This window comes from Symphalangus syndactylus, chromosome 1, assembly GCF_028878055.3.
Source record: "Symphalangus syndactylus isolate Jambi chromosome 1, NHGRI_mSymSyn1-v2.1_pri, whole genome shotgun sequence".
Classification (NCBI taxonomy): domain Eukaryota; kingdom Metazoa; phylum Chordata; class Mammalia; order Primates; family Hylobatidae; genus Symphalangus; species Symphalangus syndactylus.
Window position 1 is genome coordinate 67,918,374 of NC_072423.2, and position 288,358 is coordinate 68,206,731.

Below are 288,358 nucleotides of genomic sequence, written 5' to 3' on the forward strand. Positions count from 1 at the left end.
TACAAAATTGTAGCTAGATAGGAGGAATAGGTTCAATCAAAAGATCTATTTTACAACATGGTGACTATAATTAAGAGGAATAGATTGTATTCTTATAAAATGCTAAGAGAGTGAATGTTGAAGGTTCTCACCGCAAAAATGATAACTATGTGAGGCAACACAAATTTTAAGTAGCTAAATTTAACTATTCTGCAATGTATATATGCTTCAAAAATATGTTTTACATGATACATACATACAACTTTATCTGTAAAAGTAAAATAAATAAATAGGTACAAAAATTTGAATTGATAAATGAATAGTGTAATTTTCAAAATATTAAATTATAATAATGGACAGCCAATGAGAAAAATATGCAAACAAAACAAACAAAAATCCAAAGCAATAAAACAATCCAAATGAAAGTTTAACAAAAAGGGTAAAACACAAAATTTCTCAAAAGTAAGAAATAATTAAGATATAGATATAAATCCAAGTATACCAATAATTATAAAAAGGGATAAACTTTTCTGTTAAAAAACAAAAGTATCTCACCAAGTTCTTTAAAACTGCAGTTATAAGTCATTTATAAGTGACTCTGTGAAATACATGCAGACACAGAAAGTTTATATGAAAGGATAAAAAATATGTACAAGGCAAATACAAACCAAAAGAAAACTGGTGTTGCATTATAAATATTGTATAAAATAGATTTTGAGACAAAGCATTACTAGATCTAAGAAAAATAACAGCTTTTTTACAAAAGATTAAATTCACTAAGAAGATAAAATAATTCAAAATCTTTACGTATTTAAGAACAAAACCTCAAATTATATCATCAAAAAATTGACAGCTCTGCAAGAGGAAGATAAATTCCAACAAGACTTGAACACTGTAATTAACAAGCTTGCTCTAAGGAACATATAGAACATTATATCCAACAGTTAGAGACTACAGTTTTTTTTTCCCTAGGTACACATCAAATATTTACAAAAATTTACCAAATGCCAGTCCATAAAGCAAGTCTCAGCAAATTAATAATAGGCATCCTACCGACTATGCTCCTTGATCAAAATATAATTGTTAGTCAATTAAAAAAAAAGAAAACATTTTTTACACGTCAATTTTCCAAACACACTTATGTACTTTTATGAGCCAAAAAACATCATAACCATCAGCAAGCTGAATCTAGCAATGTATAAAAAATATCAAATAGAGCATTAATAACTTGCTTATGCTGGGAATGCAAAGTAGGTTTAACATAAAATAAATTCATGAATATCATCACAATAATCATTTATGTATTAAAAAGTCAATTATGATTACAACAGATGCAAAAAATGAATCCTATAGAATTCTATATCAAAGCATGATTTTTTAAAAAAATAGTGAATTAGGAATGAAATAACTCTCCTATAACACAACAAAATCTTCAGTGAACATCATGTTAAACATATGACATTCTAAGCATTTCCTTGAAAATTTAGAACCAGCTAACGATGCATACCATCACCACTTATGTTTAGTGGTGAACTGGAGATTCTATACTGTCCAGTAGAACAAGAAAAGAAATAAAAGGTATAAGGATTGGAGTAGAAAAAACAAGGCTATAATTTTGGCAAATAGAGTATTTACTATCCAGTAGACTATCCAACAGAATCAACAGATTGTCATTACAACTATTGTGCACTCATTTTTATGTTATGATATTTGACATTATAAAGAGTACTACATAATGAAAAACACAGCTAGTCATGTAATGAAATCAATGGAGCAGAGAAACACCACGGGGATATTAGGTTCAATTATTTAAATATTCTAATGGTCCCTATCTAAATGTGTTCTTCCACAGATGAGCCAAATAACAATTTTCATATAATATTGCTTTTGTTGGCATAGTCCCCAGTTCTCCCCTTCTACAAGCTCTACAAATACCAGAAATACTGGAGATATTCTGCTCAGCTCTTCCACTATCCTTTCGATCATTTCTGCAAACATGGGTGGGTGCCCATTTTGTGATATACAATGTGCCTGGCCCTGGGAAAGCATCAATCAATAAGACAAAGCCCTTGCCTTGATAAGGTTCACAATCTAGTGGGACAGACAGTAACATAAATAGAGCAATAAATGATAAAGATGTCCCTGCATATGCCAAAGTGATTGGTCTGGATGTATTACTGATAAAAAATGAGGAAAGACATGTCACAGATGCTATGAATACATGCACATAGAAACAAATTTGCAATACCTCCAGAATCCCAGACTTTAACACAAAAAGATTCATTAAAATATTGCCTAACTTATCTTATTCTAAATCATACATTGTAACTGATTGGGATTTTAATTTTTTACTAAATTCAATATTTTTAGAAATCCAGTGTTTAAAAGAAATAACTCAGGAGGTATACATCCTCTAACTTACTCAATTAACCCACCTGTGAACTGTTATGAGCATGACTTTCTTTGCATTTCAATGAGAAAAAGTGGATGATATCTGGCTAGGGCAAGGTGTATGGAATGGTTAGTTTACTTTTCTATGCACCTGCTAGTCCCTGCTCAGATTTTTTTCCCCATCTCAGCTGTTTACACCAAGCACTTAATTACCTGTAGACTCCCCTGCTTCCTCCTGTGACCATGGGCAGTATACCAATAGCCTATATCCCAAATCAAAAAATATTTAAAATAATTATTTCACTGTTCAATGTCTGACACTAAAGATGCCACGCATTTTCAGAGCACCATAGAGTGGCATCTCTGCTTCCCAAATTCTTTTTTTTTTTTTTTTTTTTTTTTTTTTTGAGATAGAGTCTTGCTCTGTCACTCAGGCTGGAGTGCAAAGGCACAATCTTGGCTCACTGCACCCACCCATCCCAAGTTCAAGCGATTATCCTGCCTCAGCCTCTCAAGTAGGTGGGATTGTAGATGCCCACCACCACACCCAGCTAATTTTTGTATTTTTAGTAGAGATGGGGTTTCACCATGTTGGTCAGGCAGGTCTCCCACTCCTGACCTCAGGTGATCCATCTACCTCGGCCTCCCAGCGTGCTGAGATTACAGGCGTGAGCCACTGCGCCTGGCCCCCAGTTCCCTTTTAATAGAGTAAGCCTATTGGCCCATCTTCATCTCAGGTCTCATGGGTAACCAGAAGTTCTATCCCATCACATCGCTGAGGAAGAGTGGTGGTAACTAGAAGCACCTGGAAAGGGACACCTACCTGCAACCCAGTCAGCTGAAAATAGCTTTTCTTTTTTCCTTATGTCAAATAACAAGATCATTGTTCTCCTCAATTTAAAGTCAATATTCACTCCCTCCACCCCCATTTTGCTTCTTGCTAATTTTTATCTCCATGTGTTGAATAAATCTTCAGTCTCAGCATGCTAGGGTTATGAAATCTGTGGGTACTTTAGTAGAAGCCTATTCTGACAATATCGGCAGGGTACCATTATGCAGAACCATACTTTGTTCTGTGCTCTTCCTGGACTATGGAAATTGGACACCAAATATGGCCCAGGCTGTCTCAACTGAGTCACCAACACTGTGCTTCCTGAAGCTCTTCTGCCTGCCACCTCCAAATAGCACCTCAGCCAGATCCATCTCAAGGAGACAGAATAGCCCCAAGTACATCTTAATTGCCATATATAAAAAGTAAGAGAAGGTAGAAATGGGCTTCTTTAAGGTCCTCTATCTGGTGAATAGCCAGTACAAGAACTGGGATATTTAGCCATCTCTACATCATTCTCTACCTGAAGCACTCGAGGATGAAGGAGGCAGAAGGGATAGAAGATACAACAGAACAGCCATAGTGAAATGAAAAAACTATAGCCTAGTGGTTAAGAGCTTGGTCCCAAAAGCCACACTACCTGAGTTCAGAACCCTGGGCTATGCCACTTAAAAACCCTGTGATCTTTGACGAATTAGTTATTCTTTCTGGGCCTTGTCTCCTCACCCATCAAATGGAGAGAACCTTACCTCTTAGGGTTGTTGTGAAACTCTAGTGCTTGTGGAGATGGTAAAAGCTCAGTAAATATCATTTTCTACATTTTCTAAAGATCTATCATTTTCAAGAATACTATTATTCTCCTTTCTGAAATAAATGATCATTTTTTTCCCCAAAAGTTCTGTGTTCCACATGATAGAAGCAGATGAAATAGTGAAAGTTCTGTTAACCAACTCTTTAACCACAAACAACTCCTTTGCATTTTCCAGGGAACAGATGGACTTTTCAAGACCAACTTGAAGGTTATAAATAGACTCACTATTTTGTCATAACACAAGTCTTAGATAAAACTGGGTTTTAATAATGCTCCTTCTTTGTTTAAGAATTGTTATTCATATTATCCATGGAGTTATTTCTGTACTAAAATAATGAATTGCTATCTCAACTTGAAGCCAAAGCATAGTTCAAAAATAAATTTAGGATGAGCATCCTTTCAGTTCTGCACAGTCCAATACAGTATCCAATAGGCTATTTAAGTGTGGCTATTTAAATTTAAATGAACTAAAAATTAAATAAAATTTAAAATTCAGCTCCTTAGTCACACTAACCATGTATCACGTGCCCAAGAGCCACATGTGGCTACTGGATCCTTCCTGTTGGATAGCATTGTAGATTATAAACTGGAGTGTCTGGTACCACTTCTCAGCTAATCTAACCTGATTAGTAAAAACCATTAAAAAGTCACTGGTGAAATCAATCTTCAATTTAGGTTGAAGTGTGATAATTAAGGAATCTTACTTTGCAATTATCTATCTTCATTATTCCCAAGCAAATTTTATAGGCTATCACATCTGTATTTTTCAGTTCTAACATCAGGAAATTACACAGTACCATATGTTTTCAAGACAGTTGCTAATTTGAAACACACATATGAGATATCCCAAGCCACCATTTCTTTGCATAATCATATATAAGCTATGCAAATGATTACTGGTCCAGGCTCCCCAGGCAAAGTCTACACAGCAAAATGACACTTGAGTGTCACTGAGGAAATTTGTACTGTGAAGGTAGCAAATATAAACTAATAAAATTATAAAAGTGATTCTTCAGATTTTTCAGAATAAATTTTCTGATATCTAAATTTATTACTTTATATATGCTTTCCTTGACTTCAGCTTATTATATCTGAGTTACCTTCTCTTTCAACACCTTAGTTTCCTTACAAAATCGTCATGAACCACTGATCCAGCTTCTCTTGATTGTGAATCAAGCAGCCGCACATCACACACATCTCCCCAGCCCTGGCCCTCCGAGGCCCTGGCCCTCTCTACAGCTGGCCAGGTTAGCAGATTAGCTTTCAGACCCCTCAAGGAATCCAATTTGTTCCCAGGAACTGCCCTCACACTATTTAAATCCCCTAATCTCATTGTGACCTTCTTGGAGGTAAGAAGGTGGTCACATGAATAACAATGAGTCCTGGGTGGGTACTACAAAAGAATATCAAAGAAATAAAAATGTTCCTGGTAAAAAGAACCAGGAGTGGAGTGGATTGGAGGACAGTGGTCATTTCCAGGCTTTGAGTGATTTCCAAGTGTTAGCCCAGAGACTGTCAACTCATGGAGGTAATGATGATGGTGATAATAGTGATAATGATGACAACGACGATGATAATGATGGTGATAATGGAGATGATGTGTTTTCCAAAGCCTATCTGCAAAGTATGGGAGAAATAAAATTCGAACCCCTATTTGTGACTCCTAGTCTGATGCTCTAATTCATGCTGCCTACACTAGTTCAGTGGTAAACACACCTTGCTACTAGTTTACTTTGTGCATTCATAGACGTGAATCTCCTCAAAGACCCCAGAACTAAACTTCAGTGAACAGAAGGTACACTGGATAAAGTCACTCCATTTAATAATTTCTCCTGGCTATGGGTCTGTTATGTGCTAATTTGTCAACAGCTTGTTTTCAAGATGTGGTTATGAAGAACGTGACTCTTTATTCTGGACGAAGTGGAGGCCCCAGAAGCCACCTGGCTCGTCAGGGGTGCACGCCTTGTTTTTCTATTAGAAGTTCTCATTTTCCTGTTTTACTTTGTCTTGAATGACGTTGTTGTGCTGTGTCCATATGTTGTCTCCTCTGCCCTCTTGGGTCATTCTGTTCCAGCTCACCAGATCGCAGCTGTTTGATGTCTCCTGCAGGCCTCCATTCTTGGCACATGCCCAGACTAGTGCCACAGCAACCCTATTCCAGGTGGGAAACTGGCTACTTTCCAGGGTGTTATTGTTGTTACAGTGTCCTTAAATGTCTGGCCTTTCCACCTCTGTAGATTTGTTTCCATTTAAAAAGCCTGGAGGATTTACAGTAGCACTTCCTGTAGTACCAATGTGATAAAAGCAAGGACACCTGGGGAAAACTATATTTTTCTTTTTTTTACATCCATTTCAGATTTAAGGTCATCAACCTCATGTATCCACTAAAATGGAACTTGTGCCTCCATTCAAATATATGAGGAAATTTATACTTCTCTTGAATTTTGAGATATTCTCTTTCAAAAGCTTCATCACATAAAAATCTATCCATTTTCCTATCACCTATTTGTATTCAGGAATCTGGATTTACAATGTCACATGCAATATTATAAAAGTATTCTACAAACTGATCATATGCCATCTGCTTATGAATAATAATTAGCAGCCCCTTCTCCCACCCCAGGAACATCTGTCTCATTTTACCGCCAGCCTACTTAGAGCCAAGCGTCATTGTTACCTGGATCTTGATCCTCTTTTTCCTCATTAATGTGCTTATTTAGAGCTACTATTTAAAGTTTATAGACAAGCTCTGAGCACTACTGGATAGACAGCCCAGAAGGAAAGTCAAGATGCCAATGCTAATTTTAGATGATTTTACTGGTCAGTCAACCAAATGTCAAATTGCTAGATTTTCACACTGCCACTCTTATGGCAACCCAATTAGCAAAAAGCTCGTAGCTTGCAAGAAAAGTTTTCATGAGTATCTTTAGAAAACATACTTCTTATTCAAGGAAGTATGAGTAAAGAAAAAATACAAAGTTTTTTGTTTGTTTGTTTTGGGGTTTTTTTGTTGTTTAATAGAGGGTTTTATGTTTGTTTGTTTGTTTGTTTGCCCATGTATCTTTCTATTCTTGAAGTCCAAGGAGGAATGTCCACTTTCTCTTGAAGTCATGAGGCATATTTTCTTACTATGATTCTCATAAATAGAAAAGTGTCATTTGGAAAAATGGAGATCATTCTTCATCCTGGTGTATTAAAACAAACTTTTTTTGTGCTTTTCAAGTTTTAAAGACCTCAACAAACTTGAGATGTGCATAGATAATTCAAGACATTTTATTTTACAAATTGGAAATTGGACAGAAATTTTGACTTGCTGCAAACAAATTTTCTTCAAGAAATATAGTAATGCATCAGCTCATGCTTTTTCTTAGCATATCTCTGGATGCAAGAGACACAGTTTGTTGTTCATATCAATAGAAACGTTTCAACAGCAAACTCTCTTTCCTTTTGTAATATCTGTACAACTGATGGCATTCTTCCTGCACCACTAATTATTCAGAATGGTCTGTAGTTTGCTATGTATCTACTACTATCACTTTTTTTGTTTGTTTGTTTGTTTGTTGAGAAGGAGTCTCGCTCTTTCACCCAGGCTGGAGTGCAGTGGCGTGATCTCGGCTCACTGCAGGCTCCGCCCCCCAGGGTTCACGCCATTCTCCTGCTTCGGCCTCCCGCGTAGCTGGGACTACAGGCGCCCGCCACCTCGCCCGGCTATTTTTTTGTATTTTTAGTAGACACGGGGTTTCACTGTGTTAGCCAGGATGGTCTCCATCTCCTGACCTCGTGATCCGCCCGCCTCGGCCTCCCAAAGCGCTGGGATTACAGGCGTGAGCCACCGTGCCCGGCCTATCACTTTTTTTAATCACGCTGGGAATTGTTAACCTATATAACATTCTTCATTGCTACTTGCCACTCCCATGAAAACTCAAAGTCAGCTATTACTAGAATTACTTTTCCTAAAAGCTCCATGGAAACCTTGGAGTAGCTAACACTTTAAAATAAAAAAGAAAAAACTCATTTTTGAGGCCTTTTACTTATTAAATTATTTTATGAAGACCTTGACATAATTTTATCATTAGTGGTAAAGATTGTTTTCTGTCATACACCATGAATGAATGAAGTTCTTTCCCATATAGTATTTATTATACAGTAATTTCACATGCAAACCTACACAAAATACACACAAAACACAACAGTGAAAAATGTGACATAATCAGTAGTCAGAAGTCATCATGCCACATGTCTATCCCATTGCCAGCATATTCTACTTCAATATGTATTCCACCTACATTTTTCTCCAATTTTCACCCTTTTTCACATCATATGATTTGTTGTGGTATGTAAGAATAGGAGAATTACTCATGAACTTTTCTAATTTTTTTATTAAAAAGAGAGAAAATATTAAAATAATCTTTCCTGACTTACAGCCAAAGCTTTTATAAACTATTTAATTCAATATTTATCTGAGCTGCTAGGTTGAGAAGTTTACCAACTGAAGCTCCTTCTTATTAAGCAATAGGGCAAAATAAAGATTTTGCCTACAGCTCAGTTATTGCTCTTAAAAAGCTTTTAATTTAATCTATGATCAAATGAAATGTCCCAATAGGTTGATTTTTGTGTTCATTGAGTAAGTCAACTACTTTGACTTCTAAATCATTTTTCAAAATATTAATCATGCTAAAAATAAGAACATAAAGGCAAATATAAATCAGACAAAGTGTCTATAAATTAATTGCCTCTAAACCTTAAGACTAAAAAGGATCATATAATACAATGGTTTTCCAGTTCTGATTCATGGCACACTAGGAATTCTGGAGAAGGGTCTTGAGGGCTGCCTTTGCCAGGGAGAGTGGTAAGTGGAACCCTCCAATCTCATTCAGTTACATCACTCAGCTCTACTCTATTCTACATGTTAGTTAGAGTTCAGTGCATTACTTAAAGAAAGGAATTTTGCGGCTGTTCTACTTTGGACTTATATCTTGCAGCAATTTAGATTGTTTAGAGCTGAAGGCAAAAGAGGAAGCCAAAGGTTTTGTTTTTTGCTCTTCAGCTCATGGTTATTAAAATGTATGTTTTAGGGGTTTTCTCAAGGAAGTTTGATCCCTTAGAGAAGACTGTTAATCAATGCTTGCTAAGCATTTGTACCACTTTCTTGAAAACAGCCAAGCAATGCCAACTCTAGGCCCCATGTCAGGCATAAGGAAGGCAAGAAGCATCATTGGTAACAAATGGGAGTGGAGGGGGTACAGCATTTGATAGGAACTATAAAATGTGTAAGACCCTTTTAATTCTATTTGTCTCTAAATATCCTAAAATACCAGTCTTGTTGCAATTAACAGGTATCAAAATAAGTTTTAGCCAAAACGAGGAATTGAAAAGGGTCAGAAGACTTAAGAATTGGCAAACCTGGCCAGGCGCAGTGGCTCAGGCCTGTAATCCCTGCACTTTGGGAGGCCGAGGCGAGTGGATCACGAGGTCAAGAGATGGAGACCATCCTGGCTAACACGGTGAAACCCCGTCTCTACTAAAAATACAAAAAAGCAGCCGGGTGTGGTGGTGGGCGCCTGTAGTCCCAGCTACTCAGGAGGTTGAGGCAGGAGAATGGCATGAACCTGGGAGGCAGAGCTTGCAGTGAGCCGAGATCGTGCCACTGCACTCCAGCCTGGGCGACAGAGCGAGACTCCGTCTCAAAAAAAAAAAAAAAAAAATTGGCAAACCCTAAAATATTATTGGCCATCAATTTATCCTCTTATAATACATTCTGCTGAATGGCAAAATCTCTCTATTTATGTATTATTAAAGGATATATACATATATGTGTATATATGTAATACATAGCTATAGCATATATATGTATCACAGCTCTTGGATATTAAAATGCATGTTTTAGGGGTTTTCTCAAGGAAGTTTCATATATATTCCATATCTATATACATGTAGTACACTAGGATATACACATATGGCACATTACATACATATGTATATATTACATATATATGTAATATGTATATATTCACACAACGTGCCAATTTCTTCATAATATCTAATTTAGTCACTCCTTTCAACAAAACATTACTGAATGCCTACTGAATAGCCTATGTGAACATATGTGTATATATTACATATATGTAATGTGCCATATGTATATATCCTAGTGTATATATGTATATATCCTTGTATAATATGTATAATATATGTGTATATATGTATTACATATATGTGTATATACATTTGTAGAAAGTAGAATTACCATATAATCTAGCAATCTCACTACTGAATATATAACCACAGGAATTGAAATCAGGATGTCAAAAGAGATGCCTACACTCCCATGTTCATTGCAACATTATTCACAATAGCCAAGATATAGAAACAACCTGTGTCTATCAATGGATCAATGGATTTTTAAAATGTGGTATATCTATACAAAGGAACTCTATTCAACCTTAAAGAAAAAAAATGAATAATTCTGACACTTATAACAACATGAATAAACCTAGAGGACATTACATTAAGTGAAATAAGCCAGGCACAAAGAGACAAATGCCATATGATCAGATCAGGCTAATTAGTATGTCCATCACCACAAATGTATATCATTTACTTGTGATGAAAACATTCAAAATTCTTTTTAGCTATTTTATACATAATACATAATACATTATAATTAACCATAGACTTCATGTTGTGCAATATAACATCAACACTTACTCCTCTTATTGGTAAACCAAAAAGTATCTGAGACAGATCTCAATCAATGTAGAGGTTTATTTTGCCAAGGTTAAGGACATGTGTAACATCCTTAACATAATGTTCTCTAATAAACCTAGAAGACATTACACTAACTGAAATAACCTAATCCAGGCCCAAAGAGACAAGTGTCATACATGAAATCTAAAGAAATCAAAACCATAGAAGTATAGAGAGTACAATGGTGGTTACCAGAGGATGGGGGTAGGGTTGAATGGGAAAAGGGGAATTGTTGGTCAATGGGTACAAAGTTTCATTTAGATCTGTGAAAGGAAAATAAATCCTGGGACCCATAAATCACTAAGCCAAAGGGAAAAGTCAAGCTGAGAACTGCATCAGGCAAACCTGTCTTCCATTTTATTCCTAAATAAGATAACTACAAAGATTTTAAAGAGCTACATACCTCCCTCACAATTTGACCGTTAGGAAATTCCTTGTAGGAGTCAAAATCTTTACCCTAACAGTTACGTTGCATTTCACCCTGACAATGTAAATTGATAGCTTATCTTCACAGGTACAGGACAAAGGACAGAACTCAAAGTCATCCCTCTGCTCATCTGAGACAAATGCATTACGTGATTACTTCTTCTGCCCTATGTTTATTTTACCTTGTGTAGAAATGCAGATTCGCTGAGCTAGATAAATGCATAAGTGACTTTTCCTCTACCTGCCCTCTCACATAAGGACTGATCAAAGACTCAAAAGAAAGCAACCATTTGCATCTTATCTACCTACACCTTTTAAAAATTTTCTCCTCTTTCTTCAACATCTACCCTTTTCCCTTTAAATATTGAAGCATTCGAAATCATCTTTAGAAAAAGGCACAGTCCCCTCTCCCAGGCATGCATCCTTATCCATGGCAAAATAAATGTCTAAATTGATTGAGACCAGTCTCAGGTACTTTTTGGTTTACAAATAAAAGGAATAAGTGCTGGTGTTACACTGCACAACATGGTGACTATAGTTAATTATAATGTATTAAATATTTTAAAATAGCTAAAAGAGAAATTTACATGTTTTCATCACAAATAAGTGATACATATTTGAAGTGATGGATATACTAATTAGAATGATCCGATCATTCCACAAGGTTTACATGTATCAAGACATCACATTGTACGCCATAAACATATACAGTTATTATTTGTCAATTAAAAATAAAACAAATAATTTTTAAAATTTTAAAAAACAAACACTAAATTAGCAAAAACTGAAACACTGCCCCTAGAAAAATACATATATTAAACATATATATAGTAAGTGATGGATATATCCCATATATATTAAGTGATAGGATGCGTATATCCATCACTTAACATATACGTATATTTTATATATATATAATGTACATATATATTTCCCCCATATTTCCCCCTAGGGAAATATATATCATATATTATCATCACAGTACACTGCATTGCCCCTACTGTCTCCATCTTCTGGTCACCTCTGTATGACAGCTAAAACAAGAAGGTGGAGCAATGCCTAAATCAATCTCGGCTGGGAACATGTACCTCTGGCAATTAAATTTTTCACTATCGTGCCTGTCTTTGAATGGCCACAAAAACATTGCAAATACTGATTTGGAGCTACAAATAATTTTAATAAGTAAGCAAATTCACAAATATGGAATCTACAAATAATGAGACTAAACTGTATCTGAATAGGGTCTATTATTCAGGATAAGGAATGGTTACAACTCAACCGTGAAAAGACAAGCCAATTAAAAAATGGGTAATGGTCTTAAATAGACATTTCTCCAAAAAAAGATATGCAAATGGCCAAGTACATAAAAATGATGCTCAATATCATTAGTCATTATGGAAATACAAATCAAAACCACAGTGAGATCTCATTTTACATCCACTAGAATGGCTATTTTTTTTTAACTACAAGTTTTGACAAGGGTGTGGAGAAATTGGAGCCCTTGTACATTGTTGGTAGGAGTGCAAAATGGTGCAGCCACCATAGAAAACGGTTTGATAGTTCCTCAAAAAGTTAAACATACAATGACTATATGACCCAGCAATTTCACCCCAATATCAGCCCAAAAGAATTAAAAACAGATATTCAAACAAAAACTGCAGCATTATTTACAACAGCCAAAAGATAGAAACAACACAAATGTCCGTAAACAGAAGAATGGAGAAACAAAATATGCTCTATCTATACAATGAAATATTCAGCCATAAAATGAGTGAAGTACTGATAAATACTACAACAGAAATGAATCTCAAAAACATTATACTAAGAGAAAGAAGCTAGACACAAATGTCACATATTGTATGATTTCCTTTAGGTAAAATATTCAGAATAGGTAAATCCATAGAGATAGAAACATATTAGTGATTTCTAGGGATTGAGGTGGGGGTAGACGGGGTGTGACTGCTTCATGGGTAAAGGGTTTCCTTTGGGGATGATAAAAATTACTTGGAACTAGCTAGAGATGATGACTACAGAAATGTAGAAGTACTAAATACCATTGAACTGTATGGTTTAAAATGTTTAATTTTATGTTATGTAAACTTTACCTCCAAAAAAAAAATGCATCACTAAAAAAATGCTGAATGGGATCCCATGAGACTGTGACTGATTTATAAATACTTGGAATACTTCCATTGAATGTGGATCTGGTTTTGAATTTATAATGAGAACTCAAATTATATATGCTAAGAAATTATTCTTATGATCTATATTTTAAGATACAAAGGAGATTTCTGTTATTTTAATTGTCCCCAAACTGATCCAAATATATATTTTCAATATACTCTTTTAAAAGGAGTACACCGCATCTTCAGGATAAGACAGACAACATTTATCTCACTTTCATTTCATAACCTTAATAAATACATGCATTTTTCTAATAAATCTAAAATATATCAATAGTATATATTAAAATGTATGTATAATTTTAGGAACTAATAAATTTATTTCACGCTTCACAAAGCACAAGCTACAAAATTCAAAACACTTGAAGATACTTAAGAAAAAAACACAATGAAGTTTTTGTTTTCCCTCTAGGTGACACTGAGTTCATTTAGAAGAAAAACAGTTAAATTCTTCACCCACATAGGCAGCATCAATTTAGCTGAATTTCTAGAGAAAGACTAAAGAAGCAAACCCTTTATGGCTCTTATGTTGAAGTTAATAAACTTATTCCTAAAGCTGGATACGATAGAAATAATAGAAATAATTGGTCCCTAAGATATAAAAGCTACAGCCTACACTTGATTACCCTCTTCTTTCTCCTTCCTCATAGAACCAAAATCACTAATAGCTGTTAAGCCCACTCTTTTTCCCAGAAACCCCATACATCTCAAGGGAAGTCTACCTCAGCTTTAGAGGTGGACTTGATAACTATAGGTGACCCCAAACCTCTTGCCAGTAATTTCTTCAGGAATGGTTACATGACTTACACTGAGCAAATGGTATAGGGGAGTGGTTTACTGGAAGCGTCTGGGAAAATTCTTCCTAACTCTTCTGAGAAATGTTTCTAAAACAACCTCCCCTCCCTTTGCTTGAACACTGCCAAGCATGGATACGAGGCCATATATCTACAGACATCTTACCAGACTCAGGATGAAGCCAACATATAGAGAAGTATAGACACCAGGACTCCTGAAAAAGAGAAATGAAGCCAAAATCACGGAAATCCTGACCAATACCTCATACCTAAATATTCCATTAAGTTAGAGAATACTTTTTTTAGAGTTGGGTTTCTATTAAAACTGAATGTTAACAGATACAAAGGTTTAGGGCAAGCTTGCCTTCTCACAATTACTAAATTATGCACTATTAAATTCATTGTTTTTTGTTAAGATACTCGCTTCAAAGAGCCCATGTTTAAATTGAATATTTAGTGGATTAGGGCATATTTCTTGACTAAAATCTTAGTACATTATCATTGGCACCTACTAGAAAGAACATACTTGTCAGATTGATAGTTATCACCAAGAAACCGGGTTTTTTTTTTTCATTAATTAAACATTACTTTTAAACATAATATTTATTGAGTGCCTACAATGTGCCCAATCATACTCTAGGCAATGAAAATACAGTAATGAACAAAACACACAACAATCCTTGCCCTCATGAAGCTTACATCCTGGAGGGGGAAACATACAATGACGTATTTATAAAATATATAGTATTCCAGATGGTGGTAAGTGTTAAGAAGTAAAATCATACAGACCACAGAGATAGAGATTCTGAGGATGAAAACACAATCTAATCTCAAAAAGAGAGTCAAGGAAAGCCTCACTGCTTGTTCACATTTGAGCAAATGCCTGCAGGAAGTTAGAGAACAAGGGCATTGCTGGGATAGGAAGAGAGCTACAGGCAAAGAGAAGAGGGTGCGTGGAATGCCCTGCAAGCGGAGACGGAAGCCTTCCTGCTGTTTCCTGTACCGGGAATAGTAAGGAATGCAACAAGGCTGGGCTGCAGTGAGAAGGGAGAGTAGTGAAGATGGCATTAGATAGGGAACATGGGACCACTGGTACTTACAAGAGAAAGCAGACCAGGATCAAGTGCTGTAATATGCAAGTTATTAGAAGAGGTCTGGGTCCAGGTATACTTTGAAGATAGAGCCAATAGGATGTGTTGCTGAATCAGAAGTGAGGTATAAGAGAAATATATCAGTCAAAAACGGCTCAAAGTTTTTCGACCTGAGCAGCTGGAAAGATAGTGTTGGTAACTGAGAAGAATGTTATGGCAGAAGAAACTTCTTTGGCTATGGGGAGGAGGCAGTACATTTGAGGGAGCCCGAATGTGTATTTGGACTTGCTAAATTTGAGTTTCCTGTTAGATATCCGAGTGGAGATGTCAAAAAAATCTGTTGATCCTAGGAGGCAGGATTCTGGAGTTCAGAGAAGAGCTCCAGATTAGAGCGGTAAATTTAGAAGTTGTCAGTGTTTTGTTGGTATTTAAAAGCATGAAGTTTGATGAAATTATCTGGAAAGTAGAGTATGAAAATAAGAGATCCGAGGTCTGGGCCCCACGACGATGTGATGCAGAAAAAACTTTATTTATGTTGAGGAGAGAGGCTCATAAAACTCTGCTGCAACAGAGAAAGGATCCCTATTTCCATCTAGCCCCAAAGCTATGAGGAATAGGAATAAAGAAGATGGCACCAACATATGCCTAAATGGTTGTCTTTATGTCTTTCATTATCCCATCCAGGAAGTATATTAACACAGTCTGTAAAGTTCCAATGAAGGTTTGATTTTGTGAATGGGTCCTTTTGCTGAAAGTAACAGTAAGCCCAGACTCAAACTGGAATAAATGATAAGGTGACAGTTAACCTCACGACAGTGAACCTGAAGAAGAGCAGACCCAGGAGCAGGCACATGGCTCACCTCTGCCTCCTTGTGGTTCTCCTGCCCCTGCTCTGCCCCACATTGACTTAGGCATCAGAAAACCACCAAGATGGTCACAGCTGTTTCTGGCCTCAGAGCAAGAGCAGAAAAGCAGACCTGCTCTTCGAATGTCTCAGAGCAAAATGAGTCAGAACCAGTGAGGAGCTAAAGAGGTTTATTTCAATGAATAGGTCACATAGAAGTTGACAACTTAATCAAGAAAGAAGCAATTCAAAAGTGATATTCAGCGATGTCCTTGAGCTCATTACATGCAGAGTACATTTTTCAAGTACTTTTGAATTGCCTTTCTCTCTTCTATTATTTGCCTTCACTTAGCCAATCTCTCAAGGACATTAACAAATTATTTCAAACACTTTCTCTTAGTTTTCTCCCCTTTGGGCCTTCATCTGCTTCCTCAAATTTAAACCATTTGCTTTCTGGTCCTGCTGCACAACTATCATTATGGGGATAATGTACTTTGTTACACCCCTGGATATCTTTCTTGAATCCCACAAGGAAATCTTTCCTAGAAAGCTTCAGTAGGACATCTCTTCATACTTCATCAGTCAAAATTAGATCCTCTGCCTACTTCTATACCAACTAATGGCAAGGAGATAGGATGACCGTTACTAGCCAAATAAAGGTCCCTTTGACCTAGAGATAGGATTCCTCCCTGAGGAGCCGATGTCTAGAGAAATCAGGATTTGATTGTCAACAAGAAAGAAGGAATTGGATGCTGGGTATGAAGCCAATGGTATCTGATTCAATGATGAACAGAAAACTATTTAAAGCACAAAAAAGGAGCAGTGAGTTGTAAAAAGAAGAAAATACAATTGCAAAATTAAAAAGCCATCCATTTGATTTCACAAGTTGTTGTTCATAAAATACGAAATAGCTAGAAGATTGATTAGGATTTATCTTTTTTTTTTTTTTTTTGAGATGGAGTCTCACTCTGTCGCCAGGCTGGAGTGCAGTGGCGCAGTCTGGCTCATTGCAACCTCCACCTCCTGGGCTAAAGCAATTCTAGTGCCTCAACCTCTCAAGTAGCTGGGATTACAGGCACGAGCCACCACATCCAGCTAATTTTTTTTATTTTTAGTAGAAACAGGGTTTCACTATGTTGGCCAGGATGATCTTGATCTCCTGACCTCGTGATCCACCCGCCTCAGTCTCCCAAAGTGCTGGGATTACAGGCCTGAGCCACTGCACCTGGCCTGATTAGGATTTTTTAAATCACTTCTAGCACCAACATTTTGACTTAAATACTACTTTGATAAAATCATGTGAATTGCTATAAAACACCACAAAATATCACCACTATTTTGAGAAATCTTAGTACTTTAATGATAGCCATTTTTGGACATAAACTGGTTGCATAATTTCCTTTTTTTTTTTTTTTAGATGGAGTCTCGCTCTGTCACTCAGGCTGGAGTGTAGTGGCACCATCTGGGCTCACTGCAACCTCTGCCTCCCAGGTTCAAGCAATTCTCCTGCCTCAGCCTCCTGAGTAGCTGGGATTACAGGCATGTGCCACCACCCCTAGCTAATTTTTGTATTTTTAGTAGAGACGGGGTTTCACGATGCTGGTCAGGCTGGTCTCAAACTCCTGACCTCGTGATCCACCTGCTTCGGCCTCCCAAAGTGCTGGGATTATAGGCGTGAGCCACCACACCTGGCCAGTTGCATATTTTAAACATTACATTGCTCATGCCAGGTAAATGTAAAACCAAGCTTCAATTGACAGTAATCTGATGGGTTTCAGACTATAAATTACTTAGTTTTATATCAGAAACAGTAAGTATCTGATTCTTAAAACAGAACTTAATGGAGCTACTATTAAAGTCAGTGTATGAACAGAGCCAGATTAATAGTAGATTAGGTAAATGGTGATCTCAGTCCCAAAGGCAGCTTGCAGTTTATCATATATTTCCCTCTTTAAGTGAGAAAACTCTAAATTGATGTTTTTAAAGGCCATAAGTCATCCCTCCAAATCTCTTCTATTCTCATCAACCACATATCCTGGGTCCTGTACATTCTGACCTTCAATTCACTTCATTTGCCTCTAATTTGGTCTCTGTTGCATTCATTGCATCAAGAAGGCACAAAAACACCACACATTTCGCATGTGCAGAATTGTCATTTCAATAGGAAACTTTCTCTCCTACAAAAATCAAACTTCAATGAAGAAGTATAGAAATACATGGTCCAGTTTACTCTTTCTGTCCCTGGCTAAATAATGACTAAATGTGATCTCCCATCCCTTTATAATTGATAGGCCGCTGACCTAAAATAAAAATCACTGCTATTGATTTTCTGTTGGACAAGGTTAATAGCTTGCTTGTTCTTGTGTGCTTTCGATTTATATGTGGCATTTGTTTCCCTGTTTTTTGTGTTGGTTTTGTTAATAAAAAATCATTTTGTAAATAAGATTATCATTACTTATATCAATGATCAGGTTCTCTAGTAATAAGGCTATCAGATAATATACCAGTGTTCTTTCTCTCAGAGAAAATTACCTCTTACGTGTTTCCACTTAGATTTGAAACATTCATCTCTTCTCAATTATTTAAAGATAATTCCAAATTAATTATCGAGCTGCACCAGGTAGAAGTGATGAAAATCCTTTAAAGGGAGAAAATAGATAAACCAATTGATTCTTCATGAACTAATCAGCTAAAGTTCTTCTTTCATATTTCAAGTAGCCTTCTCAAGATCACAGTTAATATAATTCATACGAATTACTACAACATTTTTCTTTGGAAGTTTGAGATAAAGAGTTGAAACCAGTTTCTGAGAGAAACTACTGTTATCTGATAAAATAATTTATGAGGCAATAATGAGGGAAATATTAATGAACATTCCCAGATTATGTACATCTAGCCTTCTTTCCTGAACCTTCCTGAGTGCAAATAGATCATGTATTACTGATTGCCTAGTAATGGATGAGTCATCATTAGGACCTAAGATGTTCCAATGTGGAAAGTGCTATTAATACTTTTGGCATCCTGCATTAAATATGTTCTTTAATAGAATGATTACTTTTTATTTATATAAAAAACCTTATCATTATTTTTATTATTATTATTTTTTGAGACAGAGTCTTGTTCTGTTGCCCAGGCTGGAGTGCAGTGGCAACACCACAGCTCACTGCAACCTCCACCTCCTGGGTTCAAGCAATTCTCCTGCGTAACCCTCCTGAGTAGCTGGGACTCCAGGCATACAGCACCATGCCTGGCTAATTTTTGTATTTTTTTTTAGTAGAGATCAGGTTTCACCATGTTGGGCAGGCCGGTCTTGAACTCCTGACCTCCCTTTGATCCGCCTGTCTTGGCCTCCCAAGGTGCTGGGATTACTGGTGTGAGCCACCGTGCCCAGCCAAAGTACTCTATCATTATTTAAAGCCCAAATACACTGACACATGGTCCAAATTTCTCAGCTTAAGAAAAATTTAACCAAACTACAATTTCAAAGTAATGCATGCTACTAACAACATCATAGTGTGAAAATGGAAGTGTGCCTTGGTAGCATGAGACACAATGTCCTATCCAGACACAGGCGCATGGAAAATAGTTACCAAAAGCAAGGTCTTGGTCAGTTGTGATGAAGGATTCTGCCCTCTGCAATAAACACAGTTGTCTGGCATGAGTAAGAAAAGTTGCTTTCTCCTGAACAACAGCACTAACCAGTTTGTCATCTTGCTAACGGGCAGTTCTCTTCACCATTCCATCAGTGATATGGTTTGGCTGTGTCCCCACCCAAATCTCATCTTGAATTGTAGCTCCCATAATTCTCACATGTTGTGAGAGGGACCCAGTGGAAGATAATTGAATCATGGGAGGGGTTCTCCATACTGTTCCCCTGAAAGTGAGTAAGTCTCACGATATCTGATGGTTTAACAAGGGGTTTCCACTTTTGCTTGGCTCTCATTCTCTTTTGCCACCACCATGTAAGAAGTGCCTTTTGCCTTCCACCAAGATTGTGAGGCCTCCCCAGCCATGTAGAACTGTGAGTCCGTTAAGCCTCTTTTTCTTTACACATTACCCAGTCTCGGGTATGTCTTTATCAACAGTGAATGTTGAATGATGAATACAATCAGTTTTGTTGAGTCTCATCTCTAAGGCTGTTGGAGGCTGCTGCACTGCTGCACTGCTCCACTGACTGTGGCCTGTCTCTGCGTGAGAGTCAGTGCAACTATTCTAGGCTTAGTGACAGAGAACATGAACAATTCACTCTCCCCTCACTCCCAGTGCACAGAAGGGAGGAACTGGAAAAGTTTATTTCAGTTAATGAATCACATAGAAGTTGATAACATAACCAAGAGAGAAGAGACAGAAACAATGATCCAGTGTTGCCCTTGGTCTGAATGAGGACTCAATATGTTTTTCCTGTTTTTACTAACTGCCATTCCTTTTTCCTTACGTAGTCTGCCTTAACATATCCACTCCCTCAAGAACATTACCAAATTTCTTGAAACTCTCTCAGTTTTCCTCCTTTCTGGTCTTCTCTCTGCTTGCTCAAGCCTGAACCAATGGCTCTCGGGCTGACTGCCCAGCTGTCATCATAGGAACTTGCTTCATTCCTCTCCGGAGTGGGATCAACTGTTTCCTCATTGCCATCTGTTGTTCTGGCTTGCTTTGCTCCTCATTTCACTCTAGTTCATCTTTAAGTAATTTCTTACGTAAGACTTAGGACTTAGGAAGTACGGTAGGTAACTTTCTGAGCCTTTGACCATCTGGAAATGTTGCTATCCTATTGTGCACTTGATTATAAGATTGGCTGGGCATAGAATTCTAGGTTAAAATAATCTTCTTTCAGATTTTTAAAAGTATGGCCTTGCTGTCCTCTGGTGCAAGATATACATGTTGAGAAATCAGATGCAGTTCCAACCCTCTTGTTCTTTTTCTCTGAAATTGTTCAGGAAATATTCTTTGCTCTTGATATTCTAGAACTCAAAGTGTCAATCTTACCCAACCTCTTCCCTGATTTAAGGAAAACCCACTTCAAACAAACTTAGAGACTTCAAATCTTTCCAAAGTTTCATTAGAATGAGTTAGTTCCTGTTTAACACAGGACACCACCACAGAAATGTATCACGGCATCTCTTTGGCGCTAAAAACATTGAAGAAATTGTGAAATTGCATTTTCAAAATTATGTGTTGTGGATAGAGTTATTATTTACCCAAGTATCCATTTTTATAAGCTGTTTCCTAAAACAAGCATCAAGCACTCACATAGCACTTACTATATATTATAAAACATTCTAAATACTTGTAATTCTCATAACATGTAATTCTCATAACAGCCCTGTGACAGAGCTTCTGTTATTATCTCTGTTTTGGAGATGAGCAAACTGAGACCCCGAGGGGTTAAACTATTCATAAAGAAAACACAGCTAGTGAAGAGTAAATACACCTGATAGCAATAACAATCAAACCCTTAGAATGACCCTGTATGGCACATACACCTGAATATGTGCTCTGAGCTAGGGAATCCAGGAATGGCCAACTCAGAGATTCATTTGTTATCTATGAGAAACATCTGGCACCCCATTCCCCGCCCCGCCCCGCGCCTGCCGCCCACTGCCCCACCATCATGCTGTGGAATACAAGCTGTACAGAGGACTGAGGCCCTGAGTTTGGGGTTAAATGAAGGTTGCCAGGTGGAGGGTGTTAGCGCTGGGTGTTGAATGAAAATGCTGTATCAACTGCACGCTGTTTACAAGCAGTTGTGGTTTTCCTGCCCAGCCCACTGCCACTGGACTGCAGGAAGTGGGGTATGCTGTCCAGCCCACCACCATGGACTCTCTCCCCTGTATATAATCCCTTAATATAAGCCATGTCTTGTTTTCTCGTTCTGGGTCTCTTCTTCCACCTCTTGAACTGGTGCCTTCCCTAACGAGGTTAAGAGGGGGTTCGGTACAACCGCTGGTAAATGGCTGATTCAGGATTTGCACCCAGGAAATCTTGCTGAGGAGACCATAAGCACTAAGGTATGTTGCCTCTCATGAGCTAAACACATCAGGCTCTTTAAACATTATCTTACATTACAGTTATACGATGAGCATTTGAACATGACAAATGAATAAAAAGCCTAACATGAAAAGATGATGCTGTTTATGCTCCCATCTTCCTCAAAGTATTCCTTCCTAAATTGTGTAAGCTCTTCACCTACTTAGCATTCAATACATTTGGAGCCTTAGTGAGTGCTAAATTGATGCTTCTGCTGCTGACACTGCTCTAAGCCTTGCTGTATAATGAGGCCCTCAGAAGAAAACAAACCACTTATTTTATTAGTCAACTCAAAACATCTTTCCCTCTATTTTACAGATAGATCGAATCAGCATAAATGCTCAAGACTATACAATTTCCAGAAATTTAAGATTTTAAGTATCTTTTTAGAAGAGAATAGTTTGCATTGACTAATATTTAATTTTGAAATTTCCCCTTCTCTACTGGGTTTTTAAATTTTAAATAAGAAAAAAAAAACTTAACAAAGGTAGTGTTTTAAAGTATTATTTTTTATCTTCCTATTTTCACAAAGTTATTCAGTGATCTTCACCTTTTTCATTTTTTATCTGCTCCATCCCAGAACCAATATCTTCCTTAGGGAACCATCCTGGTGGCTTGGCCCCCATATGACCTAGGTTCCAGTCCTACCTCTGACTCTTGGTAACTATGAAACCTGAAGCAAATTAAGTACCACCTTCTCTGAAATTCAGTTTTCTCATTTATAAAGAATTAATAATTTCTCCCTCGCAGACATGTTGTGAAAATTAGAGGCAACATACACGAAGGATTTGATCCAGAATGTGTACTCAGTAGACAGCATTTGTTCTATCTCAGTATGTCTTAAGAAAAAGAAGATGCATTTTGTCTTTAAATGCAAATGGTCTAACTAGAAGTTTTACCATAAACTAATTATCCCAAAGTTTGAAAAAAAAATCAAGAGATAATTCCTGGAGTCAAGTCTCTATACTTCAAGTCATGAAAATGAGTTCAACATCTCAAGAATGAGATTTGTTAAATTGATCGTTTGGGATGAAATCAAGCAAAGAGAATATGAAGCAAACTTTTAAGAGTTCTTCCTAAATACAGGTCTCTAATTACAATCATTGAGCAGATTCTTTGCTTCCCTTGCCCATATTGACAACCACATCATTAAAATTTTTTCAAACCCTTGATAGTCAAATATAAATGTCTGGCATTCTCTTTTTAGAACGATTTTACTGTACTGAAAACAGCTTCAGTTTTTCTGTGAACAATTAAGCTATTCTGAGGACTCCTGGGTAATTAATTAGCTTTCTCCAAACTGTTAATTAAGAAGATGTTTAAGATATATCAAAGACCATTATAAGAGGCCTACCTTGAAATACCCAACTTTTCTAAGTTTAGTCTTGCTTTAAAGTGTCTTAAAAATGAATCTGTTATAAATGAAACATTCTGGTCTCTGACATTTCCCACTCAATCAGCATGAGGCTAATGACACTTATAGGCCTGAATTCAAGACAGAAAAATTGTGTCTTCCCACATGCTAAGAACAATGCCCAGTAAATGAGTCTTTTTTCCCTGAGCAGTCATACACTTATGTCCCGTGCTTTCTGTTGCATTACTAGTAATCAACCATTCCTGTAAGGCCAGTAGGATCAAAGATCCATGGATGTATTCTACTCCTCCTCCAAACACTCTCCACACTCCTGCCCCACATACATAAGAACGCTCAGTATTTCCTTGTACATGCAAGAAAAAAAAGTCCTGTTCAACGCTTACATCAAAAAGAAACATGAAGAAACAGCATTCATGCCTCACTCACATTTTATAAAAGGTGGAGATGCTGTGTCTGCTGCATTTCATTTTTTTTCAGGGTGTGTGTGTGTGTGTGTGTGGTGTTGTTGTTTTTAAAATGAATGTATAAACACCAATCCTCAAAGGTAGCCTTAAAAAAATGCCTGAAGCCTCCCCGAGTAGCTGGGACTACAGGCGCCCACCACCACGCCCAGCTAATTTTTTGGATTTTTAGTAGAGACAGGGTTTCACCGTGGTCTCAATCTCCTGACCTCGTGATCCACCCACCTCGGCCTCCCAAAGTGCTGGGATTACAAGTGTGAGCCACCACGCCTGGCCACATTAATTTAATCTGAATAACATTTCCATTTTATTGATGAGGAACTGAAATTAAGAACAATTTGCCCTCGGGGTGGAGCCAAGATGGCCGAATAGGAACAGCTCCGGTCTCCAGCTCCCAGCCCCAGCAACACAGAAGACGGGTGATTTCTGCATTTCTGCTTGAGGTACCGGTTTCATCTCACTAGGGAGTGCCTAACAGTGGGTGCAGGACAGTCGGTGAAGCACACTGTGCGTGAGCCGAAGCAGGGCGAGGCATTGCCTCACTCGGGAAGCCCAAGGGGTCAGGGAGTTCCCTTTCCTAGTCAAAGAAAGGGGAAACAGACGGCACTTGGAATATCGGGTCAGTCCCGTCCTAATACTGCGCTTTTCCAACGGGCCTGGAAAACGGCACACTGGGAGATTGTGTCCCGCACCTGGCTCGGAGGGTCCTATGCCCACGGAGTCTCGCTGATTGCTAGCACAGCAGTCTGAGATCACGCTGCAAGGCGGCAACGAGGCTGGGGGAGGGGCGCCCGCCATTGCCCAGGCTTGCTTAGGTAAACAAAGCAGCCAGGAAGCTCGAACTGGGTGGAGCCCACCACAGCTCAAGGAGGCCTGCCTGCCTCTGTAGGCTCCACCTCTGGGGGCAGGGCACAGACAACCAAAAACTCAGCGAGAACCTCCACAGCCTTAAATGTCCCTGTCTGACTGACAGCTTTGAAGAGAGTAGTGGTTCTCCCAGCACGCAGCTGGAGATCTGAGAACGGACAGACTGCCTCCTAAAGTGGGTCCCTCACCCCTGAGCAGCCTAACTGGGAGGCACCCCCCCAGTAGGGACAGACTGACACCTCATTCAACCGGGTACTCCTCTGAGACAAAACTTTCAGAGGAACTATCAGACAGCTGAATTTGTGGTCTCACGAAAATCCGCTGTTCTGCAGCCACCGCTGCTGACACCCAGCCAAACAGGGTCTGGAGTGGACCTCTAGTAAACTCCAACAGACCTGCAGCTGAGGGTCTTGTTTGGTAGAAGGAAAATTAACAAAGAGAAAGGACATCCACACCAAAAACCCATCTGTACATCACCATCATCGAAGACAAAAAGTAGACAAAACCACAAAGATGGGGAAAAAACAGACCAAAAAAACTGGAAACTCTAAAAAACAGAGCACCTCTCCTCCTCCAAAGGAACGCAGTTCCTCACCAGCAACGGAACAAAGCTGGATGGAGGATGACTTTGATGAGTTGAGAGAAGAAGGCTTCAGACGATCAAACTACTCTGAGCTACGAGAGGAAATTCAAAACAATAGCAAAGAAGTTAAAAACTTTGAAAAAAAATTAGAAGAATGGATAACTAGAATAACCAATGGAGAGAAGGGCTTCAAGGAGATGATGGAGCTGAAAGCCAAGTTTCGAGAACTACGCGAAGAATGCAGAAGCCTCAGTAGCAGATGCGATCAACTGGAAGAAAGGGTATCGCTGATGGAAGATGAAATGAATGAAATGAAGAGAGAAGGGAAGTTTAGAGAAAAAAGAATAAAAAGAAATGAACAAAGCCTCCAAGAAATTTGGGACTATGTGAAAAGACCAAACCTACATCTGATTGGTGTACCTGAAAATGATGGGGAGAATGGAACCAAGTTGGAAAACACTCTGCAAGATATTATCCAGGAGAAATTCCCCAATCTAGCAAGGCAGGCCAGCATTCAGATTCAGGAAATACAGAGAACGCCACAAAGATACTCCTCAAGAAGGGCAACTCCAAGACACATAATTGTCAGATTCACCAAAGTTGAAATGAAGGAAAAAATGTTAAGGGCAGCCAGAGAGAAAGGTCTGGTTACCCACAAAGGGAAGCCCATCAGACTAACAGCTGATCTCTCAGCAGAAACTCTACAAGCCAGAAGAGAGTGGGGGCCGATATTCAACATTCTTAAAGAAAAGAATTTTCAGCCCAGAATTTCCTATCCCGCCAAACTAAGCTTCATAAGTGAAGGAGAAATAAAATACTTTACAGACAAGCAAACGCTGAGTGATTTTGTCACCACCAGGCCTGCCCTAAAAGAGCTCTTGAAGGAAGCACTAAACATGGAAAGGAACAACCGGTACCAGCCACTGCAAAAACATGCCAAATTGTAAAGACCATCGAGGCTAGGAAGAAACTATAGCAACTAACGAGCAAAATAACCAACTAACATCATAATGACAGGATCAGATTCACACATAACAATATTCACGTTAAATGTAAATGGGCTAAATGCTCCAATCAAAAGACACAGACTGGCAAACTGGATAAGGAGTCAGGACCCATCAGTGTGCTGTATTCAGGAAACCCATCTCACGTGCAGAGACACACATAGACTCAAAATAAAGGGATGGAGGAAGATCTATCAAGCAAATGGAAAACAAAAAAAGGCAGGGGTTGCAATCCTAGTCTCTGATAAAATAGACTTTAAACCAACAAAGATCAAAAGAGACAAAGAAGGCCATTACATAATGGTAAAGGGATCAATTCAACAAGAAGAGCTAACTATCCTAAATATATATGCACCCAACACAGGAGCACCCAGATTCATAAAGCAAGTCCTGAGTGACCTACAAAGGGACTTAAACTCCCACACAATAATAATGGGAGATTTTAACACCCCACTGTCAGCATTAGACAGATCAACGAGACAGAAAGTTAACAAGGATATCCAGGAACTGAACTCAGCTCTACATAAAGTGGACCTAATAGACATCTACAGAACTCTCCACCCCAAATCAATAGAATATACATTTTTTTCAGCACCACACCGCACCTATTCCAAAATTGACCACATAGTTGGAAGTAAAGCTCTTCTCAGCAAATGTAAAAGAACAGAGATTATAACAAACTGTCTCTCAGACCACAGTGCAATCAAACTAGAACTCAGGATTAAGAAACTCAGTCAAAACCGCTCAACTACATGGAAACTGAACAACCTGCTCCTGAATGACTATTGGGTACATAATGAAATGAAGGAAGAAATAAAGATGTTCTTTGAAACCAACGAGAACAAAGACACAACATACCAGAATCTCTGGGACACGTTCAAAGCAGTGTGTAGAGGGAAATTTATAGCACTAAATGCCCACAAGAGAAAGCAGGAAAGATCAAAAATTGACACCCTAACATCACAATTAAAAGAACTAGAAAAGCAAGAGCAAACACATTCAAAAGCTAGCAGAAGGCTAGAAATAACTAAAATCAGAGCAGAACTGAAGGAAATAGAGACACAAAAAACCCTTCAAAAAATTAATGAATCCAGGAGCTGGTTTTTTGAAAAGATCAACAAAATTGATGGACCGCTAGCAAGACTAATAAAGAAGAAAAGAGAGAAGAATCAAATAGATGCAATAAAAAACGAAAAAGGGGATATCACCACCGATCACACAGAAATACAATCTACCATCAGAGAATACTACAAACACCTCTATGCAAATAAACTAGAAAATCTAGAAGAAATGGATAAATTCCTCGACAAATACACCCTCCCAAGACTAAACCAGGAAGAAGTTGAATCTCTGAATAGACCAATAACAGGTTCTGAAATTGTGGCAATAATCAATAGCTTACCAACCAAAAAGAGTCCAGGACCTGATGGATTCACAGCTGAATTCTACCAGAGGTACAAGGAGGAACTGGTACCATTCCTTCTGAAACTATTCCAATCGATAGAAAAAGAGGGAATCCTCCCTAACACATTTTACGAAGCCAGCATCGTCCTGATACCAAAACCTGGCAGAGACTTAACCAAAAAAGAGAATTTCAGACCAATATCCTTGATGAACATTGATGCAAAAATCCTCAATAAAATACTGGCAAACCGAATCCAGCAGCACATCAAAAAGCTTATCCACCATGATCAAGTGGGCTTCATCCCTGGGATGCAAGGCTGGTTCAACATACGCAAATCAATAAATGTAATCCAGCATATAAACAGAACCAAAGACAAAAACCACATGATTATCTCAATAGATGCAGAAAAGGCCTTTGACAAAATTCAACAACCCTTCATGCTAAAAACTCTCAATAAATTAGGTATTGATGGGACGTATCTCAAAATAATAAGAGCTATCTACGACAAACCCACAGCCAATATCATACTGAATGGGCAAAAACTGGAAGCATTCCCTCTGAAAACTGGCACAAGACAGGGATGCCCTCTCTCACCGCTACTATTCAACATAGTGCTGGAAGTTCTGGCCAGAGCAATCAGGCAGGAGAAGGAAATAAAGGGTATTCAATTAGGAAAAGAGGAAGTCAAATTGTCCCTGTTTGCAGATGACATGATTGTATATCTAGAAAACCCCATTGTCTCAGCCCAAAATCTCCTTAAGCTGATTAGCAACTTCAGCAAAGTCTCAGGATACAAAATTAATGTACAAAAATCACAAGCATTCTTGTACACCAATAACAGACAAACAGAGAGCCAAATCATGAGTGAACTCCCATTCACAATTGCTTCAAAGAGAATAAAATACCTAGGAATCCAACTTACAAGGGATGTGAAGGACCTCTTCAAGGAGAACTACAAACCACTGCTCAATGAAATAAAAGAGGATACAAACAAATGGAAGAACATTCCATGCTCATGGGTTGGAAGAATCAATATCGTGAAAATGGCCATACTGCCCAAGGTAATTTATAGATTCAATGCCATCCCCATCAAGCTACCAATGACTTTCTTCACAGAATTGGAAAAAACTACTTTAAAGTTCATATGGAACCAAAAAAGAGCCCGCATCGCCAAGTCAATCCTAAGCCAAAAGAACAAAGCTGGAGGCATCACGCTACCTGACTTTAAACTATACTACAAGGCTACAGTAACCAAAACAGCATGGTACTGGTACCACAACAGAGACATAGATCAATGGAACAGAACAGAGCCCTCAGAAATGATGCCGCATAGCTACAACTATCTCATCTTTGACAAACCTGACAAAAACAAGAAATGGGGAAAGGATTCCCTATTTAATAAATGGTGCTGGGAAAACTGGCTAGCCATATGTAGAAAGCTGCAACTGGATCCCTTCCTTACACCTTATACAAAAATTAATTCAAGATGGATTAAAGACTTATATGTTAGACCTAAAACCATTAAAATCCTACAAGAAAACCTAGGCAATACCATTCAGGACATAGGCGTGGGCAAGGACTTCATGTCTAAAACACCAAAAGCAATGGCAACAAAAGCCAAAATCGACAAATGGGATCTCATTAAACTAAAGAGCTTCTGCACAGCAAAAGAAACTATCATCAGAGTGAACAGGCAACCTACACAATGGGAGAAAATTTTTGCAACCTACTCATCTGACAAAGGGCTAATATCCAGAATCTACAATGAACTCAAACAAATTTACAAGAAAAAAACAAACAACCCCATCAAAAAGTGGGCAGACGACATGAACAGACACTTCTCAAAAGAAGACATTTATGCAGCCAAAAAACACATGAAGAAATGCTCCTCATCACTGGCCATCAGAGAAATGCAAATCAAAACCACAGTGAGATACCATCTCACACCAGTTAGAATGGCCATCATTAAAAAATCAGGAAACAACAGGTGCTGGAGAGGATGTGGAGAAATAGGAACACTTTTACACTGTTGGTGGGACTGTAAACTAGTTCAACCATTGTGGAAGTCAGTGTGGCGATTCCTCAGGGATCTCGAACTAGAAATACCATTTGACCCAGCCATCCCATTACTGGGTATATACCCAAAGGACTATAAATCATGCTGCTATAAAGACACATGCACACGTATGTTTATTGCGGCACTATTCACAATAGCAAAGAGTTGGAACCAACCCAAATGTCCAACAACGATAGACTGGATTAAGAAAATGTGGCACATATACACCATGGAATACTATGCAGCCATAAAAAATGATGAGTTCGTGTCCTTTGTAGGGACATGGATGAAACTGGAAAACATCATTCTCAGTAAACTATCGCAAGGACAAAAAACCAAACACCGCATGTTCTCACTCATAGGTGGGAATTGAACAATGAGAACTCATGGACACAGGAAGGGGAACATCACACTCCGGGGACTGTTGTGGGGTGGGGGGAGGGGGGAGGGACAGCATTAGGAGATACACCTAATGCTAAATGACGAGTTAATGGGTGCAGGAAATCAACATGGCACATGGATACATATGTAACAAAACTGCACATTGTGCACATGTACCCTAAAACCCTAAAGTATAATAAAAAAAAAGAAAAAAAAAAAAAAAAAAAAAAAAAATGCCTGAATAAACACCTGTAGTTTCAGAAGGCATTGCCTAATATAAATTTTGATTTAGATTTAGTTTCACTAATGTGAACGAAAAATATATTTTGGGGCCCCCAAATCACCAAGCTAAAGGGCAAAGTCAAGCTGGGAACTGCTTAGGGCCAACCTGCCTCCCATTTTATTCAAAGTCACCCCTCTGCTCACTGAGATCAATGCATATCTGATTAGCTCCTTTGGAGAGGCTAATCAGAAACTCAGAAGAATGCAACCATTTGTCTCTTACCTGCCTGTGACCTGGAAGCCCCCTACCAGCTTGCTTCAAGCCTTCCCACCTTTGTTTCTAGTTGTCCCGCCTTTCCAGACCGAACCAATGTTCATCTTGCATATATTGACTGATGTCTCATGACTTCCTAAAATGTATAAAACCAAGCTGTGCTCTGACCACCTTGGGCACATGTCGTCAGGACCTCCTGAGGCTGTATCACAGATGCATGTCCTCAACCTTGGCAAAACAAACTTTCTAAATTAACTGAGACCTGTCTCAGATTTTCTGGGTTCACACTAAGCACTCTCAATTGTAAAATTATCTGAATATAAACATAATATTAAATTTTCAAAATATTAAATCTTTGACAAAACAGTTGTTTCTAACAATTTATACTAAGAAGTTAATCCAAAGAGATCTAAATATATAAAGACACAATGTTCATTATCATATAAGGAATAAAATTGAAAACTCAGGTATAGCATATTTATAGAATATTTGAATACATATACATATAAAACCTTTGATATGGTGGCATATTATATAGCAATAAAAATTTTTAAATACAGTTTCCAAAAAAATTAATGATATAAGGAAATGTTGATAAGTGAAAATATGAAAAAATATTAGAATATGGTTAAAATTAACTATATGTTTTATATGTATGTGTATTTGTACTATGTACAATATGCAACACATACAGATAGTAGTTTACGTAGATAGATATATAGGTGTATAAATACATAAGTAAATATAAAAAACCAAAAGGATATATACCAAAATATCTTAGTGGTTACTTCCAGATGGTGCAATTATAGAAAAAACTTAATGCTGTTTTTTATGTCACTGTATGTTCCATGTACTATACAAGGAATATGTATATTTTTAATTAAAAATGTTCTTTTGATTTAGAAAAAACCCAGTGAGACATTGAAATCAAATCTTCAGTAGTACTTTTGACAGTGGCTTTAGTGGTTATGACAAGACAGCTAGGTGCATTTTGATACCTATTTTCTATCTTCATTAGGAGCAGAGTAGTAGAGACTGCTATCTGCTCCCTGGAATTAAGCTCTGAGTTTCTCAGCTCCACTTGCAGCTAGGCGTGGTTAAGGCTAAGCCAATGAAGTATGAGTAGAAATGCTGTATGGAGCTTCTAGGAAACCTCTTTAATGGAAGTGGATGGGATGATAGAAAGTTATGTTTGCCCTGGCCGAGGCGGGTGGATCACCTGAGGTCAGGAGTTCAAGACCAGCCTGGCCAGCACTGTGAAATCCCGTCTCTACTAAAAATACAAAAAATTACCCTAGCATTGTGGTGGGTGCCTGTAATTCCAGCTACTTGGGAGGCTGAGGCAGGAGAATTGCTTAAACCCAGGAGGTGGAGGTTGCAGTTAGCCGAGATCGCACCATTACACTTCCGCCTGGGCAACAAGAATGAAACTCTGTCTCAAAAAAAAAAAAGAAAGAAAGTTATGTTTGCCCTTTTATATTTCCTGCAGCTGGTGGCTTCCAACAAACGAAATAATCTTGAAAATGGAAATCAACAACTAGAATGACAGAGCTTAACCCTGGAGGAAACCTGAATCCCTACTGGCCACAAAGCCACTGTACCAGCCTTAGACTGCCTTTTTGAGGGAGAGAAATAAATGTCTATCTTATTTAAGCTATGTTATTTGGGTTTTTTCTCTTCTGTGCACCTTGTACAGGCAGTTGTACCATCAACGTTGGTCCCTGGCAACCTCAGCAATTATATTAATGGGCAGCAACAGCAGTAAAAAAAAAAAAAAAAAAAGAAAATTATTAAACTTTAGAACAATAGTTTTCATATTTGGCCAAAGAGAACCAGAGCAGAAAGGAAAAAAATATATATCATAGGTAGCAAGTCCTGGGGCAATTTCTGAAAAATTTGAATGAGACTGGCATTCTCACATAAGGTGGCTAAACCTTTGTTAATAATATTCTTGCCACAGCTTACTCTTTAAAAGGCATGATATGCTCCATCAATTTATTCTTCCTGACAGACAAATAAAAACCCCTAAGGATGCTTTTTCTTCAAGCTTTCGATGTAGCTGTAATATAAAACTAATAATTTTTGTGACATGATCATTTCTTGCAGGGCCCAATCTCTCATTTTCAAGCTATACTATTTCATGTCCAATTACTATAGTACAGCATTTGTAATTACTAAAATTTTACCAAGACCTAATGAAATTTCAGAAGTGAAAGTCATACTAAATTCAGCTAATTTTATGAGTACTTGCTCAGGCAATTCGGGTTGCATTTGTCTAATAGTTTGAGTCTAGAGTTTTTAGAACACAATGCAACACTTTTACTATTTTATTCTAAAGGACAGCACAGTTCGGCATTTCCATTCTATTAAACTACAGCCCTTGGCTCCAACAATACCATATTTACCAGATTCAACACTGGGTTTCTGTCTCATTTTTCTGATACGAATTTTGGTTCACCTTCCATAGCTGTACTTCTTCATTGAATTCCTTTCTATAGGTGGTTGCATTTTGACAATTTGCCCCTCCTGGAATTGGACTTCTTTTTTTTTTTTTTTTTTGAGACAGTCTCGCTCTGTCGCCCAGGCTGGAGTGCAGTGGCGCAATCTCGGCTCACTGCAAGCTCTGCCTCCCGGGTTCACGCCATTCTCCTGCCTCAGCCTCTCCGAGTAGCTGGGACTACAGGCGCCCGCCACCACGCCTGGCTAATTTTTTGTATTTTTAGTAGAGACGGGGTTTCACCGTGGTCTCGATCTCCTGACCTCGTGATCCGCCCACCTTGGCCTCCCAAAGTGCTGGGATTACAAGCGTGAGCCACCGCGCCTGGCCGGAATTGGACTTCTTTATACTCCAGTGACTAGATGGAATTGTCCCCAAAACTGGGACGGTGGCTCTAACTTACCTCTCTATCTCTGCTACTTTCTGCTATAAGAGCCAGCTCAGCCAAACCATGAGTTCACCACAGGCCTTAGAATATTACATTTAAACTACTCCCTGCCACCCCTAGAGATAGTTTCTCTTAACCATGGCTAAGACTCTAAGTTTTCTTGCAGACAAGCTTATCCAAGAAACAATCACCATGTTAACCACTTTTTCCTTCATTGACTTCGTGAATCATTCACAGTAAGAAAATTATGTTTTGGTAATAAATGATACCAAAATCTAAGTAGCTTAATCTTTCCAAAACAACAGTACTCCATGTGTTGGCTCAGCCTTATCAACAATTGATTCTGCAATGACCCAGGCAGGGAGAGAAAGAGATGGGAGAATAATGGGAGTCACGTACTAGCTCTTAAATATTTCATTAACCAAAAGTAAGTCGCATGGCCATGCTTTACTTCAAGGGGCAGGAAGCTTTAATCCTCCAGTGCAACCAGAATGAGAGGAGAACCAATTATTAGTGAATAGTGCTAATGTCTACCGCACCTTGCTTATTATAATATTTACATGATTAATGTCCGTTATCATAATATCATCATAACATCATTTTTAAAAACAAAAATATTAAATAATTGCTAACACTTTTTGAGCATAAAACATTCACAGGCTGGGCACAGTGGCCCACATCTGTAATCCCAGCACTTTGAGAGGCCGAGGTGGGTGGATCACGAGATCGAGACCATCCTGGCTAACACGGTGAAACCCCATCTCTACTAAAAATAAAAAAATAAAAAAAAATTATCTGGGCGTGGTGGCAGGTGCTGGTAGTCCCAGCTACTTGGGAGGCTGAGGCAGGAGAATGGCGTGAACCCAGGAGGCAGAGCTTGCAGTGAGCCGAGATCACACCACTGCACTCCAGCCTGGGTGACAGAGCGAGACTCTGTCTCAAAAAAAAAAAAACCCATTTACAGAAGATAGAATTGAGGCCTAGAAAATGTTAGGAACTTGCCCCAGGTCACACAGCTGGCAATTGATAGATCCAGAATTTTACCCAAATCTTTATGCATCTAAAGACTTTTTGAAATTAATATGACTAAAGATTTAGGAGTATAAATCTGAAAGAAATTGTGAAGGTAGACCTGCCTCTGAGTGCACAACTTCTAGGAGAGGTCTTGGTGCATTTCCTAAAGGGAGCCACGCTGGGCCAATATAAATCAGTAGATTCAAATCTAGGTTCAAAGACTGATTGAGAGGATGAGGTCAGTTGTACCATGCATACAAAAACATTCGATCAATCTACAAGGACATATGGGAGCCAAGCAGAGCACAGAGAAAGAAGTCAACTATAATGTGTACAAGGTAATAGCTGAGGTGCCCACAAACAAGGTTTTAGCCCACTTTAGCAGTGACAATCATTTTGTGGCTTTTTGCTACTCTCTATACCAGATAAGGACTTAATTACGAGCATTGGTTATCAATAAATCTAGAAATCAATTACATAATGTGATCTTTCATTCAGTATGGGTACTGGGTAGAAGCCTCAAATAAAAATGAAATTAGAGAGGAAGAGGCCATGCATGAGTGATATATGCATAGCATATTCTAGAGTCGTAAGGACTTCAAGAAGAAAGGGTTTCAGAGTTTTCCACCCTGAAAGGAAATGAGGGGTGGGTGCAAGCTGTGAACTCCAAGAGTAGATCAAGGAAACTGGCAAGAGACTGAATTAAGCTGCCCAGAGGCAAAGAGACGACAGATCATAAGAGGTGGAAAGAGACAACAGGGTTGGGATTTGGAGGTCAGCTCCGCAGAGTGATCTTCTGCATTACTCATGATTTAATCCCATAAGAATAAACCATGGTGAGACTCAATCATGATGCAAAGATTATTACCATTCAAATGTTTGTTGATGCTTTGAAACTATTGACTCTTTGTAAAAAAATTTTTTTTTAGCGTATTCGCATGTTAAGAGAATTGAGCTGTTCAGCTGTATATGGTTGTTGCAGTTACTGCCAAACTTGGTAGTGCCAAAGTCCTTTGTCTGTAAAACGCATGACTTTGATTCTTTTCAAAAGCCATGGGGTGGAAATTCCATGGCAGTGAGAGAAAGAAATAACCAAAAGTTTTCTCAGTCCCTTTTTGTCCTGCCAAAGAAAATGTTAAGCAATATCCAGATAATACCTATCCTGCCTCCAGGTATTTACTTGAACATGGTTATCTTTAATTGCACAAACAATAGCCAGAATTGTTCACACCATCTCTTGGAGGAAGATGATGCACACATATCCACAAACCATAGCTCAAAACATTAGGGTCCACTAAGTGTATGTTCCTGGAGTGTTCTGATCTTACTATTTTCTCTGGACAGAAGTTTGGGGCCTCTGGTGAAATCCGATTATAATATTAATTTGTCTAAGATGCAAAGGGACATATCCCCCTACCCCTGCCAATCTACCTACGACACCAGAAGTAATAAGAGTTTACAAGTAGAATTTGACAGAGAAGGAGCACCATTATCTCGACAAACACCACCACTTTAAGTTCCAGCTCCCTTTCTAGCCTCATGCATTTCAAGGAAATCACTTCTCTTCTAACAACAAGCAGCCAGAAAGAGCAGACAGTAAAACATAGATAAGACAGCTAGGGCACAGAAGGGGTTGGGGGTAATTCACCCTCATAATGGGCCTTAATAAGCACATTCCTTTCCCTTCAGGTGCACTAAGATAGGGAAGCTAAAAGCAGACTGGGGAGGGGGGTTTGCCTACAGCTGCAGGAAAATGTATGGGAGCAGACACAAAACTCTCCCTCCCAGATAAGCACAAAAAGAGACACAGAAGCAGTCCAAGCCTCTGATAAACTCTCCCACCCTAAATCCTTAAAAACTCTTAGTCTATAAAAGAGTGAGCTCTGACCTAACTCGGCCAGAAGCCCTCTCAGGTTTGTTTTCTCTAAAATAAACCTTTCCTTGACTGTCAAGCCACCTTTCATGTTTCTTTCCTCTTTCTTTAATTCTCACAGAATTTCCAAACAAAGGAACTCTGAGCAGATGCTATGCAGACGCTGCTCCTCCCTCAATGCAGATGTACAGCCTATGTGTTAGAAAAAAGCACACTGACCTTGCTACACTTTGCTTAACAAACTGGCCATAATCTATTATTATATTTGGCTCCTAGGAGAAAAATTAAGTTGTTACAAAGTGGTTCGAGAAGTGTCACGATCCATTTGGGGGAATTTTCAGAGGATTTCTGATAACAGTGGTGAAGTATATTATTTGGAAGTGCCAGCAAGGTGTTCAAGTCAAATGAACCATAATCATGGCCTGTTTCCTTATTCACCAGATCATGTGTACCAGTGGTGCCAGAGGAATACTAGGGCAACACTTACATAACATAAAAATGTCCAGAATCATGAACAGCTCTATAAATTTTTTCCTTAAGGTGCCAAATAAGTGGATCATTGACTTTTTTTAACATTTCAATTGCTGTGTTAGCATTGCATAGCACACGTGCAAAAGTGACTACGAAGCTATGAAATATATTTTGTGTAAGGACAATGAATGGAAGATAGCAGAGAAATAAAGAAAAATTTTGCCATTGTTGTTCCTGCTTAGTTACCTTTTAATGGTGGAAAATTGTCATTCTCAAATCTTAGTCCATTCACATTCTTAATAGATTACTAATTCATACCTTTGTAGCTGTTCTCAAACCCTCAACATGGTCCTCACTCTCACCTGATACCTGCCTTCTCGGGCACTGAAGATACAAAAGCAGTCACAAAAGAACCTTCACAAGTTTCCTCCACCACATCCTCTCACCTACCAGTGTCAGTGCCTAAATACTCTTCCTTCCCTCCTGCTTTGTTACAGAAATTCATTATGCTTCAAACAAAGGTGAAACCCCTTTCCAAAGACATATCTCCAGCAATCAACTCTCCTCATTCTAGCTGCTACCTAATCTCTCTACTACCCTTTACCAGGAAAACTCCCCACAAAAATTATCTACACTTAGCCTCTAATTCTTTTTCTCCCTTTTTTCTCCCTTGACCCACTCCCAGATCAAGCCGTGGCCACCACCATTCTACTGAAATTATACTTCTCAAGTTACCAATGATTATCATGTTGCAAAACCAATGGTGAATTTCTCCAGGACTTCCTTTCTTGTGAGACTGCATAGAAATGTGGGAAACCCTAATGCATATTTGAAGGGACTATAGGATGTAAAACATCACCTTAGAGCCACCCTAACACAAGGTAAAGCTGGATAATCTAGAAAACCGTAACTTCCCTGGAGACCATTAGACAGCTGAGGTTGAAGGCAAGTAGGTGAACAGAACTCCAGAGTGAACAGCCCCTGTGAGGACACATGAGACCTAGGAAGTGACACATTTTTGGGGCACAAAAGGAAACTGCCATCATAAAAGCAGTTTAGAAGAAAGTAGTTAATATTACAACAAATTTTGAAAGACCTATGAGCTAGCATCCCTTAGACCCTTAGACAGACACAAGCTGAGTCTGAACTCACAGCAAGCTCTTTTTTCTGACCTCTATTTGGTGTTCACAAGAAAAATGGGAGCGGGGAAGGAGAATTGAGAGAGGATAAAACAAACAAAAACCCCACCTTCTTTTCTAGACTCTTCTTGTTTAGGTACCCATAGCTTTAAGCTGCTGGAGAAAGGGCAGGAAACCCTTTAGGCCCTGGGGTTCAGACAATGTTAAACTGCAATTAGGCAAGATATAGAAGCAAAAGCTCTTGGTCTGTTAGAGGCGGGGAAGGTTGGAAATCCCCTCACCCATCGCTCACCACCCGCCTTGCACTTAATAAGCAAAAGCAGCCCACCACTGAGGGTGAAACAGAAAACTCTCCTGCCACCCGTTCCAAGCAAAGATACATTGCTGCGGAGGGAAGAGTAAAAGCAAAGACCATCTCTTTCTAGGGAAGTGGAAGAAAATCTTCATAGACCTAGGATCTTGCAAAGATCACTTAAACTCTTTCCTGCCTAAGGTCAATTTCCTCCCCCTGCTCCCACAGATACTAGGCAGGGTATGACTGCCATAGTGAGGACGCACAAGAACAAGGAGAAACTTTCAGCCTAGAGGCTCAGGAGTATATTAGCCTGCCTAAGAGTGATGCCGTAATGAGGGAATCAAAAGTATCTGCTTGTCCCCATGACAAGCCCAACACTAAATCACATGCAAATCAGTATACTGCTGGGTGAAAAGCAAGAGTGTGAAGACAGTCCTCTTCTATTGCTCAGGTATTTGGGAACTATTGAAGCAAAGCAGAAAGTAAAGAAGAAACATTAAGAGAACTTCAACACTTCAGGCCACACACCAAACACAAGGTAGCAGAAGATTCACTGCTGAAAACAATCTGAGGCCTGCAGCTAACTACAGCAACAACAAAGCCTAAGAAGGCACAATCACTGATGTGACTGACCATTAGGTCAATCTCTGTATTCATATTTCACATATCAATATTAATAGCCTTAGATAAGATGATATATGACTATTTCAGGGCAAAAATACTTCATATTTCAGTCTCTACTGTTCTTCTGTATATAGTGTCCAATAGTCAATCAAAATTTAGGAACACATGAAAAGCAAGAAAAAGCAACTCATTGTTAAGACATAAGGCAGTCGACAGAAATAGACATAGAGATGGACTCTGTTGAACCTGGCAGACAGAGGAGTTAAAATAATGGGGATAAATATGTCAAAATATCTAGTAGAAAAGATAGATCATGTGCATGAATAAATGGGAAAATTAATTAAAATTTAAATACTCCAATTTTTAAAATATTTTAAAAACCCATGGTAACCAAGATGAAGAATTCCTTTAATGTATTATCAGTAGACTAGACACAGAAGAATAAAGACTGAATTAACTTAAACTTGAAATACAAAATAAAAATATGAAGCATTAAGTTAAAGAGTGAATAAAACAGAACAGAGGATCCATTTGCCATGAAACAATATAAAATGACAATATATTATAATTGAAAACATAAGGAGAGAGAAAATGGAACAGAAGAAATAAATGAAAACCCAATGGATGAGAATTTTCTAAAAGGAATGACAGAAAACAATAGATCTGAGAACTTCAAACGATGATAAGCTGGACAAGTAATAATGTGCATGTAAGCATACACAGACACACATACACACCTGCACACACACACACCTGCACACACGCACACACACATACACTTTCCTAGACACATCATAATCAAACTGTTGAAAATAAAAACAATAAGAAAAGCTTGAAGACAGCCATGGAGTTGGGAGAAGAAACAAAACATATAAGGGAACAAATACAAGATTTAGAAGATACTTTTCTACAGAAATTATACAAGATAGAAAACAAACAAAAAATGATACCTTAAAAGAATGAAAGAAAAAAATTTAGCCTAGAGTTCTATACCCAGCAAAATATTTTTCAAAAACTGAAGGTTTACAAAAAGACTTACAGACCAACAAAAGCTTAAACCTGCAATGAAAGAAACTTTAAAGGAATTTCTTCAAGTAGAGGCATAACGCGAGGTAGAAATTTGAATCTACACAAAAACATGAAGAGTGTCACAATAATAAAAGTGAGAATGAACATAGAAGATATTTTTTCTTATTTTTTGACCTTTGTTACAGTTGGCAATTGAATGCAAAAAAAATGAGTGCACTTTAGGGTTAACAACATTTGTAGAAGCAAACTATGTGACATTTATAGTTAGTTCAAAGGATGGGAAGAAGAAAATGGAAATATACAACTGTACTGTTTTCTATGCTAACTGTGACATAGTATAATATTATTTGAATGTAGACTGTTTTATGTCAAAGACATATATCAAACACCTAGAGCAACTATTAAATAGAATACAAAGGAAAGATAACTAATAAGCCAATAGTAGAGCTAAATTGGAATTATAGAAATTCCTCAATTAATTGAGATGGCAAGAAAAAAGAAAAAGAGAAGAAAGATGAGGTAGGAAAAATAGAACAGTAATTGTAGATTATTAATTTAAATCTAAACACATCAATAATTGCATTAAGTGTAAGTGGTCTAAATTCTAAAATTAAGGCAGAGGTTAACAGATCGGAGTACAAGAACTCCTCCTCAAATTGAAAGATATAGATTGGTTAAAAGCCAAAGGGTGGAAAAATATACACCATATAAATACTAATCAACAAAAATCTTAAGTAATTTAATTAGTATTAGATACAGTAGACTTCAGAACAAGAAATATTATCAGGGATTGAAAAAGATCATAGCATTAGAATTCATCAAGAAAAATTAAAATTCTAAATGTGCATTCACCTAGTGAAGGAGCTTAAAAACACATAAGACAAAAAGTGAGAGAACTGAAAGTAGAAATACACAAATACACAAATATAAATGGAAATTTTCATATTCCTCTCTCAGTACATGATAGAACGAATAGAAATTTAAAAATCAGTAAAAACATAGAAAATCTGAACAATATTATCATCCCATTTTACCTAACAATCTACCAATCAACAACAGGATATACATTATTTGCAAGTGCACATGTATCAATGTTAACCATATTCTGAGTCATAAAACATGATTCTACAAAATTTTTAAGTCATACAAAATATATTCACTGAACACAATAGAATTAAGAAGCTAGAACTCAATAAGAGAATAATATCTCGAAAATCCCAAAATGTTTGGAAACATCATATTTTCAACTAATTCATGAGTCAAAGAAAAACATGACAAGGAAAATGCGAAATGTTTTGAAAGGATTTGAAGTGAAAGCACAACATATGAAGATATAATGAATGAAACTAAGACATTTCTTAGGAAGAAATGATCATATTAGAAAAAAAACAAATGTAAGTTTTCAAATTAATGATCTAAGCTTCCATCCTAAGAAACTAGAAAAAGAAGAACAAATTAAATTTAATGCAAAGAGAAGGAAGGAAAAATAAATAATAAATCAAAAGTCATTTAAATAGATGAAAGAAGATCATGAAGAATCTCAAAGCAAACAAAAGCTGATTTTTAGAATTCTTTGATATCAACAGAATTGATAGACCTCTAGCACAAGTGTTATGAAAAAGAGATTATCAATATTGGAAGCAGAAAAATAAATAACACTGTTGATAAAACAGATATTAAAAGGATAATAAGGACATTTTACTGATAACTTTATGCCAATAAATTTGATAAATTAAATTATATGGACTAATTCACTGAAAGATATAAACTACCAAAGCTCAAAAAAGAAACACATCACCTATTCCTATGTTTGTTAAAGAAATTTAATTTATGATTTAAATCTTTCCCACAAAGAAAACACCAAGATGGCTTTACCAGTGAATTCTGCTAAGCAAGAAAGAAAAGAAAAGAAAAGAGGAAAGAAAAAGAGAAAGAAAGAAGAAAAGAAAGAAAGAAAGAGAAAAAGAAAGAAAGAACGAGAAAAAGAAAGAAAGAAAGAAAGAAAGAAAGAAAGAAAGAAAGAAGAAAGAAAGAAAGAAAGAAAGAAAGAAAGAAAGAAAGAAAGAAAGAAAGAAAGAAAAGGAAAGAGAGAGAGGGAGGGAGGGAAAAGAAAAGAAAAGAGGGAGGGAAGGAAGGAAGGAAGGAAGGAAGGAAGGAAGGAAGGAAGGAAGGAAGGAAATCTGCAGATCATCCCTCATGAAAATAAGTGCAAATATCTCAACCAATTAACAAATCTAATCCAAAAGTGTACAAGAAGGCTAATACATCATGACCAGATTGTTTTTTCCCAGGATTCAAGGTTGGTTCCACATTCAAAAATCTATTAATGTGGTACACTATGTCAACAGAATAAAAAAAGAAAACTCTATGATGACTTAAGCAGATGCAGTAAAAGCTTTTGAAAAAATACAACACCCATTCACAATAAAATCTCTCAACAAACTACAAATACAAGGGAACAGCTGTGACCTGATAAGAACATCTTTGAAAAAACTACAGTTAACGTAACACTTACTGATGTAAGTCTGAATATTCCTCTCCCCATCCCCCTACCACCAAAATCAAGAATAAGACAAGGATATCTGCTCCAATCATTTCTGTTCAACGTAAGAGTAAAGGCCCTAGCCAATATAATAAGAAAAGAAAGATAAATAAAAGACATACAAATTGGAAAGGGCAAAATAAAATAATCTTTACTCACAGACAATATTGTCTACTTGCTAAGAAAAAATATAATATGTAGCAACAAATAGTTTGATGTTGAAAAATAAAACTATTATAATAGCTTCAAAAAAAAAATTAGGTATAAGTTTATCAAAATAGGCATAATAGCTATATTATCAAAACTACAAAACACTGATAAAAGATATCAAAACAGGTCTAAATAAACAGTGAGAAATACCATGTTCATGGAGTGGTAGACTCAATATAATTAAGATGTCAATTCTCCCTAACCTAACTAGAGATAAAATACAATTCTAATCCAAATCTGAGTAAAATTTTTTAAGAAAATTAAAAGCTAATTGTAAAATGTCTATGAAAAGGCAAAAGAGCTGAAAGAGCTAAACAGTTTTGAAAAAGAAAACAAAGTTGGAGGAGCCACACTAATTGTTTTTAAAATGAAGTAGAGTAAGACCTCACTTAACACCATCAATGGGTTCTTGAAAACTGAGACTTTAAGTGAGATGAGGTATAGGAGGTCCTCAAGTAAGATTATTTCATTCTACATTGTTTTGTTTTAATGTTGATGTGGGAAAAAATTAGTTTTATTATAATACATATTGTTTCACTTAAAGTTGTTGTTTCTAACAACCAATTGATGACCTTAGCTGAGCACTTACTGTTTCAAGAAGTCATCAAAAGCAATGTGGTATTGGAAAAATGATAGACACACATATCAATTCTACAGAAGAGAGAGTCCAGCAATAGATGTCACACTCACCTGCTGTGTTAGTCTGTTTGCTATAAATACCTGACACTAGTTAATTTACAAAGAAAAGAGGTTTATTTTGGCTCACAGTTCTATAGGCTGTACAGGAAACATGGGGCTGACATCTGCTTCTAGTGAGGTCCTCAGGAAGTTTACAATCATGGCAAAAGGCAAAGGGAGAGCCAGTGTACCACATGGTGATAGGTGATAGAGAGAGAAAGGAAAGGTCCTAGACTGTTTAAGTAACCAGATCTTGCATGAACTAACTAAGCAATAATTCACTCATCACTAAGGAGATGACACTAAGCCATTCATAAGGGATCTGTCACCATGATCCAATACCTCCCACTAGGCCTACCTCCAACATTGGAGGTCACATTTCAACATGAGATTTAGAAGAAACAAAACAACCAAACCATGTCATTCTGCCTCTGGCCTTCCAAGTGTCATGTTCTTCTCATATTGCAAAATAAAATCATCTCTTCCCAATAGTACTCAGGAGTTTTAACTCATTCCAAAGTCACTTAAAAGTCCAAAGTCCAAATTCTCATCTAAGATTCAAGGCATGTTCCTTCCAACTATGAGCTTGTAAAATCAAAAACAATCTATTTACTTCCAGGATACAATGGTGGTACAGGCAATAGGTACATACCTGCCTTTCTTCCTATCTCACAAACTACTTGCCCCATCTTCTTTACTGATTCTATTCTCAGCCTCTTAATATTGAAATTCCCCCAGGACTCCATCCTGGGTCTTCTTATTAATAACAGTGTTTTTAACAATCTCAATTTATCTCATGTTTTAAACATCATCTACAGGCTTCTGATTCTCAAATTTATATCTCAATCTGGGTCTCTCCTAAACTTTAGAATTCTATACTTATTGTCTTATTCAACATCTCCACTTGGTTAACTAATACACATCTTAAAATTAGCATCTCCAAAGACAAACTACTGGTCTTGTCTCCAAAACCTGCATTCTAGGGGTGCCTCCATTTCAGTCTGTTGAAGTTCCTCCCTTCAATTGACTGAAGGCCAACCAATTCACAACAGTCCCTTATTCCTCATTCTCACAATCCTCTCCAATCTATCAGCTTGTTCTATTGTTTCTACCTTGAAAATACAAGATCCACAATCCAACCTCTTCTCACAGTTTGTGTTGTTACTACCTACCAAAGCCATCGTCATATAAGGGGTTTCTCTTTTTTCTTTCTTGCTCCAACCCTGCCAATATATTCCCCACACAGAGCTAGGAAGATCTTATTAAAACAATTCAGAGCACTTGCTTCTTATGCTCTTCCAATAACTTTTCATCTCACACAGAGAAAAAGGCAAGGTCTTTAAAATGACCTTCCATTTCCTTAGCAGGCCAGGCCACTCTCTCTTTATTAATACTGTGTGCTTCCTCTTGCTGCTCTGGTCTCCCTAGCTGATGGCTGTTCTGGGAGCAAGCCAGGGCCCTTCCCTCCCCAGGGCCCTTCTGTTTCAGTTCCCCATGCATAGAATACTCTCTTCAATGATATAGTGCTCACTCTCTCAAATCCTCAAGTCTGTTCAAATATTATCTTTTCAGCAAAGCTTTCCCAAGCACCATAACACCCCATAACACTTTCCACTTCCATGTTCTCTTTTTTATGCTCATAATACTTAATAAACTCTATTCTTATTTATCAATACGTATTCATATAATACACCCACATATACAAATACGTGCACATATATTTTTTTCTTGTAATTATTTGTCTCACCTCAGTACTATTGCGTACAATCTATGTGGACAGGGATAATTTACCTATTTGTTTACTGTATGTATTTCTGTATTATCTATTTATTTACCGTATTTTATATATTTCTGTATTACCTATTAACTGTATTTTATATTTCTGTATTATCTATTTATTTACTGTATATTTTCTTATATACTATTATTTCTACTGTATATCTCTAATACAGTAAATAAATGAAATTATTTACTTACTATATTTATTTATTGTATATTTCAAGAATTATTTTACTGTATATTTCTATATTTATCTATTTATTTACTGTATATTTCAGCCATCAGAAAAGTGACTGGTTGAGAATAAATATATATGAAATAAATAACTGAAAGACTCCAACACTTTTTTCCTACAAGATCTGAAAACATTCATGGATACACCAAATGAACTAGCAATCCTCGTCTTCTATTTAATAAGTATGTAAGGAACATCTGACATTTAAAACTTCAGTTTGTTTCCACAATGCAAATGTTTGATTGATTTCTCCTTCACTTTTTTTTCACAGAAGTTTCTAATTCTATGAAACTTTTTTTCATATATAACACTCTATGCATACAAATTTGACTGAACCAATGGCGGATTTTCTTCCACAATTTTTGGCTGCACTAAATTTATACTAAGTCTGAAAAGAAAGAATATCCTTCGAATGACTGAGAAAGTCTTATAGGTTCATTGTCCTTTATTTTGGAGAGGTTATATTAAAAAGAGGATGCCATTTGAAAGAAAAGCACATAACATAATATCAAAGTGAAATATGGGAAACTACTCATTTGTAGCATGCTATGGATTTATCAATAATTTACAATTGTATTTCTTCATCTTATTGTACTTCTCTTAATGAAACTGTAATTCTCTTTACCTCTGTTTTTATGAGTTATCATTAATGTCAATGGACCCAAATTGTGATTTAAATCTACAGTTTAAAAAATCATATGATGAAACTGAGGAGGATTTATGCTTATAAGAGAGTTTTACAAGTTTTCCCATTCCCAAAAGAATTGAGTGGAATCTATAATGGGTAAAGAGATCTTATTAATTTTGTCAGATTTTTTTCTTGTCAACAGGAATAATATAAAAATGATTTTTTTATGGTTGAAGTTACCAACCAAAACTTATTAAAAAGTGGCTCATAAGTGAGAGTGAGCCATCTAAATTAGGTCAGGTCAAAATGATACATCCAGTTATCTCATCCTGACTTCTGGACTTGCAGCACAATAATTCATGGAAACATTCTAAATGTGTGCTCATAAGGATGATCTCGAAATTCAAAACAGCATCTTAAAGTACAAGAGGTGGAAGAGAACAAACTGAAACTCAGGATGGGTAAAAAATATATTTGTAAACCCTAAAAAAGCTTTCTATTTTAACTTACTTCTAAAGAAGAAAGGATTAAAAAGGTGTTTGTCTTTCAAATAACTGGTAGTTTTAAGCACAATTTAGCAAGGAAAAGTTCTTTTTAAAATTTATTTTAGTATCCTTTTTTATAAGTTCTTTTCAGCAAAGTGTTTTTCGTGTTGTAGAGTGTATTAGGTTTTCTAAATGTACTGTAATGAGAAAATTATAAATTGTGTACTATTATTAAAAGTTATTAACTATAGCAGTCAATAAATAATATTTTAACATAAAGTTTAATCATGGAGTATTTATGTTATCTCTGGCTCTAAATTTCTTCAATTTGCATAAATATAAATTACAATATGAACACTATTGGCCAATTATCTCTAATGTTGAAGAGGAAAACAAAGCTCATAAACACATATTGGTTAAAACATAATATAATGTCAGGAGGCCCCAAAAAGATTCATGATGGAAACTGGACTCGTTCCCTGCTCAGTATGTATTAGGTGTCTACGAGCCTAACGAGGAAGGTGAAAGGCTGGAGACTGAACGAGGTAAGATAGAGACAGTAAGATGTGTTAACAGAGGTGCGTAGGAAAGGCTCTGTCCCAAAAATAAGTGACTGAATGATGTCAAAGCTCAACCAAGAAAGAAGAGCAATCTTTTGAAGGTGGCATTCTGACCTAAAATGTCAATCCTAGTTTACGTCATCCTACAATCTCCATTCATTCCATTTATTTAGGGACTTGTTACATGTTTAAAAGTTCTCTTTTAAAATCTGAAGCTTCTCATTAGGGCTACACATTAAATTTTGATCAACAAATTCAAAAAAAAAAAAAAGAATTCATGTACAGCTCTCTGAGGGACAGCAGGACCAAGTGACAGGGAGGTGCAGCTTCCATTCAGAGAAAGGTGCCTCCCATCCCCGGCTCACCAGGTTTCCCAGGGGTAACGTCCGCCTCACCGGGTCACAGTAGCTTTGGGAAGCATTAGGGACCTGTATTCTTTTGTTCTATCCAGTAAGGACACTGAGGCTCCAAGTTATCTCCCTGTTACTGAGCCTATCTTAGGTAGCTCAAATGCTTTCCTTAGTGACAATTTCTTCCCACCCCCGACCCTGCATCTATGGTTGGTGGTGTTACTTTCCTTCGTACCATTCTGGTGCCAGCAGGGGGCGCTGCTTCACTTCTCCCCACCACTGCTGTAATTCTGTCCTTGCTCTTTCTGTCTCATCCTGCCCTCCTAATTTCATCAGGCCCCTCATGGCTCCCACATGACACTCTGACTCTTCCAGTCAGATATAATATACCAATGAGATACCAAAAATATTCTTTTCAGACCATCAATCAAAGTTGCCATCCATGTTTCAACTTTGGGGATTCAGTTCTCTCCTACCTCTGGGGTAAAATTCCCAACGAATCCAAAGCATTCTTCCTAAAGGTGGCTTTGCCTTCTCCTCACTCTTTTGTCATCTTACCACTGTCTCCAACAGACTAATCAACAGTCTAAAATCCTGTCACTTCCCAAGAAGGATAGGCCAATTTGGCTCTCGCTTGAAGGACACTAGCCTTCCCACTCAAAGCTTACGGCACAGATGCCAAAGGCTGCCCAGTTCTGAACCACACAAATAAGAAGCACAAGTCCTATTTCCAAAGGTCCAAAATACAATTAGCTCTCATAAAAAGTATAACCACTATTCAAAAAATAGTGAGGGGAGGTTTCAAAAAAACTATTCTTACTTTCTGAAGTAAAATAATTCATACACTTGGTCAATTAAAGCACCTGCAGTCCCAGCTAATCAGGAAGCTGAGGTGGGAGGATTGCTTGAGTCAAGAGTTCAAGAGTTCAAGACCAGCCTGGGAAATTTACTGAGACCCTGTTTCTTAAAATATATATATATGTGTGTGTGTGTTACATATATATGTGTGTGTGTGTGTTACATATATATATATATATGTGTGTGTGTGTTAAATTCCAACCTAAGAAGTGAAAAAAGAGTCCTGAATCCCATACGGCTATCAGGAAGCTTCTCAGACCCCAGTACCATGGTCATTTTGACAATATCCCCAATCAGTCTGTACACAGAAACAATGTCAGACATCAGCAGGAAGGGTGCAGCCAATGGAAGTCAGAATCGAAATAGTCTGGGGCTGCATCCTGTCCTCTACCTACTAGCTGTGCGACCTTGCACAAGTTTACCAGTCAAGTGTGAGAATTGGATCAGGTAGCCTCTCTGATCTCTTGGAACTCAACAGACTCCATGGCTCTTACCCCTTCCCCACATGGGAACAAACTAGCAGATGCTTCTCCTTTAAAACGTGCACTTTTCTCTGGCAAAATAGCATTCCCTTCTTCTCTAAAAGAAGCTCAGTCAATATAAATACCTACCCCAGAGACTAAGATGGGACAGGTCACGCTAATCATTTCTCCCTGTGTATCAGATGGGAAAGCTTTATAATAGGGATCATTTGCCAGTGATTTCCACAAGGAAAATAGGGCCTTATTTTACTACAAACTATAGATAAAACTCTTGATGAGAATTTGGGCCATTGGCCATTTGAGACCCTGAGATAGGTCATGGCCTTCTCAGAAGGTCATCCTTCCTGGAATTCACTAGCTCATTACCATTAGTACTAAAGCAATAAACACTCACACACCACAAGCTCACCCCAATTAGTATAACTGCATAAGAATTCTTTATCCGGCTTGATCAAGAATCATGCATTGATTACTTGCATGATGCTAAACTAGTCCATTGATCTCACTCTGCCTCAATTTCTCTGTCTCTAAAATAGAATGCTTTGCTTTTTAAATCCTTCCATTTTACCCAACTTAGGGCAGGGTAAACTGATAATGTGAGTTTTCAGATCAATGGCTCCCCACTTTCCTTCAGTTGAACTGGAATTATCCAAGTGCTAGAAACTCAGTTAAACTGAAGTTTCATGAATACAAAGTTTTATACAATGAAGAGCTATTTTTTTTTTTAGTACTTGCTATGTGCCAAGCACTTTTCTAAAAGGTTTACATGCAGTAGGTCCTATAATTTAAACAACAACCCTGCAAGGCAGGGATTATTATCACCTCTATCTTACAAATGAGAAAAATGACGAACAGTCACCACGCCTACTCCAAGCTGGAAGACTGGGGAGAATGATCATTAAAATTCAGCTGAAAGTGACTTTTACTTCAGCTTGCTTCCAACGAGCAAAGAAATGGTGCAAAGGTTACATGGGCATAAGACCATTAGAATGGATATGGCCCCTGTTGACTCCCTAGGTCCTCACAGGGGCTCTCGGAAACGTCCCAGGTCAGTGAAGCTGGACTACAGGGCAGGATCAGCCGTGTGCAAGTCATGCAAGCCCACGAGCTCCCTGCTTACAGCCAGAGTCTCCTTTCCACCACCTACCTGAAGTTCTTCCTATACCACCTTGCATGTGTCAATGTTCAAACCATCTTTATAGCCCAGGTCCACTGCAGGCATGACCATAGCTCACCCGAGAGTAGTGTTTGCTTTCATCACACTACCTAAAACAAACGGGGCAGGGCCTGAGCTGGTTGTTTTGTTGTTTAGCTTGGTGGTGAATGAGCATGGTCTTTGGAGCTAGATGTTTAGGGTGCAAGTTTTGATTCCAGCACTTTCTAGCTGTGAGACCTTGTGTAAATTGCTTAGCAGTTGTATATCTTGGTTGGTTCCTCATCTATAATGTGCCTAATTATTGTCAGGATTAAATGAGTCAACACATATGAAATACTTCAAAGAGTGCCAGGGCCATAGTAAGCCCTCAATAAATATTAGCTCTTACCTTTATCACTATTATCTCTTTTTTTTTTTTTTTTTTTTTGAGACAGAGTCTCACTCTATTGCCCAGGCTGGAGTGCAGCGGTGCAATCTCAACTCACTGCAGCCTCCACCTCCCGGCTTCAAAGGATTCTCATGCCTCAGCCTCCTGAGTAGGTGGGATTACAGGCACATGCAGAGCTAATTTTTGTGTGCATTTTTAGTAGAGATGGGGTTTCGCCGTGTTGGCCAGGCTGGTCTCAAACTCCTGGCCTCAAGTGATCCATCCACCTTGGCCTTCCAAAGTGCTGGGATTACAGGTGTGAGCCACTGTGCCTGGCCACTATTACCTTCATCGTTGCTATGATTTTCTTCTCCAATTCATATACAAAGGCTTTTCTGCCCCTGTCATTCATTCATCCAGGAAAGGATATTTGTGTCTATTACATGTCAGGCACTCTAGTAGGTATCAGAGATTAAAAAAAAAAAAAAAGAAAGAAAAAGAAAAAAGACAGCACTATTGGTGAGAGTCTACTGAAGAATAATATCAAGTTAACGGACACACATATTATTAAACAATTTTTTTACCCTTCATCCCTCAAAAGAGATCATGCCACTAGCACCAGAGCAATAGATACTAATTATTCAATTATATTCTTTCCTGGAACGGGTTTTTTTTTTTTTCCTAAATCAGGTAAGGCAGAAAGGTGCATTGTACAATTTTTCAAAGAGACTCATAAAATTTAATTTGATTACTACGAGAAATATGAATATTCCTTAAAATAAGTTGTGTGAAATGTGTCAGGACTGTAGTTCAATGTTTATGCTTCATTCCTAGTTGGTTTCATATAACCTATGCACTCTGGGCTCCAAAAATGTTCTGTTGTTAAAGACCAGTTTATTTTATAATCTGGTATTTAATCCAGGAAACTTCTCTCCCACCTGGGAAAGGTTCAGAAAGATTTTTCTAGTGAGATGCCTAAATCAAGAAACCCTGGACTGATTAGCTTAAACTAAAAACAATAGGTTAGAGGAAGGTAAGAAAAATTCAACCTCTTATATCAAGTAACAGATCCTGGCCTTGGTTAAAATCCAAATAAAGTAATGAGTAAAGAATCCTCTATTTCTCAGCTAGGGAGAAAAGCAAGGCAGTGAGTGGCAGCAACACAGACATCCAATACTGCTCTGCACTCCTTAGATCCTAATTAGAGAAAAAAAGTTGTTTTTACCACGAGGACCCTGGTGCCATTAGCCAGTCTTCACCACATTCCTCCACGACGACCCAATTCCTCCTGCATCTGCGTGTTGCTGCTCTACCTAATATATTTTTCTCTCTCCCTCATTTGGCTCTGTCATCTCTCTACTGCTCCTTTTTTTTTTTTTTTCCTATCATTAAAAAATAAATTCAGGGCCTGGCACAGTGGCTCATGCCTGTAATCCCAGCATTTTGGGAGGCCAAGGCGGGTGGATCACAAGGTCAAGAGTTCAAGACCAGCCTGGCCAAGATGGTGAAACCCCATCTCTACTAAAAATACAAAAATTATCTGGGCACGGTGGCGGGCACCTGTAATCCCAGCTACTTGGGAGGCTGAGACAGGAGAATGGCTTGAACCCGGGAGGCAGAGGTTGTATTGAGTCAAGATCGCTCCACTGCACTCCAGGCTAGGCGGTAGAGTGAGACTCCATCTCAAATAAATAAATAAATAAATATATACATACATAAACAAATAAAAAATTCAGTGCAATCCTCTCCTGCCCACTACACTTTGCTTATTTCTTATTTCCATCTCATGCGCTGAAACATACTGAGTATGCATGCACACACACTGACATACACACAGACATACTCATGCCCAGCTTCCAAAAGATTTTAATACAAATGCAGGTGGTGGCTTTCAAGTCATAGATTTTTGACCCTAGATATCAGGTAACTATTCACCGTGACAAAAAATAAGGGAGATTATTGTGCTAAAACAGAAACAACCTGTTCTATAAACTGATACAGTTTTGTCTGTTTACCTGATTAAGCAGTTTTTATTAATATTCTTCATTCTTGATGACTCCTGAAAAAACTTGAGGGGCTTGCCTAATTTAACTAGAAAACTTTTGATAGCAGTGAAGCTCCAACTACCATAACTTGTTACTAAAATTATCATTATAAACTAAACAATAATCTACATCATGAAGCTTTTGATGTGGATAAAAATTATTACTATGTCTAGGTTATTAAAATATTCCCTGCATATTTTAATGCACATTCAAATCTGTAAGATAAATGAAAATTTCAACCAAACAGACATATGATATGATTTAGATTAAAACATAAGAGCATAGAGCACAGTGGGGAGGAACGGATGAATACATAGAGGAGGGAAGGTTTTGAAGACAGTGAAGCTCCCCTGTATAATACAGTAGTGGGGGTTATATGTTCATTGTAGATTTGTCCAAACCCACAGAATGGACAACAAAAACCAAGAGTGAATCCCAGTGGGAATTATTGACCTTGGGCTATAATAATGTGTCAATATAGGTTCATTGATTGCAACAAATGTACCACTCTTGGCTGGGTGTGGTGGCTCACATCTGTAACCCAGAAATTTGGGAAGCTGAGGAGGGAGGAACACTTGAACCCAGGAATTCAAGACCAGCCTGAGCAATTTACAGAGACCCCCACCTCTAAATAAAATTTTTTTTAATTAGGCAGAAATTTAAAAAACTAGCCAGGCATGGTGACACATGCCTGGGGTCTCAGCTACTTGGGAGGCTGAGGTGGGAGGACTGCTTGAGCCCAGGAGGTCAAGGCTGCAGTGAGCTGTGATCACACCACTGCACTCCAGCCTGGGCAAGAAGGGAGACACTGCCTCAAAAGAAAAAAAAAAAGCAAAAACAACAAAAAAAACAGATACCACTCTGGTAGGGGGTGTCAACAGTGGGGGGCTGTGCATGTCTGGGGAGGTTGTGTGTGTAGGTATATGGGGCATCTTTGTGCTTTCTGCTCAGTTTTGCAGCAAACCTAAAACTTCTCTTTTAAAAAATCTATTTAAAATGGAAAAATGAGGCAAATAGGCCAAGAAAAGAAATGTAAAAAAAAAAAAAAAAAATGAGTAAGACCACAGAGAAAGCGTGCTTTAAAGTATGCCACTGTATCAAAGAGTAGGCACACCAAGTCCAAATATAAACCCAGGAAGGAAATTATTTGAGTCAGGCATATGTACAGGTAGCTGCTTATCTCTGAGTTTCTCCACCTTTGTACTGTTTCACATTCGAGCTTATTCTTTATATGAGGAAATTTTCCTGTGCCCCTTGAGTGACTTACCTTCTGTTATCCACTGTCAATGATCAGAAAACCTCTGAGAAAACAGAGGTAGAAAACAACAGTAGAAAATGAAGAAAGCACAAGACTCCCGCATTTCATCACCTCTAGCAACGTCATGAGAAGTCCTGTAATTATAAAGTTGTAAGATTTGAGATGAAGCAGTCTAATCCCTCGTTTTTAAAATGAGACATTGAAGGCGAGAGATGCTAACTTCCCCAATTACCCCTCCAGAAACAGATCCCAATTCATGTCCAAGGAGTTCAGCTCAATATTCTCTCAAACAGGTCATATTGCAACATGAAGAAGAAAGAAAAACGGAATTAATTTAATAGAACTGTGCTTATGGCTATTTATTAAAATGTCTATTAAGTATTGATAATCCTGGGTCTGTGGCTCCAGCTCCCCACGTGCCCGCCCCATTGGATCCTTAGCTGACCACATCCACTACCTGCCCAAATCCAAGATTCCAGGATGACAGCTCTCCGGAACAACAAACTTCTGTGCACAGTGACTATCTCCAGTACTACATGCTTGATATATTCAGAAATAACCTAATTGTCTTATCCGGACTCAAATCTATTCCTGATCCCCTTCCTGCAATAATGGCCCCGCTAGCCGCCCCGCCGCCCCGCCGCCCCGCCGCCCCGCCGCCCAGCCGCCCAGCCGCCCAGCCGCCCACCCAGCCGCCCAGCCGCCCAGCCGCCCAGCCAGAAACCTCCAGAGCTCTAGGCCCCTTTCGTCCCTCAGTGCCCTCCTTTACTTGCTTCTCCTGCCCTGTTCTTGCTCCACCTAAGCATCTGCCTCATCTAGTGCTTCCTTTCCATCCCACACAACTGCCTTACCCCAGGCAGGCTCTCATCATTTCTCATTTGCAGGCTGTGGTAACTTTCCCATCATTTTTCTCTGATCTCCACATTCCTTTCAGATGATTCTTTCTGAAACACAAAGCAAATGTCGCTTCCTTAAAACTCTTCCATGCCTCTTCATCACTTTCAAAATAAAGTCTCACACCCTTACTTCCCATTCAGGGTCCTGAATGTGTGAATCCCGCATTCTTCTTCAGCCTCGTTTTGCACTGCTTCTCCTCCCTCACCTCTGGGTGTCAATTCTGAGCTTCTTAAAATTTTTTGCAAGATACCTTAACATGTACCTGCTCCTTGGTGCTTACTGGCATCCATCTACCCCTCCTGCCCTGCCCCAGATCAACCGAGCTGAGTCCTCCCCACTCTCCAAGGCTCAAGTCACAAGTTGTCTTTATTCTGTGGGACCCACATAGGAGTTAGTCAGGGTGATGGGATGGCCCCAGTATCAGGATCTTATATTCAGGGAGGGCTTCCGAATCTACATCTCCATGAAAGCTGTGGTGAAATGGGTGGGAAAAGCAGGGCCAAATCTCCCTCTCAGAGCCAATCACTAACCCTTCAGGTTTAGCTAATTTGCATGTAGCCCCCTTGGGGACAAGTGAATGACAATCCCCCAGGAACCACTGCAGAAAGAACTTTCTACACTATAGTGGATTGGAGTCCTGAGATCCACAATGGTGGGCATTGGTCTCACGACACCTGTGCAAGCTGTCTGTTCCCTCTTGAGCACTTGTGAAGGCTAGTGCATTGCAGAAGCTCTCTGGACCTGGCTCTGAGAGAAGCCTCATTCTAAATCCAATGACCTGCACAGGCAGGCACAATAAATGTAAATAATCTGGAAAGGCTAAGCCGGTCGAAGCCAGCCAAGTGCATGCAGCTCTTACTCCACTAGCTTTGACATCTGCGGTTGCCCATCCCCTGCACCCTTCACCCTGGAGGAATTCACTGTTCTCCCCCACCTCCTAACACCTCCCAGCACTTCTAGGAGCTCCTTAGAACAGGAGTCGCTTTACTTAGTGCCTCATGAATAATAACACTTAATAAGTGTTGATTGTGTGAATGAAAACATTATAAGAAGTACCACTTACAGATTTGGTGATTCCTCGCTGTTTTGAAACGAATAGCTAAATATGTTTTCTTTTATACATAACATTGAAACTACTGTGACAAATACCAGCTAAGTTTGTTATATTTAATGCCTCCAGGTAATAATTTCCTCTCCTAATTTTTTTGTGCTTGTTCATCCTCTGAGTCATCGTTCCTCCCTCACTTCTTAATAATGTCTTTCTGGTTCTGCTTCTAAAGGTTGTTTAAAATCGAAAGGCCTATTTAATGAAATAACTTTATGTGAGACGAGGAGCTGTTTTGCGCATTTTTCAGGGGCTGACACTGCCACACAATACTGTCTTCAGATTTTCCATTTTAATTAAACTATTACATTCAGTTGTTTGAGTCTCATCTAGTATATGTGATCTTTTGTAAAATTTTAACAAATTCACCAAAACAATTGCAATTTGTTCCTCCTAATTGTATGAGTTGAAACCTACAAGTTGACCAAAAATAGTCTTAGAAAAATTATTAAGATTTTTCAGAATTTGCATTTTTCCCAAATACTCAGGTTTCTAAGGATTGAAAACAAGGAGACAGGAGAAAAGCATCATGCCATATTCATATATCACACATCCACTTCTGCAATTTAGCTTCAAATCCACAAGAGAAATTATTGCAGTAGATGGCATGAAGTTAATCTCTATTCATTCACATTTGCAGAAACACCACACATGATCAGAATGCTGAATGAACTTGCATTCACAAATTCAAACCAGGGATGATCCATCTTGAAGATGACATAGATACCAAAATCCAGGCAAGCAAAAGTAGAGAACAGCAAGGCATTGATCGAAGGAACCAGGTAGTATGTTTTACTATATTTTAATTCAGTGATCCCTAGGACTAGCGGTAGGTGCTAAGATACCTAGATAAATAGACAGGTAGGAAAATAGATGTTTTAAATAAAGGAACAAAAGGTTAAGTAAAACTGACAAGTATAGCAATAGAAAGTCATATTTATTCTGATTTTTAATTAAAACTATGACCAAAATAATAAATGTTCTCCTGTGAATTGGGGGGTCTAACATACATATAATTATAAATGAATATTAAAAGGCTTTGGGTTGGTATTTCCCAGTATCTTTCCTCTTACATCATGCTAGTCTAAAAAGTACTATAATAAACTTCACCAATTTGGTGAAAGCTCTCCCCCTTGTTCCTTTTTATAACTTTGCAGTGACTATAAATAAAGGCGAGGAACAAAATCATTATTTTTAAGTAAAATGCTAACCACATTAATTTGCAAGTCTGATTGGTATCTCTTTCAGAAAATCACAAGTAGTATAAATAGCATGCAATGTGAAATTGTCATAGTAAAAACTGCATACCCTTGCTTAATCTATATCTATCTCATTCAGAGATAAAGTTACTGTATTATGCTTTTACGATAATCGCTAAAAATAATATTTTTGAATGGTTTTTGCGCAACAGACTTTCAAACCCCCTTGTTTTCCCCAACATTATTACATTTGAGTAAATAAATTAGGTATATAGGAAAGACTTTAAGGGAACCAAAATATAATCCAAATGTAGGCATGTACTGAGTTGATATAAACATCTATTTTCCCTAAGCTCTTACCTTAGGGAAAAAGCATCTTCCAAACAAATGAAAGCAAATGTTACACTCAAAGTCTTTTATTATCTGGACCCAGCCTCCTCTACTCTCACAATACCCAAGGCTCCAGCTCCAGTGGATTGGTCAACAGGGGTCTGAAAACCCTGCAGAGCGAGGTCTCAGCTCTTCTGCTCAGATTACATTGCGCCTCTCTTCCTTCCTTCCCCACAGGTAGTTTCCTGTTCATCCTACATGGCAAAGCTCAGAAATTGCCCCTAGAAAGATTTCCCTACCACATCACTCCCCCTCATTTGAATCAACCAATTCATTCCTCCTTCGCCTTTGCTCCAACAGCATCTGTTCATACCACTTTCATAACAAGCCTCAAATTGTTTTAGGCTTGGCTGTGTGCTCCCACCTCCTCTGCTAAGCTGACAGCTTCAGAGACCCACCTACCCATCTCTTATTTGTTGAAACATAGTAGGCACTTACTGAATGTAAGTTGTGTTAAAGGAGAGTCCCATTCAGAGAGGGCTGTAATTTTGATCACTCTCTAATGCATTTTAGAAGATGTAAAACTTCACTCCTATTCGGTGTAAGCACATGCACAGCAGCAGCATGGCTTCCTTTTCTGTTAGAATCATGTCCTACCAAGTGATCTTGGCACTTAGTCAACAATGGGACTCAGGAACTTCCAGAAGTCAGCGCAGCAAATGCCCACTCTGTCAGGCCACCAGCCTCAGCCCTGTTCTTAGTACTCTATAACCAAAGAACAAACAGGTCAGATAGGCCCACGGGGCTCCCTGGAAGATGCTAGATACTTACTGACTTTCTGGAGCAATCTATCACCGCTCCTTGCGTAGCTCCTCTGTATTTCTGAATTATTTTCTCCTTCTCCTCCCTCTCCAATTACATTAGTTTCCCTGGGTCCAGTGCTAATATAGACTTCAAATTTACAGCGTCAGCAACACCACATAGAAATGCTGGCTAAAATGCAACCAAATAAGATTAATAGGTAAATTTGGAAAAAAGCAAAGGAAATCTACAGGTGCCAGAAATAAAAGAGGAACTCAAAAACAGAGCAATAAGCTTGTTTCCTGATACACAAGCAATAAGCTGGTCCCCTGGAAATGTTAGTCCTAAAATAAGTCCCTGACTCCCAGGGGGAAATACATGGATGCATGGCCACAGGGTCTTGAAAGGCAGGAAAGTGACACCAAGACTCACACAGTTCGCCAGGACCCTATCATGGGTGACGTCTCCGTGAACAGGGGTCTAGAAAATCTCTTACCAATTTTTCTCCAGGGAAACATGAAAAATTACTTCTGTGAGGGCTTTGGGGAAAAGTAATTCCATTATCAGAAGCAAAACTCCAAATCTGCAATTTATGTGAGTGTTGGGGAACATTTAGCAATCTAGGTGGTATAAGATTCCCAAGTTGAGAGATTAAGGTAAATACTGCTATATGTTTAATGAGAACTCCCTAAAATTTTAGCAGAAGCAACACCAAGAATACTTTGAAGAAGCTCCATAATCCAAGATGCACTAAACTCCCACACTTAAGCAAACAACACTCAAGAGGCATTTGCAATTTTTAAAAATATATGAAACAGAAAAATGAGCAATCAAGAGTGTCAACAGACAACAAAATAGAGAGAAGTAGGATTAGCATCCTCTGATACAACAGAGCAATCAGAAAGAATGTTTAACATGTTTAGAAAAGTAACAACACTATAAAAATTGATTAAACAATAACATAAAACATAGATTGATACTAAAAGACAGAAAGTCTTTTAAAAATAAAAAAGCATACTGCGAAGTAATCTACAGATCAAAGAAAAAAATCATAATGTAAACTGGAATATACTCAGAATTAAAAGAGAATAAAAACACTATGTTTTAAAGTTGTGAAGCACAGGCCAGGCGCGGTGGTTCACGCCTGTAATCCCTGCACTTTGGGAGGCCGAGGCGGGAGGATCACGAGGTCAGGAGATGGAGACCATCCTGGCTAACACAGTGAAACCCCGTCTCTACTAAAAATACAAAAAATTAGCTGGGCATGGTGGCGGGTGCCTGTAATCCCAGCTACTTGGAAGGCTGAGGCAGGAGAATGGCATGAACCTGGGAGGCGGAGCTTGCAGTGAGCTGAGATCCTGCCACTGCACTCCAGCCTGGATGACAGAGCGAGACTCCATCTCACAAAAAAAAAAAAGTTGTGAAGCACAACCAAAACAGAATATAGAGAATGATGTATTGTGTAAATGTTTATATTAGAAAAAAGCTGAGTAAGCAGTTAATTCATAAAGACAGATAATAACAATAAAATAAGCCCTAAAAAGTTGATAGAAAATTGGCAGAATTTAGTGAAACAGAAAACAGAAAAAGACATAAAATTTTTAAAGTGTTTTTTAAATAAAAGACTAAGAAAAATAGAAAAATCTCTGGATATCGCCATTATAAAAGAAAAGAAGACATAAATAAATAATATTAGCAAAAAAAATTGATACAGACGAAAATAGAAGTAAAATGTCATTAGACATTATAAGGAACACCTTTCTGTTAATAAATATGAAAAGTTAGAGATATAGAAAATTTTTCAAAAAATATAAAGGTAGCAAAATTATCTCATGAAAAAACAGAACATGAAAAAACTTAAAATCAAATTTTTTGAAAAGAATTGAAAACTTTTCTATAATTTAAAAAGAATTTAAATTTTACCTGCAAGAAAATCACTGACAAAGGCAGTTTTACAGATGAGATAATATGAATAATCAAGGAAAAAAAATAACCCCACAGCTATACATAAACTGTTCTGGGAAATAGAAAGTGAAAGGCGGCTCACAAGTCATTTCATGAAATTGACTTCAACAAAAGAATCAGATGAGCCAATCATAAGAAGGAAAGTATAGGCCATTCCCCCCTTTTAAGTATAAATGCAAAAATTTTAAAGACAATATTTGCAAATCAAACCAAGCAATATATTTTTAAAGTAATGTTACATTAAGAGACAGTTCATAGTAACCACTTAGAGTTTATCCCAGAAAAGAAAGGCTAGATTAAAATTAGAAAAATGTATTAATATAATCACATTAGTCGATAAAATAATACAGAAAAAAAATTTGATTCAGAAAAAGCATTTGATAAAATTCCACAAGCATTCATGATAAAATTCAGATAACTAGGAAAAGAAAGAAAACATATGATGAAAAAAGATTTCTACAAAAAACTTATAGCAAACAGCAAACTTTATAGTGAAAATTGGAAGCATTTTCTCCCAAATTTGAGAAAAAGACCATACCGTCTACCACTTTTTTAATTAAAAATGCTACTGGAAACACAGCACTATGTACATTTATGATTAAATTTGGCTGCATGTTACAGAAAACGTTACCAATAGTGCCTTAAACAAGGTGGAAGTTAGTTTTCTTGCCTAAAAGAAATTCTGATGTCAGCACTGACCTAAAATTTTAGCTCCATAAATACATCAGAGCCCAAGTTCTTCTTCATTTCTGTTCCACCATTCTCAACATTTGCTTGCATTCTGAGGGGAATTTCATGATCCCAAAATGGGGACTGGAGCTCCAAACATCACATCCATTGATCCAAGCTTCAGAAAGGAAGACAGAAAAAAAGGCAAAAGGATGCACTTATCATTGGAGTTATCCTTCCCCTTGAAGAACTTTCTTGAAAGTCCAACCCACCTACTTCTATATACATCTCAGTTGTCATCCCTCCATGAGAGGCTGCAAAATGTAGTTTTTTTAGCTGGGCACATCGTGTTTCTATTTTTAAGAAAGAAGAATGCATTGTGTAGATGCCAGTCTCTGTTAGCTCAATACACAAGAAAAAGAGAATCAAAATATAGTGGAAAAAAAGAAATACATTTGTTATTGTAAAAGACATGGTTTTCTACATAGGAAACTCAAAAGAATCTATAGATAAACTCATAACTAATAAAAGATGTCAACAAGGTTAATGAAAGCAACATTAATACAGAAAAATCAAGAGTTCCTATAGACCAGACACTTTAAGAAATGTAGCTGTGTAACAATATTATACACATACACACACATAATAATAGGAAAGAAATCTAATAAAAATGTACAAAGAATTATAAAATGTTAAAGATACACAAGACCTAACTGATGAAATGAACTGTTCCTAGATAGAAAAACTCAATAAATATATCATCTTCCCCCAAATTAATCTCTAAATATCACCAAAATCCAATCAAAATTCCAAAAGCGTTGTTTAAATAACTTTACAAGATGATAATGAAATATATGTGGAAGGATAAACTGTCCAGTATAGGCAAGACAATTATTAAAAAGGAAAATAAGAGACCGATCTGCTCTAGCAAATACCAGCATGTTCTAAGGCTGTAGTGATTGTCATAGCGTTGTAATAGAACAGGGACAACCAAATAGACAAAGATAAGGGTTCAGAACCAAGAAAAGAGTTCTCACATTTGAAAGGTTGACATAAATTGAAGACAACATTACACATCAGTGTGGTCACAATGGTCTATTTAATAAGAAGTGGTGCCAAGATAATGGTTAGCTACACAGGAATAAATTAACTTAGCTTTCTACATCACAGCATGCAAAAACAATTGTTTTAGAAGAAAGTAGTAAATGTATTTATGACCTCAGGTAAGCAAAATATATCTTCAATAAGAAACAAAAAAAAAACTTATAAAGAAAATGTTAATAAATTTTACTACATTAAAAGTTAAAACATCTATTCATCAAAAGAAACTCTTAAAATACAGAGACAATCTACATACAAGAAGAAAGTATTTGCCATGCATAAAACTGACAAAGAATTAGTATCTCAACTATATCATAAATGCTTAAAAAAACAGTAGGAAAAGGAAAAATGACCTAATAGAATAATAGGCAAAGAAACAGGCAATTCACATCAAAGTGGAGCCTAAAAGCTAATTAACAGGGAAGAGTACATAAAAACCCATACAAGATGTTCTTTCATATTTATCCACTTAGCCAATATTTAAAAGTCTAATTTCAAGAGTTGACAAGAATGTAGGGAAATAGTAATTCATGTATTCTGCTATTGGGAGTATAAACTGGAAAATAATTTAGTAAAATCTAGCATAGGTAAGATATGGATATTTTCAAACCAGTGATGCTACTTCTAGGTACATTTAGAGAAACTCAAATATGTGTAGAGAAGACTCATAAGAATATTAAATGCAACATTTTACAAGAGCAAAAAGTCTAAAATAACTTTGAAGTGTATCCCACTGGGAGAATAAGTGGATAAATGGTTGTATATTGACAAACGGATTAATGGGATTATATATGAGCATTTGAAAGTGAAGTGGCTCTACATACATCATCATGAATAAATCTTAAAGGTAGAGGTTGACTAAACAAAGTAAATTGTAAAATGACATGTAGAACAATTGTTATGTATAAGCTTAAAATATACATAACAATATTATACATCACTTATGAAAGCTTACACATGTAACAAAAATATAAAACTCATAAACCTCAGAATAGTGATTACCTCCAGGAAAAGAGACAGAGAAATCAAACACTTTATCTCAAAAAATAACTGAAAATATCTAAGCAAATGAGACAAAAAGCATGCAAGATTTCATATGAATACAAAGATATGTTATTTTATATCATTCTCTGTGCTTTTTGTATGTTTTATGTAATTATTTTAAAAGGAAAATTACTAAAAAGGAAAAACACTTGCTCATCATAAAATTTCAAAACATATGAAACAATGATTAAGAAGAAAATGATCAATCTTAATGTTTTATTATATTTCCTTACTTTTTTTTGTTTTTTTTTTTTTTTGAGACAGAGTCTTGTTCTGTCACCCAGGTGGAGTTCAGTTCTTGGCTCACCGCAACCTCCACCTCCCAGGTTCACATGATTCTCCTACCTCAGCCTCCAGAGTAGCTGGGACTGTGCCATCACACCTGGCCAATTTTTTTATTTTTAGTAGAGATGGGCATGTTGCCCAGGCTGGTCTCAAACTCCTGATCTCAAGTGATCCACCCTCCTTAGCCTCCCAAAGTGCTGGGATTACAGGCGTGAGCCACCGTGCCCTTACAGGCAGCTTGTATGCATATTTTATATTGTTAAGCATATACTTTATTATCACTTTTCTATTGTCTTTTGTTTACTTTACATCATAGCGTAAGCATAAGCATTCCTCATGTTGTCTTAATGATGGCATGATAGCCCATTGAATGTCTATTTTGGGGCATTCAGTTTTTTCTAACTTTTCTTGATTGTGAAAATCGATGTAAGGAATGTCTTTGAACTGAGCTTTTCTGTATCTTTAATGATGCTTCTGAAACTCATTCTAAGTAGTCCAGCGATTACCAGCTGATTAAAAATAAATAGCTGGAAAATCTTTGGTCTCCATGGGAGAACCCAGGCAATGGTGTGGTCCCTTTGGACACCACGTTCCTCTACAGAACAGATTGTACAAACCCCGGGAGGGAGTCCCCAAGGAGCTGTATCCCAGACTAGTGACCAGGGATGTGACTGTGCAATGCTAATGTAGAGATGCAGGAAATGCAAAAAGATAAGATGTTAGCAAAAGCAGCATGTAGGCCAACAAAAACATCGGTAGTATTATTTAATATTATTTAAAAAACAAAAAATCCCAGCATGGGAATCATGTAATGCATGAAAATTCTAAATATCATTTCTATACAGTGACAAAAAAAACAGTAGCTTTATCTAAATGATAATACATTACCTTTTTTTAAAAAAAATTCTTTTCCCTTCTAATATATGTTTGTTGTACAAATGAGTGAAAATTGTTATCGGTTTACGATTACAATTTTCTTAGCCAACCTCTTTTAACAAAAGTATGTCCTACCTTTCAAAACACAAAAATAAATAAATAAAAACATAGCTCCCTTTAAGCTTATTGTACAGAAAAAAAAAGATAAAATAATAAAACATATGTCTCTAATTTTTAAGAGCAACATTTTTTGGACTTGTTTATGTGTTTCTATTACTATTATTATTAGTTCTTTTGTAATAGCAAAGAGATGCTGTCCTACTGCATTAGAGCAAACTCTAGTGGTAAGTGGGTAAGAAAAATCTTAGAGCTTTGCGAGAATGACGATTTTTACTTTCTCCAAGGAGTGACTTTGTAAAAGCCAGGAGAACCAAATGAAAAAGGCTTCGAGAACCAGGGACACTGAAGTCTTAAGGGATTCCTCATTATCCCTGAGCCCACAAGCAAGCCCTGGCAGTCAAAGCCCCAGGAGACACCCTTAGGGAGCTGTTAGGAAGCCACCCACACCCTCCTCCCTGCAGAGATCATTAGCTTTTCATCTCAAAGGCACTTTACAAACATTAGCCAATTAACAGAAGTAAGCAGCCATAAATACCAGTAAGCAAGCAGAGCAAGAGTACGATTATATAAAAGCCCTAGCTGAGATGTGTTTACACATTTGGAAGTAAAAATTTAATTTCAGCAAATGCAGTAGTCTCAAACAAAATTTACAGGTTATAGCTGTTAATGACATTAAGTTCTTCTATTATTAAAAAGAAAGTGCAGAATAAGTCCTGGATGGAACTTTTGGGAAATTCATTCTCTCCTCCCTCCAAAAAAGAAAAAGAGAGAAAAAAAAAAGCATCGTTTACATGAGCCCCTGCTTTTTTAGCCAATAACCTGTGGAAATCCTTCTTTAAAGAGTATTATTCTCAAGAACTCAGTCCCCCCAACTAAGATCCATGGAATCAAAGTGGTAGGGAATGAAAAAACAGTTCATTTGGGTCCTATTATATATGATGCTGATTGCTACTGAGTTCATTCATTTTTGTGTTGTGATTTATTTCTGGCAACATAATTTACACTTCTCAGCACCGTGAGTAAAGACAATACAACCTATCTTGGTTTTTATGGGCAAAATTAGTTTAATTTTTAAGGGCAAAATTAATCAGCTTGAGCAGAAAACAGACTTTGAAGGAAAAAATATGCATATTAAAATAAGTAATTCCTTTGCATCTATTTACCTAGATGAAATTTTGATATGTTCTGTTGCCACAGTAACCAAATATTCTGAGAGATACATCAGGTAAAGAACAAATACATGAGCAAAAAATGGTGAGACACCTTACCTAGCTTGTTCCTTCTACATAATAAAGCGAAGCACTGGCCTAATAGGGTGAGTCCCTAGAATGGAACTTTAATTGATTATAGAGTAAGCATATTATCATTAAATTTATTTTAATATGCTAATTATGTTGTATATGGAAAAACAGGCATTGCTTCTCCGGTCTTATCTGCACTGCTTTTCTCAAAACTCTCACAGAATAAGACAAATGGCATTTGATTACACAGTTCATCTAAAACAAAAGCAAAATTTACCTTTAGCATCCCCTTCAAGTTTTACACCTTTATTTGCCTACACAGAATAGATTTTCTTTTTAATGTATTACATTTCTTACAACCAGTATTGAGAAAGACAGAGGTTAACTTGCAAATGTTCTATTGAGATCATTACAGAGATGATCTGGAAAAATCTTAAAACAGCAATAATCTGGTCTAACAAGTAGACATCTGGCCAAAAACTAAAAGACCTAGCCTAAGAGCTGTGTGGTAAAGGGAAAGACTGCATACTTTGGAGTCAGACTAATTTGACTACAAACTCTGACTTCAGGTCTGAAAAAGATGTACTATTTCTTAGGCTCAATTTCTTCATCTGTAAAATAGGGGTATTACATACAGTCTTTAAGAATGAAGTGATCTGATTCTGTGAAAGGGTCAAGTAAAGAATATGATACATAGAAGCCAGGAACTATAGATAGAGATACATAGTTAGAAGATAGATGGATGGAAAGATGGTAGATTTGATGATAGGTAGGTAGACAAATAGATGATAGATAGATAGATAGATAGATAGATAGATAGATAGATAGATGATAGATAGATAGATGATAGATAGATGATAGATAGATAGATAGATGATAGATAGATAGATAGATGATAGATAGATGATAGATAGATAGATAGATAGATAGATAGATAGATAGATAGATGATAGATTAGATAGATAGATAGATAGATAGATAGATAGATAGATAGATAGATAGATGTGATATGATAGTCTCACTCCCCCATCCCCTTATCACCATCCCTTTCTTGTGACAACTTCAGACTATTGGATCTATCCATTGCTGTATCATCATCAACAATGTTGGGGAATGTATCTGAAATGGGTACCCCAAATGGCAATCTTGGAGGATTTGAGGCATGGGAACAGGGATAACAAAGGCAACCACAGGACCTACTATTTCACAGCACAACAGTGTGACTGTAGTCAATAAGAACTTAATTGCACATTTTAAAGTAACGAAAAAAGTATAATTGGATTGTTTGTAACACAAAGGATAAATGCTTGAGGGGATGGATGCCCTGTTCTCCATGATGTGACTATTACGCATTGCATGCCTGTATCAAAACATTTCATGTACCCCATAAATATATACACCTACTATCTATGTACAGAAATAAACAATTTAAAATTTAAAAAATTAAAAATAAAAAACAAAGGTAATCCTAGAAAACAGCACTTCCCTCGCACCAACCCTAAACTTCTCTCTCCCCTGTGATGACAAGAACACTACCAACCTGCAGAAGCCCTGACCTAGAAATACTGCCCTCATCTCTGACTAGTAGATAAACATCAAAGGAATTTCTGTGGCACAAGAAATTCAACCTCCCTGGGTACTCTAGTAGGCCCCAAGTGCTGAGTGGTGGCAGAGAGTAGCAGTAGCAGTTAACAGCCTACAGCCACACAGCCTGGGTTCAAATCGTGACTCTGCCACCTAGGAGCTTGCCTTAGACAAGTCGCCACTTACTCCCTGGGTGATCTTATAGTTACATAACCTCTCTGTGCCTCAATATCCTCACTTGTACAATGGGGTTTGTCATAGTAGTTATTTCATAGGACTGTTGTGACAACTCAAGACCAAGTGAGAAAATATATTACAATAGTAAAGGTGCTTGGTATTATTATCCTTTCCTTCATGCTCTGGAGCTCAAAAGTATAGATTAAGCCCTTATAGGCTTTCCCAGGGATGTTACATAAAATTTCATCAAAGTCAGAAAAATCTCACCCCATCTTCAAGCAAGGATGGACCTCTAGGCCTCACAAATCCTGCCCAGTGTCGAACTCTTTTAAATCAATGGGAATAGCCATGGTGTTCACAGGTGCACAGGAGAAGCAAAGGAACACATTGCTAGAAAAATACAAAAACCATCAGGATATTACATTCAGGGTTCAGTCAAAAAAAGAGGGGAGTCCTAGAACGATAAAAGATAAAAAGAAGACAGAAAGACTCAATGATAAACTTCTGCATTTGACTTGAGTCCCTGGTTTCTGAACAAGTGGTGGCACCATCCTATCTCACTCGCTCTGGCTACCTAATCTCTTTCAAGTTTCCGTCAGTCCCCCACCACCCTTGATTTGTTTAAGCCATCATCATTTATCCCTTCAATTACTACATCTTACTTGATCTTCTTCCACATCTGTTTCATCCAATCTACCTTCCACACAGCTACTAAACATCTTTTAAAGATATATTTCTGGTCATGATCCTCCTCTGTCTAGTAGCTATCAGTTGTACCTCATTATCCTCATAACAAGTCTAAACTTCTCAGCAAGAAATATCTTATTGCCTTCATCATCTATACCCACCTACTTATCCAGCCTAATCTCTCACCCACCTTTGTCTTTCAACTGGAACTTTCATTGACATTCTACCAAATGACATCTAATCCATTGAACAAACCATGCACTCTCTCACCTCTGGCCCATTATGCTAAAGTATTTGGAATTCTCTTCCTCCTGCAAGGTGGTATAGTGATGGATAAGGTAAATTTTATTTTGCCTTGAACATTGCATTTCCTTCGTTCCATGTAACTTCTTTATGTTATACAATGAAAGAACAGCTCATGAGAAAATGTTCACAACAGCAAAATGTTCATTGAATTACTCTGAAGTTTATTTAGACATGTTCTTATATATCCTTGGGACTGTTTTCTAATCATCCCTGAAAATTATTTCCTAAAGGATGACACTCCTTTTGAATTAAATGAAGTATGTATATATAGCAGCTTATGGAATCTACTTTTTATGCTGTTGGGATGACAGTAATAGCTGTCTCCCACGCTGAAACAAAATGTTCTACAATTACAATACAGAAGAACTAGTAGAATAAACTTGAGAACTGAAACTGAGGACTCGCCATGTCTCTATGTGTTCAGTTATCTAGTGCTTTATCTTACCATTTAAAAAGTTGTTTTGTTTTGTTTTGTTTTGTTACTATAAGCACTCTGAAAAGAATAGTATTAGTTGTGCATTGATCTGTTTCCCTTATGATGAAAATTTAATAGAAGGCAGTCTCTTTATTTGGTCCAAGGGGAGGGATTTAAGTTATTTTTCAAAACATAGAGGACTACCCAAAGCAGCCCTCACTGACTTCTCAAGCTCCCAAACAAATGGCAGGCCTGCTAGAGGCAACTGGGGATATGACTAGAGCCAAGAGGTGCACTCACTCAAATTTTGGCAACCCAGCGCAGAGCACTGAACAATTATTCACACACTCACTCACCAAGGGACCCTTCATGCTTAGCTCTTACCACCACAAAATTCTACACCCACTGTAATTCTGTGCATCCTCTCTATTCCTCCATCCAAGATGCTCTCCCCTTCTGATAATCAAAAAGCTCCTCTACATCTTTGACTTATTCTTCTTCACTATCTTGGCTTAATCAAGTCTTAGCTGTCCCCTGAGTACCCTGCTTCCCCTAGACCCTCTGAAATGAAGGCTATCTTCTCTTCTACATCCCAGCGTATTAATGATCAAGAGAAGATTCGGTGTCTCCTTTACTCACCATTGCTCGTTCGAGACCATGACATACTCTCTGTTGCAAAATCCCTGTTCCTTTGAGCCAACCATTTGGTAATATCATTTCTTCTTTGTCTTCAAAGAAGTATTTTGAGCTTCTGGCCCTGCTCCTTCATTCACTGAAGACTTTAGCTCCTTCCATCATCCCAGACAACATAGTGTCTACATAGATGACATTGTATGAAAAGCCCTTACCTCAATTCTTTGACCTTTTTATTTCCAATTATATTTTCTTTGTTTTTTTTTTTAATTTTTATTTTAGCTTTGGGGGTACATGGGCAAGTTTGTTATAAAGATAAATTGCATGTCACTGGATTTGGTTTACAGATAATTTCATCACTCTAGTAATAAGCACAGTATCTGATAGGTATTTTTTCTGATCCTCTCCCTCCTCCCACCTTCTACGCTCAGGTAGGCCCCAGTGTCTGTTGCTGCTCTCCTAATATTCATGTGTTCTCATTGTTTAGCTCTCACTCTCAAGTGGGAATACACAGTATTTGGTTTTATGCTCCTGTGTTAGTTTGCTTAGGATAATGGCCTCCAGCTCCATCCATGTTGCTGTGAAGGAATGATCTAATTCTTTTTAAGGCTGCATACTATTCTGGGGTGTGTATGTACCACATTTTCATTACCCAGTCTACTGTTGATGGGAATTCAGGTTGATTCCATGTCTTTGCTATTGTGAATTGTGAATAGTGCTGCAATGAACATACACATGCATGTGTCTTTATGGTAAAATGATTTATATTCATTTCAGTATATAACTAGTAATAGGATTGTTGGATTGCATGGTAATCTTGCTTTAAGTTCTTTGAGGAATCACCACCCTGCTTTTCACAATGGTTGAACTAATTTACACTCCCACCAACATTCAATTATATTTTCTATAGCTTCACCTCGTACTTTCTTTAGCTTCTCCTCAGCAACCCACTTCTAAAATCACAACATGAAGACAGCAAAACCAAACCCCTTCAGAAATTTAAAATCTGACCCTAACCCCCTTTTTCCTGCCTCTTTTGCCCAAGTGCCACTCCTTCAGCAGCCTCAGTTACATGGAACCTTCACTCTCTCTCCCCAGCCCCTCCAGTTTTCATGTCTCTCTTTGCCCAGTTCAGATGGTATGGAGCATTTCAGACTCTTTCACTTTCCTGTCCTTCCTCCTTCCTTTTAGAAAAACAGAGTATTTCTGCTTTTTTCAGGAGTCAACTTCTATAGCTTGTGTTATCTTCTTCCCTTTCTGGTCCCCCTTCTCAGTCTTCCTTGCCAATTTCTCTTCTCTTACTTGTCACCCAGTTGCTCTCCTGCCCTCTTCAATTCATTTTCCATACAAAATACAAAGTGATCATAGCTTACAGCTACCTCTTTCAATGTCTTCCATTTCATTTAAAAAGAAATATGAAATCCTTAACATGGGCTTCTATAGCCCCAAATAACATGGCTCCTGCTTCCATCTAGACCCTCATCTTTCCTCCGTGCTTTCTAAACTCCAGCCACACTGACCTGCATGCTGGTTCTGAAACAAGTCCAACCTGTTCCTTCCTTGTGCTTTCTCCTGGGTTCTTCCCTCTGTCCACCTACGGCAGAGTTTCCCCAAGCTTTGCCTAATCAATCCCATCCATCCATCAGGGTTTGGCTCCGATATCAAAATTATCTAGACGCCTTCCCTTAGTGTCCATCTAAATTTCATCTCTGTTATCCCTTCATGCCTCCCATGACCTTTTTGAAGAACAATGATCACCATGCTTAATTGTATACTTTATTGACATCGTAATTTGCTCAATACTTCTAAGCTCTATTAGGAAAAGATTCTCTATGTTTTGTTTATCATTATATCCTCAGGGTCCAGAACACAGTAGATGCTCAATCATGCCAAGACAGAAGGAATAATAATGATGTTCATATACCTGTTCAGTGGGACTATAAGTAGCCAAACTGTTTCCTTCCATAGTTTAGGAGACATGGGACATGGGAAGTGCAGTATCTTTATATTGCTTTAAAACCATTATTGATATTTCCTCCTCCATACACAACAGAAAAATGCTCAAAATTGTTATCAAACCATGGATAGTAGTTGTTAAATGTATACTTTGGAGACAGCATGTCTATTTTATATTCCAGTTTCCAGAAGCACTAGCTATGTGACCCTGTGCAAATCCCATAACCTCTCTGAGACCCAATTTTCTCATTTAAAAAATAGGAGCAATAGAACCAGCTTACAGAGTTGTTATGCAGAGAATGAGATATAATTCAGATAACAGCCCACTGTCTAGCATTTCACAAGTGCTCTACAGAGGTTGGTTTCTGTCTGATCCCTATTTCTACATCGTTAATGTTAATATTGCCATTTTGCATGTGCTGTGAGATTGTTTCATTAAGCTAATGAAATAGTCTCACACCCACTATTACAGGGAATCTAAATCATTTCAAAGTTTCTTTATCTTCCAGTTATTTTAGGGAGTTTGGAGGAAATGTCTCATATATATTCAGGAAGAGTAATTAATTCTCAATTACTCATATTCTCCTCTCCCTTTTGGATTTGGGTTTCTGTCTGATAGTGACAAGCAAGCCTTCCCCTGCTGCAGCCACCCCACTGGTTCTGCTTGATCATCAGCTTTTGCCCAAGGAAGATGTGCCATGCTAAGCTATACTGCATTGAGGTGATTCTCACGTGCCAAGACACAATGCCACGCTGCTTCCTGGGGCCACTGCTGGTATTCTCTCCTACTAATGCCACGAGGGTCATTTTTGGTTCTAAAGCTGCTCTGTCTAGAAAGTGAGCAATTCTTCACATTCCTATGTTTGTGCTACTCTGTGTTAGCATCTATTGAAGATTTTGGAAATATAGCTCTTTTCTTTTATAACTCCTTTTTCTCTAGCATTCAATCAAAAACCCATACAGTCTTTTTTTTTTTTTTTAAATTTCTGAGATGGAGTCTCACTCTGTTGACCGGGCTGGAGTGCAGTGGTGCAATCTCGGCTCACTGCAATCTCTGCCTCCTTGGTTCAAGTGATTCTTCTTTCTCACCCTCCCTAGTAGCTGGGATTACAGGCACGCACAACCATGCCCAGCTAATTTTTGTGTTTTTCTAGAGATGAGAATTTGCCATGTTGGCCAGGCTGGTCTCAAACTCCTGACCTCAAGTGATCTGCCCGCCTCAGCCTCCCAAAGTGCCGTAAGACCCATATGGTCTTGTGTTAGTCGGCTAGGGCTGCCATAACCAAATCTCACAGACTGGGTGGCTTAAACAACACAAATTTATCTTCTCACAGTTCTGAAAGCTAGAAAGTGCAAGACCAAGGTATCAGCAGATTTGGTTTCTGGTGAGGCCTCTCTCCTCAGCTTGCAGACAGCACCTCCTGGCTGTATCCTCACATGGACTTGTGTGTGTGTGAGAACACACAGTGAGACAGCTCTGGTGTCTCTTCCTCTTCTTATGAAGACATCAGTCTCTTTGGACCCTCTTCTAACCTCACTTAATACCTCCTTAAATGCCCTATTTCCAAATACAGTCACATTGAATGTTAGGGCATCAACATATGAATGAAGAAAGAGGTGCACTATTTACTCCATAGCAGACCTGGACTAGGAAAACCAGATAACAGTGGGCCAAACAAGAAATTTCCCATCCCCTCAAAGGATCAATAAATTGTTCTTAGACCCAAATTCCACTCGCTTAAATTACTTTCCTTAGGCATGACATTTCCTCTTAAGAGCCCTTATTCCTAATTGGATAAATTGGCCTATCACTCTCTCCTACCCACCCTCATATCTGCCTGAACGTATCTGAATCGACTCCATCTCCTGCACCCCCATGCACACACACTTTTTCTTTCAGTACCAAAGCAAAGATAAATACCCAACATGATAATGATCCAGGATCTCTTCATTTCCTGAATATTTCTCAGGGGTTGTAGAAAACGAGAGTTTTACAAAGAATCAATAATTCTTTGAATTATTAGATGTTCATTCTGTGCATTCTTTCAGTCCTGTAGCCTAAAAAGATTAGAAACTCACTACCCAGTGACTTAATTTATTCCAGAAGAGCAATTTAGGCCACGGGAAAAATGAAACCTATCAACTGCCAATCCCTCAGATAACATAATAACTGTTATTTTTCTCTATTGGCCACTTGTTTCTTAAATTAGAAGTCTTCACAGCACGAAAGGGAAAGAGGTAGCCTTACCTATGTGTAGATCTGTGGCTGAGCCCATTAACAGAAGAGGTTAGGTTCTTGTACTAATGAGGGAAATGCAGAACTTGCATCCCCAGAGAACAATTGTAGTCACACACAAGAGATGCTCTGCTTCCCAGCTTACTACCTGATTTTCACATAAAGCTGTGCTACTTGTCTTAGAGAACACCACACTAAAATGTCTAGATGGTAACTTATTCAGCAATCATTGACTGATCTTCTTCTGTGTCTCAAGCTCTGTGCTATGAGGTGAGCATATTAATATAAATAAAATACCACCCCTGGGCCCGGCGTGGTGGCTCACGCCTGTAATCCCAGCACTTTGGGAGGCCGAGGCGGGCAGAACATCTGAGGTCAGGAGTTTGAGACCAGCCTGGCCGACATGGTGAAACCCCCCTCTACTAAAAAAAAATACAAAAATTAGTCAGGCATGGTGGCGGGCACCTGTAATCCCAGCTACTCGGGAGGCTGAGGCAGGAGAATCATTTGAACCTGGGAGGCGGAGGTTGCAGTGATCTGAGATCATGCCATTGCACTCCAGCCTAGGCAACAGAGCAAGACTCCATCTCAAAAAATAAATAAATAAATAAAATAAAAATTAAAAATAAATAAAATAAAATAAAATATCACCTCTGCCCTCAGGAGTCTTGTACTCTAGTGAGTAATCAGTGAATTTTATTAACATTACTGAGAAATAAACAATCTTACTAATGTGGTTGATTCTGAACAGAATATACTGATATTTTTATAGTACTTTGCAACTTAGCAAACATTTTCATATAATTACCTCGTTTTATCCTCACAGTGATCCCCATAAGAGATGTCATTAACCTTGATTTGGAGATCAAAAAACTCAGCATTAAAAAGTTTAAGTGAATTATCCAAGGTCACATAGCAAGTGAATAAATATAAGCCGTCTTCAAAACCCAAGTCCTGTGTCATCAAAAAATGTATAAGCCCTTGCCAAATTATGCTAAGAATAGTCTTTAATGCTTCAATTGTTTCATCTCACTATTTTTTTCTTTATAATTTTATAAACAATTGTCTGCCAATGTCAAAGGTGCATTTTTGATAACAAAGCTTCTGGTCATATCCAAGAGGAAAAAGAGATAGAAACATAACACTGATGCTTAAAAAAAAATCAAGTTATCAGTTTGCCCATACTAACCTGGTTCTCTGTAAAATAGTCTAAAAATTTCCAAAAATTGAAATTTCAGGTGCTGGATTATATAATAATGTTTTATAACCCAAAAATACAGTTTGAAAATAAGAATATTTTTCTCTTTATTATGCCAATATACATAACTCAGCTCCAATAATTAATGTTTAGGTTTGCACTAAGAGGCTTGCACATGGAGAAATTTATAGTCTTTATTAAACCCATCTGCATCAAAATGTCTACTGCAAAGTTAGATAAGAGTCCTATATTTGCATAGTGCTATATTTCTCATTTCACACAGCAAAGCTTTGCATCCAGAGAGTTCATTGAGATTTAGTTAAAACTAGCCCAAGAGCACACAGTTTATCCACAGCAATTCTGTCAAATGCATTGAGCTGCCAAGACTTAATTGCAAAGGTTCTAGCTGCATGTTGGAATCACATGGGAAGCTTTAAAAATTCAGATGCCAGGTCCCACCCTCAGAATTCTGATTCAATTGGTCTGGGGTGCAGTCAGTTATGCAACTGCCTAGTGGTTTCTTCTTGCTTGCTGCCCAGATAGAGCTGATTTCTCAAAACGGGTGTATTGCAATAAAGAGTTTAATATACATAGAGCCAGATAAATGGGAGAGAGATCAGAGTTTTATTATTACTCAAATCAGCCTCCTTGAAAATTCAGAGGCTAGGGTTTTCAAGGGTAGTTTGACAGGCAGGAGGCAGGGGAAATGATACTGCTGGTTGGTTGGGGATGCAATTGTAGGGATGTGGAAAACAGTCCTCGTGCACTGAGTCTGCTTCTGGGTGGGAGTCACAGAGGAATCACTGGTCCAGGTGGAGTCATTCAGTAGTCAATAATGTGAAAGTCTGAAAAGACATCTTAAAAGGCCACTCTTAAGTTTTCTACTAATGTCATTTACAGGAGTAATTGGGGAAGTTGTAAATCTTGATACCTGTGGAACAATAACTGGTAATTGTTTAACTATACCTAACTTTTTGCAGAATTCAGACCCCTCTCATTTTATTAACCTGGTAACCTTTCATTAATTTTATAAAGCTGGTTTAGTTTGGGGAAGGGCAATTATCATTTAAACTATAAACTAAATTTTCCCCTAAGTTAGCTTGGCCCACACCCTGGAATGACCAAGGGCAGTGATATGGTTTGGCTGTGTCCCTACTCAAATCTCATCTTGAATTGTAGCTCCCATAACTCCCATGTGTTGTGGGAGGGACCCAGTGGGAGATAATTGAATCATGGGGGCAGTTCCCCCCATACTGTCCTTGTGGTAGTGAATAAGTTTCATGAGATCTGATGGTTTTACAAGGGGAAACCTCTTTCCCTTGGCTCTCATTTTCTCTCTTGCCTGCCACCATGTAAGATGTGCCTTTTGCCTTCCACCATGATTGTGAGGCCTCCCCAGCCACATGGAACTGTGAGTTCATCAAACCTCTTTTTCTTTATAAATTACACAATCTCAGGTATGTCTTTACCAGCAGCATGAAAATGGACTAATACAGGCAGTTTGGAGGTTAAAGACAAGACGGAGTTAGTTTGGTCAGATCTCTTTTACTGCCATAATTTTCTCGCTGTTATAATTTTTGCAAAGGCAGTTTTAGCTATTTGGGATTTCTGAACGCCCTATATGGAATTGAAGGTATAGTCAAGCTCAAAAACCATTGCCTTGAGACAGTCAGAGAGTAGTTCAAAGACAAGCACAAACCAGGAGCTTGTTAGAAGTACAAATCCGGGATCCCACCCCAAACCTAATTAATTAGAACTAAAGTTTGAGAATACTGTCTTTAAGGGAAAATAAAAGGATATTAAAAGGTTATTTATAGATCCTATAGAGATCAAAGTATTTCTTTAAAGAAACAATAGGTTTTAGTGAATCTCAAGCATTTGAGAAGAGTGAATCTTTTTGGTAAATGTTATATTTCTTGTTATTCCTTTGCAATAAGCAACACTCTGGAAAAAGAGTTCCCTTGCCTGGATCCCTTTCCATTTCAAGTGCAATAGGGAAGCAGACATTGGGTACTGGAGGACAAACCCTAGGAACCACAGGAAACAGAATAGGTGTTTACTGCATGTCCACAGGACAAGAGTGGTCACCACACACTGCTCATAGGTATTAATAGAAGGTGTCTATCTGCCGTGGTGCTCATAATTTTACCCCGCTTACTTTTTTTTGGCCAAAAACTGGAAATGGCTTTCTCAAGCAAAAAGGAATGGATAGCTTGGGCACAATGAGTAATCATCTTGCTATATTCACCTTAGATTGTGAGCAAGAATCTTCTTGGCATTGTTCCAGATAAATACTACAAAAGATTTTGATTATTTTTTCCATACTGGGTGGTGCCTTAGTTATGATTTCTTGATCTAAACCACTCGGCTTTCTCTGTTTACCAAGAGATTATACCACAATCAATATGAAAAACCCTCATCACCTTGGAATATTTGAGTGTTCTTCTCAGGTGGAAGAACGCTATTACCTCATGGGGAAAAGAAACCTTTTTAAGTGCTCTGAACTTTTGTTCTTTCATTGGAAGAAAACAAAAGAAAAAGGAAAGCCCTATATCCACATTGTGCCAGTTGTTGAGATGAAAACCCTGCCTGCACATTTTTCCAGATAGATGTTTATTTCCTTGCGGGAGGAGTTATGGGATCCTAAGAATCCCCTGCACACACAGCCGCCTGCTGCTGTTTTGAGCCATCTGCACGGAGTACACTCAGCAGCTCCTCCCTAGGTTCAGGCAATTTGTCTCTCTGATTTTCTTTCAAGAGCTTGAACTTCCTAAAACTTCTAAGCATGTACCATGACAAAAATGTCAAAGATGTATTTAAACAGAAGATGACGTTTTAAAACATGTCATTGGCTTCCATTCCCAGAATAAGGTCAGATGAAGATCAAATAAAAATGTTAGATTTAAGAAAATAATAAATATGATACATACTTAGTGAGCTGAAAGAAAGGAAGAAAATGTTGTCTTTATGTTTCTGTCACAGCCAATCCATCAGGAACCAGTGCTGGCTGTACCTTCCTGCCCCCTCTATGGCTACCACACCTGTCAGGTTCCATCATCCTTGCTCCTGGATTCCTGCAGTACCCTCTCAATGTATCTCCCTATCTCTACCCCTGTCCCCTACAATCTCCCTATAGCCAAACTTAGCAATAAACATATAGCCAACAAGATTTTTTTTTTTTTTTCTGAGACAGTCTCACTCTGTCGCCCAAGCTGGAGTACAGTGGTGTGATCTTGGCTCACTGCAACTTCTGCCTCCCGGGTTGAAGTGATTCTCCTGCCTCGGCCTCCTGAGTAGGTGGGACTACCACACACACCTGGCTAATTTTTGTATTTTTAGTAAAGACAGAGTTTCACCATGTTGGCCAGGTTGGTCTCGAATTCCTCACCTCAAGCAATCTGCCTGACTCGGCCTCCCAAAGTGCTGAGATTACAGGCGTGAGCCACCGGGCCCAGCCAACCAATGCGATGTTTTAGAACATGTCAGATCAGATCACTGCTCTCTTCAAAGCACAGACTAAAAGCCAAAATGCTTACAATGGCTTTCAAGCTGTACATGACCTGTCCTCTCCCTTCAACTCTGGTCTCCTCCCCCAGGACTCCTTCTCTAAATGAATCAGCTCCAGTTACACCAGCCTCTGTGCCACTCCCACAAAGCCTGCAGCATCCTCACACATGCAGGTCTTTACTCTGCTGTTTCACCTCAATGAAACACCCTTTCCACGGAAGTTGCTTGGCTCACACTTTCTTTTTTTAAGCCTTTGCTCAAATTCCACCTTTCCATGAAGCTCGCCCTGAAAACACGACTTTATACTCCAACTTGCTTCCCTTCCTCCTCCATTCTTGACCCTTTTATGAGATGCCTATATCCCTCTCCCATATCACTTATTACCTTTTAAGATATCAGATACTTTACTGTTTTAATTATATGTTTACATTTATCTATCTGCTGCTGGAATCTAAACTCCACAAACATGGAAATCTATATCTCTTTATTCATAGACATAATCCAAGTCCTAGAACAATACTGACTTATTATAGGTACTCAGTAAAAACCTGTTAAATAAGTGCCTAATATCCTCAATCACTAGAAATGAAGAGGAGCTTAAAGTCAGAGTTTTAAAGTGATAAGAGGGAACTTTGGTAGCTTGGGAGGGATATTAGATCATTATATAGGCCCTAGGGAAAAGGAGATAAGGTTTTAATACAACACGATAAAAGAAGAGAATGACCTCAAAGCTATGAAATAAGCGGGGACTCATACTCTCTATCAAAAGGCAGAATCCTGGAAAGCTTGGCCCCTTGGGAGATTAGAAAAAGCCATTCCTCAAGGAGATGAATCTATGTCCAAGACCCTAAGAAAAAAATATGTGTAAGGTATCAAATCTGAATTGACACCATAATAAATTGTACGAGAATCCCGAAACCAAGAAACTGGTTCTTTAAACATGGTCCTTGACTGGTGAGGATCTCTGCATATGTACCTAAAGCAAGAGAAACACTTTTACAACCAAGAACCCTCAGGGTCTGATGAAAAGTAACAACCTTAGTTTCAAAAATTTACAGTGCAAAAATCACGAACTACTCAAGAAAATGATTTATTGAAAGACTGCGGAAACACAAACAAGATTAGAAAATCCAAGAAGCTGACCTAATCTATGAATCCAAAAAATGCTACAATATAATTACATTTAAAATAAAATCAGCATGTTAAAGATGGAATAAAAATATAACTAAGGAAGCATATACTATTAAAATAGTACGTAGAAATTTTAGAAAAATTGTCATTAAAATTAAAGCTATAATAGTTTAATAGCAGACACTACTTAAAAGAGAATCGCATTGATAAAGCACATCCAGTAATTTGTAGAACAAATGTCATAAATCTACACTTAAAGAAAGACCTACGTGTAAGAGCTAACACTAAGAAAACAATGGAGTGATACTTCATGGCCTTGGATTCAGCAGTGTACTGATTCCCAGATATGACACTGAAAGTGCAAGTAAGAAAAGCATTCTACCTACTCGGGAAAAAAAAACTAAATGCTTACTTCCTACCAAACTAAATATTCGTTCCAGGCTTATTAAAAGTACAAATATGAAAAACAAAACTTAAAATTTCTGGAAGACAATATTTAATGTCTCTATCCTTTAAAGTGGTGAAAGATATCTTAAGGCACAAAAAAATCATAAAATAAAGGAAAAGATAGAAATTTAGCTAATTAAAATCTCTGTCTGAGAAAAATGTAGTAAATTAAAAATACAAACTACAGACTGGGAAAAATATTTCCAACTCATGTAATTGACAGTGGACTCTGATCAAATATATATTAAAAAATACTTAAAACCCAATAATGAAAGATAAATAACCCAACAGAAAAGTGGCCAAAGGTCATGAATGGCAATTTACAGAAGAGGAAAGATGAATGTACAATAAACAAATGAAAATACTTCCATTTTGTTTCAGTGAAATGCAAACTAAAACAATGATGAGATATTTTTACACCTGTCATGCTGACAAAAATTTAATCTGTTAAAACCAAGTATTACTGAGATGAGGGAATAAGAATGGTTATATACTGATGGTGGTGGTATAAGTTGGCATAGCACATTAGAAAGCTAAAGATATGATTAGCCTAAAGTCCAGAAATGTCTTTTTCTGGACTCATACATCTTAGAAAAACTTACATATTTACTCAACAAGATATATACCAGAATGTTTACTGCTTCATTGTTCATAGATGGGAAAATTTGAAAACAACCTTCATACGTCTATCAGTAATAAAATAGATAAATAAGCCATGGTAGAATCACATGTTAGTATGAATGAACTAGATCTGCAACTATCAATACAGACAAATTTTTTTAATATTAAATTAATAAAGCAAGTTATAAAAGGATTTACATAATATAATGTGCAAAATTTGAAAACACTTTAAACAATACTATTTTTATGATTATATTATTTTATGATGATACATGTGAGTGAAGCAGCAAAAACGTCTCAAAAATGGCACAGGCATCTCCAGGATATGTTTATCTCTAGGGAGTCAGAGTAACGGGACAGAGAGGACGGCCTTAGCTGCAGCTGTAACGTTTTAATTCTTTAAAAATAAAATTATCTGAAACAAATATGACAAACTAATATTTAGTAAATATGAGTGGTAGATGTCAGCCATAATTTTTTGAATTTTGGGGGAAGAATTTTCTTACTTAAAAATTGTCAGATAAATAAAACACGTTCTTCCATTTATTCAACACAAACTCTGCACTAGGCACTGGAAAAGCGAAGGCAAACAAGGCACAGTCCTTCCCACTGTAGAATTCAAAGTCTTTGATGGAAAATGGGTACATAACCAAATAAATGCCTTAATGTGTGACGATGGCAAAGATAAATAACATATGTATGCAAAAGATACAGGGAACACATACAAAAAGATTAATCAATTCTACTTAAGATTGGAAGTCTTAAGGGTCTTTTAAAAAGTGATTACAAGTGGTTTCTCCACCAGTGAGAACAATTTAACTCCCATGCATTGGCTCACATTTCAACATTTCAACCCATCCACAATTACAGTTGTATCAGTATCTAGACAAGGAAATTGAGCCATAATACTTGAAATCACAACAGTCCCTGCGATTTTAAAGCTCTGCCTTGAAAGAACTTGGGCAAATAAATTCGTGAGGAAGGGCCTCACACAGGCCCCTAGATACAACAGTAGGGCTTAATGTGAAATGAGTTACTGAAGATATAAATTTGGTGAAAGGGGTCATAAGAAGTCAGTTTCAAGTTGATCCTTAAGCCACATACTTGTCCCAGCTGAACAAACCAAGGTCAATTGCTCTGAACTTTGTGAATCTCAGACAGCTCTACAATTGTATCAGGATACTACTTCCTCATATTGTACAGCTCATTATGTTTTAAAAGTTCAATCTATATAATGATCTTAGGGAAAGATTTCTTTCCTTCAGAATTGTTCAAGGAACTCTCCAAATTACAGCCTCAAATTCTTCCCCATATATTTAAACGACCTAGTATTGACCAGAATGTAATCTATTTATTGTTTAAAGAACCACCGCCTCTTATGAATGACTTAATGATTCTTCCGAAGGTGTGGCAAGTTTTCATCAATAAGTTGGAAACCTTGGCTTCTCAAGTTAGTATTCTATCCAAGATCCAGCTAATCACTTTATTGATGTCCGTCATTAAAAATAATCCATACAGCTTGTATGGACTTCCCCTTGGTATTGACTCCAAAAACAAGAATCAGGTAAGAGTACTGTGGTCATTTCATCCATCTTTCAAGCCAAGACACTTGTGTGTGTGCCAGAGGTTAATACTTTTATTTAACATTTAGGGAATTAACACATAGTTATAAGGTCAATATAAGCCTTCCAATGGAAGTACTTTATTTGGTTTAATTTATTCTTCAAGGAGAAATGAACAATTCCAGGACCTTTATCAGGCAATAGATCTTTACAACATGGAAATTACACTAAAGTTTATAATTAGATGAACACACACACACACGCACACACACACACATGCACACAGGTAAAGGTGCTCCACATGAGGTTAAGATTAAAATTTGGGTCATTTTTAGGATTTGTTAGTGATCATCCTTGTTTTTCCAAAAATGCAGAAGGCAGAACCAATAAGCATGGAGGCAAAATTTCTGGAAAAATATTTTACATTAACATAACATCCTCGGGAAACTTCTATAATTACCAATGTTACTGAAAGGCATTAGAGGAGCAAAAATACTTTTGACAATAAAGGAGTTAGTATTGACAATCATGCTAGGACAACAGGCATTATCCGGGACCATCCAGGAAACCAGGACATACGGTGATCACAGGTACCTCCAGTAAGGACTAATACACGGCTGCTTGTGGTTACGACTCATTCAGGCCTTAGGGATATATTGTGTAATAATTTCATTCCACAGCATTCTGTAGGAGGTTACATTGCTCAAAGTTTTGATGTTCTATGGATCTCTTCCTGAGGTTTATTTTTATGGCCATAGTGGGCATTTGTTACCACCCACTTTGAAACTGTTCCAAACAAAAATTCTTCTGGCCATGTTTTGGGGGCCTCGGTCACCCATCTGTTCATGTACTGGAATAAACTTAAAATTATTTTTAGGGAAAATCTTGGCTTACTCCTCAGTACTTGCTCAGCCCATCACTCTGTGAATTTGCAGTGGCCTCCTACTCTAACACATGCAAATTCATAACTACATGGAAAATTACATTATCAAAAAGGCAAAGTATAAACATTAGGCTGGGGAAAATACGTGCAAAGGAGAGTATAAGAGCTCCTGCAAAGAGACGGTTAAGCCTCCCCAGCTTCAGAGAACTCTCAGTGCTTATGGGTACCCGGGTCTGCGTTTAAACAGGAAACAGACTCTCTGCATCCCTAAACATTCACTTGAGAGGATAAAGTGAAATTCACTGCCACTCAATACTGACTGAAAGCCTTATTGAGAAAAAAAAAAAATGTATTTAACAGAATTATCTGAAGTATATGTTTTCTATTCACTTTTCTAAAATTTGAAAATTCATCCTTAAGAGGACCATGAGCTACCTTCATATCTGGACTGCTCTGCTTTGGCCCCTCAAATAATCCTCCTGCTAAGCTGGGCTGATTTATTCTGCCAACAGCCTTTACAGGGAATAAACGTAAAGCAACAGTCCTGTGAAGCTTGTGGTAATTATTTGTTGAGGATATTGTTCATTGTAATAATGGGCCCCTCTCTATAAGGTCCTTAAGATACATTTTCTCAGGGCTCAGAATCAGGAATGATTGTGCATATTCTGGAAAATTGGTGGCTTTATCTCACAAACACGATGGCTCATGCTTATTTCTTAGCATTGGCTACTAGAAATCTGAGAGCCAGATTTATAGTTTCCTAACAGTGTTTGACGACCTCATAACACGTATTTTGTTTTCTAACATCACCCGTCATTAGCTTATTATCCCAATCTTTATTTTTTCTTCACCATAATTCTCTCACTTATAAAAGTCCTACTGTACTGTACTTGTTTTGTGGGTTTGCAGGAAAAAGGTAAGGTTATAGAGTTACACAGTTACATGCATACCTTCAAAAGAAAGAACGAACATACAAAATCACCCAGCCTCATTTTCTCATCTGTCAAACAAAATGGATGGGTACTCTAATCCCTCTAGTTCTAATTTTTTTATAATTCTACATTTTTGTTTCTCAATCTGGCTGAGCTTCTGATTTCTCTGAACACCTGGAAGCCGATTCTATTTCTCAATTTCCCCATCTGGGAAACAGCAGTAATATTTTATTTTATCCATACTCCTTAGAGCTTCATAAAACAACCTGGACTCTATAATATTCCTACTTATTCTTCTTTCCTTGACACTCATTACAAGTAGCAGGAGAACAAAGAAGTATACATCAACACTCTAAGACATCACTTGAATCACTGCCTTTATGACGAGCTCCCATGGTAAGCCGTCTCCCCCAGCCCCTCTTCGCCACTGCCCAGCTTCATATTAAACTAAAGAAATGCACTTCTTACAGTCACTTTCCAAACCAGCCATTAAATTTTAATTTTGGTGTTCTCTGCATCAAGAGCCTAACACAAGGAACATGTCCTTACTTTTTAGGAGATGAACTGGTACTCTTTCAACATTGATACACTAATTCAGTTGAAAGGACTAGGAGACAAGATGCAAAATTACCAGGTGCCAGCCAATGTTTGAAAAGCAGTACAACTACTGGTTGTACATGCAGACTTGGGGAGTCAAACGTCCTATATTCGAATTCCAGGTCTGCCACTTACTAACTCCTGACTTTAGCCAAGTTATATAACATCTCTGTGCCTCTGTTTCCTCAACTATGAAATAGGGATAAGTTGCTATAAGGATCAGATAAGTTAGTACAAGTAAAGCAACAGAACAGTGCCTAGCATCTAGAGACACACAGTGTCACCTGCTAGTATCATTACTCAACCACCAAAGCTATAGAATTTAATGGATTCATAAGCAATATCTACAATGAATTGAGCTATAATTGTTCATACTGGAAATACAAATGCAACAGATGTATTTTCAAATAGGGTTTTTGTGTCTTGTATTTTAGATAATAGCAACTACCAATTAGTTTTATATATATATATATATGTATATATATGTGATTAAGAAAAACTCGCTTCACTTACATGTCAGTTTTCTCCTAGTGAAATAGAAAGCTCCACAAATCATCAATACTTTAAAAGATTCATGAATATATATGCATTATGATTATGTTAGGATTTCACTATATTCATTTTTAAATATTTGCATTGGCCTTGGTCATTTGGAGGTTAAATAAAATAAATTGCATGAATAGTGAAGAATCAGGTGACAAAAAAATAAAGAATATGGCTAAAGTGGCCATCTGGTAAATCAATTCCCAATTCTTTGCCCAATTCACTGACATTTGCATTTTACCAAAGCTTATCCAGACACAGAATGAGTGAAACATATGGCACTTTTTATTTATGAGCAATCTTTCATGATTGACATTATAATATCTGACACAACATATGTAATTAGAAAAGAATTAATTTAATTCATTAAGTAACTCTAACCCTTTGACTCTCCATTCTCTAAATGAACAGTATCAAATTTCTCTATTCTCAGACACCTTGAACTAGCTACATGTGCTCAGAGGAAATGATTATTTCCTTTATTTCAGACTGACACTACAGTTTTTGTTTTATGTGGCAATTTTGAGAAACCATTCTGAAACTCACATTATGAAACGTGAATTATGTGCCCACAGAGAATTGTTTAAATTTCCTGAGGGAGCTTAATACTCACCCACGCCATATGGAGAACAGTTTCCCAGTTTCCACTGTAGCACATCTACCTGAATATATTTAGTTCTGGTCTAACTTCAGCCTCCTCAATTGATTTAGAGGCTGGTAACTTCTCAATGACATCACTTTTTATTCTTTTTGTCATTCATTAAAGCACTTAAATCTGTGACACCATTCAGGCTTAACTCTTTCCTTTGGAAGCCAGTTGGACTAACAACACACAAAGCAGAGAGCAGACACTTGACTAAGGAAAGCTATAGTGGAAGGCATTTCCTGACATTCTCCTATCAAACAGTTATTTTCTTGTACAAGTCACCTTTATAATCTTTTTGGGTGTTATGCTGTAACAGCAGGACCTCGTTGTATGGATGTTGTCAACTTACTAACTGTATACTACATCTAACTATCATATAGATTTATTTTTCTTAATACCTCACCAGAATTGGAAGAGGTCAGTCTTTGCTCTAGGGTTTCTAGAAAGGTCTAGTGGCCTTATCTCATCTTTCTTCTCTCACCAACAAAATAATTTTTCTTGCTTAATTTATTTTGGCCTATTTAGTTGTTTCAGCTGATGTAACTCTTAGAGGCCATCCAGTCATTACTCTAATTATTCCAAATGTGTAATATGCCACATTCGAACAGTCCTCCAGCCCCCGCCCCAGGGAGTCACTTGCTTCTGTGGGATCATTCTTCTCTGTACATTCTCACCAAAGATTTCACTATCAGATTTGAAGCCAGAAAAAAATATCATCTTCAATAACATGTGGCTCATCCCAATTGCTTTTTTACCATTTGCCTTTCTGGCTTTCCCTAGCCTGGGTTAAACTCAGGCAATTGTCTTATGAGATTAATATATCCTCCATTTTATTTGCAGTGCCCTTTCTCTCTGATCTTTCTCTTCTCCTCTCTGAAGAGCAAACCAGAATAGCTACACAGAATGTCTCAAGTAACAGAAGCAAAAGGCATTTTCCATTGTACGTGCCATAAAATGAAAAATGTCTATTATCTACTCACTCACTCAAAAATCTTTAGTGTTGACTTCACGCTGGGCCCTATTCCAGATGCTGGGAATGTAGCAGTGAAGGAGAGCTCAGGCAAACCACTGCCCTTGTGTGTCATCCATTCGAGGGCTGAGGGTGAGAAATGGTCAGTAAACAAGAAAGATCATCGTCTGCAACATGTCAGCTGGCTTCAGAGGAAAGTCAAACAGGCTAAGGGAAAAGCCCCTGGGGAAGGTGTGGGAGAGGTGAGAGAGGGGCTGTGTGAACCGTGACGGTACAATGTTCTGGACACCTTACATTCTACAGAATATTTGTTATGCACATGCACGCTGGAGCCTGAATACTTGGATGGAATCCTTCATGTTCAGGTAATAGCTGTGTGACAATTCTGCTTATCTTCTGCTGCAAAACAAATTGGCTAGCACTCTGTGGCTTAAAACAATAATCATTTATTTTACTCATGAATCTGTGAGTCAGGAATTCTTTCAAGGCAAAAGAGATAATGCTCATCTGCCTGCCATGATGTCTGGGGCTTCAGCCAAGTGACGTGAACAGCTGGGAGCTGTAGCTCACTGGGCATCAGTTTGTCTCAGTTGGGTATCAATCTGTCTACACTTGCCTTGGGCCTCCTCCCAAAAGGAGGACCTCAGGCTTCTACATGATGTCTTAGGGCTCCAAGACCAAGTGTCCCAAGAGACAAGAAGTAGATGTTGCCAAACCTTTAAGGCCCGGACCTCTTAACTGGCAAAGTGTCACTGCCACCATATTCTATTTGTCCAAACAGACACAGAGCTACCAAGTTCCCCTAACTCTTCTCAGAAGAGTGTCAAATAATTTATGCACATTTTTAATCTGCCACAGCACCCTTGGACAAACTCCATGACTTCTCAACATCTCCACTTCCTCAGGTATTAATATAGGTAATAGCAGGATCCACCTCATAGGTTTGTTAGGGGAATAAATTAGTTAATAAAAATAAAGTTTCTGGAAGATAGTCAGCGCTCAATAAATATTAGCAGTTTTATTCTTTTCAAGCCATTTTTAATATTACTTTTATTATGTTCGCTTATCAAACACCACATTTAAAATAGCACATTTCCCCTCAGATCAACTGGAGTTTAATAATACATGATAGTGTCAAAGGCGTTTGAACCAGAGAGACCCCATCTTGAGGGAGGGCTAGGAAATTGAGGCTGGGACTTGCTTGGCTGCATTCCCAGAAAGTTAGGTATTCTTAGCCTCTAGATGTTTATGGTTAAGGGAACAGATTGCTCATGTTTACTAGGCAGACCCAGACTGAGGCATGTCCTGATATTCCTATATCTTGAGAACAGATACATTCCTAATTTTGCTTTAAAGATAATAATATTGATTCTTACAAAATATAGTTATTAAGAAAATTAATCCTTTATCACAAACCCTTGTAGAGAGCACATCTGCCCATGATTTTTTTTTATCCTGTATAAGCGAGCACTGTGTCTAGAATGGAAACGTTCCTCCTCTTACTTTCAGGAACACCCTACTCTGTGTATGGAGTAGCTGTACTTTCATCACTTTACTTTCTTAATAAACTGTCTTTTGCTTTGCATTTTGGACTCACCCTGAATTATTTCCTGAGAAACATCTGAGAACCCTCTCTTAGGGTCTGGAATGGGACCCCTTTCCTGTAACAATAGCAAAGAATCTGACATCTGATATATCTTTGGGGGGGTGTACAAACTTTGACCAGCTTTCTAATGACTAACAATGGCCCCTGCTCCCTCAAGTTCCCCATCCTCTAAACAAACACTCACAAAGCCCTGCACTTTTGTGCTCTCTGCCCAACAAATGGGGTGGCATTCAAGGCAAAGTTCTTGGTCAGCGGGAAAGGGGCTGGAGGAAAGAAAATGAGGACCATGTGTTTTGTTACTAGCGAAGGAGCTCTCACTTTGATTGCAGAGGGTGAACTTATAAAAGAATAAAAGGACTGCAGGAAATATAGTTTGTGGCCCTGAACGACTCTGTGAGAACATCCAGACAATGCCAGGGCTACTGCAAAATGGAGTTCAACACCAGGGAGTCGGGAGATTGACACTGGAGCCTTCTCCCCTGGAGATGATTGGGAGCCAAGCCAAGGCTACTTCCTTCCCACCTGCTCCTGTGTCAGATCAGTCCTGAACATCCTCAGCTGCTAGCCCTCCAGTTGAACACCCCCCACCAATAATGACCCCTGAGGGTCTCTTCATGCCAACATTGGCTGCACAGAACATGACACCACTGTCCTTGACTAGCATGTGGGAAAAGAAGCCAGCATCCTCTCATCACCGTTTCAGCAATTTTCTCCTCACAGGCCGTTCATGAAATGTGCTACAGTGCACTTTTTCAGTTTATCTGATGAAGTGCCCTTCAAATTTGATGCAGGGCCTCCATCTTGAGGTACTTTTCCAGAGGCAGTGATGACTAAGCCCTGAGCTATCCCCAGTATCTCATTTTGTTGCCTTTGAGTTGCCAGGTGCTCCATCTGCACGGTGGATGATTAGAACTGTGGGTCCAGCTCTAGTCAGGAAGTCAGGAAACAGTGTACACCGGCCTGTTCATGGGCTGAACTCTAGATCTTGACCACACCAGCATTGAAGTAACTAAACACAGACACTACTTATATTAGGATTTGTTTGTTTGTTTGTTTGTTGGAGATAGGGCCTGGCTCTGTCGCCCAGGCTGGAGTGCAGTGGCATGAACATAGCTCACTGCAGCCTCAAACTCCTGGCCTCAAACCATCCTTCTGCCTCAGCCTCCCAAATACCTAGGACTACTAGCATATACTAACAGGCCAGGCCAATTTTTAAAATTTGTTTTTGGAGATGGGGTCTCACTGTGTTGCCCAGGCTAGTCTTGAATTCCTGGCTGCAAGAGATCCTCCCATCCCATTCTCCCAAAGTGCTGAGATTACAGGAATGAGCCACCATGCTCAGCTCCTATCAGTACTTTTAATAACAGTTTGTAGCAAAACTTTTTTTTGAGACAGGGTTTTGCTCTGCTGCCCAGTGTAACAAAACCTTTAAGAAACCCCAAAACGTGGATTGACTGAGCTACCTCAAAAGTATTAGTCACCCAACCTTAAGCAAACAGTTAACAGCAAAAATAAATATATCTTCTCATGGCAGCCCAAAAAAATAAATAAGTGAAGGAACATTATACAGGGAAATCGCAGTGCATTGACTTTACCCTTACGATGATTTTATATACCAGCATCATAAAAAATTTCCTAAAGGCTAAGCTGAAACTAAACTGCTGCTCTGATCCATGAATTTACCAACATTCAAAATAAATCAAACACATCAGGAAGATCCATGCCTTTCCCTTATACTCCTGGTTTGAAACACCAGTGGAAAGGACAAAAAATAAATTTTGATTATCAAGAATTTCTTGAAAAGGAAGAACAGACAATAACTATTTTTTTAAATTATAAGGCAAATACAAAATCTGATCCGATTTATTTTAAAATGTTTACATTGATTTATATTCTGTTTAATGTTTCCTTTTCTCCCACTAAATTGCTGTGGAAACCTCATTTAATAGATAAGAAAACAGTGTATGGAATTAATCATTGTTAATTAAATTGCATTTAACATCTGCTGAAGACTCAGAAATGTGAAGGTTTGGGGGAGATTTTGAATTTTTATTCTCATCTCAGAGCCAGGATATCATCCCCATACCCACACTATTTGCCAGACAATCAGGATTAGTCAGCCAAGGAAGATGGATGAAGTGTTCCTTTTGTGGGAGCTATTTATGTACTTGTTGGATTGTCACTAAGTAAAGATAGTTTAAATGTGCATTTCCGCAAGGCGAAAGAATGAACCACAGTATCTCAGAGGGTGGCTTGTAACCATATGCTTTTTGATCTATTCAAGTTCTTCCCCCCGACTATTTACAACTAGTTGGAGAGCAAAAGAGTTGGGGAGGCTCCCAGAAATGATGTAACTGAGTATTTCCATTATATTAATGTACCACTGCATAATAAACCACCCCAAAACTTAGAGGCTTAAACCAATGACTTATTATTTCTCATGATTCTGAGCTTGATTGGGTAATATTTCTTCTCTTTGTGGTGAGGCTAGAATCATTCATTCGGCTGCATTTAACTGGGAGCTTTGCCTCCGTGAAGTACCTCCCATCATTCAGCAGTTTAGCCCAAACTTCTTTATGGCACAGCCCCTGGCCTCAAACTCCTGGCCTCAAGCCATCCTTCTGGCTTCCAAGAGGGAGTGTTACAAATGTGCAGCACTCAGCATGCCTCCACTTGCTTGATGCATGCTAATGTACCAATGGCCAGAGCAAGTCCCATGGCTGAGCTCAGCAGCAGTCATGAAGAGGATTGCACAGAATATAAATATCAGGAGTGTGGTCATTGGGGAGCACCAACATTGCAACCTCTTCCATCCAGTTCTCTAGCGAAGGCAAAATACCTCAAACTAAGTAGACACCTCGATTATTCTTCAACATGTTAATCAGATGGAACACATTAGCACAACAGCTCATTTAAATACAGACAATATTTCTTAGAAAGTGCTTCCTCTGCCTCCTTCCAACTTCCACCCATTAATTCTATTCCTGCTCTCTTAAGAAACAGAAAAGACTAATTTATTTTCTCTTTCCAAAGATAACACTTAAAAATCCATTAAAAGGATGTCATGTTTCTCCAAACTCTTTCAAGAGTCCATGTCTTCTATTTTCTGGCCACAGCGTTTTCAGTTTCTTCTCACTAGCCTGGTCAAACTACCAGTGGCAATGGATAGCTCAGTACTATTTAAGATAAGCTTGGCTGTTCTCTTAAGTGTCTTGCAGCAGAAATATCGGCCCATTCAAAACAGTTGGGCTAATTTTTAAAACAACAACCAAGCGTCTTCCAAGACAATTATAAAAGACTAAACAAAACGCAGAAGAAAAGAAAAAAGAGGGAGCTCAAAATGGGAGCTTGGCTCTGACAGGTGAATGTTCACACAGAATTGTGGCACTGAGAACAAAACTAGTCTAGAACCACTTGTGCTATGTCATGTGGAGGTCATTTAAATGCACAGGATACAGAAACTCTTCAAGGGTCTAGTCATTTCACACTATGTCAAAGCAAACCACAAAAGCAGGCCCAGGAAATTAGATTTCTCCAGGGATGGACCCAGAGGACTCAGCCTGAATAAAATGATCCAAGTATGATTCTGATCCTATTCAGATATTCCCCCAGGAATACTCCAGAAGCTCTCTACAAATTCAAGTCTTTTGCAATAAACTACAGAGGCCAGAAAAGACTACAACCACTCTTGCCCAACTCAGACTATTTCAGGAAACTGTCAAACCCAAAATTGTACATTGCCTGTGGAGAATTATCTGGATCTGTGAAATCATTCACTTGAACTGATTTGCTGGAGGAATTTTAGGTCAGATATATAGGTAACCTCACACTGGAACCAGCTAAACAGAAACACAAATGACAGACAAACCTCTAATCCATGCTGCAGCCAAAACAATAATAAGGCGCTATGAATTCAAGTCTCTTTTGCAGTACTAGGCAACTAAGGGCAATTGGCTGATGGCATCTGGGCCTCTTCATCAATAGTATTTCCATACTAAGACTTGATAATTTGAGGAAAAAAAATAGCCTCAAGTCCTGGTTAAGTCTCTGTTAATTCAAAACCGCTCTGCTCTCCTAATTTAATATTGTTATTAGTTGGACTCCATGAAAACGAGCTCTAAGACAAAGATAAGCACACAAAACATTTATTGAAAAACTCTTGGGATCAATATTTGTGTAAGGAAAGGAAAGGGAATAAAGCATGGTTGGGCAGAAGCAGAAGATGACTTCAACAAAGACCTCGGCTAACCCCTTGGGGAACTCAAGCTGGGATGACCCTTCTGGGTCCAGAGCAGGGCTGTGAAGGACAGGGCTTTACACATCTGCATTGACATTCATAGGATGCCACCTTCCCTGGAAAGGGGCGTGATCTTGAGCAAGGAAGGCCTCTCAACCAAGGCAATTTGCAGAAGGCTATGAGCTGAGGTATGTCTTCTTATACCACTTCCAGCAGCTGGAGAATAAGTATTTCATTTCAGAAGGAAAATCTGGGCAGCATATGCCAGAGCCAACTCTCCATATTTAATGAGATATTCTTTCTACAGTCTCATGGGTGATGTACAGCTCCCCAACAAAAAAAGTACACACTTTATTTTATACAATTTGACTCATACTCTGTTTAGCCACAGTTTGAGACCAACGTCTAAATTAAGGATTCAGAAACTGTGCGTTTCAAACTGATTAGGTAGCTTCATATCCAAAATTCATGCCAGATACATCAAATTCGTAAGTGCTCCTTCTTTCTGAATCCCTAATGCAATTGTCTTTGGGGCAAATATTTAATAAAAATACTACTGGCGTAATAAGGTTGCATCTGCTGAACAGGTCTACACAGAAAAATTAACAAAGCCAAAGAATAATTTATTGATTTTGAAGCAACTGGCTTTTTGAACAAGATTTCACTAAATCTTAATATAAAAATATAACAGGACATGAAGATACCATATTTTTTTTATTATGTCTTTATCCCCCAAAATAAGCAAACAAAGAAATAAATAAAACATTGCCCATTGTCAGTTCAGTATGCCCAATTAGTCAGAACAATTGTTTTAGCACTAAGGAGACTTTTTCTTACTCTCAATTTATTAAAGATTTCACCACAAATTGGGATGTTTAATTTAAAATAGCACATGCATGCACAACACACACACACACACACACACACACCACCCATCAGTAATACTATAGCTTCCTTGCTTATAACTAGCATATCTAAAGCCTGAAATTTGATTACTTCAAAATACTTTGACACCTCCTACTTAATATATAAAATTCAAAACCTCTTGCCCAAGGTCCTTTATTCCTACTTAAGTTGAATCACAAGGCACATGCAATCTGTGAGTCATTTTGGAAAGAAGATTGATTTATATAATTCTATTTCCCCAACATGCATTCTGTTTTTATTTCCTTCAGTTCAATTCAACAGACCATTACTGAAGGGCTTCTGTGACCAAGATGCCATGGGAGATTCAGAAGTTAACAATACATAGATTCTAACTTGTAGATGTATGAGTGTGTGTGTGTGTCTGTGTGTTTAGAATTCTACTAGTTAATTACAGTAGGTTGAAGCATATGAAAGTGAATGTGTTTATCTACAAAAAAAAGCACTTGCACTTGGTTCAACTTACTATAGGATAGAAGATAATGTAATTATTTTTCATAATAGAATTACAATCAAGCTATTATGGGAATCCAGGAGAAGAAACTGTTCATTCTAATTAGGGAAATTAAAGAAGGTTTCACTGAAGACCGCAAACTCGTCCTTGATGAGTCAATTTCAGCAGCTGACTAGAGATGGTAGACAACAGCACACAGGCACAACTTGCACAAACGTACTTAGAGATTGCAGAGCTCAGAGCTGAGTCTGGAAGGACTGGAACATAACACTTTTATTTTATCTCGATCTTGCAAACACTATCTCCCTGGAAGTTTCTTCTACGAAAGTATTGGAGTTTTGCTTGGTTGGTTTAGGTTTTGATTTTTTTGATGTGGGGAAGAAGGGAGCCTCCTAGAACCAAGCATGCCATATATGTGCTCTCTGCTCCTATGGAAGGAAGATTCTCAAACTTTTGAGCCACTACAGAAATAATATTCTGCAGCAGCTGTCTAGAGAGGCTGAGATTTTTCCTTCTACCTGGAAAATGTAGAGTTGCTATTTCCGGAAAACAGGATGAATCTCAAAAAAGTGTATATTTTATTTAGTCAATAAAAATGTCCACCCACCTATTCCACCCGCACTGAATAATCAATAGGAATGAAATTTTGGCCTACACGTGCTGAAAATAATAGGGACAAAGCAAATAAAGGCACTAGAAAAGGATTAGATGTAAAATCTTAATTTCACTTACGAAAAGCATTAGTGTAAGCATTTTCACAAATTGAGATTATTGGGTGTACCCTTTCATTCCTAAGATATAAACCTGGAATTTGAAGACTTAGTAAGAAAAGTGAGATACAAAATGTCTCAACAATTTTTAAAGTGATTACATGCAGATATAACATTTGAGTATATTGGGTTAAATAACATACTAAAATTAATGTCACCCTTGTTTATTTTTTACTTTGTGTGGAATTCAAAAATTTAATATTACACATGTGGCTTGCATTATATTTCTATCAGACAGCATTGGCTTAAGAGATGCAACTTAACTTCTCTAAGCCTCGGTTTTCACTTTTATGAAATGGCGCAAATAACTATTGCCCTGTCTTATTGGTTTGCTGTCAAGATAAATGAGCTAATATAGAGACATTTTATAATTCTTCTGTGAAAATTTTTTGTAATGTAGACATTTCAGTATTTTGTAAACTATTACACGTTATATAAATACCAGGGACTACCAAGGGCAATAATTCCTTACGAAAAAGCCTGTATAATGAATCAGGGTGGTAAACATAACTTTCAGGCTGCTCTGGCATAGGGTTTCAATGTGCCAAACAAAACTAAGAGATGCAGACTTACCCTTCAAGTCCTTCAATGCTTTCCATTAGTATAAATTTGAAATGCCAAGCACGCCAAGCCATCTGCCAGCCTCCATGATGGATGAATCCCTCGAGGAGCTGGATGATGTTCTGTGAGCATGCTCAAGGGATGAAGCAAGCTATCACTCTATTCTCAGAGGTCAGCCTGACTGGGAATCTGAAAGGCTGTGGTATTAGCATCCACCTAACTTGTGAACTTACCAATGTAGCATTGGCAGTAAACAGCCAGCCATATCTAGACCCAGGGTTTGTGATCACTGTTAATTGTCAAAACAATGACAATTTTCCAACCTACTAAATAAATATAAAAATTGAGCCTAAATCAGAAAAGACTAATGTTCCTAAACTAGGAATTGCTTCTCATTTCCAATCTTTGCTAGAATTACATCTGACTTTTCTGGAAGCACAAGAAATCTCAAATCTCAAACTCTTAGTCTGTGAGGCTGAGATAAGTAAAGAAAGAATAAAGTCTGCCTACCCTTAAAGCAAAGGTGCCCTGAGATTCTCACTCCCAGCTAGTGCAATGGTAGGCCAAAGGGCAGAGCTTCAAGAAACAAATTTAACGTCCCCAAACACAGCCACACTCAGAAGCAAGGGACAGAGAGTCAATCAACTGTGTCTACCATCCAGTCTTACATTCTGACATATTATCTCACCTTTGACAGTTTACAACTTGATACTATCAAAACAATTGTTCTTCAAGCATTTCCAGCCTCAGAATTTGTTTGCATGCTATTTCTCTGCCAGAAGATCTTACACGGCTTATACGGTCCCCATTCTATCTGGCAAACTCCTACTCCTCCTTCCCTCCTTCAAGAGTCAGCTAGTGTCATCTCCTCTGGAAATCTATCTCTGATACCCCCTACAATGCTTGGACCTGTTTATAAGACCTCTTTATGTTAGAACTGCCTGCTTCTGTATGTGGCTTTCCATTTGACTGACATCTTTTAACCACATCTGTTAACATAGTTGAATTTGTTGGAGGGAACCTTTGTTCATTGCTCTTCCTTGTTCTGCATGAACAAAGCGGGACCTCCACTGGAGTGACTCTCCTGGCCTCTATCACCCCTCAACCCATTCCTCCTGATTGGCAGGTGAGTTAGAATAAACCAGCCATGCTGTTCTTCTCCTATCTCATTCTCTTTTCTTCGTGATCTGCATACAAGATGAGACAGTATGTATTGTTTCTCTTTACTGTGCAATAGCAGAAGACTTGCCCCATGGTTTCCTAGGGCTGCCAGCTGCATTGGGGAAGGGGATATATTAGCAAACTCACTTGACAAACCTCAGCCACAACCTCCAAATAACTTTATAGTTATTATAAAACATTATTTTATCTCCAGCTATCAGACCTCCATGTTCATATCAATTAGTTCCAAACACAGATAGGGAAACAGGATTGTTGTTTATTGGTCTCCTAAAACTCCTATATAGTCATCAGATAATAAATAAATGGATCTCAATTCAACACTAGAGCCATAGATGGAAGAAAAAATGTAAGTCAGGAAAGCATAGGCAGCTTAAAATAGAACAGTTGTAAAATATAGGCAGGCTGGATGTTATACCAATAACGTCCTTGAAGAGAAGATGAGGGAAAACAATAACCTTTGTTACTGACTTCTATTCCTGTCCTCTCTTTCAGGAAAAGGCTGAGTGTTACCCATTTTTTGGGTCTCCCAAATTAGCACCAATAGTAGACATGCAAATAGCTATTTAATTAGTAAGTAATAGCCTGTGCACATGCACAGGTTCATCCTGGGAGGAGGAGAGCATAGGTACAAGTTAAAGAGTTTCTTATGACAGCTGGGCTGAGAAATCAAGCATAAAGTGATGTGTATGATATCAAACAAGCCAGGAAACTACATCCTATGAAAGCAGCCCTGATGGAGCCTTGACAATGATGGTAAGAGAAGGGCTTTTCTGAAGGCAAATGGATTGTTACTACTATGGACTAGCTGATAAGATATGGGTTAAGCCACAGAATTGCCTGGCTCAAATCCTTCTAAGCCTCAGTGTTCTCACTCATGAAAGGAGGTTGGTGAAACTGCTGATGACACGGGATTTTTGTGAGAATCAAATAACTGAATTCATGTAAAGATATTAGTTCATGCTTTTCACATAGGAAGTGACAGATACCTGTTGGAGCTAGAGTAGCAAGAGCAGGAGTAGCAATAGCAGTAGCTTAATTCCAGCATTCACACTTAGGAGAACACGGATGTAACATGAAAAAGAAATAATTTCAGTGGAAGGAGATGGTACAGATAATTTAACAGGATAGAGATAGATCTATTAGCTAATGAAAAATCTGTAACTTTTTACCCTACCACAGAATAAACTGAGCTGGGCTTTATATTTTACAACTTACACAGTTTATTTTTATATTGTTGACATTTCTATCACATTTCCTGACAATTTCAAATTTCCCCATTAGAAATACTTGGATATTAAATTAGGAGGATCCCAGAGCCTCCATCTTCCATAATGTACTTTTTCCTTCTGATGCTAATCTCAGATCAGAAACATGCAAGTCTGTTACACTGGGTTGGAGTTGCAGTCAATAGTCACCAAATACTAAATACTAATTTTTACTCATTCACATTATCTACAAAAAGAAAAAATCTAAGAAACTTGTATTTTTTCTAATTTTCTTCTATCTTTCACATGCCACAATAATTATCTGACTCACTAAAGAAATTTCACATGCAGAGTTCTGCTATGCTTGAATTCAAAACCAATGATGCTCAGTTTTTAAAAATCTGTTCCATAGTAAATGCGTCTAAACTGTTTTAGATTTTTCTGGAAAGGAAAATCACAATTGCCTTTCCCAAAGCCACTATTTGAATTGGTAGCCTGTAGCTTGCAACGCAGTCACCCACACTTAAAAATCCTGCAAGCTGCTATCTATAAGATAATGTCCTCAAGTTGTAAACACCTATTTTCTTAATGCCCCCCTCCTCATATCCCCTAGGCAACCTATAAAGTTTAACAGATTTAGTAAAATAAAAACTTGCTTCCAAATTTACATCCTATCTTCCCACACACCTAACAAAAAAAGTAATGAAGATTTCATACTGAATGAGCTAAAGCCAGCATCTTAACCAAATATTTCCCCATCTACATTCAAAAAAGGAGAAGAAAATGCCAAATGTTAAGTGCATATATTAAATGTTTTAAATTTTTTTTAAAGATCAAATTATACAATAACTACATTAACACAAGTTTAGTAAAATTCTTGGCCAGGCACAGTGGCTCACGCCTGTAATCCCAGCATTTTGGGAGGTCAAGGTGGTCAGATCACGAGGTCAAGAGATCAAGACCATCCTAGCCAGCATGGCGAAACCCTGTCTCTACTAAAATTACAAAAAATTAGCTGGATGTGGTGGTGTGCGCCTGTAATCCCAGCTACTTGGGAGGCTGAGGCAGGAGGATCGCTTGAACCCGGGAGGTGGAGTTTGCAGTGAGCTGAGATCGCGCCACTGCACTCCAGCCTGGCAACAGAGCGAGACTCCTTCTCAAAAAAAAAAAAAAAATTTCTTTAAAAGAGACAGTAGAAACCAGTTCACATACGTAAGGATTGCTCCCCTCTGCTCACTTGCTAAGTTTGGAAGAAATTCCTCTAACCTGATTAGTTTTCTCTTGCTATTTGCCAATGTGCACACACAACTACAAATTTTCAGGATACTTCTTCATAAATAGGCTATAACGTCTGTGCTTATTGTCGCTAATTTTTGTTGCAATTTCAGCTGCATAGTTTCCTATTACAAGTCTTTTGTTCACCATAAAGTCTCATTAGAGCAAACAGAGCTGTTACTGACTGAAATGTCTTTCCATACACTGAAAATATAAAGTCATAACCAACTTTACTAATGATTCTCCTACAAACCTAAACACTTAAAGGTCAGGTGTATTTTATTTTCTCTAGCCTGGTCTACTAAAAATAAATTACAAATCTATTCCCCATCTGCAATTTAATTACACACTCAAGAGACCAGCCGATTATAGTTGGAGGGTGTCATTTAGCACCCTTTGGGGAATTGGAACCTCTCTTTATTTGTGTTGCTTCTTTGTAATAATTCAGACAGACTCAGGCATTCAATCATTAGAAGCTTGAATGAGAAATTGTCACATGGACATTTTTTATGGCCAAAGTTGGAAGAATTGAAAACAAATAACATATTGTCACCTAAGTATTCATTTTTAAAACAGAGGGCACTACGGTATGTCCTTAGCACATACCTCATTATTGGTTTTCATTCATTTACAAAATCTTTGGGTAAGAAGGAGCTGGAAAGGTATTCCTGCCCAACTACCACCTGATGCCTTGAAAATTTCTGCCCTATGTACAGTCTGGTCTATATTCTAATAAATTATTTTTATAATCAGTTAAGAATCAAGCTTTTACAATTTATATTCAACTATGTGTTGCTTGGTAATATATTTATTTTATTTTAACCCTGGAAAACAGTATTCTTAAAACTTCATAATTTCTGCTTTTAATTCCTTCAACTCTTTTATCCACTAGGCATTAATTTATAATTTTTTTTAAATGTCTTTAACATCCTGTCTCGAAATGCAGTTAAGTCAAATAAGCATTTTGTTTCTTTGTTTATTAGCAAACTGATTAAAACACTGAGGACTAGAGAAGGTAAAAAAGTAATTTTATATAAGACAGAATCTTGGCCAGGCGCAGTGGCTCACACCTGTAATCCCAGCACTTTGGGAGGCCGAGGCGGGCAGATCACCTGAGGTCAGGAGTTCGAGACCAGCCTGGCCAACATGGAGAAACCCCATCTCTACTAAAAATAAAAAATCAGCTGGGCATGGTGACACATGCCTGTAATCCCAGCTACTCAGGAGGCTGAGGCAGGAGAATTGCTTGAACCTGGGAGGCAGAAGTTGCAGTGAGCCGAGATGGTGCCATTGCACTCCAGTCTGGGCAACAAGAGCAAAACTCCATCTCGAAAAAAAAAAAAAAAAAAAAGACAGAATCCTGTGTGGTAAATTTTTGTCCTAAAACAAAATGACTGGGTTTTTCAAGAAAGAGGAATATTTAAGACAAAATAAACTTTAAGCACATTGTGAATGGTCTATATAAGTAGTAATAAAGTCAGTAAAAGGAATTTTTAAAGGGATTATATAATTCAATTGGCTATAATTAAAAGGAAATTATTATAATCTTTCTAGAGATGGGTCTTTAATATTTTTAAAAATTCACTAATACATAAGTAATTGGTTAAAACGAGATTTTATTATAAATATTAGCTTATTTTTAATGCAAGAACTTTTTAAATTATTAAATTCTATAATGTCTTTTTAACATTCTTCAGATTGGTATCTTAAAAGTGCCGCTCTTTCTCTATTGAAAAGGCCTTAAATGATGACTCTTTCCTTCACCTTTTGTTGGCTCCTATAACTTTTACTAATTATCTAATATAAGGAAATTTTTTTTGGAAAACAGGCAAATAAAGTGTCTTTTGGACATGCCTTCTGTTCTGCATGCCAGTTATATTCCTATCTTTATATGTACCACGTCGAAGGGATATTTCACCACCAAACTACATGAAAAATCTCCAATCGCCAGGCGCAGTGGCTCATGCTTATAATTCCAGCACTTTGGAAGGTCAAGGCAGGTGGATCACAAGGTCAGGAGATCGAGACCATCTTGGCTAACACAGTGAAACCTCATCTCTACTAAAAATACAAAAAGTTAGCTGGGTGTGGTGGCATGCACCTGTAGTCCCAGCTATTTGGGAGGCTGAAGCAAGAGAATCTCTTGAACCCAGGAGGTGGAGATTGCAGTAAGTCAAGATCACACCACTGCACTCCAGCCTGGGCGACAGAGCAAGACTCCATCTCAAAAAAAAAAAAAAAAAAAAAAAAAAAGAAAGGAAAAAAGAAAAAAGAAAAAGCTCCAATCAAATAACTTAAAAAATGTAAGTGCTAATGTAGACAACAGGTTGATGGGTACAGCAAACCACCATGGCACATGTATACCCATGTAACAAACCTGTATGTTCTGCACATATATCCCAGAACTTAAAGTATAATAAAAAGTAAATAAATAAAAATAAAAATAAATGTAAGTGCGTATCAGATTTGTAGAAGCCAGCTCAGATGTCTTTTAATTCAATGCCTTGGTAACCTTTGGTAAAATTAATTTGGTAAATTTAGTCTCAAAACTCTCCAGGAATTTAAAAATCTCAGTCATGTTCAAACCTTCAGGGTTTCCCCCTGCCCAACCACTGGAAATTTGGGTCACCAAAAAGTTAAAATAGTAGAAGCACAAAATTTGCTTTTGGCAAAATTTTATAAACACAAAGATGTCAATTCTCAAAAAAAGTAAGTTTTTTTTTTTTATTAAGAAACTATTTAAGGCCGGGCGCGGTGGCTCACGCTTGTAATCCCAGCACTTTGGGAGGCCGAGGCGGGCGGATCACGAGGTCAGGAAATCGAGACCACGGTGAAACCCCGTCTCTACTAAAAATACAAAAAAATTAGCCGGGCGTGGTGGCGGGCGCCTGTAGTCCCAGCTACTCGGAGAGGCTGAGGCAGGAGAACGGCGTGAACCCGGGAGGTGGAGCTTGCAGTGAGCCGAGATTGCGCCACTGCACTCCAGCCTGGGCGACAGAGTGAGACTCCGTCTCAAAAAAAAAAAAAAAAAAAAGAAAAGAAAAAAGGAAAGGAAAGGAAAGAAAAGAAAAGAAATGAAACGAAAAGAAAAGAAAGAAAATAGTCAATATGGGGTAAGGGCAAAACCAAGTAACTATTTCAAATCAAAGGGTGTAATGTAAAGGAATTGTTCCATTTTGTAGACTGGTATCATTCAGCTTCTTAAAAAAAAAAATCTTTACTATAGTGGATTGTAAAAATAACCACTTTAAGGACAAAATTCTTAGTTTTAAGTGCTATAGAATTTAAGAGCTTTTTTTTGGGATTAATGCAGGACGCACAGCTCATTACTGAACAATCTCTGGGTATATGCGATCCAAATGCACAGGGGGTTGTTCCTGAGACAGCAATCGGCCTAGTGGGCCAGATAATGCCATTGTAAGGTCTGTTTCTCCTGAGAAGGGGACTGCCCAACTCTCCCTATAAAATACCAAGTGAAGCACCCCAGATGAAGCAGTTAATATGCTTCATATGCAATCCATGTTGGACTAGCTTTATGATAACTCGAATATCCTCCCACCAAATATGCCTATTACCAGGGTCATGGTAAATTGGGGGGTTTACCGGGGCCCCTTTACATGGGTGGCCCTCCCACATTATTATAGGACTGCTTAAGAAGCCTTTTCAAATTTGCTGCCCCTCATAGGTCATACACGTGCATCTCCCTGCTGGGAGCCCAACCCTTTTCACCAGAAAAGGTAAATTGATCTGGGGGTAAAAAAGGGTTCCCAAGACCAGAATATAAAAACACACAGGTTAATAGAGTTATAAAATTTAAGATGTTTAAACAAGCTTTACGTAAGTTAGTTGTAACCCCTTTACCTAAAAGTCTTATGAAAATGGGTACTGTATGTAACTCAGGGGGTGTTTCCTCTGTCTGGTAATATAAACCGAAGGCATATAAATCTGTTCTTTTAAGAAATATTTAATTGCACATGCTAAATGGGAACTAGTAAATTGTCTAAGCCCGCAAAATATAGGGTAAAAGCTGGAGTGCTAGTCAGGATGAATCCTCCACTGCATAGCCCTTTATGTAGAACTTTTATTGGGGCTGATGGCAAAAACTGTAAGGACCTTTCAACGGCAATGACTGAACTAGAGAATTTCTACTTGGTGGGACATTAACTGCCTTGCTTTGGAATATTAACTGAAGCTACCCCCATCTTAATGGAAATAATGTTTTCCAAAAGAATTCCAGCATAAAATAAAAATGGTTTACATAAAATCTTGCTACCTAATAAACAGAGAGCCTCTTTCCTAGGACTAATTGTGAGGAGCTGCTAAATTCTACAGTGCCTAGTAGCTGTCACTAGCTGTTTCGTTTGTAAATGGCATTTCCAAGGTAAACATCTTGTTTGAAAAGCTCTGGTTAAAAAAGAGTCAAGAAAATCTTTTTCTTTTATGTTATTTGAGTAAAGTATGTTTTTGTAAGCAAATTTACATTCTGAGTTCTCCAAAATTCAGATTGTAATTTTATGACATCATAGTTGTCTGCATAAGTTCAATAATAGTTAAAAAATTCATTTCAAGGGAAAAGCATAACATTAATACTAGATTTCAGCCCTAACTTTTTGAGTGCAGATTAAATTATTCCTTGGCTAGAATAATCCTCTAGAAAGTACCAGATTACAATTTTTCTTTATATTTTTAGTTGGTGCCCTAATGGAATAAGCAACTTTTTCTCTTCTGACATACAAATTACACTTATAATTGTCAAGTGATAAATGTTATTTATCTCTCCTTGTTTTACTTCCAAGAAAACCAAAATTATGGTATTCTGAATACCAGAGATATGAATCTTCCTCATCTGGCATCTCACCGGGCCTGGATGTGTTTCACTGCTAATGCTCTGCTGTTAAAACTACACAAGCTGCCTTCCTCTAGGCCCAGGGACTACCACAGAAGAAGTGGGTGCAAAAGATTGTAAGGGCTGGATTTGAGGGATAAAATTAGGTCAAGATCAAACCCTCCAAATCAAGAGGGGGAATTTAGGATCTGAAAAACATCCTAAGCAATTCCTAAAATCCTCATGATTCTAACATCAGAGATCCTATATCTATAGGAACAATGGGGATGCAAATGGTCAGTATGTAGTTCTAGGTGACTTTCCCTTCACTTAGCAAGCAGCCACGAGGAGGTGGACCAACATGCAGCCTGATGAATGTTTAATTATAACTACATTATAACTCAGTGCCATGAAGTTGAGTTATAACTTAATTATAACTATATAACTATATATATATTTTTGTCCAGGACCCAGCATGTAATTCTTGTTAACCCTGTGTGGGTGGTTTCCCTTCCACTATCTTTGATTATATGTCCCCTCCCTTTATGTTTCTCCACTTACATGCAGGTAACAATTAATTAGCAGGTGAGTTATTTTAAACACAAACTTTTTTGCTAGAGGGTGAAATGGCTATAATTCTAGGATCAGAGAGGTTTCCCTCCATTTAAAATGTGCCTTAATCATCTAGAATTTCACACACACTGATCATTTATGTCTAAGTGATAACAATTCATCACTGGTGTCTGCAGAAGCTGCAAGAATCTTAGATTTTTCATTGATTTGATAAATATTTATTTGGTTCCCATTTCATTCCAGATGCTGTGCTAGGTATCTGTGTTACAAAGAAAAATTAAACATAGTATCCAACATCAAATAACTCATTCAAATAGAGGAAGACTAACACATGTAGGAAAATGCTAACAGCATACACAGGTGATTCAAGGAACACAGAGCAGTTTGTCCACCTCCAACCGGGGGCAATAAGAGGAAGTTGAGTCCACTGTACTGAGCTTCAAAGGATGAACTTAACTCAGCAAGGAAAAGCGGGGGGAAAGAGGTTTTTTATTATACAGAAATAGTGGGTCTCCTTTAGAGCTAGAAATACTGTTAGATGTCATCTGTTTCAACCAACCTCCTAATTTTTCAGATGAAGAATGTAATATTTTTGAGGGATTTTCTCATTAATCCTCATTAATCTCAATAATCTCATTAATTATAATGTTTTTTAGAGATTTTAGAAGCCAAATATTATGGGTTAATTTTTACAAACAAGGACATCGTGGCACACATAATGAAAGTTATGTTAATTTTTACAGACAAGAGCATTGAGGCATGCATATAGAAAGTAACTTGCCAAAAGCCTTTAAAAAATATTTGATGAATGCAAGTAGGTATCTCAGGTTGAAAGAGTCTCACCCAACTATTTATGCTAAAGCAAATGATATTATTTGTACATGAAAAAAAAAGAAGACTGGGTTGAGAATTTGGAGCCCTGACATTATATGTTCTATGATTTTGAAAAGGCTCTTATATATTCTCACTTGTAAAATGAGACAATGACATAAGACATCATAAAATTCTAGGGTCATGTTGTCAAACTGTCAGAGGCATTTAAACCAAGCAACTCCATCTTGAATAAGGACAGGGTAAAATGAGGCTAAGACCTACTGGGCTGCATTCACAGGAGGTTAGGCACACTAAGTCACTGGATGAGATAGAATGTTGGCACAAGGTACAGGTCACAAAGACCTTGTTGATAAAACAGCTTGTGGTAAAGAACCCAGCCAAAACCCACCAAAACCAAGATGGCAATGAGAATGACCTTTGGTTTTCCTCACAGCTCATTATATGCTAATTATAGTGCATTAGCATGCTAAGACACTCCCACCAATGCCAGGACAGTTTACAAATGCCGTGGCAATGTCGGGAAGTTACCCTATATGGCCTAAAAAGGGGAGGAACCTTCAGTTCCAGGAACTGCCCACCCCTTTCCAGGAAAACTCATGAATAATCCACTCCTTGTTTAGCATATAATCAAGAAATAACTATAAGTATACTTAGTTAAGCAGCCCATGCCACTGTTCTACCTATGGAGTAGCTATTTTTTATTCCTTTACGTCTTAATAAACTCGTTTTCACTTTATGGACTTGCCCTGAATTCTTTCTTGCACAAGGTCCAAGAACCCTCTCTTGGGGTCTGGATCAGGACCCCTTTCCAGCAACAAAACTGCATTAAAAATATCTGTTGCTTGAGTATGGTAAACATTCCAGAATTTGTCCCAAATCATCTGAGATTAAATATCTCCTTTCATTAAGTTTTTATTCCTTAAAATGTTTAATTCCATGCTTCTTCTTACCTAGATGTGTCTCTTTTTCCTTTTCTCGAAACCAAGCTAAGTAGTCTGAGCTATGATTATTAAGCATTTAGAAGATCCCCAACAAATGTATTCCATAATGAAAAAGCACTCTGAACATACTTGTAGCTATATAACTTAAAAGCACTAAAACCACAACATTTGTAAAATTTCGAACTTGAAGTCATAACAACCCACACAGAGAAAAGTGAAATCACCCCAAATATGAAAGAAAGTGGCTAAATATTAATATGATAAGGCTTTAAATTACACATTTGAAAATTCATCAAAGAAATTTTTTTCTTCTCACTTTGTAGAAAAGTCCTATTTAAGGTCATGTTTAGACAGGTTACCTCCACCAGACCCTAAATTCATGCAATGTTTTTAGTCACCACCTTCTTTTCCTATTTATTCACTAAATATCCTTTAAGTTCCTGCAACTGTAATAGGCTCATTGCCTGATGCACACCATAAGTCAATACACGGAGACACTAGGTTGCAGCAGAGAAAGAGGTTTATTCTTACAGTTACTGAATGAGGAGATGGGAGGAAACCTCAAATCCATCTCCTCAAAGAGTTTAGAACTAGGGATTTTAAGGATTTTGGAGTGGGCCCAAGTGTGGTGATCATTGATTGGCTGAAGAGTGTGGGGTGAAGTCATGAGACAGGGAGATGAAGAAACTGTATTCTTGTGCTGATTCTGTTTCTCTGTGGGGGTCTTCAAAGTGGTGGGAGTCAGCCATTCCACTGGAATTCATGATCTGAAAAGCATCTTAAGCAATTCTTAAACAAAAGCCTCATGAGTCTAATGTCTGAGATCCTATCTGTAGGCACAACCGGGATACAAACGGTCAGTATCTAGTGCTAGGTGACTGTTAGCAACAAGGAAGTGGGCCAAAGTGCAGCCTGATTAAAGCTTAATTATAACTATATTCTGCCCAGAACCCAGCATGCAATACTTGTCAAACCTATGGGGATGGTTTCATGCCCGTTTTCAAAACCCAATGGAGGAAGCAATGTGCAGTGTGCTCCCATGCCTCCCAAGAACATGCAAATACTTGAAGAGGCAGGATATACCTTAATGAAATCATTACTAAATTAAGAAAGAACACATAATACAATTGAAAAAGAATGGGACAGGTCCTAAGTGGCATTTTTGAGAAAATGGTAGTGAATGTGTTCTGGAACAGTGAGGAAACATTCCACAGAGGCAATAAAGTGCAACTGACCCCCATGGGATAAATAGGATTTGGACAAAGCCGTGAGAGAAGGAAAAACATATTCCTGGTAAGAATGGGATACCACAAGCAAGGATTTGGAGATGAGGATAACCGAGTTCCTGTTTCTGCCCAATTCAACTACTCATTCTTCAAGGCCTAATAAAACCCTCCTGTTGGGAACAGGCCCCCAAATCTGGCTGTAAACTGGCCCCAAAACTGGCCATAAACAAAATCTCTGCAGCACTGTGACATGCCTGTGATGGCCTTGACACCCACCCTGGAAAGTTATTGGTTTGCTGGAATGAGGGCAAGGAACACCGGCGCACCCTGGGTGGAAAACCACTTAAGGCATTCTTAAACCACAAACAATAGTATGAGCAATCTGTGCCTTAAGGACATGTTCCTGCTGCAGATAACTAGTCAGAGCCCACCCCTTTATTTCAGCCCATCCCTTTACTTCCCGTAAGGAATACTTTTAGTAAATCTTCTGACTGGCTTGCTGTCAATAAATATGTGGGTAAATCTCTGTTCAGGGCTCTCAGCTCTGAAGGCTGAGAAACCCCTGATTTCCCACTCCACACTCTATATTTCTGTGTGTGTGTCTTTAATTCCTCTAGTGCTGCTGGGTTAGGGTCTCCACGACCGAGCGAGCTGGTCTCAGCAACCTCCCACTGGCCAGCCCCAGTCAAAATGATTCTAACCTCTGAACTATTTTAATTAATTCATCTACATAGCTATTAATAGAATGCGCCCAGTGATGGTTGATTTTATGTGTTAATGTGACTGGCCACAGGATGCCCAATTAAACTTTATTTCTGGGTGTTAGAATATGAATGGGTGGACTCAGTAAAGTAGATTGCCCTCCCCATTGTAACCTCATCCAATCTATTGAGGGTCTGAATAAAACAAAAGGTGGAGGAAGGAGGGATTTACTCTTTTTGCTTCCTGTCTGCCTGCATGAGCTGGGACATCTCATCTCTCTGGCCCTAGAACTGGGATTTACACCAGTGACTCCCCTGGTTCTCAGGCTTTCAGACTCAGACTGAATTACAGTGTGGGCTTTCCTTGGACTCTGATGGCAATTTGTGGGACTTCTCAGCCTCCATAATTGTATGAGCCAATTCCTCATAATAAATATATATATTTATTGAGGCCAGAAACAATACCCCAAAATGAAGCCGTAGAGGCAAAAGTTTTTCTCTGACATTCTCTTGCCCCCCTGTCTCCCTGTCCCATTCTTCCCTAAGGCTAGCCATAGAAACTAGAATTCCTCTTCCCCAAGGCAAGTCATAGAAACCAGGACTCATTGTCCCCTAAGCCAGCTATAAAACTGAAAAGTGGGATCTAACTTTTCCTCTGCTCTACCTGTGTAAAAACTGGGCATAGAGAAATTATTTGACCTACATTGTTTGACTGTAGGTTCTGAGACCCGCATTCCAGAGAGAGTCCTGCCCCATCCCCAGAAGGAAGGAATGCTGCTCGGAGATGCCAAGAAGAATCTCGACAGACAGGCCTTGCAGGGTTTCCCCACACGGTCCATTAGCATTAGATAATACTCTTTTTGTCCAACCATATTTCTACAGGGCTGTCCACATTTTATTGAACCTAAGCATAAAAATGGATATTTTACCCTACATCTTTGGGTCTTCATTCTGAAGGCTCCTGTGTGTATATACATGTAAAATAAATTCATATGCCTTTTCTCCAATTAATCTGCCTTTTGTGAGTTGACTTTCCAGCAAACTTCATAGGGCCAAGAGGAAGTTCTCTCTTGGCTGCCACAATATCCTACTGGTTCTCCTTCTCCGGACACCCTGACTAATATACTCCCAGACTAAAAACTCCAGGTGGAATCTCATGAGCACATGCAAAGCCTTGATACCTCCTCTTCTATTTCTGTATTCTAAGAATGGACTGAACATTAGGACAACCAACTCTTACACTATCTGATCAAGCCCCATCCTTCCCTTCTACTGAATTAGATCATTCCATTATCCTTTGGATTTACTGATATGCAGGAAAAATTCTTGGCTAAGATTTAGTCACCTGTGAGCCATAACTGAAACATCACCAAATGTATGGCTTTCCTTTCCGTGGAAGCTATTATTTCTTCCATTCTCACCAGTTCAGTTCAGAATGCTGTAAACTCCTTGCTCACTTTTGCTACTTCTAGACTTTCTTCCTCTACTATCACTAATATTTTTGTTTTGAAGCCTATATCATCATCTTAAGTCCTTTTGGAGCCTGGCTTAATGTCAGAGTGTCCTAGAAGCTTTTACTAACTTCCCAGGCCTGAATTACATACCTTTCCTTAGACTCTTGAAAGACTTCATAGTCTCATTATCTTTGCACTAAAAAGGTTGTTTAATAATTACCTATCCACTTGTATGACTCCCCATCAGTGACTTGAGGGTAAGGACTGTGTCTTCTTATCCTTTGTATCTTAACTCATAACGTAGCTTCTGATTTGGAACATTGGAGATACTCACAAATATTTGCTAAACAAATGAATCACTGAATCCTGCATTACTGTCTTCCCATTCTCATCAAAAACATTCTCTCATGTCCCTCTTTCCTCAGGAGTGTTAGCACCTGAATATCAATCCTCTTTACTCCCCTTACGATTTTCCATGTCCAAAACTTCATATTTTCTCTTATCTGCATTTACTAAATCCTCTCCTAATTTTCCCTACTACTTCCGTTCTTCTCCAAAGCACTTAGCTCAGTGCCATGAAGTTGAGAGGCACTCAAGAAGTATATATGCCAATGAAAAGAGTATCATCAGACTCAGGGGCAGCTCTGAAGTTCTGGGGCTGAGCTGATTCAGTAGCACATCTAATAAAGTGTCTTTGCTGCCACGAATGGGAAGTCTACCAGTTAAAACTTTCTCACTGAATGTCCCCTTTCTTTCTTCTCCCTCCATATATCCATTTTCCTTAGGATTTCCAGAGAACTAAACAAACAGGAGCCAAGCCCAAGTGCAACTGGAAACAGCAGTGATACATGCACAGCTCAGAGCACAGTTGTAAACTTTATGGCTCCACTTTCTTTGTGTCTTCAGAAAGCTTAACACTTAGTCACTGTTTATGCTAAATTGTAGTACTTATGTTAGATTGCTCATTTTTTCATCCCTTATTGTCTTTGTCATGGTTGACCACAGGGTAAGCCATAGCAAATATTTCAATGCTCCAATGATGTTCGACTTGGGCTATGTGACTTGCCCTTAATGATGGAATGTGAGTGGAAGTGAAAGTGTGTCAATTCCCAGCTATAAGCATTGCATGTTTCTATTTACCCCTTCGAATGTATGCCACCCTCCATGAGAAGAACAAGCCACAGGTAACCACCGATCTCAGAACAAAGAACCTTTGAAACAGACTTGAACTCAACTCACAGTCTAAAACAGAACCACACTAGCTGAACTGCAGAGCAATGAGCAAGAAATAAATCATTGTTATTTTAAGGCAGTGAGATTTGAGGGTTGTTTGTTGTGCTGCATTAGTGCTATGGGAACCTAATTCATACACTATGCTTGCTGTTTGTTCTCTAAATCTCTGAATTATAAAATATTGGGCTCTGCCCAATGACATACATATGAGGAAGGGTAGAATCCTGTTTGTAAAATACATGTACAATCTAGTATTTTAGAAACATTTCAGAAAAGAGTGGTCCTATTTACGAATTTGGTTATTGTTATTCTCATTTACCAGGGTTGGTGTTGATCATTCTCTTCTATTAATTTAAATGGCTAAGGTTCTGTCTGCCATCTTTCTCTTCCTGAATACATTTGCTCATAATCATGATTATAGCGTTTTTTATGTGAATGCTCAGCTCAAATGATACCCATAAACTTCAGCTGCATTATGTCTTTGCTCTCCAACTCAGGTTTTTTAAGATTTATAAAGAGCCATGAAGAATTTGATTAGCATTAAAAATTCACGATGTATAGGGATGAACTGAATACTGAAATACATCTACATTTTCAGGCTGAATGTATAAAATTGACCTAAAGTATTTTGAGGTTAAAAAAATGTAAGGTCCTAATCTTTGACATCAATAAACTGCTTTTTTTTTTCCCTTTTTTATTTTCATTCCAAGATGAAATACAGGTTCAGATTCCATATAAATTTAGGCCTCGGGTAGCTTAGGGATTAAGGAGCAGATAGAAAACTTGAAGTTCAAAATTGGATCCTTATTCAACCTCTGCTTTACTGTATGATACTTGAAATATTGCTCTTTCATTGCTAAAATGGGTTGATTTGGTAAAACATTTCCGTCAGCAGTGTCAAAGCTATTTTAGAGACAACCGATTCAGGGTGTCTTTATTTTTTTTAATTTTAAGTTCAGGGGTACATGTGCAGGTTTGTTGTGTAGATAAACACATGTCATGGGAGTTTGCCCACCCAGGTATTAAGATTATGTGTCACCCAGGTATTAAGCCAAGTACTCATTAGTTATTTTTCCTGATCCTCTCCCTCCTCCTGCCCTTCCCCCTCTGAAAGGTCCCAGTGTCTGTTGTTCCCCTCTATGTGTCTTTAGATATCTCAGAGGTAACTGAGGTTAGAAATTCTCAAAATATTGAAAAAAGCTATCTTTAGTTCTATTTAATTTATGATTTATACAAAAAACAGAAACATTTGCATGCTTGATTTTATGTGATATAGTAAATCTTAGTGGGAACAATCCAAATTTCAGAAATAATTATGGGCTTCTTCCTACTTCTAGGCTAAATAAAATTTATAAGCTACTCAATCTTTCTGAGCCGTGGTCTTCTCATCTGGAAGAAGGAATAACAAAAGTACCCAAAGGCTTTTGTGTGGATAGAAGTAGAACTATTAGTAGGTGGTATTAAAGCACTAGATCTGGCATACTTACAGCCCAACAAATGAAAACTATTGTTTATTAACAGTAGATTAAAATCACAGAACAACAATAGTGTGTCCAAAGTCTGAGACTTTGATGTTGTGAGAAATGGAGAAATGGAGCTACTTATATAGGTAAACAAACAGGAATTACGTGGTTATTGGGACCCATTACCCCCATATGACTCTGAGTTTATCTTTGTGACAGCTGGGGAACAGCAGAGCCGAGAGACAGAAGGGCTTTCTTTGAAACATTTTCTTAAGGAATCAGGAAGAGCAAAACAAATAAAATACATAGAGTCTTCAATCCCAAATGAATTCCTTTCCACAGGATTAATAAAAATAGGATGCCAGGCTCTGGACTGAAATACCATTAAGCATTAATCAAGCTGCCCTCTGACCCACTTCACCAGAGCTGCTTACTAACCAAAAGTCTCATAGGCTGGGACATAGGTCACTAACTTCCTCATTGTTTTTATAGATAGCATCTTGAGTGTCAAAAGCCTAAGACTTTTTATTTGAGATGTTTTTCATATTCCGGATTCCAGCGAATGGCTGATACCAACCAGTCTGAACACCCTCAGCAAGAAACCAAATCAGCAAAAAAAATGCAGTTCCTTCATGTCCCCGTCCCACGACTTCACCCTACATGCTTTGATAAATCACTGACCTCCACACCTCTTCCCACCACTCATTTAAACCCTTTAAAATCTCTATCCCCAAATTTCTTGGGGGGGTAGATTTTTGTCTTCCTCCTGTCTCCTGATTTAGCTGCCTTGAAATTATACCTCTTTCTCTGCTGCAACTTGGTGTCTCAGTGTATTGACTTGCCACACATTGAGTATATGAACCTTGCACAGTTACACAAATGCTCTGCAAACACTGGCCCCATCATGAACTAAAGTCACCAGGACTGTTTGGCCTATTCAAAAACCACCTCTTTATTCAGCCACATCCTCTAAGCTCAGTTCCACCTGATTCTCATTGTCAAACTTAAAAAACACTAATCTTTATCATAGTGTCAATAATTAGAACTATCAATATTTAATACCTACTCTGTGCCAGGGATCGTACTATCTCCCTGACATATTATTTTTAGACCTTCCAACCATCCTGAAGGAATGCTACCATTCCAGTTTTAAAGATGAAGAAATGGACCGTCAGAAAAGTGAAGGTTTCCTAGGTTCATATGGCAAATAAGGAACAGAGCAGAGATTAAAACCCGGGTTAGTCGGACTCCCATGCATGTATTTGTTCCACAAGGCTGTACATATTCACTTTAATAGTACAGTAGAATATAACAGAGTTTGGGGTTGAAAGTTGAGACTTTATCTAATCCAAGCCTGCTGTGATAGATAAGGAAACTGAATTCCAGATCAGAACATCCAAGTGACCTTTCCAAGATCACAAAATAGTTAAGATACAAAACCAAGTTTAGAATTCTTTCCATAATATTTTACTGCAATCTTCAGGCAAATTCTACTATAAAGGAACACATTGCCAAGCCAAATTGTGCTGTTTCCGTGACTCCCAGTCACACTGAAGACCCTTCTCTCTCTCTCTCTCTTTCTCTCTCTCTCACACACACACACAAGAAGTATGGAAAGAATTGACCTCTGCTACTTGCAGGTTTTACCAATGAAGTCTTACGAATAAAGTAAAAACTTGGCTATAAAACTTCTCAAACAATACTGTTATGAAGATTTTTTAACTGCATTTACTTATTCAGTGGACTATGACATAATTTCAGGCAGTTACCACAGTTTTTATAAGTTCCTGCTTGGAAGACAAGAGGATGAGCTTAATGAGGTGCAAAGAGTCAATCTATATTTCACATCTTGAATATATGTTATTGTAAGGAAGCAGAGATTTGAGTGGGTGGTAGGCACACTATGAATGGAAAACAACCAACTTCTCCCAGTTTTTCTTTATGATGCAGGAAGTCAGCTTATAGTGGCTTCACCTAAAATGTAACCATCCTGGTGACTGTTTCCTTTCACAATCACCTCTTGCACACTGAAGCATGGTTTCTGACGTCATGCTGACTGCTTCAATTTGCCAACATAACTCTGAGGCTGTGCTCTCAGGCAAGGGGCCAAGAAGGAGGCTATTTTTCCCTTGGTTACCATACTGCTCTGGATGCGTCATTTTGCAAATTAACAGCCAAGGTCAAAAGCATTGCCTCCATGCTGAGCTATAACAAAACACGTTTTGAAGGTTGCTTTAGTCTGACTTCACAACACTTCAATGCTGATATCCATGAGGCATAGGCTACATGCTTCTACTTTGTCTAATTTGACTTTTGCAGGAACTTTCACAAATGCTAACTCCATTTCATTCCATTTCATATTAATTGCTAGTCAAATTTGCAACAGAGAAAATTAAAGAGGACTCCAAATTCTAAATTGTTATTGAATATGATTTTTCCAGATTAGGACATAATGAGTCCCGTTAAATACTTTAACCCTTTGGGAATATGAATGCCAGTACTCAGTGAATGGTCAAAACTGTGGATCTTGAAGATCCTGTTGCCTTCCTCACTTGTGGCAATGGTTAAACAATGCAAGAGTACGGACTGAAGTGGAAAGGTATAGATACAGTTTTCAGGCCACATGAAAGTTCCGAGTAGGCTCAATTAACTAAGTTCTTTAAGCAAAGGCTACAAAGAAAGGAAAGCAAGCCTTCTGCTTTTTTGAATGATGTTTCAAAAGACACTCTTCCTCAACAGAATGAACACATCACTATGAATTCTAGACTCTAAGACCCAGATACTGAGTGAACTAAAACAAAGGAAACATGAAATAGTGGCTCCGACAGTAAGGTCTTGATGCACCTTCAAACAAATTTGTTCTGAATAATACATCAAGTACCTAAGAACTCACATCTTGAGCTATTTTTTAAAAGTACACTGTGAAGTGCAAAGCATCAAGAAAAGCAGTCATGTTGCCCGACATTTTAGGAGGCTGGCTATTAAAAAAAAGTTTCAAATCTTTTTGGATAAGTACAGAGGAGAATTCCTGAGCTATTGGTTGAACATCACAAGAACTTTCTTGCTTTTAGATCTCTGAAGTTCAAAGACATGAGTCTGTTCCAGGAGTATTACGGCTGATAGAGCTGCCACAGAAGTGCCTCTGAATGAATTGTGCTGAGAAGTAAATACGTAAAGGCAAGAACAAAGGGCATAGTCCATTGATAGACTACAAGCCCTGAAATATACATAGATGGCCCCAATAACCCCTTCTAAGCAATGTCAAAGACATGTTGTATATTGTAACTGTGGGTATTTGGAAAGAGGTGCTTGATGCTTAAAGGTAGATCCTCACTGGCTATCAAAAGGGCTCTGAAAATGAAGCAAAAGCATTTACAGGTTCTAAATTGGAAATTGATAGCTCTGAATACAAAAACTGAAGGAAATTTAGCCCATGATTTGACAGACATTTAAAGCTCTATCGCATGATCTGGGGATGCAGAAAATTAGCACATTCTGCTTAGGGATACATGTAAGATCTAACAAAGTGATTTTCAACATTATAAGAAGACTTAGCAGCATGTAGCAAAGATGCAGTTATGAGTAAGAGACCCTATCTAGGGTCTCTTCAAGTGATGCGCATCTTACGAAGGTTCTTTTTAACGGTCCTTTGCTTGTCAGTATACTCCCACTTCACTAAGTGCTCCTTCAATGCTCTAGTCTCTTACTTTTTTTTTTTATTAGTTACCTAAGGGTAAAACTAGACTATGAACTCTTTGAGTGAAGAGATTGCATCTTAGACATCTCTCCCCAGTGCTAACCAATGCTCCTGGCACGTGATATATGGTCAATTAATATCTTCTAAATTTTAAAAATAGCTCCCACATGGCAGACATCAATAAATCCTTTGATTTTATTCTCACACTATCAAAGAGAACTGCAAGTTGAGTCTACACAGCTCATGGAATAGGCAGTACTATGAAAGTGGCCAAGATTTCTTTTCAGACACTTGTAACTGCTTTCTGAGAATAGTGGAGTGCCACAAATGTCCCTCTGTTATTATTGACTTCAAGTGGCTTCCTAGAGTAAATTTCACATGAGATCATCTGTGTACAGTAATTCCCAGAACACAATTTTTATCATACTCTATCCATGTGGTACTAAGTGCCTGGATAGAGCTAACACAGATAATAATGGTTCAGAGGTAGCATCAAAATAAACCCCTGTGATAAAAATAATTTCCCAGGGTCTCTATCGAATCATAGCTTATAGATGCCCAATGTAGCCTTCTTCACCCTCAGGAAACAACTGTTTGATATTAGAAATATAGTAAAAAATCAAACAAGATTAAAGAAATGGAAACAGTTCCAAAAATTACATTTTTAATCGATTAATTGACAAAGCTTTCTCATTTCTCCCCATCCTCATAATAACTTCTAACATTCCTTTAGCCTTGGAAATTTAGCAAATACTTCACTATACACTATTTCATTTAACCTTCCCAACAATATTGGGAGGTAAGGAGGTAGCATTACTTCCATTTTCAAATTTGAAAAATGGATGCCTGAGAAGTAGAGGCATTGACTCGGGGAAGTAGAGGAATTCACCCGGTGGCCGTCTCTCATCGCAGAGGCAGTGTCCCTTCCACCACTGGCTAGTATCACTACACTTGGTCTGTGGGCACCTTGCCTGCTTCAGCCTAGTTGAATGACTATCCAAGCCATTTGTTACTAAAAGAATGAAACTAGGCACCCATACATGGTCTCTAGAACGGAAAAGTATAAAAAATGAGAACTGTGTTAAAGAGTTAAGAAAACCATAGTCAACACAGAAATAAAAATAACTCTAGGAAAGCTCAGAAATTCTCCAATAAAAATTAGCAAGTCATCATCAATAGAAAAGATTCACATATTTCAACTCCTCAGCCATGACCATGACCAGGTCACAGAGAAACAGTATATCTCCCTACAAAGTCATCATTCTTACTCCTTGAAAACTATCTTAAGTACCCTTTAATCTAGCCATTCCCAAGGCAATCAAGATTTCAGCCCCTCTTAGACATACTCTTTCTTCCCACACCACTCATCTCTCAGACTGACAGTCAAGTCTACAATCTTTTCCAGCTACACAGCCCCACCTGAAAAAACTAAAGGCTCTGGAGATAGACTTGAGGCTCTGTCTAAGAGGATGGGGCCCCAGATAAAAATGTGGCATAAATTAACCATCATGACTGAAGTGCATGTCATTTCAACTTCCCAGTGACTATCAGAAGTACACTCAATAAAGGCTGTTTGACTCACAATCAAGGGGCTAGAATGTGTCCTCAGTATGTACTCATCACTATGTTCAGCAAGCCAAGCCTTACGGACTGAGATTATTTTATTTCTAAGGATGATCTAGGCTTTGGATAACTGAAAAATAATGTAGATATGAGTGAGCCTGGCCAGGCGCCATGGCTCATGCCTATAATCCCAGCACTTTGGCAGGCTGAGGCAGGCCGATCACCCGAGGTCAGGAGTTCAAGACCAGCCTGACCAACACGGTGAAACTCCATCTCTACTAAAAAATGAAAAAATTATCCGGGCATGGTAGCATGCACCTGGAATCCCAGCTACTTGAGAGGCTGAGGCAGGAGAATCACTTGAACCTGGGAGGCAGAGGTTACAGTGAGCTGAGATTACACCGCTGTGCTCCAGTCTGGGCCACAGAGCGAGACTCCATCTCAAAAACAAACAAACAAAAAAAAAGATGTGAGTAAGACCACTTACCAAATCTTTCTCACTGGCACAACTGCAAATAATGCAAGATTTTATATCTCTGATTGCATTGGATTTAAACTCAGGGCACCATTAAATAAGACGTGAATTTTTCTTTTCTTTCAAGTGATATGTGGCAAGGGTTAAAAAAAATCAGGTAATAGAGAGAGGCTTATAACACTGTCTCTTATACCACTCCCTCCTTGCCCTCAGACACAACTACTTTTAACTATCTCTGAATGTAAAGGGAATACTTTTTTTTGTAATTTTTTTTAATGTTGCTTTATTTTATTTTATTTTAAGATGGAGTCTTGCTCTGTCACCTAGGCTGGAATGCAGTGATGCGATCTTGGCTCACTGCACCCTCTGCCTCCTGGGTTCAAGTGATTCTCCTGCCTCAGCCTCCCGAGTAGTGGGGACTACAGGCGTGTGCCAGCATGCCTGGCTAATTTTTTTTTTTTTTTTTTTTTTTTTAGTAGAAACGGTGTTTCACTATGTTGGCCAGGCTGGTCTTGAACTCCTGATCTCAGGTGATCCACTCACCTCAGCCTCTCAAAGTGCTAGGATTACAGGCATGAGCTACCATGCCCACGGTGAAAGGAATACTTTCCCCCTGCCTTTTTTCCAAGTTACTTTTTTTCATTGATATGTTCTGGCTTTTCATTGATCTGTTTCCTGTTCTCACACTGGGCCCAGACATCTTACTCAAAGTAAACTGTTGGTTTATTTTTCCCTCTATTTCAAGGATGGACAGAGATACCTTTTCTTTCTTCTCATCTTAGGTAGAGCAGGCTAGTATTTTTCCTAATGGTTTATTGCTGAATGTGAAGAGAAACCAAAGGAGAAACAAGCAGGAATAACACAAACAGCATAAAAGGGAAAAGTTCACAGTGCAGATTTCTGAAACTAAAATAGCACTAACAGCAGAGAGACTTACTGAGCCCAAATTTTCCAAGACTGACATAAACATCCTCCAGCCAAGACTGAGGCACAACTTGCAGGTAACTTGCTTTTATTCCTTCCTTTTCAGTTTCCCATCTCCAATGATGAAAAGCATCTGGAAGCCACCTCATTATACCTTTTGTTCTTTTCAGTGTCTGATACCAGCTTCCTAATCTCTGGTTCAAAAACATTTTCCCCAAAGTAAGTAGCTTTGACTAAATTCCTTCTCTCCCAGCCCTTTTTAGAATAATGTTGATTGACACTCCTGAATGCAAATAGATAATCAAATCATGCCTTGGCCAAGGTTATTAGTGTTTTTACTTCTCAGATTATCAATCAGATACCTTAGTTCCTCTCTACAGAAGCACTTAGGAAAATAACCAGTATCATTATTCAAGATCAGCATAAAAGTGTAAGTTGACAATAGCACACATACAGTCCTCTCACATCTACACACACACACACACACACAGTGATAATGACGGTGTGGGTGGTGGTGGTGATGATGGTGATGGTGGTAGTTGTGACAGCATCCAAAACACATATCATCCTAAAAAATAAAAACATCAAAGCAAATAAGACATGCATCCAGGATTTCACCATCATACTGGTTACTACATTTGGTCTTTTCATAATTCTTCTTCAGCAAGTAGCTGCATGAGGTTATAGAAGAGAGAGGCACAGATGAACCACCACATGTGCAGAGAGAGAAGAGAAACACGGATCCTCCCGACTCAGTGAGAAATCTCCTCCCCAGGCACCTGGGTCCCAGCTGAGCCATCTCTTTTGACGGTGTATTGATGCCCTGCGCTATTTCTTCCTGCCTTTTGAAAGATACAATATCAGAACTGATTTTTATGAAAACACAATTGCTTCTTAAGCAGCCCTTAAGATCAGGAGACTTCTTCTCCACTGAGCTAAGGATTACCTGGGCTTTGGATAACTGAAAGTTATATAGTTTGCAGAAATCAAAAAGAGAGAAAACAACTCAAGGATTTGCTTCAGAAAGCATAATTCAAACAAACTTTATTTTTTCCACTTCTTGAGCCATTGTTTACTTTTTTCAGTTCTGTGGTTCTATTTTTATCTCTTCCTATGATGCTTCTGCGTTATCCTATAACAAAGATTTAAATATTTCTTGTAGGTATACTTTACACATGGGAAGCCTGGACTAATGGAGAAGTCAGATAACCCTCTGGGCTGACTGTTAGTAAAACTTCAGTAATTAAGACTAGCAGAGGAAATTTGGTTCATTTATTCTTACAACAAAATATTGCTGTGTATCTGTTACAAAAGAATCATTTTGCTGGATACTACTTAAAGAAACAATTTTTTAAACAGAATTTTCTAATTTATTAGGTTGAGAAAAATTTAGTCTCAGAAAACAAAGCAACAAAATAATCCAGATGTTCTTCAATTGGTGAATGGATAAAATGTGTTACATCTAGACAATGAATATTATTCAGTGATAAAAAGAAATTAGGTATCAAGCCATGAAAAGACATGGAGGAACCTTAAATGCACATTGCTAAGTGAAAGAAGCCAATCTGAAAAGGCTACATATTGTATGATTCCAACCGTATGAAATTCTGGAAGAGGTAAAACTATAGAGACGGGGGAAAAAACCCACACAGAGGGGAGGAAGTGATGAATAGATGAAGCACAAGTGACATTTAGGGTAAACTATTCTGTGTGACACTATTGATAGGGACAGGAGGCAGAGAAATACTACGCAGAAAAGGATGAGTGCCTGGTGGAGCCCCACCCTCAAGCCGAAAAGCCTGAAACTGCAGCCCAAAGTGAGAATTTATATCCCTGTTTTCCCGCTCAAATGTTGCCTTTTCCAAAACCACCCATGGCCCACCCTGCCCCCTATCCTGTGTCTATAAAAACCCCAGACTCAGCCAGCAGAGAGAAGAAGCAGCTGGATGTCAGAGACTACAGCTGGATGTTGCAGAGAAGCGGTTTGACTTCAGATGTACAGCTTGATGGTGTAACTTTGGAGAAGAATCCAACCGGAGATGGTCATACTTCAAGGGAAGATTACCTTTCTGCCTCATCCCATTTTCAGCTCCCCTTCCTGCTGAGAGACACCTCCGTCAGCAGTAAATCTCTCACATTTACCATTCTTTGATTTGTTCGTGCAACCTCATTTTTCCCGGATGACTGGGAGCCACAAGTGCAAATGCAAAAAGCTGTCACACTAACCCTTTCCCCTCATGAGAAAAGGCAGAGAGTCCACTGAGCTGTTAACACTTAAGCCATCTGCAGATGGCAGAGCTAAAAGAGCTGCGTATCACTACCTCTGGGGCTTCAGGGGTCACAGGCACCCCCGCCAGACACTGCTATGGGGCCCACACAGAGTTTGCTCCTGCTGGCACCTAAAAGTACTCACCCCAGCTCCTGCACCTGCTCACCTGTGTGCTCCCTCCCACAAGGGGTGGAACACAACAGGTCTGAGTGAGTGGAGATTGCCCCTGCCAACACTGAAGTAGCCAGCTGGTTCCAGTGCTTGTACACTCCATTTCCCACCTCATTCACTCACGCGCTGCCTCCCACAAGGAGTTGAGAGCTGTGGGCTGAGTAAATGAGCCACCCTCTTTGTGAGTCCCATAAAGGGATCAGGGAAATATCATGCTTCACTATAATGATAGATGGATATCACTATACCTTTGTGAAAACCAACAGAATGTACAACATCAAGAGTGAACCTAATGTAAACTATGAGCTTTAGGTGATAATCACATGTCAATGTAGGCTTACTGATTTTAACAAATGTGCCCCCCTGGCTGGGGATGTTAATAGCAGTGGGGACTGTGCCTATGTGGGCAGAAGGGAGTATATGGGAGCATTCAGTATTTTCTGCTAGATTTTGCTGTAAACCTAGAGCTGTTCAAAAAAAAAATAAAGTTTATTTTTTAAAAAAGTAAAATGTTGGGTGGAGCCAAGATGGCCGAGTAGGAACAGCTCCGGTCTCCAGCTCCCAGCCCCAGCGACACAGAAGATGGGTGATTTCTGCATTTCTGCTTGAGGTACTGGTTTCATCTCACTAGGGAGTGCCTAACAGTGGGTGCAGGACAGTCGATGAAGCGCACTGTGCGCGAGCCGAAGCAGGGCGAGGCATTGCCTCACTCGGGAAGCGCAAGGGGTCAGGGAGTTCCCTTTCCTAGTCAAAGAAAGGGGAAACAGATGGCACCTGGAATATCGGGTCAGTCCCATCCTAATACTGCGCTTTTCCAACGGGCCTGGAAAACGGCACACTAGGAGATTGTGTCCCGCACCTGGCTCGGAGGGTCCTATGCCCACGGAGTCTCGCTGATTGCTAGCACAGCAGTCTGAGATCAAGCTGCAAGGTGGCAGCGAGGCTAGGGGAGGGGCGCCCGCCATTGCCCAGGCTTGCTTAGGTAAACAAAGCAGCCAGGAAGCTCGAACTGGGTGGAGCCCACCACAGCTCAAGGAGGCCTGCCTGCCTCTGTAGGCTCCACCTCTGGGGGCAGGGCACAGACAAACAAAAACTCAGCAAGAACCTCCACAGACTTAAATGTCCCTGTCTGACTGACAGCTTTGAAGAGAGTAGTGGTTCTCCCAGCACGCAGCTGGAGATCTGAGAACGGACAGACTGCCTCCTAAAGTGGGTCCCTCACCCCTGAGCAGCCTAACTGGGAGGCACCCCCCCCAGTAGGGACAGACTGACACCTCATTCAGCCGCGTACTCCTCTGAGACAAAACTTTCAGAGGAACTATCAGACAGCTGAATTTGTGGTCTCACGAAAATCCGCTGTTCTGCAGCCACCGCTGCTGACACCCAGCCAAACAGGGTCTGGAGTGGACCTCTAGCAAACTCCAACAGACCTGCAGCTGAGGGTCCTGTCTGGTAGAAGGAAAACTAACAAACAGAAAGGACATCCACACCAAAAACTCATCTGTACATCACCATCATCAAAGACAAAAAGTAGATAAAACCACAAAGATGGGGAAAAAACAGAGCAAAAAAACTGGAAACTCTAAAAAACAGAGCACCTCTCCTCCTCCAAAGGAACGCAGTTCCTCACCAGCAACGGAACAAAGCTGGATGGAGGATGACTTTGACGAGTTGAGAGAAGAAGGCTTCAGACGATCAAACTACTCTGAGCTACGAGAGGAAATTCAAAACAATAGCAAAGAAGTTAAAAACTTTGAAAAAAAATTAGAAGAATGGATAACTAGAATAACCAATGGAGAGAAGGGCTTAAAGGAGCTGATGGAGCTGAAAGCCAAGTTTCGAGAACTACGCGAAGATTGCAGAAGCCTCAGTAGCAGATGCGATCAACTGGAAGAAAGGGTATCGCTGATGGAAGATGAAATGAATGAAATGAAGAGAGAAGGGAAGTTTAGAGAAAAAAGAATAAAAAGAAATGAACAAAGCCTCCAAGAAATTTGGGACTATGTGAAAAGACCAAATCTACGTCTGATTGGTGTACCTGAAAATGATGGGGAGAATGGAACCAAGTTGGAAAACACTCTGCAAGATATTATCCAGGAGAACTTGCCCAATCTAGCAATGGCAACAAAAGCCAAAATCAACAAATGGGATCTCATTAAACTAAAGAGCTTCTGCACAGTAAAAGAAACTACCATCAGAGTGAACAGGCAACCTACAGAATGGGAGAAAATTTTTGCAACCTACTCATCTGACAAAGGGCTAATATCCAGAATCTACAATGAACTCAAACAAATTTACAAGAAAAAAACAAACAACCCCATCAAAAAGTGGGCAAAGGACATGAACAGACACTTCTCAAAAGAAGACATTTATGCAGCCAAAAAACACATGAAGAAATGCTCATCATCACTGGCCATCAGAGAAATGCAAATCAAAACCACAGTGAGATACCATCTCACACCAGTTAGAATGGCCATCATTAAAAAATCAGGAAACAACAGGTGCTGGAGAGGATGTGGAGAAATAGGAACACTTTTACACTGTTGGTGGGACTGTAAACTAGTTCAACCATTGTGGAAGTCAGTGTGGCGATTCCTCAGGGATCTAGAACTAGAAATACCATTTGACCCAGCCATCCCATTACTGGGTATATACCCAAAGGACTATAAATCATGCTGCTATAAAGACACATGCACACGTATGTTTATTGCGGCACTATTCACAATAGCAAAGAGTTGGAACCAACCCAAATGTCCAACAACGATAGACTGGATTAAGAAAATGTGGCACATATACACCATGGAATACTATGCAGCCATAAAAAATGATGAGTTCGTGTCCTTTGTAGGGACATGGATGAAACTGGAAAACATCATTCTCAGTAAACTATCGCAAGGACAAAAAACCAAACACCGCATGTTCTCACTCATAGGTGGGAATTGAACAATGAGAACTCATGGACACAGGAAGGGGAACATCACGCTCCGGGGACTGTTGTGGGGTGGGGGGAGGGGGGAGGGACAGCATTAGGAGATACACCTAATGCTAAATGACGAGTTAATGGGTGCAGGAAATCAACATGGCACATGGATACATATGTAACAAACCTGCACATTGTGCACATGTACCCTAAAACCCTAAAGTATAATAAAAAAAGAAAAAAGTAAAATGTTAAAAATCAGTGAATGATTAAAAAAATTTTTGAACATTTTAATAGCGCTAATAATGACCATATCCATTGTATGTAAATACATACCCTCAAATTAATTTTTTTTAAAAAAAGTAATCTTTAAAAAAGGAAAGTTGATCTTCCTGGAAAGTTTCATCCATTGCAACATGATTTATAAAGGTGAAAAATGAAGAAGTAAAGATGATTAGTCAAAGGGAGGATTGAACTGCAATGCAGTTGCAACAGAGACCACATGAGTTGCTCTGGAGCTGAGTTGCACCTGCAGAACTGCCCAGAATTTAGGTAATGGGGCCAAGCCTTTACACTATCCATTGAACAGTCACCAGATGCAGGCTGCTGCTGGGGAAGTGGGAGAACTTGGTCCAAAGCAATTCTCTCTGGAGGCTACAGGAGGGGAAAACCCAAAGAAGGCCCAACTGCGAGTTGGCAAGTCGCCAGTACTCCTAAACAGCTTGAAGAAGGAGGCTTCTGTCTTAGGTGGGAGGAAGGTGAGATATGGGAGGCATAGGTCAGCTTTCATAACAAGGTGGAATGATTAACTAAATGTGAGATGCAAAATTATAAGGCTCCCAGAAAATAATGTAAGAAGCCGGGTAATCCCAGCACTTTGGAAGGTCGAGGCAGGTGGATCACATGAGGTAAAGAGTTCAAAACCAGCCTGGCCAACATGGTGAAACCCCGCCTCTACTAAAAATACAAAAATTAGCTGGGCATGGTGACACATGCCTGTTATCCCAGTTAGTTGGGAGGCTGAGGTAGGAGAATCACTTGAACATGGGAGGCGGATGTTGCAGTGAGCCAAGGTCATGCCACTGCACTCCAGCCTGGGCGACAGAGTGAGACTATCAAAAAAAAAAGGGAAAATAATGTGAGAGAATATCTCCATGACTCCAATGTAGGGAATGGCTTTTTAAATAGTACCCAAAAAACACTAAATATAAAGGGCAAAACTGACAGATTGGGCTACAGCAAAATGCACCATTAAGAGAGTAAAACTGCAAGCCACAGGGTGGGAGAAAAAAATGCACAACATATAAGACAGAAAGAGTACTTCTATAAATAGCATCCATAAGCCAATAAGAATAGTAACCAAGTAGAAAAGTGAGCAAAATACTTGAATGGCAGAAGAAAAAAATCATATATATATATATATATATGCACACACAGATATCCAAATGGCCCAATAAGAATATAAATGGGTATATTAGTTCTCAGCCAAATGCAAATTGAGACCACAATGAGATGGCACCACAAATCCAAAAATTGCTAAAGTGAAAACCATAGGCAATTCCAAGGATGGGGGTGGGACATATGGGCAAACGAATTTCTTATATATTGCTGGTAAACCCACAGTTTAAAACAACTTGGCAACATGACTAAAGTGGAATGTACATATAACCCATGAGACAGCAATTTCTCTCCTAGGTATATGCCCTCTACATTCCATTTTAAGCTGCACTAAAGTTTCTGGTTGTTTGAAAAGATGGTAGTTTCCAACATAAAACTTGCAGTGTAGGGGGCACAGAGATTGAGTGTCTACAAAAGCAACAACTCGGTCCACCAACACTCAACGTGGCTCTTTAAGATGTACAGACAAGCAGAAGTCTCGAATGTCACCGGTATGGCATCTGTCACGACTCAGGTACAGGCTTCACCTGAGATAAGCACTTCTCAAGAGTCTTGTGATCAGAAGAAATTGTAAAATCTGTGGCCAAAGAAATAGGTGTAGAAGCCGTTGGTTCTGTTAAGTGCAAAGGTTTGTTGGCTAAGGCACTGTTCTATTCTCTAGATGGCTTCATTCTTAACGAAGATGTGTCTTGCATCTTAAAGCTAAGCACAGTTTTGTTCCCAAAAGATGAAGGATTAATGATCAGAAACAGTGGTGAATATAAGGCACTGTGATGTGCTAGCTAGCGAGCAGAGCTGCCAATACCAGGATCTATCAGAAGTTCCAACTAAACCCATTCAAACAAAAAAATCGCTGAATGATACAACTCGATGTGCACCCACTCCTGGTTAAAGGCTACAGAGTAAATAAGTTCTGTTCATGAATCTTTAGGCCTCAGCAACCTAAGTAGGAGCAACCCTAGAATACTCTGGGTAGGAGCTGGAATAGGTCCAGGCATCACGGAAATCACCCTTGCACCTGTACTTGGCTGAGTCTCAGTAACCATTGTGTAAGCCACATCACTACTTTATCCACTACTTTATTCCACCAGGAGAGGAAAGGGGAAAGATGTTTCCTATTAAACAACACCAGAACATTTATCGTAAAAGGCACCCCAATTTAAAGATGATTAAAATGTGGGAGGAAAAAAATATGTGTCTTAGAATAAAACGAAACATGATAAATTTTCCTACACTCCAGATTGGAATCTGTTCCCTACCTCCCGTTTTAAGAGCTGGGAATTCCATTTGTCTTTCTAGAGTCTGTAAAACAATGATTTAGCTACATCTGTTTCTGTGAAACCACTAGGGCTTATTTTCTGCATTACTTTTTTCCCTGAGGAAACGTATCCTCTTTTTTTCTTTGTTCTCCATGTTCTCAATTATTCTCAGCTCCTTCACAAGCATCATATTGTGTTCTTCGGACAAAAAGGATGTTCTTAAAACAATAAAGTAAATATGCATGTGTCATAAATACATGACTTCTGAAAATACTGTGGAGAAAAGTTTCTCAAATGGCTGCCAAAATGTAAGCATGTACATACTATATTAATCACGAGTGTGATAAACCAGCTACAATTCAGAAATACGGTTTGCTCCTTGGAGCCTTCTCTTAATTCACAGAAATATCATACATAGAACTTAAAAGAAGAAAATGCAAGATTCATTTGATTGAGAATGTCCGGAGGATTTATTTCACCCAATTCAGATTTTATGCACATTGAATGATAAAAGCAACACTATTAAATACCTAAAAAAAAAAAAAGATGAGTATTCCTAACTTGTTTTATATTGCAACTAGGTTAATGCCTTCTGTTGCTGTTACCTGGTAAGGAAAAAAAGTGAGTATGATAAGATAAAAAACAAAGAAGGAAAAAGAGGCAGAGAAAGAAAGGAAGTGAAGAGAAGAAAAAAAGGAAAAGAAAGGAAGAAAAGGAGAGGAGAAGAGAGGGAAAAGAACAGAAAAAAAAATGAAAGAAGATACTTTTGGTAGAATAGTTTGATGGATTTTCTTAGAACTTCAACTTTTTCGGATTTGCATTTCTGCTTAGTTTATATAAAAAAAAGAACCTTACAGTTTATAGATCTGAAATCCCCACTCAGTTGTCAGCAGGGCTGTCTGCTGACCTCTGTATCCTCAGCCTCAGCACCATGCACATAGGGATGTCTGAGTTCATCAGTGGTGATTAAATCAATAAATGCTTAGGTTTTCTTTTAGCCTTCCTTTTATACCTTATGTATTTTAAAAATGTGTCAAAGGTTTGTTCAGTCATGATTGGGAGTTATTTGTTCGTTTTTTTCAAATATTTATGAGCATTTTTGTTTTGGGAAATGGGAATAAAGTAGGAAACCAGACAGAGAACATTTAAAGAAAGGAGAGTAAAACAAAGGAGAAATGAGTTTTCAGCTGCAGGAGGGGTAGAGTAAATGTGAAGGGATTTGTTCTCACAGTGTCAGAGAACAGGATCGCATAAGTTACTAATGGCTATGTTCTGATGAGTAGCTAAGTATAAGCTGAAATTGGACCAGAGAAGTGAAAAGAGCTTAGAAAAATGGATAAAAAGGAAAAAGAGAAAGGGGAAATTGATGTTAGAGCAATTCTACAAATCTGATAATTTCAGGGCTGAAAGGGCTCAAGTCATTGATCAAACCCTTCATCTTTCAGAAAGGAAAGGAATGAACCGCTTGGTGTCCCTGCCCAGGTGCCATCAGACACTGCTGCGGGTGACTATGGCCCCTCCGTCAGCAGGCTGTCCCAGAGGAACTGGGAAGCATCTAGATCAGCACTTCCCAAACTTTACTGTGTGTATAAAGCACTGGGATCTTGTTAAGATTGCTCAGATTCTGGTTCAGTAGGTCTGACGTGGGGCTGTAATTCTGCATTTCTGTCTAACAAGCTCCTCTGGGGGGCTGAGGCTGCCAGTCCACGGACCACACATTGAGTATCAAAGTTAGGACAGCGGTTCTCGGAGCAAGGGCCAAAGATACCCAAGAAAGAATTACTGTGGTACCTGTTAAAAATGTGTATCCATCACAGCCTGTAGAAATTCTGAGGCAATTAATGGCTATATTCCAATATTCCAATTTTTTAAAATATCTTGTGTAATACTTTAAAGTATCATGTTTTACATTAAAAGCACTTAAAATACGTAATCTAAAATTTAAATCTATTCTTGACACACACTGTCTTAACTCTTGCCTCACAATAGAAAAAAATAGTAATTTATTCCTGTTTTATAAATACAGAAAGGTTAAGAAAGTTAAGTATCTGACTCAAGGATCACACAACACAGCTAGTGGTCCGTTGAGCCTGGATTTGAACTCAGATCTGTTTGACCCCAGAGATTCAACTTGCCACCTCTATGTTGTACTTGCGATCATTACTCACCCCAATACCGAATTAAATTTATTAAAGCATTTATTGAAATATATAGAGATATATATTTTTTTAAACGATTACTAGATTTCACACTATGTCTCAACAGCACTTTAACAGAATGTCATCTATTATTTCCACCCATTTCTGTTTCTGTGCTATATTTAAATAGAAAAACTTACCAGAAACAAAAGCACTCATCTTTCTCAGTACTGGTACAGGGCTGGAAATGGGCATGTTTATACTGATTTGTGTAAATTGAGAGTTCAGTAGTCACTCTAATCTATCTCAGTTTTCAAATATTATAAAAAACAGTCCAATAATGATGCAATGTTGTCCATATTGTGTCAAGGGGGAAAATATCGGAAAGACAGTCCAATGTGTGAGGGGTGTAGGAGTGAGGATGGGGTGTACACATAATGCTCCACATTAACCCACCACCTGAGAAGTTGGTCTTGAAAAGCTCTCCAGATGGACTTGGCATTAAGTGTCTGTTTGAACTCTGTTGAGAGTTTTTATTAGTCCTCATCTAGCAAACATGAGACCATTATGCTTCTTAGATTGTCAACTCTGATTATAGGATGAAAGCTAAACAGTTTCTTTGACCAAATTGCATGTTGGCAACTACAGCTGCGATCCACTTTTCAATGACTATTTCAAAACCCATTAGAATGAAGAAACTCAAGAGAGGGATGTTCGTCTGAGACTGTGGATGTAAAATGTCTTGATCTGAGATATACTGACACTCTGTTTACAAAGGCAAACATACAGTACTACGGCTCATGCCCTGAACAAAAGACAGTATGTTTCACAAATAGTTACTTTGGTCATGACTTGCATGAAATCATAGTGCTTTCATCCGTATTTTCTTATTTTCAGTTGATAATATAACTCGTAGCTGACAAAGGATTTGTCAAGCTTTTAGTTTCCTTTGCGTAGGAAACCAGATTTATCAATTCTTGTGTTGTATTTGTCTTTGAAACATTTTTTCCACCTTTGAAGGTAAATCCTACATAGAAACCTCAAAAGATGTGAAGTCAATTTTCCACTCTTTCAAGTACAAAGAAGACTTGTGGTTAGTTGACTGATAAAACATCATTCTTTTAAAAACTACTTGCATCTTGTCTTTAAAAATACTGCTGAAAAGGTAAAGAAGAAAACTCAGAAATTAAATATTTATGCACTGTGGTACCTGGCTTCCATAACAGTAATAGAAAAATGACCAAAAAAATCCACTTATAATTTGGTCACCAGTTTTTACATAGAATTTTTTTCTGATTATTGTCACCTGGATCAAATAAATTCATCTTGTTTTGTTTATTTATTAATGCAAGACCATTCCTGCCCCTTCATTCAATTGCAACAGATTACAAATAGGGAGTCATGAAAACACATAACTGTAAAAACATATTGAATTGTGATGCCTAAAAAAATATGCTCAAAGAAAGGTAAAATCTTGGACTGCAGTATCACCCAACCAGTATGTAGTGAATAGGAGAGAATAAATGCCTTTTAGCAACTTTAAAAAAATCTCTTGAATGTGAAAACCTAATGGTGTGATTTTTCTTCAAAATGAAAAAAAATGACTTACTTTCTAGGTTGAAAGGAAACAAGAAGTCACAAAAAAGCACTAAGAACTATATATATATATTTTATGTGAAGTTTATGCTCTATAAAGTTTGGATGAAGACATTTTCTAAAGTATTACAAATTGATCAAGAACAAACTAAAAAGCAGTGGCCTCAGCATGTGGACAGATTTCTGAGACTGGCTTAGATCAGAGATGATATGAGAATTTACTACCACACAGTTGTTGGAATTTAATCCAATGTTCTTTTACTATATCTATATGATATCAAACTTTGGATGAAAGGTGAAAAATTCAACCAAACAGGTAAATGTTTCATCTGCACTATGTCTAATATATGAATGGTTCCAAATCCATCCTATAAAAATTATTTTATCCATTTACTTGTGCCAAACACATTGTTCCACTTTCCCATTAAGATTTCATAAGTCATTTTAAATTTTTTATTTCCAATAAAAAGAGTATAGTCATGTCTACCTTGTTGACACTAGGATAGAAATAAGGGCAATTGGCAGAGGATATGATTCTATAATAATCCACAGAAAAATAATCAAGCCATAGGCAGTAGATCAAGTTAGGAAATAAAGCTGGAAGACCAGGGCTCAGCATATCAAAGTCTAGGCTTGGGAGTCTCAGCGTGTCAAATATATAACACCCTTCTTTTTCCTGCACAAGTTCTGAACCCATTGAGACATGAACAGACTACAAATCAAAATATCACTTTTGTTACTGACAAAAATATTTGCAAAGTGTGTCTTGGGTCTGAAAACAAAAAGTGCTTTCCAATACTCTCTGCCCCGAATCTAGAACTTGAGAAAGCTACTGGATAAAACTTTTGGGTGTGCAGACCATGAAGACCGACTTTCACTAGTTTGGGGGTAGAAAAAGAAGAAAAGAGAATAGAATCCCTAGACAAATTAGCTCTGCCCAACCAAGCAATGTGGATCGATGATTATTGACCACTTACCAGAAACCTCCCTCCTTTCCCATGGAACAAAAGGTCAGGAGAGTTGCTCTAGAGAAGTACCTCCAAATGGAAACCTGAAAAGTCAAGGAGTAGTATTTCCTTCTAGTCTTCCCTAGCAGTTTGTTCTGTTAGCCCATGAGATTTAACAATCAAGCCAAGAGTCACCTAGGAGGGTAGTGACACCTTTCTGACAGATCAGAAATCTATTAGAGTACTGTCTTCATGAGTCTTCTCCCCAGTATTAACTATAGTTGTTTTGTGGATCTTTCTGATAACGACTGCTAAATATGATTGAATTTTGCTCCTTAAAGGATCTAACTACGGATCAGAAGAGTCAGCAATTAAATTAACTCTAAGGCCATATTTTGTCTAAATTTCTCATTCAAAATGTCTCACCACATCTAACTAAACCTCTCAGAGCTTCTGCAAAGAGATTGAATAACAACACCAAGATATACCATTTTTTAAAATGCCAACAAATATAAGTCATAAATTTGAATACAATCGCCTTCCAGTGCAAATTTTCCAGAAAGACATTAATGTCTCAAAATTAAATTCCCTTACAAGTCAACAGAGTTGAAGTCCAACATAATTCCATCCAAAGCCAAATTCTCTTGCTTCTGCAAGTTAAATGTCCAAAGTCATTATAGTACAAAATAAAATGTTCCAGTTCTTATAAGTAAAAGCTCAAAGAACACAACACCAAAGGTCTCCAGTTACAGTCTTCTAATCATTATTTCCAAAGTTTTTATTTTCTCAGTCTCGGATAGAGGTGTCTTATTCTGAACCTGGGCATACTTGGGTTTCTTCAGCAGCTGCTGCTTGCCTTGTTTTCTTCCATGCAAATAGATGTGGTTTCTTCAGGACCTCAGAATTAAAATTAGCTTCTCATATGCCTCTCTTTTTTAAAAATCCAAAAAGTTGGTAGACATACAAGATTATTTTTTCTACACCCAAATTTTGACAATGCAAATGATCTCTGACTTCTTAGTGAAATTAACCAAGGCAGAATTGTGTTCCCAGAACCCAACCTTTGATGCTGCAAAAACCAAGGGAGACACTTGTGGGACCTGAGGGCAGTAAGATAGACTTTCTCACTTCAGTCTAGCCAGGATGCAAAGCTTTTTTGGAATCTATGAGAACAAATTCACTTAGGAAAAAGCGCTACCAGGAGGTTATGATGGTGCTGGGCTTTCTTTATGTGGGAATAACACACATCTGTTCATGTCACCTTCTCTCTCAGGCCACTGTATTAAGATACCACTGCTTTTTGGCAAACTATTAGCACTATTAGCAGGCCAACTTACCAGATCCTATTTGTGATGCCTATCTTTCCATCTGCCATTTTAAAAAACCCTTACTATGCAGTTCCCCTTGGATTCCGTTGTTTCTGGAACCTAAATGCTGTATTTAGGATGGGCTCTGCCAAGTGACATAGCCTTCCCTGTCTCTTTTGAAAAGATGTTTTCAGTTCTGCACCGCTCAGGTTGCTTCCATGGCTTCTTACTATGGAAATGTTAGGACTATTAAACATGCCTATTTGAGGAGATTTCCTTTGTTCCCACATTTACCTCAAGTGGAGAATCACATTCGGAAGATTCCTGAGCTGAAACTTCGATTGACATTACTGAATCTAGCACTTCTAGGAGCCTAGTGAAAATCCACTACAATGTGATCCTCAAGACAATGCCCTTCTTCAGGTTTTAATGTTCTGAGCTATGAATAGCATTTCTTATTTAGTATACTTTTTTCTGCAATCATGGGATGTATCACCAGAATTTTCTTTTCTTCTTTATTCTCTGACTTCTTTTGGGTAGATTCAGTTTTACCTTCTACTTAGACAATTCCCTTTCATCTCTACTACGTGTAAGGCTAGTATTGTTGGTTGATCCAAGAGCCTTCTTTTGCATTTGCGTTTTCTATTCTTTCTTGCCCGTGCATTTTTCTTTTTTTTTTTTTTTTTTTTTTTGACATGGAGTTTCACTCAGTCATCAGGCTGGAGTGCAATGGCGCAATCTTGGCTCACTGCAACCTCTGCCTCCCGGGTTCAAGCAATTCTTCTGCCTCAGCCTCCCAAGTAGCTGGAACTACAGGCATGTGCCACCACACCCAGCTAATTTTAGTATTTTTAGTAGAGATGGGGTTTCACCAGTTGGCCAGGATAGTCTCAATCTCTTGACCTTGTGATCTGCCCACGTCGGCCTCCCAAAGTGCTGGGATTACAGGTGTGAGCCACCATGCCCGGCTGCATTTGTTTTTCTAACGTACTGTCTTAGGTCACACTTTCTCAGAAAAAAAAAAAAATCCTGAGTAAATAATTTGAACGCAAGTGATTTATGAATAAAGTGCTCCATTAAGAGAGGATAGGAAAAACAGGATGGGGAAAGGCCGAGAAAAGATATAATTTCATATAAAGTTCTACCCTCTGCCTGAACCCTCAGGATGTTTGGAAATAAAAATTGCACCCTGGTGTCTGTCTGGTCTCCAGGCAAAAGAACTGGCCAGTTGGGCTTCTATAACTCCCAGGTACTGTCAGTTCTTTTTCCAGTTAAGGTGGTCCAAACAGCCCAAGCAAAGTCCTCTAAGAAAAGTCAAGCTGCAAGCTTGGAAGCCGATGTAGCATAACCTGCATTTAATGTCACGGCCTGTAGACCTTGCTGAAAAACTGAATAAAAGCAGCAAATTTTTTTTAGCATCCTGATACTGAAGCCTGTTCACAGAAGGACCATTTTGCCATTTAACTGAAACTTCACTTCAGCTTTGCATGCTTACTGAAATGTCCAGTGGCCAGTATTTGCTGGGATGGAGGCAGTCTGTAGCAAGAGTTTGCTAAAATTCACACCATTTAGAAACAGCCACCTTGCAGACAAAGCCTCCGTAAGTGGCTGGGTCCCACCAAGGCTAAAATCCTACATGTCCTGCCTTCCTAAAGTCATTCTCAGAACTTGTCAGTGTGTATTTTGCTCTTGAAATTCTAGTCCTTATCTATTTATCAAGGCCACTAGCTGATATATCAGAATATGAACTTAGAAGGAGGGTCCAATAAACGACATTTTATTTTTTCCCAAAAGTTTAGAACCAATTGAAAGATAGATGAAGGGATCAGGCAGATAAGATTTAAATGTCTCTTATAGTCCTAATGCTTTTTGGTGAACACAAGTGTTCATCAAAATGCAAGTTTGATTAAACTTTCTTCTCAAACTTCAGACTTATGCAATAGAGGCAGGATCTTCTCTATTAAGCTTCTCCTGGGTAGAAAGAACAGTCAAGAATGCATCACTCCAGTGGCACGTGGATTCAAAAGAAGGAAAGAGAAGGAGCTAAGCTATACATGTCTAGGTCCTTCTTCCAGTCAGGTAAGTCATTCCCTAAGGAAGGCGCAGAGAGGAGACAAAGAGTCAAGGATATGAACTCTAGGATTCTTCCATGTTCATGAAACATTAGAAGTGGGGAGGATATGTTCCCCTCTAACACACAGAACAACCAACAGCAAGATAAGGCATCCACAGAATGAGGGCTCACGAGAATGGAATTAAAAGACAACGGTGAATAATCTAGAATAGATTGATGTTGGCAAACTTTTCTAAAGGGGCAGATAGTACTTTTGGCTTATGGGTCATATGGCTTCTGTTGCAACTACTTGGCTCTGCTGGTATAGCCTGAAAACAGTCATACACAATGCCTAAACACAAGAGCATGGCCATGTTCCAATAAAACTTTATTTATAAAAAGGTGGTTGCATGAGCTGTATCTATTAATCCCTGTGAGAGTTCTGGATGTTGCCATTGCTGGCTTAGAACACATGAGAGATTTTCTCATCAGGAACACAAATAGCAGTAGATCTTACATACACAGTCCAAAACCAAGATGAGAGATGGCGAACCAAGATAGGCATATAACCTAGGGGAGTGATTCCGAAATACATCTTGTAATCAGTGACCAAAAGTTGTTAAGCTTGTTCTTCAATTAGTACAAATTTTGTGAGAGTGGAAATTCTTGCCTGTTTGGTTTACTGCTGTGTCCTTAATATCACGATTACCTAGAGTTATGTTCAGTGCATAGTAAGTGTTCAATTTACATTGTATAGATGAATTAGAAATAATTTCAGTCACATGTGAATAATATAAGGTATAAGATGTTCTCATAGGTTAAAATAAAAATATGTACCAAAATGACAAATCAGACCAGAATATGCAAAAATAATAATAATAATAATAATGAAAGCCCAAACTGACTCATTCAGAATCCAAATAGGTGATAAAAATCAAGAGAAACACAAATGGCATATAGCAAGTGAGATACATACAGAAATCAGAAAATACAATTCTTAAAATGGTAGATGACTGAATGGGAAGAGCAAACATAGTGATTATGGGATCTTGCAGTTCCCTAAGTATTCCTTATAGTTTTTACCTAAAGGATTTGCCTATATGTTTCTTTTATCTGTACCACTGGGCCCTCTTCCCACCTTCCTTTTTTTTTTTTTTTTTTTTTTTTTTGAGACAGAGTCTCTCTCTGTTGCCCAGGCAGGAGTACAGTGGCATGATCTCGGCTCACTGCAACCTCCACCTCCTGGGTTCAAGTGATTCTCCTGTCTCAGCCTCCTGAGTAGCTGGGATTACAGGTGCATGCTGTCACAGCTGGCTAATATTTTGTATTTTAGTAAAGACAGGGTTTCTGTGTGTTGCCCGGGCTGGTCTTAAACTCCTGAGCTCAGGCAATCCGCCCACTTTGGCCTCCCAAAGTGCTAGGATTACAGGGGTGAGCCACTGTGCCTGGCCCCACCTTGCTTTTGGCCTGAATTACTCCATTCTTCACCAGGTCTCCTCTAGCAAGCCTATCATCTCCCAAGACTAGATCAAGAGCCTCATCCTGTGCTCATTTCTGTCATAGCACTTCTCATACTGTGGATTTACTACTTACAAGTCCATCTCCACCCACTAGGAAGGAAAAATGATCTTGTTTCATATATATTTCTTTGTAGCCTAGCACTGGCATGAATTGTGCTGAGTAAAGATGGGCAAAATCTGAAGAATAGAACAAAGCAACTAGAAGAGCTTTACACATACATAACAAAAATATTTGGTAGGTGACTATGTTTCTGTGTCTCACATGACTAGCAGAAGCCAATCTCACTGTGATTACTCTGGAAGACCAGTACAGTGGCATTCAAGCTCAGCTGCACTTCGGGATTACCTGGAGAACTTTAAAAACTTACTGAGGCTTGAGTCCTACCCCAAGAGATTCTTACTTAGTCTTGGGAATAACGTGGGCTTGAGTAATTTTTAAAGTGGCCCATTTCATTCAAATGAACAGTCAAAGCTTAAAATAGGTCATTAGGAACACCTCAATAAGGTGAGAAGTGTGTAGGAAAAGGGGAGAAGTGGCTTCTAACAAGCAAATCTCTACAATAAGATAGATTCTATTTGATCTTTGGTCTTTTTGTAGAATTCAATATAATTTAAAAGGCCTCTAACAAGTACACCAGAATTTGAATCTGGTGTAATAAACCCTAGGAGTGAGGACAAATCAGACTCAGACAAAGCCTTAATATAACAAAACAAAGAAAACTCCAAACCCGTCCTCAGTCAACTTAGTCTCTGATTGGATTAAGATGATCAGCCACCACTTTTCCTGCTTACTAGATGATGAGAATATTCACTGGAGGAAGATAACACCACCTAAAGCCTCTACAATGCATTATACACAATGCTCAACATTCAATAAAAAGAACTAGGCACACCAAGAAATAGGATTCAAAGAAAAAAAATAAGCAATAAAAGCTGAGTCACAGGTAAAATATCTATTGGAATTATCAGATATTGGAATTTTATAAATTTATGATTAATAATTCCAGATAATAAATGAGAGATGAAGAATTTTTCTAGATAACTGGGAAAAGAATTAACCAAGAGTGCTAGACTTGAAAAAAATTAATAACTAGTCAAGAGTTAAATTCATATGATTACTAGAAGATCAGACATGAAAAAGAATTATTAATACTCAAAGATAGATTGGTCAAAAATAAGCAGAAACAAAGAGAGCAAAAGCAATGGAAAATACAGGAAAAGCATATAAATGATATATAGGGCATGACTCAAAGATCCAACATACCTATAACTGGAGGCCCAGGAGGGTAAGAAAACAGGGCAGAAACAATATTGAAGTGATAAAGATCACAGATTGTCCAAGAAAAGGTTTTTATAGGATTAGGGATGCATGATTTCAAAAAAAGTTTAAGTTGGTCAAGAGGGTATATGTTAAATGACATATCTCAAGGAATTAAGGGCACATGAAATTTTCTGGAAGCTTTCATGGAGTTGATACTGATATTGCAAGATCAAATCTACTTGGCGTCACCAAAGTAGGGCCATGACAAAACAGTCACAAATGTGGCCCTCACATCCACATATGAAAATCCAGGTGTTTTTATGTCTTTTTTCACTCTACTGGCCTAGAGTGGACAGCCCCCTTTTAGTCATAATGCTAAGTTAGTGAGCAAATATTTCCAGTTCCCTTTAAAAAGTCTATCCTAACATCTGACATGTGTGTCAGGCAGATTCAATTTCTTTCACCCCTGGAGATTCCTGCTTCATCTCAGGCACAGGGAGATCTCATTTATCTTGTTTTAAACTTCACTATGTGTTTTAAATACATTTTTGTAACTTAATGCCTATTTTAAAATATTTTACCCAGTATTTTGATGTGTTTAGCATGGGCAATCAGAATCAAATGAGATCAATCAGCAACACTGATCAAAAGTCCACTTAGTGCTATAGCAATCTGATGTTCAAAATGTTCTAAATGATTCTAAAGTGGTAAAGGATTGTCAGATCAGATAAGAACATTACCAAGGGGTCAGACAGCCTTTTGCAGTGGAAGAGACAGAGGTATGAAGCATGAAAAGTGATTGAAACAATGTAATATTCTTCCAGTGAAGATGGATTTCATTCACTAAATGTCAGGAGGGACTGCAGACATTCCACCTTCTTTATTTATTTTTCCTGAAACTACAAACCATGGTTGGTTCCCAAATTAATTCAGGAATTTTCAGTCCACTACTAGAGGTGCTATCTTATTTGGAAAGACGAACTCAGGCTTTTTTACTTTTCTATTTCTTTTTGCAGATGAGTGGGAATATTCATTTTGAGTGGCTAATATATTTTATATGATTTGTCACTTCTCAGCCCAGCTTTGACAGGCACATTTCATGATTAAAACACTTAGTAATTAGCTGATGTCCTCTTTCCACTGTTTCCAGTACTCACTGCCCATTCCCCAGGCTTAAATTCAAAAATCTGCTTTGTGCTTATCAAGAACTATAATACATCTCATATCATTGAAATCAGTGAAAGATTTTTGCTTTCAAAAACTGAACATCAGCTGCAGTGTTTTCTATAAGCTAGGTCTTATTTCCTAGAAGAAAAGTAGAAACATTTTAAATATAATCTCTAGTTCTAGGTGAAGCAAAAGTGCAAAAATGTTACTTTTATTGATTAGACTCTGAAGTCCTCACAGAGGTGGAGCTACCTCTTTCTGATCTTTCTGCCCTCCATGGCCAATTTGTGGGGCCCTAAAAAACAGTTTAACTTTGCAAGATGTTCTTCTGTTAATGGATAACTTTATTCTTATTTTAGAGTGATAATTTCCAAATTTTCATAAGCTCTTTGAAAGTGGGTAAAAGCATGAAGGATGGAGATACATTTAGCATCAGTGCAAATCATTTATTATAATGGACGTCAACAATATTATACCAGTGCTAGTTATTCCTGTCAAACTGCCTAAAATTGAAATCACATTTAGGACAACAGGCACATTGAAATTGTAAGAACAGCATTTCATTGTGTTTGCACTGGGCTGAGTATGTTGTGATGATTTTGCAATTAGCATTGCTTCTGTACAAAAAAATATATAGGAGAATCGTGGACCCTAATCTTACTAATTACCTGTATGAGATTGTCCCTTAGATGCTTTATTAGATATTTCTGAAATGTAATACTGTTGAAAAGGTCTCTCACCTCCAGGCACTCCTTTCATTTCCCATAATAGCACTGTCTCTTCCTGGAGCCAGTATGACCCAACTTTTGTGTGTATAAATAATTTTTGTCCACTTTCATGGGAACTTTAATCATTTTGTTTGACATATAAGTGATATTAAGTAAAAATGCACATTTTCATTTTAAATGAATGTGTTACGAATTTTGATGCACTTAATCCTATTTCAAGATATGAAGACAAATCTTAATTTCTTACCATTTAATAAATAACACATGCTACTAAATTTTTTAAGTCAATTATTTGAGAGAGAGTATGATTCAATCCACATGTTTTTAACTGACATTATAATGCTGTGTCCCTGAATTGGCCATGTCAGCAGTAGACTAAGACTGACAAAAAAATTAGATCTCAGCTATAACACGAATGGGTTAAACAGGCTTTCTGTAGAGAAGGATATTGACAGAAGCAGAATAGTCAAGATACCAGCAGAGTGATCAGTAACATCTTCAAGAGTGGAAGTCCCAGTTGGGAGCCCAGGGTTGTTGGTAATGTTAACTGAGAGCAATCACCCTTTCTGGAAGGTCACTTTCCAGGAAGAAGAAGGCTGGAGGCATAGCACTGCCATAGGTAAGCTAACCTGATGGCCCCAGGCCCAGCTCACCTGGGCCCACAGTTTCTCCATCTCTCTCAGGGTTATCTTGACACCACATGTGTTTCAATATTGAAAATGGATTTTAAAATGCTTTCATTATTTAAAATGTTTGTCTTTATAACATTCAACTGGATTATTTTTACAATGTTTGAGCTTTGATTGTAAATAAAGTGAAAGAGCCTCGGGATAAAGTGGACAAGTGACACACTGGGGCTGAAAATAGGCTTCATCCCAATCAATGAAATCATAAAAGGAATATGATCATTGCTATCTTTTTTTCTTCTTATCATTGACTTTTGAAGTGTTGGTAAGATCTTGCCACATTACATAAGAATTTTTATTAGTTGCTTGCCAAATTACAGATTCGTCACAAATTTTCTTGAAATAAATTTGAAGGTTTATTAAAGCTTCTGCTCTTGATCATGTTCTTAAATATTGACATCAACATTCTTAATGTTTTGTGACTATACAAAGCATTAAGTATAGCATGAAGTGTGTTCATTAAACAACATAAGATTAGATATAAACCAATTTAAAACTGAGTGATAAATTCCTACCCAATCTGTAGTTTTTACACATAGATGTTAGACAAACTCTAGGAGGCCTTCAAACTGAGGCATTTTAAAAGGGAAAAAGTCAAATAGTTTATTCATTGGGATATGAAAACACATTCCATGGCTGTCTTCAGGATAAGCTCCTGGTTGTTCTCTAATCAGTGGTAGTAAATTCTAAGTTCACCCCAACCAAAATTTTTAGTCTCTTAGATTAAATATTATTACTTGAAAAGTTATACCATCACTGGGCGTGGTGACTCATGCCTGTAATCCCAGCACTTTGGGAGGCTGAGGCAGGCGGATCACCTGAGGTCATGAGTTCGAGACTAACCTGGCCAACATGGTGAAACCCCGTCTCTACTAAAAATGCAAAAAAATTAGCTGGGTGTGGTGGCAGGTGCCTGTAATCCCAGCTACTCAGGAGACCGAGGCAGGAGAATCGCTTCAATCCCGGAGGCAGAGGTTGCAGTGAGCCGAGTTTGCACCATTGCACTCCAGCCTGGGCAACAAGAGTGAGACTCCATCTCAAAAAAAAAGAAGAAGAAGAAAAGAAAAGTTATACCATGAACTGTTCCAACAGGCTCATAACCTACTGACTTTACTGGCAATGTCTTCTCCATGCAGTCCACTCACAGGACATACCCAGCCAACAGTTCCACTCATATCATTCCCCTTCCCAAAAACCTTCAGTGATTTCCCCTTTATCCTCCCAAACTCCCCCGTTCCCTAATCCTTTCAGGTAGAGACTGTGCCCCACCCTAATGGTTCTACTGGCTTTTTCTAATAGAAATAGTTTAAAATGCCAATCTTTTATTCTTGGTTACTCTTTAGAAACACTCTCCTAAACCTTCTTTACCTGACTGTCCTCTGTGCCTTTGCTCTTGCCAGATTCTATAGTTGAAGTATCTTTTTCTGGCCATCTTTGCCTTTTGAACTCCATGTGCTAAGGCATGAAGGCAAGAAGCAAGAAGGACATTTGGAAGACTAGAAGTAGCTCAATAGGTAGTGAAAGTGGGTGCTTATGAATAGGGCACAGTGATACCAGGAGTGCAGGCAGGGTCAGAATAGAAAGAGTTTTGATACCATTTTAAGAACTTTCATTAAAAATGAACAGCCATTGAAAGTTTTAAAAATGTGTATTTTAGAAAGGTCATCTTGGCCACATTTGGCAAAAAAATAAAACTGAGGTTAGGGAGACCATTTAGAGACATCATTTACACAGGTTTGTGGTTAGGAGTCTGAACATATTTCTTCTTAGAAGGTGTGATAGGCTGATAATGACCCCTAAAGATTTCAGGTTTGACTAAGTTAAGGATCTTGAGATCAGAAGATCATCCTAGATCATTTGGGTGGGTCCTAAATGCCATCAAAGGTATCTTATAGGAAAGAGGCAGAGAGAGTTAACACAGAAGGGAGAAGGGAAGACAATGACCTCAGCAGACAGAGAGATTTGAAGATGCTATGCTGGGGACTTTGAAGACAGAGGAAGAGGCCAAGTGCCAAGGAAGACAGATGGTCATTAGGAGCTGCAAGTGGCCAGGAAATGGACAGGAAATGTCTGAATCAGGGCGTAGCAGGATGGCTGGCGGGAAGGGTGGAGTCCAGAGATATCTCAGAGGTGGAATCACTCACACCCAGTAGGAGAGTTCTGACCCTTGAGACTAGAAATAAGGAGACAGAGCAGGTTGTGTGGAAGAGCAAACTCACATTTAGATGTATTGAATAGAATATATCTATATACAAAGAGGTTGGGGTGGAAAGAAGAATCAAGGAAGAAACAGGAAAACATAAAAAAGTGAAAGGAGATGTGTGCAGACTGATGATGACAGCGATGATAAATGAGGGGCATGATTAACACTTAAGTCTCTGAATTCTGGGGCTAAAATAAAAAGGGAACAAGCTGTTTTGCAGGTGTTGAGTAAACAATGAGGAAGCCAAGTGCTCCAGAGGAAGTAAGAATTGTTCCTATGGAATGATTTAGAAACACACTTTGGAAAAGCAAAACATACCAACCTTTCTCACAAAGCTATTTTTGGGATTCCAGTTATCTTTATAGAGACATTTACATCTCCATATATCCAGTAAAATTACTATGATTCCTCTTCTACTTTTGGCCCTAATATAGTTTTGTATCCTCAGATATACAGTTAAAGGATATAATTTCTATATTTAACAACCTGCACATTCCCAGCTTGTAGCTAAATGTATATCAGAGATGAGTTTTTCCTCCCAAATTAATCTCTGTATAATATGTGGATCAGGTCTTCTGAGAATGTCCCACTTCCATTTGCTTTTCATTCATTATTTCCTTAAAGAAGGCTTTTTTGAACCCTTATGCTCTGTCAGCACCTCCTGATATACTCCAATGAAGCTGAGCACCTCTTCTTCTTGCACTTGAAACAGATGTCATCGACTTTTACTGCACAGTCATGCACTAATAGTGTTTCCATCAATGATGAACCACACACAGAGCAGTGGTCCCATAAGATTATAATATCGTATTTTTACTGTACCTACTCTATGTTCAGATACACAAATATCATTGTGTTACAATTGCCTACAGTGTTCAATACAGTAACTTGTACAGGTTTGTAGCCTAGGAGCAAATGGCCATACCATACAGCCTAGGTATGTAGCAGGCTATACCATCTAGGTTTATGTAAGAACACTCTATGATGTTCACACGATGACAAAATTACCTGACGATGCATTTCTCAGACTATATCTCCATCATTAAGTGACTCCTGACTGTATTTGGTTAATACTGTTTCCCCACGAATCTACAAGCTCCAGAAAGGCAAGGACCATGTTCGCTTTGCTTATTATTTTACCCTCCAGTTCCCAGAACAGCATCCAGCACATGGCAGATATTCAATAAGCGCTGTGAAGTGCACATAGAAGATAAAGACAGAATGAATGAGTGAAATGAACTATTTAAACTAGGACTTTGGCTAAGTAACACTTTTCTTTCACTAACAAAAATTAAGTCACGACCTCTAGTTCTGACAGGAGCATTACTTCCTGAGGCCCGCCAGAGAATCCTAGCTCTCTGCAATGACAACTCAAGGACAAAATTTAAAAATTATTTAAATTTAAAATACATTTAATTGTCATGCCTTTGCATATTGTTTTGCCTGGAGGACTGCACTGAGAGATTTTCATAAAGATGACAGAGAAATCAGATATAATAGAATAAGCAGTGGTGCAGAGACACGAAGTTCACATATTTGGCAAGTGGTAGCAGGAGCCCAAGGTGATTACAGAGGGGAAGGATGAATCTGTAAGTTGCACTTGAAATCAAGTTGGAGAGAACCATGAAGGCCACAGGTCTGGCTTTTTAATCAGAACATGCTGGTGGGAAGTGGTGGGAGGAGAGACTAAGGATTTTTTTTTTTTTTTGAGACAAAGTCTCAGCCTCCCGAGTAGCCAGGATTACAGGCACGCGCCACCATGCCCAGCTAATTTTTGTATTTTTAGTAGAGACAGGGTTTCACCATGTTAGCCAGGATGGTCTCCATCTTCTGACCTCATGATCCGCCTGCCTTGGCCTCCCAAAGTGCTGGGATTACAGGTGTGAGCCACCGTGCCTGGCCGAGACTAAGGATTTTTAATACAAACCTTACACAAATCATAGCTAGCCTTTAGAAAGCTGATTCTGGAGGCAAAGAATGGCTAAGCACCACAGAGATGAAATCTGTTAGGAAATGAAGGATACAGTTCATACCAGAGGCAACTGGGGCCTGAAATAAGGTAGTAGTGAAGACAAAGAAAAAGAGAAAGAAGTTTTATTATCCTCAGGATGTTGCAGTCATTAACTGCCATGCTGATTAAGGAAGAAGAGGATTAGAAGGCTGGGTAATGAATTCAGTCTTCTTTCTAAACCTCAGGACCATCTGTGTGAAAATTCAGCACCAGCTAGAAAAGAGAGCTGAATCTCTAAAGAGGATCTGATCAAAAGTTGAAGATCGAGAAGTCATGGATACAGATGAGATTGTCAAGCAAGAAAGCACAGAAAGCAAGAAAAATAAAATGAAGGAGAGAACATTAGAGAAAGTGTACATTTAGGAGTAAGAAAAAGACACAGTACGGTCATGAGAGAAATGGGAGTAATAACACAGAAGCCAGACATGACAAGATGTTCAAGAAGGCAAGGTCATGGTAGATGCTACCTAAAGACTGGGCAGAAAAATAATGAGAAATGGCCATCAGGTTTGTGGTTAGGAATCTGAACATATTTCTTCTTAGAAGGTGTGATAGGCTGATAATGACCCCTAAAGATTTCAGGTTTGACTAAGTTAAGGATCTTGAGATCAGAAGATCATCTTAGATCATTTGGGTGGGTCCTAAATGCCATCAAAGGTATCTTATAGGAAAGAGGCAGAGAGAGTTAACACAGATGGGAGAAGGGAAGACAATGACCTCAGCAGAGAGAAAGATTTGAAGATGCTATGCTGGGGACTTTGAAGACAGAGGAAGAGGCCAAGTGCCAAGGAAGACAGGTGGTCATTAGGAGCTGCAAGTGGCCAGGAATGCAGTTCTAGAGGCTGGGAAAGGCAAGGAAATGGATTCTTCCCTAGAATTCCCGGAGGGAATGTGGTCCTGATGACACCTTGGTTTCAGTCCAGTGAATGTGATTTTGGAATGCCAGCCTCAAGAACTGTAAGAGAATAAATTTACATTGTTTTATCTCACCAACTTTGGTGATTTGTTACAGTGGTCTTAGGAAACTAATTCAGAAGAGAAGGTGGAAACACATTTTAAATACATGAAAAGAGAGTAAAACATGAAAAAAGTGAAGGTAATAAGCAGAATATTAATTTCTCACTTTGTTGACAGGTTCTTGGAAACTGCAACTTTAAGCGAAATAACATGTAACAAAGCCATCTTTTTCTCTTCAACATTACAACGAAACATTAAATGATAAAAAAATTATTTGAGAACCTATTGTATGTCATTTTGCTTAAAGTTTCAGCTTCTAAGAGCTTACCAAAGAAGTTAAGTGAAAACTTAGTGTATATATCATGATGTCAAGAGGGCTGGCAGCAACGGAATAAGAGAACTGAGACGGCTTAGACAGAAATCAAGTTCAAAAGAAGAATTACTGTGCATGTGTGTCATTGTTTAGATTTGTGGACACTGGGATATGTCTACAGGTTTAGAAGAAAGAATCCATGGAGAGTAGAACTCTGAAGATGCAAGAAAAATGAGATGATGCTTGATGAATCAAGGCATTTCAGGAAAAATGGAGAAATGGTAGGGTGCTAGACTTGGAAAAAATAGAGAGCCATCCTGAGTTAGGAGGAATACAAAACATCTGCACACCATTTACTTTAGCAGTCATTAGTATCTGTTCCAGGATTGTAAACTGACTTTAATGTTAGCCCAAGTGGAGCATAAATAGATAGGTTAGATCTGCTACATGACAAGACAGAGAGCTTCTCACTGATTTTTACATAATTCATTATTTAGAGTTGTTCATATTACCATCCACCCCCATCAGTGCTGGTATTATGGACTTAACCACACTTCCAAATGAATGAAAAATAAAACAATCCATAAAAATACTGATTAGAGTAGTTAGAATAAAATGTGTTAGGATTATATTTTGAGTTCTAAGAGCTTCAAGCCTTGAAATTCATAATCAACTGTGCTTCAGAAGTGCTCTATGTTCAAGGCAGTTATTTAAATCACCATCCTGAGTATTGCAGGGAACAGTATAGCACTATGGTTTTTAAGAAGCAGGCATGATTATGACTCCAACAGTTGTGTTATTATCAGGGAAAATTCTACTCCAGCACTTTGCAAACTTATTAAGTCAGAAGAACATGTCTCTTCACCCGAACCCTTTCCGAAAATTTCAAACAACTTCCTAACAAGTTATTTATCAGAAAATTCATTTCCTCACACGAAAAAAAATGACTGAACTGTTATTAGGTTATGTTGCAAAAGGATTGATGCTTCCAAGAAACTGACAAATTAAACACTCTGTCCATACTGGTAACTCATTGCTCTAAAGCAGTTCTGGGATTAAGGAAGCTATGATACAAACAACCTCGGGTGACCCGCACGTTTGCCTGGGAGACTGACAGCATACAAGCACATGGTAGGGTGACAGAAGAAAAGACCTTCTGAATGGTCAGGCTGTAGGATGAAAGGGAAAATAGGTATATACTATGGTTTCCTGATGAGCAGCCACCCAAAGATGATTTGGGAGGATGTCTTTCCCCTTAGAGAAGGCGTGGTAGCCAGAATCAAAGGGACATTGTGTTAGGCCGTTCTTGCACTGCTATAAAGAAGTACCTAAGGCTGGGGATTTTATAAAGAAAAGAGGTTTAATTGGCTCATGGTTCTGCAGGCCGTACAAGAACTATAGCATTGGCATCTGCTTCTGGGGAGGCCTCAGGAAGCTTTTACTCATGACAGAGGTGAATGAGGAGCAGGCATCCCACATGGTGGCAGCAGGAGCAAGAGAGACGTGGGGAGGTGTGAGAACTCACTCACTGTCATGAGAACAGCATTTAGCCATTCATGAGGGATTCATCCCCATGACAAAATCACTTCCCACCAAGCCCCACCTCCAACATTGGGGATTATATTTCAACATGAGATCTGGGCGGGGACACAGATCCAACTTTACCATACCATTCTCTGTGCTTCTTTGCAGACAGGTGGCTCTTCTTAGCTTTTTCCTGCTGAGTTAATAGGTCAAGGTAAAAGCCCATAGTTGGAAATAGGATGACCATGACACAGGTGGTTTGTCTTCTAAATCCATTATGGAGCTGAGAATGGGAGACAGCGGGCAGGTGCCATGTGTACATGAACCATGCATAGGCATTTTTTTCTTTCTAATAAATAAGAAGGGTCCTTAACCATCTCTGGAAAGATCCACATCAGTAGAAGCATTTACTCTCAATAAAAATGAACCTTAGGGCAACCTGAAAATCAAGGTTTCCTGTAAAAGTATGAGTTTAAAGTGGTAGACAGTTGGTGGCTACAGAGGGAACTCTCAGCTGATTTAAGGGCCCCGCCTTCAACATTAGACAGGGGAGCAGCAGAGGTGGTGAGAAAGATGGGCAACTTGGTACCACAGTGGGCAAATAATGGAATTGACAAATACTGCCCAGGGCTTGCAGAGGGAGCTGTTTGGGAGACTAGCACTCTTTGGTTGCATCCATACGTGTGAGGCTAAACGAGGCAAAAATACTCTACACAAAGACTTCCCAGATCATATTTGTCTTGAACTGTCAATGCCGCCCAGTCAAAAAATAAATAAATAAATAAAAATTAAAAAAAAAAACTCTCACAGGATGGGGACTTAGTTTGATAAATTCACTAAAGGGCAAAAGCAATGGACCTTCCTTTGTGATTTATCCTCTCTTCCTCACCTTCATTGCCCAAATTTAGGATTTTCTTTCATCCATTCATTGATCCAAAAAATATTTATTGAATATCTACCATGTGCCTCATGCTATGCAGGTGCTGGGGATACAATAAGTAAGCTATACCATGTCCTTATCTTCAGGAGGCATATAGTCTAGTGGAGAAGGCAAACATTAAATAATTACAGACCCGTATCAATATAAACTTTCAAATTGGGAAAAATAGAACACGATATTGGGGACATATAATTTAATCTGGGGGGATCTGAGAAGGCAAAGAAATGTTACTGCAGCTAGAGGATGGGAAGGAATCCAAGAGGTGAAGAGGACGAAAGTGGTTTCCAAACACGGTGAACAGCCTGTGAATGAATAGCCTGTGAAAGAGCCTGAGAACAGAAAGAGCTTGGCATGTTCTGGGAACTAAAAGATGGCCATTGGGTCTACAGCATAGTCAGCCAGAACAAGAGTGGCATAAGGCCAGGCTGGAGGAGTGTGGGTACCACAAGGGGATGCCAATGGCCACAGACACACCCTCAGATGCAAGTAAAGCAGCCCTTTGAGAAGTTACCCTTCAGCCCTTCTCGGCAGATCTTTATTCTCCCACTTGGCTGTTTTGGCTATGTGCAGCCAGATAGAAGTCAATAATCGACCATACAAGATGATATCAGATGACCGAATTAGCCAACAATGTAGAATGGGGAAGACTGGGGAAATATCAAGCCTGGGAGAAGAATACAAAATTCAGATTTTGACACATTAAATTGAAATGACTGTGAGACATCCAAGTAAAAAGTCTGACATTTAAATTTGAAGCTCAGAAAAACAGAAAAGAGGTCTGGGCTAAAGCTATGAATCTGAGCATCACGGCAATCAACAAGCAATAAAAACTAACTCTGGCTAACTTCAGCAGAAAAGAAATGCATTGAGTGGATGTTGGACAGCTCACAGAATTTCCAAGATGTTTGGAGAAACAAACTCAGAAAATAAGCAGAAACTACAGAATGCTGGTTGGCCAAGAACACGGTGAAAATCACACCATCAGAACCCTCTGGTGAGATCATGGCAGGCATCACTGCTGGCCCTAGACACTGCCCATGGCCACTGGCACCACAGGCCTGGCTGCCCCTGGAATATGAATGCTGCTTATTTACCCTCAGATGAACTTTCTATGCTCCATGCTTCTTTGATTTACCAACCTGCAATTCAAACCAAGGTACCAGTATGTTATTTGCTAAGTCCACCTGCCCATATTCCAGCTGCTGATAGAAAGGATAAAATCAAGTATCAGGAATATTTATCTTGGGTAGAGAAAAGGAGCCTACAGGAATGTATAAGATCACTTAGTAAGCAAGTGAGAAAGGAAAAGGATGGGATGGAAAGAAATGAGAATAAAATGGAAGAAATGAAGGTTAGGGAGTTTGCAGGGAAAAGCCTTGGTCCAAGCCTTGAGAAACTCCAGCATAGAGTTTCACCTGAGTAAGAATTGTCAAGACCTATTCTGTGATAATACACTTCGGCTCAAGTCTACTTAGCATTTTAACTTGAAAATAAGTCAGAAATAAAGATGGTATCCCTCCTTTGGGAGTACACTTGATTTTTAACAAGTGAGTCTTGAAGTGAATTTAAGAATCATATTATAAATCTGACCCCTTAAGGTGGCATTTTCCATGTGACCCGACCCACTCTGAAGCCAACACTAATTGGATATGCTCCTAGGGTTGTCAAACTATCCAAAGTTACAATAGCACACAAAAAAAGAACTGATAGAGTTTTATATAAAAATTAATTGAAATACCATATGCATTGCCTGGATGTATTTCTTCAGTATTCTTAACTGACCTGTGACTCTTTGAGTAATTACCTGCAGATCTTTAAACCTGGCGAGAATTGAATCAAACGCAAATAAAAAGACATGTTACATCTTTTGTGTTAGGAATAAAATGGAGACTAATACTCTTTGAGAAAAATAACTTGGACATTATGATGATGGTTATTATGGCAAGAAAAAAAAGTGTGTGGGGATATGGTACCAAGCAAATATACTTTTCCCATATAGTCTCACTATTGGCAATAGATCCCATTCAAATTCCTTTTCTTTAGGAAAAAAAAAATGTCTACGTATCTTAGTCCATTTTGTGCTGCTGTAACAGAATCTCTGAGACTGGGTAATTTGAAATGAACAGAAATGTATTGGCTCCCAGTGCTGCAGGCGGGTGAGTCCAGGATCCAGGCACCAGCATGAGGTGTGGTGAGTGCCTTTTGCTGCATCCCTTCTGGAAGGAGGTGGAAAGGCAAGAGGGCAAGAGAACGAATCCACTTCCATGAGCACTTTTAATAACGGCATGAATCTACTCACAAGGGTAGAGCCCTCAAGACCTAAATGCATCCCAATTAGGCCCCACCTCCTTATACCATCACATTGGAGATTGAATTTTCATTCCCCTAGAATCTAGGGGACACATTCAAACCATAATACCGCATACGTCCTCCCCTTCCCCACTCCAGGACTTTGAATGCTTGGTCAAAAACACAGAGAGGAGGGAGTTTTTTTCAATCATTCATGATCTCTTCAGCTAATTCTTGGTTCTAAAGAAGTGGTTTTCCAACTGGGTATGTAGGATCCCCAGATTTCCACATACAGGCTTTAGGAAGCATCACAGAAAACAGAGGAGACTCATTAGGCATGGCTCAAGACTCCTGGCACTGCTCTGATTTTATGTTTTCTACATCTGTTCTGTGGTGTTAAAAGCTTAAAAGCTGCTTTGGGAAAATAAAATTCTTTTTGTCTTTTGTTTTGTTTTGTTTTGTTTTGTTTTTTTGAGACAGTCTTGCTCTGTCACCCAGGCTGGAGTGCAATGGCACGATCTCGGCTCACTGCAACCTCCGCCTCCCGGGTTCAAGAGATTCTCCTGCCTCAGCCTCCCAAGTAGCTGGGACTATTGCTATATAGGCACATGCCACCATGCCTCACTAATTTTTGCATTTTTAGTAGAGACAAGGTTTCACCGTTTTGGCCAGGCTGGTCATGAACTCCTAAAATTCTTTAGCCATTTACTTACACCGCTGCTGTGAATAACAGAGTTTTCTGAAAAGCCCCTAAGTATTCATTTTACCCTAACATGAAGGATACTAGGATCTCTATGAACCAAAATGCTTCTGAAGAGGAAGGAGGTGTTTGCCTCTACCACACACCTAAAAGACTGGCCCACCCAGGATGTGGGCCTGCAGATGAGCCTCAGATCTAGGGCTGCCAGATTTAGCAAGTAAAAGTAAAGAATGTTCGGTTAAATTTGAATTTCAGAAAAATAACATAAAATTTTCACATAAGTATATTCTATGCAATGCTTGGGATAGATTTATCCTGAAAAATTATTTCTTGTTTATCTGAAATCCAAATTCATCTGCGAATCCTGTAGCTTACCTGGCAACCTCACTCAAGTCAGACTAGAGCATGTGTGGTGACTACATAAACACAAGTGTCAAAGTTCACCTTACACTCATGGGCATGTTTACTATTCCGGAAGTTCTACCTAGGGGCTAGGACTAAAAGCCTGGGTGATGCTTCTAAAGTCCAGCACAGACAAATATTCCTGCGGATGCCCTGATACCCATTTCGACTCTAGCCTGTCCGGTTTAGTTATCACAGCATCTCAGTCACTGACTTAAACCTTGCTGATCTGCCTGGTGTTGCTTTCTCCAGGTCCATCAGCTCCCAACATGGCCAGGTGCTGAGCCTCAAATGGACTCCTACGTCATCTCACTCCTTCATGGTTATTATTTAGATATAAATAGGAATCCTCAACTCCATAAGCCACAGATCCTGATCTCCAAATCTTGGACCACTTAAGAACCCCAAGATTTATCACCACTCCAGACCCTGTGATGAATTCTATCTATAGTCAGGTAATTGTTTAATAACCCCAAAGAAGCTCAGCATGATCTGACTTAAGGCCAATCACTCTTTGACCTTGTATCTTCTAAAATAGCGCTTCCTCAGCGGGGACCTCCCTAGCCTCACTAGGTATAGTTGCACACACACCTCCACATGCAGGACTTACTCTCCTTCTCTGTTTATCTCAATAGCACTTATCACCATTTAAAATATCAGATATTCCACTTATTTATCTTGTTTATTTTCTGTCTCTCATCTCCACAATGTCAGCCTCACAGGAGACTCATTTTGTCTATTTTGTTCAGCGACTAAAGTCATGCCTGGTACAGGATAGATACTCAAAAATATGTTTTGGGAATATCGTATCTTTCTTCTAGTAGCTGGATTTCTAGAAGAGAGGTTATTATCTTGTCCTGCTGTGGTAGGTCTGTGCCTTGTTCAATATCTCTGCAAATCCAGCACTGGGAACCCACCTTCCTCCCCTCACCAAAGCCTTTCTAGGAATGTGCATTTTATTGTAGACCTGAAAACCACACAGCCAGCTTGCTGGTACCTGCCATCAAAGCTTCCCCACCTGAACTTCCTGTCTACTTGAACTTTCCTCTGACACCAAAGTTCAGATTTACCTGCTCATTTTTTCCCTGCCTGTACCAGTTATAAAAGAGGGATGCCCAGCTTTCTTGTCGTATTGAGATCAAAGGGGCAGCACTCCCGCATGGTGTAAAAAAGACTCTCACTTTCTAGTCTCTGAGGACTCTACTCTGTGTATCAATGTCAGCAGGCTATCCATCCAGGCTAGGTTTCTGTGAATTAGGCAAATGCCTAGAACCTCACATGATTCACAACTTTCGTACTAGAGAAATAAACTGACTTTAAAATGTAGATATCCTCACAGAGCCATAGATTGCATTTACACTTTGAGGGAATGTTAGTGTCCTAAGAGCCTATAACATAAACAATGACCGTTAGATGGATAAAGGCAAAAATGATTATGGCATAGTTCTTCTATACTATATACTACAGTATAGTACTGACCTTCTGGACCTCTTATTTCTCAGGACCATTTTGTTATTTTATACTGAGTAGCAAGACCTCTCTCGTCTTGCATATATATGTTTACATACATATTTCATGTATCATATTACATAAAATAATGTTATAAATTGGTTTTTATGGGATCTTTCAGTATCAGAAAGATCTTTGGTTAAGACCAACACTAAAAGAATCACACTGGTTCATTCTGAAAAATTAGATGTCAAAAAACATAACAAAAAATTTATAGAACATCCATCTTGAGACAATTTAGAATTTTAATAAGCATCCTGTGCTTAATCTCCAGAAATTGTGCAATACAAAGGCGAGTGGCAATTCTTCTCAGATCATTAGTACTTCTGGTACCCAGTCTGATCAGGTTCAACAATCAACCACAAATGCCAAAATGTGTAAACTGCAGAACTAGAGTGTGAGTTCCAGAATTTTGGCAAGTTGTATTGACTGTGGTATCCCCATTGTCTAGAAGAGAGTAATCACTCAATAAATACTTTTGGAACAGAAGAATATTGCCCTTGGTAGACAGGCATATTTTCGTTAGAGGTGATTTCAGATTTCCAAAGCTCCAAAGTTTGGAAATTTTTCAAAGATTTCCAGGCAAACTCTTCAAGTGTGACTTGTGCTGTCCAGCAGCATCTTTGCCTTAAATAACCATTCAAAGGAAACTGCATTACTTGGGTTTCGGTAATTGTCAAGGCAAACTACAGAACCACAAACAAAGTTTGACTAATGTAGAGTTATGGGGAAACTAAACTTCTCGAGATAGTAACTTTTGTATGAGTTTATATGTTTGCTTATTACTTCTATTAAGCTCTTTGTACAAAAGTTAAACAAATGAAAAGGAAAATGAGGACATGTTTCCAATATCAAAATAAAAGCAATAAAAAAACTATCCAAGAGATAACTTCTACTCCCCCTAGATTTGCTGAAATTTGACAGTAGAAATTGATATTTTCAAATTACCAATTATGAATGCATGTTTGATATTAATTTACTTAAGAAAAAATAAATAATCTGTTATTAAAGGCGAACATCTAATCATAAGTATCAGGCTAAAAATATTCCCATAGTACCTGGAATTACAGCCTTGAATTCAGCATAATTGAATTTGCCATTAATTCCTAAGAGGATTTAACTACAAAAAAGTTATAGCAGTCATTACATGTAAGTTATCCTTCGGTATTAACCTTCAACATAACATCATAGCAAGGCTCCAAAACATTATATCAAAAAAAGTATTTTAGTGGCATCCTGAAAATGAAGATGAATTTCATCATCTATTATGTTTTCTACTCAGCAGTTTGCTAAGAAAAACAAAACAGAGGAAATAGGGGTTTAGGAGCCAAAATTGTGACAGAAGCTGCATTTGACTACCGAGTCCCTTTGTAAAAATGTTCTACCTGAAACAAAGCTAAGTTCAGAATTAGTGCACATAAAAACTCATTGCCTATTAAGTTTTATATTTGCATATTTGTGCTATGGATACAACAACCAGAAAACTATTGAAATGGCGTCCATTAAAATATTTAATAATTTATTCTGTTCAGTTACATCAAAATCTAGTCCCTTAGATAACAGCCTTATTGGCAAATTGATGAACATCATTCTCTTGTAATGCAAATGTACAATTCAAATTTTCCTATTTTCTCCACATATACTTTTATACATTCTTGAGTTTAAAATAATAGAGATTTTAATACCTTGTTATAAACATGGTATTCTGAAAATCATGAAATTTGTCTTATGTTTTTAGATCTTTCATCTCTGTTTTATAAAGAATTGCATGATCTCCTGGCAACATTTGATTAATAATTTAATACTAGGCATGTTCTAGCCTCCCAGGGAACCCAGATAACAGAGTCTAATAAATCTGGGAAATCCACATAGCTTGGTTCCAGATGAAAGGGAGCAAGCACACTGCACTCATTCTATCCCACTTAATACAACTATAAAACCCAGAAAGAATGCATGGAGCAGCTATGTGAAGACTACATAAAGTAAATCACAGCAGGCACATCAAAGTACCATGGAATCAGTGGTGAATTTACCATTTTTTCCCCTCCTTTAGCCCACGACTTGAATTCAGTGCAGCCTGAAACACAGAAGCAAGCCCTTGTAGCACAGATAAATGGAACTCCAGGAGAAGCACAACAGGCCTGCCTGAGAACTAGGAAAGGAGCTCTTAATGCTCATGGTGGGGAGACGTCTACTTCTCCTTTCTACCAGGTCCAGCCCCCAGCAATTCCATATCAATATTGACAGTGACAACTATGAGACTGCAAGAGCCAAAACTTTGAGAAAGGGGAACCTTCTTCTCTGCTCAGTGAAACTGTAGTTGAAAGAAGGTAGAAAAAAAACATATTGCCTTTTTCTTTCTCTGTTGTTTTTTCCCTCTCTGTTCTCCCTCTTGTTGGGCTAGAATGTGAGCCCAATCAGAGAAGTGCACACAGAGAGGGATCACTAAAGCCCCAAGTTTCTGAACAGAGGACCAAAAAGAGTGGCCCAGAGAATCAACAAATACTCACAAAATCATGCAGAAAGAGAAGCTTGGGAAGGTAACCCCATGAAGTTAGTTGTTTCTGAACTCTTGGGCTCACTCTTGACCTGCACATGTGTGATTCTGATCCTAATTAGCCTTCCAAACCCCTTGAGAAATGATGTTACGTATAGACCTCTGTCTAGATCGTAGACACCCAGGACATATCCAAAGAGCATTATAATGGCTTTGACAACTGAAATGACATTGAAACTGCAGGTCACCATAGAAGGTAGATAGGAATCTGAGACCTAAATCTAACTGGATTAATTGTCTGCCAAAACACAAATAGCAACATTCTCCACAGAATTTAAATAAGATCCAGAGTTTCATGATGTAATATTCAAAATGTCCATTATGTAATCTAAAATTACTCAACATCTGATAAGCCAGGAAAATGTCAACTCACATAAGAAAAGAAAATCAATAGAAAACAATGCCAAGAAAACACAATTGTTGGATTATCTGACAGACTAAAATGTTCAAACTAGCAATTGTGAATACTCTCATGACAAATGTAAAAGTTAAAAATCTTGGCAAGTAAATACAAAATGATGATATAAAAATACATTGAATAGACTCAATAGCTGGATGAGGATGACAGACGAAAGAGTCATTGAATTTGAAGATGGAGTAATAGAAATTATCCAGTCTGAATAACAAAGAGCATAAAGCATGAACAATAAATGAGCAGAGCATTTGGGGCCAGTGGGACAATAGCAAAAAGTCTTATGTCATGCCATCAGAGTGCCAGACGGAGAAAGGGAAGAGTGTAGTAATGAAAAAATATCTGAGGAAATAATGAAAATTTCCCAAATTTGGCTAGATACAAGAACAAACACCAAACAAGATAAATCAAAAAAATCCATGCCCACATAGCATAATCAAAATGGTAAAAGCTAAAGACAAGAATATAAATTTCTCAAGGCAGCCAGAGAAAAGCAACACTTTATATATACAAGAGTAACGATTTAAATCACTGTATATTTCTCATCGGAAATCATGGAGACCGTTAGAAAGTGGCACAGTATTTTTCCAGTACTGAATGACAATAAACACAGAATTCTATACCTAGTTAAAATATTCTTCAGGAATGAAAGTGAAATAAAGACACTCTCAGATGAAGGAATACTAAGACAATTTATAGCCAGCAGATCTTCTCTAAAAGAATTTCTAAAGGAAGTTCTGTGAATAAAGGGAAATGATACTAGAGAGAAACGTAGAACAAGAAAAAAAGAATAACAACAAAATGGTATATATCTTGGTAAACATAATGGACTATTCTCTTGAATTCTTAAAAATATGTCAGACAATTGAAAACAAATTTCATAACATTGACTTAACGGCATTTGAACCGTAAATATTTAGATATAAGACAATAATAGCATAATGGGAGAGAGCAAAGGGACCTAAAATGTAGTAAGATGTTTACATTTCAATTAAAGTGGCAAAATATTGATTGAATTATACTGTGAAAAGTTAATTATGTATTGCAGAATCCTTAAAGCTACCACTAAAAAAAATTACACAAAATCATATAGCAAAAAGTCATAATAGATAAAACTGGGTACTAAAATATCTTCTTTTTTTAATTATTATTATACTTTAAGTTTTAGGGTACATGTGCACAATGTGCAGGTTTGTTACATATGTATCCATGTGCCATGTTGGTGTGCTGCACCCATTAACTCGTCATTTAGCATTAGGTATATCTCCTAATGCTGTCCCTCCCCCCTCCCCCCACTCCACAACAGTCCCCAGAGTGTGATGTTCCCCTTCCTGTGTCCATGTGTTCTCATTGTTCAATTCCCACCTATGAGTGAGAACATGCGGTGTTTGGTTTTTTAAAAATATCTTCAAATAACCAAAGAAGTTCAGAAGGAGAAAGAGGGGTACAAAAAAAGAAAGAGAACAAGCGGAAAACAAGCAACTAAATGGTAGACTTAAATACAAATATACCAATAAATGCATTAAATGTAAATGGTCTAAGCAGCCAGGTTAAAAGACACAGATTGTCTGAATAGATAAAAAATAATAAACTAACTCTAGGCTGTCTATTAGTAAACTCATTTCAAATATAGTGTTATAAGTAGGTCGCAAACACTAATCTAAAGGAAGCTAGAGCGAATATACTAATATCAATGTAGACTTCAGAGCAAAAAAGTTATCAGAGTTTAAAGATATTGCCTATTGATAAAAGGGTGAATTCATAAGAAGGAATAGCAATCTTAACTGTGTAGCCATTTTACACCAGAGTTTCAAAATAAATGAAGCAAAAGCAGACAGAACTGAAAGAAGACACACATAAATGCAGGACTATAGTTAGAGAATTTGACTTTCATCTCTCAGTAGCACTAGAACTAGTAGACAGAAACTCAGCATGGATACAGAAGAACTGAACAATGCCATCAACCAACTGAATGTGATAGATTAATACAATATTCTACCCAGCAACAACACAATCTTTTTAAGTATACATAGAACTTTTACCAAGATAGACTATGTTCTGGGTCAAAATACAAATCTTAGGTCATTTCAAAAACTGAAATAATAGAAAAAATATTTTCAGATATTTCCAGTATAATAGAATTAAACTGGAAATCAATAACAGAAAGATAACAGGAAAATATAGAGACACTTCAAAGTTAAACAGTACTTCTAAATGATCCATTTGTTAAAATAGAATTCTCGAAGGAAATTAAAAACTACTTTGTACTGGATGAAAATGGAGAAAAGCACAGAAAATAAAATTTGTGGAATGAAACAAATATTCCTTAGAGGGATATTTATAGCATTACATGGTTATAAGGAAAAAGAAGAAAAGTCTCATATCAATAACCTGAGCATTCATCTTATGAAACTAGAAAAGCAAAAACAAAATAGACCCAAACTAAGTGGAAGGAAATAAAAATTGCAAGAGCAGAAGTCAAGGAAATTGAAAACAGAAAAGCAGTAGAGAAAATCAGTGAAACAAAAATCTGATTATTTTAAAAGGCCAGTAAAATTTATTAACTCCTTGCAAGAGTGAAAGTAAAAAAAGAGAGAGCAAAAGTTCCTACCAATATCAAAAATTAAAATGAATGGAACATGAGTACTATACACACAAATATCATTTCCTCTTCTATCTTTCCACAGACCTGTGCTCCTTTTTCAAGGAGAAGAATAAGGGTACAGATGTTAGAACCCTTTATCTCCATAACATAGGATTGTGGGTGCTGAATGGAGCTTACTTACAGCTGTATTCCTCATGTCAAAAACTTCCCAGGACTTTGACTTTGACTGATTTGTTTTAATTAAATCATTAGCCAAAGTTTACCTCTTCAGCTGGAACAACTCACTTTGGCTATTTCAGTTCTTCTCATAATCATGGAGAAAGCTATGGAATGATTTAAAATATTCTCAAAGGTTCTTCTTTCACTAAAATGTTACTAAATCCCATTGACTTACCATGATTTATCAAATTACCCACACTGGAATAATTTATTTGGGTTAAAATATTTTGTCCATAATTCTTCTATTAAAATGCAGATATGTTACAGTATATCTGACTGATTCAGACTATCCTGGATTCTAATTTTTTATCTAATGCCCTCATCTATCCTCAGAAAATTACCTATGAGATACCTCTAGATCTATTCCAACAAGAGAGGAAGTATCAAAAAATTGGAAAGAACACAAGATATATGAAGGTGATACTTATTAAATTATGACCAGCAAGAAGAAAGAATCACTATGCTAACTCTAACTCCAGAAGCAACAGGAGCCTTTAAGGAAAGTGACCACATCCTCTGTGAGTTTAGACAAACTGAGAAGGCTCTCACACCAGTCAGAATGGCTATTACTAAAAAGTCAAAAAAATAACAGATGCTGGCGAGATTGTGGAGAAAAAGGAACGCTTATACACTGTTGATGGGAGTATAAATTAGTTCAACCATTTTAGAAGACAGTGTGAAGATTCCTCAAAGACCTAAAGACAGAAAAATCATTGGATCCAGCAATCCCATTACTGGGTATATACCTAAAGGAATATTGATATGGTTTGGCTGTGTCCCCAACCAAATCTCATCTTGAATTGTACTTCCCATAATCCCCACATGTCATGGGAGGGACAAGGTGCAGATAATTGAATCATAGGGGCAGTTTCCCCCATCCTGTTCTCATGATGGTGAGTTAGTTCTCAGGAGATCTGTTGGTTTTATAAGGGTCTTCCCCATTTGCTGGGCAATAATTCTCTCTCCTGCCACCATGTGAAGAAGGACATGTTTGCTTTCCCTTCCACCATGACTGTAAGTTTTTTGAGGCCTCCTCAGTCATGCTGAACTGTGAGTTAAACCTCTTTCCTTTATATATGTTGGTACAAAGGTAATTGCAGTTTTTGCAATTTTAATTGTAAGAATCACAATTATTTTTGCACCAACCTAATAAATTACTCAGTCTTGGGTATGTCTTTATTAGCAGCGTGAGAATGGACTGATAGAAATATAAATCATCCCATCATAAAGACACATGCATGCACATGTTCACTGCAGCACTATTCACAATAGCAAAGATCCAAATGCCCACCAATGATAGACTGGATAAAGGAAATGCAGTACATATACACCATGGAATAATAGACAACCATAAAAAAGAATGAGATCATGTCCTTTGCAGGGAGACGGATGGAGCTGGAGGCCATTATCCTTAGCAAACTAATGCAGGACCAGGAAACCAAATACCACGTGTTCTCACTTATAAGTGGGAGCTAAATGATGAGATTACATAGACACATAGAGGGGAACAACACACACTGGGGCCTGTCACAGGGCAGAAGGTGGGAGGAAGGAAAGGATTAAAAAAAAAAAAACAACTAATAGGTACTCGGCTTAATGCCTGGGTAATGCAATAATCTGTACAACAAACCCCCATGACACAAGTTTACCTATGTAACAAACCTGCACATGTGCCCCTGAACTTAAAATGAAAGTTAAAAACAAAATAAAAAAGAAAAGCCAAGGAGGTAATAGTGGGTAGGACCAGACATGGCCTCTATGCCCTCTGTGCTGTGCAGATATCAACCAAAAAATAAAAGGAAAAGATTAACAAGTGCCCATGGGCAGAGTACAAAAAGATAGGAAAATGCAAATAATAAAGTTCCTATAACTATAAAACTAACAATACAATCACAAATGATCCTGAGGAGGAAGAAAGTGCAAAGGCCACTGATGAAATCAACTGGTCTGCCAGGAAACTCTCTTAATTAACTGATAGAGAAATGGTCACAGAATCACGGAGAATACAAAAGAAGAATAAAAATCCATGAAAACACTTGAAAAGGAGGAAATCCAGAATAAGCAGAAACTGATAAAAACATAAAGGGGAGAAATGCATTTTCAATAGGTTTAAAACTAAATTAAAATGAGGAAGGAATTGGACCAGTACTTGGGGCAGATGGTAAAAATGTTAACAGATGCAGAAAAGGCAAAACACCCCATTTCTCTTTTTCTCTAAAATTTTTAAATTTTATTTCTCTCATTTAAACTGAGAAATATAAAAAAAAGAACAGAAGGAATTAAAGCCAAGGTAGTCAATGAATTGAGTAAAAGAGAATTCAACTACTTTAAAGGAGCTTCTGCCTCTAGCTCTAATGAAATACAGGGCTATATATTCCAAATACAAAAAGAACATGCAGATTTGACTGCACATCATGGAAAATGAGAGAGGTGAAAGAAGACTGGTAAAAATTTCTGCCATTTTCAAAATGGGAAAAATAAATAGTGTAAATACAATGTGGTGAGATAATGATTAATTTCCAAGAAAATTCTAGAATTGTTTATCAAACCAGAGAGATATATGCAGTTCAAAAGGAAAGTTGTAGCTTTAAGAGCCAGCATGAGTTTACTCAAGAACAGATCATAGGAATCTAACTTCATTAGTTTATGCAAAAATATACCAGAAGTTTCCCTCAGAATTCTGCATAAATGCCTACTTGTAATAATTTAATTCTCTATTCAAATGTCATAAGAGCTTTCTCGGGCAATCCAGCCTAGACAGTTTCTCCTTTCCTTCAGCATCCTACTGTCATTCACATTTAATTTTTTTTATACAGCTTTTATCTAAAATGACCTTGCTCATTTACCCATTTACTTATCTGGCTCTCCCACTCTTATGAGGCCTTGAAGCCTTTGAGAATGGGAACTTTATCTGTTACTCCCCACAGTTTCCTCTTTCCTAGAAAATTGCCTGGCAATGAGTAGGCACTCCATAAGTATTTTTGAATGAATGAACAAACAGAATCTCTAAACTGAAAGGGACATAAAAGTCACCCAGCCCCCACATTGACTGCCAGCGTGGAGTCACCGAGCTTTTCTCTTAAACCTCCAATGGCAATTACTCATCACAATCCGATTACTTTATTTCACCTTAGAACAGATTCAATTTTGGGAAAGTTCTACTTATACTCAGCTGAAATCTGTGTACAACTTCTAGTTTCTGTCTATGAAGGTTATCAGAACCCCGCTCTTCCATAAGTTCCCAGGTAACAACAGACTCAATCCCTCTTTCACACGGCAGCCATTCAGCATTTGCTTCTCCAGCGTGGACAGTTTCGATTCTTGCAAGCTCTCCACACGGGAGAATTCAGAGACCTCTCGCCCTGATGGGCTCTGCCTTATGAAAACATTTTCAGTCTATGTCTTGCACATTTGGGCAGTCACAATATAGATTGGCTCTGCTACCCCTCAAACTCATAATCAAAGACGCAGACACACATACGAATACTCTCCTCTCCCGCCCCCATAGCAGATATCCCAATAACTCCTGGCACTGAGATGGGAGTCATCTTAAATCATCTCAGTACAGCCTCTAGGCCATCACTACCACATGATCACAGTTGGCACTAATGAGGAAATAAAATTGTCATCCCAGTGTTGGATACTAATACATCCTATGATGACATAAATTTTTGGCAATCATTTGATACGCCAGCTCTGAGGGAGCCGACTAAAGTTCTTAAGTCATTTTCCTATATGTTGCTACTCAACAACATCCCCTCCATCCTTTATTGGTACACTTATTTGTTTCTGGTTTTATGGTTTTAGCTTTTTTTTTGTTTCTGCAATCAGATGCAAAGACTTGTATTCAACCATGTTCAATTAAGATGTCATTTAATAAAGATGTAAAACTCATTATTGAGCCCAGTGTTCCATGGTTGTATGAAAAACAATATAATTTACTAGCACAATATGGGAGAGGAGAGTGAGTAGCAAAAAGTCATCAAAAATCACAGCTTTACATACGGAGAGAACTGAGGATTTTGGATGATGTCAAGCAAATTAAGAGTCAATAATGATTTATAGTCTTTGGGTATATACCCAGTAATGGGATGGCTGGGTCAAATGGTATTTCTAGTTCTAGATCCCTGAGGAATCGCCACACTGACTTCCACAATGGTTGAACTAGTTTACAGTCCCACCAACAGTGTAAAAGTGTTCCTATTTCTCCACATCCTCTCCAGCACCTGTTGTTTCCTGATTTTTTAATGATGGCCTTTCTAACTGGTGTGAGATGGTATCTCACTGTGGTTTTGATTCGCATTTCTCTGATGGCCAGTGATGATGAGCATTTCTTCATGTGTTTTTTGGCTGCATAAATGTCTTCTTTTGAGAAGTGTCTGTTCATGTCTATAAATCATGCTGCTATAAAGACACATGCACACGTATGTTTATTGCGGCACTATTCACAATAGCAAAGAGTTGGAACCAACCTAAATGTCCAACAATGATAGACTGGATTAAGAAAATGTGGCACATATACACCATGGAATACTATGCAGCCATAAAAAATGATGAGTTCGTGTCCTTTGTAGGGACATGGATGAAACTGGAAAACATCATTCTCAGTAAACTATAGCAAGGACAAAAACCAAACACCGCATGTTCTCACTCATAGGTGGGAATTGAACAATGAGAACACATGGACACAGGAAGGGGAACATCACACTCCAGGGACTGTTGTGGGGTTGGGGGAGGGGGGAGGGACAGCATTAGGAGATATACCTAATGCTAAATGACGAGTTAATGGATGCAGGAAATCAATGTGGCACATGGATACATATGTAACAAACCTGCACATTGTGCACATGTACCCTAAAACCTAAAGTATAATAAAAAAATAAAAAATAAAAAAATAAAAAAAAAGAGTCAATAATGAGACACGGCTAGGAAACAAAAAATAAATGCAATCTTAGACTGCATTGATACAACGATAGTATCAAAATTAGAATAACAGTCATCTTGTAATGTCAGACCATGTGTTCATTACTGACAACAAAATTTTATGAAAGATGTGTAAAGATGTATGCTGTAATAAGATTTCTAGTCACTATACCTTGTGAGTAACAGGTCAGAAAACTAAAGATCCAATCTTAAAAAGAGAAGGTTTAGGACTCATTATTTCATACTTAAAAAAGAAAATAAAAGCCTCCATGTAAAATTGAATTAAACTAAGTCTAAGTATAGGTATATTTACAATTCTAAAAAGCTTTAAGGGTGGAAATCACAGTTCACAGCTTTGCTGTGTGATCATAAGAAAAATACTTAATTTCTCTCTACCTGATCCTTTATTCATTCACTCAACAAATATATGAACTGAGTGCCAAAGATACACACTGAATAATTCATGCATGGCATCTGCTCTCCTGAAGATTATAGTCACATGGTGGAGACAGACTTTACATAAGTAAATTAATCAGTTGAAAAAAATCACAAGTTGTAACGAGTGCCCAGTCAATAATAGGCACTCAATAAACATTAGGATGATTATCCAATTAATGCCATCCTGAAATAGAATGGACTGTCTTACAAAGGTAATGAGTTTCCTGTTGCTTACATGTTCAATTAAAGGTTTAATGTCATGAGTCAATGAAAATGTAGAGGAGATTTATACATTTGGTGAAAAGTAGACTAAAACTTCTGTAGGATTTTCAGCCATAATCTCCATACTTCTCTGTGATTCCTACAATACTCTGAATTTCAGCTTTCTAGATAAGTAGATACCTTCACTCTTCTCAGTACCACAAAAACTGTTGAACAAAATAAAATACACCACTTGAAAAAACACATTGAACTGGATTGGTATTTATTTTGGTCAATTGGGCAAGTGCATATTTACTTTATTTATCTTTATATTGCCATTTCTAAATCTGCTTAGACTCTAAAATTATTTAACTTGTATTAATAAATTCAGTGTGATGAGAGAAAAAACTGTAAATCCAATTATTCTTTCATTACCTTACTCAAAAATTGTATCCATTCGTTTATGTAGTCACTCAGAAATGTCTGTGTGGTTAGCACTGCGCATACTACAGAAATAATTTAACGATGACTATCAAATATGCTTGTCCTTGAATAGTTGCTTCTATTACAGTGTCTTTTAAACTTTTGGGGGTCAAAATTTTGAGCCCTCAGGTTTTATTTTTGAAAAATTAAAACTGTGTTTTTAAAAAGTAGTAACTGTGTAAAACATGAATCTAATCAAACCTAGAGACCATCCACAAATTTACAAGTAATTTGCAGAAAATACAAAGAAAGGAGAATTAGAAGTTAAGTGACAATACCAAATGGCAGTCATCCAAATCCAGATTATGGGACATTCTATGGAACAAATAATCTCCAACAATTTAATAGCATAAAAAGGAGAAAGGGTGATCATTACAATAAAAGAGACTTCAGATGTTTACCAATCCAAAGATGAACTTTGTTTAAGTCCTAATTAGAATAATTGAATGACAAAATCTAATAGTCCAATTATACAATGACATATGAGACAATTGGGGAGATTTGATGATGGGCTGAGAATTAAATGAGGTTAAGGAATCACTGTTCATCTTGCTAGCTATAGTAAGGCATGGTGACCATGTAAGGAAAAAATTAACAGTTGAAGATACATACTAAAGATTTTATAGAAGAAATGGCATGATATGAGGGATTTGCTTTAAAATACTTCAGAAAAATACAGTGTAGGGATAAGTAAAATAAGCATTGCAAACTGTTCATAATGACTCCAGGGGAATTTATATAACTTCCCCTGGAGTCTCTACTTCGGTGATTGTTTGAAAATTCCCCTAATAAAAAATATTCTTTAAAATATGAATTCTTTCCAGAAAATTAATACCTTCAAATAGAAATCATATTTTGTTTACAGTTTGAGGGGGGGGGTTACGTAGTGCTAAACCTATTTCAGATTTTTAAATCTTGATTTAGTGGGAGAAGGAAATATTTGAGTATAATCTCAAGGGAGAATGCTATTAATAAGAAAGAAATTGCCATGGAGATTAGACAAGTGTTAGCTCTTTGTAACCACCAAAAGCAGAGCCTAGGTACCCACAAAAATAGAGAAATGAAGAGCAACAAGAACAACCCTGAGACCTGTGTGGACTTTACTTCTAGATTTGCAAAGGATTTAAAGGAATGAATGACACAGGACACAGGGAAGGCAGAGGAGCTTAAAAGTAAAAATGAAAAAGAAACAAATGAGATGGTGAGGCTAAAAGAAAGGAAACTACAGTCAGCCAACATCTTTCTTCATCAAGCATAGCATCTCGAACATCCCAGCTCAAGCCCATCCTGGATATAAAACTAGAAATACTATAAATGGCATTTCTGAGTAGTCTTGAGGGGTGCTGGGGGGCAGGGTATGGGATAAGGAGGTAATATCTGTTTCATAATTCTAAAATACTTTGCTTATAAAGAAATTCTACTATAAGTCTTATTGTAAAGCGAAACATTTTTGTAAAACCGATCATCGCTACCCATTTTAATGTGTTGTCTAATGTTTATTATGATTATAATGTTACTTTGTAGCTATGCAGGAGTTTTAAAGAAGAGCACTGTAACATTTTCTTATTCAAATCCCTCAACTGGATACAACCCTCCTGTAAAACAGAAAATTCACTTTTCTTCTCCACTGTGTCCCCAGATCTTAGAGCAGCACCTGGCTGGTAGGCACTTAATAAGTATTTTTTGAATTAAAAAATAAATTATCTGGCCAACATGGTGAAACCCTGTCTCTACTAAAGATACGAAAATTAGCTGGGCATGGTGGTGCACGCCTGTAGTCCTAGCTACTCAGGAGGCTGAGGCAGGAGAATTGCTTGGACCTGGGAGGTGGAGGTTGCAGTGAGCTGAGATTGTGCTACTGCACTCCAGCCTGGTGACAGAGTGAGACTCTGTCTAAATAAATAAATAAGGTTCCCTTCTGAGAATGGTGGGCTGGTTAACATAACTGAGCCTTCTACTAAGAACAACTAGAAAACTTGAACACTTTTAGCCCAGTAAAGTTGACACATAAAATTTACCATCACACTTCCTAAGCATGCTCTCCCAGAGATCGCTGTATGTAATTCTTCACAAACTTGTTGCTGTCCAGTGCCTCCAGCATTGGACTCAGGCTGAGTCCAAAGGCTGAATTACACCACTGGCCTTCCTGGTTCTCCAGCTTGCAGACAGCAGATGGCGGGACTTCTTAGACTCCATGGTTGAATGAGCTAATTTCTATTTAACACACACATGCATATATACATATATATAATTGGTTCTGTTTCTCTGGAGAATCCTGACTAATCCAGGAAGTTAAACTAGAAAAAAGAACAAGGAAGTGGTTGCTACGATAATCAGGTTATGCTTGGAGGAGGAGGACAGGTTAGTGATTCAGAAGAAGCATGAGGGAGATTTTCAGGATACGAATAATGTTCTATATTTTTATTTAACCTGGTTGTTTGTGATAAACCATGAACCATTATACTGTATATCATTCTGTTATACGTTTATCTGCACATTTGTTAAATTTCATAGCAAAACAGCTTTTAAAATATTCTTAAAATATAAATAAAGGAGTCTTAATCATGTTAATCATTTGAAGTTAGAAGTACTTCAAAAGTATACGGAAATTGGAGCAGCATTTCATTCCTGTAAATAGCTTCTCCTCTTTGCTTTGGAGAATAAAATTAGTGGACTCCAAACAGGCAGTTCTGGCCATCATGAACCATCTTGGGCATTGTGAGGAAGGGGACGTAAGAACAAAAGATAGATCTGAAGGCGCTGCCTAGACAAGGTCCATTTTTCTTTATGCCTCATGCCTAAGAGACTAAAAGAGAAAATATATTTGTCTTAAGCAAAGGCAAAAAAAAAAAAAAAAAAAGCTTTCCAGACTGATCATTAGAGCCTTCCCACACACATTCAGAATAACCATGGCTGGACAGCGAACATTCCTCAGAAAAGCGAAAGTTTCCAAGTGAATGCAACAGAGTTCTCTGCTCACATTCCAGTTGAAGAAGTGAGATAAAGACAAGCCCATGTGCAAAGAACTGTATATTTCTAATAAGCAAATCATGGCAATGGGGAATGCCTAAAAATCCATTAGCTGTTCTTCAAGCAGATCTTTGGGGAGACATCATTATCTGTTTTGACTGCATTAAGAAAGCAGCTTCGGAAAGCCTGTTAGAGAGCTTTACAAAATAATCTTTTGACAAGCTGCTCTTCTAGTTGACTATGGAAAACCTGACAAAACTTTGATTTTTCATTTTGATCCCTTTATTTGTTTTGTTCATATGCAAGTTGCCATTTCAGAGCCAGGAAAGTCATCAGCAGCCTATTGCAGCCTTTCTCTAAGCAGTGTAGGGCATTTTTCCCTTAATCTTACCTTTCTCCCTCAAAATAATTTAGACTCTATCTGGGACTAACAGGCACACACTGCCACCATCAGGTTAAACTATGCTGCAAAATCAGATTCTCTGGAGAAATTAAAATAAACTGAGTGTAGCAAGTACATATGCATAGAAAAGCAGACATATTTCAAACTTCTGGATTATGCTTAAGATTATTTCTATTTAATGCAACCTGGCCCTAAAGAAGCTTATTTTAAATGAATCACTCTTTAAATAGATCGTTATTTGAATTCTCAGTTGTCAGGATTGACTCCTTAATTCTGATACCATTGACCTGGTTGTCTTATATCCTCACTTCTGACTTAGCAAAGTGGCCTGAGAGAAAAACTATCATTTCTTTCTTCTGATCATTCAATTCTTTAATTTTTAATGAAATCCAGTTAATTCAGAACCATTATTGGTTCTATAATAGAAACTATGCTATTACACAATGTTAATGCCCCTCCGCATTTTTTAAACAAGAGCTACATGCTATATTACTTTACTTTCTTAAATTATCCTTGGAAATCTGAATTTTATGAATAAGTCACTGCAAATGAAGTAAACATTGTGATGATGGTAAAATTTACTCACTAGGAATATGTTGAGCTCTTTTGGGAAACAAAGCTAGTAATTGTAAATGTCATTTTAGTATTTAAAAGTGCTTATCTATGTATAGCAACATACCAAGCACTGTAGAAATCCATCCTTGACATAAACTACGCTGGTCATGCTCTATAAGGTGTAATTTTAAAGGGGTTCTTATTTTTTTTAAATTCCCCTCCTGACTGCCTAGATATAAAAAAGTTCCACATCAATTACTTTTTAGAATAAACTATTAAGTCTACAATCTAATCTAGGTGCAGTAACATATTAAACTTGCTAAACTATCTAGAGGTAGATAGTCTATAAAGAAAAAATAGAAAAAATATGCAAAATAGCTAAGTTTTAATGGGAAGAAGGAATGCAGAAAGGAAAAAGAAAGAAGAAAAATATAGTGCTGCAATACTAAAATGATATTTTCTCTAGTCTGGAATGATCTACCTGGAGAACCCAAAAATCACTCTTCAAATTATAACTTAAATGTCATGTCTTTATTTATACTATTTATCTCCATTAAAATGACATTTATTTTAAAATCTATTTTAAAATAGATTTTTCTTGAATGTAATATATCACTACCATCCCAAAGGTAGCCACTACTCTGACATCTAACACAATATATTACTACTGCCTCTTTTTGAATTTTATTTAAATGGAATCTTTTAGAGGCTCCGTTTCGTGTCTGGCCTTTTGTATTCAACACTCTATTGGTAAGATATATTAATATTATTGTATATAGCAAGAGTTCATCATTGCTGAATGGCATGCAATTATGAATACATCATAGTTGATTTATATATTCTATTATTGATGGACATTTATTCAGTAACCAATTTGAAGCTATTAAGAGTGGTGTTTTTGGTAGACCTATGTTCGTATTTCTGCTCATCATGTATTTAGAAGTAAAATTGCTGGTCACAGGGTATGAGAAAATTCACTGTTGGCAGATACTACCAGTTTTCCCAAGTAGTTACATCAGTTTCTGCATCAACCAGCAGAGTTCAAGAGTTCCAGTTCCTTCATATCTTTGTCAACATTTTATGTCTTCCATTTTTTCCTTTTATTGATCCTCTTGGGTGCACAGTGATATGTCATCATAATTTTAATTTGGGTTTTTGGAATAATTAATGATGTAGAGCACTTTTCACATGTTTATTGGAAATTCGGACATTCATTTCTGTGAAGTGCCCATTCAGGTTTATCTATTGAATTTCTTCTTTTTATTACTGATTTGAAAGATTTCTTTATATTCAACATACAAGTCTTGCCATTACAAATATCCAGGTAAAAATTACAAATATCATCTTTTTTTATGTATTCTGATGTATATGAGGTACCTTATTTTGATGTAATTTATTTTGTTTTTCTTTCACCATTCACACTTTTGGTACTCTGCTTAAGAAATCGTTCCTTACTACAAGGTCATGAAGAAAATTTTACTCAATTTATTTAAGGACTCTTATACCCATAAGAATTACATGAACACATTATCTGACATTGGGTCTTATTTGTGATGTGAGATAACTATCAACATTGTTTTGTCATTTCACCAAATTAATACAACATCTTCTATGGAGTAGGTCATCCTTTCTTCAAATGTGCTTCCATTTTTTAAAGAGACTTTTGTTAAAAATCAAGTAACTATCTATATGTAGTTCTTTTCTGAACCCTATTCTGCTCCATTGTGTTTTTGCTTATCTTCCTGTTAATATTCTACTGTCCTATTTGCTATAGCTTTATAAATCATTTTGCTATCTAGTAACCTAAATATCCTCTAGCTTCGTTCTTCTTCAAGATTGTTTTGGCTATTCTGTGTCCTTTGAATTTCCATACTCTAGCTTTGTTAAAGAAAACATTTGAGGTAACTTATAAGGACATCTGAAACACACACAAACCAAAAATAAAGAAATAAATATAGTGAAAGTTATTACAGTATACAAACCTCCCACTAACAACAGCTACACAAACAAACACATACCAGATAAAAACCTATTTGAAGTCCTCAGAAAGTTACCAAAATATCTGTGGTTCAAGATCACAGAGATAAACAAAAACATTGAATTGAATCTGGTATTTTGCTGCTTTTTCCTCAAAAACAGTGTATTTATTTCTAAGCCACATGGGCTGTGAGCTGGAGATGGCCTTCCAAAAGAACTAAGTTAAGAAGTTGAAAACTAAGAAAAACATTTATCAATCTCATGGAGGTAAGGAGGTAAAATATGGAATTTAGTTTTCATCAAAGTAGATATGCCATGGTTATCCCCGACTTTCAGTTGGATGCCCTAAAAGACTACACCATAGGAATAATGGCAAATCCAAATAGTCCAGGCTTTAAGAAAACTGAAACACAGCCTAGAATCAATTTTTCCCTGGTTAGAGGAAGGTGTTCTTTTATTTAAACTGCCTTCCAGAAGATAAAGTTTCATGCAGAGTCTCTGTAATTTTTATACACAGTTTCCAGCATTAATCAAAAATTAACAGGCATATGAAGAAAACCAAGACCCAGAGAAAAAAATCAGACAATTAAGACATATCTAAAGGTAATCAAGGTATTAGAGTTTTCAGAAATAGACTTCAAACTGTTATTGAGGAGTAACATCAACAAGATGATATAAGTGATCTCAGCCCTTGGCCCTCTACAAAAGCACCAATTTAACAGCCTCCATAGATGAGAATATCCTTATGAGAGCTCCAAATCCAAGTGAGAGGTTACAGCACACTGGTGGAATGCAAAAATGAGAAAAAAACATGTTGAAAGGGAGGAAAAAGAACAGTATCATTTTACCTGTATTATCCCTCCCCTAAGCCAGCACAACATAGCACCAAAAAAGAACACCTCAGTCTGCAAGTTCTCCCAGGGAAACAGGGTGAAGTCGGCATTCAACTTCTCCTGCCTTTGGCACTACCTGAGAGACTTGCTTCTGCTGTGCCTCACCCATAACACTGAGGGAACTGGCATGGCTAGATCACCTGAGGATAGCTAAGAACAAAGAAAAAAGGTGAGGGCTCTCAACAACCAGTTCAGAGATCTCAACAGCCAGCTCACAGCCCCTGGCACAAGGCCTGCCCACCCACAGATCATGGCACTAGGCCCACCAACCCACAGACCCTGGTACCAGGGCTAACCACAGATCTTACAAGCCAGCCCATCTGCAGGCCCTACTAACCAGACCAACAAGAATCTTAGGCCAGCCTGATTTGTGGATGGATTTCCCTGCCAAAGCCAATTTGTAAAGACAGGAAGAGGTAACTGCTTCTTCAAATAAGCAGATACTAACGCAGTCCTACAAAAGTCATGAAGAATCAGGGAAAGAGCCAAGTGTGGTGGCTCACACCTGTAATCCCAGCACTTTGGGAGGCCGAGGTGGGTGGATGGCTTGAGTCCAGGAGTTGGAGACCAGCCTGGCCAAGATGGCAAAACCTCATCTCTACAAAATATGCAAAAATTAGCCAGGTATGGCTGCATGCACCTGTGGTCTCAGCTACTCAGGGGGCCGAGGTGGAAGGTTTGCTTGAGCCTGGGAGACAGAGGCTGCAGTGAGCCAAGATCATGCCACTTCGCTTCAGCCTGCATGACACAGCAAGCCAGTGTCTCAAAAAAAAAAAAAAGAAAGAAAGAAAAAGAAAAGAAAAGGAAAAAGAAAAAAAAAAAGCATCAGGGAAACATGAAATCACCAATGTATTAAAATGAAACTCCAGTAATGGACCCTAAAGAAATAGAGATCTAACTACCTGACAAAGAATTTAAAATAATTGGCTGGGCACAGTGGCTCATGCTTGTAATCCCAGCAGTTTGGGAGGCCGAGGTGGGTAGATCACCAGAGGTCAAGAGTTTGAGACCAGCCTGGCTAACATGGCGAAACCCCATCTCTACTAAAACTGCAAAATTAGCCAGGCGTGGTGGTACATGTCTGTAATCCCAGCTACTTGGGAGGCAAAGGCAGGAGAATCGCCTGAACCCAGGAGGTAGAGGTTGCAGTGAGCAGAGATTATGCCCCTGCACTGCAGCCTGGGAGACAAGAGTGAAACTCCATCTCAAAAAATAATAATAATAATTAAAATAATTTTAAAGGAGCTCAGTGAGCTATAAGAGAACACCGACAATGAAATGAAATCAGGAAAATAATACACGAAAATATGAGAAGTTCAACAAAGAGACAGACTCATAAAAAAGAATCAAACAGCACTTCTAGAGCTGACAAACACAATGACTAAACTGAAAAATTAAAGTTTCAGCAGTAGACTTGATCAAGCAGGAGAAAAAAATCAGTGAACTTGAAGACAAGTCATTTGGAGCTATCCAGTCAGGAGCAAAAAAAAAAAAGAATGAAAAAAAAGTCAAGAAAGCCTACAGGACTTATGAGACACCAAGTGAGCCAATATACACACTATGGAACTTGAAGAAGAGAAACAGAAAGAAGTAGAAAGCTTATTTAAAGAAATAATGGTAGAAAATGTTCTGAATGTGGGGAGGGAAATGGACATCCAGTTTCATGAAGCTCAAAAGATATCAAATAGGTTAAGCCTAAAGAGGTCTACACTGAAACACATTATAATTAAATCATCAAAGTCAAAGAGAAAGAATTTTGAAAGAAGTAAGAAAAAAGGAACCTGTCATATAAAAGTGTACCTTCATAACGTTTTCAGCAGATTTCATAGCAGAAACATTGCAGGCCAGGAGAAAGTGGGATGATATATTCAAAGTGTTAAAAGGAAAAAACTGCCAACCAAGAAAATTTGTCCTTCAAAAGGATATCTACCCAAAGGAAAAGAAGTCATTATACAAAAAGGAAACTTCTACATGAATGCTTATAGTAGCACAATTTACAATTCCAAAAATATGGAACCAGCCCAAATGCCCATCAATCAATGAGTGGATAAAGAAAATGTGGTATACATATACCTTGGAATACTACTCAGCCATAAAAGGGAACAAAATAATGGCATTTGCAACAACCTGGATGGAATTGGAAACTATTTTTCTAAGTGAAGTAACTCAGGAATCGAAAACCAAACATTGTATGTTCTCGCTCATAAGTGGCAACCTAACTATGAGACTGCGAAGGCATAAGAATGATACAGTGGACTCTGGGAACTTGGGGGGAAAGGATGGGAGGGGGGTGAGGGATAAAAGACTACACACTGGGTACCATGTACACTGCTTGGGTGATGAGTGCACCCAAATCTCACAAATCACCACTAAATAACTTGTTCATGTAACTGAACACCACCTGTTCCCCAAAAACCAACTGAAATGAAAAAAAAGTAACCTCTACTTTCTTAGTAATAAATGGCAAGTTCCAAGCTTTTTTGTTTGGAAATTCAATAACAATAATAAAATGTGTTCATCTTTTCTTAAAAGTGGACTTTTGAAACAGAATTCCAGGAAAATAATTTCATGATGTGCAATTATGTGACTTTTACAAATAAACCATATATTATATAATTTTTTAAAAAAATGAAGGTGCGATAAAAGCTTTCCCATACAAACAAAAACAGGGAGTTATCACAACTAGATCTGCCAAACAAGAGGTGCTGAAGGGAATTCTTTTTTTTTTTTTTTTCTGAGACACAGCTTTGTAGGGACAAGCCCCACAGGGTTGGTGGGTCTCTCCCCATGTGTGGAGACGAGAGAGTGTAGAAATAAAGACACAAGATAAAGAGATAAAAGAAAAGGCAGCTGGGCCCAGGGGACCACTACCACCAAGTCACGGAGACCGGTAGTGGCCCCGAATGTCTGGCTGCGCTATTATTTATTGGATACAGAGCAAAAGGGGCAGGGTAAAGAGTGTGAGTCATCTCCAGTGATAGGTAAGGTCACGTGGGTCACGTGTCCACTGAACAGGGGGCCCTTCCCTGCCTGGCAGCCAAGGCAGAGAGAGAGAGGAGAGAGAGAGAGACAGCTTATGCCATTATTTCTGCATATCAGAGACATTTAGTACTTTCACTAATTTTGCTACTGCTATCTAAAAGGCAAAGCCAGGTGTACAGGATGGAACATGAAGGCTGACTAGGAGCGTGACCACTGAAGCACAGCATCACAGGGAGACGGTTAGGCCTCCGGATAACTTTGGGTGGGCCTGACTGGTGTCAGGCCCTGCACAAGAGGTGGAGGAGTAGAGTCTTCTCTAAACTCCCCCAGGGAAAGGGAGACTTCCTTTCCCAGTCCGCTAAGTAGCGGGTGTTTTTCCTTGGTGCTAATGCTACCGCTAGACCACAGTCCGCTTGGCAACGGGCATCCTCCCAGACGCTGACGTTACCGCTAGACCAAGGAGCCCTCTGGTGGCCCTTTCTGGACATTACAGAGGGCTCACGCCCTTGTCTTCTGGCCACTTCTTACTATGTCCCCTCAGCTCATATCTCTGTATGGCCTGGTTTTTCCTAGGTTATGATTGTAGAGTGAGGATTATCATAATATTGGAATAAAGAGTAATTGCTACCAACTAATGATTAATGATATTCATATATAATCATATCTAAGATCTATATCTGGTATAACTGTTCTTGTTTTATATTTTATTATACTGGAACAGCACGTGTCCTCGGTCTCTTGCCTCGGCACCTGGGTGGCTTGCCGCCCACAGAGTTTCACTCTTGTTGCCCAGGCTGGAGTGCAATGGCGTGATCTCGGCTCACCACAGCCTCCGCCTCCCAAGTTCAAGCAATTCTCCTGCCACAGCCTCCCTAGTAGCTGGGGTTACAGGCATGCGCCACCATGCCTGGCTAATTTTGTATTTTTAGTAGAGTTGGTCAGGATGGTCTCGAACTCCCGACCTCAGGTGATCCACCCACCTCAGCCTCCCAAAGTGCTTGGATTACAGGCATGAGCCACTGTGCTTGGCCAGAATTCTTTAAGTTGAAATGAAAGGGTGCTAAACATAAAAGCATATGAAAGTAAAAATATCACTGGTAAAGATAAATTTATAGAAAAATGCAGAATAATGTAATTTTTAACATAGTACATATATCACTTTAACACTAATATAAAAGCTAAAAGACAAGAGTATTGAGAATAAGTATAACCACAGAAATGTTTTCATAAATAGACAATATAAAAAGAAGTAAATTCTGACATCAACAATATAAGATGTGGAAGAGAGAATAAAATTCTCCAAACTCATCAAGTTGTATACAAGAAATATGTACAGTTTTTTCTATATCGATCATACCTCAATAAAGTGTTTTTAATTAAAGTGAAAATTAAAAATAATACATTTTCAAAGAAATGTATGATGAAGAATATATGAAAATATGCCATTGAAATTCTATAAATGAAAAACTAAGTTTTAGACAAATAGAAGATTATACAGCAGATTTGACAGTGGAATGCAGCACTAATAAACTGGAGGCAGGTCAGTGTAAAATGTCTTTATTGAGGCAAAGAAAAAGAAAACCTGACAAAATATACAATAATAACTATAAAGGACACTGTGAGAAATTCTAGCATACGTGTAAAAGGCTTCCAAGAGGGGAACTGTGATAAAATAATGTGATTGAGGCAATATGTAAGGAGATAACAGACTCAGATTTTCCCAGAATGATGAAATACATCAAGTTAATTATTCAGGAAGTGTGATAATCTACAAACAGAATAATAAGATAAACTCTCCAAGTTTGAGAGTAAAACTACTAAAATCTAAGGACAAAATAATCTGATAGGCAGTCAGAACAATAAGTACACATTAATTTTAAAAGAGCAGTTGAGCACAATGGCACACACCTAGAGGTCCAGATACTTAAGAGATTGAGGCAAGAGAATTGCATGAGACCAGGAGTTCAAGGCTGTAGTGCACGACGATTGTACCTGTGAATAGGCACTGCACTTTAGCCTGGGCAAGATAGTGAGACCCTATTTCTTAGAAAGAGAGCAAAAATGTAACTGACATCTGACCACCGAAGAGAAATGATGGAAGTACATACACAATGAAAGAATACACTTAAGGTACTGAAAGAATATAACTGGCAACCTATAATTACATACCCTGAAAACTAAAGGCAAAATGAAGATGTTTCCAGACATAGCAGAGAGATCAGCACTATACCTTAAGCCAGAATTCTTACTAAGGAGAAGTTGGTTGTAGGTTATAACATGTGAGTAAATGAGAATCATAGGAGACTTTTTGAAAGGTTAACCCCTCTAGGGAAAATGAGATTAAAAAAAAAAAATTATTCGTGTAGGCTAACTAGATATGTGCCAGGGGCCATTGATCAGGGTCATGGACATCTCATTTGCCTCTATATTAGCAGTAGAATGCATTCCAAGCCCTAGAGAATAAAGTATAAGCCAATACAATTCAGCTCTCCCCAGGTCAACAAATCCTGGCCCAAGAGCATTTATGTACAGCATAATTACCAGACCTTTGTTCTTGTTCACAAAGAACTTGAACTGAGTTCGCAAAGAAAACTCTTGAACTGAGTTCACAAAGAAAACTGGCAACAGGGTCTTTGATTCAGTTTAGAGTCAATCCTTCATAGGCTATATTTTGTTTGAGAATGAATTCTATATTAAAATGTGCATTGAAATTTACCATGTGGTACAATGTCAATGATATGTTTTTAAATACTTCATGATATCACATTTGTAAATCTTGCATTTAAAATAATCAACTACTTCATTTGAATTTTTATATTTTGTTTCTCTCTTTTTTTTTCTTTCTTTTCTTTTCTCTTTTTTTTTTTTTTTTTTTGGCTACTTGATAGACAGAGTAGGACAGAGTAGGCGGAGTGGCCCAGTGTAGCCATTTCTATATAGCAAAATGAGAGACAAAGTTTCAGCATCCTGTTTGTAAGAACTCTCCACAAATAAGATGTTAAGGCAGTGAAAGATCATTATTCCCAATCAATGACAATGACACGATAACTGAAATAAAGTCATCATTATAGTTTCTCTTTTAACACTGCTTATTGAAACGTTGGTAAGATTTTTATATTCTAGGTAGGAACTTTGATCAGATACCCGCCAAATTACAGGTTTGTGAAAAATCATGTGGTGATGAATTTGCATATCATAATTGTATGTCTTTCATTGAACTGTTATATTTTAATGTCAACATTTTTTATTTCCTGACTTTAACCAGTGGTCAGTTTGGGCTATGAATTAAACAACACACGATTAAGAACAAAACTGAATGCTAAATCTTCAGAGTAACTGAGATATTAACATGTTCATCTGATCTCCACTAATTCCCTCATGTGTTCAATTGATAGAAACAAGAAGCTTTTCAATCTGACCACAGAAAATAAAAAAATTCAAATAATGAGTTTCTTAATTGATGTGTGTAAATAGTCTCCAGTACTCGCTTTAGAATGATTTCCCCTATTGATTTATTAATCACTGTTGGGAAGTACTGCCTTGAACTACAATAGGCTCCATTGGTCTGCTTCCATTTCTCTTCTATGAAATCCATTCCACATGATACAATCAGCCACATTGAGATTCTTAAATCTCATATCTGCTCCTATGACTCCTCTCACCAAAATATTCAATAGCTTTTTTATTTTCCAAACTTTTTCCCTACCTTCCATTCATATAAACTGTATACAACAGCTTAACTAGATTAGTTGTTTTTTTCTAATCAAAAAAAATGTTTTTAAGAGTATCATCATTTCTTAAACACAAGAGTTTCAATCCATTGATAAAATTATAAATTATGTACACATAATGTATCCTCAAAATTATTAAACCAAAACTGATAGAAGTAAAAGGATGAAGAGACAAATTTACAATCACTGTAGGACATTTTAACACATCACTATCAATATCTAATAGAAAAAAGACAGAGTTAGTAAGGATATAGAGGACTTAGTAATATGATTTAAAAATTAACCTGAGATATGCAAAATATTGTTTCTAATAACTGTAGAATATAGTCTTTTCAAGTGCATAAAGACTATTTTATCAAAATTGACCATATAGCATTCTTAAAGTAACCTCAACAAATTTCAGAAATTTGAAATCATAGAAGATATTTTCTCTGACACCAATAAATGTAAACTAAAAATCAACCAGAAAAGTTAACCAGAAAATGTTTAAATATTTGGAAATTAGGCACTTCTGGAAAACCCATATGTCAAAGAAATGTCATTAAAAATTCAAACAATTTTTAAAATTAATGATAGCAAAAATACTACCAAAATTTGTACAATTCTGCTAAAACTTACTTAAAAGTAAATTTGTAAATCTTAAAGATATAAGAAAAAAGACTGAAGAACTAGTGCTCTAATATCCATCTCAAGAAAATTTTTTAAATAGCAGCAAATTATCCAGAGAAAACAGGAGGAAGAAAATGAACAACATAAGAGCAGAAAAGAATGAAATAGGAAGCCAACCAAAAGCAGAAAACAATATCAAAGCAAAATGATTTCTTGAAAAGATCAAATAAAATCTATAAGTTCCTGGTCATCAAAAGGTGTCATTAAAAGGGTGAAAAGGCAAGCCACAGCGTGATGAGAAGCTATTTTCAATACATACACTGGACAATACATAATGCTAAGCATCATTTGTCACCAAGCAAATACAAATTCCAATCACAATTAGATACCAATCTACATTCATCAGAAAGACAATACTAGTCAAGATAGTGGCTAACTTTGGGGAGGAGCTGGATCATGACCATAGTAGAAAAAGGGAGACTTCTGTGTATGGTAACGTTCTATTTCCTGATCTGGAAGTGGTTACGCAGGTATGAAACCACTTTGTGAAAATTCATTGAGCTTCATCCCTATAATTTTGTACTCTTCTATGTATATGCCATGCTTTAAATGAAAATAAAAGACATACAAATGTGAAGGTATTGAGCAAAACAAGACTGAGACAGATACAGATTGATGATGAGATAGATGGTTGCTGGGTAGACAGACAGATATAAAAATGACTTATACACTGTGCTTGGTTTGCTGAATAGAAAAGGAAGCATTGTCAGTTACAGTATTACATTATCCATAAGATAAAATCTCACCAATTACACAGAAGAACTGTCTTGGTATTAAGAGCAGATGGGACCACCTTCTGGGGATTCTCATGAAAAATACGATGAGAAAGTCAATTAGCAACATCACCAACAATTTACATTGTATCCCATTTTGTGAGGCTGCTTTCATGTCAATTCCTGGGATAAGTGAATGGAATTACACCAAAGTGCAAATAAAAACCAGTTTTGGGAGAATCACAAGCAAGTTAGTTTCTTCTTTCATGCTTTCCTGCATTGCTGTATGCCTCGATCACACATTTACCTCACTCAATCACCTCCCCTAACCATCAACACAGTGCCTTGCACATTGCACATAATCCATTAAAATTCTATGAGTGGATGAATAAATGAATGAATGAGGCACTTGATACCTGAAAGACAGTAAAAAAGAAATGGCATGAAAAGAAAAATATCAAAAGGACTGTGTGTCTGTTTTGCAATTTGGCAGTAGGCAAAATCTCTAACATGTAGTTTTCAACCTAAGACAGGTATTGTTGATAAAGGCAGATATAAATGACCCACAGTGACCTCGAACTAGTATACAGATTAAATGTCATGCATTATTCCTGGGCAGAAGCAAGCAATATAACTTTACAACAGGTTTCTATATTTTTCCATCCATTTTTAAATTTCTTATTCTACCCTGAAAATAACTATTTGACAACAAGTCAGTATAAAACGCAAGATGCAATACCAAAGTTAGATGCAATTAAGGGAGAAACCACTAGTCCAAGACTTTATTGCTTGAGCTGACTTCAGATTTTGTTTGGCAAACCTTTTTTTTTCTGCTAGTGCTTTCATTTCAATTCTTTACTCTTTCTCAGATTTTAGCCAAGTCATTGGCTCAGTTGGCAGATGACAGAGCATTCTTGTAGCTAAAATTGCATTTGTCATTTTGGTATCAATATGTCCTGTCTCTTAGGATTGCTGTAGTCTTGTCTCTAAGTGAAACTATCTGTCTTGTATTTCCCTTCTGAGTGAGATTTATGAGGGAAAGCATTCAAATTGCTCATCTCTAATTCAGTCATCATTCTGCCACTAAAATGTCGCAGAATTTTCCCTTTACTGCAGAAATATTCTCTCCTTTTTGCTGTTCAACTATCCTGTCCTGACTTTTGTCTATAAAACAGGCTGCACCATTTGGGGACGGGGTTTAGGGAATATCCAGGCCAACTTGAGGCAAACATCTTCCCAGCTGTAGCTGGGTCCATCAAAGACACCTCAATTCATAGCTGATTCATACTCATTCTCTCTCCTTAGTCTTCAAATTTTACTTAGGCAACTGACTAAAGTCAGAATGCTCTAACTTTAGAAACTTGTCTTTAGAGCATTTTAGAACATGTCTGTCAGACATTCAGTCTAATATTTTGCAAACAGCAAATATCGAGAAAACACTAGGCTAATTAATTGTACAGAAAGGAATAATTCCAATACAAAAGTTTCATAAGGCAGACTCAACATATGATAACAATAAACATGTAGCTTAAAAAATAAGGGAAATGTCATATATTCTTATTTTCTTTTTCCTTATTTCCAATTGCAAGAATAGTCCTTTCAAGATGAAAGAAACTACCTTAGAAATAGGAATGTAAAAGATCTGCTCCTTCCTGCTGTCTTATTACACGATCTCTTATACCAAAATCACTGCTTGCTTGCTGTGCCTTCCAGTAATGACTGGAATGGCTTATTAGGAGATAATTTGGTAGGTGGGGGAAAAAATGTGTCTACTAGAAATTCATTACTAAAAAAATAGCAACCCCTACACCAGGGTCTAGAGATCAGACAATCCAGTTTATAATCTTAACAATGCCGGCTGTGCTCAGTGATGCCTGCACCAATCTGAATCTAGTTAAAATGAACTCTGTGCCTTTTAATGCGTTTTTCAAGTTCTGAAATTCAGTTACTCTTTGAATCTTGTAAATTCCCTACACCATAAAGAACTAGCATGCACTGCCAGATCAAAGACTAACTTTCTGCTTGACATTTCCACATAAAGTTCTTATGAGAATCTCAAAATTTACCATAGCCAAAACAATTTCTGATTTCTCCAAACCCTTCAAAATCCACTCCTTCCCATCTTAATATACCACCAGTATCTATTGTAAGAGTTGAAGAGAGAAGAAAGACACAAAAAGCGGCTTAACAGTCAAAGACAGGTTTATTTTGGAGAATAAACCTGAAAGGGCTTCTGTCCGATTTCAGTCAGGAGCATTCTCTCTTATAGACTAAGGATATGTAAGGGTCTGGGGAGGGAGAGCTTATCGCAGGCTCAGAATGTTTCTGTGTGGACGAGAGTTTTATTGCTAGGTTGGAATGCCTCTGGTCGGAGGGGAGGTTATCTCGGGGCTGGCATGTTTCCAGTCAGAGGGGGCTCATCTCAGGGTTGGAATATTTCTGGCTGGAGTGTCACTTGTGGTTTATGGTCATGCTGACATTAGCCATTATGCTGATGTTTTCTGAGGTTGGATTTAGGCAGTTTTTAATCAAGGGGAACTTAAAATGGCAGTGTTTGTCCAAGATGATGATGCCCCTGCTCTGTCGTCTATCCGACTGCCCCACACAAAAATCTAGGAATTATCCTTGCTTCATCTTTTCCCTTCACTTTCTGTATCCAATCCATCTCAAATTTAATGTGAGGGAGCATAAACAATCTCCTTTGCCTGCAAATATAAGCCAGTTTCTTCAACCCAGATGTTTTCAGTAATAAAGCTGATGCTTTGATTTACATCTACCTGATCCCTCCATCTATTTCCCGATTAGTCCAAACTTTGGGTGGGGGTGGAGGAAAGGCCATTTATTCACCACCGCTACCATCACACCACTGCCAATCTGCTTTCCCACCTGGTGTTTCCTCAGCCTCCAGGGCAGGAGCTATCTTACGCTAACTCTAGGCTAGCCCTGGTCCAGACGTTAGAGCCTATTCAGTCACAGTAAAAGAGAAATAGAAAGCATTGTGCTTTAAGCCATCTTTCCTGTTGCTCACTCCCTAACCTACACTGTGGCTCCAAAATCAAGTTTCTTCTTACAGGGTCCTTGAAACAAACCCTTGCCCTGAACCTAATAGAGACTGAGGGAGACACAGCATTCTTGGGGGACATGCAAAGCTAAAACACTGTACGCTTCATGTTTGAGTGACACAAATAGTTCACCCAGCCCTTTTATACGCTTTATCTTATTTGTATAAAAACTCAATATTGTTCTTCTCCAAATAATGAGTAAAATATTATTATTTGTTCAAATATATCAAGGATGCAAGGATTTGTGTTTTGACAAGCTCTATCCATGCAAAACAGACGATCCAGATCATAAGACATGTTAAATTATACTTGATGAGCCAGTCCTTGGAGAAAGTTCTGAGATTGCATCTCCATGAAGCACAGAGAGCAAGGATTTCTATGAATATTTCCAATGCTTACATAATTCTGGGGAAGCTGCTACAAAAAAAAAATGTACAATTCAAATCTGGGACACTGTAGTGGAAATCCATCCCTGCATAACAAAGTGGGCAATCACAGAGAACAATGAAACCCAATGCATTATTCATCATTATAATTCTGGATCATATGCAACTATCATCAATGCTAAGGATGCTCTTAGTTCATATTACAAGTAATTTCGACATCATATGCCTATTTATAAAATGCCAAATCAGCTCTCAGATGCAGTATGAGGAGATCACAGTTTCATTTTCTATAAAGATGTTTTAAAATATTGATTTTGTAAACTTTGCAAGGCACAGATGATAAAAGCACTATAGCAATCCTCACACAAAAGAACAACTAGGACTACTTCCCTCAAAGCTGGTCGATCTCCTTGTTCATTAACTCATGGTTCCAAATGGAACTTCCCCACACCCCCAGAAATGATGCATCCTGAGTCTATTTCCCAAGGAATAGTTCTTCAAAGTATCAAAAGAACCAGACGTGCAATATCTGCATGAAAATGTTTTTTTTTTAAATCCCCAAATAAAACTTCCATTTCTAAGAATCAGGGATTCTAAGATATGTTCATGCTAACAGTGCATCCTGGAACTATATAAATACTTAGTAGAATGAATTAAAAATGAGAAACTTGGAACCACAAAAGGCATTTTCTTGGGGAAACTCAAAACATAAGGACACTTAAAAGAAAAAGGAACAGGCTCTTGGGTTTTTAAAAAAAAAAACTTGAATCAGCTATATAGTCATATAGTCATTGAGAGCTTGTTAAATCACATACCTTTGTGTTCTTGCTTAAATTTCTCTAGCAATATTGTTCAAGTGTGTGCCCAAATACATGGATTTTAGCTCCCCTGGAGAGTCACTTCTGAAAGAAAGCACAGATAGAGGGACCTAAAGTCTATGCTATTATAACAGGAAGAGACATCGTTTCTACATGAATAGGATTTTTTTTCCAAGGCAGAGATAGGAGGGCTGGAGGGAAAAATTTAAAAACACATTGGCCTGTTTTTACTGTACATATTGTTTCCTGGATGCTGGAAATTACCCTGATTATTCATCTACAAAATAGCTACAAAGAAAACCCAAAGTATGATTCAGCCATTGCAGCTGCGGTAGACAGAATTGCCTATGGTGAAGGAAGGGCAGAAAACCCACTATTGCAATTCGTTTTCTCTCTTGTTTTGTTTAACTTCTGGGCCTAATTATTTAAAACACACACACACACACACACAGCAAAAAAGAAGAGAAATGAGAGCTAGTCTGCTTTTCCCATCCCTCATTCCCTACATGCCATTTCCCACCAAATCAAACTCAGTATTTTATAACAGTGATCTTCCAATTGTCTCCCAATTTTAAAGCTTTTCTGATCTTCCAATGGAATTGATTTCCGTAATAACCAGACTAGAGTCGGCAGCCCACTCTTGTTTAGCAGCACTGCCTGCATTACATTGCCTACAGCTCATCCGCCCTGATCCCTTAAAGACACTTGAAAAAACAGAAATATGTCCTTTGTCAATACCGTAAGCTGTTGCTGCCATAAGTCTATAAACAGCAAGAAAAATAAACAGAAGCCATCCTATTTTATCACAATCTAATAATACATGCACACTAGTCTTTTGCTTAAGCCCCAGAAATAAAGGCAAACACACCATGATGGGAAGAAAAGGAATGCATGTGGTGTCACTTATGCCCTTACCTAGACATAGGTTCTACAGTGCATCTGATCTGAGACTACCTTCTCACTTTCCAGGCTTCTTGTGTGATTTTCCATTCCCTTCTTCTCCTTTCCTCAGGGTTATTTGCAGAGACATTCCACCAACGCATCCTTAGAGTTGAATTTACCTTCCTGGAAAACATTGTTTCCAGCTGGCTCACTATTATTTACACACTGATTTTAGATCTTCCCTTGTAGCTGATCTCTGTCTCTAAAACAAAGATGTTTCTGGACCTTTGATAAAAGTCTTGGAGGAATAAAACCCGCTTTTTTATTTAAAGAGTAATAACATCTGCGATGTAGTTCAGATGCACATAAAGAAGAAAAAACATACTAACAAATGCTTAAATAATCTAGATGTTCATTTCATTCTCTAAGGTTGCAATACCTGTCACCCAGGCTGGAGTGCAGTGGCACAATCTCAGCTCACTGCAACCTCCAACTCCCGAGCTGGAGACATCCTCCCACCTCAGCCCCCTGAGTATGTGCCACCACACTCGGCTAATTTTTGTATTTTTTGTAGAGATGGGGTTTCGCCATGTTGCCCAGGCTGATCTCGAGCTCCTCGCCTCAAGCAATCTGCCTGCCTCGGCCTCCCAGAGGGCTTCTACCTCCCCTCATTAAATCAGTGGCTCACCGGCATGCCCAGCACATACGTGTTTCAAATCAGCACTGGTAAGAAAATAAATGGCACTCTTCTACCTCCCCTCATTTAATGAAACTACTATCTTCTCTGCAAAGCAGTTGGGGAAATGCATAACAGCAAGGTGTCAGCTAAAAACCAGAGTTCATTTTCCTAAAAGGGAGGCATGGGTATTGGGAGGCATGTAGCACTTCTTGCCATGTGCTTCTCAAAATATTTTAGGTAACTGGGCATTGTCTATGCAATCATCTTCACCCATCATCATAGATGACATGTACTTTTCTCTTTGTGCTACAGTCAATGCATTGTGCTACAAACAAATGCATTATTTCCTTTAATCCTTCCAATAAAACCACAACGCTGGTACTATTATTAACCCCATTTTACAATTTTTTTTTGAGACAATGTCTCATTCTGTCGCCCAGGATGGGGTGCAGTGGCCCATTCTCAGCTCACTGCAACCTCTGCCTCCCGTGTTCAAGAGATTCTCCTGCCTTAGTCTTCTGAGTAGCTGGAACTACAGGTGTGCACCACCACGCTGGGCCAATTTTTGTATTTTTAGTAGAGACGGGGTTTCACCATGTTGGCCAGTCGAACTCCTGACCTCAGGTGATCCGCCTGCCTTGGCCTCCCAAAGTGCTGGGATTACAGGAGTGAGCCAGCCACCGCACCCAGCCCCATTTTACTAATTTTTTAAAAACAGGCTTAGAAAAGTGAAGTTTCCCAAGGTCACATAGCTTCTAAGTGACAATATAGGATATAAACCCAGGTTTGTTTAATTCCAGAACCTAAGCACTTAATGTGCAATGCCACTATATCACAAGGAGGTGCCCTGCACAAATCACAGTGATGCTGAAATCAATTCAGATTGATGTCAGTAGCTAGTCTCCTGCAGTACGTCCAAAATAAATAAATATTAATCCATCAATCAGTAACTTTCATGCTTTTTAATTATGAGCAGATACCATGCTATGTGTACAACAGCAAGGACTGAGAAACAATACATGGTTTCAGGTTGTAATCAAACAAACAGAAAACTTAGCACTTAAAATCTATGATCATAATTGTGCTGCACAAGAATGATTTTCAGAATCTATCTTTTCTTAGTTATAAAACAGTAATAACACATTTAGGTAATTTGGAAAAGTAGTTCTAAGATTTGCGTTATATTTTTATGTAGCCATAGCATTCAGATAAATTGGTATTATGGTGTTTTTCTTTTCTAGTTACTTGTGTATACTAAACATGATAGAAATGGTAAAATCATTACACCAAATTCTATTGAGTCGGTGCACCATAGCATATTTAACATTTAGCTTATTTCTAATATTTCACTATTCTAAATTGCTAAATAAAAATTAAGCACAAATGAGAAAACACTGCCGAGCCAATTTCTCAGAGCATTTCGTTCCATTGTTAGTTGTCTAGGTTGTAGTATACTACAATCAGTATAGACAACCAGAGGCTTTCCCGATGCCACGTAGACACTTCAACAGCTCAGTTCAACTAGCATTTAGGGACGCCACCATTGGGCCGGGTACTGGTCATCCACAGAGAGGAAAAGAACACAACCTCTACCCTCAAGAAGCTCACAGTCTAGAGGCAAGTACAGACCCATGAAATGTAAATGGCTCGTTGATATATACACTCAGTACACAAAAAGGGCACTCAATCCAACCTGGGCATTAAGAAAAACTTCCTAGAAGAAAGCTCCATCATAGACACATACTCGTGTACGTGAAAGACAAACATCTTGGACCCAGCTTTCCAACAAATGTGCCCATTACATCTTCATAGTTCCAGATCCAGACTTCCTTGTGCACCCCCACATCCCCAATCCAATTCCCGACTCTTCTCCCACCACCTAAAGAGTCTTTGACAAAAACAGGGACATGGAATCAGAGAACATCTCTCTGCCCAGCACTGAATACTTCAAGACCACAGAAATTCTGGGCCACAAATCCATAGATTGTCAATAAAGGAAAATAGCCTACTTCTCACCATGCCAATGGCATGTGGAAGAGAAATCTACACCTTAAAAATGGCTGACATCAAAGTGGTGGCACTGTGCTCCTTTCTGGAGGTTCTTGGGGAGAATCTGTTTCTTGCCTTCTCCTGCTTCTAGAGGCGTTCTTTGGGTTGCAGTTCCCTCTTCCATCGTCAAAGCCAGCAGTGGCTCATTGTGTCTTTCTCTTCTCACATCATTGGGACACAGATCTTTCTGCCTCCTTGTGTTCCCTGTACCATAAAAAAGGACCTTTGTAATCCCACTTGACTCACTCGGATGATCCAGGATAATCTCCCCATAGCAAGACCTTAACTTAATAACACCTACAAAATTCTTTTGCCATGAAAGTAGCATCCACAGGTTGCAGAGATTAGGATATGTACACCTTTGGGAGACCATTATTCTGCTGCTGTAGGCACTCTTCACAGCAGCCCAGGGATTCTTACATAACTAAGGTTTTCTGCCATGTACATATAGAAAAAATGAAAGTTTTGCTAGTAGTTTATGGTCAGCCAAGAAGCTAATTGCCTCAGCAGTGCCCACAGCCTTCATTGTCAACACGGTGCACAACCCATTGGTCACCATGCCTATGCCACAGAGTGAAGCGGGATGGTCTCGCTCCATCAGTAACTTGCTCCTGCTCTGCTGAGTTGTGGAATATGTCAGCCATCCTGCCCTGAATCAGTCCTTATACAAAGTAGATTAAACTACGCTTCAATGAAGCAAACTCCAGGAGGAAAATTGTAGTGATGAAAAAAAAGTAAAGATAAAGTTATGTCTCTGATTTCAGCTTTATTACATTTTCTATTCTTGCTACTGCATTTTGGGAAGAAAAAAAAACAGCGGGGGTGGTGGTTAATCAACCTGAGTCTACTGGCTTCCTCACAAACCAAACAGAACTGTTTTCTCTCATAAAATCAAATCTAATAGAATTTCCTCATGAATCCTCTCTATGGGGAAAAGTACTCTAGAGCCCTAAGAGAATAAATGGATGTAACAACCTAAGTAAAAACTTGCAGTAGAAAATTATGGGTCATCTTTGAAAATAAACTTTTTAAATATTTCAATCAGGATGTAGTGCAGTGGCTGACCTAGGGACATGTCTTGCAGTGGGGTGATAAATGAACAAAAAAGGGGGGAAGAGGATGAGTTAGGGGTAACAGAAAAAAAAATAAGAGATTAGTATTACAAACCTGAAAAGCACCACCTCCCAGCAGGAGACCAATCAGCACAAAAATAGAATATTAAACAACCAAAACTAAGGAATCTCACAGAGTCCATTTCATGCCCCCTGCCACCTCCACTGGAACAGGTGCTGGAATCCATGGTTGAGAGACCCACATTCAGTTCACATCACAGGACTCTGTGCAGACAACCTCCAGTACCAGCCCAGAGCCTGGTACACCTGCTGGTTGGCTAGATCCAAAAGAGAGATAACAATCATTGCAGTTCAGCTCACAGGAAGCTGCATTCATAGGAAAAGGAGGAGAGTACTACAACAAGGGAACACCCCGTGGGACAAAAAAATTTGAACAACAGCTCTGAGCTCTAGACCTTCACTCTGACAGAGGCTACCCAAATGAGAAAGAATCAGAAAACCAACTCTGGTAATATGACAAAACAAGATTCTTTAACACCCCACAAAAAAATTCACACCAGCTCACCAGCAATGGATCCAAACCAAGAAGAAATCCCTGATTTACCTGAAAAAGAATTCAGAAGGTCAGTTACTAAATTAATAAAGAAGGTACAAGAAAAAGGTGAAGCCCAATTTAAAGAAATCAAAAGAATGATACAAGAAATGAGGGGAGAAATCTTCAGTGAAATAGATATCATAAATAAAAAACAATAAAAACTTCAGGAAACAATGGACACACTTATAGAAATGCAAAATGCCCTGGAAAATCTCAGCAATAGAATTGAACAAGCAGAAGAAAGAACTTCAGAGCTGAGAGATAAGGTTTTTTAATTTACCCAATCCAACAAAGACAAAGAAAAAAAAAAAGAAAATATAAACAAAGCCTCCAAGAAGTCTGGGATTACGTTAAACAACAAAACCCAAGAATAATCAGCATTCCTGAGGAAAAAGAGAAATCTAAAAGTTTGGAAAACGTATTTATGGGAATAAGCTAGGAAAACTTCCCCAGCCTTGCTAGAGACCAAGACATCCAAATACAAGAAGCACAAAGACCACCTGGGAAATTCATCACAAAAAGATCATCACATAGGCACATTGTTGTCAGGTTATCCTAATTTAAGACAAAGGGAAGAATCTTAAGAGCTGTGAGACAAAAGCACCAGGTAACCTATGAAGGAAAACGTATCAGATTAACAGGAGATTTCTCAGCAGAAACCTTACAAGCTAGAGGGGATTGGGCCTTATCTGCAGCCTCCTCAAACAAAACAATTTTCAGCCAAGAATTTTGTATCCAGTGAAACTAAGCCTCATATATGAAGGAAAGATACAGTCTTTTTCAGACAAACAAATGCTGAGACAATTTGCCACTTCCAAGCCAGCACTACAAGAACTGCTAAAAGGAGCTCTAAATCTTGAAACAAATCCTGAAAACACATCAAAACAGGACCTCTTTAAAGCATAGACCTAAAAAAAGCACAGGACCTAAAAAACAAAAATACAAATTTAAAAAACACAAAAACACAAGGTTTACAGGCAAAAAACACTACCTCACATCTCAATACTAACGTTAAATGTAAACAGCCTAAATGCTCCACTTAAAAGATACAGAATCTCAAAATGGATAAGAATTCACCAACCAACTATCTGCTGCCTTCCAGAGACTCACCTAACCCATAAGAACTCACATAAACTTACGGAAAGAGGTAGAAAAAGACATTCCATGCAAATGCACACCAAAAGTGAGCAGGAATAGCTATTCTTGTATCAGACAAAACAAACTTCAAAGCAACAGCAGTTTAAAAAAACAAAGAGGGACATTATACAATGATAAAAGGCCTTGTCCAACAGGAAACTATCACAATACTAAATATATATGAACCTAACACTGGAGTTCCAAAATTTATAAAACAATTACTAGTAGAACTAAGAAATGAGATAGACAACACAGTAACAGTGGGGGACTTTAATACTCCACTGACAGCACTAGACAGGTCATCAAGACAGAAAGTCAACAAACAAACAATGGATTTAAACTATGCCCTGGAACAAATGGACTTAACATATATTTACAGAACATTCTACTCAAGAACTGCAGAATATACATTCTATTCAACAGTGCATGAAACTTTCTCCAAGATAGATCATATGATAAGCCACAAAACGAGCCTCAGTAAATTTAAGAAAATTGCAATTATATCAAGCACTCTCTCAGTCCACAGTGCAATAAAACTGGAAATCACCTCCAAAAGGAAATTTCAAAACCATGCAAACACATGGAAATTAGATAACCTGTTCCTGAATGATCACTGAGTCAACAATGAAATCAAGATGGAAATTAAAGTTATTTCAACTGAATGACAATAGTGACACAACCTATCAAAATCACTGGTATACAGCAAAGGTGGTGCTAAGAGGAAAGTTCATAGCCCTAAATGTCTGCATCAAAAAGTCTGAAAGAGCACAGACAATCTAAGGTCACACCTCAAGGAACTAGAGAAACAAGAAAATAACAAACTCAAACCCAGCAGAAGAAAGGAACTAACCAACATCGGAGCAGAGCTAAATGAAATTGAAATAAAAAAATACAAAAGATAAAGGAAACAAAAATCTGGTTCTTTGAAAAGATACATAAAATTGATAGATCATTAGCAAGAATAACTAAGAAAAGAGAGAAAATCCTAATGCTGTCCCTCCCCCCTACCCCAACCCCACAACAGTCCCTGGAGTGTGATGTTCCCATAAACTCAATTAGAAATGAAATGGGAGCTATTTTAACTAACACCCCAGAAATAAAAGAGATCATTCAAGGCTACTATGAATACCTTCATGTGCATAAACTAGAAAACCTAGAGGAGATGGATAAATTTCTGGAAAGATATAATGCTCTTAGCTTAAATCAGGAAAAACGAGATACTCTGAACAGACCAATAACAAGCAGCCAGATCGAAATGGTAATCTAAAAATTACCAATAAAAAAAATCCAGGACCAGACTTATTCATGGCTGAATTCTACCAGACATTCACAGAAAAATTGGTACCAGTCCTATTGACACTATTCCACAAGATAGAGGAAGAGGGAATCTTCTCTAAATCATTCTATGAAGCCAGCATCACCCTAACACCAAAACCAGGAAAGGACATAACAAAAAAAGAAAACTACAGAACAATATTCCTGATGAACATAGATGTAAAAATCCTTAAGAAGTTACTAGCTAACCTAATCCAACAACATATCAAAAAGATAATCCACCATGATAGAGTGCGTTTCACACCAAGGATGCAGGGATGATTTAGCATATGCAAGTCAATAAATGTGATACACCACATAAACAGAATTAAAAACAAAAATCACATGATGATCTCAATAGACATAAAAAGCATTTGACAAAATCCAGCATCCCTTTATGATTAAAACTCTCAGCAAAATCAGCATACAAGGGATACACCTTAGGGTAATAAAAGCCATCTATGACAAACCCACAGCCAACATAATCGTGAATGGAGAAAAATTGAAAGCTTTCCCCATGAGAACTGGAACAAGACAAGGATGCCCACTCTCACCACTCCTCTTCAACATAGCACTGGAAGTCCTAGCCAGAGCAATCAGACAAGAGAAGGAAATCAAGGGCATCTAAATCAGTAAAGAGGAAGTCAAACTGTCACTGTTTGCTGATGATATGATTGTATACCTAGAAAACCCTAAAGACTCCTCCAGAAAGTTTCTAGAACTGCTATAAGAATTCGGCAAAGTTTCCGGATACAAAATTAATGTATAAAAATCAACAGCTCTCCTATACACCAACAGCAATCAAGCTGAGAATCAAATCGAGAACTCAGCCCCTTTTACAGTAGCTGCAACAAAAAAAAAATACTTAGGAGTACAGCTAATCAAGGAGGTAAAAGACCTCTACAAGGAAAACTATAAAGCACTGCTGAAAAAAAATCATAGACGACATAAACAAATGGAAACACAACTCATGCTCATGGATGGGTAGAATCAATATTGTGAAAATGACCATACTGTGTCCGGAATTGGTGGGTTCTTGGTCTCACTGACTTCAAGAATGAAGCCGCGGACCCTTGCGGTGAGTGTTTACAGTTCTAAAGGCAGTGTGTTCGGAGTTTGTTCCTTCTGATGTTCGGATGTGTTCGGAGTTTCTTCCTTCTTGTGGGTTCGTGATCTTGCTGGCTCAGGAGTGAAGCCGCAGACCTTCACAGTGAGTGTTACAGCTCTTAAGGCGGCACGTCTGGAGTTGTTCATTCCTCCCAGTGGGCTCATGGTCTCGCTGGCTTCAGGAGGGAAGCTGCAGACCTTCACGGTGAGTGTTACAGCTCGTAAAAGCAGTGTGGACCCAAAGAGTGAGCAGTAGCAAGATTTATTGCAAAGAGAGAAAGAACAAAGCTTCCACATTGTGGAAGGGGACCCAAGCAGGTTGCCGCTGCTAGCTCAGGCAGCCTGCTTTTATTCTCTTATCTGGCCCCACCCACGTCCTGCTGATTGGTAGAGCTGAGTGGTCTGTTCTGACAGGGCGCTGATTGGTGCGTTTACCATCCCTGAGCTAGACATAAAAGTTCTCCACGTCCCCATCAGATCAGTTAGATACAGAGTATCGACACAAAGGTTCTCGAAGGCCCCACCAGAGCAGCTAGATACAGAGTGTCGATTGGTGTATTTACAATCCTTGAGCTAGACATAAAGGATCTCCAAGGCCCCACCAGAGTAGCTAGATACAGAGTGTCGATTGGTGCATTCACAGACCCTGAGCTAGACACAGGGTGCCAATTGGTGTATTTACAATCCCTCAGCTAGACATAAAGGTTCTCCACATCTCCACCAGACTCAGGAGCCCAGCTGGCTTCACCCAGTGGATCCTGCACTGGGGCTGCAGGTGGAGCTGCCTGCCAGTCCTGCGCCATGTGCTGGCACTCCTCAGCCATTGGGTGGTCGATGGGACTGGGCACCGTGGAGCAGGGGGTGGTGCTCGTCGGGGAGGCTCGGGCCAAACAGGAGCCCGTGGAGCGGGTGGGAGGCTCAGGCATGGCGGGCTGCAGGTCCCGAGCCCTGCCCTGCGGGAAGGCAGCTAAGACCCGGTGAGAAATCAAGCGCAGCACCGGTGGGCTGGCACTGCTGGGGGACCCAATACACCCTCCACAGCCGCTGGCCCGGGTGCTAAGTCCCTCATTGCCTGGGCCGGCAGGGCTGGCCGGCTGCTCTGAGGGCGGGGCGGGGGGCCCGCCAAGCCCACGCCCACCCAGAACTCCAGTCGACCTGCAAGTGCCGCACGCAGCCCCGGTTCCCGCTTGCACCTCTCCCTCCACACCTCCCTGCAAGCTGAGGGAGTGGGCTCCGGCCTTGGCCAGCCCAGAAAGGGGCTCCCACAGTGCAGTGGTGGGCTGAAAGGCTCCTCAAGTGCCACCAAAGTGGGAGCCCAGGCAGAGGAGGCACCAAGAGCAAGCGAGGGCTGTGAGGACTGCCAGCACGCTGTCACCTCTCAATACTGCCAAAAGCAGTCTATAAATTCAATGCAATTCCCATCAAAATGCCGCCATCATTCTTCACAGAACTAGGAAAAACAATTCTAAAGTTCATATGGAACCAAAAACAGCCTGCATAGCTAAAGCAAGACTAAGCAAAAAGAACAAATATGGAGGCATCACATTACCTAATTTCAAACTATACTATAATGCCAGAGTCACCAAAACAGCATGGTACTGGCATAAAAATAGGCACATTGGCCAATGGAACAGAATAAAGAAACCAGAAATAAACACAAATACTTAAAGCCAACTGATCTTCGACAAAACAAATGAAAACGTAAAGTGGGGAAAGGACACCCTATTCAACAAATAGTGCTGGGATAATTGGCTAGCCACATGTAGGAGAGTGAAACGGGATGATCATCTCTCACCTTATAAAAATATCAACTCAAGATGGATTAAGGGCTAAATCTAAGAGCTGCAACTGTAAAAATTCTAGAAGATAACTTCTGAAAAACCCTCCTAGACATCAGTTTAGGCAAGAATTTCATGACCAAGACCCAAAAGCAAATGCAATAAAAACAAAGATAAAGAGCTGGGACTTAATTAAACTAAAGAGCTTTTGCACGACAAAAGGAACAGTCAGCAGAGTAAACAGACAACCCGCAGAGTGGGAGAAAATCTTCACAATCTATACATCCAACAAAGGACTAATATCCAGAATTGATAATGAACGCAAACATAGTAGCAAAAAGCCACAAACAATCCTATCAAAAAGTGGGCTAAGGACATGAATAAACAATTCCAAAAAGAAGATATACAAACCACCAACAAACATATGAAAAATGCTCAATGTCACTAGCAATTAGGGAAACATAAATATGTGATACCACCTTACTCCTACAAAAATGGCCATCATCAAACCAAAAAATAATAGATGTTGGCATGGATGCGGTGAGCAGGGAACACTTCTACACTGCTGGTAGGAATGTAAACTATGGGAAACAGTGTGGAGATTCCTTAAAGAAGTAAGAGCAGAACCACCATTTCCCACTACTGGGTATCTACCCAGAGGAAAAGAAGTCATTATACCAGAAAGATACTTGCACACACATGTTTACAGCAGCACAATTCACAATTGCAAAAATGTGGAACCAATCCAAATGCCCATCAATCTACTAGTGGATAAAGAAACTCTGGTATATATAGATGGAATACTACTCAACCTTAAAAAGGAATGAATTAATGGTATTTGTGGCAACCTGGATGAGATTGGAGACTATTATTGTAAGTGAAGTAACTCAGGAGTGGAAAACCAAACATCGTGTAGTCTCACTCATAAGTGGGAGCTAAGCGATGAGGATCCACAGGCATAAGAATGGCACAGTGGTCTTTGGGGACTCAGGGAGAAAGGGTGGGAAGGGGGTGAGGGATAAAAGACTACAAATTGAGTGCAGGGTATACTGCTCAGGTGATGGGTGCACCGAAATATCACAAATCACCACTAAAGAACTTACTCATGTAACCAAACACGACCTGTTCCCCAATAACTTATGGAAATCAAAATATTTTTTAAAAATACAATTACAAGCCTATATGATCCAAAGCAAATGGCCAATATTAAGTGTCATATTTCATACATTTCATTCAATTGATGTTTTTATTAATACCTACTATGTACCACCCTTGGTGCTAACCATTGGAGATATAATGCCATTAGACACTGGCTTTATGGAGCCTACTGATAGAGAGAAGCATTCATCAAGCAATTCAAGGAATGTATATTAAAAATAGAGATAAAATCTATGAAGGAAAGGTACAGGCTGCTGTTATAGAATAGGAATGAACCAAGCCTGTTCTGGAAGTGAAGTGTCTGCCGAAGAGAAATTGGAGCTTAGATCCAAAGGAATAGTTGGTGAGAGCGGGAGAAGAGGCTAGAAAAGTATTCTAGCAGAGAGATCAGGATGTACAAAAGCTTTGGATCTAAAAGCATGACCTGGCACAGGACAGTTGATGGTAGTATGAGGCAGAATAGAAGTGTCTACAGCCTAGAAATAGATGTATCCCCAAGACCTGGACAGGGTCTGGGGAAGGGAAGTAGGCCCAAATGCAGATAACAGCAGAAGGTCCTCTCTGAGGACCAGTTATCACAGTATTAAGGGAGTAGGAGTGATAGTGTTGCTCAAGTGCAAGAAGCTCAGAACCAGGAAATAGGAGTGTTCAACACTCAGGCAGTAACAGGAGGAAAATACCCACTGTTAGTAGAAGCCCTACTCCCAGGCTGCAAGAAGCGCTTAATGCTAATTCCCCCCATAAATTTGTTCAACTATATGCAGCAATCCCACCAATGGGTATATATTCAAAGGAAAGGAAATCAGTATGTCAATGAAATCCCATGTTTGTGGCAGTACCTTTCACAATAGCCAAGATATAGAATAAACCCAGTGTCCATCAATGGATGAGTGGATAAAGAAAACATGGCATACACAGTGGAATAGTATTCGGCCGTAATAAAAGAAAAACATCCCATCGTTTCTGACAACATGGATGAACCTAGAGGCCATTATGTTAAGTGAAATGAGTCAGGCACAGAAAGACAAATCCCACATGATTTCACTCATGTGTGAAATCTTAAAAAGTTGGTCTCATAGATGTAGCAAACAGAATGGTGGTTACCAGAGGCTGGGGTGGTGCTTGCAGAGGAATGGTTGGGGAGATGTCGGTCAAATAATACCAATGATTGGGGAGATGCTGGTCAAATAATTTATAGTTAGATAGGATAAATTGTTTTATGAGATCTCTTGTACAGCATGGTGACCATAGTTAATGATGATATATTGTATTCTTTAAAAATGCTGAGACTAGATAAAATGTTCTCACCACAAAAATGATAACTAAGTGAGGTAATACATTTATTAATTAGCTATATTCAACAATTCCACAGTATATATATACTTTAAAACATTACGTTGTTCACAAGAAATACACACAATTTTATATGTTAATTTAAAGAAGTAAATTTGAAAAAAATACTACTTTTCTGTTAGAGAATATTTGTAATAAATTGTAATAGTGGAATAGAATTATATTTTTTTGTTTTTTAGCCTTGATTTTTTGCACACATTCCAAATTAAATATTTTAAGTATTATTCAGTAATTTGATTTAATATAACCATATGCAAATTGGGTTTAATATATTTAAGAATGTCGGGGAACTGATGTGTACATCTGAAAACTCAGTCATTGCAAAGAAGTTTTCTTCATTTTTTGAAGCAACTTGTTGGTATTTTTCCATTAGAAATAGTATCAGTCACAGCATTATAGCTCCCTCATATCTTTCCCAAGTTTAAATACTTATTAACGAGCACATTCACTGTATATCCTTAGGTAATTTTTTGTTTTTAATTCTGTCTCTGCATAATGTAATTATTAACTTTGGGAACTGCAGAAGCATTCTAGATGTTGTAAGAGAAATTGTTTCATAACATTTCTGGTTGATTTTTTTTTTAATTTATTTTATTTTTTTATTTTTTATTTTTTATTTTTTATTTTTATTATACTTTAGGGTTTTAGGGTACATGTGCACAATGTGCAGGTTTGTTACATATGTATCCATGTGCCATGTTGATTTCCTGCACCCATTAACTCGTCATTTAGCATTAGGTGTATCTCCTAATGCTGTCCCTCCCCCCTCCCCCCACCCCACAACAGTCCCCAGAGTGTGATGTTCCCCAAGAAGTTTCATAGATCTCTGAAATCTTTCAGAACTTTCAGGATTTACTCTACTCTCATTGTACTATGGGTCTTTTCATGTTTTCTCATCCCTAAACGTTCTCACACTGCTATAAAGATACTACCTGAGACTGGGTAATTTACAAAGAAAAAAGGTTTAATTAACTCACAGTTTGGCATGGCTGGGGTGGCCTGAGGAAACTTACAATCATGGCGGAAGGCAAAGGGGAAGTAAGGCATGTCTTAGATGGCGGCAGGAGAGAGAAAGAGAAAGAGCCAGGAGGTGCCACACTTAAAACCATCAGCTCTTGTCAGAACTCCTTCCCTACCATGAGAACAGCGTGGGAGAAACCACCCCCATGGTCCAATCACCTCCCACCAGATCTCTCCCTGGACATGTGGGGATTACAATTTGAGATGAGATTTGTGGGAACGGAGAGCCAAACCATACCAAGGTTGTGTATCTGCTCGTCTTTTACCTGTTTTTGCCATTCTATTACTTTTTGTTTCAGAGGATACCAGTTCAAAATTTTCCTGCATTTTCTCCTCCCTATCTGAAGATTGACAAGAAGCAGTGACTATGCTTTGCCAGAGGGTTCAATATAAAACAAATGAAAGTAGACATCACATTACTTTTATAATACGCCAGCAATAGACGCTTTCCTTATTTTTAACACACAATAAAAGGAAGAGTGATTTTGACACATCTCTATGTACAAGAAAAAACTAGCTGCCTTTATGCGCCAAAGACATAATAGTTGCCAATGCTCTTATTATCACATTTTATATTTGGTTAAGATATTAATGAGTGTTTGTAGAAGGCTGGCCTCTGTTTTATTACCTATGTTTCATTTGTTTTTTGACATCTTTGAGAATTCATGAACACTCTAACAGGAAGAGAGCTTGCAAAAATTCTAGAATAAAGGGAGATCATACTCCAGTTTATCTCATTTCATTCATCTTGTAAATATTGGAGTTTCCTGCGGATCATTCCTCTCTGAGCTTCTCTTCATTTTACACTCTCTCCCTAGGTGATCTCATCCCGTTTTATAGGTTAAATGAAATCTGTAAACTTCAGGCCCTGGCAGTATGACAATTCTCCCATTTCAAGCCTTTAGAAGTACTAGATGGAATATGTAAAATGATTTTGAACGTATGAACTGAAGCTCGAAGAGATAAAGAACGCCAGAAATGGAGAGGAAATGGAATGCCAGAGGTAAACGAGTGAGTTAATGATATCACTGCCTTGGAGTAAAATTATTGAACAACTCCAGTTGGAGATCCAAAAGGAAAGCTTCAAATATATGAATGAAAATGTGGCAGAATAATAAGAAATTGACACATCCACAGTCATGCAGGGAAATACTGACACACACCTCTCTATGCAGCTGATAGATCAAGAATGCAAAAATTAGCACAGATATAAAAATTTGATTACATGATTAACAAGCTTTACATGAATACAAACCTATACCCCAAAATTGGAGAATGCATATTTTTAAGTGAATAATTGAATATTTATAAAAAATTGATCACACATTCCCTTTAAACAGTTTCCAAGAATATCAAAGGGACCATTTAATACAAACCAAATTATGATGCCGCCGTGTGATAAAAATGAAGCTCATTAAAAAGGGGGAAAATCCATTCATGCTGCAAATGCAGCTGCACCATGAAATATAAGGAAAGAATCATAATGGAAATAATAAAATATTTAGAACTGAAAGGCGGTATATGTCAAAAATAGTGGGATAAATTGAAGTTTCTGGTAGTGCAAAAGACGAGAAGTATTGAAACTTTGTTGCTATGTAACATTTTTAAGTGCTTAGAAGACAATATTGAAAATGAGTAACTTTTTAAATAAATGGATGAGGTTGGAAGAAAAGACAGGAAAAATTTAGTCCTAGTACAAAACCAGAACATCAGTCCAGGAAAGTAAATAAACACTGAAACCATTGGCTGACTTGGGAGTATATATAAATATTTGCCCCCAGTGACCTATAGTTTCAGTGTGTGAGGGGAGTCGCCAGTGTGAACCCCAGTTTTATTTGCTGTGGTTTAACCAGCCGCTTTGGTCCTGGGCAGGCCCAAACCCTGCTTAGAGACCACACCAGAAAAAGCAAGGATTCAAAGAAAAGGTGAGATGTGAAAATAATAAGATGAAATAAAGCCCAGAAAAAAACAGCCAGGAAAATTCTCTAGCTAGGCCTAACTGCCCATGGGTTGTTTAAAAAACAAACAAAATTTTAAACAGCTTCTCTTAGAATCTATGGCAAATGATAGACCTTTTGTGTGCTTTAACTGAGAATCTTGATATTTGTAACCCAATAATTGTAATAAAATGTTTTAATGCTATACCACATCACACAAATGTTGATATGTAGTATGATCATTTCTGTTCTAAGTATTTTCTAATTTTCATTTAAATTAGTTGTAAGCATTTCTTAGCTTTCAAGTGTAAGTGGAATTTTTAAAATCATTTTGTTATTTATCTCTAATTGAATTTCATTATCATCATAAAATATATAACAGCAATTCTGTAAGATTATGACCTAAAGGCCAATTTTCATAAGTTCTGTGTGTGTTCAAGTAAACATGTATCCTCCAATTATTTGTACAGTGTGCTATTATGTTTTATGACCAATAGGGTTTATCATGGAAAGCAAACTTTGGTTCAGTATTAGAAAGTCATTCAAGGTAATATAATAAAAAACTTAAGAAACAAAATAAAATAAATTGTTTAGGAAGCTTATAAGGAACATTCAATAAATTTCAACATCTATTTACAATTTTTAAAATATCACTTAGAGAAATAAAATGAAAGACATTTCTGTAATTTGATAGAGGTTATATTATAAAAACTGACTGCAAACATATTTAATAAAGAAACATTACATGAATTTCATTCATTTCCAGGCACAGTTCCCCCATCACCTAAATTGTACCTCCTTTCCCATCTTCCCTATCTCAGTTAACAACATATTCACCAACTGAATACCAAGTGCCAAGCTGAAACTCTAGCAGTAATTATTTGTTTTTGTTTTTTAAGAGATGAGGTCTTGCTGTGTTGCCCAGGCTGATCCTCCCACCTCAGCCTCCCAACCAGCTGGGACTACAGGTGTGCCACCACACCTGGTTCAACTAGCAGTCATTTTTTAATTTTATTTTTCCCTCACATCTAATATCTAGCCTGCCAGTGGGTCTCAGCAGTCCTCTCTCCAGAATACATCCTCAGTCTGTTGACTTCTACCCTCTGCACATCTACTGCTGAGTGAAGCCCTCTCCATCTCTCATGTGAACTTCTGAAATAACCTTCTACCTGATCGGTTTTTCTCCATACAGCCTGTTTGCCATATAGACTAACAGAGTAATTTGCTTTAAATAAACCAGACCATGATGCATCTCCAGTCAGAATCTTTCAATAGCTTCCATTTCACTTTTAATAAGGTCAAAGCATCTGACCATGACCCACAAAGTCCCGTATGGTCTGGCTTTGGCCTGACTCTCAGACTCCACCTCTCCCACGATTCTCCATGATAATTAAACACCTGTCCCACTGGCCTCTCGGTTCTTTCATTGCCCCAAGCTTGTTTCTCCTTCAAGACTTCAACATTTTCTGCTTTCTTGGCCTAAAATGCTCAGGTTTCTGCTGAAATGTCCCCTTCTTAGAGAGAGCTTCCCTGACGACTCATAAATAGTCTATCTCATTATCTGCTTTTACCTCCCTGGTAGCACTAATCATTATTCAAAGTCACATTAGTTATTGATTTGTCTGTCGCTTATTTTCCACGTGTCCCACTAGCAAGTAGGCCCTTTGAGAGCAGGGAATTTGTCTTGTTCATAGCCTAATCCCCTGCCCCTCAAACACTGCATGGCACACAAGGGAACTCAGTAAATGCCTTTGAATGAATAAATGAATCTAACATAGCACTATCCAAAGCACGGTCTGCCGACCACAGTGTTTATTACTGGTCTGCAGTGAGATAAATATAGAAATCAAGAGTAAGCATTTACCAACTTTGATAACAATTTGACATGTGCTTGATCTTTTCCCCAGAACTTAATTTTTGTTGTATTTTACAAGAGTATCATTTTGTGTCAAATTAGAAATTTTACAGATGTGGTCCTTCATCACAGATAGTTTGAGAAGCACTAATCTCAACAAGGACTGGGGTATAAAATAGCTTTCTCCATCTGTTTCTGCATTACTGCATTTATTTAATACTCAATAAAATGCTGAATGCCGAATGCATGGCAGGCCCTGGGCTAGGAGCTAGGATCAAGGATGAACAAAACATATAGCTTGTCCTCAAAAATGTCACAGTATCTTGAGGAAAACAGGTAGATGGTTACAAAACAGTAGGGCAGAATTGTGTACCAGGAGCCTTGGTAGAGAGGGAAAAAGAACCACACATTCCTTGGAAGGATTAGCAGAGCACCCCCTCACCAGGTGTGGTGGCTGAAGCCTGTAATCCCAACACTTTGGGAGGCCAAGGTGGGAAGATCACTTGGGGCCAGGAGCTCAAGACCACCCTGGCCAACATAGTGAGACTGTCTCTACAAAAAAACAAAAAAAAAATTAATTAGGTGAGCGTGGTGGTGCATGCCTGTAGTTCCAGCTACTTGGGAGGCTGAGGAGGGAGGATTTCTTGAGCCCAGGAGTTGGAGACTGCAATGAGTTAGGATTATGCCACTGCACTCCAGCCTGGGTGACAGAGTGAGATACTGTCTCTAAAAATAAAATAAAAAATGAAAAAAAAAAAAAGAAGAAGCATCCCTGGAGAGGTGGCACATGAAGGAGAAGAAGGTCTCCAGATGAGTAAGAGAAGGGGGCATTCTGGGCAGGGGAAGGCAAAGGGAAAGTCGTGAGAACACAAGGCTCTTGCAAAGCACAAGTGGCACCATGGGCTTAGAATCCTGGGTACAGAGAGTGAGGTGGGAGACAAGGCTGGAGAAAGGCTGTGGTTGTTTGTTTTACTGTCCAACATTTGTCGTCAGCCCCTTTGTACAGGAAGATTATAATTCTTCCCACATTGACCAAGTCCACTTGGGCCTATGAAATGTGAGTGGAAGTGGCACGAGCCCCTTCTGAGCAGATTCTTTGAAAGCCCTCATGAGTTATTCCAGCCCCTTTCACTCTGCCACAGCCCTGGCATGGCCCAGTTAGGGGCTGTCTATCATCCTGGGTCCTGGAATGGGGACTTGCGCAGCAAAGTCAACCCTCAAGGAACATGAAATGAGAGTAGAAAATAAGGCTTGGATATTGTAAGCCGCTAAAATGTATCACCACAGGGAAACATTACCTCTGCTGACTGGTCCCAGAGACCAGCACGTAGCCCATCCTGGCACATGGCAGAGGAAACCCAGAGTAGGGCTGTCATGCCCACATGCATCAGTTAACCCTGAACACCAGTTCCCGACCCCACACCATAGCTGCTAAGCAGCAGCCAGGCTCCTCAATAGGTATTCAATTTTGAGCAGAGAATTAGGAGAGCTCTGACTTCTCAGTTTTTATAGAGTGCCCGGCTGTGTTGCACCAAGTCAGACAGGGAGAATGCCATCTGTCAGCGGTGGCATTCTGAATGAATCTTAAGGCGCATCATTTAGAGAGAATGCTATAACAGAAAATGAAAGGCAGCATGATGTAAAAGGAACAAAGGCCCTGTTCTGCAGTTCCAAAGCTTTTACCTGACAAAATTTAAACCAATATGTTGACAAAAATCAATGAAAGAAAACTATGTTCTCAAAGATTGTTGTGTACCAAGGGGGAAGTCTTGAGTTGCTCAAATCTAAGAGTTTCCAAGTGGCATGCAAAATTTCATGTCATTTCTCCATATCTTTGGGAATATGGTGGGTGTTAGTTACCTAATCAACAATTAACATAATCATCATTCTGTTCTGAATCTAAGGTAGATTCTTCCATTTGAAAATTCACAATTCACAGTTTTATGGCTCATTAAGACCCTTCCCTGGTCCCCAGGGGCAGCTACCCCTCAATGCTGCCTTCACTCCACAATACCAGTATTGATGGTCAAATTCACCTCTGCCTAGCATTCCCCTCCCTATTGGAGGTGCTGTCAAAAGAGCATGCATGCCCTCAAATTCAGCAGCTTGAAGAGAGAATCTTTGAGATTTCATTACCCAACGCAATGGACTGAATGTTTGTTAATGTTCATAATGCTCATGTGAACATTCTTCACATGAGCAAAATTCAAAAGTTGTAATCCTAACCCCAAGTGTGATGGTTATTAGAATGTAGGGCTTTTGAGAGGTGATTGGGTCATAAGGGGTCTCATGAATGAAATTAGTGCCCTTAAAAGAAAAGACATGAGAGTCTGCTTTGTCTGCTCTCTACCACATGAGAATAAAAGGAGAAGGTGGCTGTCGGCAACCCAGAAGAGAGCCCTCACCAGAACCCGATTATATTTACATTAGCTCACTGATCTCAGACTTCCAGCCTCCAGAACTATGGGAAATGAATGTCTGTTATGTATAAGACACTCGGTCTGTGGTATGTTGTTATATTATAGCCTGAGCTATCTAAGACACCTGACCCACAGATGACACTGGTCATCATATCCTGCTAAACATCCATCCTTTAGATATTTACCAGTGTCCCTGCAGATGGCTCTGAGAGGAACACTGGTGTGGGTGAAAAAGAAAAGCATTCCAAGTGAACAGCCATGGCAGAGGTTCTGCGGACTCTCTAGGCTCCCTGCACTGGCATACATAGCCCCAGGGTTCTTTCCTCATGGTGACTATATAGTGCAGGAGAGTGTGGTTACTCTACTTCTGAGATTCTCTTCAATGCAAAATTTGTTCTTATAAGTTTGTGTATTAAGTTATGTTATATTAATTTTATGTATTACATTATTTTTCTATGTATGTATTATAGAAACACTTTCATAGATTATTTCAAAGAATAATTCTTTTATTTTATTTTTATTTATGTTTTTGTTTTTGAGATGGGGTCTTGCTCTGTTGCCCAGCCTGGAGTGCAGTGGTACAATCTCAGCTCACTGAAGCCTCTGCCTCCTGGGTTCAAGCGATTATCCTGTGATTCTCCTATCTCAGCCTCCCGAGTAGCTGGGACTACAGGCACTTGCCACCACACCCAGCTAATTTTTATGTTTTTAGTAGAGACAGAGTTTCACTATGTTGGCCAGGATGGTCTCAAACTCCTGACCTCAAGTGATCTACCCACCTTGGCCTCCCGAAGTACTGGAATAACAGGTGTGAGCCACCATGCCCGACAAAGAATAATAATTTTAAATGTCCCTAAAGCTGCGCTGTGAAACTGTGAACTGTGATTGGAAGAACAGTTGACTCCTGAACAACACAGGTTTGAACTGCATGAATCCACTTATACACAGATTTGCTTCCACCTCTTCTACCCATGAGACAGCAAGACCACCCATCCTTTTCCTCCTCCTCCTCAGCCTACTCAACATGAAGATGATGTGGATGAAGACCTTCATGATGATCCACTTCCACTTAATGAAGTGTGCATCTATTTTCTCTTCCTATGGTTTTCTTAATAGCATTGTTTTATTTACTTTATTTTAAGAATACAGTATATAATACATATAAAATACAAAATAATGCGTTAATCAACTGTGTTATCAGTGAGGCTTCCATCAAGAGTAGGGTCTTAGTCGTTAAGTTTCTGGGAGTCAAAAGTTAGGTGCAGATTTTCAACTGCAAGGGGGTCCACACCCCAAGCCTCACTTTATACAAGGGTCAACTGTATTGGCAATGTAATAAAATCCATTCACAGCCCTTCATTCTTCTAAGGCTTTGACTTTTCCTGCATTTCAACTGTTATTCAAAGATGGCAGCATCTTAATGCCAAAACTATGTTTCCAGGTCCTCCTTTCCCTTTTATTTCTTTCTTATACTAACTCCTACATTTTTGTTACCGTCAGAAGGTAAACTACCTTTCTCTGAGCCAAGAAATAACAAGGATCTTCTCACAAGTTTAAAGTTGAAGACAGAAAGATAGTATTACAGATACATTGAGGGAAAACCAGTTGACCTAGGGTAGTTAGGGAGATTGGGCTGTACAGGCATTAAGCGTTCATTAAGTGTTCTTCACTGAGGAAATTTTTTGTAATGTAAATGATTATTTGTATACAGGAAACAAGGCTGTTACAAGAGCCTTGTAGCTCTTGGAGATGATGGATGGGTAGCATCCATCATAATAACTCCTTGTTATTACCTCCAACAAGACCAGGAATCCTAACTGTGCCCAGAATCTAAACCATGTAAGTAGAATCAGATAGAACCAAAGCTCGGACTCTTGCTGTAACACACAAAGAATTAATTTACTAATAATTATTTTGTTAGCATTAGTGGTATTCAGTGCCCAGTGGTGGGGGGTACACTTGTTGACAATAGTTATATTCCTGTTCAACTGAAGCTGTCATTTACATCAAATACAAGTGTATTTTTATCCATTTTAGGATGTAGGAATTAATATTGTTTTTTGCCATTGTCTTCAAATCTTTTAAAATAATCTCTAAGTTAGAATTCACAAATCACAAGCCTAGGGCAGTAATTTTTTCCTGCCTCTTTAAAAAAAACAGGAGTGAGAGAAGAAATGAGAAGGGAAGGGAAAGGAAGAAATACAGGCACTTTCATTTGTAAAGTCTATACTTTTGTCTCTTTGTACATCTAAACAGCTACTCAAGTGACACTACAGTGTCATTCAATATGTATTGAACTGAGGGCAACTCCCTGGTGGGAATGAGAGATAGGGGACTTGTCTTGAAGCTGTGTTCACATAGTGAGGACACTGTTTATACTTAGATCTTGTGATTATTTGGGATGGTTGGGATCACAGTGGGGTTCTAACCCACCCTTCTCAGAAGCCCTGGAAAGTACTGTGCCTGAATTCAGATACCCTGAATGCCTGCTGCGTGCCATGCACTGTTCTAGTTGCTGGGACTGCAACAGTGATCAAAAATGTTATTCTTCCTCCAGGGAGATAGCAGTGGATATGGGAAAATAAGCAAGTAATTATAGAAGAGTGCCAGGATGGTCTGTGACAAAGTAGACCAATAGGAGAGTGCTCAGGGACAAAACCAGAAGGCAGAACAAGGAGGGAGGACAAGTTGGTTGGTAGCAATCAAGTCATGGCAATTTGGACCCATACATGAAGTGCCTACTCTATCATCAGAGAGACTGTATTTGGTGTCAATACACTGACAGCATTCAGTGAAGGATCATTCCCTTGGAGAAGAGATCCGGTTCCTATCTTTAAACTTGACTTTTTCAATCACAAGGTTAGATAGAGAAGGGCTGTTCTTGAATTTCCCTGGTGTAATGTCCCAGAAAGGTGAGGACTTAGAAGTCAGAATCTAGTACTGCTATTTACTCGCTGTTTGAGCATGAGGAAGTTATTCAAACACTCAGGACTTCAGCTCCCTCAGCACCAAAATAGCACCTTCTAGTGTTATACTGAGGATTAAATGAAGTTGTGTATGTAAACACAGTGCTCTCCTTTCAGTAGGTGCTCAACAACTGTTCCTTGCCATTTTGTCTTTTTCATCTTCAGTGCAGATGACCTCTGAGAGGAAATGTTTAGATCCTCACTCACTTCATATACACATGCACACGCACACTCCTACTCACCCACAGCTCAAATTCTATTTAAGCAGAACTCCTAAATAATCCTCCTGAACACTGCCCTTGGTCCTTTCTCCTGTGGCCACAGGTCCAGGAATGGGAAGCCTGTGCTGCCTTTCTCTGCTGAGAGCCCTAACACAGGTAGGGATAGACATGGGGTTTAGCACCGACTCTGCCAGGAGGGGCAAGCAGCCCTGTCTACACTGCAGCTGCCCCTCTGATCTCCACTAATAGAGAAAAAGAAGTCAAAGCAACATGTTCCCACTTTCGATTTTATTTTGATGTTTGAAATGAGAGATATTTATAAAGTGCTTCTATCTAAAAATATCTAAGCAAATTGATCTAGCTTACAAATCTGAAAGAACATTTATGCAATTCCCTTCTGAAAATCTGAGCTTTTCAAATGCATTAAAGTCTATTGGTCCCAGAGAAGGCCTTGTCAACCCCTCCTCAGCATAAATTATAAATGCCCTGTTGCTTCAAAGTCTCTTTAGCTTTAGTACAGTATTTCTTTCCTTTAAACATGCAACCGATTAGAAGAGAGTCAGAAATATTATTTGAGGTTATATAAAACAAAAGAGATGCTCCTAAAGAAATAAAAATACTCTCAACCAAGAGAGAGAATGTAAACCCTCAGGAAATGAGCTAGAACAAACCTATGAATCCCACCAGGAAACCAAATAATAAGCAAGGGAAATTAATAATGAATGAAAAAATAGATTGGAACTGGATACTCTAAACTCCACAGGAGCAAAAAGTCTCCTCCTGCCTATTGTGACATCGGCTCTCCTGCTCATTTATTTAAATCAAGAGCAGGGCAAATCCTGGGTCGACCCTAGCAAATATGTAGTCTTCAGAAATTTCACTCTGTGATACATTAAGACACATATAGGGGTATATGTATATAGGGGTTTGATTTTTAATATAGTAAAAATTAGGAGTTTATCCAAAAGCACACTTCATTTTAAGACTTGTGGGGTTTCCTGCAACAGAATAATATCCTAGAGGATAGAGCAGAGTGGATCATACTCCTAGCCAAGAAAGAGTTAAGTCTACCACCTGCTCTTTGTACATAAACACACAATTATTATATCTGGTGCTGCTGAAGCCCTACACACTTGCCAACTAGTTAATCTACTCTGGCAATTTATCACTCACCTATGTTGGTAGAAATTCAGATAGAGCATCATTCTGCTTGAGACGGATGGGTAGCACCCATCATCATGACTCCTTGGTAAACCCATCCTTGGTAAAGCCATCAACACATCTTTAAAGCATATAAAGCATTTATAATTATCCTTATTTGCAGAGGAAGAAAGTTGAATCTCAGAGATTAAGGAACTGGTCTACATCCACGACTTTTTTGTTGTTGTTGTTTTTGTTTTTTAGATGGAGTCTCTGTCACCCAGGCTGGAGTGCAGTGGCGCAATCTCGGCTCACTGCAAGCTCGGCCTCCCAGGTTCATGCCATTCTCCTGCCTCAGACTCCCGAGTAGCTGAGACTACAGGCACCCAACACCACACCTGGCTAATTTTTTGTATTTTTAGTAGAGATGGGGTTTCACCGTGTTAGCCAGGATGGTCTCCATCTCCTGACCTCCTGATCTGCCCGCCTCGGCCTCCCAAAGTGCTGGGATTACAGGCGTGAGCCATCGTGCACACCTCTTAATCTAGTAAGTGACAGAACTTGAATCCCAATCTTTCATTACAAACCTCTGGAGATTGTTCTTACACATGGCAGCTTGCCCTCACTGAACATTATTTCCTTCATTAAACCCTGATTAAGCAGCAATTAAACATAGCTTGAATAAAAACTGATATCAAATAACTTAAACCTCTGTTCACTAAAATCTCGAGTTCAGGATTGTAAGCTACTATTTAGAGCACATTAGTATAAAACATTTCAGCCTATACTACCTTTGAAAATACCATGTGTGTATATAATATATTATTATCCCAATTTTGTAAACTGGACAACTGAGACTCAAAGCCCTTAATCTTCTCCAAGTCACATAGCTGGTGCATGGCAGTTGCAGGCCCTGGTCCCAGCTCTTCAACTTCAGGACTTGCACTATTCGTTTTCAAAATGCCCCTGCTAGGTCATCTGCCACAATACAGACTTTAGGAGATGGTTCCCCTATTTTCAATAACCATCTCACGATGCTCAAATTATATCCCAAGAAAAGGTCTATCTGCACTTGAGCTCTCCCTAGGATCAGCAGAAAGTGTGTAGGAGCCTTCAGCTGGATCAGAAACTAAACCTAGGATCAGGATGTCCTGTGACAACTGAACCATTGATTCCTTGTTGCAACTGGCTTGCCTGCCCTGAATTTGTCATCTATTGTCTTCTGACAGACAATATTTGATAATGTGTAATCTCTTTCATTACTGCCCTACTATCTGCTGTGACCCTTAAAGCATGTCTTCTCCCAAATATGTGCCTTTTCTGCTCTAATTCCTAACTTGCCCCTCCATTCTAAGCTCCCACATTAACTTTGGTTCTCTGCCTAGCATCCACTGGTACCCAACTCCTAGCAACTCCTGCCTTTTCTTTGGTATGACAGAAGAGTAAAAAGAAAAAACCAGCTCTGAAAACATCTTGGTTCTGGCAGTGAAAACTCCTTTAAGTTTTAAATAGCAGAGCTAATTTTCCATTTAATCTCAGGAAACTTGAAACATTTCTCCTTTGGATATCTAACTTTGTTATTTATGCCATAGAACATAAAATTTTTCCAGATTAACTTAATGAATATTTAGTAACATAAAACTTTTGCAAACTGCCTCAGTAAGTATTTTCCAGATTGACATGTTTCATAAGGTATAGATCAGAGCATTTCAAATAAAATTTCCACAAGATTTTAAATAGCAATTTGAAACTACCTCATAACATTGCCATTCTATTAATACAAGTCTGTGATACTCTCTATTCATTCTTCATTTTTATCTTGGATGTATTGGACTTCTTTTTGTTGTTCTTTGAGTCCATTTCTATGACAATCACCTTCTAGACTGCTTTCACCTTCTGAAAATTTACTTTTCAATGGTAACATGCTGTGGTTTGAACGTTTGTGTCCCTCCAAAATTCATATTGAAATGTAATCTCCAAGGCAACAGCATTAAAAGACGGGTCTTTAGAAGGTGATTAGGCCATGAGATTTTCACCCTCATGGATGGAATAAGTGCCTTAAAAAGAAGTGGAGGGAACTAGCAAGGCCCTTTTTGCCCTTCGGCCTTCTGCCATTTGAGAACACAGCAAAAAATGCAACATCTTAGAAGCACAGACTAGGCCCCACCAGGCACCAAACCTGCTGCCACCTTGATCTTGGACTTCCCAGCCTCTAGAACTGTGAGAAAATAATTTTTTTCTTCATAAATTAGCCAATGTCTGGTAGTTTGTTATAGCAGCACAAATGAACTAAGACGTAACATAATTTTTCCCTATTTACTGATGATCAGAAGAGCTTTTGTAGCAAAAATTGCCCCACATCTCCTAACCCTTCACTGACCCCTGACCCCGCCCATTCTTCCCCCACCCACCCTGTCTCATGATAGCCCCATTAGTCCAGACCATTCTGAAACAGCTATCACATTCCACTACCGAATACTGTGATTCTATTACTCCTCTATATGATCTTTTATTTTGAATTAGCTTGTGGAAAAAAAGCTAAATGCACACAAAAATGATAATACAGTAAAAGCACAAATTCATGAGAGAAGTTAAGAAGAGATGTGGAAATCAAAATAAAAAAAACATCCATTTTTTCATCTTCTCACATTGTTTCCAAGACCTCTCTTTAATCTAAAAGACATTAAAGTCTAAGCCACCAACAGTTCCTCTAGACATTACTCCACAAACAGTTGGTTAGAAAGGCATGATTTGCTTTCAACTTACTTGTAAGTAGGGTTTTAGAAATTCCTCTGCACTGTCTACTCCCTGTTGAGAAATTGACCTTTATACAAGTAGCTTTTGAAAAAACTTCTTGAGAGGAAAAAAAATTATAAAAATATAAATCAAAAGAAGAATTATTATTTTTTATTTAAAAAGTTTTTTCAAATAAAATTGATTTTCGTACAAATTCAATAAAATTCATATTCTTGTACATTAGTAGTGCCAAGCTGAGAATTTTCCAAGTACTTTTCACATACGAAGACTTTATCCTCGCAAATCTTTTTTTTAGTTATCTTGATCTTCTTATCATACAGATGAGGAAGCTGAGACAAGGTCAGTAGCTTGCCTAGGGGCACACAACTGAAAAGTTGGTGAAGCAGGGTTTAAACTTGGGCTGTCTCATTTCTTGGTCCAGGCTTTTAGCCACAATGATGCTGTATCACTTCTTCTAGGAAAGTCATTTGACAAAATAACTCAAGGGGAATAAAAATACCCACGCACTTGGAACTCTCAATCTCACTTTTAGGAAATCAAGAATACAAATTTGTCAATATCTATATTCAACAAGATGTTTATCTCAGCATCACATGAAATAGTAAAAAATGTAAACTTTCAGCAATAGGGTAATATATTATAATATTTTAAATTAAGGTTACATTAAGTAGTCGTTGATGATTATATTTATGGAAGCAGAGTAACAGCATAAAAACGTTATAGAAAAAAGTTATTAAATGGTATTTTTACAATGATTATAAATAACAAATCATGTCTGTGAAAAAATAACTTTAAAGATTTTTAACAGACATGATGTGTGTTAAATGAAAACTTATGCTTCATTTTGATTTACTATACTGACAGGCAAAGCTTACTTCACAGAAAAAAAAACTGCCTTTCTGAAAACATATTATAAAACACATCTATATATTAAATCTTATCGTATACATCAAATGTAGCAAGAAGAAGAGATTTTAATATAAATCAAGAGACAGATTATCTAGGAAAATCTTGAGCCCAAATGTAAGTTTTTAAAAATCTTCTTAAGTATATAGCATCCCTGACAGGAGTATAATTAACACCACTTTGGATGGCATTTGACAAGGGTCTACACAGGATTTAAACCCTTAAACCAGGCAAATTCCAAATCTAGAAAGTATTCTGAAAATAATTTTAAGTGCGAAGAGTGCTATGAAACTGAAGTTATAAACTTCAATTGGGACATCTAATTAGAGAAGAATATAACCTTGAATGGAAGAGGTGCCTGAGGAAGTCAAGTTTATGCTTCAACTTTGAAGGACTGGTCTGAGCCAGGTGAAGATGTGGTGGAAGGAAGTGCAGACTACTAGCACCACAGTGGACAGTTCAGAGTTGGGGGAGAGTAGGGCGGGTTTAGGAGTTGAAAGTTTATGATAAATTGCTTAATAGCTACAGTGTACATTATTCAGGTGATGGGATACAGGAAAAGCCAAGACTTCACCACTATGCAATATATTCATGTAACAAAATTGCAGTTTTGCCCCTTAAATTCATACAAATAAAAAAAAAAAACAGAAAGATAACCAGTTTAGTTAGAGTGAGACAAGTGTAGAATAGCATTCAGAAGTCTGGGTAAGTGGACAAAGGCAGATTCTAGAGCACTCTAAAAGTCATTTACATAATTTTGATGGATGTTGACGCTACATGCATTGGGAACCCTGCAAAAGAGATTCCAGCTAGGTTTGCATGTTTAAATCATTGTCCTTGAAGCAGTGAAGGCAGAAAGGACAAGAAGGAAAAATCTGGAGAGCAGCAAGATTGGAAGCAAGGGTCCACCTAGAAGTCTATGGTTGTGTTCAAGAGAGTATGATGACTTAGGAGAGGGCCATGGCAACAAGGACAGAGGCAAGAGTGAGGAAAGAGGTAGGTGCGAGCTCCAGAAAGTCAAGGCTGGGTGTCTTATTCACACTCCCCCCTCAAGCCTAGTACAGCATCTGACTCTTTACACTTAATGAGTCTGAAAGAGTGAGGGCAAAACGAGAAAAACGAACTCCACTCCTTAAGATGTTAGTCAGTTCTCACAGTGCTATACACACATAAATTACACAGAGGCTGAGTGATTTATAAGAAAAGAGCTTTAATTGTCTCAAGTTCTGCAGGCTGTACAGGAAGAATAGTGGCTTCAACTTCTGGGGAGGCCTCAGGAAACTTACAATCATGGCAGAAGGCAAGAATTGCATGGCAGAAGCAAGAGCAAGAGGGAGAAGGAGGAGGTGCCACACACTTTTAAATGACCAGATCTCACTAGAAGGCGCTCACTATCTCGAGGACAGTACCAAGAGGGATGGTGCTAAACCATTCATGAGAAATCTGCCTCCATGTTCCAACCACCCCCGACCAGGCTCGACCTCCAACATTGAGTATTACAATTCAGCGTGAGACTTTAGCAGGGACACAGAGCCAAACTATATCAACCTAATTGGGTAGTGTTTTCAGGGTCTGTAAATAGGGAAAAGAGCAGAGATGTGAATGGGGACTAAAAGGAACGTCTACCAGTGGCAAATACTCTGTGGCAGGAAAGGCCAGGTCACATTAAAACAGAGATGTCTAAATATTTAATTTTTAAGTGTTGATTGCGTTTTAAAATCTGCTGTACATGGTGATGGTCTTGGAGAGTGGCATTGGATGGATGGGGGAGAAAGAATATGGAGTAGAAGTGTGGAGAGCAGTCACTGCAGCTGAGAGAAAGAACTGGGAACAAGATGCAGAAATGGCCAGCTTTATAGGTTGATTTAGAAGAAATATAGACACCTACCGCTACCAACGCTTCCCTGCAAAAAACACCTCAGCACAGAGGATAACCTGGGGGTTTGCAGATATTCTGTTATACTCTATTACACTAAAACAGAAAACACTGGCAAAGGAAGGGTTTGAGTAGAAATGATGATAACTTCAGTTTGGGGCTGTTGAGGTTTCTGTTATACATCCAGGTGGGAAAGCTTTATGCACACTGTGAGAGTTAGAAAATCAGAAATGCCTAATAATATTAGAAAGGAAATATTTTAGTAAATCACAGCATAAAAACTTGGAAATTATGGAGCCAGAAAAATTATATTTACAAAGAAATTTAAATGTCATTTTATCTAAATTGGTTCTGCAAACAGAATACTGCAAGACCAAACACAGCCAAGTAGTGTATTTTGTTTGGTCATTGTTCAGCAAGGTTTGAATTTCAGCATCATGGATGGAGTGTGCATTTGGAAGCATGTCACAGTCCTCACCATGCCCTATCATTGCATAATCTGCTGCATTGAGTTTGAATGCTCTGAAAGGTTTATTCCAAAATTGTTAATACCAGCCTAAGAATACTAATGTGGTTATCACAGAGAGTCACAGGAAATTATTACTTTCTGTGCATTATATACATAATTAATTTTATACCAAATGTATATTATTACTTTTTTTTTTTTTTTAGACAGAGTCTCACTGTGTTGCCCAGGCTGAAGTGCAGTGGTGCCATCTCAGCTCACTGCAACCTCTGTCTCCTGGGTTCAAGAAATTCTTCTGCCTCAGCCTTCCAAGTAGCTAGGACCACAAATGCCCACCACCACGCCCGGCTAATTTTTCTATTTTTAGTAGAGATGGGGTTTCACTTTGTTGGGCAGGCTGGTCTTGAACTCCTGACCTTGTGATCTGCCCGCCTCGGTCTCCCAAAGTGCTGGGATTACAGGCATGAGCCACTGTGCCTGGCCTATTATTTTTATGATCAGAAAAAATAAAAGTAAAAAATAGAAGAAAATACGCCTGTGTTGTTGCAAATGGCAGGATTTTCTTCTTTTTTAAGGCTGATTAATATTTCATTGTAAATATCTATTTTATACATATGCATAAAGTTATACAAAATGAATAAGTGCCTATAGTTAACAATACAGTATTCTGCATTTAAAAATTTAAGAGAGTAGACCTTATGTTAAGTGTTCTTATCACAAAAAAGGAAAAATGAAAGGCTCACAAAGAAACTTTTGGGGGTGGTGGATATATTTACTACCTTGATTGTCGTGATGGTATCAAGGATGTATGCATACGTCCTAACTTATCACATTGCATACATCCAATATATGCAGCTATTTGTATATCAGTTATATCTCAATAAAGCTGCTTTTAAAAGTGCCTGGCATAATACTGGGTCAATGGTGGTCTTGTTCACTTATTGTGCCTCATCACTGAGCACCAGCTCTATGCTATGTACTGTGGAAGACACTGAGAATCTGTGCGCAGATGAAGGATGACAAGAGCCTCTGACTTCAGATATTAATTTTTCTCTCCAGCAACACACACACCCCATACCCTCTCACCCCTCCATACTTCTAGACTATCTTTCAGCCTTGTAATCCCTATCAGAATGCATGAGAGACAAGTTAAAATTAAAATAGGTCCTCTTGAAATTAGGCTCAGTAGGAAGTTAATAAGAAATTATCAAAAGTACATTTATATGTTAAAAGAATATTCCCTTTTGCCTGTAATCCCAGCTCTTTGGGAGGCCAAGGCAGGTGGATCACGAGGTCAAGAGATTGAGACCATCCTGGTCAGCATGCTGAAACCTCATCTCTACTAAAAATACAAAAAATAGCTGGGCTTGGTGGCACACACCTGTAGTCCCAGTTACTCGGGAGGCTGAGGCAGGAGAATCACTTGAACCCGGGAGGTGGAGGTTGCAGTGAGCCGAGATCGCACCACTGCACTCCAGCCTGGTGACAGAGTGAGACTCCATCTAAAAAAAAAAAAAAAAAGAATATTTCTTTTTAAATAGTTTTTTTTTTTTAATTTTCAAAGAGATTTTATCTGTGATGTGAGTGAAGGTAGCCACAGATGGATTTAATCTCCAGTTTGATGTGTGATCTCCAGTGTGGACGCGGAACAGGACACCAGCAGACTCTGCAGCTTGGCCAGGTGCTGGGGGAAGACAGTGCGGCTCTTCCCCCAGTAGGACAGTGCTGGGCCCACAGTGGAGTCTCCAACAGGCAGCCAGAGTTCCAAGCCCAGCAGTTGGGGCCCCTTTGGTCAGTCAACAACAGGGGAAAGAGAATATAAAGGTGAATCTTTTCCTAAGCAATGTATTTGTCTCTACACCGAGACTTTCTAGGAAAAAATGCCAATTCAAAGGAGCAATGTAAATGACAGTACAGGAAGACATGAGAATGAGGGGAAGAAAGAAATACTTGGTGCCAGGGAAGGAGACTTCCAGTGCCCTCACGGCATTCAGTCATTTCCAAGATTCATTCTCTAAACATTCCTGGGGCATTGACTGTGAGCCTAGTGATGCACTGGGCACCATGGATATACATCTGAAGAGATGACAGGGGCTTGTACTTGGGAGCTGCTGGGCAACCACCCAATTCCACCTGTCCTCCAGGGTGGGCCTTGGGCCAGTCCCTAATGCAAGGGACAGAGGGGCTGTGATTGTTGGTGGCTGGTCATGTGTTTTTCCTGTGGCTGGGATGATGGAGAGGGTCAGGGAGACATGCTGGTTGGTTCGGAATAAAGGCATAAGGAATAAAGTTCTCACACAAAAAAAAATGTATGGGTAAACGGTGATTCGTCAAAGGAAATGTGTTGAGAAGACCAAGCATACCTCCACTATATTCTTAGCAATTCTGCTGTACATTTAATCTTGTAAGATACAATCCTCACCCTCGCAGAGGTCTCATCTTTAAAAAGAGAAAATATGCCTTTTAAAACATTAATCAAAACCAAAAAAAAACTACTCAACAGCCAAAAGTACCAACCGCATTTTCATTATCAAGACTACAGGATAATAACACATTGTAAACTTCTGGCAAATGCCTTCTTCAGTTTTTAATTGTTTTAGAATTGTCAGCCTTATGTCAAGTGGAATAGCCTATTGCAAACACTGACCCTTTTTTACCACATGTGAGAATATGAAATTCTGGCATCAACATCTGCTTATAATGCAGTTATAGGAGAGAAGAAGAAAAGACTCGTGGAAAGAAGCCCTAGAGGGAGTGGAGTTAAAAGGAGGGAATGAAAAGGCAAAATAGTTTAAGGAAGCTATGAACCCCTGAGAAATGAAGCAGCCATATGACAACCCATAAAAAGTGGACATTTAAAAGATTTTTTAAATCCTGGAATTCTGGCCAAGCGTGGTGGTTCACGCCAGTAATCCTGGCACTTTGGGAGGCCAAGACAAGCAGATCACCTGAGGTCGGGAGTTCAAGACCAGCCTTGCCAACATGGTGAAACGCTGTCTCTACCAAAAACACAAAAACTAGCCAGGTATGGTGGCACATGCTTGTAATCCCAGCTACTCACGAGGCTGAGGCATGAGAATTACTTGAACCCAGGAGGTGGAAGTTGCAGTGAGCTGAGATTGCACCATTGCACTCCAGCCTGGGCAACAGAGTGAGACTCTGTCTCAAAAAAAAAAAAAAAAAATCCCAGAATTTAACCAGTTAATAGAACCAGAGAAGAGATATTGTCAGTTACTTTTGCACAGTGAGGAAGATTTTTTTTTTTAGGCAAAGCGAGCAATAAGGTTTTTGTTGTTGTTTTTTTCCAGTTCCATAACCCCATCGTCATTACCATTCTCAAGTAAAGTATTCTTAAGCAAAAGTCAGCAGAGCAGCATTTTGACAGAGAGCATCTGAGAATAGCATAAGGTCAGACCAAAACACAGATGAGATTAAAGAACAAAGAGAATCAAGACAGAACAGGGCAGATTTAACAATTCCACTAATCCCCTAGTGAAGGAGAACTGGAGTTAATGCCATATACACATCAAGTTGTCATTGTAGTTTTGTATACACATGTAAGTATTTTTCATCTTGTCACCTGGTTTGATAAACATATATAGTTCAAATCAAAGTACAAATTCATTTGTGTTTCATCTTTTTTGTTGCCATAATAAAACCTAAGTTTAAAGAATCCCATCAGATGTTAATGCAAAATATTCTAACCAGGGAGATTGCAGTGACAATTCCTGTTCCCTAGAACCACGCACCTGGTCAGCAAATACTCATTTACTAAAAGAACCTTTGGAAATAAATGAAGGCTGCCCAGATGAGAACAAGCAAAGCTGTTTATTCAGAGCTTGCTGTAGCATGGGAGTCGGCCACAGTCACTTGCATTTGACAGAGACTCAAAAGCAGGCAGAGGAGTTGAAAAGCTTCATCCTGGAAATAAGGAAGGCTTCAGGTACATGCTGAGCAGAGGCCGTTGGTGTGGGAAAGCTGAGGGCGACTTACTAGAAGTAGGCATCCTATGTGCTTGGTCAGGGGAGCGTATTTGACTTTCTTTGTGTGGTCTCACGTTTGAAGTGGAGAGAAACATTAGGAAGGCTGTCGGTTATTGACCAAGCCCTTGCTGTGTTGAGCCAATTGCTACAGGGGTTGTGGTTTGGCTTCCTGGGCTGGTTGGTGCAGGGTGCACGGTTTTGGCCTTCCGGGTTGCTGCTGCAGGTCATGGGTCAGAGTTCTATTTTAATATATGGTTGGCCGTATGTGTTTTTATGTTCCATCTCTCAGGCCTTCGAGCATGCTACAGATCCCCTGCTCAACTGGACTCTACAGCTGTTCACATTTTTTTTTTCTTTTTCTTTTTCTTTTGACACAGGGTCTCACTCTGTCACCCATGCTGGAGAGCAGTGGTGCAATCTGGGCTCACTGCAACCTCGCCTCCTTGGCTCAAGTGATTATCCCACCTCAGCCCCCCCAAGTAGCTGGGACTATAAGCCACCAAGCCTGACTCATTTTTCTGTATTTTTTGTAAAGACAGGATTTCACCATGTTGGCCAGGCTGGCCTTGAACTCCTGAGCTCAAGTGATCCATCCGCCTCAGCCTCTGAAAGTGCCAGAATTACAGGTGTGAGCCATCGCACCGGTCTTCAGCTGTTCACATTTATTTCCAGTGGTCAGAATACATTTCCACTGAGAAAAGGATGATTTCTAACTTTTATTTCATGCCAAAGTGTTCCATTTTTGCCAGTGTGAATTCAAACGAAATTACTAAAACAAAGGCATTCTGAAGTAAATCAGAGTTGACTGCAAAAGGGGACTATGGTATCAGAAAATGAGTTTGAGGTTCACTCTCAGCAGAAAGCTCAAAGTGAATACTAAGAGACACTGGGACAGTTTAGTAGAGACTAGACAGTGAGTACTGGGCTGGAAATCTTATAATTGGGCATAGGGCATTCCCACAGAGAGCTTCAGGGGAAATTGCATTCTTTTTTTTCTTTTTTTTTTTTTTTTTTTTTTTTGAGAGGGAGTTTTGCTCTTGTTGCCAGGCTGGAGTGCAATGGCACCATCTGGGCTCACCACAACCTCCGCCTCCCGAGTTCAAGCTATTCCCTTGCCTCAGCCTCCCCAGCAGCTGGGATTACAGGCATACACCACCACACTCGGTTAATTTTATATTTTTAGTACAGACAGGGTTTCATCATGTTGGTCAGGCTGGTCTCGAACTCCTGACCTTGTGATCCAGCCACCTTGGCCTCCCAAAGTGCTGGGATTACAGGCATGAGCCACCACGCCCGACTGGAAATTGCATTTTCTATGCTTTTTCTAGGTCAAATATTGTAAGTTTAAAACATCCATTTGGTGAGAATTGATAGTAAAGTAACTAACATCACCCCATAATACCTTTTTAATGCATGATTGAATAATTTATTCTCCCTAAGAATTGGAGGAACCCATGAGGGCTCCCCATCCCCAACAGAATCCATTCCCAAGTCCTTAATGTGGCTCACATGTCCCTTCCTGACCTTCTAGCTCCTCCCGCCTTTGGAGCTTCATCTCCTAAAACTCCCACTTCTACTTCCCTCCCCTTCCTCACACAAAGACAGAACACCAGCACTAGTCAGGCTAAATTGACAGCAATCCCTTGAGAACAACATGCCCGAGTCTTGGAATTTGCAAATGATTTTCCTTCTCCTTGAACTTTTTTCTCACTTTCTGTCTGCTTGGTAATGGATTCATCCTTTAAGACTCAGTCTACTCTGAAAAGGTTTTTGTGACCCTGCATATATTGGAAAGAAAAAAGGGAAAAAGGAAATATATTTCTCTTGAATGTACTCCGTGCAAAGGTAACACATAAAAATATAAATTACCAAGTGATGTTGCCGGAGAACATGCAAGCTCCGGCGTCAGGCACAGATTGATGAAATCTGTGGTCCTCGGCAGATTCCTCTATCTCTCAGTCTCTTCAATAGTAAAATAAGGAAAACAATCCCTGTCTCTTGGGATTGTTGTGACATAGGCCAAGCGCAGGCCAGTCGCACAGATGATGCTTATTATAAGTTTTTTCCTTCTCCCTTCCTCGCCCAAGGAAGCAGCATTATTAAGGCTTAACACTTGTATACTGTAATGAAAATTTTAGAATTTACAGGTACTTTGTAAACAATTGTTGTATTTCATCTTTCAATCAACCCTACAAAATAGGTTGCATTTATTATCTGCAGAAAGAGAAACTGAGGTCAGAGGGAAGTTGATCGTGAAGTCTGAACCCTGGCTAGGTCCACTGATGCCAAATTCTATAATGCCATTTTAAACTCATTCCCTTGACCTGAAAGACCCTGATATTTCCACACACACATTTTTAAGGTTGTTTTTAAGTACTTAAATGTTGTCAAAAACTTATTATTAATCATGCTCTGTTTTCACATTTCAACAGAATAATAAGCTAACTGGGATCAAAATCTCAGAAACGAATTACGTTTGATATTAACAATTATTTTAGGCCTGTATGGTGCTGTCCTTGTTAGTTTTCAATTTTAAAACTTTGGTGAGACATTTGAAGTTTTGGACTGTGGGTAAAATTTAATGAGACCCTCTTGTTTGATAAGGAAGTATGTGTCGTGCTAAGAATAAGCAATAAGTCATTCAAAGGGGAAAAAACTATGCATATATATTTATGTAGATTTTATCAGATGGTTTCATGCACTGGATTATTAAGTGCTCTAAATTTTTTAGCAACTTTAATGCAAACAACTAACTAAACAACGAAACTAGCATAACCATTTTTGCTAAAACGAAGAGCTGTCTTTTGCAAAATGGCCAAAACACACAGAAAAAGTCACTTCAAACCTCCTGAAGTGACAAGTAGTATTATTCATTGGTTGTAGCACCCCTTATTCTAGCCCCCTTCTTCTTTCATGTTTCCGGTGAAAACATAGCAGACATCTATTGATTGGACCAAGTTTCGAAGCACATTAAAATCTTATTTTACAAAATCTTCTCAGGGAAAAGCTCTCTACTAAGGAGAGGTTACCCAATCACTAAACATGACAGATCAGGCTTTGGGCTACAGATCCCACTAGTCACAGTTATCCCTCATGAATGGCCAGAGAAAAAGAGCACTAGAGGGTCCATTCATTTTCTTTCCTGCAATTCTTTATTGACAGGGAGCTCTGGAAAATCGCTTGTTATTCTGAGCAGGGCCACACCTAATGCTTGAGGAGTCCAAGGCAAGGGTACAAATGGAAGCTCATTTCCATATGTCTAAATATCTTAAAGTTATAATTATAACTAGCAAAACATTTAACAAAATAGCTTCCATCACCCTACATTTGCAAACCTTTTTTTTTTTTTTTTTGAGATGGAGTCTCGCTCTGTCTTCCAGGCTGGAGTGCACTGGCGCAATCTCGGCTCACTGCAAACTCCGCCTCCCGGGTTCACGCCATTCTCCTGCCTCAGCCTCCTGAGTAGCTGGGACTACAGGCACCCACCACAACACCTGGCTAATGTTTTTTTTATTTTTAGTAGAGACAGGGTTTCACCGTGTTAGCCAGGATGGTCTCGATCTCTTGACCTCGTGATCCGCCTGCCTCGGCCTCCCAAAGTGCTGGGATTACAGGCGTGAGCCACGGCGCCTGGTCTGCAAATATATTTTTATAACAACATGGCAGGCCTCGTTTGAATTTAGAATTCTCAGGTTCTCACGGTAGGATACAGTGGTGTGGGAAGACCAGACACTTGCCTGCTCCTCCACTATTTGCATCATGAGGAAAAAAACTGTACATATATATTTATATTGATTTTTAAATGAAATATCTCCCTAGCATGCATATGATACCCTCAAGTTCAAGTTCTGTCTACAGGCTTTTGGCCTCCTCTCAAGCCTAAAATGTGCACATCAGAGCTGTAGTCCACCCCTGGGAGGTCAGTAGAGGTAAGCAGCCCATACAGGCCCTAGAAGCCATCTCAGGGCCATGTGAGTAGGAGATTGGCCTCCGCCCAGGCCTCAAACGTGCACGTCAGAGCTGTGGTCCACCCTGGGAGGCCAGTGGAGGTAGGAGGCCCACACAGGCTCTACAAGCAATCTCAGGGCTATGTGTGTAAAGGATTCTAGGGTCATGGGGACCTAGAATATGGTAAATGAGAGGTTGCAGGCTGCCTGGACCCACAGACTCCTTCTCCTTAATGAGAAGTGTGACCAGAAAGGTGACAGGGAGTCCCTCAAAAGCACAGGGACCAGAGCAGGTTCCCTCTTGCTCAGGTTTCTGTATCTTTATTACAAAAATAAATAAATAATGTTTTCCTCTCCTAAAGGCCCCAGCACATGTAAAGATGCCCCAGTTTTCAATATCAACTCATCATTCTCAACATTTCTCTACTACACTTTTAAAAGTTGATTACCAGAAAAAATAAGTCATTCGTTGTTGTTCTATCTCAAATATATTCTTATTGGTATTTTTCTTTAATGATTCTAAGAGGATTGGGTAAAATACCTGAGATTTTATCTACCAGTAAGAAGCAGCAATATTCCCATTAATATGAGTTAGCAAGAATCATCAAGTCATAAATTAGCAAAACCTTTGTAAGCCCAATATTCAAAAATTTTCACTTAGAGATAAGTAAGTTTTTTGCCTACAAGCAAAATAGGGTAGCACAGACCAGATTTACTCATTCACTCAAAACAAGCAAAAAAGAAAAAAAATCAGAATGATCTGAACAGACACTTTTTTTTTTTTTACTTTTAATCTTTTTTAACTTTTTTTGGTTCAGGAGTACATGTGCAGGTTTGTTATATAGGTAAACTTGTATCGTATCATGGGGGTTTGGTTTACAGATTCTTTCATCACCCAGGTACTAAGCCTCGTGTCCAATTGTTATTTTTTCTGATCCTCCCTCTCCACCTATGCTTCACCCTCAAGTAGGCCTCTGTCTGTTGTTCCTCTGTTTGTGTCCATGTGTTCTCATCGTTTAGCTCCCACTTATATGTGAGAACATGTGGTATTTGATTTTCTGTTCCTATGTTAGCTTGCTAAGGATAATGGCCTCCAGCTCCATTCATGTTCCTGCAAAGGACATGATCCCATTCTTTTTTACGACTGCATAATATTCCATGGTGTATAAGTACCACATCTCTTTATTCAGTCTACCATCAGTGGACATTTAGGTTGATTCCATGTCTTTGCTATTGTGTATAGTGCTGCAATGAACATATATGTGCATGTGTCTTTGAAATAGAACAATTTAAATTCCTTTGGGTATATACCTCATAATGGGATTGCTGGGTCAAATGGTAGTTCTGTGTTTAGCTTTTTGAGGAATCACCACACTGCTTTCGACAATGGTTGAACTAATTTACACTCCCACCAACAGTGTATAAGTGTTCCCTTTTCTCCACAGCCTTGCCAGCACCTGTTATTTTTTGACTTTTTAATAATAGCCATTGTGACTGGTGTGAGATAGTATCTCATTGTGGTTTTGATTTGCGTTTCTCTAATGATAGTGATGAGCTTTTCTTCATATGAATGTTGGCCGCATGTATGTCTTCTTTTGAAAAGAGTCTGTTCATGTCCTTTGCCCACTTTTTAATGAGGTTTTTTTTTTCTTGTAAATTTGTTTAAGTTCTTCATAGATGTTGGATATTAGATTTTTGTCAGAGGCATAGTTTGCAAATATTTTCTCTCATTCTATAGGTTGTCTGTTTCCTCTGTTGATAGTTTCTTTTGCTATGCAGAAACTTTTAAGTTTAATTAGATCCCATTTGGCAATTTTTGCTTTGTTGCGATTGCTTTTGACATCTTCGTCATGAAATCTTTGCCCGTTCCTATGTCCAGAATGGTATTGCCTAGGTTGTCTTCCAGGGCTTTTATGGTTTGGGGTTTTACATTTAAGTGTTTAATCCATCTTGAGTTGATTTTTGTATATGGCGTAAGGACGGGATCCAGTTTCAGACTTCTACTAATGGCTAACCAGTTATCCCAGCACCATTTACTGAATAGGGAATCTTTCCCCCATAGCTTGTTTTTGTCAGCTTTGTCAAGTGTCAGATGGCTGTAGGTGTGCAGCCTTATTTCTGGGTTCTCTATTCCATTCCATTGGTCTATATGACTGTTTTTAGTTTTTTGTTTTTCCATAGGTTTTTGGGGTACAGATGGTGTTTGGTTACATAAGTAAATTCTTTAGTGGTGATTTGTGAGATTTTGGTGCACCCATCATCCCAGCAGTGTACGCTGCACCCTATTTGTTGTCTTTTATCCCTCACCCCCTTCCCACCCTTTCCCCTAAGTCCCCAAAGTCCATTGTATTATTTTTATGCCTTTGTGTCCTCATAGCTTAGCTCCCACATATCAGTGAGAACATACAATGTTTGGTTTTCCATTCCTGAGTTACTTCACATAGAATAATAGTCTCCAATCTCATCCGGGTCACTGGAAATGCCGTTAATTCATTCCTTTTTATGGCTGAGTAGTATTCCATTGTATATATGTATATATACTACAGTTTCTTTATCCACTCATCGATTGTTGGGCATTTGGGTTGGTTCCACAATTTTGCAATTGTGAATCATGGTGCTATAAACATGTATGTGCAAGTATCTTTTTTGTATAATGATTTCTTTTCCTCTGAGTAGGTACCTAGTAGTGGGATTGCTGGATCCAGTGGTATTTCTACCTTTAGTTATTTAAGGAATCTCCACACTGTTTTCCATAGTGGCTGTACTAGTTTCCATTCCCACCAGCAGTGTAGAAGTGTTCCTTGATCACCACATCCATGCCAACATCTACTGTTTTTTGAGTTTTTGATTATGGCCATTCTTGCAGGAGTAAGGTGGTATCGCATTGAGTTTTGATTTGCATTTCCCTGATCACTAGTGATGCTGAGCACTGTTTCATATATTTGTTGGCCATTTGTATATCTTCTTTTGAGAATTGTTTATTCATGTCCTTAGCCCACGTTTGGATGGGAATTTTTGTTTTTTATTTGCTGATCTGTTTGAGTTCGTTGTAGATTCTTGATATTAGTCCTTTGTCAGATGTATAGATTGTGAAGATTTTCTTCCAGTCTGTGGGTTGTCTGTTTACTCTACTGACTATTCCTTTTACCATGCAAAAGCGCTTAAGTTTAATTAAGTCCCATCTATTTATCTTTGTTTTTATTGCATTTGCTTTTGGGTTCTTGGTCATGAAATCTTTGCCTAAGCCAGTGTCTAGAAGGTTTTTCCAATGTCATCTTCCAGAATCTTAGATTTAAGTCCTTAATCCATCTTGAGTTGATTTTTGTATAAAGTGAGAGACGAGGATTCAGTTTCATTCTCCTACATGAGGCTAGCCAATTATCCCAGCACCATTGGTTGAAAAGGATGTCATTTCCCCACTTTAAGTTTTCATTTGCTTTGTCAAAGGTCAGTTGGCTGTAAGTATTTGGGTTTATTTCTAGGTTCTCTAGTCTGTCCCATTGGCCTATGTGCCTATTTTTATGCCAATACCATACTGTTTTGCTGACTATGGCCTTATAGTATAGCTTCAAGTCAGATAATGTGATGCCTCCAGATTTGTTATTTTTACTTAGTCTTGCTTTGGCTATGTGGGATCTTTTTTGGTTCCATATGAATTTTAGAATTGTTTTCTCTAATTCTGTGAAGAATGATGGTGGTAGTTTAATGGGAGTTGCATGGAATTTGTAGATTGTTTTTGGTAATGTGGTCATTTTGACAATATTGATTCTACCCATCCCTTAGCATGGGATGTGTTTCCATTTGTTTGTGTCATCTATGATTTCTTTCAGCAGTGTTTTGTAGTTTTCTTTGTAGAGGTCTTTTGCCTCCTTGGTTAGGTATATTCCTAAGTTTTTGTTTTGTTTTTTTGGGGGGTTTTTTTTTTTTTGCAGCTATTGTAAAAGGAGTTGAGTTCTTGATTTGATTCTCCACTTGATCACTGTTGGTGCATAGGAGAGCTACTGATTTGTGTACATTAATCTTGTATCTGGAAACTTTGCTGAATTCTTTTATCAGTCCTAGGAACTTTCTGGAGGAGTCTTTAGGGTTTTCTAGGTAAACGATCATATAGTCAGCAAACAGTGACAGTTTGACTTCCTTTTTACTGATTTGGATGCCCTTGATTTCTTTCTCTTGTCTGATTGCTGTGGCTAGGACCTCCAGTACTATGTTAAAGAGGAGTGGTGAGAGTGGGCATCCTTGTCTTGTTCCAGTTCTCAGGGGGGAATGCTTTCAATTTTTCCCCATTCATCATTATGTTGGCTGTGGGTTTGTCATAGATGGCTTTTATTACATTGAGGTATGCCCTTTGTATGCCAATTTTCCTGGGAGTTTTAATCACAAAGGATGCTGGATTTAGACAAATGCTCTTTCTGCATCTGTTGAGATGATCGTGTGATTTTTGTTTTTAATTCTGCTTATGTGGTGCATCACATTTATTGACTTGCATATGTTAAACCATCCCTGCATCCCTACTGTGAAACCCACTTGATCATGGTGGATTTTTTGATATGATTTTGGATTCAGTTAGCTAGAATTTTGTTAAGAATTTTTGCACCAAGTTCATCAAAAATATTGGTCTGTAGTTTTCTTTTTTGATTATGTCCTTTCTTGGTTTTGGTATTAGGGTGATGCTGGCTTCATAAAATGATTTAGGGAGAGTTCCCTCTTTCTCTCTCTTGTGGAATAGTGTCAAAAGGATTGGTACAAATTCTTCTTTGAATGTCTGGTAGACTATTGCTGTGAATCCATCTGGTCCTGGGCTTTTTTTGTTGGTAATTTTTAAATTACCATTTCAATCTCACTACGTGTTATTGGTCTGTTCAGGGTATATAATTCTTTCTGATTTAAGATAGGAGGGTTGTATTTTTCCAGGAATTTATTCATCTTTTCTAGGTTTTCTTGTTTATGTGCATAATGGTGTTCATAGTAGCCTTGAATGATCTTTTGTATTTCTGCGGTGTCAGTTGTAATATCTCCCGTTTCATTTCATATTTAGATTATTTGGATTTTCTCTCCTCTTTTCTTGGTTAATCTTGCTAATGGTCTATCAATTTTATTTATCTTTTCAAAGAACCAGTTTTTGTCTTATTTCTCTTTTGTACTTTTTTGTTTCAATTCTATTTAGTTCTGCTCTGATCTTGGTTATTTCCTTTCTTCTGCTGGGTTTGGGTTTGATTTGTTCTTGTTTCTCGAACAAGGTGTGACCCTAGAATGTCTGTTTGTGGTCTTTTTGACATAGGTGTTTAGGGCTATGAACTTTCCTCCTAACAGCCTTTGCTGTATCCCAAAGGTTTTGATAGCTTGTTTCATTAATGTCATTCCATTCTAAGAATTTTTTAATTTCCATCTTGATTTTATTTTTGACCCAGTGATCATTCAGGAGCACGTTATTTAATTTCCATATATTTACACGGTTTTGAAGGTCCCTTTTGGAGTTGATTTCCAGCTTTATTCCACTGTGATTTGAGAGAGTGTTTGATATAATTTCAATTTTCTTAAATTTATTGAGGCTCGTTTTGTGGCCTATCATATGGTCTATCTTGGAGAAAGTTCCATGCACTGTTGAATAGAATGTGCATTCTGTGGTTGTTGGATGAAATGTTCTGTATGTATCTGTTAAGTCCATTTGTTCCAAGGTATATTTAAATTCATTGCTTCTTTGCTGACTGTCTTGATGACCTGTCTAGTGTTGTCAGTGGAGTGTTGAAGTCCCCCGCTATTTTTGTGTTGCTGTCTATCTCAATTCTTAGGTCTATTAGTAACTATTTTATAAATTTAGGAGCTCTGGTATTAAGTGCATATTTGTTTAAGATTGTGATATTTTCCTGCTGGATAAGGCCTTTTACCATTATATAATGTCCCTCTTGTCTTTTTTAACTGCTGTTGCTTTAAAGTTTGTTTTGTCTGTCTGGTATAAGAATAGCTACCCCTGCTCACTTTTGGTGTCCATTTGCCTGGAATGCCTTTTTCCACCCCTTTAAGTTTATGTGAGTCGTTATGTGCGAGGTGAGTCTATTAAATGCAGCAGATACTTGGTTGATGAATTCTTATCCATTCTGTAGTTCTGTATCTTTTAAGTGGAGCATTTAAGCCATTTACATTCAGTGTTACTGTTGAGATGTGTGGTACCATTCCATTCATTGTGCTATTTGTTGCCTGTGTACCTTGTTTTTTTCTTTATTGTTTTTGCTTTTTAAATTGTATTTATGTTTTATAGGTCCTGTGATATTTATGCTTTAAAGAGGTTCTGTTTTAATCTGTTTCCAAGATTTGTTTCTAAGATTTAGAGCTCCTTTTAGCAGTTTTTGTAGTGGTGAGGCAGGAAAATAAAGTCTGGAGGCAGGGAACATAAGGCCAATTCACACTTCAGCTACAACAGGAAATATCCTCTCCATAGGGCACACACCATGTAAATAACTTTGTAACTTTATTTCATTGTCTTCATTTACATAGGGCATACCCCAAGTAGAGGGTATTTAAATTCACAAAAACTCTGTAACAGGGCCTTTTAGCCCCTATGCTCGGCCCGCTCCCACACTGTGGAGTATACTTTCATTTTCAATAAATCTTTTTATTCCTTCCTTGCTGTGTTTGTGCATTTTGTCCAGTTCTTTCTTCAAGATGCCAAGAACCTAGATACCCTCCACCGTTAACATACCTTGGCGAGTCAGCCAGGAGGAAGAGGTAAGCCCAAAATTTGGAATTTATTCTCCTTTCTCCTTTTCCTTTCTGCTCCATACAGGGGAATCTCTTTTCCTTTCCAACCTGGGGCCCTTGGTGGGTAGCGCCTAAACATGGAAGCAACTACAGGTTTCTGGCCATGGCCAGTGAAACTAAGGGGTTTCCTTGTGGAGAAGCCTGACCGCCACCACCGGTTTGCTTAAGGAACCTGGGTCGCTTTCATTTTTTTTTTTTCTTCTCTTTCTCTTACAGTCTTGCAGCGACTGTTTTCCACTAGCTCTTTGGAAATTGAGGGCAATTGGCTGGGGTTACTCCCGAGTACTGCCTGAAGGCCTAGAAATGAGTGGGAATAATTGTCCTGCCCAGAAGGGGGAAGGACTATATATATATATATATATATATATATTTTTTTTTTAATAATCTTTTCCGTGGTCCTTGATCCCTACATGAGGCAAAGATTGGAGCAAACTCGCACATGTTTCAGTTTACCTCCTGAATCCTTTTTCAGGTAAATCAGGGATTTCTTCTTGGTTTGGATCCATTGCTGGTGAACTAGTGTGATTTTGGGGTGATGTTAAAGAGCCTTATTTTGTCATATTACCAGAGTTAGTTCTCTGGTTTCTTCTCATTTGGGTAGCCTCTGTCAGAGGGAAGGTCTAGGGCTGAAGGTTGTTGTTCAGATTCTTTTGTCTCATGGGGTGTTCCCCTGATATAGTACTCTCCCGCTTTTCCTACGGATGTGGCTTCCTGAGAGCTGAGCTGCAGTGATTGTTGTCTCTCTTCTGGATCTAGCCACCCAGCAAGTTTACGTGGCTCTGCCCTGGTACCAGGGGTTGTCTGTACAGAGTCTTGTGATGTGAACCATCTGTGGGTCTCTCAGCCACGGATACCAACGCCTGTTCCGGTGGAGGTGGCAGGGATGTAAAATGGACCCTGTGAGGGTTCTTAGTTTTGGATGTTTAATGTTTTATTTTTGTGCTGGTAGGCCTCCTGCCAGGAGGTGGCGCTTTCCAGAGAACATCAGCTATGGTAGTATGGAGAGGAACAGGTGGTGGGAAGGGCCCTAGAACTCGCAAAAGTATATGCCTTTTGTCTTCAGTTACCAGGGTGGGTAGGGAAGGACCATCAGGTGGGGGCAGGGCTAGTTATGTCTGAGCGCAGACTCTCCTTGGGCAGGTCTTGCTGAGGCTACTGTGGGGGATGGGGATGAGGTTCTCAGGTCAATAGAGTTGTGTACTTAGGAAGATTATGGCTGCATCTGCTGAGTCATGCAGGTTGTCAGGGAAGTGGAGTAAAGCTGGCAGTCAAGGGCCTCCACCCAGCTCTCATGCAATTCACAGGGCCCCAGTCTCACTCCCACCATGCCCCCTCCAACAGCACCGAGTCTGTTTCCAGGCAGTGGGCAAGCAGGGCTGAGAACTTGCCCCAGGCTACCTGCTTCCCAGCTGTGAAAGAAAAGGGCTTTAGCTTTAGTTCTTCCCCCATCTATGGTGTCTGCACACCAGATTCATGCCCTCCCCTGAGTTCTGGCCAGAAGGCTTCTCACCCGGTTCAAATTGTTACAAAGTTCAGCTGGAGACTTTCTTCTCCTTGTGCCATTTTCCCCATGCCTGTGGCCACTCTCCCAGAGGTTCCCTGTGGTGCCAGGCAAGAATGGCCTGCTTGGGGACCCAGCAAGCTCCCAAGGCCTTTCCCGCTGCTTCCTCTACCCCTGTATTTTGCTTGGCTCTCTAAGTTGACTCAGCTCCAGGTAAGGTTGGAAACTTCTCCTAAAAACTAGACCTTCAGTTTCCCCAGTGGGGGATTGTGTTCAGGGGCAAACGATCTTCCTTTCCCACTTCCACAGATTGGGCACTCAAAATATTTGGGGTGTCTCCCAGGTCCTGCAGGAGCAGTTTATACTGGTTTATTCCTGCAGTTTTTCTGAAGCTAAAATTCACGATGTGAGCCTCCACACGCTGCTCTGTCCATCTGAGACAGAGCTGCAATCTACTTCTGCCTCCTGTCTGCCGTGATGATCCTGAATCTGTCTATGTGACTGTTTTTGAACCAGTACTGTGCTGCTTTGGTTATTGTAGCCGTGTAGTATAGTTTGAAGCCCGGTAGCATGATGCCTCCAGCTTTGTTCTTTTTGCTTAGGATTGCCTTGGCTATTTGAACTCTTTTTTGGTTTCATATGAATTTTAAAATAGTTTTTTCTAATTCCATGAAGAATGTCATTGGTAGCTTGATAAGAACAGCATTGAATCTGTAAATTGCTTTGGGCAATATGGCTATTTTAATGATATCAATTCTTCCTATCCATAAGCATGAAATGTTTTTCTATTTGTTTTGTGTCCTCTCTGATTTCTTTTGAAGAGTGTTTTGTAATCCTCATTGTAGAGATCTTTCACCTCACTAGTTACCTGTATTCCTAGGTATTTTATTCTTTTAGGGGCAATTGTGAATGGGATTGCCTTCTTGATTTGGCTCTCAGCTTGACTGTTGTTGGTGTATAGAAATGTTGGTAATTTTTGTATGTTGATTTTGTATCCAGAAACTTTGCTGAAATTGTTTATCAGCTTAAGGAGCTTTGAGACTGTGGGATTTTCTAGATATAGAATCATGTGGTCTGCAGTCAGGGATAGTTTGACTTCCTCTCTTCCTATTTGGATGTGCTTGATTTCTTTATCTTTCCAGATTGCACTGGCCAGGACTTCCAATACTATGCTAAATAGGATTGGTGAAAGAGGGCATCCTTGTCTTGTGCTGGTTTTCAAGAGGAATGCTTCCGGCTTTTGCCCACTCAGTATGAGGTTAACTGTGGGTTTGTCAAAAATGGCTCTTATTATTTTGATATATGTTCCTTCAGTACCTAGTATGTTGAGAGTTTTTAACATGAAAGGATGTTGAATTTTATCAAAATCCTTTTTTGCATCTATTGAGATAATCATGTGGTTTTTGTCTTTAGTTCTGTTTATGTTATATGATGAATTGCATTTGTGATTTGCATAGGTTGAACCAACCTCGTATCCCAGGGTAAAGCCTAGTTGATCATGGTGGATTAGCTTTTTAATGTGCCACTGAATTCGGTTTGCTAGTATTTTGTTGAGGAGTTTTGCATTAAAGCTCATCAAGGATATTGGCCTAAAGTTTTCTTTTTTGTTGTTGTGTCTCTACCAGGTTTTAGTATCAGGATGATGCTGGCCTCATAGAATGAGTTAAGGAGGAGTCCCTCCTCCTCAATTTTTGGAATAGTGTCAGTAGAAATGGTACCAGCTTTTCTTTGTACATCTGGTAGAATTTGGCTGTGAATCTGTCTGGTCCTGTGCTTTTTTTGTTGGTAGGCTATTTATTACTGATTCAGTTTCAGAGCTTGTTATTGATCTGGAACAGATATTTCTTAAAAGAAGACATACAAGTGGCCAAGAAATATGTGAAAAACGTTCAACATGACTAATCATCAGGGAAACACAGACAAGACCACAGTGAGATATTATCTCACCATAGTTAGGATGCCAACTATCAAAAAGACAAAAAATAACAAATGCTGGTGAGGATGTGGAGAAAAGGGAACTCAGACACTATTGGTGAGAATGCAAGCTAATACAGCCACTATGGAGAACAGTATAGCAGTTTCTCAAAAAACCACAAATAGAACCACCATAGGATCCACCAATCCCACTACTGGACATTTACCCAAAGGAAAAGAAACAGTGTATAAAAGAGATCTGCACTCCAGTGTTTATTGCAGCAGTATTCACAATAGCCAAGATATGGAATCAACATAGGTGTCCAACAACACATGAATGAATAAAGAAAATGTAGTATATACACACAATGGAAAACTATTCAGCCATAAAAGGAATGAAATCTTGTCATTTGTGGTAACAAAGATGAAACTGGAGGCCATTATGTTAAGTGACATAAGCCAGGAACATAAACACTGAATGTTCTCACTCATATGTGAAAGCTTAAAGCAGCTCTCATAGACGTAAAAAGTACAAAAGAGCATAGTAGAGGCTTGGAAGGGAAATGGGGAGAGGATGATAGAAAGAGATTGGCTGAAGGAAACAAAATTATGACTAGATAGGAGAAATATGTTCTAGTGTTCCAAAGCACCATAGAATGACTATAGTTAACAATAATTTATAGTTTTAAATAGCTAAAAGGAGGATATTGCATTTTCCCAAGACAAAAAAATGGTAAATGCTTGAGATGATGGATACGGTAACTTCCCTGATCTGATCACTATACAGATTAGAGACAAGTATTGAAACCACTAGGTACCACATAAATACGTATAATTATTATGTGTCAATTAAATTAATTTTTAAATAAAAAATAAAAGATATACTGATAAGGAAGGAAAATATAAAACTTTGTTTGCAGATGACATAATTATCTATGTAGAAAATCCAAAACAATTCATTTATTAAAACCGAGACCCAAGACACAATTATAGCAAGGTTTCAGGATGCACGGTGTTAAATCAAATTTAGCCTAAAGCTGTCTCCTTACATATTTTAAGTTCAACCTAAAGGTTTCTCTGTACGTGAACTATAATAAGTAGAGATGTAAACAGACTATAGACTACTTTTGTGCCAATTGCCAGGTTTTGGCCAATCAAATGTGGCCAGCTGTTCAAACTGTGACCAAATAAGGCAAACGCCAAGCTGTAACCAATCTAGCTGTTTCTGTACCTCACTTCCATTTTATGTACATTATTTTCCTTTTTCATCAATAAATCTTCTACCACGTGGCTGTGCTGGATTCTCTGAGCCCACTCTGGCTCAGGAGGCTGCCTGATTCACAAATTGTTCTTTGCTCAAATAAACCCTTTTAAATTTAATTTGACTGAAGTTTTTTTGTTTTTTTTTTTTTTTTTTTTTTGAGAAGGAGTCTGGCTCTTTCACCCAGGCTGGAGTGCAGTGGCGCGATCTCGGCTCACTGCAGGCTCCGCCCCCTGGGGTTCACGCCATTCTCCTGCCTCAGCCTTCCACGTAGCTGGGACTACAGGCGCCCACCACCACGCCCAGCTAATTTTTTTTTTGTATTTTTAATAGAGACGGGGTTTCACCATGTTAGCCAGGATGGTCTCGATCTCCTGACCTCGTGATCTGCCCGCCTCGGCCTCCCAAAGTGCTGGGATTACAGGCATGAGCCACTGCACCCGGCTGAAGTTTTTTTTAACCAATGGTTAATATACAAAAGTTAATCACTTTCCTACATACTTGCATGAACAAGTGGAATTTGAAATTAAAAGCTCAGTACCATTTACATTACCATCCCCTTAAAAATAAAATACTTAAAAATAAATCTACAAAATATCGGCCAGGCACAGTGGCTCACATTGTAATCCCAGCACTGGCCAACATGGTGAAACCCCATTTTACTAAAAACACAAAAATTAGCTTGGCATGGTGGCATGTGCCTGTAATCTCAGCTACTCAGGAGGCCAAGGCAGGAGAATTGCTTGAACCCAGGAGGCAGAGATTGCAGTGAGCCAAGATTGTGCCACTGCACTCCAGCCTGGGTGACAGAGCTAAACTCCATCTCAAAAACAAAAAAGAAAGAAAAGAAAAAAGTAAATAAATCTAACAAAATATACACACACTCTATATGAGAAACACCATAAAACTTTGTTTAAAAAAAAAGAATGAAATAAATCGGGAGCTATTCCATGTTCATGGGTAGAAAGACTCAATATTGTCAAGATGTCAGCTCTTCCCAAATTGATACATAAGTTCAATGTGAGCTTAGTCAAAATTCCAGCAAGTTATTCTGTAGATTCTAAGACACTGATTCTAAAGTTTACATAAAGGGGCAAAGACTCAGAATAGCCAACACAATATTAAATGAGAATAATAAAGTTGCAGGACTGATACTACACTACTATAAAATGAAAGGAATCCAAACAGTGATAGTGGCAAAAAATAGACAAGTAGATGAATGGAACAGAATAGAGAACTCAGAAGTAGACCCATATAAATATAGTCAACCAGTTTTTGACAAAGAACAAAGGCAATACGATGAAGAAAAAATAATCTTTTCAACAAAAGGTGCTGAAACAACTGGACATTTACATGCAAAAAAAAAAATGAATCTAGAAACAAGCCTTACACTCTTCACAAAAATTAACTCAAAATGGATCACAGACCTAAATGTAAAAGGCAAAACTTTAAAACTCCTAGAAGATAACATAGAAGAAAATCCAGACAATCTTGAATTTGGCAATGACCTTTCACATACAACACCAAATGCATAATCTGTGAAAGAAAGAACTGATAAATTAAATTAGACTTCACTAAAATTAAAAATTTCTACTTAGTGAAAGACAACATGAAGAGGTGAAAAAGACCAGTCATAGACTAGAATAAAATATTTGCAAAGGACATATCTGATTAAAGACCTTTATCCTAAATATGCAAAATCTTAAAACCACAAGAAAACAACATGATTTAAAAATGGTTGAAAGACGTTAACGGACACACCACCATAAAAGATACGCAGATGGAAAATAAGCATATGAAAAGATACAGCACAATATATATCATCAGACAAATGCATATTAAAACAACAATAAGATACCACCACATATCTGTTAGAATGGCCAAAATCCAGAACACTGACACCACAAAAGACAGATGAGGATATGGAGCAATAGGAACTCTCCTTCATTTCTTGTGGGAATGAAAAATGGTACAACCACTTGGGAAAAACATTTTAGCAGTTTCTTACAAAACTAAAAATACTCTTACAATACAATACAGCAATTGCACTCTTTAGTACTTACCGAAAGGAACTGAACACATATCCACACAAAAACTTGCACATGGATGTTTTTATCAGCTTTATTCATAATTGCCAAAACTTGGAAGTAATTAAGATGCCCTTCAGCAGGTGAATGGATAAACTATGGTACATCCAGGCAATAAAATATTATTCAGCACTAAAAAGAAATGAGCTATCAAGCCATGAAAAGACATGGAGAAACCTTAAATGCACATTACTAAACGAAAAAAAGTTAAACTAGAAAGGCTACATACTGTCTGTTTCCAAGTAGATGAAATTCTGCAAAAGTTAAAACTATAGAACAGTGAAAAGATCCATGGTTTCCAGAAGTAGGGGGTGAGGGAGGAATGAATAGGCAGTGCACAGAGAAGATTTAGGGCAGTGAAAATACTGGGTATGGTACTGTAATGGTGGACACATGTCATTATACATTTGTCCAAACCCGTAGAATATAAAACAGCAAGAGTGAACCCTCATGTAAACTACAGACTTTGGGTAACAATTATGTGTCAATGTAGGTTCATCAATTGTAACAGATGTACCACTCTGGTGAGGGATGTTGATAATGGGGGAGGCTATGCATGTGTTTAGGCAGGAGGTATGTGGGAAATCTCCATACCTTCCTCTCGGTTTTACCGTAAACCTAAAACTGCTCTAAAAAATAAATTTTTTTCAAAATAAAAAATAATAACTGCCAAACATTTTGCCAAATTTGATAAAAACTATAAACCAACACGTCTAATATCTCAACAAATCCCAAGCAGAGGAAACATGAAGAAAACAACATCCAGTCAAAACTATTTATAAACTATCAGTCTAAACCACTGATAAAGAGGCCAGATGCAGTGGCTCATGCCTGTAATCCCAGCACTTTGGGAGGCCGAGGAGGGTGGATCACCTAAGGTCAGGAGTTCAAGACCAGCCTGACCAACATGGTGAAACTCCATCTCTACTAATAACACAAAATTAGCCAGGCATAGTGGCACACACTTGTAATCCCAGCTACTCGGGAGGCTGAGACAGGAGAATCACTTGAACCGGGGAGGCGGAGGTTGCAGTGAGCCAAGATCACACCACTGCACTCCAGCCTAGGCAGTAAGAGCAAAACTCTGTCTCAAAAAAAAAATGAATAAATAAATAATAAAAAACTGACAAAGAGAAAATCTTCAAAGTAACACATTACATAGAGAGGAAAAAGAGATGGAAGATAGATGATTTCCCATCAGAAATAGAAAACAAACAGCAAGAGAGACTTAAACGTATTCATATCAACATTCACATTAAGTATAAATAAATGGTCTAAATATTCCAATTAAAAGGCAGAAATTGTCAGATTAGATTTCTAAAAAGCAAAATGCAACTATGTGCTCACTGTAAGAATCACATTTAAATATATACACATAGGTAGGATAAAATTGAAGGGATGAAAAATGATAAATTATGTTAACATTATTTTCTTTAAAAAACTAAATGGCTACATTAGTCCCACAAATAAGCAGATAAGAGTAAAAACAGGTAAGATTCAAGACAATACTAGTTTGTAGGACTCAATTTTTATGGTTTATGTCTTTTTTTACACAGTAGATACACAAACAGAAACTCCTACTTTCTTGTATATTCTGCTCTTGGTTTTGAATATTTCTTACGCAGTGCTTCCTTCCTGCGTGAACAAACAGCATCAAGAACTGTTCATTGTTACTTATAAGAGAGGTGCAGTGAGCTGCAGCCTTCTTCATCAACTTAATGTAGAAAGCCTCATTTCTAAATATCTCCCTTGGATCTTTTTGCTAAAGGGTACACGATTCTAAGCCACAAGTTTCTGCACTGCCTTGTCTTACTGGAATCCTCTATCAGAAAGGAAGCAAGTACAGAGGGAGAATAAGGCTGAAATCGGCTCTTTTATTAGCTGCCTTATTTATCAGCCAGAGAGACTAACAAGCGTGTATATCAATTTGGGTTCTTTTTTCAAAAGCAAAAGGAGTAAATTCTAGCTAAATTAAGCAAAAAAGAGTAAGTTTATTGGAAAAAATGCAAAGTAGTTTACAGAATCAGAAAAGAATTCCAAAAACCAGTCCTCAGGATGACAACCAGGGCACTCCTGAGGTATGGGAAGGAGCTAGTAACAGACTTTTCAAGGCAAAACAATGGCCCTCCTCAAAGATGCTTACATCCTATTCCCTAGGACCTGTGAATACTTCATATTACATAACAAAGAGTGATTAAGGTTGCAGATGGAATCAAGATTGCTACTCATCTGATCTTAAAGCAGAGAGAGTAGCGTGGATTCCCAGGTGGGCTCAATTTTATCACAAGAGTCTTTAAAAGTGGAAACGGGAGCAGGCAAGCAGAGTCAGAGGAAAGGTGATGATGGGAGCAGCATCAGAGAGGGGCACTATGAAAAGATTTCAGAAAGGGGCCAAGGAAAGTAGGAGGCCTTTAGAAGCTGGAAAAGACAAGGAAACAGCTTCTCCTCACAGCCCTGCCAACATCTCAATATTAGCTCTGTGAAACTCCTGTCCAAAGTCTGACCTTCAGAATTATTAATATAAGGCAATATTTATTGTCATGTTTTTGTAAGCCACCAAGTTTGTAGTAAGTTGTTACAGTAGCAATAGAAAACCAGTAAATCAGGATGAATCAACTTCAGACAAATCCTTTGGGTTGTTCAGTACAGAGTCTAAATTCCAGGGAGAATATCGGATTGACCTAGCCTTGACCACATGACTATTTATTGGGCTGAGAGGGTTGTTATCTTGATTGACAGGGCAACCAAGATGATATACAATGAAAGAAATATTCCTCAAAGCAAAAGCCAAATCAGAGTATGTTACTAGAAGGGGCAATGGGTGCAATATAGGCAAAAACAACAGATGTTTCTACAGTGGAACAGACTTTCATCTTACCCAGAACATTCCCCCACAGGCAACACAGAGATAACCAAAGTTTCACCTGACTTGCCCAAGATTTTACTCCTTAGAAACAAGTAAAACTATAACTATCATTAAAAGATCAAATCTGTTGAATAGGTATTTCTCTAAAGAATAATAAGAACCATGAAAAGATACTTAACATTGTAACACCTTTGCATTAGGGAACTGCAAATCAAAATCATAACAAAATAGTACTTCACGCTCATTAGGATGACTATAATCCAAAAGAATAGAAAAGAAAATAACAAGTGTTGGTAGGGATATAGATATAGAGAAACTGGAGCTCTCTTGTCTTGCTGGGGGGCATGTAAAATGATTCCGCCGCTTTGGAAAACAGTTTGGTGGTTCCTCAAAAAGTTAAACATATAATCCAACAATTCCACTTCTAGGTATATACCCAAAAGAATTGAAAGCAGAGTCTAGTACACCAACGTTCATAGCAGCTTCATTCACATTAAGCCAAAGGTGGAAGCAGCCCAAGTGTCTACTGATGGATGAGTTGATACACAAAATGTGGTATATATACACAATGGAATATTATGCAGCCATAAGAAGAAATGAAGCTCTGATGAAGCCAGGCACAAAAGGACAAATATTGTATGATTCCAGTTGCATTAGGTACCCAGAATAGTCAAATTAGGTAGACAGAATATAGCATAGAGGTGAACAGGGGCCTGGGGATGGGGGAAATACGGACTTTTTGCTTTGGGTACAAAGTTTTTTTTGTGATGATGAAAAAGTTCCAGAAACGGATAGTAGTGATGTTTGCACAACATTGTAAATGTACTTAATACCATTGAATTATACACTTGAAAGTGGTTTTCAAAATCAAATCTGCATGGCTTATAAACGATTTCATTCATTTAATTATCAAATGTGTATTGAATGCCTCTACTAAATACTGGAGGTATGGTGGAAAGCAAGACAGGCTTAGTCTGTCCCCCAGAAGAGAAGGCAAGTCAAGTTTCCAGGGTGCAAATCTGTGTGTGTCAGCGGGACATGTACGATGGAAGACGATGAATGTGACTGGAACACTCAGATATTTAGGGAGAATATTGCAAGGAATTTTAGGTGCGTCCTACTGGTCAATGATTAGTCACTGTCCTCTGCATTCCTTTAAAGAAACACTCCTTCATTTGACTGCATGCTCCTGTTAGATATAGTGAACTCCAAGTTTCTTTTCAAAGAATCAGTATGTCACTATGTTCAGCTCTCTCTCTTTTTTTTTTTTTATACTTTAAGTTTTATTCTTTGATTCTCCGTTTTAAGGTTTAACTTTCTGGTTCTCTTCACCCCCTTGCCTCTAGTTTCAGTAAATAACTTTCCCGCCAGTTCTAATCAGTAGTTCACATCTGTTCCCCTGGTCACTTGCTCTGACCTGAATCATCCTGAGTTACCCGTTCTGTAACCACCCCTCCCGCCAAACTACTCACCCTGCCACTCCAGGTCATACCCCTGCTCTCTTTAAAATAGCCAGTCGGAATTAGCTTAGGCTGTGCACTCCAACCCTAGCCGATACTGGAACGACGCAGCAGTAGCGGCTACCTGCGTCAGGAACAACAACCCCCTCCCCTCCCTCGTCCAAGTGCGCACTTCCCACTACTGCATCCACGAGTTGCACCCTTCTCCAGAAGTAAAACTTGCCTTGCTGAGAAAATTAAATTTATGTTCGAGTGCTATTTCTTCGCCACACAGAGGAACAAGCATTTTGTTTCTAACACTCCTTAAAATCAGAGTAGGCTTCTGCTACTTTGTATCCACCATGATGTGCTTTGCACAGTAGGTGCTCAGTACCTGTTTTAGAGTTGGATTTGGAAGGCTGAAATGGGAGGATCGCTTGAGCTCAGGAGTTGGACATGGTAAAACCCTGTCTCCACCAAAAATACAAAAATTAGCCAGGTATGGTGTGCACCTGTAGTCTCAGCTACTCAGGAGGCTGAGGTGGGAGGATCCCTTGAGCCTGGGAGGTGGAGGTTGCAGTGAGCTGTGGTCAAGCCACCACACTGCAGTCTGGGCAATGGAGCAAGACCCTGTCTCAAAAAAAAAAAAAAAAAAAAGAATTGGATTTAATTTCCAACTAGAATCATTGGGGAGGGAAAGGGAAAAACTTTCAAATGTGAAAAATTTTTTGAAGTACTAGATTCTAACACTTCTGATTTGCTGGACTTCCACCCTACGTATGTACCAAGCGTCCTCATGTGTTTTACTCCCTAGGCTGAGACTATTTGAGGAGAACATGGAGATCTTCATTCCATTTGGCAGCCCACTTCCTAACTGTTCCTCAAACATGACTCATGAGCAGCAGAACTTTTTTTTGCTCCTGGCAAAATGACCCTCTAGGTACTTCAGTGAAGAGATCTCTAATTAGATTCTCTCTTAACAGTCCTTGTAAAGCTGGAGAGGGCTCACCAAGTAATTGGAAAAGTAGTTTAGACTCACAAAGGAAAATAGATGAGACATGTTTTTACAGTGTGCCTCTCAAGTCCAGCTGACTAATTTGCAGTAATTTTCTATTATTGTTTTAGTCTGGGTTTTCCTATTGGTTGAATTTAACTGAATGGGACAAACGAAATGAATGGCAAAGATGCATCATTTACTCTGGGAACCCTGCCTTTAATACTGTTTAATAATTTAATTTGTAGATGGTTAAATTATGTAAATTCCAAGAGGTGTAAAAGGTTCTGAAACTTTTGCTTCTACTGGGCTTCTTAACCCAAAGAATCAAAGGAGGCTGGGTGCAGTGGCTCAAGCCTGTAATCCCAGCACTTTGGGAGGCCGAGGCGGGCGGATCACGAGGTCAGGAGATCGAGACCATCCTGGCTAACACGGTGAAACCCCGTCTCTACTAAAAATACAAAAAATTAGCCGGGCGTGTTGGCGGGCGCCTGTAGTCCCAGCTACTCGGGAGGCTGAGGCAGGAGAATGGTGTGAACCTGGGAGGCGGAGCTTGCAGTGAGCCAAGATCGTGCCACTGCACTCCAGCCTGGGGGACAGAGAAAGACTCCGTCTCAAAAAAAAAAAAAAAAAAGAATCAAAGGAAAGTTTTGTGACGCAAATGACAATGACTTTGTGCATTTGTTGTTGCTGTTGTTCTTCAACAAGATATTAAGAGGCCAGCCATTTCCACAGTTTGCAGATATCAAATATGAATAATAACAGGAAAGCCCACATTCCTCTGATGTAGAAATAAATAGAAAGTGTGTAAGTCTTTCTACCTCTGCTCCATGTCTATTTCCTGATGGGCTGACTAGTTGGAGAGCAATCTCTCTGGAGCAGCTAGACTGACAAACTGAAAAAAATTAGTTGCTTTTATTTGTTTACACATTTTGCCATGGGAGTTTCCAGCAAGCATGTACAATAATAACTTGATAAGCAAATTATGCACTACATCTTATTTCAATTTCTTCTAAATAAGTTCAACAGAGGAGCTTTCCTTGTTATCCTAAAATCATAAAATGGTAAAACATTCATTTCTGGTATACTTTTTGCTTTCTTTTATTATTTTGTGAGACAATGGCACTTTGTTTTCACAGATGTGACTGAAATATCCTGGCACAGTTGCAAATCAGATTCAGACCAACTAGTTGTAAAGCAAATAGCCAGATGATAGAATGTGTTATTAAGTGTTTATGAAGTAATCTGGGAGAATACACAGCTGGTCCCCTGCTCCTTAATAGATGGAAGAGTTGTCAGTATATTTCACTGATTGATTACATGAAATTCCTTGTTACAATGGTGTATTAAAAAAACAGGATTCTAATCACCTGATGCCTTTTCTCTCAATAACTGTCTTTCTGGAATAAAAAGGGTGCCTATTTTCCTACTAACAGCAGAAACAGCATTTGTTCCAGAGAAATTCTAAATAGACATATATTCAAATATAGATTGTAATCTAGAATTACTTAGATTTGCCTCACTAAGAACTTTGTTTGAAATGAATCATGTTGTCAGTAAGTCACTATATGTAACTCATAGATCTAGCTATTCTTTAATATACTGGGAAGATATCTTTAGATTTTTCTCAAAAAAAAAAGTCAGCTTGTTTTCCCTGAAGTACTGCATAAGCTCAAATGAATGAACAGAATTACATAAGCGTTTTCAGATAAATTTACTTTGAAGCCGAGAATATGTCCAAAACATGTTAGTCCAAAGCTGAACAGTATTGGAAAGTTCCAGTGATTATAAATAGAATTTCTAAATTGAAAATGTCATTTCAGCCTTCTTCTCCACCTCACTGCTGTGATTCTAATAATTGCTCTTGTTGCCTTAATTTCCTTTAGTACAGCATGACCATTTCCTAGAATTATTGAGTACCGTGTGATCTTTTTCAGTTATATTCAGTGGCGTCATAAAGATTATCTGGTAGGGAAAAACACGTATTCATAATATGAATAACTTTGCATAGGTGACCTTTAAAACCACTGGTTAGCTTTCTAAGACACCAACACCCGCAGTAGCAACGTTATCCTTGAAGCCACTTGAGGGTTCATTCCAGTGGTCATTTTCCCTTGCACCCTGGTATAATCTGCACAGTAGCATCAAGGTGGGCAATCTACAACCACAATTATTACAAGTATTAATTATTCTGATGTACTGCTATGAAAATTTAAATATAGATTTGAAATTTAGGACCTAGATTGGGACCATAAAAATAATCAAAGTCAAACCAGTTCTTTTAGCAAAGCCACAAGTGAAGATCCATAACGTTCTCAAAACCCCAGGGCTATTTGGTTGCAGAGCTTAGAATAGAACAGGCATCTCCTACATCCAAGGTCAGTGTTAGACAGGCTACAACTGATGGTTTTGACTGACACTTATAGGATAAATTATTCTGGAAATATTCTTCTATCATGACTATAGTATCAGCCTGAGTATACAGTAAAAACAAACACACAACTATATGTTTAAATCACCGAGAAACAAGAATGGAAAAGATTCATTGTTTACTTCTTGTCAGCCTGAATTTTTATTACAGAAATACAGAAACGCTCATTAATAATTTCTACACACTAAGTAAACCCCAAAAACAGACCAAACAGCTGGTATTTAAGTCTGTTGCTATGTGTCTCTGAATAAGAAATGAGGACTTTTGAGTTGAATAACATAAAAGGATTTGTCTGAAAAGTCTGAGCCCTTTTACTTCACCTAGAAAGGAGGCCAGTATTACACATCTATGGAAAAAATAAAAGTAAAAAAATTACACAGGAATAAAACACAGTAATCTCTTCTTCCTCAAAACTACACCATTCAATAAAGAGTTCTCCTTTGGGTATATTTTCAGAGGATTTTAAGAACCTGCAGCATGAGAACAGGACCAAGCAGGTTTGAATAATTCATTTAAATAAAATCTGTGTACCCACTAATTCTCAGCAACACCTATGGGATCATTTGTATTTCCAAGTGCTCTAAGTTCATGTGGCAATAACACAATGCTCATTTGTTTATTATGGGCTCATCTGTTTTTAATTCTCCAGGTTTATGCTCTCAGGAACAATGCCAATATCCTATTCTTTTCGAAAAATTAACTTCCCTTTTTCCCATTTCTTAAAAGATGTCTTTACTCATTCATTTATTGCAAATGTTAACACCATCCAGCATTCTCTTCTTCATCAGCCCAATTCTTTAGCTCCAAATACATATTGTTCCATCAGAAAATATACCTGCTTCCTCTCAAGACCACCCCTGGTCTCCTGTCACCTCCCCCTCTCTGCCTTCTCACCATCTTCAGCTTCTGTTCATTCATTCAACAAATATTTCTCTTCAATCACTCCATAGGTTCTTGCCCCTCAGCCCAAAAATATGTTCTGGTTGTTCCTGAATGGAACAAAATCTTTACTTGATGCTAATGCCTTTTCAGGTTCTTTTTCAGTTGCTAACTTTGCCAGGCAAACTGAATATATCTACGAAAAAGTATATTATAATAGAATTCTTCGGGTCAGGGGGAAGTGTTCAAAATACATTGTATTTTAAAAGCAAACACAAAAGAGTATAGATAGCATGATTCCAATTTGTGAAAAATGTGTGTTTGCAAAGGAAAAGGCATAAAACAGTGTGAACACATATATAAGCAAAAAGAGATAGGTTCTCTGAGTAATAAAATTACATTTGATTTTTATTTCCTTTTTTGTGTATTTTCTAAATTTTCAGAATTTTATCCTATGAATACATAATATTTTTAAATTGAAAAACCTTGAAATGAATGCTATTGATGGATTTGCTGAATGAACCTCTGTGCTCTGGTTTGATTCACAAGGCATCGGGACTCTCAAGGGCACTTTTATCTGCAAGGAATCTGCAATTCCAGGTGATACAGTTTGGATATTTGTCCCCTTCCAAATCTCATGTTGAATTGCAATCCCCAATGCTGGACATGGAGCCTAGTGGGAGATGTTTGAATTATGGGGGCGGATCCGTCATGGCCTGGTGCTGTCTTCATGATAGTGAGTTCTTGTGGTCATTTAAAAGTGTGTGGCACCTTCTCCCCACTCTTGCTCCTGCTTTAGCCATGTGATGTGTCTGCTTCCACTTCACCTTCTGCGTAAAAGCTCCCTGAGGCCTCCCAAGAAGCTGAGCAGATGCTAGTGTCATGCTTCCTGTATTGTCTGCAGAACCAAGGCCAATTAAACCTCTTTTCTTTATAAATTCCCCAGCGTCAGGTATTCCTTTATAGCAGTGCAAGGATACTCTAATATATTAGGTCCTTCCCTTCTGTCCTCACCTCTCCTTCTCTCTCACCAAGTGAGGACTCGTCTCCTCTCTCTCTCTCTCTCTCTCTCATCTCAAATGGAGATGTCCCCAACTATACTGTCCTCCATTCTGCTCCTGTCACTCTTCATTGATCTGTAAAGAATGACAGAATTCTTTCTTTATAACTTCAGCTATGACTTCTATACAGATCCATTCTACACATTCATTTCCAGCCTTTCGCTGGATATTCCTCTTGAATGCTTCATTCAGCATTACCTCAAATTCAACCTTCCAAAAATCTGCTTCATCACTCCCCTCTCTTCCCAACCCAGTTCTTCTCTTAACCTTCCCTGCTTGTGCCGATGGCGTCATTCATCTCCCAAACATTATCGTTGAGGCTGCTAACTTTTCCCTGTGTATTTTGCCAAGTGTTACGCATTTTTCTGTTCCTCTTTTGAATAGTCTTTTATGCCTCTCCTTCCATTGCCACTGCTGCTATCTCAATTTGGGCCCTTCTCACTTTGTGCTTGGACTACTGAAATCAGCCTTCTTACTATTCTCAACACTACACCTTCCGCTTGCTGTCTCCCAAACACAAGTTGTTTCTCTCATTGGACTCCACGTCACCAGAAAGCTGGTGATAGTTCCTACAACATCACATGAAATCTGGTTAAGAAAGCAGAATCCGGCTGGGCACGGTGGCTCACGCCTGTAATCCCAGCACTTTGGGAGGCAGAGGCGGGCAGATCACGAGGTCAGGAGATCGAGCCCATCCTGGCTAACACAGTGAAACCCCGTCTCTACTAAAAATACAAAAGATTAGCTGGGCGTGGTGGCGGGCGCCTGTAGTCCCAGCTACTCGGGAGGCTGAGGCAGGAGAATGGCGTGAACCCGGGAGGCGGAGCTTGCAGTGAGCCAAGATTGCGCCACTGCACTCCAGCCTGGGCGACAGAGCCAGACTCCATCTCAAAAAAAAAAAAAAAAAAAAGAATGCAGAATCCACTCCATCCTCTGGTACAGCCTCTGCATTTTAACAAGCCTGCTAGGCGATTCATGCATCCATTGATGTTTGAAAAGCACTGGTTTGTTTGTACAATGATGCCCCCTTTCTAAAGAGTCTTTTCTTATCCAGCCATATTCTCCCAGCTCAGAGCTGTCCTTCTGAGGCTGTTCCAGTCTGACTTACCTGCTCTCGTCCTTTACTGAATGCCTGTTGCAGATTTCCTCTCATTCTGGTGCTTAATCATGTGTTTCTCTTTTCTCGAATGTGTCAGTCTTCCCTAGCTAGATTGCAATTGCCTGAGCAAAGGCTTGCTATGATTTTTCTTGTACACCTTGGAAGATGATAAATGCTTATGGATCAAATATATTGGTTCAATACTTTTTGGGCTGAAATTCATTGAAGTGTTTTCACGTTTTAGAAATATTTGATTTTATTTATACCACATTCTACTGCCTTTTTAAAGCTTATTCTGTGCCTCAGAAGAATTCAATGATATATTTATCTCCCTAAATAGAGTGATGGAAGTATTTTTACTTGTAGCAGGTTTCCCAACAATATATAATAATAAATAGCTAATATTCATTGATTTCTATGTTCCAACCATTTTTTGGCTTACTGTATTTTTAAACCTTGCTACTCAGCTTTGAAATGTGTGCAATTGTTTTCCACCTCCATTTTGCAGATGGAGAAAACAAGGCATAGAGAGGTTAATGATCTTGCTAAGGTTACACAGCAGTAAGTGGTGGAGCTAAGATGAGAACCCATAATGATTATTAACCATTAAGTATACATTCTACTTAATTTGCCAATATAATTAACTTGCACTATTGATTCCAATTAATCAGAATAACAGGGAAAAGCCAAGAGATGTGAAGATTAAAGAATGCCTGTAAGACATTTTATTTCTTGAAAAATTAAATAGGTATAAAAAACACTCCAGTTTGGGAGTGTTACGGAATTTTTCTCCATCGCTATTTACACATGCATGTGAATCTATAAGAGCAGCTCCTGTCACTTTTATCATAAAGATAGAAGAGTTAAATGGTAATCATTTCTTTGCGACCTTCCGGATCTGCTGCTAAGTTCTGGCCCTTGGGTAACCGATCTTTTACAGAAACATTTTTTTTCGAGAAGCCTATACCAGAATAGTAATGTGTTGACTGAAGTGAATACCCTATGGCGATTTTGTGATTGCTAGGAAATCTAAAGTAACCCAAATCTGTAGCAACAAAATTAAAGTTGGTAAGAAGAAGGTGCAAAGGTAGAGGAATAACCCGAACTGCATCTTCACACCTGAAGCATTACCGAAGCAGCAACATAAACATTCAACTACATTCTATAGGATTTCAGAAGGAACATGTAAAACAAGCCCCTTCATAACCACTGTATTTCAACAATGTGTGTTCTTTCCAAATAGATCATCCCACAGCAGGAAATGGTAGATAGGAAAAGCGGAGGTTCTAGGGAGGAGGCCAGCCTGAGGTTGAATTCCAACTGAGGGTTAACCTCAGGCAAGTTGCTCAGCTTCTAAGAACACCTGGTTTCTACTCTGGAAAGTCAGGATAAAAGATCCCTCTTGCAAGGCTTTCTAAGAATAGAATAAATACAACATATGTAAATTTCCTGGTTTACAGGAGGTGCTCCAAATATTATAGCTAGCATTACCACTTCAAGCCCAGCAGTTACCAGAGTACTGCTGATTACAAATAGGAAAAGCAATACACTTTCTAAAAATGTACCTATGGCAAACTTTAATAAACAAAATCTCCAGTCATTTCAAAAACAGGTAATTAGCAGATAAACTAAGGAGTTCATGGATAAAGAGACTGGCTGCAACAAAGAATTCCCAATAATTATAGGTTAGAATGGATTGGTGTTAATGGCTTATCACAGCAATGCGGAAAAGGAACTGCCTGCTTGATTCCATGAGCTCTCTTCATTTTCTGTATCCTTTTCTAGAAAAGCTTGTATCCTGGTACTTAATACAGGAGTTATTAAGAAATAATTTTTAGGCAGCTAGATAGGGTAAAGTTTCTCAGTGGAAACTAACAGAAAGGCGGCTTAAAGAGCCAGGCCAGCAAGCTTTGATGTGCAAATACCAGCAAATAGAAACTAGGTCTACCCAACATGGCGATTCCCGCCATCTTCTCCTTGTCACCAGGTGTGCCAAATGTCATGGCCACCCCGACATAACAGCATGTGTTCAAAACATCATGGCGACCCGCATTTGCATAGCAAAGGGCTAAGGTGGGAGGGCCAGGTTTTTCAGGGCAATGTGAATGACACACCTCGTTAAACTAATCCCCTGGGCCTTATGCAAACCAGACACCACCTCCTTCAGCCTCCCAATATAATAGACCGCCTTTCTGCCGCACACAAGGTTTCTCTTTGTTCCAAGCCCCCCTCCTTTGTCTCTGTATAGGGGAGCTGTTCTCTTCTTTCTTCCTTCTTTTTTGCCTATTAAACTTTTCACTCCTCAAAACCACTCCACGTGTGTCTGTGATATTAATCCTGCTGAAGCAAGACCAAGGACCCTGGTGTTCCTCCAGTCATCAGCGCTGTATCAGTACCAAGATTAAATTTGTAAAATCTCTCCTAGTTCCCTATATCTTATTTAAGAACTAAACATTGGTCCAGGCACAGTGGCTCACACCTGTAACCCCAGCACTTTGAAAGGCTGAGGTGGGTGGATCACTTGAGCCCAGGAGTTCAAGACCAGCCTAGGAAATATAGTGAAACCCCATCTCTACAAAAAGTAGCTGGGTATGGTGGCACATGCTTGTAGTCCCAGCGACTCAGGAGGCTGAAGTAGGAGAATCACCCGAGCCCACGAAGTTGAGATTGCACCACTGCACTCCAGCCTGAGCATCAAAGTGAGACCCTATCTCAAAAAAAAAAAATATATATATATATATATATGTAAAAAGGAAATACACATAATTTTTATTTCTATCCAATGTTGTGTGCCCAGGATAACAATCATGAGCTGTGAGGATTATTACATCAAGATGTGTTAAATAATTTTTTAAACAGTGATTCCTCAAACTTCCCTGAAGCACGGATGATTATACATGTTCTGAAGTATTGGTGTGTGTGCCTGAATAAAGTAGCATGGGAAACAGAACTCTGGAACAAAGACGGTTAGGATATCAACTCTATAATGCCACAGTCATGGAGTCAGGGAGGGTTGCTGTATTAACACTTGCTTGTAGTTTTATGAGTTTAAGGATGAGCCGTTTTGTTTTGTGGAAGACCCCAAAATATTCCTGTTTGGCATAAAGATCATTCAACTGATGGCATTTAAGAAGCAGATGCAAATTGGGTGCCATGGCTCATGTCTGTAATTCCAGCACTTTGGGAGGCCAAGGAGAGAGAATCACTTGAGGCCAGGAATTTGAAACCAGCTTAGGCAAAACAGCAAGACTCCATCTCTATCAAAAAGAAAAAAAAGAAAAAAAAATTAGAAATTAGCTGAGCGTGGTGGTGCACACCTGTAGTCCTAACTACTTGGGAGACTGAGGTGGGAGAATCGCCTGAGACCAGGAGTTCAAGACTGGAGTGAACTATAATTGTTCCACTGCACTCCAGCCTGGGGCACAGAGTGAGATGCTGCCTCTAAAAAGAAAAAAGAAGAAGAAAGAAGAGGAGGAGTGGGGCAGGGGAGGAGGAAGAGAAAGAAGAGGAGGAGTGGGGCAGGGGAGGAGGAAGAGAAAGAAGAGGAGGAGTGGGGTAGGGGAGGAGGAAGAGAAAGAAGAGGAAGAGAAAGAAGAGGAGGAGGAAGAAGGAAAAGAAGAAGAAGGAGAAGGAACAGCAGATGCGGGAAAGTTCTCTGTCTTCTGTCTATGTGGCTTAAAGCAGGACATAGATTTACAAAGTCAAAAAATCTCACTTCCTCTCTCTAACAGGGGGAACAAAGGTTAACCAATGAAGACAATTTTAGACCCTTATGGGTGTGAAGATTGCACCAGAGCAATCTACGTTAACAAGCTCAACTAACCAGCCTTTTTCTGCCAGTTATTTGCTTTTCCCCACATTACTCCCGCTGGAGATGCAAAGCCCTCTTCCTTGTCCTGTCACTTCTCTAAACATTTACTGTTCTTTGTTGAAAATGCCATATAAACTGGAACTCAAAGCCACCTCTCTGAGAACTATCATTCCCTGGGTGTCTCCCCTGTACATTTAAATATGTATGTTAATAAACTTCCGCTTGTTTTTCTGTTGTGAATCTGTCTTTTGTTACAGGGATCTGTTCCAACTGAGAATTGATGAAGGTTGAGAAAAAAAGTCTTTCTCCTCTCTTACAGTTCCTTTTAAGAATTTACACTGTTGGTGTACATAGATGACATGTGTGTATGTTTTAGTTAGACAGGACCTTAGGAAGAGCTAGGAAGATGGGTGAAGACTGCTAGTAACATTACAGGAAGTCCCTGCAACTTTCAACTTACTTCCATCACTAGTGGGAGGCATGCACAGAGGCACTTTTTTGGTCACAATATTAATAATCTAATAATAACAGCAGAATCTAGTAGTTACATTTCGGGCAGGTGGGAGTGTTTCCTATCTTGCAAGCCTCATTTCTCAAGCATTGGGGCTTATAGTCTGAACCTTAACTGTTATATATCATAAAAAGGGCTAAAGCATAATGTGAAATTAATGGCCAGTCTTCTCTGTAAATCTTCATCCCAGAGATCTGACAGTTTCTGTGGTATCAGTCAGAACTAAGGTTATTATTACCACTTACTCCTTCACTAAGGCAAATGCTACTCAATTGCTAAATTATAGCTATTTTCACAGTGTCACTGCAAGCCTTCCAACAGAGAATCATTTCATAAATAGTAATTCTGTGTTGGTGTTGATTGTCAAGCCAGTTTAAGATAGCTAGGGGAGCTCGACAGGTAAATGTGAAGGATTCGCTGAAACTCATACCTTCCCTACAAAATAAACTTGAACATGAATGCTATACCAAAAAATAAATACTTCAGATGAATGATGTTTGATATATAATTGCCAGACCACAGATTTCATTCATGTATGTGACAAATATTTCCTGTGTGCCCGCCACGTGCCAGACACCAGAGCGGTGCTAGAACCATGAACATGAAAGACGCAATCACTAGCCTCAGTAGTATACTGTCCAGAGTAAGAGCTAGAAAGGAAATGGTTTGTTATTTAAAATAAACAAGGGGTTGGGTGCATGGTGATTTATATCTGTAATCCCAGCACATCGAGAGGCGAAGGAGGGAGGATTGCTTAAGCCCAGGTATTTGAGACCAGCCTGGGCAACATAGTAAGATCTTATCTCTACAAAAAAAAAAAAATTTTTTTTTAATTAGCTGGGCATGGTGGTGCATTCCTATAGTCCCTGATCCCCAGGAGGCTGAAGCAGGAAGATATCTTGAGTCCAGGAGATCAAGTGTGCAGTGAGCTATCATCATGCCACTGCACTCCAGACTAGGCAAGAGGGTAAGACCCTATCTCTAAAAATAATTAATAAAATTTTAAAAATAGGGAGGCACCATGAACAGGCTGGTGGGATCAGGGCAGGTCTCTGAGTAGAGTCTTTTAGCTGAATTGTGAAGGCCAATAGTTGAAAGAGGCTCTTTTTTTCTTTTCCATCCAGTGTAAAAGGGGACCAAGAGGGCAGCTAGCCACTTGCACAGATGAACTCATTTAACCCATAAGGTAAGGACTATTATGTTCCTCTGCAACAGATTGAGAAACTGAGAGTTGGAGGAGTAAAGCAATTTGTCCAGAGTCGCAAAGTTAGTGACAGAGCTCAGACGAGAGCCCTGACGAGCTAGTCCTCCAGGCTTGCTTTCTCACTGTCTGCACATGGCTGTTTATTCAAGGTGGGAATGCAGGAAGGGGAGGCTGATGAAGCAGTTTGTGCTGAGTTCTGGCTGTCTGAAACTCAGGGTGCATCTGGTGGAGCGCTGGCAGCTCCAGCCTGTCAAGGCATGGGCCTGGCAATTGGGGTGAATCTGCCCTGTAGGGAGCCAGCCTTTATTTTGCAGGTTCTCTGGGAAAGAGAGTGCTACTTTTTTCTAACATTTACATGGTGTCTCCCAGAACTGGATCTCCATCTGCAGGCTGGTACTAACCCTCACAGGCAGAAGGACTAACTTCAATGTTCGGAGAAGAAATGGATACAGGCAGGCCTAAAGGCCCTAATTCTGAGGCATATCACATTCATGCTGCTGCTCGCTGATTCTAATATGGGCTCTTGTCCTATTCCCATAATGCTGGCCTCACCATATACTCCATTTCTGGAATCAGATCCACAGTGTATTCTCTGTTCCGGTGGCCCAGATTCGGAAAAGTGCCCATAACTCCACTCCCCAGGGTCACCTGCTGCTGAGTTCTGACTCCAGCATCGGCCAGGGTGCTCCATTCTACCAGGATTAACTGTTTCACAGCCTTTCCATTTGAGCTCAGAATCATTTAACCGAAGCACAAGTGATCCACTTTTGATTATGATACTGACAGGAAATCCAATATAGGGGAGAGAACATGGTGAGTTTGAAGCATTCTGCCTGGTATACTGTGACATCTAAACAAATTTGGATTGATGATGTGGGCAGGATTTTAAAAGTAATAATTGGAGAACTAAACCATCTTGAACTATGAAGTTCAAAAACAGATAAAGTTAATTTATCTTGGTAGAAGTCAGGAAAAATAGTTACCTCTTGGGAGAGAGTCTTATTGATTAGAAGGGAGCAAGAAGAAACTTTTGAGGTAAAGTAAAATGCATTATATCTCACCTTGATCTGGTTAGTGGTTATACTTAATATCTGAGCATTGTGCTGCATGTAAATTACCTCAATTTTCCAAGCACAAAAATAAAAGAGGATAGACAAGATTTTGAGAACTGATTCATTTTATCTGTTCCTGCTTTTCAAACACAACTATCCTTAACCACTAAAGACAGATGAACATCTGTACAGAAATGGCTTTTCCTCTACAAAAGCAAATATTCTTACCTCTCACTGTCAAATCCTACTATTAATAGTTTTATTTGGTGAAAAGCAGAATTATTTATTTAGGGTCAAAAAAGGACAAATTTTTCAAATATTTTCTTCTGTGATCTAAAAAAGGAAGCATAACTAGTAGGAATTAACAAAGGGCAAGGCTTAAATTCACCTACATTTTTGTAATTGAAAATTGATTACATTAACTTGTCAACAATGAGGCCATTTAGTGTTGCTTGGCTGTCTGCCTAAGCATTGGTTAGTAAAAGAATGGTTTTGAAACAAAGTTACCACATTGTTATAACCTCTTTATGCTCTTTTAATTCTTCTCCTCATGATACTTTTGTCCTCCACCTAAGGCTTTAAGTGTTGTTCATTTCTTATATCGCAAATTAAATATTGCATTTTAACCTCTGAAATATAAATTATTGTGAAAATTCAGTAATTCAGTAAGAATAATTACCAGCCGTGAAATATATTAACTGCCACATAACTACTATATAGAACTGAATAAGGTCAACTAATTAAATTTCCTTGTGGGTGTCATTCAGAAATGACTAAGGGGTGAAACCATGTTAAGCTAAAATAAGTCGAGACAATGAATTGCTTAATGGTGTCTGAGCTGAATTCTGATTGCCTGTGTAAACAATTCATCAATCTTACCATCTTCTAGGGACTTGGGGGAGATCATTCCCTATCCCCTGACACAAAATAAATATGAAAAAGTCCAACCGTAAGTTTCTGGTTTTCAAGTACACTAAACAACAGAAAATTGAAATGAATTTTCACTTATTCTCAAAATTGGATTTTGTCACAAGATGACATGTTATATTTAGCGTATAATAAGCTATTGGCTGGGTTTGGTGAAGACTGTTCCAGCAATTGCAAGATTTAATTTTTAAGGGCCTTATTCTCTCTCTCCCCATCTCTGTCCAAAAATAAAGTAAGGTTTGGTCCTAAAGTGAAAATCTGACATTGCATATATGTTGCTAAATCAGTAAATGAATTTAATCATGGAAATACGGTTTCAGCATGTTTTGTAAAGTTGGGGTGTGAATAAGTTCTCAAAGTGTTACAGTAGTTGGCTAGTCAGGTATGAGGAGGGTAGGAGTGGCCACACACACACACACACACCAGAAGTGTCAGGCAACCATCAGGTCATGGTCAGGCAGTTGTTAACTGTCTTTCTAAAGTAATAATTGGTCACAGCCAACACCAGGGAAAGGCAGTCTCTTAATAGATAGAAAACACCTGAAACTGGTGATCAGCAGTTCCCTGATAAGATCTCAGGAGTTGGGCGAGGGGGTAAAGTAACACAAGACCTCAGAAGTATGCCAATGTGTAAAACCCCAAGTCCAAAGGTCAAATCATGCACTTGCCTTTCAGGTCACCCACTTGGCCCTCTTCCATGTGTACTTTCCTTCTGTTCATTCCTGCTCTAAAGCTTTTTAATAAACTTTCACTTCTGCTCTAAAACAATCTCTCCTTCTGCCTTATGCCCCTCAGTTGAATTCTTTCTTCTGAGGAGGCAAGAATTGAGGTTGCTGCAGTACTGTATGGATACAGATTCACCAGCAACAAAAAAAAATGAAGAAATAAGTTTAGTTAGAGAATGTTGTCTTCAATACCATCTCCACTACAAATTTGCTGCTTTATAAGATCATTTGGACCTAGTGATGATCCAGCATTCGTGACCTCTCTGTTCCAATAAAACACTTGTTAGACTAAATGGTAATTATATGTTAATATGTATCTGCTGATACATACTGGGTGTGAATACATGAATGATGTATTCATTATTCTCACCTCCTCTCTTCTTGTATTTTGTAATACCTGATTGGTTCCAAATAAAGTATCACTTCATTTCTCATTTTTCCCACAATGCCTCTGACTCTGGCTTCCTCTTGCAAGTATATCCCATAATATTGTTATATTATTGGGCCCAGAATCTACTTTAATTGGTTCTGCTTTTAAGTCATACTAGTTTCATTTAATTTTGTTTCTCATCTTGCTAACTGTTTGTTTTTTTAGGAGACAGGATCTCACTCTGTTGCCCAGTTTAGAGTGCAGTGCCAGGCTAGAGTGCGGTGGTATGATCATAGCCACTGCAGCCTCCATCTCCTGGGCTCAAGCGATCCTCCCACCTCAGCCTCTTGAGTAACTACAGAGGTACACCACCATACCCAGCTAATTTTTTTTGTTTCTTTTTTATTTTTGTAGAAAAGGGGTCTCACTATGTTGACCAAGCTTGTTTTGAACTCCTGGCCTCAAGCCATCCTCTCGTCTTGACCTCCCAAAGTACTAGAGTTACAGGCATGAGCCACCGTGCCCATCTTTTTGCTAACTTTTATTGCATTCATCTAAAGTGGCCCTGACTTTAGGACCATGAAGGCAAAATAGTTTTCACAAAATACTAGAATGTGGGCACCATCATGTAGGTGCACCCCTTCATTTACCAGGAGAGGAAATGGAGACCCACAGATAATATATGACTTGCCTCAAGTCATACATTATTTTTTCTCAGTTATGCTTTCTTTAGTTATATTATAATTAAATACTTCTGCCAAAGAACTTGTCTCACTGGAGAGATATGAAAGTAAGGGCTAGACAGAGTAAAAGAGGCTATGGAAATAGAGCTGCCCTCACAGATTAGAAAAATGGGCAGCAGCTGCTCTTATGTCAAGCTTAAGACAAGCCTAGTGTGTAAGGTATTGGTGCCAACTGCATCCCTGAAAGCCTGAAATACTCCAACAGGAAATGAATTATTTTGTGCTCCAATTGACTATAGTGGAATTTGTCATATTTTTTCTTCTTCCTTTTCCAAGTTTTTGATAATCACTATGCATCATCTGTATGGCCAGATGAAATAAAATTAGCTGTATTTTTCATAGACCAGCCTTTTTATTTTAACTTCAGAATCCTTTATTAGGTCTGATGCAGTGACTCATGCCTATAATCCCAACACTTTGGGAAACCAAGGCAGGAAGATTGCTTGATGCCAGGAGTTTGAGACCAGCCTGGGCAACATAGCTAGACCCCATCTCAACAACAACAAAAAATTTTAATTAGCCAGGTGTGGTGACACACACCTGCAGTCCCAGCTACTTGAGAAGCAGCAGTGGGAGGATTACTTGAGCCCAGGAGTTGAAGGCTGCAGTGAGCTATGATCATGCCATTGCACTCCAGCCTGGTTAGCACAGTAAGACTCCATCTCTAAAAAACAAAACAAAACAAAAAACAAACAAACAAAAAAAAATATTAAATGCAAACATGTCCTTAGAGGGTAAATCTCTTGAGATTCACAGCCCACCTTATCTGGTGACTTGCCAACCAGGTCAGCTACCTGGGAGCATCATTGATGTAGGGGAGTGAAATGCCAGCACAGGCCAAGAGGCCAACTAAGAAGAGGAAGAGAGAAGACACCAGAGACAAGCTTTGTCCAATTTTGAGTTTGGCATAAAGTACAGTATGGCAAACAATGGCCAAGGGACAAATCCAGCCATCATCTGCTCTTATAAATAACTGTATTACAACATGATCACCTTCAGTGTTTATCTATTGCCTGTGGCTAATTTCTTACATCAGTGTTAAGCAATTGGGACAGAGACGGTATGGCCCGCCCTTTCCAGAAAGGCCTCTAAAATCACAACCGATATGACCTGGGCAGCACCTACTCCAAAGTCATCCCACCCAACAGGTGTCAAAGAGAATGATATGCCTCCCCACCATATGCATTAAACACGTGACTTAAGACCTTCCTCTACACATGTATAGCCTACATGTTCAATAGCTTCCTTTCTTTGTAATGATAGTCCCATTGATAGACTAATACGAAGGCTTATGAAGCCAATGAAAATAATATGTCACCTATTTACATGAAGATGATGTTTAAAAAGCAAAATAAAAGAACAAAAGAAAAGAAGCAAAGTGCCTTCTTTTTAAAGCGTAACTATATATCTATAACCCATATCAACTCATTTGATAAGGTTTGTATTTTTGTCACACCCAAATCTCATGTTGACATGTAATCACCAGTGTTGGAGACGGGTCCTGGTGGGAGGTGATTGGATCATGGGGGCGGATCTCTCATGAATGACATAGCACCATCCCCATGGTAATGAGTGTGTTCTCACTATGAGTTCATACAAGATCCAGTTGTTTAAAAGAGTGTGGCACAACCTCCTCTCTCTCTTGCTCCTGCTCTTGCTGTGTGACGTGCCTGCTTTCACTTTGCCTTCCACCTTAAGTAAAAACTCCCTGAGGCCTCCCCAGAAGCCGAGCAGATGCTGGCACCATGATTATACAGCTTGCAGAACTATGAGCCAATTAAACTTCTTTTCTTTATCAACTACCCAGCCTCAGGTATTTCTTTTATTTATTTATTTTATTTTATTTTATTTTATTTTTTTTGAGACGGAGTCTCTCTCCGTCGCCCAGGCTGGAGTGCAGTGGTGCCATCTCGGCTCACTGCAAGCTCCACCTCCCGGGTTCACGCCATTCTCCTGCCTCAGCCTCTCCGAGTAGCTGGGACTACAGGCGCCCGCCACCATGCCCGGCTAATTTTTTGTATTTTTAGTAGAGATGGGGTTTCACCGTGGTCTCGATCTCCTGACCTCGTGATCCGCCCGCCTTGGCCTCCCAAAGTGCTGGGATTACAAGCGTGAGCCACCGCGCCCAGCCGAGCCTCAGGTATTTCTTTATAGCAATGAAAGAATGCCTTAACACATCATTCTAGAACATTTCAAATAAACTGAGAAATAAACTAAGCTATTATTTTGGGTTTTGTAAATATGGCTTTTACCCTTTATCCGATTCTATACTGATATCTACAACAATTCCCACATACCTGTGTGCCTTTGTATTTCTTTCAACACTTGAAATGTCCTCTCTTTCCCTTCCTTCCATGTATCCAAACGTAGCTCATTGTTCAAGCCCTGTCTTCTCCAGAAAGCATGTGTTAATGATTCAATCCCACATGGATTTTCCTCTGACTCGTATGGGACATAGAGTTGGCATCGCATAATTTAAAATAATTTTTGTCTTCATTTTAAACCGTAATTTATACTCCTTAAGGCTCCAATACGTTATATTCATTAGTAAAATTCAAGTAATTATGGAGCTCCTGCCACTTTTCTATGTGCTAGAGATAACAGCTGTGAAAAGGTAGACAAAGGCCTGATGCCCATAGGATTTACATTCTGCTTAAGAGAGAGTGACAGCAAGTCATAAACTATTAAATAGATAACAAACAAGTCAGGTGAGGATACAAACTATGAAGAAAGATAAAGCAGAATCAAGGGGACAGAGAGTAAAAGAGTGGAAGCGTCTCAAAAGGTGACATTTCAGCAGGAACATGAAGGAAGCAGGGGAGCAAGTCATGAAATTGTTCGGAAAAGAGTTCTCTAGGCTGAAGGAGCAATAGGTGGAGAGGCCCTGAGGAAGGAGCTTGCTTGGCTTGTTCAAGGAACTACTGTGTCTGGAATAAAGACAGCAAGTCCGAGGGGGCAGTAAGGGCTCTGTCAGCTTTCCCAAGGTCTTTTGTTTTGAGTCTGAATGAGATGAATGACCAGAAAATGGGTCTAAGCAGGGAAAGACCATGACGTGCCCTATCTTTTAATAGGATCACTCTGGGTGCCTGTGCTGAGAAAAAACAATAGCGGCACAGGAGTGCAATCCAAAGGATTAGTTAGGAGGTAACAGATGATTGCGCTCAGACCAGGCTCATAGTGGTAGGGAAGTTGAGATGTGGTTGACTCCAGACATATTTCAAAGATAGACCCTGAAAATTTTGCTGTGGGACTAAAAATGATGGGAAAAAAAGTGAGGATTGGGAAATGAGAAACATACTATTGGAAATCTGAGACAGGAAAGACAGAAAGTGGAGGAAGAATGTGGGAACAGTCAGTAAGAATTTGCATCATTACTTCATGTAATAAAAAGCTCAAGATATGACGGATAATACCTCAATAATAACTCAGTAACAATACATCAAAAGTGTGATTATGTGGAAGGCTCTGAATACGTTTTGCCAAGTTGCTTTCAAAAATACTTATACAATGCAAAAAATAGTCCTCTTATGTACACACAATAAAATGGAAAACCCCACTGAATAACATACAATAAAAGAAAATAAAATTTATAGACAAAAAATTAATACAAAATGTCCAAAAACTATATGAATAAACTGCAAACTTAAAGACACAAAAATAGATGTGAAAAAATAAGACATAACCTTATTCTTGCATAAGAAGGCCAACATCATAAAGATTTTATTCTCCTTTTATTACCTTCTAAATTTAATATGACACCCATAAAAACTATCAAGTTTTTTCCCCTCTAAAACCAAGCAATTTGAATAGAAAGTCCTTTTGAAAGGATATACATTCAAGAATAATCAGAAAGATTCAAGAAGAGAAGAATAAGGAGGAAGAAAGCTAGCCTTACCAAAAATAGAACATATCACAGTTTCTGTAAAATAGAAGAGTGTGGTATGGGTACATGAATAGACAAACAGATAAAGGAAACAAAGTAGAGAATTCAGAAATTGCATATGGAAATGTAGGATATGATAAAGCCGTATGGGTATAGTGTATGCAAAGCAGTTGAAACAAACTGATTTTTTCACTACCTGGCATTGAGACAATAGAATCAGATTCCTCAATTCATATAGCAAGGTAATACTAAATGGAAAAGAAATATGCATGTAAAAAACAACATCACAAAAGCAGTAGAAGAAAACATGAATGAATTCCTTTATGATTTGGGACTGGGTAAAATTTTTCTAACCATGATTCAATTTGGTATCCATGATAAACGAAATTGATAAAATTGATTGCATAAAAATTTTTGTAAAAGTATTTTGTGACAAAAACAAAATCATAAGCAAAGTAAAAAGACAGATGACAAATTGATTTTTAAATTGTTATGTATATAACAAAGATTAAAAACACTATTATAGAAATAATCTTTAAAAATAGGAAAATGTTAACACCCCAGTAAAAAAAATGATGAAAGATACAAACAGAGTTCACAGAAAAAAGGCTAACAATTCTTAATCATATAAAAAGATGCCAATCTTACTCAACATAAAAGAAATGATAAATAAAATTTCACTGAGATACTATTCTTCAAATATCAGATTGGCAAAAAATTCTAAATTAACAGACTCTTTAATAAGATTGTAGGGAAACAGGCTTTCTCATGCATTTCTGAGGGAATATTACAAAGTAGAACACCTTTGGAGAAGAATCTGACAATATCTAGAATAATTACATATGCAATTTGCCTTTAGCCCAGAAATCCCACTTCTAGGTATTTAACCCAAACATATGCTAAAAAAAAATGCAAAATGACGCTTGCATAAGATTTCTTACTGTAGCACCATTGGCAAAAGCCAAAGACTGGACCCAGCTGTCCATCAAAAGGGGATTTGTTGTATACATTATTGTACAGTCACACAATGGAGTATCACAGCTGTAAAAAAGAATGTGAATGTCTCTATATATCTATATATATAGCTGTGGATGGTTCGTCGAAAATAGCATTAAGTGAGAAAAGCATGGTGAAATATACTGTGTATAGTATGCTACTATTTGTGTAAAAGAGAAGGATTCATGTATTAATTTGCTCCTATTAAAAATACAAAAAGATATATCAAAAATTAATACACATTGTTAGCATAAGCCAGGTAGGAAGGAGAAGAGAAAAAAGTACAAAGGGGACAAAAATGGAAGCTAGTCTTCTCTGAAAGTAACTCACGGAGTTTCGACTTTAGAACCATGCAAATGTTTTACATAATTACAAAACAAAATCAAATCAAAATGAAAACATTAATATCTAAAATCAAAAGCAAAATAGATAAAGAAATCTAACTGTGTGTGTGACATCTGTAGCTTCTCAATATAGAGAATAATTATTTCAAGTAGTTTAAAACATGGCAATTTAGTAATATATTCCTACTGGGAGATACCTTAAGAACAACTAGAACTGCAAATAAATTTTAAGCCATGTTTGATCATTGTATTTTTTTTTTTTTTTTGAGACAAAGTCTGGCTCTGTTGCCCAGGTTGGAGTGCAGTGGCATGATCTCAGCTCACTGCAACCTCCACCTCCCGGGATCCTGAATTCAAGTGATTCTCCTGCCTCAGGCTCCCAAGAAGCTGGGATTACAGACATGCGCCACCACACCTGGCTAATTTTTGTATTTTTAGTGGAGACAGGGTTTCACCATGTTGGCCAGGCTGGTCTCAAACTCCTGACCTCAGGTGACCCACCTGCCTTGGCCTTCCAAACAGCTAAAATTACAAGCGTGATCCACCGCGCCTGGCTGGTAATTGTATTTTTATAGTAATATTGTTGTTGATATTTTAAAATTATAGGTTAAAACATACAAGTATTATTTACTGTAATTAAGAAACAAGGTTTTTAATGTAAGAGTACAAACCTATAAATAAAATGTAGTTTCTGTAACACAATATTTCTGAATTTAGAATATAAGTATTACTTCACGATGCATTTTCTCTGTTTAAAAAAATACATGCATATTTGCTTGCTTTGCTTTTTCACTGAAAAAGTCTAGAAACAGCAACAAACCCATTAGCAATGAACACCCCCCAGGGCTAAGACTGTTATACCAAAATATCATTTGCTCCTTAAAGTAATTCTTTTTAAAATAACAGTTTTTTAAAAATGAGCCTAGAATATAAGACGGTATGCCAGAAAACAAGAAAACTAAAAAGTACTACTAGCACCATGTCAACAGGATAATGGATTCAACTTAAAGTGGCTGTCATTGGCCAAAGGTGAGTTACATAGAACATCAAGATACTAATAATTAGCATACTGTAATAGATGGGAAAACCTAAAATATGTGAAAAATCATGAGTTTAGGTTTTCACTGATTATTTTTGTGTACTATCCAGGGTTCTCCAAAGAATAAAACCTATAGGAGGTGTAGAGAAAAATATTTATTATAAGGAATTGGCTCATGCAATTTATAGAGGCTGACAAGTCCCAAGATCTGTAGGAGAAGTTATCAAACATGAGACCCAGGAAAGCCAATAGTTTAGTTCCAGTCCAAGTCCAAAAGCCTGAGAAATAGTTTCCGTTCAAGTTCAAAGATAGGGAAAAGCTCAGATGCAGCCAGGGAGGAAGAGTTCCCTCTCACTTGAAGGAGGGTTGACCTTTTTGTTTTATCCAGACCTTCAACTGCTTGGATGAGGCCCATCCACATTGATAAGGGCAATCTGAGTCAACTGACTCAAATGTTAATCTCATCCAAAAACCACTTCACAGACACACCCAGAATAATATTTGACCAAATGTCTGGGCACCCTGTAGCTCAGTCAAGTTAACACACAAAATTAACCATCACATTTAGGAACAAACTCAGTATTCTAAAAATTACTAAATAAGGGAAAAAAATCAGGCATTTATCCTGTCTTTCTAGTACAAAATGTGCATATGGATATCCATAGCTGATGACACAAACATCTATATAAAATAATTCCAGTATTAAATGCAGAATACATTATAGAATTAGAGTATCATGGTTTTGCAACTTCTTGTAAAATAATGGATCTAGACCAGGGGTAAGCAAACTATAATGTTTGGCCAAATTTGGTTTGCCTCCTGTTTTTGTATGGTTCAGGAACTAAGAATGGTTTTCACATTTTAAAACGGTTGGGGAAAAAAATCCCAAACAATTACATTATTGATATATGAAAAATATATGAAACTTAAACTTTAGTGTCTTTAAATAAAGTTTATTGGGACACAGCCAGATTCATTAGCTTGCATGTTGTCTATGGCTGCCTTTGCAATACAACTGAAAAGTTGAATCCACATGGCTTTCAAAGTTTAAAATATTTCCTGTCTGGTCCTTTGAGGAAATTGTTTGCTGAACCTCAATCTAGAAAATAATCATCAGTGGCTGAAAAAAAAAAAAAAAAAACCCAGTTAGGTGAAATACTGATGGGGAACTTTATAGGGGAGGAATGAGGCAGAACGCAGTGAGCAATCACTGGAGAACTATGACTAGTCCAGGTGAACTAGGATGACTGTATTTCAGACAAGGGTAGAAAACAAAAAAATGAAACTGGGCCCCAAAGAGTTAAAGAAACTAATAACTAACAGAAATTCCTCAGTTTGCAAAATGGCAGATAAGAAAAGAAAGAACTTGCCTAAGCACTGAAACTCCCTCTGCTTGTAAGATAACAAAACTGGCTGAAGTCAGTTCGAACCAATACGGCCAGCTAGAGACTGCACAGAATGAGCTTGCTGATGTTACAGCCTAAATTTCCACTGTATGTTTTATGCTTACTGCCCTGAATTTGCACAAGGGATCCATAGAGAAGCATGAAGAGATAACTGCACATGCCTGAGGACTTTCCAAACCTTTCCCTTCCTTCCATCAATCACCTACTAATCTCAGAATCCACCCCTTAAACCTTTTCTAATAAAATTACTGTCTTAAAGCCAGCACAAGAAGATAGATTTGAGCTGGACTCCTGTCTCTTTGTTAGTCAACTTTTTATAAAAAAACTTTTCTTTTCTCAAAAACCTAGTGTCATAATATTGGCTTCTAGTGCATTGAGCAGTGAGCCCCTTTTGCTTGGTAACTAACAGAAATAGGTTGATGAATGTGGAGAGAAAATTAACTGTCTAGGACCCACAGAGTGAGTTTGCAATGACGGTGAAATATCCACATGAATCTGGTGGTAGATAATTGAAAGCACTGGTCTAGAGATAATGGGTCAGCTCTAAAGAGAGTCTTCTATGAATAACGGAGTGGAAGTCATGGGAATTGATACAACTCAAGAAGAGCAAAGAGATGGAGAGTAGAATCCTGGATGACACTTCATTTACAACTGGATGGAGGAAGGAGAGCAGAGTTAAGAAACTGACCACAGGGTCCATGCTGAACTCGCAATGAAGTGAAGCCAAAGTGACATAAAAATTAGAACAAGAAAGGGAAAAAGGAATGATTTGGAAATCTAGATATTTTTATATGTTTCGAATATCACATTGGTTATAGAAAGAGTGAGAAAGATGAAAGGATTGGAATTTGTGATTGTAAAATGAGTTCTTGAAGTCTAAGATTTAGAAAGTAAAGCAGTTCTAATTGGTCATGAAGTTCAGAGCATGGGCTATTGGGTAAGTTGTTAAAACGGATTCGAGGTGTGAGCCACCAGGGTAGATGAGGTCAAAGATGTGAGGTTAGGGTTTGGAAAGCTCATCCACATGAACACTGAAATCACTCAAGGCAAAGGTAAGCATAGCTGGTTGAGACAGGAAAAACATGAGCTTCTTTCTCCAGCTCCTCATCCAGGGGGATCACTAAACCCCCTTCTCTTTTTGATGGTCTGGCCTCACTGACCAGTGCTGACCAACAGCCTCTGCAGACTTCTGCATCTCAGACTCACAGGCATGTTCTCATCTGCTACCTCGGAGCAGAAACTCCATTTCTACCCCTAAATCGGTATTTTTTCCATTGTATTTCAGTATTTCAAGACTAAAGGGGATATATTTGGTCACATAAACCATATGACTGGCTTTCTAGGTGGCTTGTGTGGCAGACACAGTGATGCCCCTCTCAGGTCACCCCTTGAGAAAGGACTAGCTGCCCAGTGCTCAGAGCATGATTAGTTACCTTCCAGCTGGTAGCTCCAGCGTGATCAACATCAACTTCTGAGCCACGATCATGTTTCTCTCCATGCGACCCCCAGCCAAAGACTGAGCAAGGCATTTGGAGCAGAGGCTGTCTTTCCAGGTCAGGCCACGGTCAGTGACTGACCAAATCTTTGGTACAAGGATCTAATTGTTTCCATGCAACAGGAAACTCCTCTAGTGAGACATTTTTTCTCCAGAGCTCCCCATGGGCTGGCAAACTTTGTCAGGTCTACCTTGTGGTCCAAAAGTTCTCCCAGCCCAATCTGGCTTCTTCTCTTTTTTTCTTTTTCTTTTTTTGTTTTTTAAAGACACAGTCTCACTATGTCACCCAGTCTAGAGTGCAGTGATGTGATCTTGGCTCACTGCAACCTCCGCCTCCTGGGTTCAAGCGATTCTCCTGCCTCAGCCTCCTGAGTAGCTGGGATTACAGGTGCACAACTGTGCCCAGCTAATTTTCGTATTTTTAGTAAAGACGGGGTTTCGCTGTGTTGGCCAGGATGTTCTCAAACTCCTAATCTCAAGCGATCCACCCATCTCATCCTCCCAAAGTGCTGGGGTTACAGGCATGAGCCACCATGCTTGGCCACCTTTTTCTTTCACTAGTGTTACTCCTCAGCAAACCTTCTGTCTTCCTAACTCTGACTCAGCATCTGCATCCTAGGAAACCCATCCAGAGAGCTTGATGCTGGAGAGCCAACAACATGACCAGGATCTGATTCCTATCTTTCTGCCTCCTGGCTGCAAAGTCCTCAGTATTGACGCCGTGCTTAGAATCTGTGTGGTAGTGGCCAGGCACAGTGGCTCACACCTGTAATCTCCGGACTTTGGGAGGCCGAAGTGGGTGGATCACCTGAGATCAGGAGTTCGAGACCAGCCTGGCCTCGAGATGGTGAAACCTCATCTCTACTAAAATACAAAAATTAGCCTGGTGTGGTGGTGCGTGCCTGTAATCCCAGCTACTCGGGAGGCTGAGGCATGAGAATCGTTTGAACCCAGGAGGTGGAGGTTGCAGTGAGCTGAGATCACGCCACTGCACTCCAGCCTGGATGACAGAGTGAGACTCTGCCTCAAAAAAAAAAAAAAAAAAAAAGGAAGAAAGAAAAAAGATAGCGAGACAGCTGTAGCTCTTCACATACTCTCTGGTTTGAGTCTAGAAGGAAAAACTCTCTTCCTGAAACCTCAAAAATGCCTCATTGTTTGTTTCCTATTTTCATTCATAAACCAAACATTGTGACCAGGGGAATAACAAGAGCTAACTGATTTAGGCCAACAATGGCCCATCCCTGGAACTAAGTGTGTGATCCACCCACGTGTGCTGAGAATGAGACTTCTCCAAACAAAAACAAAAATGGGACTCTTCAGAGTGGCTTTCTTCTCTGTTAGCCCTCTGGCTCCTACCTCTGCAACTGGGACCTTGAAAATCACTAGCATTCCTCCTGGATGGTACAATTCTGCCCCAGAACCTCAGCGAAAAGGCTAAAGACTCTGCTTCTGCAAGAAAAGATATCTTTTGCCAACTGCCTGCCTCACCAGGAATCCATTCCACATGCCTTCCACTGAGTTCTGCCACACCTTGAAGAGCACTTGTCTTCTGAAAGATCACGTTATCCCCTGCAGCATTTGCCTCAATCTCTTTGAATTACTAATGGAACAAATCCACATACATTTGGGGGTCTCGTTTGGTCTGCTCTGAGGCAGACCCTTGTAAGTCTCAGACACCTTGATATGAGTCCCCACCAATGTCTTTGTCAGTTTCCACAGTGTGTGTGGGAAAGTCAAATTAGACCTAAACCCAGAACCTCTCCTCTCTGGCTTTCAATAATGCTGAAGTAAATCACATGATTTATCATTTCCCTGATGTTAAAAGTAATCAATAAAAATATCTAAATTTGTTAATTTCAACTAATTCAAATTGAGCTTCGGGACTTCTGACCTTTAAAAGAAACACTGACTCTTGGCCAAAAATGCAGAGGTTTTTTGGTGGCTTTAAGGGCATTTCCCCCAACATTGGATATGTAGTCTTATTGTTGCAGTAATAACCAAAGTTCTACAAGCAAACTTAGGTCCAAGAGAAAAATATAGACCAGAGACCGGGCACAGTGGCTCAAGCCTATAATCTCAGCCCTTTAGGGAGCCAAGGCAGGTGGACAGCTTTAGCCTGGAAGTTAGAGACCAGCCTGGGCAACATGGTGAAAGCCTGTCTACAACAAATAGAAAAGTTAGCTGGGCGTGGTGGTGCGTGCCTGTAGTTCCAGCTACTCAGGAGGCTGAGGTGGGAGGATTGCCTGAGCCCAGGAGGTTAAGGTTACAGTGAGCCCTGATGGTGCCACTCAGCCTGAGCAACAGAGTGAGACTCTGTCTCAAAAAAAGAGAGAGAGAGAGAGACAGAGAGAGAGAGAGACAGAGAGAGAGAGACAGAGAGAGAGAGGCGGAGAGAGAGAAACGTACACCCTTAGAACCTAATCAAATTACAGAACTTAGTTGTATTGCTTAATATAACATAATCAGTCCCACTTAACATAGTCAGAATATATTGATAGTGAATTAGTTATTTATGGCCAGTTTTTACTTAACAAATGGTTTTATGAAAAACAAAAAAGAAACAAAAGCTCAACTCTTAATGCACACCACAGTACTCAGGCCTGTGCAGAAAGGGACAGATAATGAAAAACAGAACAATAAATAGAACCATAGTGTTTTTTTTTTACCACCTCATTTGGTGGGAGAGAATGTACTTGCTTAATGCAATTTGCTGGAGGAAGAAGATACAATCCACTTCCTTAGAATGCTTTTGCCTTCCCTCTTGCTGCCCTTCTGCCTTTTGTTTGCTCGCTTACCAGCTCCTGTGGCTGGCTGCTAGACAACCAAATGAGAGCATCAGGCAGGGAATGGTTGTATTGGCATTAAATCATCTGAAAAAATGTGGTAAATCATGTGATATGAAAAATATGTATATATTGAGCTTGGAAAAACATTATTTTTACTCTGATTTTATTTTTTGAAATCTGATTTTGAAATCAATTTCTGGGCCATTACTTTAAAATGAATTTTCCAAATGCAAAAGGCAGATTATTTCATTCAAAACTAGGCAACGCAAGAAAGTGTTAAAGAATAATTTCTTATGACCATAGCTAAATGAAGTTTTAAACAAGACTTACACAATTCTTAAACTTCAGCCGGCTCCCCTATATATTATTCTTGTTTCATCTTGCTCCCTCACACATCTCTCTCTATAGGGTTTGTTTATGGCTAAATAGCCACAGTCTCAAGCTCCTTAGACATTTCTGCTATTGCTTTGTAAAATCACCCTTTGCTCCAAAGTAACCATGCATTTGTTATGGGGACCCTAAAGAGTCTATAATTGGCAAGTGGCAGCAGATCCCAGCTGCTGCTGACACTTCCAAACTATAATTGCCATCATAGCATTACTTCAGCTTCTCACGTCTAAATGCATTTCTAATTCCCTCTCTTTGTCTCTCATCCCACCTCCCTTTCTCCCAAAGGATTGCCTTCCTCTAATAGCAGTCTTGGAATTATCATCTGCTATTCTCTCATGACATGCACAGAATACACAAAATTTATAATTCGTGAATGGAAACATCTCCAAAGACTGAATGGAACACCAAGGGTAATCCAGGTTTCACATCTGTAAAGTGGGTTAGAAAATCTCATCCCCTTCTGTTCCTCTGGTTGGTGTGAGTGCAGCAGCCAGCCCTGCCACTCTACCGAGTGACAACTGACTTTACTGATCATTTGAGTTTACTGCCAAGGCAGGAAAATCCAGTCAAAGCTCTCAAAAGGTCTGAGCATCCACGAAGGATTTTTGGAGGAGCAAGGGTATTTATTATATGACCTCACCTGTCTTTAAAGTGATTGACAGTCCATAAGATTGAGTTGTCTCCATAAGCTGATTCATAATCCATGCCACACATCTTTTGGTACAGTCAGATAAAGTTGTCAGCACATAGTAATTCACAAGTGGCTGTCTCAAATTCTTTGTTGGAGGATATATAAAGCACCTTCCCTCCAAATATCTCAAGGAATTGCTTAGAGGATCTGAAATATATCCTACCATTAGTATTCAATTCAAATGTTATCTCTTCATTTGCAGGAGAACATAATATACACTGGTGGAAATTTTAAGCTCATTTAACAGCCACGATTCACATTATTAATGATGCAAATTGATCATATTACAAACCATAAATACAAAATTCCCTTCCATGCTATTCTTAGACAATCTCTAGGTGCAGATTTTTTTCAAAAAAGTAAACTGAGACAAGCAAGATTTTTTTTCCAGTCCCAGATCATAAAAATTAGTAATGGAATTAGAAAGATAATTGTGAGGTTGGGATTCAGCTAATAATTAGGAATTCTTAAGGATTGACTCATTCTTTGAAAGTTAAATGGTTTAATAGTCCATCAATAGTCCAACTATTGTCCATCCACGTTTTATCTATTAATTGTCAATGGTAAATTAAGACAATAATTAGAAGCATTCCCAAGAACTTAAAAGTGACCGAAATTTGGTTGCAGTAAAGCTGGTAAACACACACACAATTAGAGGAATGCACTTCAAGACAGCCCCTCTGAGAGTAATCCAGATATTGGATAATTGGATAACCAGAGGATTTGCAAATACCTAACGTGCAATCCAAACAGACTGGATGAAATAGCATAGCGAATGGATTAGAACATGTTTATAAGTAAATAAACAGAAACAATCCATACTGTTGTAATTTGCGTGGACGAAGACTCTAAAAACAAAATCGCAATGGTGAGCTTGGAACCTAGAAATGGGAAGTGGAAGAAATGAGACCTTGGCAATTTTTATCTGGCACTGCCCTGAGAGAAGAAGGCTAAATCCAGGAAAATCAAATTTCCCTAGGGAGACAACATGGCTTTTCAAGAATGTCAGCTTTGGACTCCCACCAACCTAGTTTGAATCCAGCCCCCGAGACTTGCCAGCCTCATAACTTTAGGAGATTAACTTACACTCTGGCTCCTCCATTTTCTCACCTGCTTAGTATTCAGCAGACTTTCTTTTGGCAGCAGTTGAGACTTTACTTTGCAAATTAGTGGGTCTACATCTTCCTATTTGTCAGTGATTTATCAGTTACTTCAATTGTCTTAGCTTTGGCTCTTCTTGGCTGTGTTCACCATGGCCTACACTCAGAGACTTTTCAGCTTTATGTTATTTGGAGACTGTTCAGGGGTTATTGTTACTGGGAAGCTAATAGCAGTATTCCTCAGACATTGCTTTTTACATATAACAGTAAGTATTAATTAACTGCCTGAGTTTACAAGGACTAAAATATGATCCTTATTTTTCTAGGGACTTGCAACCTAATTTACAAACAACTGTCATAGTTGTTTCAACCCCAAAGTATTTGTGGTGGGAAGTGCAGTTAAGAGAATTAAACTAAGTGAGCAAGAGCCACCATAGAAGTTGGTTGTCACCCACCTAGTATGGAAGAGTGAGAAAAGAGTCTAAGTCCATATATCACAGTTCAAAGAGTGTTAGGGAATATCAACTCAAAAAAAAAAAAACTAACAAAAGTGAAAAACTGTTACAGGGTAAAATGAATAAAGGAACAATACCAATGTTTCAAAATGACTGTCTTTAAAAATCAAGTGGATCATCAGAGCTGGAATATGGCAACTTAAAGAAAATTCATAGAGCCTAGGAACTGGAAAACAGTCCCCTAGGAAGCGGCCAGCATGATCCAGGTGACCAGGTCAAGCTCCCCAGTCTGGGGACTAAGATACAGAGGCAGATTCCAAGCTTCAAGGTAGCTATTTACAGGTGAGATTTAGTAACAAGGTCACTTGAACCTACCAGGTACACCAATTCCAAGGTGACCCCAAGAACCACTAGTCCCATAATGGGTGGTTAGCTGACTGCTACCCAGGAAAACTTGAGTCTGGAAAGAAATGGTATTCATACATCCACAAGTCATTAATGCATGCATTCAGTCATTCATTAACACTCAAACTCTCTATTGAGAATCTGCTAATAGAGAAGAATATGTTCTCCCTCACTCCTGGTTCTGATGAGGAGGGATTTTCCCAAAGCACATTCCTAAATTCCCTCTAATTCCCTTTGCTCACTCCATCCGTGGGAGGTGGAGGGACTTAGCTAATTAATTAACTTGGGAAGAACAAACAGCCATGCTTTGCTCCACTCTGCCTATTTTTCTTTCAGGAGTGAGATTAGCAGGCCTATCTGCTTCTCACCCTTCACTATGACCTACAATTTAGCCTCTAGTAATACTAAAGTTTTCTTACACTTCACTTTATGTCTCACTTTGTTTAGAATTCTTGGAGGGAAGAGATGTACTTAATATGTACAAAAGGTTCCAAACACTGCTCTGGGCACTGAATACATATTTATCCACTTCACCATTCTGCATGGAGTTTGGAGTTTGAGCTGCATTCTGAAATTGGAACAAGTAAAGAGATAAGCATTCCATGAAAAACAAGGCTGTGAGCAAAGTCTCAAAGTTGGCAGTGCTCATTATACAAATAGAAATTGATCAATAAGGCTCACTGGAGAAGCAAGAGAATCTCCTTTCTTGGAGTGGATTAGGGGATTAAAGAACCTCTGAGGGGCACAGTGGCTCATGTCTGTAATCCCAGCAATTTAGGAGGCTGGGGCAGGAAGGTCACTTGAGCCCAGGAGTCCACAATCAGCTGGGGAAACATAGTGAGACCCCACTTCTACAAAAAATTTTAAAAATTACCCAGGCAAATATATATATATATATACATACATATGTAGTCCCAGCTATTCAGGAGGCTAGATAGGAGGATCTCTTGAGCCCAGGAGGTTGCAGCTGCAGTGAGCCATGATTGCACCACTGCACTCCGGCCTGCGTGACAGAGGAAGACCCTGTCTCAAAATAAATAAATATAAATAAAAGAACCTCTGTCTTTACCCATGTAAATGTGTACCCATTCTTTTTATTTTGGATACTCTCAATAATGGCCACAACACCAAATTTGAACCTCGGGGGTAAATAAAGTATCCCAATTCTCTAGAATCCCCACCCTTCTCTACTCTTCAAGGACCAACCTAATGGCCCACGGTCCCTTGAGATTCATTTCTATAAATAGAATTCTCTTTTTCTATAGAGAATGTTATTAAATGGTTTGCCCATGGCCTTAGCTATTTAAAAATTATCTATGCTCAAAATATATTTCTCCTTGAGGCGAAGAAGACATCATCCCATCACAATCTAGATGACTTTATTATGCTTTCTTATATAATGCATTGTCCAGAAGTTCTAAAATCCCTACTTTTCCTCACCTTATGAAGGAAAAACATATAGGGAAGATTTCTGGGAAGAAGACTTGTTACTTCTAAATTACAAGTATTTCTGAGAACCAGTGCTGTAGGTTTAAAAACCACAAGTTCCCTGCAAAAATCCAAACCATTATCCTCAAAAATGTATCTGTTAGTACTGCATTACAAAAAAATCATCACTGTAAAATCTCTTATATCCCTGGCACAGTGCAAGGTGGGAGCTTGATAGGAATTAAACAACTTAAGGTATTTTACAAACGAAGTCTTTATATGTGGTATTTGGTTCGAATGATCCTAAAAAATCTTTTTTTCAATATGTGACTGAAAGCACATGTTGTATTTAATTATATAAAAGATAATTATGGTATTGTAGGTAGAGAAGACTGATTATAAGACAGTAAGATTTCATTTTTCTTTATACATATTGTTTAAATATATTTTTTAAAAAACAGTCTGGAGATCCTACATACTAAACTGGTAATAGTTGTTATCTCTGAATAACAGGATTGCAGGATTTGTTTTACTTTTTTTCTTTGTGCTTTCTGGTATTTTCTAAATGTTCTAAAATGAGCATGTATAAGAACAGACCGTTATTTTTAAAGATATATGTGAAGAGTGTGCTTAACCCTTCTTATTTTTTTCTGCTTCTATCTGGTCTCTTGGAGTACTCATCTGCTAATTGCCACATTGCCAGTTCCCACTCAAACCATCCCCACTGCAAAGACTCCGTAGAGATGATGAACACCAATGCTAATTACCCGTGGATAAATTTTGAAAATTCAGAATATCCTAAAGACATCCACACATACAACATGAGCAGATTTTATGCATTTTTCTGAGCTTATAGAACCCCTTCTGAGTCCGATAATCAAAGACATTCTCAAACATTTCACTTAAAAGTTGCAACTATAAGAAGTAAATATGTTTAAACTTCTAATGATTTGGGCTGAAAATACACATTGGTACATCGGTAAACAAATAGCTAGATATATTCATTAAAAATGAAAGAGAGGAACAGCTCCGGTCTCCAGCTCCCAGCCCCAGCGACACAGAAGACGGATGATTTCTGCATTTCTGCTTGAGGTACCGGTTTCATCTCACTAGGGAGTGCCTAACAGTGGGTGCAGGACAGTCGGTGAAGCGCACTGTGCGCGAGCCGAAGCAGGGCGAGGCATTGCCTCACTCGGGAAGCTCAAGGGGTCAGGGAGTTCCCTTTCCTAGTCAAAGAAAGGGGAAACAGACGGCACCTGGAATATCGGGTCAGTCCCATCCTAATACTGCGCTTTTCCAACGGGCCTAGAAAACGGCACACTAGGAGATTGTGTCCCGCACCTGGCTCGGAGGGTCCTATGCCCACAGAGTCTTGCTGATTGCTAGCACAGCAGTCTGAGATCAAGCTGCAAGGCAGCAGCGAGGCTGGGGGAGGGGCGCCCGCCATTGCCCAGGCTTGCTTAGGTAAACAAAGCAGCCAGGAAGCTCGAACTGGGTGGAGCCCACCACAGCTCAAGGAGGCCTGCCTGCTTCTGTAGGCTCCACCTCTGGGGGCAGGGCACAGACAAACTCAGCAAGAACCTCCACAGACTTAAATGTCCCTGTCTGACTGACAGCTTTGAAGAGAGTAGTGATTCTCCCAGCACGCAGCTGGAGATCTGAGAACGGACAGACTGCCTCCTAAAGTGGGTCCCTCACCCCTGAGCAGCCTAACTGGGAGGCACCCCCCAGTAGGGACAGACTGACACCTCATTCAGCCGGGTACTCCTCTGAGACAAAACTTTCAGAGGAACTATCAGACAGCTGAATTTGTGGTCTCACGAAAATCCACTGTTCTGCAGCCACCGCTGCTGACACCCAGCCAAACAGGGTCTGGAGTGGACCTCTAGTAAACTCCAACAGACCTGCAGCTGAGGGTCCTGTCTGCTAGAAGGAAAACTAACAGAAAGGACGTCCACACCAAAAACCCATCTGTACATCACCATCATCAAAGACAAAAAGTAGATAAAACCACAAAGATGGGGAAAAAACAGAGCAAAAAAACTGGAAACTCTAAAAAACAGAGCACCTCTCCTCCTCCAAAGGAACGCAGTTCCTCACCAGCAACGGAACAAAGCTGGATGGAGGATGACTTTGACGAGTTGAGAGAAGAAGGCTTCAGACGATCAAACTACTCTGAGCTACGAGAGGAAATTCAAAACAATAGCAAAGAAGTTAAAAACTTTGAAAAATAATTAGAAGAATGGATAACTAGAATAACCAATGGAGAGAAGGGCTTAAAGGAGCTGATGGAGCTGAAAGCCAAGTTTCGAGAACTACGCGAAGATTGCAGAAGCCTCAGTAGCAGATGTGATCAACTGGAAGAAAGGGTATCGCTGATGGAAGATGAAATGAATGAAATGAAGAGAGAAGGGAAGTTTAGAGAAAAAAGATTAAAAAGAAATGAACAAAGCCTCCAAGAAATTTGGGACTATGTGAAAAGACCAAACCTACGTCTGATTGGTGTACCTGAAAATGATGGGGAGAATGGAACCAAGTTGGAAAACACTCTGCAAGATATTATCCAGGAGAACTTGCCCAATCTAGCAAGGCAGGCCAACATTCAGATTCAGGAAATACAGAGAACGCCACAAAGATACTCCTCGAGAAGAGCAACTCCAAGACACATAATTGTCAGATTCACCAAAGTTGAAATGCAGGAAAAAATGTTAAGGGCAGCCAGAGAGAAAGGTCGGGTTACCCACAAAGGGAAGCCCATCAGACTAACAGCTGATCTCTCGGCAGAAACTCTACAAGCCAGAAGAGAGTGGGGGCCGATATTCAACATTCTTAAAGAAAAGAATTTTCAACCCAGAATTTCCTATCCCGCCAAACTAAGCTTCATAAGTGAAGGAGAAATAAAATACTTTACAGACAAGCAAACGCTGAGTGATTTTGTCACCACCAGGCCTGCCCTAAAAGAGCTCCTGAAGGAAGCACTAAACATGGAAAGGAACAACCGGTACCAGCCACTGCAAAATCATGCCAAATTGTAAAGACCATCAAGGCTAGGAAGAAACTGCAGCAATTAACGAGCAAAATAACCAACTAACATCATAATGACAGGATCAGATTCACACATAACAATATTAACGTTAAATGTAAATGGGCTAAATGCTCCAATCAAAAGACACAAACTGGCAAACTGGATAAGGAGTCAGGACCCATCAGTGTGCTGTATTCAGGAAACCCATCTCACGTGCAGAGACACACATAGACTCAAAATAAAGGGATGGAGGAAGATCTATCAAGCAAATGGAAAACAAAAAAAGGCAGGGGTTGCAATCCTAGTCTCTGATAAAATAGACTTTAAACCAACAAAGATCAAAAGAGACAAAGAAGGCCATTACATAATGGTAAAGGGATCAATTCAACAAGAAGAGCTAACTATCCTAAATATATATGCACCCAACACAGGAGCACCCGGATTCATAAAGCAAGTCCTCAGTGACCTACAAAGGGACTTAAGCTCCCACACAATAATAATGGGAGATTTTAAAACCCCACTGTCAACATTAGACAGATCAATGAGACAGAAAGTTAACAAGGATATCCAGGAATTGAACTCAGCTCTGCACAAAGTGGACCTAATAGACATCTACAGAACTCTCCACCCCAAATCAACAGAATATACATTTTTTTCAGCACCACACCACACCTATTCCAAAATTGACCACATAGTTGGAAGTAAAGCTCTCCTCAGCAAATGTAAAAGAACAGAAATTATAACAAACTGTCTCTCAGACCACAGTGCAATCAAACTAGAACTCAGGATTAAGAAACTCAGTCAAAACTGCTCAACTACATGGAAACTGAACAACCTGCTCCTGAATGACTATTGGGTACATAATGAAATGAAGGCAGAAATAAAGATGTTCTTTGAAACCAACGAGAACAAAGACACAACATACCACAATCTCTGGGACACGTTCAAAGCAGTATGTAGAGGGAAATTTATAGCACTAAATGCCCACAAGAGAAAGCAGGAAAGATCAAAAATTGACACCCTAACATCACAATTAAAAGAACTAGAAAAGCAAGAGCAAACACATTCAAAAGCTAGCAGAAGGCAAGAAATAACTAAAATCAGAGCAGAACTGAAGGAAATAGAGACACAAAAAACCCTTCAAAAAATTAATGAATCCAGGAGCTGGTTTTTTGAAAAGATCAACAAAATTGATAGACCGCTAGCAAGACTAATAAAGAAGAAAAGAGAGAAGAATCAAATAGATGCAATAAAAAACGAAAAAGGGGATATCACCACCGATCCCACAGAAATACAATCTACCATCAGAGAATACTACAAACACCTCTATGCAAATAAACTAGAAAATCTAGAAGAAATGGATAAATTCCTCGACAAATACACCCTCCCAAGACTAAACCAGGAAGAAGTTGAATCTCTGAATAGACCAATAACAGGTTCTGAAATTGTGGCAATAATCAATAGCTTACCAACCAAAAAGAGTCCAGGACCTGATGGATTCACAGCCGAATTCTACCAGAGGTACAAGTAGGAACTGGTACCATTCCTTCTGAAACTATTCCAATCGATAGAAAAAGAGGGAATCCTCCCTAACACATTTTACGAAGCCAGCATCGTCCTGATACCAAAGCCTGGCACAGACATAACCAAAAAAGAGAATTTCAGACCAATATCCTTGATGAACATTGATGCAAAAATCCTCAATAAAATACTGGCAAACCAAATCCAGCAGCACATCAAAAAGCTTATCCACCATAATCAAGTGGGCTTCATCCCTGGGATGCAAGGCTGGTTCAACATACGCAAATCAATAAATGTAATCCAGCATATAAACAGAACCAAAGACAAAAACCACATGATTATCTCAATAGATGCAGAAAAGGCCTTTGACAAAATTCAACAACCCTTCATGCTAAAAACTCTCAATAAATTAGGTATTGATGGGACGTATCTCAAAATAATAAGAGCTATCTACGACAAACCCACAGCCAATATCATACTGAATGGGCAAAAACTGGAAGCATTCCCTCTGAAAACTGGCACAAGACAGGGATGCCCTCTCTCACCACTCCTATTCAACATAGTGCTGGAAGTTCTGGCCAGAGCAATCAGGCAGGAGAAGGAAATAAGGGGTATTCAATTAGGAAAAGAGGAAGTCAAATTGTCCCTGTTTGCAGATGACATGATTGTATATCTAGAAAACCCCATTGTCTCTGCCCAAAATCTCCTTAAGCTGATTAGCAACTTCAGCAAAGTCTCAGGATACAAAATTAATGTACAAAAATCACAAGCATTCTTGTACACCAATCACAGACAAACAGAGAGACAAATCATGAGTGAACTCCCATTCACAATTGCTTCAAAGAGAATAAAATACCTAGGAATCCAACTTACAAGGGATGTGAAGGACCTCTTCAAGGAGAACTACAAACCACTGCTCAATGAAATAAAAGAGGATACAAACAAATGGAAGAACATTCCATGCTCATGGGTTGGAAGAATCAATATCATGAAAATGGCCATACTGCCCAAGGTAATTTATAGATTCAATGCCATCCCCATCAAGCTACCAATGACTTTCTTCACAGAATTGGAAAAAACTACTTTAAAGTTCATATGGAACCAAAAAAGAGCCCACATCGCCAAGTCAATCCTAAGCCAAAAGAACAAAGCTGGAGGCATCACGCTACCTGACTTTAAACTATACTACAAGGCTACAGTAACCAAAAAAGCATGGTACTGGTACCACAACAGAGACATAGATCAATGGAACAGAACAGAGCCCTCAGAAATGATGCCGCATATCTACAACTATCTGATCTTTGACAAACCTGACAAAAACAAGAAATGGGGAAAGGATTCCCTATTTAATAAATGGTGCTGGGAAAACTGGCTAGCCATATGTAGAAAGCTGCAACTGGATCCCTTCCTTACACCTTATACAAAAATTAATTCAAGATGGATTAAAGACTTATATGTTAGACCTAAAACCATTAAAATCCTACAAGAAAACCTAGGCAATACCATTCAGGACATAGGCGTGGGCAAGGACTTCATGTCTAAAACACCAAAAGCAATGGCAACAAAAGCCAAAATTGACAAATGGGATCTCATTAAACTAAAGAGCTTCTGCACAGCAAAAGAAACTACCATCAGAGTGAACAGGCGACCTACAGAATGGGAGAAAATTTTTGCAACCTACTCATCTGAGAAAGGGCTGATATCCAGAATCTACAATGAGCTCAAACAAATTTACAAGAAAAAAACAAACAACCCCATCAAAAAGTAGGCAAAGGACATGAACAGACACTTCTCACAAGAAGACATTTATGCAGCCAAAAAACACATGAAGAAATGCTTATCATCTGTGGCCATCAGAGAAATGCAAATCAAAACCACAGTGAGATACCATCTCACACCAGTTAGAATGGCCATCATTAAAAAATCAGGAAACAACAGGTGCTGGAGAGGATGTGGAGAAATAGGAACACTTTTACACTGTTGGTGGGACTGTAAACTAGTTCAACCATTGTGGAAGTCAGTGTGGCGATTCCTCAGGGATCTAGAATTAGAAATACCATTTGACCCAGCCATCCCATTACTGGGTATATACCCAAAGGACTATAAATCATGCTGCTATAAAGACACACGCACACGTATGTTTATTGCGGCACTATTCACAATAGCAAAGAGTTGGAACCAACCCAAATGTCCAACAACGATAGACTGGATTAAGAAAATGTGGCACATATACACCATGGAATACTATGCAGCCATAAAAAATGATGAGTTCGTGTCCTTTGTAGGGACATGGATGAAACTGGAAAACATCATTCTCAGTAAACTATCGCAAGGACAAAAAACCAAACACCGCATGTTCTCACTCATAGGTGGGAATTGACCAATGAGAACTCATGGACACAGGAAGGGGAACATCACACTCCGGGGACTGTTGTGGGGTGGGGGCAGGGGGGAGGGACAGCATTAGGAGATACACCTAATGCTAAATGACGAGTTAATGGGTGCAGGAAATCAACATGGCACATGAATACATATGTAACAAACCTGCACATTGTGCACATGTACCCTAAAACCCTAAAGCATAATTAAAAAAAAAAAAAAAAATTACACTGAAAAAAAAAATTTAAAAAAATAAATAAATAAAAATAAAAATGAAAGAAACCAGTCTGGTGTGGTGGCTCACGCCTGTAATCCCAGCATTTTGGGAGGCCAAGAATGGCAGATCACCTGAGGTCAGGAGTTCAAGACCAGCCTGGCCAACATGGTGAAACCCCATCTCTACTAAAAATACAAAATTTAGCCAGGCATGCTGGTGGGTGCCTGTAATCCCAACTACTTGGGAGGCTAAGGCAGGAGAATCCCTTGAACCTGGGAGGCGGATGTTGCAGTGGGTGAGATCGTGCCACTGCACTTCAGCCTAGGCAACAACAGTGAAACTCTGTCTCAAAAAAAAAAAAAAAAAACAATGAAATAAACCCCAAGGACCGGTTCATTACTACCAAATGAAGACCTTGTTTATTACTACTAAATTGTGCTCTGCATATATGCAGATTAACTCAATGAGGGCAAATAAATGCAATTTCTGTACAAAGCCTCCCGTGGTAGATCAAGAGTCACCAACTAAAAGATGCGTAGAACTATTCTCATATTTAAACTTATATTTCCACTGTTTTATGAAAAAAAAAGCCTGACTTGCAATATAGCTTTCTTTTATAAAATGTCTATTACTTATTTATTTGAAATTTTCAAGTGCAAATATCACAATGGCCTTGGGTGTTATATTGGTGCAGGTAACCTCTTTTGCTTTATGTCTCTTTATGATCTTTTATAAATGTTGATATTAACTGATAAAAACTACAGGTTCATGAATTCAGAACTGTGACCTTCTGCTTTCTATTATCTGTCAGCCACCAGCTACCTTACTGGCTAGTCACTTTACCTCCTACCATTGTAAATGAGTAGGCTGTACTGGATTATGCTTACATTTTCTTCCAGCTCTAGATTTCTCAAAATCAAAGAAATATCCTCACTCTATCTTTAGTTCCTTCATTTTATAACTCTAAAGGGGAAAAAAAAATCTTTCAGCTTTCTAAGCACTTCTAAATGCATTACCTTACTTGCCCCCTCACCACACTCCTGCAAGGTAAAACATCTATTCCGAAGTATCTCTCTGCAGGTGTAATAGACAGAGCATAGAAGACTGGCCAGGTATTGGGCTATGTACTGTGCATTCAAGAACTAGTCAGCCGAAGTTCTTGGACTCATCTAGCTAGGCATTTGCAGTCTGGTAACAACCTTATGATTTCTACCTAAGTGGCACAAATACGTGTAGCTTAGCACAGCATAGCTCACCTTGTTTGACCTGGAAGGCTCCTTTAAAATAACCTGGTCCAAATGCCTCCCTTTATAGATGAGAATCTAAAGGTTTCTCCCAAAAACACAGTTCAAAGCATTGTCTCTTTCAATTTGAGTGTCTTTCTTCCTCAATCAACTGTGCCCTTCCAGAATGAATAATTTCCTCCAGAGGCCAGGGAAACACAGGAAGTAAATTCCACTGAATCCCTCTGTAAATGGTGTGTAGTTTTTCTGGTTGTCAGGTCTTTCCTTTTAAAGGTCACTCTTCCTTGGTAAGAAATTTTCTGATGCAATTGTTGGAAGTAAACTGAGTTGTTTAGAGAATGCAGAAGATATGTGATGTGCATGGATGCTTTTCTCTGTAGTCTTTTTCATTTTTTGATATCTTATATACATTGATTGTAAAACTTAGAAATATGAAAAGTATGACAAATAAATAAAACTTATGATAAATTATAAATAATACTTTTTAATCAACATTTTGTCACATAAGATATGCTTGTCCTATGGATAACTCTGCAGTTTCTTATCTAACAAAGGTCATACTCAATGTTCTTTTTAACCTAAATACCAACACTCTTATCCTTGCTCTCATCTTTCTTGTATTCCTCACAGACAGTAAGGGAACTTCTCGCCCAGAAGGAACCTGAATAGAAGGTGACCAACCCAGTAGAATAAACCACAGCTCAGGAGAAATGAGCAGATAACAATAATAACTAAAACTATGGAGTATTTACTTAATGCCAGGAAACTGCTCTAAGTGTTGGATTGTATTAATTCATTTACCCTCCAAAAAACCTCAGAGGATGGAGAATGAGTCCTAAAAAGTACAGGACGCTGGACACAGCCAGTGGAGACAGAGACAAGGGACAAGTTCTGGATGAGCTGGAAGGTGACAGTACACAGTGACGGCAAGGAAGCAAGGCAGAAAAGAGGCAAATGTATTCCTTCTCCCCATGTGCTCACGTCCCCCATACGTACCCACCAAGGACACAGCTGAGTAACTGATACATAGTAAATGCCCAGTAGTATGTGAGTTGAATGAAAAACAGTGCAAATGACCGTTTATAACCCACTGGTCGAAGAAACTAAAGTTGGATATGACTTTCAAGGTTACCTGGAACAGCCATCCATCCACCACATGGATACACTGCCAAGCATCAACACTAGTCTAGTTGCTTTCAATGTCTATCTCCATTATTACCTAGTGAGGAAATTATTATTGTTTCTATTTTACAGATGAGAGAACTGAGACCTGACAGGATTAAGTAACTTAACCCTTGTAAGTTTACACACTTAGTAGGTAGAGCCATCTGGATTCAAAGCCAGGTATTCTGACTGCAAGACCAACACCCTTTCCACTAAACCAAACTTTGATTTTACTATAGAGAGAGCAATATATAATCAAAGTACATGAAAATGTATAGGGTTCATTGAAAATGGTCAGAATTTCATTATGTTTGTCTTAAATTTAAAGAATTTCACATTGCAAAATATGAATTTAATGATACCGATTTGAGATTAAAAAGTGTAAACTCTACAGCTGAATGTTTTACATCATCCAACACTAATTATTTTAAATATCTGGATCTAATTTACTTAACAATAAGAAATATGTTGTTAAGGCATATAAACTATAATCATATTCTCTCTTTCCTCCTTCTGTCCCTTATCTTAAAGATTTCCCCACTGTAACAGAATATAATAGCAAACTACGTATAAGTAGAAATTCAATCTTGGCCAAAATTGTAGTCCCTAGAGTTTAAACACCCACAATGTGTAGTATATTTCCTTTTAATATGCCATCATAATTTTAATTTGGGGAAAAAAATAGAATTTTTTCATATAAATCTCCTCCAGTAAGGCAATATTAACTGTTCAAATTTTCTGAACGTTTGGCAAAGCTGGGAAAAGATTACACATTGATTAACTCATTTATTAAACATCAGCAAACAGAATTAAACGTAGTTCACACTTTTTCCATTGTCATAACTTTAAAGATTCTAAAGAAAGAACATGGTTTTCCTGGTGATTAACAAACTAGGTATAGCTTTCACCATAGACTGGAGGCTAAAGAGGATGTGGTCTAGAAGCTTTCCTAGAAATCACGGAGCAAGCTTTTGCTATCATGGGCTCCATGTTACCACAGTATAATAGTTCTGACTCAAGGAAGCAACAGGAAGAGGCAGGTTTTCCTAGTGACCATCCCTGTAACATTATTCTTTTAGAACAAAGATTTTAAGAGGCAAATATTTTAGACCTTGATCACACAGTACAACAGAATTGACCTTTTTCTGAACGGTTCTTTAATTTTAGAGGAAGGTCATTTTAGGATTAGTTTAAACATAACATATCTATTTGATTACAATTGATTCAATTCCGCTATGAAAATGTCTGAAGTTTTGGATTGAGTGTTCTTCGGGCTTATTTTACTGTCTAGACATAACCTAAATGGCAGACAACAACAGGCTCTGTAAATATCAGTTGTATCTGCAAACCAAAAGGCAGCCTTGGGCCACACATCTGTCATTTCTACCACACTTACACAAAGAGTATGTCAATCTCAGCCTTGCTCAGCCCTGCTCAGTATCAGGCCCTAAACAGCTTCAGCTGGAAAAAAGTAGTTACATTCCATCTTTGTGTCAATTCTAACCAAATCTGTTGGATATTTAGCACCTCACCTTCTCCAGGAGGTGAGGGGAGAAATTAGTCAAGTGTCTGCAACTTGAGCTCCTAAAACAGCTACAGCGAGGACTCCAATATCCTCAACACACCTGGATATGCCCACACTAAAAAGTGGGCTGGAACTAGAATTCTGTTTGACTGGGGCCCCAGCAACTTGCTTTAACAGATCTTCTCTCTGTTCTGGAACTTTCAACTGCTGACTAGTGTCTTGCTTCATCCTGGACGCATTACCTGTTTGTTTGTTTGTTTGTTTGTTTGTTTGTTTGTTTTGAGATGCGGTCTCGCTGTCTCCCAGGCTGGAGTGCAGTGGCGTGATCTTGGCTCACTGCAAGCTCTGCCTCCCGGGTTCACACCATTCTCCTGCCTCAGCCTCCCTAGTAGCTGGGACTACAGGCGCCCGCCACCACGCCAGGCTAATTTTTGTGTGTGTGTGTGTTTTTAGTAGAGATGGGGTTTCACCGTTTTAGCCAGGATGGTCTCGATCTCCTGACCTCATGATCCACCCGCCTTGGCTTCCCAAAGTGCTGGGATTACAGGCGTGAGCCTCCGCGCCCAGCCGACACCTTACCTTTTATCCAGAACTTTACTGCAACCAGCCCGTAAGTATTGTGTGGTCTCCTCCTGCTCTGATCCCCACCCACTATGTAAAGTAATGTGATCATTATATAATCAGAGTTATTATGCAACTTATTGGACAAGATGACTTAATTGTTGTGTCAGTCCAAATGACCCGGCTAATCTGCATATTCTTTATTCATCATTAAAATGAACAGGAATTTCCCAGCCCTAATAGTATTCTATTGGGTTGACTCAAACAAAATCTGCACCAGCAAACCCACCCTCTGACCCAATAGTCAGAAAGAACATTTATTACATTTCTCATAGCAATAATTATATTGTGGATCATTCCTCTTCCTTTCATGGAACACTTGCCAAAATGTTTTCTTCTTCATTTGTCTCCTCTGACTCTTTTGCTGTTCAATGGCAGGCAGGGAAATTTAAAGTCTTCTCTATCCAGCAAGGATTGCTAAAATGAGAGCTAACTCAAGCATCTGACACTTACTGCCATGTTCTCTCTAGCCCTCCTAACACCCAAGAAACTCACTCTATAAATTCAGTAGTCTTGACAGAGGGATGGAGTTCTACATAGCATGTTCATTATACTAAGTATTTATACGCCCATTATGTGAACATGATATATCATTCCCCAGCTCTGAAGCAGCTACATGATATATATGTATATTCACCTAAAGCCTCAGCTTTATGAATTGTATTCCTTGGAGATTCCAGCAGCTCCAACAACTAGGTACACAGTCAATAATTACTTTCATCTTCCTCCTTTTATTTACTCTTTAAGAGATTTATTAAGATGAAGAATGACTGCATTCCTTTGCTAAGCCTTTTTGATTACTTTCCTAATTCATTTATCATGAACTTTGGAACTATTAGTTTAGTTTTCACTACTTCTAGTCATCTAGAGTCTTGTTTTATTTAAACAAGGTTCTGCATCCTCACTGGTTTTCTTCGAACAGGCCCTTTGGCTTACACACTATTTATTCGAAGTGACACATGGTAGAATTTTTCTTTCATAAAGATACACAAGAGTGCAATGTGCATGGTTACTGAGAGTTGCTATATCTGTTAAAATTGGTACTGGATCACTCGCAAAACTTTTTAAATGTCTATTCAATGCTATAGTCTCAAATCCCTCCAAGAAGGGGAGCACTAAAGGGAGAAGGGTAGAGAGCACATACAACAAGCTAGGCCCGGTTCCAGGTGCCATTGCACACAACAGGGCACTTAATTTTCACAGCAACCCTGCAAAGTATATAATACTACATCTACTTTACAGATAAAGAAGTTATGGCTCAAAAAAAACAGTGACTTACTCAATTTCATGCAGTAAGTACCGGGCTTAGAATAACTGCACTAAGTGGCTGGTGCCTTGTTCTGTTGACCTCGCCCCTCCCCTTTGATAATCCTAAGTACTCGAGAGTTCACCATATGCTAGATATACATGTAAGTCACTTGCATGAGATAAAGGCAAAGGTCCACATCACTTACACTTCTCTCTTCCTTTACCTTTTCTTCAGAGGATACCTACCAGGTACCTCTTACTCATAACAGACATGAATACAACTATATCAATGAAAACATTAAATGTGAATGGATTACAGAATCCAATCAAAAGGGAAAGATTGTTAGACTGCATAATAACATAATTCAACTATATGCTATCTACTAGAGACACATTTTAGACTTAAAGGTATTAATAAATTGAAAGTAAAAGGATAGAAATGGGTATATCATGCAGACTACAATCAAAAGAACACTGGAGTGCTATACTACTATCATACAAAATATGCCTTAAAACAAAAAAGCTAGAAATCAAAGGAACAATTTATAAACATAAAAGGGACAATCAGATAGATACAAGAATTATAACTATATGCACATAATAGTAGAATACCAAAATACACGAAACAAAGACTAACAGAAACAGAGAGAAAAATGAACAACAATAATAGCTGCTAACTTTAATATGCCACTTTGAATAATGAGTAGAACAACTAGACAGAAAAGTAACAATTAAATAGAAGGCTTGAATAACACTATAAACCAACTAGACCTAAAGGATATTTATAGAACATTCCATCCAACCACAACAGAATATATATTCTTCCCTAGTACACATAAAACATTCTTCAGGATAGAGCACATGTTCAGCCATAAAACCAACTGCAGTAAATTTAAAACAATAAAAATAATACAAAGTGTATTATATGACCACCATGGAATGAAATTAGAAATCAATAACAGGAAAAATTTTGAGAAACTCACAAATACGTGAAAATGAAACAACACGTGCCTAAATAATCAACGGGTTGAAAAAGAAATAAAATGGAAAGTCAAAAATATTTTGAGATTAATCAAAATCAAGATACAACATATCAAAATTTATGGGACGCAGCTAAAGCAATGCTTAGAGAAAAATATATAGCTGTAAATGCCTATATTAAGAAAGACGATATCAAATCACATAAACTTTCACCTTAAGCTACTGGAAAAAGAAGAGCAAACTAAGTCCAAAGCAAGCAAAATAAAGTAAATAATAATGTTTATAGTTAAAATAATGAAACAGAGAATAGAAAAATAATATGAAAAAATTAATGAAACCAAAAGTTGGCTCTTTGACAAGATCAATAAAACTGACAAGCCATTAGCTATTAATATATTGATCACAATACAAAGGAGAAGAAGCAAATTACTAGTATCATAGATGAAAGAGGGGACATTCCTAATGACCCTACAGAAATAAAAGAGTATAGAAGAATACTATTAAAAATTGTATGCCAATAAATTAGATTAAATGACGAAATCCCTAGAAGGACACAAACTAGTGAAACGGACTCAAGAAGAAATAGACAATCTGAATAGACCTAACAAGTGAATAGATTGAATTAATAGCACAAAAATCTACACACAAAGGCAGGCCTAGGCCAAGATGGCTTCACTGCTGTATTCTATCAAACACTTAAAGAAGAATTAATACCAATTCTTATCAAACATTGCAAAAAAAATGGAAGAGGAGAAAACACCTTTTAGTTCATTGAATGAGGCCAGCTTTGCTCTCATACCAAAACCAGACTAAAACATCACACAAAAAAGAAAACTATAAATATGGATACAAAAACTTACAACAAAATATTAGCAAACAAAATCTAGCAACATATCAAATGCATTATATATCATAACCAAATGGGATTTATCACAAGAATGCAAAGCTGGTTTAATATCTGAAAAATACTTCATATCTGTAGAATAAAAAACAAAAATTACATGATCATGTTAATAGATGAAGAAAAAGCATTTGATGAAATCTAACATCATTTCATGACAAGAACATTCAATGAACTAGTAATAGATGAGAACTTCCTCAATCAACAGGTTGAGGTTTATCAAAATGGCATGTACAAAAACCCACAGCTAACTTATAATACTTAATGGTGCAAGATTGGATGCTTTTCCTCCAATATCAGAAACAAGGCAAGGATATCCAGGCTTACCAACTCTATTCAACATTGTACTGAAGGTTCTAGCCAAGGCAACAAGGCAAGAGAACAACTGGCTTATCAGACATTAAAATGCATCAGTGTGAGCTGCAATTAACATTTAATGGCCGGGCCCAATGGCTCACGCCTGTATTCCCCAGCACTTTGGGAGGCCGAGGCAGGTGGATCATGAGGTCAGGAAATTGAGACCATCCTGGCTAATACGGTGAAATTCCATCTCTACTAAAAATACAAAAAATTAGCTGGGCATAGTGGCAGTCGCCTGTAATCCCAGCTACTCAGGAGGCTGAGGCAGGGGAATCACTTGAACCTGGGAGGCAGGGGTTGCAGTGAGCCAAGATTGTGCCACTGCACTCCAGCCTGGGTGACAGAGTGAGACTTCATCTCAAAAAAAAAAAAAAATTTAATATAAATTGTTGGCTCTTTGAGAAGACAATCACTTTAGAGCTAAAATTCTACTCCAAAACACAAATTTCCCAAACTAACCCTACCCCAGCTTTAATTCTAACCTACTTTGCATGCCCTCATCAATAATTTATCCATTCAGCAAATATAGATCTACACTATAACTTAATACCTTTTACCCAAGCTGTTTTCTTAACTTCTATTACATGTCTATTCAACAGAAGCTATTACCTACTTTTTTTCATAACCCCACAGTTGAATAAATAAATTAAAATTTTATGATCTTGGCTTCCCATTTCGTATATTCTTGACATCACAGAAAAACTCCCTAAATTTACAGAGCTTCACTTTCTCTAAAAGT

At 38.5% G+C, this 288,358-nt stretch overlaps 1 long non-coding RNA gene across 1 annotated transcript; it reads right to left on the reverse strand.

Moving 5' to 3' along the window:
- Positions 1 to 54,537: 54,537 nt before the first annotated feature.
- Positions 54,538 to 240,335, reverse strand: LOC129489686 (uncharacterized). Its single transcript, XR_008660072.2, has 3 exons — positions 240,242 to 240,335; positions 183,760 to 183,846; positions 54,538 to 54,654 (listed from the first exon to the last, which is right to left on the reverse strand). It is a non-coding gene; the product is annotated as an uncharacterized lncRNA (long non-coding RNA).
- Between the last annotated feature and the right edge of the window lie 48,023 nt (positions 240,336 to 288,358).